The sequence below is a fragment of the Jaculus jaculus genome, chromosome 12 (assembly GCF_020740685.1).
Source record: "Jaculus jaculus isolate mJacJac1 chromosome 12, mJacJac1.mat.Y.cur, whole genome shotgun sequence".
In the NCBI taxonomy this organism is placed as follows: domain Eukaryota; kingdom Metazoa; phylum Chordata; class Mammalia; order Rodentia; family Dipodidae; genus Jaculus; species Jaculus jaculus.
The window spans coordinates 18,795,190-19,038,309 of NC_059113.1; the positions used below are offsets into that span (position 1 = coordinate 18,795,190).

The window sequence follows — 243,120 nt, forward strand, 5'->3', positions numbered from 1 at the left end:
TTGCTTGCCAAGCCTGATGACCCAGGGTTTGATTCCTCAGTACCCACATAAAGTCAGATGCACCAAGTGGCAGACATATCTGGAATTGGTTTGCTGTGGCAAGAGGACTTGGTGTGCCCATAGTCTCTAGTTGCAAATAAAACATTATTTAAAATAAGAAAACAGCTCAAAAGTTGATTCTTTTTTTTTTTTTTCCTTTAATGTCTTTACTGATACAAAATTAGTTTTGACATACTACAGAGGGGTTGCAATGGGACAGGGCGACAACTATACTCAAAACATTACTTGAGGGCTGGAGAGATGGCCCAGCAGTTAAGGCACTTGCCTATAAAGCCTAAAGACCCAAGTTTGACTCCCTAGTAACCATGTAAACCAGATTACACAAAGCACAAAGTGGTGCATGCAATTCTAGTTTATTTACATTGGGTAGAGGCCCTGGTGCACACACGCGTGTACACACACACACACACTCTCTCTCTCTTTCTGTATCTCTATGCTTGCAAATAAATATTTTAAAATGTATTTGTATTTATTTATTTATTTGAGAGAGAGAGAAAGAGGCAGATAGAAAGAAAATGAGCATGCAAGGCCTCTAGCCACTACAAATGAACTTCAGACACACGTACCCCCTTGTGCCTCTGGCTTACCTGGGTCCTGGGGAATCAAATTGTGGTCCTTAGGCTTCACAGGCAAATACCTTAACTGCTAAGCCATTTCTCCAGCCCAATAAATAAACATTTTAAAAATTGAAAAAATAAACCAGGCATGGTGGCACATGCTTTAATCCCAGTACTTGGGAGGCAGAGGTAGGAGGATCGCTGTGAGTTTGAGGCCATGCTGAGACTACATGGTGAATTCCATGTCAGCTGTAGCTAGAGTGAGACCCTACCTTGAAGAAAAAAAAAATTAAAAACATTACTTGAGCCATGATGCTACATGCTTAAGAAGTAAAGGAAGGCCAGAAAAAAATAAAAAGAAAAGAAAAGGAAAAAAAAAAAAAAAAAAGGAAGGCCAGACATGATGTGTTTGTTTTTGAGACAGTCTTGCTTTTTGGCCAAATGTCCAACGATCTGCTCCAACCTCCCGAGTGCTGAGATTACAGGAATGTGCCACCATTCCCAGCTTCAAATCCAGCTTTACCACAAAACCTCACTCCTATTATTTCTCAAAATCTTACAACAGAATATACAAGGATAGAGTTCTAACTTCCAGGTTCCTGTAGGTTGTGGTCCTGTTAGGCTCATATTTCTATACTTTTATATTAAGAGAAAGGAAATCTGAACCTGGTGCGATAGTACACGCCTTTAATCCTAGCATTTGAGAGGCAGAGGTAGGAGGAGCTCTGTGAGTTCAAGACCACCCTGAGACTACATAGTGAATTCCAGGTCAGCCTGGGCTACAGCAATACTATACCTCGAGAAACCCAAAAACAAACAAACAAACAAAAAAGAACAGGAAAGGAAATGTGCATCTGTGTCTGGAGATGTGGAGACAGACAAGGCTGGGTTAGAATTCTTATTTCCATTTCTTCCCATCTAGTCACAGAGGGTAATAAAACTAATGAACCCCAAGATTCAGGGCCCCTCACTTGCATCGTATTAGCCCCTTGAAAGATATCTACACAGCCTCAAGCCCTCAATTTCACACTGTTTTCATTAAACAAGTCAACAATTGCATAAGATTTGGGGCCCACAATATCTGGATCTGCTCCAAGTGAATGATGACTATCAGCTTAATTTCTAAGACTTTGGGTTTTGTTGTTGTTGTTTTTAGTTTTTCAAGGTAGGGTCTCACTCTAGGCCAGGCTGACTTGGGATTCACATAGTCTCAGACTGGCCTTGAACTCACAGCGATCCTCCTACCTCTGCCTCCTGAGTGCTGGGATTAAAGTCGTGCGCCACCATGCCCAGTTTAAGACTTCATTTTCACTGAATAATAATCCAGTCTTGGACTCTGGTCTACCAGCTGAACTCCCTGTTGATACAGAGCGTTGCAGATGCTTAAACGACTGGCAAAACCGGATCTGACAGATCTTAGGCCCAGGGCAAAGGTTCTCACAACCCCAAGGTCAAAAACAAATATGAGGTCCAAACAACTGCAGTATTTATGCTCTAACAGTTTCGCAGTTTGTGATTAAAAAATCCATATAAGCAAAAATAAATTTGGCTTTTCTTGAGGCTGGGGGGCTAGGGTCTCACTGTAGCTCAGGCTGGCCTGGAATTCACTACATAGCCTCAGAGTGGCCTCGAACTCACAGCAATTCTCCTACCTGTACCTCCCAAGTGCTGGGATTAAAGGCATGCACCACCACGCCTAGTGAATTTGGCATTTTTATTTCACTCTTCAGTAACTGCTATTACTTTAAAAAAAACTGTTTTTGAAATATATTTTTATTTTATTTATTTACTTATTTATTTGAGAGAGAAAGAGGCAGAGAGAGGGGGAGAGAGAGAATGGGCACGCCAGGGCATCCAGCCACTGCAAGGGAACTCCAGATGCATGTGCCCCCTTGTGCATCTGGCTCATGTGGGTCCTGGAGAATCGAGCTGGGATCCTTTGCTTTGCAGGCAAAGGCCTTAACTGCTAAGCCATCTCTCCAGCCCTTTAAAACTTTTTTATTGGCAACTTCCATAATTACAGACAACAAGCCATAAAAATTCCCTCCCCTCCCTCACTTTCCCCTTCACAAATCCACTCCCCATCATGTCCCCTCCCTCTCTCCATCAGTCTCTCTTTTCTTTTGATGTCATCATTTTTTCCTCCTATTATGAGGGTCTTGTGAAGGTAGTTCTAGGCACATTTGTGCAAACAAATTGTTTTAAAAACAAAAAAAATAGGGCTGAGAAGATGGCTTAAGGGCTAAATTAACTGGCTTACAAAGCTTGTTGGCCTAGGTCCAATTCCTTAGGACCCACATAAGGTGGACAACAGGAACAGGAGAGTGTGCCAAACACTGGCAAGGGGACACTGGCTGTAACGCCCATAAGCCTGCCCCCAACAATACAGGGCCCCCAGAAGGCATTAATTCCCAAATCTCCATCAGCTGGGAACCTAGCATCCAGAACACCTAAGTTTAGGGAGACACCTGAATCAAACCCCCACAGGGAGCCAGCTTCTTCTGCCATTATGGAACTTCCCCTGGATCTGTAAGCTTCAAATAAATCCCTTCCTCACATAAACAGTGTCTGTTTGGAGGTTCATCCCAGCAATGTGGAACTGACTATGACATCCTCTGACCTTGACACGGGCACCATTGCGCGCACACGCACACACACACACACACATGAATAAATAAAAATTTAAAAACACAAAAACCAAAACTAAAATATCCTGAAGTGTTCTGTAAATTTGCTGTAGCACTCTAAGACACCTCAGCATTCAACTTGGGGAAGGTTCATTCTGAAACTGCTAGAAGCTACTTCAGAAGCAACCAAAGAATTTCGTGGTTCTTTCCAGCAGGACGAAAGAGGGGAGAGTCTATGGCCACGTCGCCCCAAGTGTGGCCCATCTCATCTGACCTTGGAAGGTAAGCAGGGTGTGGTCTGGTACTGGGACAGAGAAAGAGAAAGAAGGGACAACTACATTGCATTCGTTCACAGCCCACCACGGCGTCCCTGCCCACCTGCACGCAGGCAATCCGTCCTGAAATCTCTCTTCCTGGTACATCTCGCCGGCCTCCGTTGGTGCTGGTGACAGCTCTTTACATAACATTCACAAGGCAAAGATAATGGAGGGTTGTTTGGAAGTCTGGGCTTGAGTCCCAGATCCAACACTTGGGAGGTATAACACCTTGGCCTTCACTTCTTTCCAAAGTCTCTTCCAGCCTTACATGTCTCTGCATCTAGGCATCCGCCTGTCTCCTAAGACAAATAAGGTTTTAAGAGAGAGAAAGAGAGTGTGTATGTTTTGAGGTAGGGTCTCACTCTAGTCCAGGCAGACCTGGCACTCATTCTGTAGTCCCAGGCTGGCCTTGAACTCACAGAGATCCCTCTACCTCTGCCTCCTGAGTGCTGGGATTGAAGATGTGCACTGCCATACCCTGCTTATATCAATTTCATTTATTTATTTATTTATTTATTTATTTATTTATTTATTTATTTATTTATTTTGGTTTTCAAGGTAGGGTCTTGCTCTAGCCCAGGCTGACCTGGAATTCGTTATGTAGTCCCAGGATAGACTCGAACTCATGGTGATCCTCCCACCTCTGCTTCCCCAGTGCTGGGATTAAAGGCATGCACCACCAAGCCCAGCATATTAATTTTTAAAAGGCCAGAGAGCCAGGTGTGGTGGATGCCTGTATTGGTAGCACATGAGAAGCTGAAGCAGGAAGCTCACTAGTTTGTGTCCAGCCTATATGCTATGTAGGGAGTTCGAAGCCAGCCTGGGTTATATAGACCCTGTTTCAAACATAACAAAATCCGTCATTTTTTACAAGTTAGGGAATGATAGCTGGGCGTGGTGGCTCACGTGTTTAATCCCAGCACTTGGGAGGCAGAGGCAGGAGGATCGCCGTGAGTTCAAGGCCACCTTGAGACTACATAGTGAGTTCCAGGTCAGCCTGGGCTAGAGTGAGACCCTACTTCGAAAAAAAAAAAAAAAAAAAGAGGAGGCTGGAGAGATTGGAGATGGTTTAGCAGTTAAGGCATTGCCTGTGAAGCTTAAGGACCCAGGGGTGATTACCCAGTACCCACATAAGCCAGATGCACAGGGTGGCACATGCATCTGTAGTTTGTGTGCAATGGCTAAAGATCCTGATGCACCCATTCTTTCTCTCTCTCTGTCTCTTTCTCTCTCTATCAAATAAATAAATAAATAATTTTTTTAAGGCAGGGAAGAGTTGAGGGATGGGTTAAGGCATCTGCCTGCAAAGCCAAAGGCCCTTGGTTTGATTCCCCAGGACCCACATAAACCAGATGCACAAGGTGGCACATGCATCTGGAGTTCATTTGCAGTGGCTGGAGGCCCTGGCACGCCCATTCTTTCACTCACTCTCTCTCTCTCTCTGTCTCTCTGCCTCTTTCTTTCTTGCTCTCTCAAATAACTAACTTAATTAATTAATTAATTAAATTTTTTTTAAAGGTAGGAAAGCAAGCTGGGTGTGGTGGCACACACCTTTAATCCCAGCACTCAGGAGGCAAAGGTAGGAGGATCACCATGAGTTCAAGGCCACCCTAAGACTATAGTTAATTCCAGGTCAGCCTGAGCTAGAGTGAGACCCTATCTCAAAAAACCAAAAAAAAAAAAAAAAAAAAAGCAAATTGCAGATTTGAAATAATACTGAAATTACAAAAATACAACATATACAATATTAACTTTTTTTTGTTTGTTTTTTTTCTAGGTAGGGTCTTTCTTTAGCCCATGCTGACCTGGAATTAGTCTCAGGATGGCCTTGAACTCACAGTGCTCCTCCTACCTCAGCCTCCTCCCAAATGCTGGGATTAAAGGCTTGCACCACCAGGTTTGGCAATATTACTTTTTTTTTTTAATTTTATTTATTTATTTGAGAGCGACAGACACAGAGAGAAAGACAGATAGAGGGAGAGAGAGAGAATGGGCGCCTCTGCAAACGAACTCCAGATGCGTGCGCCCCCTTGTGCATCTGGCTAACATGGGACCTGGGGAACCGAGCCTCAAACCGGGGTCCTTAGGCTTCACAGGCAAGCGCTTAACCGCTAAGCCATCTCTCCAGCCCAATATTACTTTTTTAAAACCCTGACAGTAAACTTTAATGGTGTGAGCATGGTTGGAAAAAAAATAAGGCTTACCAGCTCTAAAGGAGCCTGTGGACTAGACTGGAAGGAGGAGGCTCCTTCCCCGTGCAGGACGTCTCTGAAAGATCTCCTTTGTCACCCTGTCCTCTCCCAGTCTCCACAGTGTCAGGTGCTCAGCCAATGTATTTTTTTTTTGTTGTTGTTTTTCCGAGGTGAGATCTAGCCAGGTTGACCTGGAATTCACCATGTAGTCTCAGGGTGGCCTCGAACTCATGGCAATCCTCCTACCTCTGCCTCCAGAGTGCTGGAATTAAAGGCATGCACCACTACACCCAGCTAAAGAAACTTCATTTATGGGCTGGAGAGATGGCTTAGTGGTTAAGGCACTTGCCTGCAAAGCCAAAGGACCCAGGTTCAATTCCCCAGGACCCATGTAAACCAGCTGCACATGGTGGCACATGCATCTGGAGTTGTTTGCAGCAGTTGGAGCTGGCGTGCCCATTCTCTCTCTCTCTCTGCCTCTTTCTCTCTCAAATAAATAAGAAAGAAAGAAGCTTATTTATTTACATATTTAAAGACAGGGTTTCATGTAGTCAAGTGGCTGGCCTGGAACTCCTTGTCTTCCTGTTTCCTCATTGAATTTTAAAAAAAATTTCTGTTTATTTTTATTTATTTATTTGAGAGAGAAAGAGGCAGAGAGAGAGAGAGAGAATGGGCACATCAGGGCCTCCAGCCACTGCAGACAAACTCCAGATGCATGCACCACCTTGTGCATGTGGCTTACGTGAGTACTGGGGAGTCAAGCCTCAAACTGGGGTCCTTAGGCTTCACAGACAAACGCTTAACCACTAGACCATCTCTCCAACCCTCATGGAATAATTTTATCCCTCAGCAGCCTTTCTGTGATCACATGGACATAACTCATAAGGACTTAAAACACAAGGAAGAGTGCAGCTTCCCTTGGCTTCACCCTCTCCACTGAAGCAAAGGCAAGGAAAGTGCTGCTAGTGACTGAAGGGCAGGAAGTCAGGCAATCCCTCCAGCAGCCTGTTTCCTGAAGGCTATGGTGTCCCCTTCTCAAGTTCAGTAGTGACCAGAACTATGTAGGCTAGGCTCAGGAGAGCTGCTATCATCGCTCACTCTTAGGATGCAATGCTAGCCAGACATGGTGGCATGCTCCCTTAATCCCAGCACTCAGGAAACAGGTGGTATTGCCATGAGGTCAAAGCCAGATGGAAGTAAATTTTATCAGCCCACACAGAGATATACAGCAAGATCCTGTAGTCTTGGGCTGGTCTTGAACTCACAGCAATCCTCCTACCTCTGCCTCCTGAGTGCCAGGAATAAAATACATTTTAGATTTAATTTTTAATTTTTATTTGAACACATGCATGTGTGTATGGGTGTGCCAGGTCTTTTGCTGCTGCAAATGAACACTTGTCCAGCTTTATAAGAGTACTGGAGAAGTGGGCTGGAGAGATAGCTTAGCGGTTAAGGCATTTGTCTGCAAAGCCAAAGGACCCCGGTTTGATTCCCCAGGACCCACACAAGCCAGATGCACAAAGGGGCGCATGCATCTGGAGTTTGTTTGCAATGGCTTGAGTCATCAGTGTGCCCATTCTCTCTCTCTCTGCTTCTTTGTCTCTCTCAACTAAATAAATTATATATATATATATATATATATATATATATATACACACACACACACACACACACACACACACACACACACACACATATATATTTAAAGAGCCGGGTGTGGTGGTGCCTACCTTTAATCCCAGCTGAGCCATCTCCCCAGCCCCATTATGGAGTCTCAGGGTGGCCTCGAACTCATTGCAATCCTCCAACCTCTGCCTCCCAAGTGCTGGGATTAAAGGTGTGTGCCACCACGCCCGGCTTGGGCTGTTCTTATTAATTTTTTGGAGACAGGTTCTTACTATGTATTGTGTAGCCCAGGCTGGCCTGGAACTTGTGATTCTCCATCTCCCCAGCTTCAAGAATCCAGTCATGAGCCATCACGAGGTCCCAAGGGACTCTTATTAGAGTAATTATTTTATAATTATTCCACACGTCGGCTTTGACTTATTGGCCAGACCCCATGGGAGCTGCTCTATCTATTACCAGCTAAACTCCAAGGACCCACAGGGAGACCCTCCCTCGGAGGCTGGGCTGGCACACGGGGCTCTGGGGAAACACTTCCTGTTGGCTCCTCTTCTGCCAATTTAAGGTACTGATGTAGAAGCTTGAGAGGGATAGAGAAATACAGAAAAATTGAAAGAAAAAAAAAAAAACAGGTTGAAAGTCACCCTAGTCTGAATACCTGAGTTTAGAAAACACTGCAATTTCTTAAGGTTTTTGTTTTATTTACTTATTTATTTTGAGGTAGGGTCTCACTGTAGCCCAGGCTGACCTGGAATTCACTGGGTGGCCTTGAACTCACAGCGACCCTCCTACCTCTGCCTCCCAAGTTCTGGGATTAAAGGCGTGCGCCACCACGCCCAGCTCATTTTCATTTTTTAAAAAGGATTAAAGAATGCAAATGTTTTTAAAGTTCTTTACTCTCAATAGTATGCTATTTTCCAGGAGACTACAAAAAAGGCATGTGGTCTTGAAATAACAACCTGGTCTCTTTTTCTAGGTCTCCAACCTGTGTCCTATCTCCCTCCCTTCATTAAAAAAAAAAAAGACAAACAAGCAATAAATATTGTTGGAGAGATGCTTCAGCAGTTAAGGCGCCTGCCTACAAAGCCTAATGACCTGAATTTGATTCACCAGTTCCCATGCACAGCCAGATGCACCAAGTAGTGCATGCATCTGGAGTCCGTTTGCAGTGGCTGGAGGTCCTGCGGACGCATTCTCTCTGTTTCTCCTATCTCTCTCTGCTTGTAGATAAGTAAACAAAAATATTTTTAAAATATGGGGCTGGGGAAGTGGCTCAGCAGTTAAAAGTGCTTGCTCACAAAGCCTGTCAGCCAGTGTTTGATTCAGACGCACAAAGTAACACATGCCTCTGGAGTTGGTTTGCTGCCTGCCCCATCCATTCTCTATCTAAATAAACAAACAAACACTAAGAGCCACTAAACATATTTATGTTGTGCTTAAGGAAATGGAAAATATAAGACCCTAAGTACAAAAACCAAAGCTAGGGGACTAGAAAGTTGGTTCAGTGCTTAAAGGTGCTTGCTTGCAAAAACAAGGATTTCCATGAGTTTGAGGCTTGCATAGAATAGAGAACCTACCTAAAACAAAAAAAGTACAAAACAAGATATTAAATGACTTGTATAGAATTTTCTTTTTCATATTTTGTTTATTTTTATTTATTTATTTGAGAGCGACAGACAGAGAGAGAAAGAGGCAGATAGAAAGAGAGAGAGAGAATGGGCACACCAGAGCCTCCAGCCACTACAAACAAACTCCAGATGCACGCGCCCCCTTGTGCATCTAGTTTACGTGGGTCCTGGAAAATCGAGCCTCGAAACAGGGTCCTTAGACTTCACAGGCAAGCGCCTAACCGCTAAGCCATCTCTCCAGCTCCCTTGTATAGAATTTTCTATGTCTAGAGAATATACATATAAAAATGCAAAATAAGGGCTGGAGTGATAGCTTGCAGTGGTTAAGGCGCACGTAAGCAGATGCATAACGTGTCGGGTGCATCTGGAGTTCGTTTGCTTTGGCTGGAAGCCCTGACGCACCCATTTACTCCCTCTTTGCCTCTCTCTCAAATAAACAATTTTTTTTCTTCAGTTTTTCGAAGTGGGGTCTTACTAGCCCAGGCTGACCTGGAATTTACTATGTAGTCTCAGGGTGGCCTCGAACTCATGGTGATCCTACCTCTGCCTCCCACTGGGATTAAAGGTGTGCGCCACCACGACCCGGCTTGGAATTGTGTTTTTATTTTGGGAGGGATCTAACCATTTATAATGATCTACATTGGCCAGTTTCTACTCTAGGCACGTATTCCTTCGATTTTAAGGTGATGAACTCAAACCTCCAGTTCTAATAATCACGATTAATCTCGGGGTGGGGGGGAGTGGGAAAGGGGCGGGTTCTTTTTAAAAGTGGGTAAGGCTACGCAGGGCCTCTGGGCACACGGACCCGGGAGGAAGCGGTGGGCGGGCTCGGCGACACTCCTCTGCCCCCGCGGTCCCGGGCCTCCGCCATCCGCTCCCGGGCGGAGGCAGCGGCGGCTCCTCCCCGCCAGCTCAGCCTCGGGGCGCGGCGGCGCGGACGTGCCCGGGCCCACGGAGGCCCCTGCGCCATCCAGACCGGTCCGGGGCTGGCTTGCTCCGCGGATGCGAACAAGTGGAGATGCCCGCGGAGCCGAGTGCGCCCGAGGGCCCTTGGATGGATGCTGGGGCCCCGGGATGCTCGCTGGGCCGTTGACCCGGGGTGGTGCGCGGCGGAGGCGGGAGTGGCCCGGAGCGCGCGGGGGCGTCGCGGTGCACCGTGGCGGACTGCCCGCCTCGCCGAGGCTCCTGGAGCGCGATCGCGGAGCCGGCCGGAGGCCAGGGCGCCACGCCAGGTTTCCTTTGCGCTCCAGGGTCCCCCATCGGCCTTCCCCGCCCTTTCCTTTGCCTGGCCCTTTTCTGTCTCAATTTCTTTCCCTCCAGCCCCGCCTCCTTTCCTAGGCTAAAATGCCACACGGAAAGCCTTGAACCCAACCTTTGCCGCTATCTGCAAAGCCATCCGCCAGCGTGACCACCACCCACTGCCATGCCAAGTCACATTTTACTGCCCTTTGCCACGGGACAGGATATACTGGCCCCTGTCCACCAAGAAACATTACCAAGCACAAGGATAGTTGCCCCAACCCTGGCACCATCGGGCCCCCTCCGCTTGTGTAACTGGTAGAGTACAGACGCCCAATGAAAGTCCACATCCTGGGCTGGAGAGATGGCTTAGCGGTTAAGCGCTTGCCTGTGAAGCCTAAGGACCCCAGTTCGAGGCTCCATTCCCCAGGTCCCAGGTTAGCCAGATGCACAAGGGGGCGCACGCATCTGGAGTTCATCTGCAGTGGCTGGAGGCCCTGGCGCGCCCATTCTCTCTCTCTCTGCCTCTTTCTCTGTCTGTCACTCTCAAAAAAGTAAATAAATAAATTAAAAAAAAAAGTCCACATCCTGTCACTTAAAAACTGACTTTCAGGAGGCTGAGGTAAGAGGATCATTGTGAGTTCGAGGCCAGCCTGGCCTGCAGAAGAAATTCCTCATCAGCCTAGGCTACAGTGTGACCCTGCTTCAAACAGTTTTCCAAATGGGAGACAGCCGAGCGCTGAACTAAACTTGGAACCTTTTTAAGACCAGAACCTGCCCACCTCTTTCATACCTTGTCAGCACATTTTCCACCCTTAAACCTAAACCCTGATTTTTTGTTTATGCATGGAGGGACAAATGGATAATCTCTTCACTGTGGCTGATTCTCTGTAACCAAGAGTCTACTATCATTGCAGCAATAACATGGCTAGCTCCGCCTTCCCTCATAAACGTCTTTCCTGTGGCTTCTGTCACATTGCACTCACGAGCTTCCCTCATTCTGCATTCTTTTTTTTTTTTTTTTTTTAGTGTATTTATTTGAGAGCAACAGATAGAGAAAGAGGCAGATATAGAGAGAGAATGGGCATGTCAGGTCCTCCAGCCACTGCGAATGAACTCCAGATACATGTGCCACCTCGCGCATGTGGCTTATGTGGGTCCTGGGGAATCGAGCCACGAACAAGCGCTGAACTGCTAAGCCATCTCTCCAGCCCAATTCTGAATTCTTTTTTAAAAACGATTATTTATTTATTTATTTGAGAAAGAGGCAGAGAAAGAGAGAGACAGAATGGGCATGCCAGGGACTCCAGCCACTGCAGACTCCAGACATATGCACCACCTTGTGTATCTGGCTTATGTGGGTCCTGGGGATTCAAACCTGGGTCATTCGGCATTGCAGGCAAGCACCTTAACCACGAAACCATTTCTCCAGCCCACTTCACATTCTTCTAATTTTTCTGCCTTCCCTTTCTCCTCCTATGCTGAATGTGTGTTCTCAAAGTGTATGTGTGTGTTCTCAAGTTCTCTTTTTTTTCCTTCTTTTTCCCTCTCCCTTCCCCCCTCCCTCCCTTCTTTCCTTCCTTCCTTCTTGTTTCTCTCTCTCTCTCTTTCTTTCTTTTTCTTCAAGCTTTGTAGCTCATATTAGTAAAACAAAAGGCAAATGTACACCTAGGAGGTTTTGGGTTTCCTCCTTCCCTCCTTCCCTCCCTCCCTCTCTCCTCCTCCTTCCTTTCCCTCCCTCATTCATTCCTTCCTTCCTTCCTTTCTTCCTTCCTCCCTTCCTCCTTCCCTCCCTTCTCTCTCTCTCTTTCTCTTTCTTCTTCTTTCTTTCTCTCTCCCTTCCTCTCTCTTCTTCCCTTCCTTCCTTCTTTTCCTTCCTTCCTCCCTCCCTTTCTTCTTCATTCCTTCCTTTTTTTAAAAAAGTTTTATTTATTTATTTATTTGAGAGCGACAGACACAGAGAGAAAGACAGATAGAGGGAGAGAGAGAGAATGGGCGCGCCAGGGCTTCCAGCCTCTGCAATCGAACTCCAGACGCGTGCGCCCCCTTGTGCATCCGGCTAACGTGGGACCTGGGGAACCGAGCCTCGAACCGGGGTCCTTAGGCTTCACAGGCAAGCGCTTAACCGCTAAGCCATCTCTCCAGCCCCATTCCTTCCTTTTTTTAAAGAAATTTTTTTGTACATTTTTATTTATTTATTTGAGAGTGATGGAGACAGAAAGAGGCAGAGAGAGAGAGAGAATGGGCGCGCCAGGGCCTTCAGCCACTGCAAATGAACTCCAGAAGCATGCGCCCCCCTTGTGCATCTGGCTAACGTGGGTCCTGGAGAATCAAGCCTCGAACCGGGGTCCTTAGGCTTCACAAGCAAGTGCTTAACTGCTAAGCCATCTTTCCAGCCCCCTTTCTTTTTTTCTTTCTCTCTTTCTTTCCTTCCTTCCTTCCTTCCTCTCTCCCTCCCTCCCTCCCTTCCTTCCTTCTTTCTTTCTGGTTTATTCCAGGTAGGGTCTCACTCAAGCTTAGGCTGACCTAGAATTCATTCTCTAGTCTCAGGCTGACCTTGAACTCACAGCAATCCTCCTACCTCTGCCTCCCAAGTGCTGGAATTAAAGGTGTGCGCTACCATGCCTGGCTTTTCATTTCACATTTTTATATGTATATTCTCTGTATATAGAGAACTCTTTGCAAGCCATTTTTTTGTTCTTGCTTTTGTTTGTTTTTGGTGGTGCTGGGGGTGGAACCCAGGACTGGATGTGTACACTAAGCAAATACTCTAGCACTGAGCTACACATCCAGCCTAAATGTCCATCTATTCCTTTGTGGGTTTTATTTATTTTGAGTAAAATGTAACAAGAGCCCAGAATCCTTCTAAGGGCCACTATGCAGGAGGTACGTCCATGAAGCCAGCCTCCTAACACCCTTTCAAAGCGCTTCCTCATAAACGATGCTAGTAATTAGATATGTGTGTGGGGAGTGCTGGGGTTGGGGATAAGACACCAGCTTAGTCAAATCATGAAAACATTGTAGGTTCTGAGATGAATAACTCGTGTGTGTTGCCTAGCAGGACAATGAAAAATAACAGGGGCACTTCTGCGAAGCTCCAGTGTAACCACATGGAAATATTGGACAAACCCAACCTACATATTACTAATGTGGGCAGTGTGTGACCATTCTAAATGACCTGATTGAGACCACAGGCAACAACTTGAATGGGGCGAGGTGCGGTGGCACACATCTATAATCCCAGTACTTGGGAGGCTGAGGCAGGGGGATCAGGAGTTCAAGGTCAGCTTTAGCTACATAACTTTTGTTTTGTTTTCGATGTAGGGTCTCACTCTGGCCCAGGCTGACCTGGAATTCACTCTGTATTCTCAGGGTGGCCTCGAACTCAGGGTGATCCTCCTACCTCAGCCTCCTGAGTGCTGGGATTAAAGGTGTGTTCCACTATACCTGCCTATACACTATACATTTTTTTTAAAGAAAATTTTAAGATATTTTATTTGTTGACTTATGAGGTGAGGGAAAGGGCCTGCCAAGGCCTTTAGCCACTGCAAACTCCAGATGCATGTGTCACTTGGCTTACGTGAGTTCTGGGGAATTGAACCTGGGTCCTTAGGCTTTGTGGGCAAGGACCTTAACTGCTAAGCCATCTCTCCAGCACAATTTTTTTTTTTTTTTTTTGAGATAGGGTCTCACTCTAGCTCAGGCTGTCCTGGAATTCACTACGTAGGCTCCAAGTGGCCTCAAATGCTTGGAGATCCTCCTACCTGTGCCTCCCAAGTGCTGGGATTAAAGACATGCATTACCATGCTGCCTGGCTTTTTTGGTTTATTTATTTATTTGTTTATTTTAAATATATTTTATTTATTTGAGAGAGAAAGAGAGAGAGAGAATGGGCATGTCAAGGCCTCCAGCCACTGCAAAGGAACTCTAGATGCATGCACCCCCTTGTGCATCTGGCTTACGTGAGTCTTGGAGAATCAAACCAGGATCATTTGGCTTTGCAGGCAAATACCTTAATCACTAAGCCATCTCTCCAACCCTTTTTTTTGGTTTATTGAGGCAGGGTCTCACTCTAGCCTAGACTGACCTGGAATTCACTATGTAGTCTCAGGGTGGCCTTGAATTCACAGTGCTTCTCCTACCCCTGCCTCTCAAGTGCTAGGATTAAAGGCATGTGCCACCAGACCTGGCTAAGAATTAAAATATATATATATATATATATATATATATATATATATGTACATATATATATATTTAAAGTTTTATTTATTTGAGAAAGAGGCAAATAGAGAGAATGGGTGCACCAGGGCCTCCAGCCACTGCAAATGAAATCCAAATGCATGCACTACTTTGTGCATCTGGCTTTACATGGGTACTGGGGAACTGAACTCTGGTCCTTAGGCTTTGCAAGCAAGTGCATTAACTGCTGAGCCATCTCTCCAGTATCTCCCTGTTGCAGTCCACTTCACATTGCTGGTAGAAATCACCCGACCAAGAGCAGCTTGTGGGAAAAAGAGGTTTATTTTGGCTTATAGGCTCCAGGGGAAGCTCCGCGATGGCATGGGAAAATGATGGCACGAGCAGACAGACGGTGGACATCACCCCTTGGCCCACATAAAGTGGACAATAGGAATAGGAAAGTGTGCCAAACACTGGTGAGGGGCAACTGGCTATAACACCCATAAGGCCGCCCCAAACAATGCACCACCTCCAGGAGACTTCAATTTCCAATTTCCATCATCTGGGGAACCCAGCATCCAGAACACTTAAGTTTATGGGGGACACCTGAATCAAACTACCACACCCCCTTTTTTTGAGGCCAGGCCTCACTCTATCCTAGGCTAACATGGAATTCACTCTGTAGTCCCAGGCTGGCCTCCGACTCACAGAAATCCTCCTTCCTCTGCCTCCCAAGTGCTGGGATTAAAGGCTGTACCACCACACTCAGTTTACATAGAAATTTTGAGGCCAGCCTGGATTACTGGAGACCATACCACAACCAAACAAAAACCCTTGAGTGAGTCTCTGAGCAAAGGAGATATGGGAGTTAATTTGGCTATAATATAACTTTTCTGTAAATTTGAGCTTATTTCAGAATAAAAATAAAACAAAGGAAGACTCACCCCTCCTAACCCAGCTTTGCCTCTAACTCATGTCATTAGAGAACAATGTTCCCCTGGTCACCCAAATTTAAAACTTAGGGGTAAATCTGGTCGCTCTCACCCTGTCCCACTACCTTAGTGGTAAGCCCTGCCAATTCTTTTCTAAAGTGTCTCATATAGCTGCCTTTTTACTAAATATATATATAATATTATTTATATATAATTATATTATTTTATATATTCTATTATTTTTAAAATATATATTACTTATTTATTAATTTGAGAGAATGAGAGACAGAAAGAGGCAGAGAGAGAGAGAGAGAGGGAGGGAGGGAGGGAGAGAATGGGCACACCAGGGCCTGCAGCCACTGCAAACAAACTCCAGATGCATGTACCACCTTGTGCATCTGGCTTACATGGGTCTTGGGGAATCGAACTGAGGTCCTTTGGCTTTACAGGCAAATGCCTTAGCTGCTAAGCCATCTCTCCAGTCCATAGCTGCCTTAATTAAATCTCTGCCTTAAAAGAGAAAGAGAGAGAGCTGCAACCCGCCTCACATGACCATTTTAAGGAGGTTCTGTGAAAGGAATTTGTACGACATTAACTACTGTGAAAACACAGGTCTGACTACTTTGTCAGTATGAATTATAGCTGTCTACCGCTGCAGTCTCCTAGAGGGGCTTCCCACCAGCATGTCCTGGATACAGTCACCTAAGCCGTCTACCTAACAGCACTTGTTTATCTTTTTGGGGCTTGGCTTTCGCACAGTCTGTGGCTGGGTTTACTGGGTGATTCCTGGGAATGCTAGGTTCTTTGAACTGAGCAGTGTGGTTTCCTCCTGCCAAATGACCACAACCTGTGTCCGCAGTTCGTGGAGAATGGAAAAGTGACCAGAGAGAACATGCTCGGCTTGTGAATATGTTCCCCATGCGGGTTTTCTCCATGGTGGTAAAGACCTATCCTTTGATCTGCTGGCGTTAGTAGACAGCAACACGAATGGACAAGTACAGAAAATAAAGATCTGGCATTAGTGGAGGAAACAGTTCAGGGGCTTGGTTTTCTCCTGGGCACACATGTCAGCAGTTGTGACTTTCATAATGCATGCCAATTATATGGCTGCTTTTTAAAAAAATATATTTTATGGGTTGGAGAGATGGCTTAGCAGTTAAGCGCTTGCCTGTGAAGCCTAAGGACCCCGGTTCGAGGTTCGGTTCCCCAGGACCCACGTTAGCCAGATGCACAAGGGGGCGCACGCGTCTGGAGTTCATTTGCAGAGGCTGGAAGCCCTGGCGCGCCCATTCTCTCTCTCTCCCTCTATCTGTCTTTCTCTCTGTCTGTCGCTCTCAAATAAATAAATAAAAAAATTTTTAAAAATATATATTTTATTTATGTATGTATTCGAGAGAGAGAGAGAGAGAGAGAGAGAATGGGCACACCAGGGCTTCCAGCCACTGCAAACGAACTCCAGATGCATGTGCCCCCTTGTGCATCCGGCTTAAGTGGGTCCTGGAGAATTGAACCAGGATCCTTTAGCTTTGCAGGCAAATGCCTTAACTGCTAAGCCATCTCTCCAGCCCTATGGCGAATTTTTTTATACTGTGAATGATACTTTATTAAGTCATCTATTTACAACTGAAACTCTGGGAATTCAAAATTAACATCTTTGCCCAAGAGCTTCTTACAGACGCCAGAAAAAGTTCCAACCTTGTGCTCCACGTTGTTCTGCTGGACTTCTAAATGAAACTTTTTAGAAATTTTTTAAATTTTTATTTATTTATTAGAGAGAGAGAGAATGTGTGTGCCAGGGCCTCTAGCCCTTGCGAATGAACTCCAGATGCATGTGCCACCTTGTGCATCTGGCTTACCTGGGTCCTGGGAATCAAACCTGGGTCCTTTGGCTTAGCAGGCAAGCGCCTTAACTGCTAAACCATCTCTCCAGCCCTAAGTGAACCTTTATAGCTGGTTGCCATTCAGTTTCAAACAGATCCTCTCGCCTACAATTTTACTTGGGAAGACCGAGTCTCCAAGGATGGTGTGGTGCACAGCGGTCAGGCTAAGGCATCTAAGGGTGTTTTGCTTTTTTTTTTTTTTTTCCCATGTGTCTTTCTTGTTTGTCTTAGGCAGAATTCTCTTCTAGCAATGAAGACTACATGTTGGTTCCCACTGAACTTTTTCTCCAACTCACGCATTAGCCGAACTTGGATTTTTCCGGAAAGATTTCAGTCGAGGAACTGGGACACAACTTATGACAGCTTCCTGACGCCCCCAGTTTCGATGTCCTGGGCGCGGCGGGGTTGCGCTCCCGCAGCTGAGCCGTGAGGCAGCGCCCGGGGTGATGCCGGACTCGAACTCGTGGCTTCTTGCCATTCGGCTTCACAATTTTGGCACAGGAGCCAAACATGGCTTTGTCCTTGAGGAACGCCAGTTTAAAAAGAGGCCCAGCTCTCGCGACAACGTCTCATATCCAAACAGTTTCTTTTTTAAAAAGGGCTGCTAGCCAGGCGTGGTGGCGCACACCTTTAATCCCAGCACTCGGGAGGCAGAGGCAGGAGGATCGCTGTGAGTTCAAGGCCACCTTGAGACTACATAGTGAATTCCAGGTCACCCTGAATGTAAGACCCTACCTCAAAAAAAAAAAAAAAGTGTTGCTGGGTTGGAGAGATGGCTTAGTGGTTAAGGCACTTGCCTGGGAAGCCTAAGGACCCAAGTTCAATTCCCCAGGACCCATGTAAACCAGATGCACAAGGTGGCGCATGCATTTGGAGTTTGTTTTCAGTGGCTGGAGGCCCTGGAGGGCTCATTCTTTCTCTCTCTCTCTTTGCTTACAAATAAATAAATAAATAAAAATATTTTAAATTCTGAGCCATCTCCCCAGCCCAAGTGTTGCTATCTTTTGAAGATGAAATGAAATATATCAGTCTTATCATTTCATGTGGACAAGTTAGAAAAAACATGTACTTCCAAGGCATCCCTCTGACTGAGTTTTCCCAACCTCATTCCTACCACCCACCTTGACTTCAAAGTGACTGAATCTCTGCTCATGTCATGAGGTGAGTGAGTGGCTTTGCTCCGCCCAGTGCTTCTACTATGATGGATGATAAGCAATGGGAAAACGAACCTCTAGCTGAAACCAGCAATCTCTCGTCTTCTTCCATTGTTTTTTTTTTTTTTTTTTTCCTTCTTCTTCTTCTTGTTATTTGAGGGAAGGTCTCACTGTAGCCCAGGCTGACCTGGAATTCGCTCCATAGTCCCAGGCTGGCTTTAGAATTGCAGTGATCCTCCTGCCTCTGCCACCTGGGTGCTGGGGTTAAAGGCACGTGCCACCACGCTTGGATACCCAGCTAAGATTTATTTTTCATTTGTTTATTTTCTTTTTTTTTCTTTTTTTTTTTTTTTTTGTTTATTTTCTGAGGTAAGGTCTTGCTCTGGCCCAGGCTGACCTGGGACTCACTATTGTAGCCTCAGGTTGACCTTGAACTCACAATGATCCTTCTACCACTGCCTCCCGAGCCCTGGGATGAAAGGCCTGCGCCACCACGCCGGGCTAATTTTATTTTTTATTTATTTACTTTTTAAAATTTCCCTCCTTTAAACTTTTTGTTTACTTATTTATTGAGACAGTGAAAGAGAAAGAGGGAGAGAGAGAGAGAATAGGTGAACCAGGACCTTCAGCCACTGAAAACTAACTCCAGATGCAGTGCCACTTTGTGCATCTGGCTTATGTGGGTCCTGGGGTATTGAACCAAGGTCTTTTGGCTTTGCAGGCAAATGCCTTCACTGCTAAGCCATCTCTCCAGCCCTAATTTAACTTTAAATTTTTTGTTGTTGTTGTTTTTTCGAGGTAGGGTCTCACTCTAGTCTAGGCTGATCTGGAATTCACTATATAGTCTCAGGGTGGCCTCAAACTCACGATGATTCTCCTACCTCTGCCTCCCAAGTTCTGGGATTAAAGGCGTGTGCCACCACACCTGGCTTTATTTTTTTAAATATTTTTATTTATTCGAGAGAGAGCTGTGGGTGCACAAGGACCTCCTGCATGAGCCACTTTATGCATCTGGCTTTACTTGAGTTCTGGACGATCTAACCTTGATGGATAGGCTTTGTAGGCAAGCATCTTTAAAGGCTGAGCTATTTCCCCTTCCTGGAAAGAGTTCTTTTGGCTCCTGGTTTCTGGGGACTCAGTCCATTTTGGCAGGGAAGGAATAATGGAACAGCTCAGAACATGGTGGCGGGAGTTTGTGGCAGAGGCTGTTCACATCGTGGTGAACCACAACAACAACAAAACAAAAAGCAAGCAAACAAACAAACAAAAAAACAGAGATCAAGGCAGAAACCTTAGGCAGGGTATAGCCTTCAAATGTCTACCCCCACTAGTTGCCTACTTTTGCCATCTAGGCCCCACAGCCTCCCCACAGAGCATCCTCGGCTGAGACTAGTCATTGAAAGCATGAGCCTGTGCAGGACATTTCAGATTCAATCTGTAACACTATTTTGGTTGTTGTTTGTTTGTTTTTTCAAGATAGGCTCTTGCTGTAGCCCAGTCTGATCTGGAATTCACTATGTAGTCTCAGGCTGGCCTCCAACTCACAGTGATCCTCTTACCTCAGCCTCCCCAGTGCTGGGATTAAAGGCGTGCGCCACCACATCTGGCCCACGATGCTGTTTTACAACATGCAGCAGTAGAGGGCAGCAGCCCTCCAGAAGCCCAGGCTAGACCTCTTCCAGCTTCCTTGGTCCTCACTTCCCCTTCCTCCTTGTATTTTGTCACCAGCCCTATCATTTACATCCCTGCGTGACATTAAATTGTTAGGGACATGCCCCCTCACCTAGTCTTCCATTGTTTTGTTCCTGAGTTACAGCTGCAGTGATAACTACCTCCAGTTTTCATTCCTAAATCTACCTTGTATCCCAGCACTCTTCCAGAAATGCATCTTTTATCACATCCTTCTCTATGCAAAAACCCACAAGTCAGGCTGGAGAGATGGCTTGGTTAAGGCATGTGCCTGCAAAGTCTAAGGATCCAGGTTCAATTCCCCAGTACCCACATTAAGCTAGATACACAAGGTGGTACATGGGTCTTGAGTTTGTTTGCAGTGGCTGGAGGCCCTGGCATGCCCATTCTGTCTCTCTCTCTCAAGTTTGAAAAGAAAAAAAACAAAGACCCCACAAATGCTGTCAAAACCTCCGGTTCAAGTCACACATGGTGGCACATGTGTAGTCCCAGCACTGAGAAGGCTGAGAGAGGAAGATCATGAGTTTGAGACCAGCCTGGGTTACATAGTGAGTCCCAGGCCAGCCTGGGCTGCATAACAAAACCTTGTCTCAAAAACTCAGATCAAGGGCTGGAGAGATGGCTTAGCGGTTAAGCGCTTGCCTGTGAAGCCTATGGACCCCGGTTCAAGGCTCGGTTCCCCGGGTCCCACGTTAGCCAGATGCACAAGGGGGCGCACGCGTCTGGAGTTCGTTTGCAGAGGCTGGGAGCCCTGGCGCGCCCATTCTCTCTCTCTCCCTCTATCTGTCTTTCTCTTTGTGTCTGTCGCTCTCAAATAAATAAATAAATAAATAATGAACAAAAAATAAAATTAAATTAAAAAAAGACATCATCTCCTGAGGGCTGGGGGTAAAAATCTGAGCATAGTGACCAAAAAAAAAAAACCTCAGATCAAATAAATAAAAACAAAATATTAAAAGGTTGGGGGGCTGGAGAGATGGCTTAGCAGTTAAGACACTTGCCTGCAAAGCCAAAGGACCCAGGTTCTATTCCCCAGGACCCACGTAAGCCAGATGTACAGGGTGGCACATGCATCTGGGGTGCATCTGCAGTGTGCCCATTCTCTTTCTCTCAATCTCTCTATCTATGTCTTTCTCTCAAATAGATAAATAAAAATAAAATATATTTTTTAAAAAACCTCAAATCAACCCAACCAAACAAAAATGTTCATCTAGTTCAAGTGTTGCCCGCCCCCCATCCTTTGCTCTTCCTCAGCCCTGCTGTCTGAAGCCTTGCTGTGAGAGCAACATGCATGAGCACAGGTCAGACACAAATCCCACACCACCTTAGATACAGGGACTTGCAGATCCCTGATCCTTGGGGAGTCCTGCAACCAGTGGCCCATGCACACTGAGGAGTGACTGTATATTTTCTTTTTTTTTTTTTTTTTTTTGGTTTTTCAAGGTAGGGTCTCACTCTAGCTCAGGCTGACCTGGAATTCACTATGGAGTCTCAGGGCGGCCTCGAACTCACAGTGATCCTCCTACCTCTGCGTCCCAAGTGCTGGGATTAAAGGCGTGCGCCACCCTGCCCGGCTGTGACTGTATATTTTCTTATGGCACAGAGTCACACACATAGAGAGACGGGTATTTGTTCTTAGTCCCCAGGGACAGGATTTTTGTGAAGTCAATACCTTCCCCAATAAGGAAATGTGAGAGTCATAGAAATTTAATGACCCACAGGCCAGACCTTGAAGCAGCAGGGGGAGGATCAAGGAACAGCCCTGCCGAAGTGCCTAAACTTCTTCCTTCTTCAGTCTTTCTCTCTCTTTCTTTTCTTTTTCTCTCTTTCTATCTATTTCTCTTTTTCTTTCTTCCCTCCCTCTTTTTATTTTTATTTTATTTTAATTTATTTGAAACATATACATATATATATATGGAGAGAGAGAGAGAGAGAGAATGGGCATGCCAGGGCCTCCAGCCACTGGAAATAGACATGGGTCCTGGGGAGTTGAACCTGGGCCGTTTAGCTTTGCAGGCAAGTGCCTTAACCACTAAGCCAGCTCTCCAGACCCCTTTCTTTCCTTTTTTGATTTTTCAAACTTGGGTTTCGCTCTAGCCCAGGCTGACCTGGAATTCACTATGTAGTCTCAGGGTGGCCTCAAACTCATAGCGATCCTCCTACCTCTGCCTCCCGAGTGCTGGGACTAAAGGCGTGCGCCTCCGCACCTGGCTATTGTTGCTTTTAGTATTTTACTTATGAAAAGAGAGAGAATGGGCATGCCAGAAAGTCTTGCCACTGCAAACACACCCCAGATGCATGTACCACTTTGTGCGTACTGGGAATTTGAACCTGGGCTGCACTTGGGCCTGCAGGCTATTGCCAGCAAGCACCTTTAATTACTGAGCTATCTCCTCAACCCTTTTTTTTTTTTTTTTGCTTTTTGAAGTAGGGTCTCACTCTAGCTCTGGCTAACCTGGAATTCACTATGTACTCTCAGGGTGGCCTCGAGCCCACGGCGATCCTCCTAGCTCTGCTGGTATGACAGGTGTGTGCCACCTCACCCAGCCCCCTTGTTTTTGAGGCCGGTCTCCTCTAGCCCAGGCTGAACTGGAATTTACTCTGTAGCTCAGTGTTGCAGTTGCCTCCTTGTTGCTGGCACAAAGCACCTGACCAAAAGTAGCTGACAAAGGAAAGTGTTTTGGTTCACATGATGAGGAGAAGCTCCATGATGGCAGGGAGGAGATGGCAAGAGCAGAGGCTGGGCGTCGCTTGTCCTCTGCATGTGGAAATAGCAGCTGGAGAGCGAGTCAAACTCTAGCAAAGGGGAGCTGGCTCTATCAACCCTAAGCCCACCCCCAATGACCCACCCTCTCCATCAAGGCTCCACCTCCCAAATTGCCATCAGCTGGGAACAAAGCATGGAAAACACATGAGTTTATGGGGGACCTCTGATTTAAGCACTCCATCCAGGATGGCTTCAAACTCACAGCAATCCCCCTACCTCACCCACCTGGTTGCTGGGGTTATAGACATGAGCCCCAGTGCCCAGCTTTTTCTTCCATTTAAAAAAAAGTTTTTGTTTCTTTATTTTTATTTATTTGAGAGCGACAGAGAGAAGGCGGCAGAGAGAGAGAGAGAGAGAGAGAGAAAGCGAGCGCCAGGGCCTCCAGCCACTGCAAACAAACTCCAGACGCGTGCGCCCCCTTGTGCATCTGGCTAACGTGGGTCCTGGGGAACTGAGCCTTGAACCGGGGTCCTTAGGCTTCACAGGCAAGCGTTTAACCGCTAAGCCATCTCTCCAGCCCTTTTTCTTCCATTTAAAAAAAAAAATTTATTTATTTATTTATTTGAGAGCGACAGACACAGAGAGAAAGACAGATAGAGGGGGAGAGAGAATGGGTGTGCCAGGGCTTCCAGCCTCTGCAAACGAACTCCAGACGCGTGCGCCCCTTGTGCATCTGGCTAACGTGGGACCTGGGGAACCGAGCCTCGAACCGGGGTCCTCAGGCTTCACAGGCAAGCGCTTAACCGCTAAGCCATCTCTCCAGCCCCTTTTTCTTCCATTTTTTAAGTTCCGTGGCAGTAAGTATATGCCTGTAGCTGTGCAGTCATTACCATCCATCTCCAAGACTTTCTGTCTTTCGCAAGTGAAACTCAGTATCCACTGAACACTAACTGTTCACCCCTTCTTTCACCCCAGCCCCTGGTAACACCCACCCTGCTCTCCACCTAAGGACGGGACTACCTGCGCACCGCGTGTCCGTGGACTCAGTCGTTCAGCACCTGCCCTTCTGTGACTTGGTTATTTCACTCAACGTTATACCTTGTAGGCTCACTCATGGCCCATGTGTCAGAATGTCATTCCTTGCTGAGGCTATGATTCATCTGTATGAATAAACCACACTTTAAAAATACTTTATTTGGGCTGGAGAGATGGCTTAGCGGTTAAGCGCTTGCCTGTGAAGCCTAAGGACCCCGGTTCGAGGCTCGGTTCCCCAGGACCCACGTTAGCCAGATGCACAAGGGGGCGCACGCGTCGAGTTCGTTTGCAGTGGCGCCCTGGCGTGCCCATTCTCTCCCTCTATCTGTCTTTCTCTCTGTGTCTGTTGCTCTCAAATAAATAAAAAATTTAAAAAAAATAGTTTACTACAAACCGGGTACTGTAACACATGCTTTAATCCCAGCAGATCTCTTAAGTCTTCAACTCTCTTGATCTAGAGACTCAAAACTTAGTCACTCTCTGGACAGGCACCTCAGGCCCTCATGCTTTTACAACTTCCCAAAATAAAAATATCTGAAACCTTGGGCTGGAGAGATGGCTTAGTGGTTAAGCACTTGCCTGTGAAGCCTAAGGACCCCGGTTCAAGGCTCGATTCCCCAGGACCCACGTTAGCCAGATGCACGAGGGGGCGCACGCGTCTGGAGTTCGTTTGCAGTGGCTGGGGGCCCTGGCGCGCCCATTCTCTCTCTCTCCCTCTATCTGTCTTTCTCTCTGTGTCTGTTGCTCTCAAATAAATAAATAAATAAATAAATAAATAAATAATACTTTATTTATTTATTTGCAAGGGGAGAGGGAGGGAGAATGGGTGTGTCAGGGCCTCTAGCCACTACAAACGAACTCCAGACGTGTGCACCACTTTGTGCCTTTGACTTTAGTGGGTGCTGGGGAAACAAACCCGGGGTCACCACTGAGCCGTTGCTCCAGCCCAAAACTTTACACACACACACTCACACATACACACGTACATATGGGTTCTTCAAAGTAGGTTCTCACTCTAGCCCAGGCTGATCTGTAATTTACTATGTAGTCTCAGGGTGGCTTTGAACTCTCAACAATCCTCCTACCTCTGCCTCCCAAGTGGTGAGATTAAAGGCATGCACCACCACATCAGGCTGGTTTAGCCATTTGTAATGTTTATTTATTTATTTGAGACAGAGAGAGAGAGAGAGAGAGAATGGGCCCACTAGGGCCTCTAGCCACTGCAAATAAACTCCAGATGCATGCGCCACCTTGTGCGTCTGGTTTACATGAGGATTGGGGAATTGAACCTGGGTACTTAGGTATTGCAGGCAAGTGTCTTTACCACTAAGCCATCTCTCTAGCTGCTTCTATTAAATTTGGTTTTTTTCAAGATAAGGTTTTGCTCTAGTCCAGGCTGACCTGGAATTCATTAAGTAGTCATAGGGTGGCCTTGAACTCATAGGATCCTCCTACCTCTGTCTCCTGAATGCTGGAATTAAAGGCATGTGCCACCATGCTCAGCTCATACACTGCATTTTGTTTATTCATTCACGTTCACACTGTCCAGTGTGCTTGGACGAACGCAAAATAATCACACAAAACACAAAATGTGATCTAAAGGAGGGTCGGGGGTGCCCAAGTGCCCCCTTGACTGACTGTCCTCACAGTTTGTTTTGTTTGTTTGTTTTTCGAGGTAGGATCTCACTCTAGCCCAGGCTGACCTGGAATTCACTATGTAGTCTCAGGGTGGCCTCAAACTCTTGGCGATTCTCCTACCTCTGCCTCCCAAGTGTTGGGATTAAAGGTGTGCGCCACCACGCCCAGCCCCTCGCAGCTTTTATTCAGTGTCGGCAGCCAAAGCTACGGGGCATCCGAGCATAGGACAGATCATGAGTTTGCATCAGATCAGATCATGAGTTGTTTATGTTCATTACTACACCAGGAAATCTTTGGAGAAACTGTGAGCTTTTGCCTTCAAGAAGCTCCACCCAGCCGGGCATGGTGGTGCGCGCCTTTAATCCCAGCACTCGGGAGGCAGACATAGGAAGATTGCTGTGTAAGTTCGAGGCCACCCTGAGACTTCATAGTGAATTCTAAGTCAGCCTGAGCTAGAGTGAGACCCTACCTCAGAAAACCAAAAAAAAAAAAAAAAAAAAAAAAAGTTTGTAGCTGGGTTTGGTGGTGCATGCCTTTAATCCCAGCACTCAGGAGGCAGAGATAGAAGGATCACTGTGAGTTCGAGGTCACCCTGAGACTCCATAGTGAATTCCAGGTCAGCTTGGGCAAAAAACCAGCAAACAGCAACAACAAAACACTAAGAAGCTCCACCCAAGGCGTACAGCCTTCTATGTCCTCAGGCTTAGCTGTACAAAGGCTATGCTGTTAAGAATTAGTTTGTTCTCCACATCTCCCCAGTTTAGCTTGATATCCACACCTTCACCTCTTAATAGCGGCTGCAGTTGCTGCCATTTAGCAACCATGAGCAGCGCGGCTGTGAATATGACGTTCCAATAGCCATTCGCCCCTCCCCCACTTTTGATTATTTTGGATATATGCCCAATAGTGGAATTGCTGGGTCATACGGTAATTCTATATCTATTTATTTTTCAGAGCTGTGGATTGAACCCAGGTCCTTGCACTTGCTAGGCAATCTATCACTGAACCACATCTTGCCCTCTGTTTAACCTTTTCTTTTCTTTTTTGTTTTTCAAAATAGGGTCTCACTCTATCCTAGACTGACCTGGAATTCACAATGTATTCTCAGGGTGGCCTCGAACTCATGGCGATCCCCCTACCTCTGCCTCCCAAATGCTGGGATTAAAGGTATGTGCTACCACACCCAGCTTTTCTTTTTTTTCTAAAAAATTTTTTTAAATCTATTTGCAAGCAGAGAGAGAGAGAGAAAGAGAGAGAGAGAGAGAGAATATGAATGGGCACTCCAGGGCCTCCAGCCACTGCAAACGAACTCCAGATGCATGTGCCACTTAGTGTATCTCACTTTATGTGGGTCCTGGGGAATCAAACCTGTATCACGAGACTTTTCAGGCAAACACCTTAACAACTGAGCCATGTCTTCAGCTCCTTTGTTTACCTTTTTGAGGACTATTTTTAAGATATATTTATATATTTACTTATTTATTTGAGAGAGAGAGAGAGAGAGAATGGACACGCCAGGGCCTCCAGCCACTGCAAACAAACTCCAGATGCATGCACCCCCTTGTACATCTGGCTTATGTGGGTCCTAGACAGTCAAACTGGGATCCTTTGGCTTTGTAGGCAAACGCCTTAACCGCTAAGCCCTCTCTCCAGGCCTGTGGCTTCTTTTTTTTTTTCTGCAGCTGTCACACTATCACATTCCCACCAGCAATTTCTCTACAGCCCTGAGTTGACAGCTTCATTTCTGTTTCGTTATGTTATTGAAAACAGCCATTCTAACAGGTGTAAGGTGATTGCTTACTTCCTTTTGTTTGTTTTATTTTTTCAAGTTAGGGTCTCACACTACCCCAGGCTGACCTGGAACTCACACCAATCTTCCTACTTCTGCCAACCCAGTGCTGGGATTAAAGGGGTGCACTACAATGCCTGTTTAAAAAGAATACGGTTCTTCTTTACACACTGGAAGTTTTCCAAAAACTAACTTTTTTGTGTGTGTGTTTGTTTGTTTCTCAACAACAAGGTAGGGTAGGGTAGGGTCTCGCTCTAATATTCATAGCATTCCACCTACCTCAGCCTCCGGAGCGCTGGGATTAAAGGCATGCACCACCACGTCCGGATAAACAGCTTTTCTTAATGATGTGAACTGTTCTAAGATCTGGGCAGAGTGAATGAGCATTTCCCTACGGTATTGGAATACGTAGTCAAAGTTCTGGCCATGCCCTTCTGCAACAGTGGTGGAAACTGTTATAAATCGGTGAGAGTTGTTTTGTTTTGTTTTGAGGCAGGGTCTCACTCTCGCCCAGGCTGACCTGGAACTCGCTATGTAGCCCAGGCATGACAATTCTACCTCTGCCTCCCCAGGACAGGGGTTAAAGGCCTGCGCCACCGCCCTGGTTTGTGTTAAGACTCTAGCGGGCAGAAACGCCATGGACTCAGAAAAAGCGGTGAAGGAGCGCCCTCTAGTGTTCCTTCTCTGCAGGAGTCAGTGAATAAAGGAGCCAGCTGAGAAATGTAGAGGAGTGTGTGTGTGTGTGTGTGTGTGTGTGTGTGTGTGTGTGTGTGTGTGTGTGTGTGTGTGTGTGTGTGTGCGCGCGCGCGCGCGCGCAGACTTCATACACACATGCCACTTTGTGCATCTGGCCTAGGTGGGTCATGGGGAATTGAACCTGGTTCCTTTGGCTTTCAGATAAGTGCCTTAACAGCTAAGCCATCTCTCCAGCCCCTGTGTGGTCAATTTTTTTTTTTTTTTTTTAGCTTCTTCCTCACACAGGTGAGACCATGTAGCATTTGTCTCTCTGTGCCTGGCTTATTTCCCTTACTATGAGGTCCTTTGGTCCCATCTGTGCAGTCACAAGTAATGGGCTTACACCTTGCTATGGTGCCACAGTATTCCATTGTGTATATTTGATATGTTATTTTACCCATTCATTTATCAGTGGATACTTGGGTTTATCTCACATCTTGGGTAAATTGTGCTATAGTAATGATGGGCGTATACATCTCTCTTCAATCTCTCTTTATGTCTGTCTTTCAGGAGAATCAAGGATCATACCCAGGGCTTTGCACACGTTAGGAAAGTGCTCTGCCACTGAGTTCCACCCTTGGCCCTCAGGTATCTCTTTGGCGTACAAGTTTCATTTCTTTGTTATCTGTCTGATAAGCTTTATCTCTGAGGACCTCCTCTTCCCTAAATTGGCTGTTGAGCCCCATGAGAGTTATTACGTAGGGGCTCTGGTTTCAGAGGTTTTTCAATGTAGTAACAAGTTACAAAGGATTAAAACTTTTCTGTCATTTCTCATTCTTTTTAAAATTTTTTTTATCTATTTATTTGAGAGTGACCGAGAGAAAGAGGCAGAGAGAGAGAGAATGGGCGCGCCAGGGCTTTCAGGCACTGCAAATGAACTCCAGACATGTGCGCCACCTTGTGCATCTGGCTAACGTGGGTCCTGGGGACTCAAGCCTCGAGCCAGGGTCCCTAGGCTTCACAGGCAAGCGCTTCACCGCTAAGCCATCTCTCCAGCCCTCATTTCTTATGCTTGGAAGCAGCCTTCAACTGCCCTCTTAGAACTGTAGAGGTGACACTCCCGTCCCTCAGGCTGCATCTTTCTCCTCCTAGGTAGAGCTGCTTTCCAGCCCAGACACTGAGCGAGAATAGATCCAAGGCCTGGCAGTCGATATGAAGAAATATGTGACTCCAATCAGGGAGTCATCTGTGACGATGGGAACGCCCGTGAGGTGGGAAGAGCAGTCCTTTGCAGACAAACCCACCCAGGATTAACTGCAGAACGGCTTAGATTTATTCGTTCACCCCAAGTTTTGCATCTGTGAAATAAAGACGGCAGTCCCTCTTCCCTCCCACACAACAGTCTTGTGCAAATTAAACAAGAGTGCTTGTGAAGGCTACTAAAGGCTCTCTCTCTCTCTCTCTCTCTCTTTCTCTCTCTCTCTCGCTCTTTCACTCGCTCTCTCCTTTCTCCTAAAGCCCTAAACCCCTCCACTTTGCCTGCAGCTCCCACAAGTCACATTGGTAGGCCAGAGACTTCTAAGGCGGTTGCACAACCACCAAGATGATTTCAAATCAAGAAAAGCTGCGGGCATGCAGGATGGCTCTGCTTACATTCCGGTGCTGGGTGGTGTGGGGAAGGCATTTCCAAGCCATCCTAATTACCTCCCAAGACTTTTTCCAGTTGCCTGAGCCAGAAATCTGGGAGTCACTCTTGCTTTTTCCTTTCTCACCAGCCATCTCTACTCCTCAGTCCTCCATCCCGAGGTCTCTCCTGAAGACAGTCTTTGTCCTACATCCTAATTCTCACCCCTTCCTCCACCTCTTCAGCTCAGGTCACGGCATCTCTTTCCTGGAGAAGTGCAGTCCCTTGCAAGGGACAGTCCGTATTGTTCCTCTTCTTGGCCAGGAGCCAGAGCTCTTTCTACAGCCAAGTTTTAGCGCGTCACTCTCCCATTTGCAATCGCTTATTGATCGCTCAGTACCTATGGCATAGCCTCAACTCCCTGCCGAGCGTGGCCTGGTTCCTGTTAGGGCTCTTTTGTTTTTTGATTTTTTTTGTTTATTTTTATTTATTTGAGAGTGATAGAAAGAGAGAGAAAGAAGCAGAGAGAGAGAGAATGGGTGCGCCAGGGCTTCCAGCCACTGCAAACGAACTCCAGACACGTGCGCCCCCTTGTGCATCTGGCTAACGTGGGTCCTGGGGAATCGAGCCTCGAACTGGTGTCCTTAGGCTTCACAGGCAAGCGCTTAAGCGGTAAACCATCTCTCCAGCCCGTTAGGGCTCTTGACTCCTTTTCCAGTTCTCTCCAACTGTGCTGCAGCCCCGTGCTCACTCTGTGGGCTCCATCTCTCCTGGATCGCCCATAGTTCCCAGCGGACCTTAGTGACTGAGGGTTTTCTCAGAGGAGAGACATAGCAACAACTTCATTTTTCTTCTTCTTTTTAAAAATCGATCTTATTTATTTATTTGAGAGAGATTAAAGGTATGTATGCACCATCATGCCAGGGTTTTTTTGTTGTTGTTGTTTATTTGTTTGTTTTTAGTTTTTTGAGGTAGGGTCTCACTCTAGCCCAGGCTGACCTAGAATTTACCATGTAGTCTCAGGCTGGCCTTGAACTCATGGTGATCCTTCTACCTCTGCCTCCCAAGTGCTGGGATCTTTTTATTTTTATTTATTTTATTTATTATTTTTTTGGTTTTTCGAGGTAGGGTCTCACTCTAGCCCAGGCTGACCTGGAATTCCCTATATAGTCTCAGGGTGGCCTCAAACTCATGGCAATCCTCCTACCCCTACCTCCCGAGTGCTAGGATTAAAGGTGTGCACCACCATGGCCAGCTTTATTTATTTATTTATTTTTTTAAAGAAGCAGGACCATGCCCAGCTTATTTATTTATTTATTTTTAAAGAAGCAGGGCTGGGCATGTATATATATATATATATATGTATATGTATATACACACACACACACACACACACATATATATATACATACACATATATATACATACACACACACATAAATACATATGTGTATGTATATATATTTGTATATGTATGTATTTATGAGAGAGAGAGAGGGCACACCAGGGCAAATGAGCTCCAGACATATGTGTCACCATGTGCATCTGGCTCACATGGGCTCTGGGGAGTTGAATCTGGGCCCTTAGGCTTCATAGGCAAGTGCCTTAACCACTAAGCCATCTCTCTAGCCCCATTTTCTTCTCTCATTTCCTCCTCTGCCTCCTTCTTCTTTCTTCATTTTCTTCTTACTTTGCTTCTCCTCCTTCTCATTCTCCATTTCTTCCTCTCTCCTTCTCTCCCTGCTGGCATGTGAGTTCTTCCTCTTTTCTCCCTTCCCTTCCTTTTCTCTTCCCTCCTCCCCTCCTCTTCCTTCCTTTTCTTCTTCCTTCCTTCCTTTCCTCCTCCCTCCCTCCTTCCTTTCTTTTTCTTTCTTTCCTATTTTCCTTCCTTTCCCTTCCTTCTCTTTTTCCTTCCTTTCTCCCTCCATCCCCTTTTCCTTCCCTCCCTCCCTCCCTCCCTCCCTCCCTCCCTCCCTCCCTCCCTCCTTTCCTTCCTTCCTTTCATGTTGGGCAAACTCTCAGTCTAACTCAGACTGACTTGGAACTCTTGACAATCCTCCCACCTCGGTCTTTTGAGTACTGGACTTAAAGACATGAGCTCACATGTGAGTCCTTCAGTGTGTGCAACCCAAGCCACCCTGGAGCAAAACAGGACGGCTGCTCACCTTGCCTTTGTCCCGTGTTGCTCGCTAGTTTATTCTCTTACTCCTCTCTCTGGAATACACTCCCTTGGGCTCCCCACTCCACTCATACCCCTGTCATTCTCCTGGTGTGTCCCTTCTGTAGCTGACCCCTGGGCTGATCTGTTTGTCCCTCCTCTGAGCCCCCGTGCTTCGTGCATAGATCCCTGTGTTGTTAGAACAGCTGCGTGTCAGCTTTCCAGCTGTATTAAACTCCTGAAAGCAGGCGCCAGGGTTTTTGTTGTTTTTTTTCTCACACCTGCAAAGTAGGTCTTCTGTATCCACAGGTTCAACTTTCTCAGGATCAACTGAGCACAGATCAAAAATACCAGGACCGGGCATGGCACGTGCTGAGGTAGGAGGACTGCTGTGAGTTTGAGTTTGTGAGCCTGAGACCACTATATAGTGAATTCCAAGTCAGCCTGGGTTAGAGTAAGACCCTACCTCAAAAAACAAACAAAATACTAGGAAAAAAAAGTTTCATTGTTGTTGTCACGTATTATGTAGTTAGGTCTATAATGGTCTCAGTGCAGGGTGATGTCACCCTGGTAAGTGTGTACAGATCAATTATAATTTGGTCATGTTTTGGACCAATGTGTGTGCCTGTGTGTGTGTATACATAAATATATATACACGCATGAGAACTTAAGTGTTCAGTATCATGCTAGGCAAATGTGTTAACCATACTCTCTGTCACTGTGACATAATGTCTGACATAAATAGCTTAAACAGGAAGGATCCATTTGGGATGACGGTTTCAGCAGTTCTAATTCATGGTCACATGGTTGCATTGCTTCTGGGTCCACATGTGACGAGAAAGAACAGCATGGCAGCGGCACGTGGTAGAACAAAGCGGTTCTCCTCATGACGAGCAGAAGGCAGAGGGGAGATAGGAAGGAACGAGGCCAGGGACAAAATATACCCATTGATCGCATTTCCTCAGTGACCCACTTTCTCCAAACAGGCCCGCCTCTTCATAGCCCAGTTAGTGTGAACTCCTCAAAGGGTCAGCCCACTTGAAGCTGTGAGCCAACCACCTCCAATGACTGGATCTCCCAGCTGGGCATCAAGCCTTCAACAAACACATGAGCCTTTTTTCTTTTTTGGGTTTCTAAGGTAGGGTCTCACTCTAGCTCAGGCTGACCTGGAATTCACTCTGTATTCTCAGGGTGGCCTCAAACTCATGGTGATCCTCCTACCTCTGCCTCCTAAGTGCTGGGATTAAAGGTGTGCGCCACCACGCCCGGCCACATGAGCCTTTTGGGGGCCACCTCATATGTAAACTGTAATAGCAACATATTTGTTTTTCCCTTATCCTTCTCCAGCTTGGTAACTACACGTTCTAGAATGATACCTTCAGGGACACTGAGACGGTTACATGGATAGGTGGTTTAGTTTAGAATATATGACCGGAGGGCTGGAGAGATTGCTCAGTGGTTAAGGCACTTGCCTGCAAAACCTGATGACCCAGGTTTGATTTCCCAGTACCCACATAAAGCCAGATGCACAAAGTGGTGCATGCATTCTGGAGTTCATTTGTAGTGGCTGGAGGCCCTGGCACGCCCATTCTCCTCTCTCTCTCTCCCTCTCTCTGCTTGCAAATAGATAAATAAAAATAGAATGTATGACTGTAGCAGTCACCTTCTTGTTGTGAGACAAGCATCCCAATTAAAAGCAACTTGTGGAAGATGGCTCTGCTTGCAAAGCCTCTAGCCCAGGTTCGATCCCCTAGGACTTAGGTAAAGCCAGATGCACAAAGTGGTTGCATGTGTCTGCAGTTGATAAGCTGCAGGTGGAGGTTCTGGTGAGCCCATACTTTTTCTCCCTCTCTCTTCTCACAAATAAAAAAATTTAGGGCAGGAGAGACGGCTTAGTGGTTAAGGCATTTGCCTGTGAAGCCTAAGGACCCAGGTTTCATTTACATACACCAGATGCACAAGGTGGCACATGCATCTGGAATTTCTTTGCAGTGGCTAGAGGTCCTGGTGTGTCCATTCTCTCTCTCTCTCTTTCTTGCTCTCTCCCTCTCTATCTCAAATAAAAATAAATAAATTTTTAAAAAAATCAAAAAGAGTCGAGGGCTGAAGAGTCTTAGTGGTTAAGGCACTCACCTTCAAAGCCTAAGGACCCATGTTTGACTCTTCAGATCCCACATAAGCCAGACGCACAAGGTAACACAAGCGCTCAAGGTTGCATCATGCAAGGCGGCGCAGGCATCTGGAGTTCGATCATAGTAGCTGGAGGCCCTGGTGTACCAATTGTCTCTCCTCCCTCTCCTCTATTTAATAAAAAAGTTGAGCTTTTACTCATCCGAGCACTTTGGAGGTAGAGGTAGGAGGATTGCTGTGAGTTTAAGGCCACCCTGAGACTAATTGTGAATTTCAGGTTGGCCTGGGCTAGAGAGAGAGACCGTACCTGAAAACCTCCTCCAAAATCCAAAAGTTAAAAAAGGAAAGTGTCCCTTCAAACTATAAGCTGTAGGCTGAAACAAATCCCTTTCTTCCTTTTTTTTTTTCTAACTACTACAAAGTGACGAGGTTGGAAAGACAGGCTCTACTCCACTATGACTGATGAGGAGAAAAGGCAAAAGACACACACGTAGCAAAGCAGCCACGTAAGGACACGGAGGGGAGAGAGAGTCATTGCTGAGCCAGGGAGTGCGACATCGGCAAAACAGTCCTGCTGACAAGTCACCTCAGACTCAACCCTACAGAACTACGAAGACATAAGTTTTTGCTAGCCCTAACACTAACGCGCTGTTGTAAGCAGCAACTTCATTACCCTGCTCGGGGACCCTTGGGTGTGCATCGTTCCTTCCTGGGACCCTGCCTGCTATGCCTAAGCTGACCAATGGTGCCATAAGATGTCCCTTCACCGACCCCTAGGTACCTACCATTATATTTCTAAGTCTGGACATATGTTAACATTGACTATTTTTCTTTTTCTTTCTTTTTTTTAAATTTTTTATTTATTTATTTGAGAGCGACAGACACAGAGAGAAAGACAGATAGAGGGAGAGAGAGAGAATGGGCGCGCCAGGGCTTCCAGCCTCTGCAAATGAACTCCAGACGCATGCGCCCCCTTGTGCATCTGGCTAACGTGGGACCTGGGGAACCGAGCCTCAAACCGGGGACCTTAGGCTTCACAGGCAAGCACTTAACCGCTAAGTCATCTCTCCAGCCCTCTTTTTCTTTTTAATCTGATTTTTTGTTTGTTTATTTATTTATTTTCATTTGAGAGTGACAGACAGACACACACGTGCACACACACACACACACAGATAGCTAGAGAGAGAATGGGCGTGCCAGGGCCTCCAGCCACTGCAAACAAACTCCAGACGCGTGTGCCCCCTTGTGCATCTGGCTAACGTGGGTCCTGGAGAATTGAGCCTTGAACCGGGGTCCTTAGGCTTCACAGGCAAGCGCTTAACCACTAAGCCATCTCTCCAGCCCTATGCTCTTTTCTTTTTAACTGAAATACTGTGGGATTCACAGTATCGTTCATGACAACGTACTTAAATGAAAAGAGTTTAATGGAGGAGCCAGGTAGAATCCAGCAGTGTGCCACAGAGAGCAGCCCTGCTGCTTCTAGAAAAGTCCTTCCTCATTTTTTCTTTCTTTATTATTTCTTGGTTTCACTCTAGCCCAGGCTGACCTGGAATTCACTATGGAGTCTCAGAGTGGCCTCAAACTCACAGTGATCCTCCTACCTCTGCCTCCCAAGTCCTGGGATTAAAGGCGTGTGCCACCACACCCAGCTCCCATTCTTTTTTATTTTATTTTATTTTTGAGAGAGAGAGAGAGAGAGAAAATGGTCATGCCAGGGCCTTTCAGACACTGTGAACAAACTCCAGACATGTGCATCCCCTTATGCGAAAGTGCAACATTGCGTGCACGCGTCACTTTGCATCCGGCTACATGGGGCCTGGAACCTTGAACATGCGTTCTTCGGTTTTGCAGGCAAGTGTCTTAACTGCTAAGCCATCTCTTTCACCCCCATTCTCAAATCAGCTTTGGCTCTGGAGCCAACATGGGGAGTGATGGGAGCCCAGGGGGCTTCTGAAGGTAGTCCATGAGAATTTTAGTTGCTGCTTCGGGGGCCGAGGGTCCCACTGATAGGTGAGCAGGCCAAGCGAGACGAGATGGAGCTTTTGGAGGGGAACTGGAACCTAGGTACATCTAGAAAAGAAAAGGGTATCATTAGAGGGTGGCTATTAAAACATCAAAGCATGCTATCTATCCAATTTAACTTCTTGTAATAATAAAAAATAATAATAAAAAAACTTTATAAATCATACAGCTGGATGGGTCTTATTGAGACTTCCCAATTCCATCCCAACTCCACCCCATGCAGGCTTCGCCTCCAAGTACCACCAATAACCACTTCAGTCTCCAAGGCGCCTTCGCAAGCCACATTTCATTTGAGCCTCAAGAACATCGTGTGGAGGAGGGAGGAGGGGGTCTATGGAGGGAGGGAAGTCTTAACAATCTCCATTTTACAAATAAACAAAATTGAATAGGTGCATTTCATAGTGACAGCCCACATCCCCCGGCTTCAACTGTCACAGCTGGTTCTGGAGTCTTGTGACTCTCAGACCAGGGAATCACAGAGACAGTGCCCTCTACGTGTCAGCATGCACCCAGACTAGCAAGGCAACAGCACAGGTTGGCATCCCAACCCGAACTCACAGCGACAAAGGCGCTCTCCTTGACATCTGGAAGTGTGCAGAAAAGGGAATGGGAAGAACAAAGAGAGGAAGAGAAAGGGTAAGGCAAACTGAGCTAAGGAGAAAGAGAAGTGTGTGTGTGTGTGTGTGTGTGTGTGTGTGTGTGTTTTCCCAAAGTAGGGTCTTACTCTAGCCCAGGCTGATCTGGAATTCACTATGAAGTCTCAGGGTGGCCTCGAACTCATGATGATTCTCTTCCCTCTGCCTTCCCAGTGCTGAGATTAAAGGTATACACCACTACACCCTACTTATATTTTCAAGATAGGGTTTCACTCTAGCCCAGGCTGACCTGGAATTCACTATGTGGTCTCAGGCTGGCCTCGAACTCACAGCAATCGTCCTACTTCTGCATCCCGAGTACTGAGATTAAAGGTGTGTGCCACCATGCCAGGCTTGTTTCTTTCATTAAAGACAAGGTTTTGCTGCTGCCAGGTTGGCTTCAAATTCAAAGCACTTCTGCCTCAGTCTCCCAAGTGCTGGGGCTAAGGTGTGAGCCACCCCAGAAGCTTGGATGCTTGCATCCCCTGGGATTTCTTCATCAGCAAACTCCCTGAGCTCTTATCACTGAGTCCGCCAACTCAGCCTTGACTGTTAAGCACTCGGGGACCAGCGTTCATTTCTGAAGGTCAGCCTCTGTTTCCCTGCCAGCAAAGCTAGTCTCACACTTACTTTACTGACTCTACAGCAACCTGCCTAGGGACATCCAGACATGTTTAAGGATGATTTAACATGTGGTTAAACTTGTAGGGCCTGAGGGAGAAGAGATGGGACCAAACCACCTTGCTCATTTGATATTTTCAGTGCTGTTTTAAAATCCATGTAGAGAGCTGGAGAGACGGCTTAGTGGTTGAGACGCTTGCCTATGAAGCCTAATGACCCATGTTAGACTCTCTAGGTCCCATGAAAGCCAGACGCACAAGGTGATGTAAGCATGCAAGGTCGCACATGCGTACAAGGTGGCGCATGCATCTGGAGTTCGATTGCGGTGGCTGGAGGCCCTGGCATGCCAATTCTCTCTCTCGTGTGTGTGCGCTCTCTCTCTCTCTCCTAAAAAAAATAATAGTAATAAGCCAGGGCATTGTGGCGCATTGTGGGAAGCAGAGGTAGGAGGATAGTTGTGGGTTTGAGGCCAGACTGAGACTCCATAGTGAATTCCAGGTCAGTCTGGGCTAGAGTGAGACCCTACCTCGAAAAAAAAAAAATTTCACCTAGAACCTGGACCTAGTGGTGCAGGCCTGTGGTCCCAGCTCTTCAGAAGACTGCAGCAGGGTGATCAAAAGTTCAAGACCAGCCGGGCGTGGTGGCACATGCCTTTAATCCCAGTCCTTGAGAGGCAGAGGTAGGAGGATCACCGTGAGTTCGAGGCCACCCTGAGACTCCCTAGTGAATTCCAGGTCAGCATGGGCTAGAGTGAGACCCCACCTCAAAAAACCAAAACAAAAGTTCAAGGTCAGCCTGTGTCAGAGAATGAGTCCAAGCTCAGTGCTTAAGCAAGTTAGCAAGACCGTGTCTTAACATGGGAGATTAAAAAAAAAAAAAAAAGAATATTAGATAGCTGGGAAATGGCCCAGTGGATAAAGCTCTTGCCATGCAAGCTTGAGTACCCGGGTTCAGATCCCCAGAACCCACCTACAGTCACACAGGAGTGCGTGTCTGTGATCCCAGGGCGCCTGCGGCGAGATGAGAGGCAGAGACAGAAGAGACAGTGGTAAATAAAAGACCCTGCTTCAATCAAACAAGGAAGAAGATGAGGACCAACAACTGAAGGTGTCCCCCGGGGTGTGTGCGTGTGCGTACACACACACACACACACACACACACACACACACACACACACACACACAGAGTTGGAGATACAGCTTAGTGGTAGAGCCAGCCCTTGGCTAGCATGTGGGGAAACAAAAAAGTGATCTCATAGAGTAACTGTTTCCAGTTTTCTTTTCAGATCAGCCCAAGGTGAGAGGCTCAATTGGAGTGTTGCTTGTAGTAACAACAAAGACAGAATAATACCTGTCGAGTGAAGACAGGGCCTGGCTCCCCCGTGGTAACAAGAACGGGCTCGTCTTCCCCCACCTGCAGCACCGTCAGCTTTAATCCCGCTATGGAGCAGGGCCTGTCTGTCACTGCATTTGAGGAACCCCTTGCTCCTGACGCCCCCCGGCAGTGCTCAGGCCCAGGCAGGCTCCCTGCATCTTTCCATCTTCAAGGTGGCAGATCCAGGGGCTCCCCTGCCCTGCTGGCTCTTGGTAGCTGTCCCCACCTGCCCAGTGTTGGATTTCTTTTTCCTCTAAGATGGGCTCTGGGAAAAATGGTTTCCTTACATCCACCCTTGTTGTACTGGGAAACAAGGTCACAGAACCTCTTCAGTTTAACACTTTGATGTCTGCATTTTTGTGGGTTTTATTTTGTTGTTGTTGTTGTTTGGTCTTTTTTATCATTATTTATTTTTGAGAGAGAGACAGACAGACAGAGAGAATGGGTGCGCCAGGGCCTTTTAGCAGCTGTGAATGAACTCCACACGTGTGCACCCCCTTGTGTGCATGTGTGGCATTGCATGCTTGCCTCGCTGAGCATCTGGCTAAGTGGGACCTGGAGATTTGAATGTGTGTTCTTAGACTTTGCAGGCAAGTGTCATAACTGCTAAGCCATCTCTCTAGCCCCACCCCTTTAAAAAAAACATTTATTTATCTGAGAGAAAGAGGCAGATAGAATGGGTGCATCAGGGCTTCTAGCTGCTGCAAACGAACCCCAGAAGCATGTGCTACCTTGTGTATCTGGCTTTACATGGGTCCTGGGTAATCAAACCTGGGTCCTTAAGGCTTTGTAGGCAAGTAAGTGCCTTTATTACTGAGCCATCGTTCCAGCCCTGTCTTTTTTTTTTTTTTTTTTTCTTTTCTTTTTGGTTTTATTTGGTAGGATCTTTCTGTAGCTCAGGCTGACCTGGAATTCACTATGTAGTTTCAGGGTGGCCTCAAACTCATGGCAATCTTACTGCTACCTCCTGAGTGCTGGGATTAAAGGTGTGCACCACCATGTCTGGCTCTGTTTTTTTTTTTTTTTAGGCAGAATCTTACACTGTAGCCCAACTTAAACTGAATTTGCTATGTAGCCCAAGCTGACCTTGAACCCATAACAAATCCTCCTGGCTGAGCCTTCCAAGTGCTGGGATTACAGTCATGATCCATATTTAGGAGCAAAGCAGGAATGATGTATTTCTTAGTACTGGTCTCAGAACTCTGGATATTGGCCGATAGTATCTGACTGTGTGGTTGAAACGATGACTAGAAATGCCCCTTATGCCAGTGCTGGGGGCTCACCCAGCCTTTCTTTCCTGCTGATCTTTGCTACTTGCTGTGAGCCACCTGTCCCCACCAGAAACGTCCATCTGCTCATGCCAGTCTCAGCAACAAGGAAGACCCTACAGGATGTCTGAACTCTGGTTCCCCGTGGCTCATTCGACCGCTGAGGGCTTCAGGTCCAGTGAGCCTTGTTTCACTAAACTTCTGAGTTATGCTGATTTCTTTTCTAACAACTGTCTCTAGCAGCTCTGCAGTGATTTCCCCTCCCCCCCCCCGCCCTCTTTTGTGAGATAGGGTCTCATGCATCTGTATTGCTGGCTAGCCTTGAACTCACTATGCAGCCAAGGATGGCCTTGAACTCTTGGGTCTTTTGGGGTGTTTTTGAGGTAGGGTCTCACTCTAACCCAGGCCAACCTGAAATTCTCTATGTGGTCTCAGGGTAGCCTCGAACTCATGATGATTCTCCTACCTCTGCCTCCTGAGTGCTGGGATTAAAGGCGTGTGCCACCATGCCTGGCTTGGCCTTGAACTCTTGATCCTCCTGCCTCCACTTTCCAAGTGCTGGAATTATAGGCAAGTGTCACCATACCTGGCTCCTTTTCTTTTTCTTTATTTGCAAGTAGAGAGGGAGGGGGAGAGAGAAAAAAAAAGAGAGAGAGAGAGAGAGAGAGAGAGAGAGAGAGAGAGAGAGAGAGAGAGAGAATGGGCATACCAGGAGCTCTTGGCACTGCAAATGAACTACACATTCATGTGCCACTTTGTGCATCTGGCTTTATGTGGGTACTGGAGAATTGAACCCAAGTCATTAGGCTTCACAAGCAGACACTTTAACTGCTGAAACATACCTCCAGCCCTATCCTTTTCTTTTTAAAAATAAAGTTTTAAGAATTTGTGGGGAGCTGGAGAGATGGCTTAGCAGTTAAGGTACTTGCCTGTGAGGCCTAAGGACCCAGGTTCAATTCTCTAGTACCCATGTAAGCCAAGCGCACAGGTGCATCTGGAGTTCATTTGCAGTGGCTAGAGGCCCTGGTGCACCCATTCTCTCTCTGTCTCTCTTCTCCTTTCCCTCTCTGTCTCTCTAATAAATTAATAAAATAAAATATTTAAAAAAATTTGAAGCCAGGCATGGTGCCATTATCCTTTAATCCTAGCACCTGGGAGGCTGAGTTAGGCCAATCATAGTGAGTTCGAGGCCAGCCTGGGCCGCAGACTGAGTTCCAGGTCAGCCTAGGCTAGAGTAAGACACTGCTTCAGAAAAAAAGTTTGGGCTGGAGAGATTGCTCAGCAGTTAAGGTACTTGCCTACAAAGTCTAACAACTCAGATTCAATTCCCTAGTACTCATATAAGCCACAGGCACAAAGTGGTGCCTACATCTTGAGTTCCTTTGCAGTGGCTAGAAATCCTGGTATGCCTATTCTCTTTCTCTTTCCTTGGAAATAAATAAAATAAAATAAAAATAAAAATAAACAGGGCTGGGGAAATGCCTTAGCAATTAAGGTGTTTGCCTGTGAAGCCTAAGGACCCCAGTTTGATTCCCCAGGACCCACGTAAACCAGATACACAAGAGGCACATGTGTCTGGAGTTCGTTTGCAGTGGCTGCAGGCCCTGGCATGCCCATTCTCTCTTTCTCTATCTACATCTTTCTTTCTCTCAAATAAATAAATAAATAAAATATTTTTAAAAATAAAAATAAACAATTTTTTGTACAGGTTTTTTTTTTATATAATTCAATACTAAAATGTTGAGAATGAGCTTAATGAGACTGTCTTCATCATCTAAGACCCTAGTTTTCCTTCACAGGGGAAACTAAGGGTGGCAGCTATTGTATCCTTTCAAATATAATGCATGCGCATGCACTTAAAATAAGTGTTTTATTGTCCCTCTTTCCCTTAAAATTTTATTATTTTATTTTTTAATATTTTAAAAATATTTTTATTTACTTGTGTGTGTGAGAGAGAGAGAAAGACAGACAAACAGAGAAATAGATATTGGGTGCACCAGGACCTTCAGCCTCTGCAAACAAACTCCAGACACGTGTGCCACCTTGTGCATTTGGCTTACGTGGGTCCTGGGGAATTAAACCTGGGTCCTTTGGCTTTTCAGGCAAATGCCTTAACCGCTAAGCCATCTTTCCAGTGCTATTTTTATTTTTTTTTAAATACTTTTTATTTATAGGCAGAGAGAGAGCAAGAGAGAGAGAGAGGGAGGGAGGAGAATTGGTGCTACAGGGCATCCTGCCATTGCAAACGAACTCCAGATGCATGTGCCACTCTGTACATCTGGCTTTACGTGGGTAATGGGTATCAAACACAGGACTTTAGGCTTTGCAAGCAACTGCCTTAACCTTTGAGCCATCTCTCCAGCTCTATTTAAAAAAATATATATACATATATGTAATTTGTGCAGGAGTAGGGGGAGGAGAATGGCCATGCCATGGCCTCTTGCTACTGCAAACAAACTCCAGATATATATGTCACTTTGTGTATCTGTCTTTATGCAGATACTGGAGAACTGAGTCTAGGCCAGCAGGCTTTGCAAGCAAGTGCCTTTAACCATTGAGCCATCTTCCCCGCCCCTCCTTTTCCTTGAAGGCAGGGTCTCATAGTTCAGGCTGGCCTTGAACCCACAGGAACCCTTCCACTTAATCTCCCAAATGCTGGCTGGGATTACAGAGTGAGCCACCACAACTGGCTTCATCCCTTTTTCTTTTAAAAATATAATTAGAAACCTACTATAAACACGATTGATTTTTTTTTAATTTTTTTAAAATTTATTTATTTGAGAGCAACAGACACAGAGAGAAAGACAGATAGAGGGAGAGAGAGAGAATGGGCGTGCCAGGGCTTCCAGCCTCTGCAAACGAACTCCAGACGCGTGCGCCCCCTTGTGCATCTGGCTAACGTGGGACCTGGGGAACCGAGCCTCGAACCGGGGTTCTTAGGCTTCACAGACAAGCGCTTAACCGCTAAGCCATCTCTCCAGCCCCACAACTGATTTTTGTTCCTATCTCTGTGCGTGTATAAGAGAGTGACAGGGAGTGTGTGGGCATGCGCCCGTTACAGCGAAGATGAAATTAAAAGCCCACAAGGACCTTCCTCGGCCATTCAATGTCTGCACAATAACCCATTTGTAGATGAACAAAGCTAATAGCCTTGGGCTTCTTTCCATGTTCCGTCTCGTACAGTCAGTGCCAAGAGACCCCATCTTCAAGTGTGCAGATCGCTGCTGTGGCCATCTGTTTCCCGGTAAGAGGATGGTGCTGACCAGCATCCCTAGCCTGGCAGCGTGAGCGCATAGGGCAGTTCTTTCTTCGGCAGACCTCGGTGAATGATGGCGTCCAGCCACTTAAACATACCCCGGTCCACTGTTCTTTTTGTAGATGTTGTCCTAACAGCATCCTTGCACATCACCACACCTTGAAGTGGGCGAGAAAGGTAAATGTCTGCTTTCTAGCTTTGGGATCACCCTGCAGGTTTCTATTCTTCATCCGTTTCCTGGCCACTTGGTGACTAGACTTTCCAACATCAGATCTACTTCTCCACTTGCTCTTCCTCCTGAGTTCTGGCCTCCTCTGAGCAGTGCACTTATGGACCCACAGGTCCCTCAAACCTTCCATGTCTGCCTCCATCGTGAATAGCATGAACGTTGGTACAATTGCCCACCCCAAATACCTAGCGGTTCCTTCTTCAGATGGAGGCTGTAAGTTACCTGAGGGCAAGAGCTGATTGCCTCCTAGTACCGACTCTCCTCTCGTGTCTGCAAAAGATTTGTTGGATCAATGAGAAAATGCTCAGTGAGTGGCTCCTCTTCTTTCCTTTTAGTGCAATGGCTGAAGCAGGTAGACTCTGAAGCAGGCAGAGAAAATACTTATCATAGGGATGGGCAGATGGCCCAGTAGTTAAAGGCACTTGCTAACAAAGCCTGCTGGCCCAGGTTCAATTCCCCAACACCCACTTAGGGTGATGTTGCAGTCAGGTTTGCATTGCTGGCAGAAATTATCCGACCAAGAGCAGCTTTTGGGGGAAAAAAAGGATTTATTTTGACTTATAGAATTGAGGGGAAGCACTACGATGGCAGGGGAAAATGATGGCATGAGCAATGGGTGGACATCACCCTCTTGCCAACATAAGATGGACAACAGGAGAGTGTGCCAAACACTAGCAAGGGGGAGCTGGCTATAACACCCATAAGCCCACCCCAACAATACACTGCCTCCAGGAGGCGTTAATTCCCAAATCTCCATCAGCTGGGAACCTAGCATTCAGAACACCTAAGTTTATGGGGGACACCTGAATCAAACCACCACATTCTGCCTCTGGCCCCCATAAACTGATAACCATCCATGATGTAAAATGCAATGCATTCAGTCCCTATAGTTAAAAAAAATTTTTTTTGTTCATTTTTATTTATTTATTTGAGAGTGACAGAGAAAGAGACAGAGAGAGAGAGAGAGAGAATGGGCATGCCAGGGCCTCCAGCCACTGCAAATGAACTCCAGACACGTGCACCCCCTTGTGCATGTGACTAACGTGGTCCTAGGGAATCAAACCTTGAACCGGGTTCCTTAGGCTTCATAGGCAAGCGCTTAACTGCTAAACCATATCTCCAGTCCGTCCCTATAGTTTTTATCGATCCCAATGATGTTCAAATATCCCCATAATCCAAGGTCTTTTAACTGAGATATAATACCAAGAATCCCCCCCAAAACCCCCATAATGGCACAGAATACACATTCATACTGCAAAAGATAGCATTAACACCCATAAGCCCGCCCCCAACAATACACCGCCTCCAGGGGACATTAGCTCCCAAATCTCCATCTGCTAGGAAGCTAGCATTCAGAACAGCTAAGTTTATGGGGGACACCTGAATCACACCACCACAGGTGGGTTTAAGGTGGCACATGCCTATGTGATCCCCACACTCCCGCAACAATGGGAGGCAGAGCCAGCAAAGTGCAAAGACCATAAACCAGCTAGCCTCCATTTTGCAGACTGCAGTTTGTTTGCAGCAGCGAGAAAGCCTGTGTCAAAGAAGGTGGAGGAGGGACATCTCACAGTTGTCAGCTGACCAGGCACATGTGCCCAGAAATAAATAAACCAACAAGTGAAGTTATTAATAAAAAGAAAAGAGTGCTAGAGAGATTGCTCAGCCGTTAAAGGCACTGACTTATGAAACCCGACAGCCTGGGTTTGAATCCCCAGTGCCCATATAAAACCCGATGCACAAAATAGTGCATGCATCTGGAGTTTGTTTGTAGCCACAGGAAGACCGGACATGCCCATGTTTTCTTCATCTCTCTCAAATAAATAAACAAACAATTGTTAAAAGAGAAAACAGGGGCCGGGCGTGGTGGCGCACGCCTTTAATCCCAGCACTCGGGAGGCAGAGGTGGGAGGATCACCGTGAGTTCGAGGCCACCCTGAGACTCCATAGTGAATTCCAGGTCAGCCTGGGCTAGAGTGAGACCCTACCTCGAAAAACCAAAAAAAAAAAAAAAAAAAAAAGAGAAAACAGGGGCTAGACGGATGGCTTAGCTGTTAAGGTGCTTGCCTGTGAAGACTAAGGACCCAGATTCTATTCCCCAGAACCCATGTAAACCAGGTGCGCAACACATGTGTCTGGAGTTCATTTGCAGTGGCTGCAGGACCTGGTGTGCTTATTTTCTTTCTCTCTACTACCTGCCTCTTCCCCCCCCTCTATCTCTCTCTCTCTCAAATAAATAAAATACTTTTTAAAAAAAGAAAAGAAAAGAAAACAGGGCTGGAAAGATTGCTTAGTGATTAGGCACTTGCCTGCAAAGCCAAAGGACCCAGGTTTGATTCCCCAGGACCCAAGTAAGCCAGATGCACAAGAGGGCTCATGCATCTGGAGTTTGTTTGCAGTGGCTGGAAGCTCTGGTACTCCCATTCTCTCTCCCTCCCTCTCTCTCTCTCAAATAAAAAGAAAAATAAAGTATGTTTAAAAGATAAAAAAGAAAAAGAAAAGAAAACAGCTAGGTGTGGTGGTGAATGTCTTTAATTCCAGTACTTGGGAGGCTGAGGTTATAATTACCATGTTATATGCAAACACTTGCAAATGATTGTAGGCATGAACACCATTGGATAGGCCTGTGAACCAGTTAAGAGAACTGATTAGATAGAGTGCTATGTGAACATGGAAAATAAATAAATATAGTGATAACAAGGACAGCACCTGTGCTTTTTCTAGGGAGATAACCAGCCCCAACAATCATAAATTCCTGGCTCCCAGGCAGGTGGCAAGAGTCACTATTTCATTTACTTTTGCCAGCAAGCTTGTGATGAGGAAAAGAAAGGTAAAGAAAATGAGAGTCAGGCATAGTTGCAGGTGCCTGTGGTTCAGCTGCTTGAGAGGCTGAGGCAGGAGGATGGTCTGAGCCCAGGGGTTCAAGGTCAACAGCAAGACCCTGTCTCAAAAAAAAGAAAAAATAAAAAGATGGTGACAGTGAAAATGTTCACATTGTAGGAGACTCCATCACTTCTCCCCCAACATTATTTTTTGTTTGTTTTTATATATCTTTTATTCTTATTTATTTAATTTGACAGAGAAAGAGGGAGAAAGAGAGAATGGGTGCACCAGGGCCTCCAGCCACTGCAAACAAACTCCAGACATGTGCGCCCCCTTGTGCATCTGGTTAATGTGGGTCCTGGGGAATTGAACCTGGGTCCTTTGGCTTGCAGGCAAATGTCTTAACCGCTAAGCCATCCTTCCAACCCTGTTTGTTTGCATTTTAAATATTTTATTTCTTTAGTTGAGAAAGAGAGAGGGAGAAAGAGGCAGATAGATAGACAGAGAGAGAAAGAATGGGCACACCAGGGCCTCCAGCCACTGTAAGCAAACTCCAGAGCATCCACCACCTTGTGCATCTGGCTTATGTGGGTACTAGGGACTCGAACCTGGGTTCTTAGGTTTCATCAGCAAGCACCTTACCTTCTAAGCTACCTCTCCAGGCCCATTTGTTTGGTTTTTTTGCTTGTTTGTTTTTTTCCATTTGTTTTTGAAGCAGGGTCTCACTCTAGTTCAAGTCAACTTGCAGTGTTCCTTCTGCCTCAGCCTCCCAAGTACTAGAATTAAAGACAAGAGCCACCATGCCTAGCATCGTGCCTAGCATCTTCCTTTACAAAAAGAAAACAAAAACGACAAGCCAGGCATGGTGGCACACACCTTTAATTCCAGCGCTTGGGAGGTGGACTAGGAGGATCGCTGTGAGTTCGAGGCCACCCTGAGACTCCATAGTGAATTCCAGGTCAGCCTGGGCTAGAGTGAGACCCTACCTCGAAAAACAACAAAAACAAAAATGCAAAAACAAACTAACTCAAAAATACCTCAAAAATACTTTTACTTGCAAGGAGAGAGAGAGAGAGAGAGAGAGAGAGACAGACAGACAGACAAAATGTGCACTCCAGGGCCTCTTTCCATTGCAAACAAACTCCAGATACCTGTGCTACGTTGTGCAGCTGGCTTTACATGGATTCCCAGGAATCAAACCCAGGCTGTCAGGCAAGTACCTTTCACAGCTGAGCCATCTCTCCAGCCCACTTTTCCTTTTTTTTTTTTTTTAAATTTTTTTACATAAAAGGAATCTATCCTTTGATTTTTTTTTTTTTTTTTTTTGGTTTGTTATTCGAGGTTGGGTCTTGCTCTAAGAGCCCAAGCTGACCTGGAATTCACTACGTAGTCTCAAGCTGGTTCCGAACGCGCAGTGATCCTCCTATCTCTGTCTCCCGAGTGCTGGGATTAAAGGCGTGCGCCACCACGCCCAGCTCAGGAGTCTTGCTATTATAAGTGACCTCCAGGCTTTGCAAGCAATTTCCTTTAAACGCTGAGCTATCTCTGCAGCTCTTCCACACACACTTATGTGAAGAAGAACGCTCCTTGTTCACAGTGTCATACTGAACGGAGCCCAGAGAGCTGCTTAGACTCACGAGCTCATCTCCCAGGGGGCTCCTGCCGTGGGCAGCCCCCATAAAGAGGGTGTTCTTGCCGGGCGTGGTGGCGCATGCCTTTAACCCCAGCACTCGGGAGGCAGAGGTAGGAGCATTGCTGTGAGTTTGAGGCCACCCTGAGACTACATGGTGAATTCTAGGTCAGCTTGGGCTAGAGTGAGACCCTACCTCAAAAAACAAAACAAAACAAAACAAAAAAACAGATTACAGGGAGTGGAATGGCCTAAGAGATTGAGTAAGAGAAGGGTGGGGGAAGGGTCAATCAAAATTCAAGATGTTCTGAATAAGACATATGAAAGCCCTACTTCTTTGGATAATGGCACATTCAGAAGCCATAGCTTGCTACTAGAAAATTTTCAGTGCCAGGGATGGGATACCTCCTAGTGAGTTGTTGGCCAGGAAGGTCCCTATTGCCTTCAAAACATTACAGGCTATTGCCAAGGCCCTTGGTTTCCCACGAGTAACAGATGGTAAGACCCTATTGCTGAAGACTTCACATGTGTGGGCAGCAAGGTCACTGACAAATCAAGCTGGGGCTCAGCAGAAAACCTTCTCCCTGTAGACCAGCGAACTGAAAGCTGGAAAAAACTCCACTGCATGCAGCCCTATGGGAGACAGAAGTCATCAGCGGTGAAAACAGTGGGCAATGGAAGCCTCAAGCTTGGCCCTGACAGGCCAAATGACCAAACAGGTGCAATAGTGGCATGTCTGCTCTGGGGGAAACTTACTGCTCTCTAATTGGGCTGGAGGCCTGCTCTATGGGAGGGAATACATGCCTGGTACTGAAAAATCTAATCAAAATCCTATGGCAAGGGAGGTCATGAGCCTTAGGGGTATAAAGCCTGCTCTTGTCTGGCTAAATGCATATATTATTCTCACCAAACTGCCCTGAAAGCACTACACTTAGTGTTCATATTCATATATTAATGCTACTCTCACTTTTGGTTAGACAAGCTTCTCTTTTCAGATGGCAATGACCACTGGGATGACCCAAAAGGCAACATAGTGCTGAGAAAACATGAAAGAGGAGTGTTCAGCGCTGAAACATCTCTATCACCCCCTCCAAAGCTCAGGGTCCGTTGCGGAAGAGGTGGCAGAAAGAATGTAAGAGCCAAAGGAAGGGTAGGACTCCTTATAATGCAACTGTCCTGACAGAAATTGGCCTCTATATCCATGACCTCACAGTGCCAAGCAATACCTTCACAAGACCCTCATAAGAGGAGGAAAAGACAATGACATCAAAATAAACGAGAGACTAATGAAGAGAGAGGAGGGATATGATGGAGAGCGGAGTTGTAAAGGGGAAAATGGGGGAGGAGAGAGAAATATCATGGTCTATTGTCTGCAAACATAGAAGTTGTCAATAAAAAATTAAATTAATAAAAAGAAAAACGAGGTGTGTTCCTGTCCTCTGCTTCTTCTGGAAGAAACAGAAACAAGATCTTTGGGGGGGAAAAATAACACAGTTTTGAAGACGCCCCAGGCCTGCCTTTGTTCTTGGTTTATCTTGGGGTAGAAACTGTCGGTTGCAGAGGATGAAGTAATTCAGCTGGGAGGCTTGAAAGTGAACTCCGAGATTTCAAGTCTGCACCGCTCAGCCATCCAAGTAGGCAAAAAGAGGTAAAGTTGTGTTGTGAAACGCTCACAGGCCATAAGGTCTGGGCAGCTCGCAAACCTTCCCATCTCAGGAATCTGGCTCCCAGTATAGTTTGCATGAAAAGGCCTATGACTAACTGCGACACGCACACTATCTCATTCATATTTACAATCACATACACTTATTTATTGATTTTCTTTTGGTTTTTCGAGGTAGGGTCTCACTCTAGCTCAGGCTGACCTGGAATTCACTATGTCGTCTCAGGGTGGCCTCAAATTCACAATGATCCTCCTACCTCTGCCTCCCGAGTGCTGGGATTAAAGGTGTGTACCACCACACCTGGCCATATATGTTTTTATTTATTTGTTTTTTAATTAATTTTTTTGTTTATTTTTATGTATTTATTTGAGAGTGACAGACAAAGAAAGAGGCAGAGAGAGAGAGAGAATGGGCACCCCAGGACCTCCAGCCACTGCAAATGAACTCCAGATGCATGCCCCACTTTGTGCATCTGGCTTACGTGGGTCCTGGGGAATCGAGCCTCAAACCAAGGTCCTTAGGCTTCACAGACAAGTGTTTAACCGCTAAGCCATCTCTCCAACCCTGCCATCCGTTTATTTTCTGCCTGTGTGTGTGAGTGTGTGTGTGTGTGTGTGTGTGTGTGTGTGTAAGGTAGTGTGGGGTGTATGAGGGATATGCTCACCTGCTGTGGCTGGAGTGCAAATCTTATCCCTATTCCATTGTTCTTCTGACTGGTCTTGTTTTGAGCCTCTATCTATCATTTCACTGTTTCCTTAGTTTGTGTGCCTCCATGGATTCTCAGGTCTCTGCTCCTCTGCCAGACTGGGGTTACTGGTGCACATGGCCAGGCACCCAGATGTTTACATGGGATCTGGAAATTTGAACTTGGGCTGTCTCAGGGTCCCTTAGACCCTCCTGCTTTTGTAGAAAATACACTTAACTACTGAACCATCTCTCCAGCCCACATTCATATACAAACTCCCCTATGGTAACCATGATTACAATATGTAATACATCTGGATGTGGTGGCACACACCTTTGACTCCAACACTTGAGAAGAAGGAGGAGGAGGATCACTGTGAGTTCAAGGCCAGCCTGGAATTACAGAGTGAGTGCCAGGTCAGCCCGGGCTAGGGTGAGATCCTACACTGAAAAAACAAAAACCAAACAGCTGAATGTGGTGGCATACACCTTTAATCCCATGTGGTAGTTTGAATAGATGGCCCCCAATATATTCAGTGTTTTATTAGTTTGTGGTTTGCCTCTGCAGCCACCTGGCTGGAGGAGGTGTGACTGGGTGGATCTTAAGGTGTGGCAATGGGTTTGAGATTTCAATCTAAAGATATGCAAAGTATGCCTAGCTGGAGTTCCTGGAGTGTTCTGTGCTCTGTGGCTTTTGCCTTTTAGGCCTGTGCTTCTCTATCTCTGCCTGGTCCTGTGAAAACAGGCCAGCTTCTTCTGCCGTTATGGAACTTCCCCTGGATCTGTAAGTTTCAATAAATCTCTTCCTCCATAACTGTGCCTGGTCTGGAAGTTCATCTCAGTGAACCTGAAGCTGTCTATTACATCCCAGTACTTGGGAGGCAGAGGTAGGAGGATCACCACAAGTTCAAGGCCACCCTGAGACTATTTGGTGAATTCTAGGTCAGCCTAAGCTTGAGTGAGACCAGATGGCTTAGAGCTTAAGGTGCTTGCCTGTGAAGCCCAAGGACCCATGTTCAATCTCTCTCCAAATCCCACCTAAACCAGACACACAAAAAGGCAAGGCAAGCACAAAGTCATCCGTGCCCACTAGGTGGCGCAAATGTCTGGAGTTCAATTGCAGTGGCTGAGGCCCTGGTGTGTCCATCTGTCTCTGAAAACACGCTGACATCAAAATAAAAGAGAGACTAAAGGATTGAGGGAGGGAGGAGATATGATGGAGAGTGGCGTTGTGAAGGGAAAAATGGGGGAGGGGAGGGAATTATAATGGCTCATTGTCTGTAAGTACAGAAGTTGTCTATAACAAAATTATACATTAAAAATCCACTACATAGTGGATTTCAGGTCAACCTGGGCTCGAGTGAGACCCTACCTCAAAAAGCTAAAAAAAATAAATTAACTGAAAAAAAATTTTTAATGGGCTGTAGAGATAGCTTAGCAGTTAATGTGCTTGCCTGAGAAGCAGGTCCCACACAAGCCAGACACATGGAGATGCCAGTGTGCAAGGCCGCACATGCGCACAAGGGGTACACGTGTTTGATTGCAATGGCTGGAGGCCCTGGTGTGGCAATTCTCTCTCTCTCACACACACACTCTCTCTGTCTCTCACTCTCACATAAAAAAACGGGGGGCTAAAGGGATGTCTTAGTGGTTAAAGCGTTTGCCTGCAAAGCCAAAGGACCCAGGTTTGATTCCCCAGGACCTACATTAGCCAGATGCACAAGGGAGTGCATGTGTCTGGAGTTCGTTTGCAGTAGCTGCAGGCCCTGGTGCACCCATTCTTTCTCTCTCTCCTCCCTCTCTCTGCCCAATAAATAAATAAATAAATAAAAATAAAATATTAAACAACAACAAAAACCCAAGAGGCAGTCAGAACCAGGCGTGGTGGTACACACCTTAAATCCCAACACTTGGGAGGCAGAGGTAGGAGGATCGCCATGAGTTCAAAGCCACCCTGAGACTACATAGTGAGTTCTAGGTCAGCCTGAGCTAGAGTGAAATCCTACCTTGAAAAGCCAAAAAAAAAAAAAAAAAAAAAAAATAAAATAAAAATAAAGCAACCAAGCAAGCAAGAATCAAAGAAAGGAAGAAAGAAAGTAAAGAAAGAATTTTGTTGGGCATGGTGGTACTTGGGAGGCAGAAGTAGGAGGATCACTGTGAGTTCAAGGTCACCTTGAGACTACATAGTGAATTCTAGGTCATCCTGGGCTAGAGCAAGACCCTGCCTCAAAAAAAAAAAAGCAGTCTGTTGAGTTTGCAGCCAAGAAAAAAAAACAAAAGAAGAAAAAGATTAAAAACAAACAACTCCCCCAAAACAAGCCATGTAATGCAAATACTGTTATTACTTTGTTTTATACATTATGTATAATATATATATTAATATTATATATTTTGTTTTTCCTTCTTCTCAAGTCAGTTTTTACCATGTAGAGCAAGTTGCATTGAGAGCTGTCTGCAGTGTGAGCCATATATTTTCTTTCCCCATGTGGCCTCTGCATTATTTTGTGCCTGTATATATTTCCTGCAAAAATAAATGAGTTTAAACTGGATTATTATGACTCAACAAAACAACACTGCTTTTTTTTTTTTTTTTTTTTTTTTGGTTTTTCGAGGTAGGATCTCACTCTGGCTCAGGCTGACCTGGAATTTACTATGTAATCTCAGGGTGGCCTCGAACTTTTGGCGATCCTCCTACCTCTGCCTCCCGAGTGCTGGGATTAAAGGCGTGCGCCACCACGCCCGGCTCAACACTGCTTTTAAAGATAATTTTTCAAATAAAAGAATTATTATTATTATTTTACTTTTATGTTTATTTTTATTTATTTATTTGAGAGTGACAGAGAGAGAAAGAGGCAGATAGAGAGAGAGAGAGAGAGAGAATGGGCACACCAGGGCCTCCAACTACTGCAAATGAACTCCACATGCGTGTGGCCCCTTGTGCGTCTGGCTAACGTGCATCCTGGGAAATCGAGCCTCGAACCAGGGTCCTTAGGTTTCACAGGCAAGCGCCCAACCACCAAGCCATCTCCCCAGCCCAATAAGAATTATTGAAATAATGATTACTCATATAAAAAATAGTAATATATAATCCACAAACACAGTTCTTTCCTGGTATATCCTAAAAAGATGCTACTTTCTGTCAAATCTTTTGGTATCGATGAAAACAAATAGGTGTTTGGCACCTGCATCAGCTCAGTGGCAGAGAAGCAGGGAGATTCCTTCTGAGGTCATTTATGACGTCCAGCATGATTGAACAAGAGGCAACAAGACGCAGCAAGTACGCTAAGCTCTAAGCAACAGAGGATAATCAAGGGCCCCTGTGAGAGTTTGTTTTGCCCGGGATCCTTAGCAGTGAGGCTTTTTCCCCTCTTAGATATGGAAATTAACAGCCAAGATGACCATCAGTTTACAGTGGATCATGGGGCACAGAATTGGTGGCAGTTAGCACAACCCACGTTTTTCAGTAAAAACACAACAGTGCCAAGAAGCCAGTGTAGCCGATGTGTTATAGGCACAAAGTTATGCAGAAGCCAAAATTAGGCAGAGGCCACGTGGGGAAAGAACACGTATGGCTCACACGTCACATAGCTATGGATGTAACTTGTACACACTGGAGCATTTCAGATTTTGGCTCTTCAGATTACAGATGTTCCATTTGTGCTACCACGACTGACCATTCACTGGGCATCCACTTAGAGCTAGGGGCTGTGGGATACCTCACCACCTCCTCCCAATCTGTAAGTGGGTCTCCATTTCCATTTTCCAGATGAGCAAGGAGCCTAAGTCCCTTAGTGAAGATTTCCATGCTACTAAAATAGTGGCTCAGGAGCCGGGCGTGGTGGCGCACGCCTTTAATCCCAGCACTCAGGAGGCAGAGGTAGGAGGATCGCCATGAGTTCGAGGCCACCCTGAGACTACATAGTGAATTCCAGGTCAGCCTGAGCCACAGTGAGACCCTACCTCGAAAAACCAAAAAAATTTAAAAAATAAAATAGTGGCTCAGGGCTGGAGAGATGGCTTAGTGGTTAAGAAGCTTGCCTGCAGAGCATAAGGACCCATGTTTGACTCTCCAGATCCCATGTAAGCCAGACACACATAGGCGAGGCAAGCACCAGGTTGCACGTGCCCACTAGGTAGCGCAAGCATCTGGAGTTCTGTTCGGTGGCTGAGGCCCTTGCATGCCAATTCTCTCTCTCTCTAAAAAAAAAAAAAAATAATAATAATAATAGTGGCTAAAAGTACTAAAGCTGGGCTACCCAATTCCTAATCTGTGCTCTTAGAAGAGAAGTAAACAAGACAGAACTTAATTGAGAATACGAACATGTCTTAAATGCTTACTGTATACCTGATACACCCCAACAATAATCTTGCAAAGTAGATGCCATAACTCCCATTTTGTAGATGAAGAAATGAGGCTTAGAGAGATTCAATTATTTCTCCAGCCATTCTATTTAATGAAAGAACCCAGGTCTCACTCCATGCAAAGTCCATATTCTTTCTTACTGTTTCCAGATGGAATTCTAAGGTGTTTCATTGGCTGTATGAAATAGTTTAAAAATCTCTCCTATGGCCGGGCGTGGTGGTGCACGCCTTTAATCCCAGCACTCGGGAGGCAGAGGTAGGGGGATCTCCGAGAGTTCGAGGCCACCCTGAGACTCCATAGTGAATTCCAGGTCAGCCTGAGCCAGAGTGAGACCCTACCTCGAAAAACCAAAAAAAAAAAATCTCTCCTACGGATATTTTTAGCTCTGCACATTTAAACTAAACAGATACCATAAAATAAGCATAGGGGTGGCATTTGAAAGCAAGGTATTGAAGATTCCCAGCAAGGAACCCACGGCAATCCCTGTTTTGTAAATTCTTCAGTTTCAGTTAATCAGGTTTTCTAGAGTTCAAAGAAGAAGATGGGGGAGCAAAAGCAATCGTTAATGGATTAAAATGAAGATTTGCGAAGGTAATCTTACCTCTGGTATTCTATGTAGTTACGTTAAACACAACGGTAGGCTCCACAACAGGGAGAGGCGGGAGAGAGAGACCACATCGTGGAAACCTCAGAGCCCTTCAGGTCCACTTCAGCGGGGCGGGGCGGGGGTTCTTTAAAGATTTTGTCATTCAACCTCTCAGGATTTTTCTTTTTTTGTTTGTTTGTTTTTCAAGGTAGCGTCTCACTCTAGCCCAGGCTGACCTGGAATTCACTATAGAGTCTCAGGGCAGCCTCGAACTCATGACAATCCTCCTACCTCTGCCTCCCGGGTGCTGGGATTAAAGGCGTGCGCCACCACACCTGGCTTTTTTTTTTTTTTTCTTTTTTGGTCTTTCATGGTAGGGTCTTGCTCTAGCCCAGGCTGACCTGGAATTTACTTTGTAGACTCAGGGTGGCCTTGAACTCACGACAATCCTCCTCCCTCTGCCTCCTGAGTGCTGAGATTAAAGGTGTGCGCCACCACGCCTGGCTCCTATCTCTCAGTTTTATACATGGGAAGACAGAACCTCCAGGAAGGTGAGCGCTTGCTAGTTATTGGTAGAGTGAAAACTGCTCCAATTCTTTCTCCCACGATCCCAGAATCACCTTGGAGAGCATTCCAACCAGCAAGGCAAAAAGGGTGAGAAAGCTTAAAGAAGCACATGTGTGTGTATGTGTGTGTGTGTGTGTCCATGTTTATATACAGATGTCACACCCATACGCACACACATGGAGGCCACAGGAAAATGTTGGGTGTCCTCCTCTATCTCTCTCTTTTTTTTTTAATTTTTTTTTTAAATTTATTTATTTGAGAGCGACAGACACAGAGAGAAAGACAGATAGAGGGAGAGAGAGAGAATGGGCGCGCCAGGGCTTCCAGCCTCTGCAAACGAACTCCAGACGCGTGCGCCTCCTTGTGCATCTGGTTAACATGGGACCTGGGGAACCGAGCCTCGAACCGGGGTCCTTAGGCTTCACAGGCAAGCGCTTAACCGCCAAGCCATCTCTCCAGCCCTCCTCTATCTCTCTTCCATTTCATTTCCCCAAGACAGTCTCTCACTGAGCATGGAGCTCACTAGTTTTCAGTTAGACTGGCTGACCAACAAGCCTCGGAGATCTTGTCTCCATCCTCTGTCCATACCCCCTCAGGATGGCGGTTATAGACATGTCTGGCCAAGCTTGGCACTTTTAAAAAATATTTTATTTTTATTTATTTGACAGAGAAAGAAGCAGAGAGAGACAGAGAGAGAGAGAGGATGGGCATGCCAGGGCCTCCAGCCGCTGCAAAGGAACTCCAGATGCATGCACCTCCTTGTGCATCTGGCTAACGTAGGTCCTGGGGAATGGACCTGGATCCTCTGGCTTTGCAGGCAACCGTCTTAACCGCTAAGCCATCTCTCCAGCCCCCCCACCTTTGAAAGGTAGTTGCTCAGGATCAAACTCAGGTCTTTATGCTGGTGCGTTCTTATCCACTGAGCCATCTCCCCAGCCCTGAAGAAGCCTTAAAAAAAAAAAAAAAAAATCAGAAGCCAAGCATGGTGGCGCACTCCTTTAATCCCAGCACTCGGGAGGCAGAGGTAGGAGGATCACTGTGAGTTCCAGGCCACCCTGAGACTACAGAGTAAATTCCAGGTCAGCCTGGGCTAGAAACAAACAAACAAAATAATAATAATAATAATAATAATAATAATAATAATAAAAGAGTCAGAACAGTAAGAGTGTGGTGATCCTGGAAGAAGGTGGAGAAGGTAATTACAGAGTCTGGGATTAACAGCAGCTCTTACCTGAGGCAGTCAAGAAAGAAAGCAGGTAATTAAAGACTCTCAATTCCTCAACAGCCAGTGCTCTGAAATCCACAGCTTGTCAGGATCTCAAAAGCAAGGAGTTCTAACTCCTGATAAAAGGCTAGTGTGAGCCCTAAAGAGGTGTGTGTGTGTGTGTGTGTGTGTGTGTGTGTGTGTGTGTTATTCAATTATTCAACCTGGCAGGAAGGGAAAAGGGAAGCAAGACACCAGCGTGGGTCCACGCGCTTCGTCTCCAGGGCCCAGGCCATCTAAAGCCCACCTCTTTGACATTTGTGAGTTGTCCCAAGGGACTTTGGTTTTCTTGGCTTTCTAGACGTGGCAGGTCTTGCTTCTATGTGTAAACTGAGTAGAAGTTACCAGGGACATGGAAGGGAGGTGTCTATCCCAATATCAGCAAGGAAGCTCACTTGAAACAGGGCCACCATTTCTGTCCTGACTCTAGTCCCCGACCAATCTCCACTTCTCTCTCTGTCTCCTCCTCTCACCTCCCAACTCTGTCTTCATCCTTCATCTTTCCCTTCTGTCCCGTGTGCCTGTAGTGACAGAAACCACAAACTTCAAATTCTTCTTTTGGCCGGACATGGTGGTGCACGCTTTTAATCCCAGCACTCGGGAGGCAGAGGTAGGAGGATCGCCGTGAGTTCGAGGCCACCCTGAGACTCCATAGTGAATTCCAGGTCAGCCTGAGCCAGAGTGAGACCCTACCTCGAAAAACCAAAGGAAAAAAAAAAAATTCTTCTTTTGACCTCCAACACATCAGGCTCTCCCCTCCCCTGGAGTCTGGTGCCTGATAGCATCATGTCTCCAAGGACTTATGTCTTTACAAACTCATCAAGCCTCCTCAGGGAGACGGCTCCCTCCTCTCCTAAGTCCCATTGGGGGTGGGGAGGCAGATGTTAAGATGTAGAAAAACAAAACTCTGTGTGTGTGAGAGAGAGAGAGAGAGTGAGAGAGAGAGATTAACATAAGAAGACTGGAACACTTTGAAGTTTAAAGGGGATGGATGACTCTATTGAGGTGTTTGTATTTTTCAACTGTTCTGTGGAATGTTATTATAACTCACAGTGGGATTTCTCCACAGTGATAAAGTTGTCCCAAGAAGACTTGGAAGTTTCCAAACATCAGTGATCAGATCTAAACCTGATTGTCATCTTCGGCCAATTTTAACTCAGGCAGCCCCTGGGGATCTCATGTAGAATTGAAGTCAGTTCTCCTCTCAAGCTCTCATCTGTTACGTGTACAAGCTCTCAGCACTAGGAGCAAAGTGGAACCCAGCTGCTATTCCCAGAGGAGGCTTCCCTGTTCACACAGAGCCCCCTCTATGCGCTCGAAGAAATGACTAGCAGAAAAGGTAGGTGATGGTCTCTAGTTAACAGCCACAGCCCTGAGGGCTGGCCTAAAGAATATTCTTTTTTAAAAAATATTTTAATTAAAAATTTTTTCATTTTAGAGAGAGAGAGAGAATAAGAACTGGTACTCCAAAGCTGGGCATGGTGGCGCATGCCTTTATTCCCAGAACTATGGAGGCAAAGGTAGGAGGATCGCTGTGAGTTCCAGGCCATCCTGAGACTACATAGTGAATTCCAGGTCAGCCTGAGCCAGAGTGAGACCCTACCTTGAAAAACAAAAACAAACAAAAAACACAAAACAAACAACAAAAGAAAGAATTGGCACTCCAGGGCCTCAGCCACTGAAATCGAACTCTAGATGCTTGCACCACCTAGTGGCCATGTGTGACCTTGCGCTTGCCTCACCTTTGTGCGTCTGGCTCAACTGGGATCTGGAGAGTCCAACATGGTCCTTAGGCTTCACAGGCAAAGCACCTTAATCGCTAAGCCATCTCTCTAGCCCACGAATAGTCTTATTTTACTTTATTTATTTATTTGAGAGAATAAGAGAGAGGCAGATAAAGAGAGAGAGAGGGAACGGATGCAACCAGGGCCTCTAGTCACTGCAAACAAACTCCAAACACATGCACCCCTTTGTGCATATGAGTACTAGGGAATCAAACTCAGGTCCTTAGGCTTTGTAAGCAAGCACCTTAACTGTTGAGCCATCTCTCCCATCCCTAACAAATATTCTTTTATGCTTCTGTGCTTTCTTCTCTTCCAGACCTTTCTACTTGGCCAAACATTGCTTTTCCCAACCACCACACACTGTTTTTTTTTTTGGGGGGGGTGTTGAGGTAGGGTCTCCCTCTAGGCCAGGCTGACCTGGAATTCATTGTGTAGTCTCAGGGTGACCTTGAATTCACAACGATTCTCCAACCTCTGCCTCCCAAGCGCTGGGATTAATGGCGTGCGCCACCACACCTGGTTTACCCCACACCTTGTAAACCCAAGGCAGGAGCAAGGAATCATAAAGTATTCCAGTCTCAGTCTCCTGGTCAGGGACAGGAGACATGGCACTTCCACCCGTGCCAGCTTCCCACGTCTCACCCACTCACCTATTTCGTTGGCTCCTCTAGAATCTCCCCCGAGCCTGCTGAACTGATGCAGGAACTTTCCATCACAGGAACTCACGAGTCCCTCCACTGCACTCACCTGGCTACATGTCTCCCATAACAAGTCACCCTGAGGGGTCGACATTCTACCCCTCGTCCTCCTCAGGAGAGCTGACTGCATTTCCTCAGCGCCCACTTCTTCACCTCTCCAGCCTTACCCACACCATTTCTTCACTTTCACAATCACTTACACAATCCTGGAGGATCTGTAGCCTCCAGTGAGAGCAAACAGCCACCTCGAGGAGAGGGGATCTCAGCCACACCAAACAGCCATGATCTATCATAGGCCAGCAGATCACAGGCATGAGACAAAGACCACAGCATCGTTTTGGGGGGATTTAATTATACCCCATGTTCTTTTATCAAAGCCACTAAATGTATATAGTAATTATCATCAGTGTCCTTATGAAAACAAAGCAAATAGATAGGTTCAGTCATGCACTGTATCTGCTAATAGCTAACTGTTCTCCAGTGTTAATTTACCCTGGTTTCCTTTTCAGACTTAATCAGTACAGCCTCTCCACTTTTTATTTTTTTTAATTTTAAAAATATTTATTTATCTATTTGAGAGAGAGAGAGAGAATGAGAATGGGCATGACAGGGCCTCCAGCTACTGCAAATGAAATCCAGATGCATGTGCCACCCTATGTATCTGGCTTACATGGGTCCTGGGGAATTGAACCTGGGTCCTTCGGCTTTGCAGGCAAGCACCTCAACTGCTAAGCCATCCCTCCAGCCCACTGTTTGTTTTTTTTGTTTTGTTTTGTTTTTTTCTTTATTCTGGTTTTTCGAGGTAGGGTCATACTCTGGTCCAGGCTGACCTGGAATTCACTATGTACTCTCAGGGTGGCCTCAAACTCACAGCAATTTTCCTACCTCTGCCTCCCGAGTGCTGGGATTAAAGGCATGCATCACCATGCCCGGCTATTATTATATTTTTTATGTATTTATTTGAGAAAGAAAGAGGAAGAGAGAGAGAGAAAATGGGTGCAGCAGGACCTCTAGCCACTGCAAACAACTCCAGACACATGCGCCACCTTGTGCATTTGGCTTATGTGGGTCCTGGGGAATAGAACCTGGGTCCTTTGGCTTTGCAGGCAAGCACCTTAACCACTAAGCCATCTCTCCAGCCCCTATTTTTATTATTATTAACAACATATTTTGTATGGATAAATCATGTGTTAGTACCCACTTTTCCCTCGTCCCTGCCCTTTCTGAGACTGGCTTGATTTGTTTCATAGGATTATCTATAGTTATATCCATTTTCCTGCAAACAATGCAGTCTTGCTTTTCTTTATGGCTGAAAACAATTCCATTGTGTATGTATAGCACATCTCCTTTATCCATTTTTCTGCTGATAGATACCAAGGTAGGTTCCATAATGCACCTATTATGAACAATGGCTGCAACCAGCACTGATGTATAACTGTCTTTGTGATATGTTGACTTGGAGTCCTTGGGGTTAATACCCAGGGGTGGTATAGCTGAGCCATATGATAGATCTATTTTAGTCTATTGAGAAACCTCCGTACTGACTTTCTTAAGTGGCTGGACTCAGTTACATTCCTACCAAAAATGTATAAGGCTCCTTTTGTTTATATCCTCACCAGCATGTGTTGTTATTTGTTTTCTCAATGATGGACAGTCTGACAGGGTTGAGATGCAAACTCTGTGCAATTTTGATTTGCAGTTTTGATTTCTCTGATGGCTAAGGATGGTGACCACTTTTCTTATGTTTATTGGCTATTTGTATTTCCTCCTTCATGAACTGTCTTCTCATCTCATAAGCCTATCTTTTTTTTTTCTTTTTTATTTTTTTGGTTTTTCGAGGTAGGGTCTCACTCTAGCCCAGGCTGACCTGGACTTCACTATGTAGTCTCAGGGTGGCCTTGAATTCATGGCGATCCTCCTACCTCTGCCTCCTGAGTGCTGTGATTAAAGGCATGGTGTTCCACCATGCCCGGCTTTTATATTTTTATTTATTGGAAGGAGGTGGAAAGAGAGAGAATGGGCATGCTAAGGCCTCTAGCCATTGCAAACAAACTCCAGACACATGTACCACCTTGTACATCTGGCTTACATGGGTCCTAGGGAGTTCAACCTGGGTCCTTTGGTTTCGTAGGCAAGTGCCTTAACTGATAAGCCATCTCTCTTGCTCCAAGCCTAATTTTTGATTATATTGTTTAATTTCTTTTAAAAAAATTATTTATTTGATTTTGTGTGTGTGTGTGTGTGTGTGTGTTGGTGGGTGTGCCAGGGTCTCAGGCTGGTAGGCTTTACAAGCAAGTGCCTTTAATTGCTGAGCCTTCCTTCAGGGATGTTTTATTTCTTGATATTTGGGGTTTTGAGTCTTTGTATATTAATTACATAATCAGATGTTAGAAATTAGATCAGATGTGTAGCTGGCAAGGATTTTCTCCCATTCAGTAGGCTGCCTCCTCACTTGATTGACAGTTTCTTTTGCTGTAAGAAGTCTTTTGATTTTGTGAGGCACCATTTGTCATTTAATACTTTTTTCCCCCATATTTTCTTTATTTATTTACAAGTTGACACAGAAAGAGAATTGGCATGCCAAGGCTTCTCGCCACTGCAAATGATCTCCAGATGCATGTGCCACTTTGTGCATTTGGCTTTATGTGGGTACTGGGGAATTGAACCTAGGTTGTTAGGATTTGCAGGCAAGCGCCATAACCACTGAGCTGTCTCTCCAGCCCACCATTTGTCATTTATTGTCAACTGTTCTTGATCAACTGGAGTCCTTCTGAAAAAGTCCCTGCTTATGCCTATAAATGTTTCGCTCTCACTACATAGTCCCGGCTTAGCTGAAACTTGCTAGGTACCCCCACGCTTGCCTTGAATTTGATGTGATCCTCCTGCCTCTGCCTTCTGAGAGCTGAGATTACAGGTGTGAGTTACCACACACAGCCACTTTTTCTTTCTTTCTTTCTCATTTCTTTTTGCTTTGGTGAGGGGATATTTTTTATTTGAAGAAAAATATCGCTCTACTCCAGGCTGACCTGGAACCCACAAAGATTCTCCTACCTCAGTCTGTCCTGGAAACTGGGATTATAAGTGTGAGCCACCAGATACCATTTCTTTTTTTTATTTACTTTAAAATTTATTTTATTTATTTGAGATAGAGAGAAAGACGTAGACAGACAGAAAGAGAAAATGGGCATACTAGGGCCTTCAGCTGCTGCAAACAAACTCCAGACACATCTACCACTTTGTGCTTACAGGTGTCCCAGGGAATTGAATATGGGTCCTTTGGCTTTACAGACAAGTGCCTTGACTGCTAAGCCATCTCTTCAGCCCTATTTTATTTATTTTAAAATTTTTAATTAATTAATTTGTTTGAAGGAAAGAGAAGGAATAGGCATGCCAGCGCCTCCAGCCTCTGCAAATGAACTCCAGACACCTTATGCCTCTGGATTACATGGGGCCTTGGGAATCAAACCCGTGTCCTGTGGCTCTGCAGGAAAACTCCTCAACTGCTAAGCCATCTCTCCAGCCCTAATATTTGATTTTTATTTATTTGAGAGAGAGAGAGAGACAAAGAGGCAGATAGAGAGAGAGAGAAGGGGAGCATCAGGTTTTCCAGCTGCAGCAACAAACTCCAGATGCATGTGCCTCTTCATGCATCTGGCTTACGTGGGTCCTTGGGAATCAAACCTGGGTCCTGTGGCTTTTCAGGCAAGTGCCTTAACCACTAAGCCATCTCTCCATCCTCTTTTCTCTTTTTTAAAAATTTACTTGCAAGCAGAGAGAGACAGAAAAGAGATAGACAGATAGACGGACAGAATGGGTGTGCCAGGGCCTCCAGCTGCTGCAAACAAACTCCAGATGCATGTGCCACACTGTGCATCTGGCTTTATGTGGGTACTGGGGAATTGAACTTGGGTCTTCAGGATTTGCAGGCAAGGCAAGCACCTTAACAACTGAGCAATCTCTCCAGTCCCCTCACTTTTTCATTTATTCTTTAATAAATTTATTTATGTATTTGTGTGTATGAGAGAAGGTATTTTGCTTGTTGTAAGCAAACACCAGAAACATGTGCCACTTTGCATCTATCTTTATGTGGGTACTAGAGATTTGAACCTGAGCCAGCAGGCTTTGCAAGCAAATGTCTTTAACTGCTGAGCCATCTTTCCAGTCCCACCTTTTAATTTCTAATGATTATTTTTTAAACAATTTTATTTATTTATTTATAAGCAGAGAGAGAGATAGAAGAGAAACAGAAAGAAGAGAAGCAGAGAAAGAGTATGGGCATGCCAGGGCCTCTAGCTGCTGCAAATGAACTCTGATGCATGCATCACTATGTGCATCTAACTTTACATGGGTACTAGGGAATAAAGCCAAACCATTAGGCTTTGCAAGTAAATGCCTTATCCTCTGAGCAATCTTTCTAGCCCTCTAATGACTATTTTGTTTTGTTTTCTTCCAGGTAGGGTCTCACTCTAGCCCAGACTGACCTGGAACTCACTCTGTAGTCCCAGGCTGGCCTCAAAATCACAGCAATCCTCTTACCTCTGCCTCCCAAGTGAAGGGATTAAAGATGTGCACCACCATGCCTGGCTCTAATGACGATTTTTAACATAAGCAATCTCTGCTAGTAATTGACAGACGGCAAATGGAACAATCCACAGGGATGGCTCCTATAGCCTTCGGTTTGGGGCTGTTTTCTTTTCTCAGAGAGAGTGATCAGGAGAGAAACAGAGAGACAGGAGAGCTAGAGAATTGGTGCACCAGGGCCTCAGCTACTGAAATCGAACGCCAGACACTTGCACCACCTAGTGGGCATGTGCGACCTTGTGCTTGCCTTACCTTTGTGCGTCTGGCTTTGGTGGGATCTGGAGAGTTGAACATGGGTCCTTAGGCTCTGCAAGCAAACACTTTAACCACTAAGCCATTTTTCCAGTACAGTTGTTGTTGTTGTTTTTTAATCAGGAGAAACATTCAACTGTGCTGGTAATTTGTAAGCATGTATCACCAGCAATTTCTTTTCTTTAAAAAACATATTTTATTTATTTTTGTTTATTATTGAGAGAGAGAGAGAGAAAGCAGCAGATAAAGACAGAGTTGGCATGCCAGGGCCTCTAGCCACTGCAAACAGACTTCAGATGTATGTACCACCTTGTGCATCTGGTTTTTGTGGGTACTGGGGAATTGAACTTGGGTCCTTAGGCTTCTCAGGCAAGTATCTTAACCAATAAACCATCTCTTCAGCCCTCACCATCAATTTATATTGTCTTCAAATTCTCTCTCTCTCTCTCTCTCTTTCTCTCTCTGTCTTTTATTTTGGCTTTTTCAGGGTATGGTCTAACTTTAGCCCAGTCTGACCTGGAACTCATTGTAGCTCCAGGCTAGCCTCCACCTCCCAGCAATACTTGTACCTCTGCCTCCCCAGTGCTGGGATTAAAGGTGTGTGCCACCACAATGACCTCTTTCTCATTTAAAAAAATATTTTATTAATTTATTTATTTGAGAGAGAGAGACAGATAGAGAGAGAATATGGGTGCTCCAAGGCCTTCAGCTGCTGCAAACAAACTCCAGACACAGGTGCCACCTTGTGCATCTGGCTTATGTGGGATCTGGGGAATCCAACCTGGGTCCTTTGGCTTCACAGGCAAGCACCTTAACTGCTAAGCCATCTCTCTAGCCCCTCTTTCTCATTTTTAAAAATTTATTTGTGAGGACGTCTGGGTAAGACAGTGACATAGTAGCCACACCGAAGCAGCCAAGGGAGGTAAATCAGCAGAAAATCAGCAAAATATACTCTTCTACCAAAAAGGGAAGGCGTATGAATTATTATCAACCACAGCAGAGAAGAGACTCAGATCTTCCAGAAAGGAGGAAACCAGACAGAATTCCGCCAAGACGCCTGTGACCCGATCTGTGTACCCAACCTGCCTGCCTGGCGCATGGCGCAGAGTTGCAGGAGCAGAAACCACGTGAAGGGATTTTTCACTCATATCAAGAAACCTGAAGGGAAAGACAGCAGGGACCAGCTGAGCAGTTCTGGTACAACTCCAGGCACATGCACATCTCCCGTACCCCAACCATCAGTTCTACAGTGGGCCAGCTGAGAACTCATTCAGCGCCTGGCCTCAGGGCATCCAGCACAGCCCATTAGAACACCCGATCCACAGCATAACAGAAAGGGACCGAGGAGGGCACTCATGATTGGTGAGATTGGCTGCCATCCCAAAAGGTAACAGGGTCTACTTACACAAAGCCGGGTATGTAGGCCTGCACTGGAAGTGCTAATCTCCCTTTCCATTCAAGGACGGTTATATATTAAATATTCTTGGTTGGCTTTGCCATTCTCAAATAAGCTGTATTTTGGTGTTGACTATTGTTGCCTTTGATGTCTCCTGATTTAAAAAATTATTTATTTATTTATTTGAGAGCGACAGAGGCAGAGAGAGAGAATGGGCATGCCAGTGGCCTCTAGCCACTGCAAACAAACTCCAGATGCGAGCACCCCCTTATGCATCTGGCTAACGTGGGTCCTGGGGAATCGAGCCTCGAACCAGGGTCCTTAGGCTTCACAGGCAAGCACTTAACCACTAAGCCATCTCTCTAGCCCCATGTTTCCTGATTTTTAGGGCCTTTGTCTTTTTCTTCTGTCATTACTGAGGGCAGGATCTGACTTGGCCCCGGGCTGACCTGAAACCCATTTCAGACCAGAAACCTCAACCTCCCAGTTGACAGGATTAAGGGTGTGGGGCAACACGCAACCTTAGAGACTTTGGCTTTATTAGATTATCTGTTTGTTTTAATCCCCACCCTTGCATAAATATTCTGTGCTGGTTTTGATTGAATGTGTATATTGCTCAGTTGAATTCTGGAATTTACCAGTAAATTGATTCACCCATTTCACTAGAATATTTGGCTAGCAGGCAAACTCAACACCTAGGGTCACTTCAGCTATTTCTCTTGGAGAATAAGAGCTACACTTGGCATCTTAAACTCCTACCCTGAAGATACATAGTCAGACTTACACAGCTACGAACACAGCACATAATTAGAAAAGCCAAGAATCAAATTAAGTCAAGATGTAAAAAATCTACATTATAATACAAGAAACACAAAAAAAAAAATCAAGACAATTGAATCCCACCAAAATTATAAATCCATCAGAAGTAACCTCCACTAAGACTGCTTTAGATGAAATGCCTGACAAAGATTTAAAAATAAAAAAAGAGGGCTGGAGAGATGGCTTAGTGGTTAAGTGCTTGACTGTGAAGCCTAAGGACCCCGGTTTGAGGCTCGGTTCCCCAGGACCCACGTTAGCCAGATGCACAAGGGGGCGCATGCGTCTGGAGTTCGTTTGCAGAGGCTGGAAGCCCTGGTGCGCCCATTCTCTCTCTCTTTCTCTACCTGCCTCTTCCTCTCTCTGGCTGTCACTCCCAAACAAATAAATAAAAATGAACAAAAAATTTTTTAAAAAAGATTATATCTATGCTCAAAGAAATAGAAAAGGAAAACAAACTCCTGAAGGAATCCCAAGAGAACAAAGGAAACCAACTTAATGAAATAAGGAGGTCAATACAAGATATGAGCAACGAAACAGAAATAAGTTTTTAAAAATCAGAAATTCTAGAAATGGAAAACAGTAAGTCAAAGAGAAAACTCTGTAGAAAGTTTCACCAGTAGAATGGATAAAGAAAAGGACAGAATATCTAAAGTAGAAGAACAGGTGCCAGATCTAATATAGGCCAAAAAAGAGAAAGACAAACTAATAGAAAGGAATGAATAGGACATTTGAAGACATTTGGGACAATATGAAGAGATCAAAAATAAGAATTCAGAGAATAGTAGGAAAAGAATTTCATTCCAAAGGCATAGCAGGTATTTCAACAAAATCACAGAAGAAAATTTCCCCCAAATAGGGAAAGCGATGCCAATACAGATACAGGAAGCCTAGTATTGCAGTCAGGTTCGCATTGCTGGTAGAAATCACCCAACCAAGAGCAGCTTGTTTGAAAAAGAGGTTTATATTGGCTTACAGGCTCAAGGGGAAGCTCTACAATGGCAGGGGGAAACGATGGCACGAGCAGAGGGTGGACATCACCCCCTAGCCCACATAAGATGGACTACAGCAACAGGAGAGTGTGCCAAACACTGGCATGGGGAAACTGGCTAAAACACCCATAAGCCCACCCCCAACAATGCACTGCCTCCAGAAGGCATTAATTCCCAAATCTCCATCAGCTGGCATTCAGAACAACTAAGTTTATGGGGGACATCTGAATCAAACCCCTATACCTGTAGACTGCCAAACACACAAAATTGGGGTGGGGGGAACCCTTTCACGGTCATATTATATTTTAACTACAAAACACACAAACCAAAGAAAATGTACTGAAAGCAGTTAGAGAGAAAAATTAAGTCACATACAAAGGCAAGCCCATCATGATAACAGATTGCTCAACACCAGCTTTAAAAGCCAGAAGGGCTTGGAATGATGTATTTCAAGTTTTGAAAGATAACAACTGTCAAACAAGATTACTTTATCCAGCAAAGCTATCTATCCAAATGACAGAAAAATAAGGACACTTCACAACAAAAACAGGTTAAAGGAATATATGAACACTAAACCAGCTCTACAGAAAATACTTGAAAGGATCATCAGTGCTGAAGAGAAAGAAAAGCACACACATAAAGAAACAGGAAAAAAATAACCATACTCAAATAATAGTTAATACTAGAGAGTAAATGAAAAAACAAACAAATAAAAAAACCCTACAAAACAAGAATGGCAAGAAGAAATACACACATTTCAATAATAACTCAGTATCAATGGCCTCAATACCCCAACCAAAAGATACAGGTTTGCAGACTGGGTTAGAAAACAGGATCCTTCTATTTGTTGCCTCCAAGAAACTCACCTTTCCATAAAAGATGGACACTATCTTAGGATGAAAGGTTGAAAAATGGTATTTCAAGCAAATGAGCCTAGAAAACAAGCAGGTGTTGCTATCCTAATATCTGACAGGGTAGACTTGAAACCAACATTATTGAGAAAAGATAAAGAAGGTCATTATATATTGATTAAAGGAACACTCTAACAGGAGGGCATTACAATTCTAAACATATCTGTACCTAACATGTGGCTCCCAATTTCATCAAACAAACCCTATTAGAATTAAAGTCACAGATAACACCAAACATGGTTGTAGTGGGTGACTTTAGTACCCCACTCTTATCAATTGACAGGTCATCCTGGCAAAAAAATAAACAGAGAAGCATCTGGATTAAATGAGGTCATAGAACCAATGGACCTAAGAGATATATGCAGAACATTTCATCCAAATGCTGCAGAACACACATTCTTTTCAGCAGCTCATGGAACATTCTCTTAAATAGACCATATATTAGGACACAAAGCAAATCTTAACAAAATACAGAAAAATTGAAATAATTCCTTGCACTCTGTCTGATCAGTCAGATTAAACTACAAATCAACAGCAAGAAGAACTATAGAGCATACACAAAACCATGTAAACTAAACAATACACTACTAAATGATGAATGAGTAAATGAAGAAATAAAGAAGGAAATCAAAAACTTTTATAGAGTCCAACGATAATGAGAACACAACATACCAAAATCTATGGGACACAATGAAGGCAGTTCTAAGAGGTAAATTTATAGCCTTAAGTGCCTATATTAAGAAATTAGAGCCGGGTGTGGTGGCGCACGCCTTTAATCCCAGCACTCGGGAGGCAGAGGTAGGAGGATCGCCATGAGTTCGAGGCCACCCTGAGACTCCATAGTGAATTCCAGGTCAGCCTGGGCTAGAGTGAGACCCTACCTCGAAAAACCAAAAAAAAAAAAAAAAGAAATTAGAAAGGTCACAAGTAAACAATTTAATGCTTCACCTTAAGGCCCTGGAAAAAGAAGAACAAGCATACAGGAGACAAAGGCAGAAATGTGCTTACAGGGTCAGGGCAAGAGAGTAAGGGACAATACTGAGTCAGAAGTTCTTGAATCACTCCCCACCCAGGCTGTAGGCAACCTTGTATTCTTTCAGAGTTAGTTGTAGGAGCAGAGACACTTCCAAAAGTGGCTCCACCCACAGACCTTCCAGATACCCCATCTATTGCCAGTGGCCTAACTGACCGTGTTTCATGCTATACTATAACTACAGGTGTTGCTAGACTGGGAACTCTCTGAGGGCCAGGGCTCTGTTTTCTATCTGCCCGGAGGGCCCTTTACCAACTCAAAGTGAACTTTTAAACATTCTTGTCATAGTTTCTTCTTGTGGTAAGTCCATAGCTGGGCCCATGGCCCAGTGATCTCCCAGTTTCTGTGATGGGGGCTCTCCTTGCCTCAAATTTCATCTCTCATCTCCTAAAACTGTGTGCTGACCTTCAACCAAAAAGAATATTCAGGGCTGGAGAGATGGCTCAGCACTTAGGGTGCTTGCCTGCAAAGCCAAAGGACCCAGGTTCGATTCCCCAACCCAAGTAAAGCCAGATTCAAAAAGTGGCATGTGTCTGGAGTTCGTTTGCAGTGGATAAAGGCCCTGGGGTGCTCATTCTCTCCCTCCCATAATAAATAAATGAAAATAAATTTTTTTAAAAAAAGAATATTCTGGTATATACAGGTCCAGGGAGGCAGGACGGCCAGCACAGGTTAGTGGGGACTGTAATCTCTATCTGCATCTACTCTTAACACTAACAAACCAGACCAAAGAAACCAGGTCAAACAACTTGTCTAAAAGATAACATTAGGGGCTGGAGAGATGGCTTAACAGTTAAGGCTCTTACCTTCAAAATCTAACAACCTGAGTTCGATTCCCTAGTACCTACATAAAGCCAGATGCACAAAAAGGGAACATGCATCTGGAGTTTGTTTGCAGTGACTATAGGCCCTGGTGCATCCAATCTCTCTGTTTTGCTGTCTCTCTGCTTGCAAATAAATAAATAAAAATATTGTTTAACAAGACCAAAAAAAAAAAAGAAGAACAAGGCCAACCAAAGATCCGTAAACGGGAAGAAGCAATAAAGATTAGGGTAGACATTAATGAAATAGAAACCAATAATAATAATAATAATTCAAAGAATCAATGAAACAATGGGTAAACAAGATTGATAAACCCTTAGCAAATCTGACCAAAAGAAAGAGAGAAGAGACACAAATCAATAAAAGTAGAAAAGGGCAACATTACAACAGATACCAAAGAAATTCAGAAAATCATAAGGACATACTTTAAGAACATATACTTCAGTTAAGTTTGAAAATCTGAAAGAAATGGAAGATTCACTTGATTTATATGACCAACTAAAATTGAAGCAAGATGAGATTAGTCACTTAAATAGACCTATAACAAGTATGGAGATCCAAGCAGTTATCAAAAATCTCCCAAATAAATCACTGGGTATGGTGCCACACACCTTTAATCCCAGCACTTGGGAGGCAGAGGTAGGAGGATTGCCATGAGTTTGAAGCCACCCTGAGACTACATGGTTAATTACAAATTAGCCTGGGCTAAAGTAAGACACTGTCTTGGAAAACAAAAAGAACAAACAAACAAACAAAAATCTCCCAAATGAAAAAAGTCCAGACCCTGATGAATTCACTGGTGAATTTGACCAGACCTTCATGGAAGAACTAAAACCACTGCTTCTCAAACTTTTCCATATAATAGAAAAGAAAGGAATTCTACCAAACTCCTTCTATGAAGCCAGCATCACTCTGATACTGAAACCAGACAAAGACAGAACAAAACAAGAAAATTACAGACTAATCTCCTTCATGAACATAGATGCAAAAATTCTCAACAAAATATTGGCAAACAGAATACAATAACTTATCAAAAAAGTCATTTACCCTGACCTAGTAGGCTTTATCCCAGAAATGCAGGGATGCTTCAACATATGTAAAGCAATAAATGCAATATACTACATAAGTGGACTGAAGGACAAAAGTCACATGAACATCTCAATAGATGCAGAAAAGGTATATGACAAAATCCAACATCCCTTCATGATAAAAGTCCTACAGAAACTGGGAATAAAAGGAACCTATCTCAATATAATAAGGCTATAGCCAACATAATACTAAATTTTGAAACTTTTCCACTAAAATCAGGAACAAGACAAGTGTTTCCACTGTCCACTTTTATTGAATGTAGTATTGGAAGTGTTAGCTCTAGCAATAAGGCAAGAGACTCATATAAAAGGGATACAAATTGGAAAGGAAGAAATCAAATTGTCATTATTTGCAGATGATATGATTCTTTATATAAAGGACCCTAAAGAGTCTACCAGTGGGGCAGGAGAGATGGCTTAGTGGTTAAAGCTCTTGCCTGCCAAGCCTAAGGAACCGTGTTCGACTTTCCAGATCCCACGTAAGCCAGATGCACAAAGGTGAGGCAAGTTCAAGGTCACACATGCCCACTAGGTGACAAAAGTGTCCGGAGTTCGATCGCAGTGGGGTCTAGAGATTTGAACTCAGTTACTCAGAGCTGTACAACAAGCACTTTATCCACTGAGTCATCTCTCCAATTCCCTTTGGGGCTTTGAGTCAGGATCTTACACTGGACTTCAGGATATCCTGGAACTCATGGTAATCCTCCTGCCTCAACCTCCCTGAGTTCGAGAATTACAGATGTGAACTACCATGCCAGGCTCAAATCCTCAATTTTCCACTGACCTTCACTTCTCCTCCTTGCTTGGGGTCAGGGGGTAGAAACCAGGCAGATGGTAATAAGCCTCATAATGTTATTTTTTTTCCCAATTAATGGTTTCAATTTTACTGGGACAATTTTACTGCTTTGCTTCAAGCTTTACCATTCCCTTGGGCATCTGTACATGCCTACATGAAACCTCCTCCAGTCCAACAAAATTAGCCTTCAGGATACAGACAGCTCTATTTTTAGAAGCTAATCTCTCTCTCTCTCTCCAAGTTTTAAAATGTAACACTTGAAAATACATTTAAACAGAAAGTAATAGGATTTTAAAAGCACAGCTATAAGAATGATTCACCTGTGAACACAATCATATTAGTCTGCCAATTAACATCCATTTTATATTGATTTTCCTGTAGAGTTGTCATCAGCTTTTCTCTAAATCTTCATTACAATATAGACACTTTTTATTCCACCCCCAGCCCTTTCTACTTTGCTCCAAAAGGTCTCATGGTGGGCTGAAGAGATGGCTTAGTAGTTAAGCACTTGCCTGTGAAGCCTAAGGACCCCAGTTCGAGGCTCGGTTCCCCAGGTCCCACATTAGCCAGATGCACAAGGGGATGCATGGGTCTGGAGTTCGTTTGCAGTGGCTGGAAGCCCTGGTGCACCCATTCTCTCTCTCTTTCTCTGCCCCTTTCTCTCTCTGTCACTCTCAAATAAATAAATAAAAATCTTAAAAAAAAAAAAAAGTCTCATGGCATGCTGAAAGGGATCCACTGGTGCTTCGAACCACAATTTGGGAGGCTCTGCTGTGAATTAATTGTGTTCCTTCCTCACAATTACTGACTTTATTAGGTAGCGGATGAGCTGTTCTTATAATTAGAGACAAAATCTCTTAACTCAGTTTTCAGGAGTCACTCTTAGGCTAAAACTAAACAGCAAGGGAAGCACACCTTGCTCCTTGACTTGAGCTTTTTGCTTTAGAGAAAAGCAGTTTCCCAACTCACAGCAGAAGAAAGAACACACCCTTTATGTTGTACAGTTTTTTAATACTCAGATTTGCCCAGTCTCCATTTTTTTTGTTTTTGTTGTATTTCTATTGACTGATTTTTTGTTGTTGTTTTGTTTTGTTGAGGTAGGGTTTCATTCTAGCCCAGGCTGACCTGGCACTCATTTTGTAGTCCTAGGATGGCCTGGAACTCCTGGTAACCCTCCTACCTCTGCCTCCTGAGTGCTGGGATTAAAGGCGGCATGTGCCACTACGCCCAGCCTGGTTTGTTTAAAAAAAATTAATTATTTGTTTGAGAGACAAAAGAGAGAGGGAGAATTAGAGAGAGAGAGAGAGAGAGAATGGGCACACCAGGGCCTCCTGCCACTGCAAATGAACTGACGCATGTGCCTTTAGGTTGGTACTGGGGAATCAAACTTGGGCTCTTAGGCTTTGTAGGCAAGCGCCTTAACCGCAAAGCCATTTCTGTAGCCCCCAGTTTCCTTTTTTAAAACGGCCAATGAAGCCAGGAGTAGTGGCGTACACTTGTAAATCCCAACCCTCAAAGAGGCTGGGGCAGGAGGATCACTGTTACTTTGAAGCTAGCCTGGGCTACCTAGTGAGTTTCAGGCCTACTTGGGCTATGTACTATCCCTTTCCTAAGTGCCTCTCTCTCCTTAAATCTATATTAAAACCTTGTTTTTAAAGCTTCAACTCTGTTTCATAATAAAAATAAAATGAAATAAAATAAAATAAAATAAAAACAGTGGCTGGGCATGCTGGTGTATGCGTTTAATCCCAACACTAGGGAGGCAGAGATAGTAGGATCCCTGAGTTTGAGGACAGCCTGGGTTACAGCAAGACTCTACCTCAAAAAAGGAGGAGGAGGAGGAGGAGGAGGAGGAAGGAAAGAGCAAGGACATCAACAGAAAAGATAGCAAAGACTCAGGCAGATTAAAGAACATCTTCAAGGTCTTACAGCTTGTCTGTGGGTCAAGGTCAGAGACCAAGATTTAAATAACTCTGGATGATTCTGATTTAACAAACAAATTCAATTTCACAGATAAGATTAGGGACCTAGTAGTTTTCAGCACGTGATGGTGAGTGCTGTCTTTGTAACCCGACTTACCAGCGACTGTGCTTTCCTTAGCCGGGCTCGATCCCGCAGCTTGTCTCTCTTACTGGGTGACTGGTGGTTGAAACCTGGGGTCACTTCATTCTTCTTTTTTCTTCTGTAAATTGCAAAGAAGTGGGGAAGCTATAAAAAATTGCCTTTTTGAGCCGGGCCTTTAATCCCAGCACTCAGGTGGGGGAGGCAGAGGTAGGAGGATCATCGTGAATTCGAGGCCACCCTAAGACTACATAGTAAATTCCAGATCAGCCTGGACTAGAGTGAAACCCTACTTCAAAACAACAACAACAACAACAAAAATTACCATTTTGAAATGGGCAGTTCACAAAGCTGTCTGGCCTCTTGACTTTTGTTGGCTCTATGGTATAAAAGATTGTCTCCACCCAGATGGGAATGAACCAAAGGTCTGTCAATAGAAAAGCTGGTGGCCTCGACTCTGGCATAGACATACAATGGCATAGTATGAGCCGCAGAAAGAAAGGCAGAGGTTTGTATGCTTATCTGGTGTGTGGGGGGGGGGGGAGGGGAGAGTCCAGAATATAATACCACATGAAAAGAGAAAAGTGAGAAAAGAAAGGCAAGCGTATTGCATGCTACCATTCATTTCAGGAGGTAGCATCCAAAAATGTAATATAGGGGCTGGGGAGATGGCTTAGTGGTTAAGGCACTTGCCTGCAAAGTCCTAAAGACCCAGGTTAAATTCCCCAGAACCCACATAAGCCAGCTGCACAAAGTGTCTGGAGCTGTATGCTGTGGTTAGAGGCCCTGGTGCACCCATTCTCTCTCCCCATCTGCTTCCCTCACCCCTCAAATAAATAAAAATGAAAATGTAATATAGGGGCTGAATAGATTACTCAGTGGCTAAAAGTATCTGCTTACAAAGCCCCCTGGCCCAGGTTCAGTTCCCCAGTACCCACATAAAGCCAGATGCACAATGTGGGACATGTATCTGGAGTTTTTTACACAGCCTAGAGGCCCTGGTACATCCATTCTCTCTCCTTTACTCTTTCTTAAATACATAAATAAAACTATTTTTGAAACAAAGTAAAAATTTAATGCCTTAACCTCTAAGCCAGAAGGCAGAGGTAGAATGATCACCATGAATTCAAGGCCACCCTGAGACTCCATAGTGAATTCCAGGTCAGCCTGAGCTAGTGAAATCCTACCTTGAAAAACAAAACAAAACCAAAAACATAAAAAGGAAGCATGGAGTTGGAGAGATGGCTTAGTGATTAAGGGGCTCGCCTGCAAAGTCTAAGGATTCATGTTTGACTCCCCAGGTTCCACATAAGCCAGATGCACTTTTTGACGCAAGCACAAGGTCGCATATGCACACACGGGGGCACATGTGTCTGGAGTTCAATTGCAGTGGCTGGAGGCTCTGGAGTGCCATTTCTCTCTCACACACTCTTGTATTAAAAAAAAAAAAAAAGGCTTGCCTCAAAAAAAAAAAAAAAGGAAGAATGATATTAAATTCTGAAAAATACTTGTTTAAAATCTCCATGTGAATTGATTAGAAATGGAAAAAGGAGAGATAGGGACAAAATGACACTTTCCCAAATCTACCTTATTTCATATACTTGACTCTGGCACCATCTAAAAGTTTTTCAAAATTATATGCAAAAATAAAGGGGGAGGGCTGGAGAGATGGCTTAGCGGTTAAACGCTTGCCTGTGAAGCCTAAGGACCCCGGTTCGAGGCTCGGTTCCCCAGGTCCCACGTTAGCCAGATGCACAAGGGGGCGCACGCGTCTGGAGTTCGTTTGCAGAGGCTGGAAGCCCTGGCGCGCCCATTCTCTCTCTCCCTCTCTCTATCTGTCCTTCTCTCTGTGTCTGTCACTCTCAAATAAATACATAAAAATTAAAAAAATAATAAAGGGGGAGTAGATTCTAAAACTACAAACAATAAAGTGAAACAAATTTGACCTTGCTCACGAAGTTAGTAGCACATAGTCATTTTTCTCAATCCCCTTAGGATATCTCCTGAAGACAAAAGCTCAGGCAAGGAGATCTTGAGCTGTTTCCAATCATCATATTGTCTATATCAATATTAGCACATATTTTCTGATAAAAGCAGAGAGCAGAGGCCAAATTTAGCCTCCTGACTGTTTTTATAATTATTTTGTTGAAACACAGTGATTTTTTTTAACTGTCTGTGGCTCATGTATTCCAGGCTGACCTCAAACTGACTATGTAAGGATGGCCTTGATGTTCTGCTCTGGGATTACGGGCATGAATCACCTCACCCGGCTTGTCTATGGTTATTTCTCAGCTACAGTGGCAGAGCTGAGCAGATGTATGTCCTACAAAGTCTAAACTATCTCCTGCCTGGCCCTTTATGGAATAAGTTTGCCTGAACAGTGGAGCTAGGTAATGAGCTTCCATGGTTACCAGCAATATGGAAGGAACTAGAAATAATGTGTCTCACGGTGGAAGTACATGTCCCTGTTTATGATGCACTCAGGTTTCTAGGTCTGACCATTGGCATGGCCAATCATAGGGGACAGGGGACATGTTACACTACACAAGTCCAGAATGTGAGAAGCTACGCACGGCAAATGGCCTGGTTCCTTATAACAAATTGCAAGAGGGACACAGAAGAGGAGGAGAAGGATGAGGTACAGGGGGAATGCACCATGTAGTCCTGATCTAGAATCTGATCAAACCAGCCAACTGGTTTTAAAAAATTATTTATTTGCCAGGCGTGGTGGCGCACACCTTTAATCACAGCACTTGGGAGGCAGAGGTAGGAGGATCACTGTGAGTTCAAGGCCACCCTGAGACTACATAGTGAATTCTAGGTCAGCCTGGACCAAAGTGAGACTCTACCTCAAAAAAAAAAAAAAAAAGCATAATTTGGTGAAGAATGTCAACACACAGAACTTTTACAAGTATAGGAAAAGCTGTGTATGGTGCTATATGCCTGTAATCCCAGGACTCAGGAAGGTGAGGCAGGAGAATCTGGAGTTTTAGAACAGTCTGGGTTATATAGTAAGACCCTGGATCAACAAAGAAGCAATGAACCCCTCTCCAAAAGACATGTTCTATCTAGTTTCAACAACTGATAATATTTATTGTATATCCTTTAACTTTTTACCTGACTGTAATAAGCTTTTTGGTCTTTTTGTTATTGTTGTTTATTTGTTTTTCCCTTTGTCTTTGGGACAGGGTCTCACTAGGAAGTTCAGGCTGGCCTTGGACTGTCCTCCTGCACCAGCCTCCCAAGTACTGGGACAACAGGTGTGAACCACCCCATCTGGCTAGTTTGATTTTGGGGTGTGTATGTGTGTGTTAACACAACCTCTCAATCCAGTTTCTTTGCCTCCAAGTATTTGAGTTTCACAGAAAACTCAGGAAAATTGTCTTATGTTCTCTATCAGGGGATGAAGTTTGCTCTTTTGTATGCCTACTCACTGGTGAAGAAAGGAAGTACAAACATGAAAAAGGAGAAAGGCTAGAATGAACCGTATGGCAGTTGGCTTGTAATTTAATATCACAATATTAGAAGAGGCTATAACAAATATTAACTCATTACAGCTACAAAGATGCAAATAAATCATGATGAAAAAAGGCAAATTTGCTAAGAAAGGTTACTTTACTTTAATGTATTAGAAAGTTTTTGTATTTCACAATAAGACTTTTTTTTTTTTTTTTTTTTTTTTGGTTTTTCAAGGTAGGGTCTCTCATGAGCTCAGGCTAACATAGAATTGGAATTCACCATGTAGTCTCAGGGTGGCCTCGAACTCACGGCGATCCTCCTACCTCGGCTTCCCCAGTGCTGGGAATAAAGGCATGAGCCACCACGCCCGGCTAATAAGACTTATTTTCATCTGCTAGAGTGCCAATAAATTACTTTGAAAAACTGAGAGGTTGAGAAGGGTGGGGACTTCTTACCCTTGCCAGATGTACTCAGGGTCACAATTGTCTAGATAATTAAAACGGATGATATCAGTCGGATGCTTATCGGAGGCTCGCCACGGTGGAAGCTCTTTCTCTGCTGCATTATTCTTTTTTCTTAAAGAGGAGGACCGGAGAGCTAATGGAAGGGACTGGCTTTCCTCTGGAGACATGCTGGCAACTGGCCGAACATCGGCAACTGTGAATCCATCTTTTGGAGGTGTCTAGAAGAAGAAACTGTATTATTTCTATTCTCCAAGCACTGGACTAGTAATGGCACCAATAAAAGCCCATGAGCAGCAGCCTTCACCCCTCATCATCTTCATCATTACTGGAGTCACAGTAATGGTAATGAATATGACAGCCGCTATTCCAGGAGCACTGGCCATGTGCCAGGCACAATCTTGAGCAGTTTTTGTGCATGGTCTAACCTAAACTCATGGTTATGTTATTTTTCAAACAGGGTCTCATGTAGTCCGGGCTGCCCTCAAACTAGCTGTGTAGCAAAGATGACCTTGAACTCCTGATTCTCATGTGCTGGGGTTACAGGCATGTACAACTACACCTGGCTTATGTCATTCTGGGTCTCAGATCCATCACACATATTAAACAAGCTCTCTACTACAACCCCAGCTCTATTTAATAAAAAGGTGGGGTTTTTTTGAGGTACAGTTTCACTCTAGTCCAGGCTGACCTGGAATTCACTATGTAGTCTAAGGCTGGCCTTGAACTCACAGCAATCTTCCCACCTCTGCTCCCTCAGTACTGGAATTAAATGCATGTGTCAACACACCCAGCTTAAAAATATTTTCATTGGGCTGGAGAGGGCTTAGAGGTTAAGGCATTTGCCCGCAAAGCCAAAGGACCCAGGTTCAATTCCCCAGGACCCATGTAAGCCAGATGCACAAGGGGCACATGTGTCTGGAGTTTGTTTGCAGTGGCTAGAGGCCCTGGAGTGCCTATACTCTCTTTGTCTGTCTCTCTTCTCTCTATCTCTCTCTCTCTGCTTGCAAATAAATAAATAAAATTTAAAAGAAGATTTGTTTTAAAAAATTATTTATTTATTTGTAAGCATATATAGAAAGAAAGAATGAGAAAGAGGAAAAAAATGAGAGAATATGGGTGTGCCAGGGCCTCTTGCCACAGCAAATGAATTCCAGATGCATGAGCCACTTTGTGCATCTGACTTTATTTAGGTACTGGGGAATCAAACCTGGGTCGTTGGGCTTTATAAGTAGGGCCTTAACCACTGAGCAATCCTCCCAGCCCTCTATGTCTTTTAAGACAGAATCTCAATCTGTAGCCCAGGCTAGCCTGGAATTCACTATGTAGCCAATCAATCAAACCTCCTGCAGGGATTAGAAGCATCAGCCACCATGCCCAGCCCACGATAATTTTAATAGGTAATTGTTATCATCTTTTCTTACTGAAGAGGAAACTGAAGATGGAGAATCCGATTAATTTACCCATTAGGACATAAGTAGAACTTGAATCCAAATTCAGAATTCAAATCCAGGTCTATTAGTGTTTCAAGTTCATGTACCAAAATCCCCTCATCCAGTACAGCCAACTGGGCTACCACGTCATTGTTTTGTCACTACTGCAGTTTGTTTATTCACAAAAGGACATCACCTCCCCCACAAAGGTGGTCCAGCCCTAGACTGTAGATTGTTATCCATCATCCAAGGTCGACCACTCTCAAAGAGTACTTCTGCTTAATTTCCCAAACTGAATATCTGTCATCTGTGTATTACAACTCATGAATTTTTTTTTTTAATGTGGTTGTAGCCTAAGGGAAATGATACTGGTATGTTGAGAGCCCATTAAGAGCTCAATTTTTGTTCATTAAGAGATTAGAGAAGCTTTGCTTGATAAGTTGATTTGCTTTGACTGTTTGTGAAAAAGTAAGAAATTCCCCAGTTGGGGCTGGGGTCCTTGGTTCCATACCCAGCTCCACTGCCACCAACAGAAAAGAGAACAAAGGAGGAAGGGAGAGGAGAGCAGCAGAGAGAATAAAAGAGAAAAAGAAGAAAAAGGGAAGGAAGGAAAAAAGAAAGGAAATAATAAGGAAGGAAGGAAGTGAAGGAAAGGAATAAAGAAAAAGCAATTTCCCAGTTCCTGAGTAGAGCCAGCCAGTCAGCTAATTATTGGCCAATGATTAACCCTCTTGTTCTTTTTTTTTTTTTTTTTTTTTAAGACATCGAGAGTGAGAGAAGAGAGAGAATTGGTGCACCAGACCAGGACCTCAGCCAGTGCCATAGAACTCCAGACGCTTGGGCCACCTAGTTGGCATGTGTGACCTTGTGCTTGCCTCACCTTTGTGCATCCGGCTTACGTGGGATCTGTAGAGAGACCAAACATGGGTCCTTAGCCTTCTTAGGCAAGCCTCTGAACCACTAAGCCATCTCTCCAGCCCCTTTGCTTTGCTTTTCGAGGTAGGGTTTCACTCTAGCCTGGGCTGACCTGGAATTCACTATGTACTCTCAAGGTGGCCTTGAACTCACTGATTCTCCTACTACTGCTGGGATTAAAGGCGTATCCCATCACACCCAGCTCCCTTTGATCTTTGGGTACATTGCTTCTTCAGAGTTATCCTTAGTATTCAGGGCTGCGGTTACAGTAATTTTTTGTGCACAACCTGGGCCACTGACCTAGGCTCTGTGAGAACCAGGTTAGGATCTTTGTATGCTTAGCACCCAGCATGTCACAGAGTTTAACAGATATTTTACTCAGGCAATGAATAAATGTATCCTAATCACCAGCTAAGAAGACATTTCATAGTTATATAATTCAGTATGCGTGCAGTTCTCGCAGGTCTCACTTAGAATAGACATTTGTTTCTTTCAGCTTACTTTGAAATAACCCATGTTTTGTGTGTGTGTGTGTGTGTGTGTGTGTGTGTGTGTGTGTGTGTGTGTGTTTGAGGTAGGCTCTCACTCTAGCCCAGGCTGACCTTGCATTCACTATGTAGTCTCAGGGTGGCCTCGAACTCATGGTGATCCTCCTACCCTCTGCCTCCCAAGTGCTGGGATTAAAGGCATGCGCCACCATGCCCGGTTTCATATATTATTTTCTTAGTGCCCACATAAAGCCAGATGGCATGTGTCTGGGGTTCATTTGCAGTGGCAGGAGGTCCTGGCCTATCCATACTTACTTTCTCTCTATCTTTCTCAAATTAAAAAAAAAAAAGTTAAATTCTGCATTTGTTTTCTTAGACGCTAGAGAGGTGGCTCAGTTGTTAAAGGTACTTGCTTGCAAAGCTTGATGGTTAGATTCACCAGAACCCACATAAAACCATATGTACAAAGTGGAACACAAATCTGGAGTTCGTTTGCAGTGGCAAGAGGTCCTAACATGCTCATACTCATTCTCAATCTCTCTCTCTGCTTGCAAATAAAAATATTAAAAATAAGTTTTCTTTCTTAGGTAGGCACTGAAGATGTACATCTGTAACCATAGCTACCAGAGAGCTTGAAGCAGGAGAATTACAAATTGGAGGCCAGTTAGGAAACTTAGCAAGACCCCCATGGTGAATTTTTTTTTTTTTTAGTTTTTCAAGGCAGGATCTCACTCTAGCCCAGACTGATCTGGAATTCACTATGCAGTCAAATGCTCTACCACTGAGCTGTACCCCCCTGGAACTCACTATATAGTCTCAGGGCCTTGAACTCATGGTGATCCTCCTACCTCTGCATCTCAAGTGCTGGGATTAAAGGTGTGTGTCACCACGCCTAGCTCTATCTTGAATATATATATATATATATACATATATACATATATATGTTTTGGTTTCTGGAGGTAGGGTCTCACTGTAGCTCAGGCTGACCTGCAATTCACTGTGTAGTTCTTAGGGAGGGCAGCCTGGAACTCATGATGATCCTCCTACCTCTGCCTCCCAAGTGCTGGGATTAAAGGCATGTGCCACCATGCCTGGCTAGATTTATTATTTTTAATTAATTAAAAAATTCAAGCTGGGCGTGGCGGCGCATGCTTTTAATGCCAGCACTTGGGAAGCAGAGGTAGGAGGATCGTCTTGAGTTCAAGGCCACTACATAGTGAATTCCAGGTCAGCCTGAGCTACAGCGAGACCCTACCTCAAAAAACCAAATAAATGAATAAATAAAATAAAAATCATAATAATAAATCTTTTTTTCAGAGGAAATCCTCCCAAGGCACACCAACTACTAAACACAGAAGGATAGTTTTATCATGGCAATTGTATCAACATTAATTATGCATAGTTTATCACGACATTAAGTGTAGATGGAATCTCTTTGATATAAACACAATAAAATGTAAATCTAAATGAACAAGCAAAATGATTCTCTAGTTTAAAAAAGATTCTCTGTAGGTTTTTAAAAATAGACTATGATACCCTGTGGTTTAAAAATTATTTAAAAATTAATGTATACATAATTTTCAGGAGCTTATATCTTATACAAAATAATTTACAACACCACATGTGTACAAATAACACCATAAGCAAAGGCACATAAAAATCTCCATAAATTATCTAATTAGCTGTGACTATAGGAGTGAATAAAAGCATTGGTTATAATACATAGTAAGGCACATTAAAATTATTCCTTTTGGACGCCTTACAACGTGCTCCTCCAGACACAAAACGGCCTGGATATCCATGACCTCACAGTGCCTGACACTACCTACACAAGACCATCATAATAGGAAGAAAAGATCGTAACATAAAATAAAAGAGAGACTGATTGAGAAGGAGAGGGGATATGATTGAGAGTGGAGTTTCAAAGGGAAAAGTGGAGGAAGGGAATTACCATGGGATATTGTTTACAATTATGGAAGTTGTCAATAAAAAAATATTCCTTTTGGACTGAAGAGATGGCTTAGTGGTTAAGGTGCTTGTCTGCAAAGACAAAGGACCAGGTTCAGTTCCCCAGGACCCATGTAAAGCCAGGTGCAAAAGGTGGCTCATGTGTCTGGAGTTCATTTACAGTGGCTAGAGGCCCTTGCATACCAATTTTCTCTATCTGCCACTTTCTCTTTCAAATAAATAAAATATTTAAATTTTTTAAAGTTTAAATTTTTTTTCAAAATTCATTTTATGCTCTATCTTGCTTATTTATGGCTTAAGAAGAACTTTTTTTTTTTTTTTCCCAAGGTAGGGTCTCGCTCTAGCCCAGGCTGACCTGGAATTCACTATGTAGTCTCAGGTTGGCCTCAAACTCATGGCGGTCCTCCTACCTCTGCCTCCCAATTGCTGGGATTAAAGGCGTGCACCACCACACCTGGCACAAAGAAGTTTTAAAAACATTTTATTTATTATTTATTTTCAAGCAGAGAGAGAGAGAGAATGGGTGTACCAGGGCCTCCAGCCACTGCCAATGAACTCCAGATGCATGTGCCGCTTTGTGCATCTGGCTTTACGTGGGTACTGGGGAATTGAACTCAGGTCATTAGTCTTTGCAGGCAAGCTCCTTAACACCTGAGCAATCTCTCCAGGCCAATAAGAATTTTAACATGCTTAGAATGCCCTTTGCTAATGATCACTTTATTGGAAAACCTATGATACAAAAATAAACTTCAGAGCTAGGGATGACACCAGAGTGCTTGCGTAGCAAAACTGAGGACCGGGACTGGATCCCCAACATGGCTACTAAATAAAAGGTCAAGCATGGTAGCACATAGCTGTAATCCCAGCTCTGTGGCAGGAAGATCTTGAGATGGAGGCCAGGGGAGCTACATGGGAGACCCTATCTCAATAAACAAATAAACTTCAGTTCAACTGTAGAACCCTGGCAAATTTGAATTAGTAAATCATGATGACCCCATGCTAACAAATAATGCGTACGACTCGGATTTCCCAAGTCAGAACTGCATGGTGTCGCAGATGAGGACTGTCAGTTAATGAGTGTCTTGAAAACACTTATCAAGTCTCAGAAAAGGGGAATTTTGAAATCTGTGGTGGTTTGATTCAGGTGTCCCCCATAAACTTAGGTGTCCTGAATGCTAGGTTCCCATCTGATGGAGATTTGGGAATTAACACCTCCTGGAGGCGGTGTATTGTTGGGTGTTATAGCCAGCTCCCCCTTGCTAGCGTTTGGCACACTCTCCTGTTCCTATGGTCCATCTGATGTTGGCCACGGGATGATGTCCACCCTCTGCCCATGCCATCTTTTTCCCTGTCATCGTGGAGCTTCTCCTCGAGCCTGTAAGCCAAAATAAACCTTTTTTCCCCAAAAGCTGCTCTTGGTTGGGTGATTTCTGCCAGCAATGTGAAGCTGACCACAACAAAATCATACTTTACGTCCTATGCACAACTTCCCAAATTCAAGTTTGATCATTTGTTTATCCTTCTAAAATTTTTCATTAGCCTACATCTGCTACGGCTCAGCTCAAATTTACCTTAGGCTTGGTAACCTGAAGTTCCTTCACCATGTGAATATAGTGCTTCTTCCAAATCCCCTGCTCAAAGGGGGTAGGAGAGAAATTGATGTACCAGTTAAAGCGTAAACATTTGAGCATCCAGAGCTGGTCCAGCTCAGCCAAGTTTTTCCAGTGCCAGCTCACCTGGAAACAAACAAACAAACAAATGAAAAATGGGTGGGGGAGATGCTCAAAGGCTGAAAGCGCTTGCTGTAGGGCCCCTGTGGTATGGAGTAAGCGACCTCCTTCCTGGCTCCTCCCCAGTTCCCTGGTCCAAGTGCCCTGAGCTGGTCTGTGTGCTGGAGGGCACAGTGTGGCAATCTGCTTCTCTTCTTTTTCAGATGGGAGCTGGACCTGAGGAGATAAATGACCCAGCGCACTCCCCCTTGGCCCCAGCTGAAACCACAGAGGAACTGGGGAAATGAGCCAGAGAGCTGCTTTCTTAGTGAATCTTGTATCAGCACAAGGGTGAAGGAGACAGAGATCCAGACGCTCCTAAGTGCCCATCACTGAAGTAGACTTAAGATGCTCCCTGCCTGGCTCAGGGAATTTTGCAGAAGAGGCGGCGGAAAGATTGTCAGAGCCACAAGTTGGGATGACGTTTTGCACAGCGACATTGCCTCCCCCCATCCCATAATGCATGACCCACAACCCCATGAGGTTGACCTGCACCCCCAGTGAGGAAGGCCTCTTCAGGAAAGGGGGCAGGGAGGAGGGAAAGGATGGTACAAACATGTGTTGTTTACCCACAAAACATGTCCATATCTAATACAAAAAAAGTGCTTGCTGCACTGATGCCCAGATTTCAGATCCCCAGGACCTGCATCAAGCTGAACACAGTGGCACATATGTCTGTAATTCCAAGACTCCTACAACAATGGCAGTGGAGCCAGGAGAATCCTGAAGCTAATCTGCCATCCACAGTGGCAAAACAAGAGAGATGCTGTCTCAAACAGGGCGGGAGGCAAGGACTGCCATCCCAACGTTGTCTTCTGACCTCCACATATGCATCTTGGCACAATGCTCGTAGATACACACCCGTCTCTCTCTCTCTCTCTCTCTCTCTCTCACACACACACACACACACACCAATTAATAATTAAATAAGAGAAAGAAACCTACTCAGATTACATACTCAACATTCTTTATATTTTAAGTTGTCATGTGGGACCTTAAGTAACTTGTGATTTCCTCTAAATCACAGCTTGGACAGCTTCTTCCTCCCTGGAGTGCTTCCTACCAGGCAGAAAGATTTACTTGAAATGCTCATCCAGACTTAGAGCCAAATAAGATGTCCTGAGCACCTATTAATCAACCTCACTACAACCTAGGGAGGTAAATAGAAATTTTACTCTCAATTGCAAACGAGACTCTAAAGTTCAAACACACATTGGAATTTCCTAAAGGTCCCCAAAGGGCATGTGAGAGTTTTTATAGACTCGGGTTTGCATATGGTTTATTCTTTCATGCAGTTTCTTTCCCCCTCCATTAATTTTTTTTAATAAATATATAGGGGTGGAGAGATGGCTTAGTGGTTAAGACACTTGCCTATAAAGCCTAACAACCCTAGTTTGCCTTCCCAGTACCCACATAAAAAAAAAAAAATCCAGATGCACAAAGTGGCACATGCAGGGCTGGAGAGATGGCTTAGCAGTTAAGGCACTTGCCTCAAAGCCAAAGGACCTAGGTTTGATTCCCCAGGACCCATGTAACCAGATGCATAAGGTGGCACATGCGTCTGGAGTTTGTTGGCAGTGGCTGGAGGCCCTGGCACGCCCATTCTCTCTATCTGCCTCTTTTTTTTTTCCTTTTCCTTCTCTCTCTCAAAATAAATAAATAAAAGTTAAAAAAGAATCTTAAAAAAAAGTGGCATGTGCATCTGGAGTCTGTTTGCAGCAGTTAGAGGCCCTGGCACATCCATTCTCTTGTTTTACTTCTATCTTTCTCTACTTGAAAATAAACAAATAAAATATTTAAAATAATAAAGTAATAAAAATTTTTATAAATGGGATACAGTTACTGAGGACTTGATGCATATTATAAAACTTTAGTAAGGCATAGTAGCACACACCTTTAATTCCAGCACTCCAGAGACGGAAGTAGGAGGATCACTGTGAGTTCAAGGCCAGCCTGGGGCAACTGAGTGAGTTCTAGGTCAGCGGCCTGGGCTAGAGTGAGACTCTGCTACAAAAAAAAAAAAAAAAAAAAAAAAAAAAAATCAAAAAAAAAAACAAACAAAAGAACTTTAGGCCAGGAATAGTGGCTCCTAGGTGGGGACAGAAGAACCAGGAGTTCAAGGCCAGCCTTGGCTTCCTGCCACTGCAGACTCCAGATCCACGTGCCACTTAGCAAATCTGGCTCACGTGGGTCCTGGGGAATCAAACCCGGGTCGTTAGGCTCTGCAGGCAAGCACCTTAACTTCTGAACCATCTCCCCAGCCCTGCGTGCCCCTTTGCGAACAGAGCTAGACACCAAGGACGTAATGGATCCTTCAAACTTTGAGACTAAACATCTGTTGCTTGGCTTCCAGACACGTGTGGGTGTTTTGTTTTTTTGTTTTTTTTCCTTAGGTTTCTCCAGTTTTGGGGTTTGCTACAGCCAGCCCGACAAGATGCCACCTGCCACTCTTAGCTTTACCTGCGCACAACGACAAAGGCTTCGTGGGTCCAGGAAGGAAAAGATGTAGACAGATAACACCCTTGGAAGCTTCGCGGTGAAGTCCAGGGCCTCTGCCGGGATCCTCTCCTGCAGCTTCTGACAGCAGAACTTCTGCTGGGATAGGGAGCAGCGCTCCAACAGGCCCACGAGGATTCTTCTTCTCTGAGAGTCCGTCCACTTGTCAAACTGGGGAAACAAACACCACGAGGAGGCGATGAGGATGGCAGAGGAAGTAAGGCGAGCGAGTGACCCCTAACGCGCAGCTTGTCTTTCTGTTCCAATGTAGCAGACAGAGCCCGCGTTTTACCCCTGCTTGCTTGAAACTTCCTCACGTGTCTGATGGAGCATGGGCATTGCCAAAGCCCATCACGGGAGTGCATGTGACCCCATACGTTGAGTTACATGGAGCTATTAGGTTGGGAGGATAAACTTATACATACAAGCGCACACACACACACACACACACACACACGCACACACATTTAAAAAATTTTTTTTACCTATTTATTTGAGAGGAAAAGAGGGGGAGAGAGAAGAAAAAGTGGGCACTCCAGGGCATCCAGCCACTGCAAATGAACTCCACATGCATGTGCTGCCTTGTGTATCTGGCTTATGTGGGTGCTGGGGAATCGAACCTGGGCCCTTTGGCTTTGCAGGCGAGCACTTTAACTGTTGAGCCATCTCTCCAGTACTATGATACTGTTTAATTGTAATCATAAGATATATGACGACCAGGGCTGGAGAGATGGTCCAGCAGTTAAAGGCACTTACTTGCAAAGCCTGGTGGCCTGGGTTTGATTCCCCGGTTGCCACATAAAGCCAGATGCACAAAGTGGCACATGTATCTGGAGTACATTTACAGTGGCAGGAGGCTCTGGCACATCCATTCTCTCTCGCTGTCGCTCATTCATAAACAAATGAAAGACACATTGACTATTAAGTTGGGCATGGTGCATACCCTTACAATTCCAACACACAGGAGTGTGAGGCAAGACAATCACAAGTTCCAAAAAAGGTTAGTGTACATAGTAAGTTCAAGGCCAACTTGGGATACATACCAGGACCCAGTCTCAAAACATTGTGTGTGCGTGTATGTGGATAGGCAAGATAGATAGATAGATAAATCCTAACTAAAAAGGCATTTAAATGAAAAACTTTTTTAGGCCTTACAAGTCAACCTCATTAGTCGTATGTCATACTTTTATAATTGTTATATATATGCATATATATATATATTTATTTATTTATTTGCAAGCAGAGAGAGATGGAGAAAATGAGAATGAGAATGGGAACACCAGGGCCTCTTGCACCTGTAAGGGAAGCTCCAGATGTATGCACCACTTTGTGCATCTAGATTTACTTGGGTACTGGAGAACCCAGGCTCTTGGGCTTTGCAAGTAAGCACCTTAACTGCTGAGCCTACTCTCCAGCCCCTTATGAATACTTTTTACTTTTTTGTTTTTGTTTTTTTTTGTGCTAGGGTCTCACTCTAACTCAGGATGACCTGGAATTCACTCTGTAGTTCCTGGCCTTGAACTCACAGTGATCCTCCTACCTCTGACTCTCGAGTGTTGGGATTAAAGGCATGTACCACCATGTCTGGCTTCTTATAAATGCTTTTGTTTCTCTTTTTTTCTTTTTTCAGGGGAGAGTGCAAACATAGTCCTCACTACCACAAATTATGCAGTCCAGTTTCCTGCATTTGGGAATTCCCTATGCATTCTCAGGGTGGCCTCTAACTCACAGCAATCCTCCTACCTCTGCTTCCTCAACTGCTGGGATTAAAGGCATGTGCCACCACACCCAGCTTAATGAATACTTTTTGTTTTATTTGAGAGTGACAGACAGAGAGAGAAAGAGACACACAGAGAGAGAGAATGGGCATGCCAGGGCCTCCAGCCACTGTAAACGAACTCCAGATGTGTGTGCCCACTTGTGCATCTGGCTAACGTGGGTTCTGGGAAATTGAGCTTCGAACCAGGGTCCTTAGGTTTCACAGGCAAGCACTTAACCACTAAGCCATCTCTTCAGCCCTTAACGAATACTTTTTAAAGACAGGTTCTCAAATATCCCAGGCTGGTTTTGAACTTTCTATGCCAAAGATGATCTTAAACTCTGTCTTCCAAGTCCTGGAATTACAGGCAGGCAGGCACTACCATGCCTGGCTTGGCCATATGCATGATAGGTAAGTGCTTTTTAAAAAAAAAAAATATTTACTTGAAATAGGGTATGTGTAGTCCTCCAGCCCTTTCACTGTTTTCTACTTCAACAGGGGTTGCTTTTTAAAAACTTTAAAGCCTCCTAATGATTTAAGACCGTGTTGTCTGCAGAAGTTCTTACTTTCCTTACCTCCTTCAGAACATTCATTCAGACTTATGTGAACTTGTGTCTCATGAATTATAGTTCCCAAGACCCCAAATAAAAGTCCCTTGTAGGGCTGGAGAGATGGCTTGGCGGTTAAGTGCTTGCTTGTGAAGCCTAAAGACCCCAGTTTGAGGCTCTATTCTCCAGGACCCACGTTAGCCAGATGCACACAGGGGCGCACACATCTGGAGTTCATTTGCAGTGGCTGGAGGCCCTGGCATGCCCATTCTTTGTCTGTCTACCTCTTTCTCTCTCTGTTCACTCTCAAATAAATAAATGAACAAAAAATATTTTTTAAAAACATCCCTTATAGGTTGGATCAGTTGACAGAAGTAATACTCAGTGTTTCACTTTCAATTTTCTATTATTTGTAACACACATTAGAAATATTTCAGCTCAGGGCTGGAGAGATGGCTTAGCTGTTAAGGCATTTGACTGTGAAGCTTAACAACCCAGGTTCAATTCCCCACTACCCACATAAGCCAGATGCACAGGGTGGCGCATGCACCTGGAGTTTGTTTGCAGTTGATAGAGGCCCTGATGTGCCCATTCTCTCCCCCTGCCTCTTTTTCTCTTTCTCTCTCTCAAATAAATAAGTAAATACAATATAAAATATTTCAGCCAGGGCTGGGAAGATTGCTCAGTGGTTAAGGCACTTGCCTACAAAACCTAATGACCTGGGTTTGGTTCCCTAGTACCCATGTAAAGCCAGATGCACAAAGTGGTACATGCATCTGGAGTTTGCAATACCTAGTAGCTCTGGCATACCCAGGAGTTCGTTTGCAGTAGCTAGCAGTCCTGGCATGCCTAATCTCTCTCTCTCACTCTGCTGGCAAATAAATAAAAGCTTTTAAAAAAATATTTCAGCCTAGAATAATTATGGCTGGGGGCTGAGAAGATGGCTCAGCACTTAAAGGGGCTTGCTTGCAAAGCCTGTGGACCTGAGTTCAATTCCCAAGCCACACATGTAAGCTGAATGCAAAAAGTGGTATAAGGACTGGAGGGATGGCTTAGAAGTTAAGAGACTTACCTGCAAAGCCTAACAACCCAAGTTTGATTCCCCAGCATCCACATAGAGCCACATGCACAAAGTGGTGCATGCATCTGGAGTTTGTTTGCAGTGGCTGGAGGCCCTGGAGTGCCCATTTTCTCCCTCTCTCTTTTTCTCTCACCCTCTCTCTCCTGCTTGCAAATAAATAAATAATTTTTTTAAAGTGGCACAAGTGCCTGGCAATTGCTTACATCAACAATAGGTCCTCGTGGGCTGGAGAGATGGCTTAGCAGTTAAGCGCTTGCCTGTGAAGCCTAAGGACCCCAGTTCGAGGCTCAGTTCCCCAGGTCCCACGTTAGCCAGATGCACAAGGGGGCACACGCGTCTGGAGTTCGTTTGCAGAGGCTGGAAGCCCAGGCGCGCCCATTCTCTCTCTCTCCCTCTATCTGTCTTTCTCTCTGTGTCTGTCGCTCTCAAATAAATAAATTAAAAAAATTAAAAAAAAAACAATAGGTCCTCGTGTTCCCCCTTTATGCAAACAAAACTTCTTTTAAAAAAGAATAGTTTGGGCTGGAGAGATGGCCTAGTGGTTAAGCGCTTGCCTGTGAAGCCTAAGGACCCCGGTTCAAGGCTTGATTCCCCAGGACCCATGTTATCCAGACGCACAGGGGGTGCACGCATCTGGAGTTCGTTTGCAGTGGCTGGAAGCCCTGGCGCGCCCATTCTCTCTCTCTCTCTGTCTGCCTCTTTCTCTGTCTGTCACTCTCAAATAAACAAATAAAAATGAACAAAAAAAATTTTTTTAAAAAGTTCATTTGCAGAGGCTGGGACTTTTGTAAGGTTGGAATACTGTATGTGTGTACATGATAGGTATGTGCAGATACTTCCTAATAGAATGCATGGTAAACAACGACAGCTATTCTAAAATGCCATGGTGAGGGCAGGCATTGCCTGATGTCCATGCTAAATTTTTGGGCTCTGTGATAATGCCAAAGACTGAATGTTTGTGTCCTCCAAATTCATGTTGAAATCCTAACCTCCGCCAGTAATCTCAACCCTTACAGGCTGAATAATATCCCATCTCATGCCTGTAAAGAGTGGGGCACAGTTAGGGTGACAAGACCCCTGAAAGTAAAAAAAGGCAGGAAAGCCTGCATTTGCTGAAAATCAAAGATGACCTGACTTCTTGTCTCTCGCTGAGTTCCCTAGACCTGTTTTTTCTCAAACAACCAGGACCCCTCCTGGGAGGGAGGTCTTTCCTAGGATTTAAACATTGTGGCTGATCAAATTCAGTCCTGGAACTTGGGGTCAGGGCTGGCCTCTTCCTGAGATAGCCCCTCGCCCTAACCAACCAGCTGTCCCTGTGGTTCACCTTAGTCGGAAGACAGCCCACCACTATAAGCTTATAAATATCTTTGCAAGGGGAGGGCAGGCTCTCTGGCCACTTGGGAATTTCTACCTGTGGGGTGAGCAGTGGGGAAGGCCCCCCGGCCCTTACTTTCCACATGGGTTCTTTACCCCCTCCAGCTTCCCCCATGGCAGGAGCTCTTTGAAATTTCTTTTCTCACTTTTCTTCCACAGCTTTCCCTGGCCCTCCATGTGGGTGCCTTCTCTTGGCTCTGTATTTCCCTCAATAAATATAATAACTTAATAACTATCCCTCTAGCTCTTTTTTATTCAATTCTTTGATTAAAATTAGGAACAAACCTAGGGTTTGGGTTTCAAGGACTTTCCTGAGCCCTGAGCATCACATTACACTAAGAGAGGAGGACCACTGAAAGTGTCCAAATTTAAGGCTGATGTTGACTACTTAGTGAGTTCCAGGGAGGCCTGGGCTATTAAGAGAGGCCCTATCTCAAAAAAAAGAAATACTGAGCTGGAGAGATGGCTTAGCGGTTAAGCGCTTGCCTGTGAAGCCTAAGAACCCTGGTTCGAGGCTCGACTCCCCAGGACCCACGTGAGCCAGATGCACGAGGGGGCCTGCCTCTTTCTCTCCCTGTCTGTTGTTCTCAAATAAATAAAAATAAACAAAAATTTTTTAAATTAATTATTTATTTATTTGAGAGTGACAGACACAGAGAGAAAGACAGATAGAGGGAGAGAGAGAATGGGCACACCAAGTCTTCCAGCCTCTGCAAACGAACTCCAGACGCGTGCGCCCCCTTGTGCATCTGGCTAACGTGGGACCTGGGGAACCGAGCCTCGAACCGGGGTCCTTAGGCTTCACAGGCAAGCGCTTAACCGCTAAGCCATCTCTCCAGCCCCCAAAAAATTTTAAAAAGAAATATAACCTCTGATGTGATGGGGTTAGGAGAGGGAGCTTTGCCAGGGTAAGGCCCTCGTGAATAAGATCAGTGTCCCCCAGAACTCACTCCCCTTTCCTGCCATTTCAGAACACATCAAGACGGCTAAGCTAGGAGAAGGCTCTCGGCAGACACTAAATCTGTCAACACCTTGATCTTGTACTTTCCAGGCTCGAGAACTGTGAGAAGTAAAACATCTGCTATTTATCAGCCATTCCGTCTATGGCTTTAATTATCACACCCTGGATACACTAAAATAAATAATTAATATAACATAATGTAGTGAGATAGGTATTGATTTTGCTACTTACTTTGCAGTATTGGGGATCAAACCTAGGTCCTGTGCACACTAGGCAAGCATTCTGCTACTGAACTAGACCTCCATCCCTGTATCTTTTAAATGCTTACCCATTTCCCAAGCAGAGCTCTTCTTTCTTCAAATACCTGCAATATATATAAGAGAATAGGGTGATTTCATGTCATGGTTCAAAACACTCATTCAAAACATCATTAACAAATTATTCATTATATCAACTGAGTTTGAAGACGCAGGTTTCATACCTGAGGAAGTATTTACACAAAGTCTCTTTCTTCTTTTTTTAAGTGACCATCTGTATTTTAAACATTTTATTTTGACAGATTTTTTTCTTTTTCTTTCTTTCTTTCTTTATTTTGCTTTACAAGGTAGGGTCTCACTCTAGCATAGGCTGACCTAGAATTCACTTTGTAGTCCCAGGGTGGCCTCAAACTCACAGTGATCCTCTTATCTCTGCCTCCCAACTGCTGAGATTAAAGACATGCGCCACTACACCTAACTTTAGAAACATTTTTTAAAATTTATTGGACAGAGAAAGAGGGAGGGAGGAAGGGAGAGAGAGAGAAGGGGTGCTTTTTGAGACAGGTTTCTCACTGGCTTGGAGCTCACCAATTAGGCTTGAGTGGCTGGCCATCCTCCTATTGCTGCTTCCTCCACTGGGCTTACAAAGCGGGCTACTCTGCCCAGCCCAGCATTTACGTGCGTTCTGGGGATCAAACTCAGGTCCTTATGCTTGCCAGGAAAGCACTTTACCAAACTGAGCCATCTCCTTGGGTTTCCCTGCCCCCGCCCATTTCCTCCCTGAGACAGGGCCATGCTTTAGTGCCCAGGTGAATCTGGAACTTACTGGTAGTCTAGGCTGATCTGAAGCTTTTGATCTTCCTGCCTCTTCCTCTCAATTGCTGGGGTTACAAGAGTTTTGCATTACAACTGGCAAAGTGATTGTTATTTTATTTTTAAAGAAAGAAATTTAAAAATGGAAGTGTAAAGAGAATTCAAGTTTAGGTTTGTAGAGAGATGATAAACTAAATGGAAAATGGAGCTCCCCTCCAAAAAATTTCATAGTAGTGGTATGAGAGCTTCTAAAATTTATGGCCAAGTAGCTATTTTTACCTTTCAGTGTGCATACATTTAGATAGATGCCCATCCACTTATATATTTGTAGGCTTAGTAGTTTGTAGATGTGTACCCTGGCTTGCAACTATGTATGCTTATAGCTTTATTCTTTTGTGTTTTAAAAATTCTTTTTATTTATTTACTTGAGCTGGGCATGGTGGCACATGCCTTTAATCCCAGCATTCAGGAGGCAGAGGTAGGAGGATCGCTGTGAGTTTGAGGCCACCCTGAGACTTCATAGTGAATTCCAGGCCTGCCTTGGCTAGATTGAGACCCTATCTCATACAAGAAAAAAAAAAATTATTTAATTGAGAGAGAGAGGGAGGGAAAGAAGAAGGAGAGAGAGGGCATATGGACACACCAGGGACTCTTGCCTCTGCAAGTGTACTCCAGAAACATGAGCCAGGTTGACTATCTGGCTTTAAGTGGGCACTGAGAAATGGAACCCAGGCTGGCAGGCTTTAACTGCCAAGCTGACCAGGTTTCTTTTCTTTTCTTCTCTTCCTTTCCCTTTTTTCTTTTTTTGGTTTTTCAAGGTAGGGTTTCACTCTAGCCCAGGCTGACCTGGAATTCACTATGTAGTCTCAGGCTGGCCTCGAACTCATGGAGATCCTCCTACCTCTGCCTCTCAAGTGCTGGGATTGAAGGTGTGCCACCAGGCCCGGCTTGGTTTATTCTTATATGCTAATTTAAACCATGTCTTTTTTTTAGACTCTGCCTTACTCATCTTTTTTTTTTAATTTTATTTATTTATTTATTTGAGAGCGACAGACACAGAGAGAAAGACAGATAGAGGGAGAGAGAGAGAATGGGCGCGCCAGGGCTTCCAGCCTCTGCAAACGAACTCCAGACGCGTGCACCCCCTTGCGCATCTGGCTAACGTGGGACCTGGGGAACCGAGCCTCGAACCAGGATCCTTAGGCTTCATAGGCAAGCGCTTAACCGCTATGCCATCTCTCCAGCCCGCCTTACTCATCTTAACACACTGTAACAGCCTAGAGCGCGGGATGTAGCATGTTACAAGTGCTTATGACAGAGGAATGGAATGGATGTGACGTAGGAACCAATAGCCTTCTGGGTGTTACCATACAGTGAGTATGTGTATGTTGGTGTTTTTCTGAACATCACAGCATATGTGGATTTGAGTCAGCGAGGAAGGGAAGATCAACGTGGGTATATTTGGCAGAGGAGAAGGTTATGAAGAGGGAAGAAAGCGTAATGAACATATGTGACTCTCTCTTGCTCCAACACATACACCCTCTGTCAGCTTGCAAATCCGGATCGATGTTTGTCCCTTCCCCTTGGCATCCCCCAAGCTCTCTCGGGGCTGTAAGAGTGCGCCCGCTTGGAGAGGCGGCCCAGACCCATTTCTTCCTGGTCGTGGACGAGGATGAGGAGCTGGTTTCATCCCCCACTAGGGAGTGCTTTCCTCTTCAAACTCACACTCTGGTTGCCCAGGACATATGAAATGGGGACTGAAGTAATTGCAACTACTTTGGAATCATGAGATATCACCTCTCCAGGGAATTTTATACACCACAGCAGAGGCTATTTTTTTAAATTTATTTTTAGAGAGAGAGAGAGAGACAGGAAGAAAGAGAGGAGAGAGAGAGAGAATTGGCATGCTAGAGCCGCAGCCACTAAATGGAACTCCGGGCGCTCCCGCCACCTAGTGGGCATACGCAAGCTTGAGCTTGCCTCACCTTTGTGTGCCTGGCTTATGTGGGATTTGGAGAGCAGAACATGGGTCCTTAGGCTTCCCAGGTAAACACCTTAACTGCGTAAGCCATCTCTCCAGCCTGCAGATGCTTTTTAAAGCACGTTAGACAAGAAGGGAAAGAAAACCCTTGTGCTGACTAACTGTTCCTGGGCTACTGAGACTCTCTAATAAAGGCAACAGATAAACTCAGCATCTCCACATGAAAGCCGAGGAAGAATCCAGAAGGCTAGGGAGATGTCTCAGTCAGTAAAGTGCTGGTCTTTTAAACATGCATGCACACACAAACCCCACCCACCCACATGTGGGAGCATACACTCACACTCAGAAAGTCAAAACATCTGGCTTCAAATACTTCCTGAACTTCTCTCCATCAAACTGCCCACTGCCCAAGCCAAGCCACCAGCGCTGACACACTTCTCTACTGGAGGGTGTCTGACCTTGTTTCTAGTGGTTTCTGTTGATTTTACCTCCCTATGGGAAACAGTCCCTTTCTCCTCCATGTTCCACAGAACCAGCAAAGGCAAGTTCTGTGGCAGACCCTTCATGATGTTGCTGATTAAATATAAATACCAGTAATGACAGAGGCTCTGAAGTCCCGGGATGTCAATATTAGGAGAAATATAAAAGACGTCTTTGTTCAATGCCCTCATTTTAGAGACTCAGAGAAGTTGTATGTGGTTGAGGTGTTTATTTATTTAAAACAAATCACTGATTCCAAACTGGTCCAGGCCTATAATCACAGTACCTGAGAGGCAGAGGCAGGAGGATAGTGAGTTTGAGGCCAGTCTGGGCTATACAGTGAGACACTGCCTCAAGAATAGCAAGAAAAGGCCAGGCATGGTGGTGCATGGATGTAATCTTTATATATATATATTTATTTGACAGAAAAAGAAGGAGAGAGAGAAGGGCGCTCCAGGGCCTCCAGCCACTGCAAATGAACTCCAGATGTGTGCACCCCCTTTGTGCATCTGGCTAACGTGGGTCCTGGGGAATCGAACCTGGGTCCTTTGGTTTTGCAGGCAAATGCCTTAACTGCCAAGCCATGCCTTCAGCCCCTGGATGCAGTCTTAGTACTGGGGAGGTAGAGGCAGGAGGATCAGGAGTTCAAGTCATCCTCAGCTACACAGTGAGTTCAAAGCCAGCCTGGACTACATGAGTACCTATCTCAACCCTCCCTGCTCCCCAGAGAAAGAAAAAAAAAAAAAACACTGATGCATAACTGTCTATACAAATCAACTTTCTTCACCACATTCTCCGTCTTCTCCATCTTGATGACCTGGAACTCACTTTTTTTCCCCCTTGGTAGGGTCTCACACTAGCTCAGGCTGACCTGGAACTCACTATGTAGCATCAGGGTGGCCTCGAACTCTTGGCAATCCTCCTACCTCTGCCTCCCAAGTGCTGGGATTAAAGGCGTGCACCACCACACGCAGACACCTGGAACTCACTATGAGAACCCAGGCTGGGCTGGAACTGCTGAGCCTCCTGTGTTAGTCTACTGAGTAGGAATACAAGCAGGATCCCAGGCCTGGCAGCTCTAGAGTCTTGAGAAACTGCAGCCTAGGCTTTTCCTGGCAGTGGGAGAAGGTTGGATCCCGAGACCACAACTAATTTCTTTAAAAAAATTTTTTTTAGGGCTGGAGAGATGGCTTAGCGGTTAAGCGCTTGCCTGTGAAGCCTAAGGACCCCGGTTCGAGGCTCGGTTCCCCAGGTCCCACGTTAGCTAGATGCACAAGGGGGTGCACGCATCTGGAGTTCGTTTGCAGTGGCTGGAGGCCCTGGCGCGCCCATTCTCTGTCTCTCTCCATCTGCCTCTTTCTCTCTCTGTCTGTCGCTCTCAAATAAATAAATAAAAATAAAAATAAATAGGAGATGGAAGACCTAGAAAATGCAAGGGTTCAACTCCCAATACCACACAGCACACCACACATCACACACATACACCTCACCCCCACCCAACATCTAAGGAGGGTCTAAGCAGGCCCAGGTGTTCACAGAAGGTGTTTGCACCCAGGGGAAACTGATGGGAGTGAAAGCATAAAGAAGAAACACTAGTCTCAAAGTCAAGAGACCTCCAATCTACTTCTGACTCCACCCTTGGCAAAAAAAAAACCCAAAAACTATAATTAAGGGCAAATCATTTCATCATCAGCCCTCAGTAGGGTTTGTGCTTTTATAACTGCTGATTTGGAGGGAATCTTCCTTCCAAACATGTGCAATCAGGGCCTGCATTTTTAAAGAAGCTGGAAAACAAAAATATCAATTCCAAATGGAAATATTAAAATGGAGCTTCTTTTTCTTGCAGACTGCCGCAGTCTGTTTATATCACAGCTTACCCACGGCCTGCTGTTAAGTCAAAATCCCACGGTTGTTATTTTAGTCTGTTGACACTGCAGTTACATATTTCCCCATGTGACATCATTAGTACGGAGGAGGGAGATATTTCGGGGCTCCTAATTTATGACCCATTGGTGGCAACTAGCTAGTTTCTCAAAACATGTAATGTAATGTATACATTTTAAAATTGAGCTCCAAAGCAAATGAGGATTGCTTTCTTTTCATATTTTTTAAATATGTTTTTTTTATTTATTAGAGAGAGAGAATGGGCACACCAGGGCCTCTAGCCACCGCAAAGAAACTCCAGACGCAAGCACCACATCTGGCTTATGTGGGTACTAGGGACTCAAACCTAGGTCCTTAGGCTTCACAGACAAGAGCCTTAACTACTTAGCCAGACTTTTCATAAATATATATTTGCAAGCAGAGAGAGAATGGGAGTGCCAGGGCCTCCAGCTGCCACAGACGAACGTGAGATGCATGCATCACTTTGTGCATCTGGCTTCATGCGGGCACTGGGGTCCCAGCCTGTTGGGCTTTGCAGGCAAGCACCTTAACCATTAAGCCACCTCTCCATCCCACTTTGTATTTTTTTTTTTATTCTTTTTTGTTTGTTTGTTTTCTCGAGGTAGTGTCTCATTCTAGCCCAGGCTGACCTGGAATTCACTATGTAGTGTCAGGGTGGCCTCGAACTCACGGCAATCCACCTACCTCTGCCTCCCGAGTGCTGGGATTAAAGGTGTGCACCACCACGCCCGGCTTGTATTTTTTTAATTATATGTTTTTAAAGTGAGGTTTGTAGCATGATGTTCTGGTTCGCATATAAAAGAGTAAAATGATTAGGAGAGTCAAGCGAATTGTCTTACTTGACCCTGTTCATAGTCACCTTAGTACATATGTATGGGAGAAGGATCCCTTCTAGTTACAGCATTGGCTGGCAATGAAATAGGTATGTTTTTTGCATGCATGCATGCATGTGTGTGTGTGTGTGTGTGTGTGTATGTATGTAGTATGTGTGGTGTGCTATGTCTGTGTGTGAAGATGGGCACACATGTGGAGGCCAGAGGAGAAGATTGGTATTCTCCTCGATTGTTCATTTGCATGTTTCCTTGAGTCTCTCACTGAACCCAGAGCTCCCCTTTTTTTTTGTCAGACTTATTGACCAGAGAGCCCCAGCAATGCTCCGGTCTCTATGCCCCAGAGGATAAGGTTACAGGCATACATGGCCAGATCTAGCTCTTAAAAAAAAAAAAAAAATTATTTATTTGAGAGAGGGAAAGAGGTAGAGAGAGAGAGAGAGAGAATGGACTCGCCAGGGCTTCCAGCCACTGCAAATTAACTCCAGATGCATGCACCACCTGTGCGTCTGGCTTACATGGGTGCTGGGGAATTGAACTGAGGTCCTTTGGGTTTGCAGGCAAATGCCTTAACCACTAAGCCATCTCTCCAGCCCTTTTGTGCAGTTTTGTTTGTTTGTTTTCCCTGAAGTAGAGTCTCACTGTAGCTCAGGCTGACCTGGAATTCACTATGTAGTCTCAGGGTGGCCTCAAACTCAAGGTGATCCTCCTACCTCTGCCTCCCGAGGGCTGGGGTTAAAGGCGTGCGCCACCACACCCGGCGCCATTTGTGGGTGCTAGAATCAAACTGAGGGTGAGTCAGGCCCTCATGCTTACACAGCAAGGGCTCTCACCCACTGAGCCAAATTTTCAGCCCCGGAGAGGGGTACTCTTAAAGCATCTCCTCAAAATTCTTAAAATTCTCACTGACCAAATTACACTGTAACCTGCCACATTTCCTATGCTGATGATGCCTTTCTAAAGGCAGCTAAATTTGAATTCACTCTGCTTAAAACCTGCTGTGGAATTAAAATCCTGTGATTCGATTTTAGACTGAGAAGGTTACTTATTTCACATTCCACTACGTAATAGAAAAAGACAAAATTAAAAACAAAATGGAGGACTGGAGAGATAGTTTAGTGGTTAAGACACCTGTCTGCTAAGCCAAAGGACCCAGGTTTGATTTCATGGGACCCACGTAAGCCAGATGCACAAGGTGACGCATGTGTATGGAGTTCATTTGCAGCGGCTGGAGGCCCTGTCTCTCTCTCTCTTTCTCTTTTACTCAAAATAAATAAATAAAGCCAGGTGTGGTGGCACAAACCTTTAACCCCATCATTAGGGAGGCAAAGGTAGGAGGATTGCTGAGTTCAAGGCCATCCTGAGACTACATAGTGAATTCCAGGTCAGCCTGGGCTAGAGTGAGATCCTACCTTGAAAAAAAATACTAAAAATAAATAAATTAAATTTAAATTTTAAAAAGCCAGTCATGCCTTTAAGTGCCAACATGCCTTTAATCCCAGCACTCAGGAGGCAAAGGTAGGAGGATCATTGTGTATTCAAGGCCAGCCTGAGACTACATAGTGAATTCCAGGTCAGCCTAGGTGAGAGCAAGACCTTACCTCGACAGCACCCCCCTCCCAAAAAAAAAAATGTAACATGGGGCTGGAGAAATGGCTTAGCAGTTAAGGCACTTGCCTATGAAGCCTAAGAACTCATGTATAAATTTCCAGGTCCATACAAGCCAGACACCAAGTGACACAAGCATGCAATATTGCACATGCACACAAGGGGGCGCACGAGTCTGGAGTTCATTTGCCGTGGCTGAAGGCCCCACATGCCCATTCTCTCTCTCAAATAAAAAAAGTTGGAGCTTCACAATGGCATTGATCTTTGGTGACAACAACCTGGTCTTGAAGTATGAAAACCTTTTTTTTTTTTTTTCTTTTGGTTTTTGAGTTAAGGTCTTGCTCTAACCCAGGCTGACCTGGAGTTCACTACGGAGTCTCAGGGTGGCCTCAAACTCACAACGATCCCCCGACCTCTGCCTCCCGAGTGCTGGGATTAAAGGCATGCACCACCACTCCTGGTGAAACTCTATTTAAAAAATATTTATTATTTATTTGCGTGTGTGTGTGTGTGAGTCTGTGTGTTATCACTGCAAACAAGCACCAGATGTACGTGTCATTTTGGTTTGGCTTTATGTGGGTGTGGGGGAATTGAAACTGAGACAGCTGGTTTTGTAAGCAAGGACCTTAAACCATCGCGCCACCTCTCCAGACCCAGAAAAGCCTTTGAAATTAGTGAGCGCATGCTTTCTGGCCATGGAGTTCTTGGCCATCTGTTTTTAATTCCTTTCACACAGTTGGAACGTTAGATCTGGAAGGGACCTTTGAGGTCTCCTGATCTAATCCAATTACTTTAAAAAGAAGGATAAAGCCCAGAGAAAGTGACTTACTGAAGCCATGCAGGAGACTGTTCTGGGGACAAATGATATGGAACTAAGGTTTCCACTCCCAGAGTTACAGGCTGTCTGAATACCTGTGGGCATTCATTCATTCATTCATTTTGCATGTGTATGTGTGCAGTATGCATGTATGTGTGTATGCATGTTCATATGTGTTCAGGTGGACCTGGAGAATAATTCCAGGTGTTTTTCCTCAGGTACACCATCCACTTCTTTTTGAGACAGGGTCTCTGGTTGGCCTGAGTTTCACAGTTAGGTTGGACTGGCTGGCTAGTGAGTTTGGGGGATCCTCCTCTCTCTACTTCCCCAGTGCTGGGCTATAGGTATGTGCCACTATGCCCAATATTTATGTGGGTGCTAGGGATCAACTACAAGTCCTTATACTTCTGAGGTAGGCACTTTGCAGACTGAGCTACCTCCCCAACCCCTTTGTATTTATTTTAGCTGCTTTAAATTTTGAAATGTAAGGTTTAGAAAGAAAGGGAGGAAGGGGCCTGGGGAGATGACTCAGAGGTTAAAGACACTTGCTTGCAAAACCTGATGGCCTGGGTTCGATTCCCCAGTACCCACATAAAGCACAAAGTGGTGCATGCATCTGGAGTTCATTTGCAGTGGCAAGAGACCCTGGCACGCTCATTCTCATTCTCTCTCTCTCCCTCCCTCTATGCTTGCAAATAAACCAATAAAATATTTCTAAAATAAAATAAACTTTGTTTTGTTTTGTTTTGTTTTGTTTTTCAAGGTAGGGTCTCACTCTAGCTCAGGCTGACCTGGAATTCACTATGTAGTATCAGGCTGGCTTCACACTCACAGCGATCCTCCTACCTCTGCCTCCCTAGTGCTGGGACTAAAGGCATGCGCCACCACACCCAGCTTAAGATAAACATTTTTTTAAAGAAAGAAAGGAAGTTAGGGAAGGAAGGAGGAGAAGAAAAAAGAGAGAAAGAAAGAAGAAGGAAAGAAAGCTCTCTCTTCTACCAGATCCTCCCTCCAGCACCAATAGCCATCTATCACTCTCTGATTTTTACTACCTTGAGGTAGGGTCTCTGTCTAGCCCAGGCTGACCTGCAATTCACTATGTAGTCTCAGGGTGGCCTTGAACGCACAGTGATCCTCCTACCTGTGCCTGCCGGGATTAAAGGTGTGTGCCACCATGACCAGCTTTTATTTTTTTCTTGAAACCAATATTAATAGCTTGGTATAATCATATCTAAATTCTATGAGTGTTTATGTACATTAAGACATAAACATACAAAGATAAAGTTTTACTCAAAACAAGAAGCTAACTTAATGATTGTTTTGAATATGAGAGTTCTGCACAATAAACCATTTCCTCTAGAAATTATCATTAAATGCAACAAACTCCACTAAAGAACCAGGATAAGACTAAGTCATGCTTGCTATGATATAATGATTCCCTCCAGGACTGAGGGAGTTAATTCCTATACCTATTAAGAGGCAGCTGCTACCCAGAAGCTGGAGGGAGTTGCCTTGGCCAAGGTCACAATTTCAGGAGAAGAGAGCACTGGTATCCACTGAAGGTCAAGGTCAAGGATCAAGGCCAGACTTTTCTGCTGAGTTGTAAGACCACTCTAAAGGATCATGTCAGCTCCGGGGTGTCCTGTGGGGCCAGTGGAGACCTCACAGAGATTGCATTGCAGCCCACCTCTGACTTTGGTCCCAAACCTACATCCTTTCCCCTGCCTCCTCTGTCTTTGTCATCACAAGAGCTTTTTCTTGGGAGCAGAAATGTACTCCAGTGACAGAGCCCTTGCCTTGCACAGACAAGGTCCTGGATGGAATTTCCAGCACTGCAAAATGATGATAATTACAATGAAAGAATCTGCTTTGGTAGTCACCGCACCTGCAATAGGTACTGTGGTGGTTTGATTCAGGTGTCCCCCATAAACTTAGGTGTTCTGAATGCTAGGTTCCCAGCTGATAGAGATTTGGGAATTAATGCCTACTGGAGGCAGTGTACTGTTGGGGGCGGGCTTATGGGCTTTATAGCCAGTTTCCCCCTGCCAGTGTTTGGCACATTCTCTTGTCCCTGTTGTCTACCTGATGTTGCCCAAGGGGGCGATGTCCATCTTCTGCTCATGCCGTTATTTTCCCCTGCCATCGTGGAGCTTCCCCTTGAGCCTGTAAGCCAAATAAACCTCTTTTTCCCACAAGCTGCTTGCTCTTGGTTGGATGATTTCTGCCAGCAATGCAAACCTGACTGTGACAGGTACCCATGTTTTGGGGACATTAAGACATTTTTTGGGGGGTGTATGTGTTAGGTGCTCATGTGTGCAGAGGCCAGAGGTCAATGTCAGGTTGTCTTCTTCAATTGCTCTCCATCTTTTCTTTATTTGAGAGAAAAATAGGCAGGGAGAGAAAAAGACAGAGGGAGAAAGAGAGAGTAGGCATGCCAGGGTCTCCAGCTGCTGCACACAAACTCCAAATGCATGCACTCCCTTGTGCATTTGGCTTACGTGGGTCCTAGGAAATATTGAACCTGGGCCCTTTGGCTTTACAGGAAAGCGCCTTAACCACTGAGCCATCTCTCCAGCCCTCTCCATCTTATTTTTGACACAGGGTCTCTCACTGAGCTGATAACTCAGTGATTAGGCTAAATTAGCCAGCAAGCCCTAGGGCTTCTCCTGTCTCTGCCTATCCAGTGCTGAGGTTATAGGCCCAGATTTTAGGTGCGTATTGGGGATCTGAACTCAGGTCTTCATGCTTGCATGGTAAGCACTTTACACACTGAACAGGCGTCCCAAGCCACTGTTGAGGCACTGTTGTTTTTTTTTTTTTCACAATGTCAAATTGATCAAGACTCGGATTTTCAAGTACATTTCTGAAACACCAAGAATTCAACAATGTTGGATTTCAATTCAAGTCACTTTTTCACACATGTGTAAAACCCTCACAATTTAATGAGAAAACAGATTTCAAAACTGAGCCCTGAAGTTTTGGGAATGAGCTGTTACATAAACTGTTGGGGAGCTATAAGCATCACAAACAGGTGTTCGAGAAAGATAGTTGCAGTGAAAGCACAAGCCATCCATACGTTGTTTGGTGTTCGTAGTCACAGAAGAGACCTGGATCCACCTCCCTCTGCCTTTTCCTGTTTCTCCTGGGCTTGCACGGTCTCTCCCTCCCTCTTCCTCTCCTTCTCCTCTCTCCCCATCACCTTATCTTTTCTCTTTATGGGTGCTCTCCATTGTATTTCTTACAATTACAATCCCTGAACACCGCCCCCCTCAAAATTTACTTACTTCTGTAAGTAAGGAAGGGAAAGTTCCACATTCTGAGAGGGGGGCACGTTTGATGGCTGGCTTTACAAGAGGAACCAAGGCTCTGTTATGGTTGTAGAGGTAAGGGACCAACTCCAGGCCAAGGGAGGAGATGGAGGGGGCTGAAGATGAGAGTAAGAAAAGGACCAAGAGCTGGAGAAATGGCTCAGTGGTTAAGGCGTTTGCCTGCAAAGCCAAAGGACCCTGGTTCAACTCTCTAGGACCCACATAAGCCAGATGCACAAGGAGGCACATGTGTCTGGAGTTCGTTTGCAATGGCTGGATTCCCTGGTGCACCCATTCTCTCTCAAATAAAAAAAAATTAAATTAAATATTTTTTTTTAAAAAAAGGGCCCAGATGGGCTGGAGAGGTGGCTTAGCGGTTAAGCGCTTGCCTGTGAAGCCTAAGGACCCCGGTTCGAGGCTCAGTTCCCCAGGACCCACGTTAGCCAGATGCACAAGGGGGCGCACGCATCTGGAGTTCGTTGGCAGTGGCTGGAGGCCCTGGCGCGCCCATTCTCAATCTCTCTCTCTCTCTCTCTCTCTGTCTCTTTCTCTCTCTGTGTCACTCTCAAATAAATAAATAAAAAATGAACAAAAACATTAAAAAAAAAAAAGGACCCAGAGATAACTGGATTTGTGCTCTGGGAGTAGCATCAGGCCCCTGAGATTTAAAGAGAGGGTGGGCATCTTGATCTTGGTGATTAGAGTTGACTGGGGGAAGTCAGAAGCAGCGTTGAGAGCAAAGGGAAGGAGGCTGGAGGCAACGGGAGGTGCTGGGAGACAAGGAAGAACACCAGAGCTGACTGGGGAACTGGTGAGGAGAACAGCGTGGTGCTGTGGCACGGAGCTTGCTCACGTGGGAGGTGAGAATGGCTGGCAATGGATGTGAGGGAACAGCAGCAGCGGTGACAGCTGCAAGATTGGCTGAAGGTCCGGGCATGAAGGAGCCTCAAGAATATGCGTAGGGGGTGGGGGACTGGAAATTCACCCTTTGGAGTGGCGCCCTGTTTTCAGTTTCACATAAGAGGATTGGCATTTCAGAAGGATCTTTCTGGAGCCTGAATAGAGACTAGGTAAGCGGGGAAAGAGGCAATGACACCAGCCAGGGAATTACCGCCCGGTGCCTTGGCAAGGGTGCCAAAGGTGTGAACTGAGTCTAAGGAACTGAGTATTCAGCAGATGGAGAAAGGTCCTGAGGGAGCGATCTAGAAGACGCACAGAACCTGCAGACAGATGGATGTTGACGTGAGGGTGTGTTAGCAGACATTCCTCCATGGGGCTCTCCTAAATGTCTTGGCATGCCGGGAGTACTGAGTACTGAGTACTGTGCCCTTGAACCTGTTCTCCAGGTTGAGTTGCAAGAAACCAGCCTTGAGGGCAGAATTGTTCACTGCTTATTATAAAGCCATGACATGACTGGGAATATAGCTCAGCCGGCAGCAAGCAAGAGTCCCTGGGTGGAGCCCCAGAACCGCAGAAAAATCCAGTATGGTGAGGCTCACCTGTAATCCCAGCGCTCAGAAGGTGCAAGCAGGAGGATCAGAAGTTCACAGTAATCCTCAGCTACAGTGAGTGACATGAATGCCTGTCTCAAACAAGCAGTGGATTCCTTGTGCACGTTGGCCTTGAGTCACCATGCAAATACAGGCTGCACACAGCAGCAGTGCCCTGGGCCACTTGCATCATTCAGCAGGGCAAGGCTGACCAGAGGACCAATGGCGATGCCTGATTCTGAATGCTCATCCACATGGCCACGCTGTGAGGGAAGTTCTTTATCTCTGCCTGGAATCTCCCCTCCCCCACCCCCAGGTAGGGTCTCACTCTAGCTCAGGCTGACCTGGAAGTCACTATGGAGTCTCAGGCTGGCCTCGAACTCACAGCAACACTCCTACCTCTGCCTCCTGAGTGTTGGAATTAAAGGTGTATGCCACTGCACCTGGCTTTTTTTGTTTGTTTGTTTGTTTTTCGTTTTTCAAAGTAGGATCTCACTCTCTAGCCCAGGCTGACCTGGAATTCACTCTGTAGTCTCGGGGTGGCCTGGAACTCACAGCAACCCACCTATCTCTGCCTCCCGAGTGCTGGGATTAAAGGCATGCACCACATGCCGGGTGTGGTGGCGCACGCCTTTAATCCCAGCACTCGGGAGGCAGAGGTAGGAGGATCGCCATGAGTTCGAGGCCACCCCAAGACTATAGAGTGAATTCCAGGTCAGCCTGGACCAGAGTGAGACCCTACCTCGAAAAACCAAAAAAAAAAAAAAAAAAAAAAGAACATTAAAAAAAAAAAGGTGTGCACCAACATGCCCAGCTTCTGCCTGGAATCTTTTACAGTACTGTCTTCTATTCCTTAAGTAACAGGCTAACTTACTCATCATCCAGTGATCACATCCAAATCACTCTTTGAGGAGAATGATCAAATCCCAGAGCCAACATTGAAAAAGGAAGATTTCCGGCTCTTCTTATGCTATCAGGTGGGGACTTTTCACCCAGAGGAAGAACTGATGTGGAGGGGAAAGAGAATGAGGTCAGTTTTACACATAATGTTTTACTGCCAACTAGGTGTGCTCCTGATATACAGGGATTGATCTTGGGAGCCCGGCGACCTCTTGGTAAATTCTGCTCCCTCGTGGAGCAGGAATCCAACTGCCCACAGGTTGGCTGTTCTCATACACAGAAGCCCACTGCCACCTTCTGCTTGCTTTCTTTGACCTGTGCCTCCGTACAATGCAACTGGGAGACCAGCTTCTTGGGAGAACCTCAGTGTGGTGGGCAACTGGTTGAAATGCGTCATTTTATATATTTGATGCATTTCATGTGTACTGTTACTGAATGCCAGCCAGAAACCTTGCATGGGTTATTTATTTGTTTGTTTGTTTGTTTATTTATTTATTTATTGGAACTTCCCCTTCCCAGACTACCCTTTCCTTTCCTCCCCCAGTTCTGTCTGTTCCAAAGGAGAAACAGCAGTGGAAGAAAGAAGACAAGTGAGATGGACAAACCAGGAGAGACCAAATAAAAGACTTTTTTTTTTTTTAAACTTGGGCAGGACCTTGGCCTATTTCCAGGTTTGATCCACATAGCACAGACTCAAATAAAGTTGTTTCTTTTTACAATACATTTCATTTTGTCTCTTCTCATCTATCATTCAATCCTAAACAATTTCTGTTCTATATATATATATATGTATATGTATATATATATATACATATATATATATATATATTTTTTTTTTTTTTTTTGAGGCAGGGCCTTGCTCTAGCCCAGGCTGACCTGGAATTCACTCTGTACTCTCAGAGTGACCTTGAACTCCTGGCAATCCTCCTACCTCTGCCTCCCAAGGGCTGGGATTAAAGGCGTGCACCACCATGCCCAGCTGTTGGACCACTTTTTAAAATTAAGGCATGGATCCAAATGATAAGAGAGCTCTGATCACTTACCTGGTCATTCAAAAGCTGATGGTTTAGGGGTGTCCAGGTGCTCATCTTGGTCTGCATTTTGGAGCCATCTATGTGTTTTGGAGGTGCAAATGCCATTATGAAAGGCCTGGATATTCTTCCATAAGAAAAATTACACCTATCAAAAGAAATGAACCATATAATCTTCATAACTCCTAAAGTAGCAATAACAGATAACTTTTGGAAAATTTCTTAAATATTTGTTTTTACTTACTTATGAGAGATGGGTGCGGGGGAGAGAGAGAGAGAATGGGCATGCCAGGCTCACCAGTCACTGCAAAAGGACTCCAGATGCATGTGCCACCATGTGTATCTGGCTTACATGGGTCCTGGGGAATGGAATCTGGGTCCTTAGGCTTCGCAAACAAGTGCCTTAGCCACTGAGCCACCTTCCCATCCCCATTAACTCTTTGTACATTGGGAGAGGAAATGGATGGAGGGATATTTACTGGGAGTTTTTTGTATGCCATTCATTTCACGTTTGCTCAATACATGTTTACAATGAGCTGGAGAGGAGTCGTATGCATTGTTATTTGTCAGGTGAAGAAAATGAGGCTCACTGAATTAACACGCCCTACCCAATATCCTATAGAATCAGACATGGGGACAAGATACCAGTTTTCCCTTTCTACGAGTTCATGCTTAAGATCTGTGCAATCAAATAACAACAAACAACAACAAAACCCCCCACAAAAATCTCATAATGTTTAAGTAAGTTAATGAATTTGTGTTGAGCCACATTCATAACTATTCTGGGCTAGAGAGGTGGTAGAACTGGGAATTGGATCACTGGATCATGAGGGAAATTCAAAATCATTTCAACAGAAAACAATTAACTTTTGTTCTTGTGATCGAACTCTTCTCCCCTCTTAACGTTCTGGTATCTACATGATAAGAGCTAGTGCCTGGCACACATGTAAGGAATGGAAGGATGTAGGGGCCAAACTCCATGCACAGACTTATGTTTGATGGACAGACTCATGCTTATTGGGGGGAAGGGGTGATCTGCCCGATTTTGGTACTCCGTATACAGTCTACTTACTTCCTTTTAACAAAAGCACTTTGATTTCCACTGGGAATCTCCTTTCCTTAATTGTGTGGTCAGTTAGGAGTGTCCAGCTGCTCATCTCTGTGTGAATTTTGGTGCCAGCAGTAGACCCCTCCCCTGCCAAGGGGTGATGAGATCAAGCTCCGGGTGGACTGGCTATTCCTACCCTCTCCGCAGAGGTGGTGCTGCAGATGGCACTGATGCCCTGAGCAGACTGCGACACTGTTGCTGCTTTATTTATTTATTTATTTATTTATTTGAGAGCGACAGACACAGACAGAAAGACAGATAGAGGGAGAGAGAGAGAATGGGAGCGCCAGGGCTTCCAACCTCTGCAAATGAACTCCAGACGTGTGCGCCCCCTTGTGCATCTGGCTAACGTGGGACCTGGGGAACCGAGCCTCGAACCAGGGTCCTTAGGCTTCACAGGCAAGCGCTTAACCGCTAAGCCATCTCTCCAGCCCTGTTGCTGCTTTTTTCAGCCCCTCCACTGCCAGGCCACAAACTCCATGTCCTTTTGTCTCTTTCGTGAGCCACTTGAAATCTTTGCACTAAATCTCCTCTTCTGTTGATGTAAGTTAGAATCTGTCTCTGGTTTTGCAATCTCCTATCCCTGTTCCTCCTCCTCTTCTTCTCACCTCCCTTTTATTTTTCATTCATTTATTTGCAAACAGAGAACATATAGAGAAGAGAGAGAGAGAGAGAGAGAGAGAGAGAGAGAGAGAGAGAGAGAGAGGGAGAAAATGGGCCACCTTGTGTGTCTGGCTTTACATGGGTACTGGGGAATTGAACCTGGGTCCTTTGGCTTTATAGGAAAGCACCTTACCTGCTAAGCTATCTCTCCGCCCGCCCCCCACCCCACCGCCCCTTTTTTTTGGCTTTTCAAGGTAAGTTCTCACTTTAGCCCAGGCTGACCTGGAATTCACTATGTAGTCTCAGGGTAGCCTCGAATTCACAGAGCTCCTCCTACCTCAGCCTCCTGAGTGCTGAGATTCAAGGTGTGCGCCACCATGCCCGATTCTTTTTTTTTTTTTCTTTTTGGTGTGGTGTGTGTGTTGTATAAATGTGTGTTGCTGATGTGGCATCCCATACACTGGCCTGTGGCAGATGGAGACATCACTCACTTATTCTTCTCTGCAATGACACTAGCCGTTTCCAAACCCCAGTGACTCTCTGCTGCCCACGTCCCATGAGACTGGGGTTACACTGCGCATGGCCATGCCCAGCTGTTTATGTGGGTTCTGGAGATACAGACACAGGAGGTCTGAGGCGCCCCTCAAGCAATCATGCTTGTGTAGGAAGTACACTTGGCCACTGAGTCATCTCTCCAGCCCTCATGTAGACATTTTAAAAAGATTTTTTTTTTTGCCTTTTCACTGTGTGTGTACATGTGTATGTGTGTGTGTGTGTGTGTGTGTGTGTACTATGCAGTGTGTGCACCATTGTGGCACCTCATATGCCCTTTTGTGGTTGGGGTTGCTCGCCTGCAATGGAACATCAGTGAGACATCGGGTGTACCATCCATCACTCTTCCATCTGGCCTTGTTTTGAGCTGGAGTATCTTTTATTTTATTTTATTAAAATTTTTTTTGTTCATTTTTCTTTGTTTATTTAAGAGCAACAGACAGAGAGAGAAAGAGGCAGAGAGAGAGAGAGCGAATCAGCACGCCAGGGTCTCCGGCCACTGCAAATGAACTCCAGATGCATGTGCCCCCTTGTGCATCTGGCTATCATGGGTCCTAGGGAATCAAGCCTCAAACCGTGGTCCTTAGGCTTCACAGGCAAGTACTTAACCGCTAAGCTGTCTCTCCAGCCCTCTTTTATTTTATTTTATTTTTTGCTTTTTTTAGGTAGGGTCTCAGTCTAGCTCAGGGCTGACCTGGAATTCACTATGTAGTCTCAGGGTGGCCTTGAACTCACAGTGATCCTCTGACCTCCCAAGTTCTGGGAGTAAAGGCATGCACCACCATGCCAAGCTTTTTTATTTTTATTTTTATTTTTATTTGTTTATTAGAGACAAAGAGAAAGAGAGAGAATGAGAGTGGGCACGCCAGGGCCTCTAGCCACTGCAAACGAACTCCAGATACACGTGCTACCATATGCATCTGGCTTACGTGAGACCTGGAGATTCGAACCTGGGTCCTTAGGCTTTGCAGGCAAGTGCCTAAACTGCCGAGCCATCTCTCCAGCCCTAGAGTCTCTTTTTACTGATTTTTGGAGCTGTGGGAGCTCCGAAGATTCTCAGGTCTCTGCTTCCCTGTGGGACTGGGGTTACAAGTGTGCATGGACATGCCCGGATGTTTTACATGGGACCTGGAAATTTGAACTCAGGTAGGGTCAGCTCCCCTCCCCCAGCCCTCATGCTTGGGCTGGAAGCATGCTTAACCACTGAGCAATCTGTTTGGCTCTTGTGTGAGTTTTTAAACGTGCGTATGTGTGTATAAAATGATCTCAACGGCTGCTGTGAAGATCATCGAAAAGGATCCTGCAGAGAGGCTAATGGCTGGTGGCCTAAGTGGTGACCCCCTGCAGTCGTGCTTAGAACTTGTCACTTACAGAGGATCTCAAAACCTGTCCTTTGGAGGGCGATGATGAACTTACTTTATGGTGGACAGTAGTTTCAGTATCCACCCCCCAGTGTGTCTGCCCTTCCTCCCCTGTGATGGTGGGTTTGCCTGCACAGGGGGAACTGATGACTGAGAAGTCTTCTTAAATGCCTGAACCCTGGGCTCCAACAAATGACCCTATAGCAGCAAATATTGGACAATTCAAAATAAATTGGAAGCTGGGCGTGGTGACGCACACCTTTAATCCCAGCACTCGGGAGGCAGATATAGGAGGATCACCGTGAGTCTGAGGCCTCCCTGAGACTACATAGTGAATTCCAAGTCAGCCTGGGCCAGAGTGAGACCCTACCTCAAAAAAACAAAAATAAAAATAAAATAAATAAATAAATAAATTGGGATGGGGCGCTGGGGCTATAGCTCTGTTGGTAGAGTGTCTGGCATGGATAAAGCCCTGGGTTAAATTACCAATACTGTACCAACTGGGCATGGTAGTGCACATCTGTAATCTCAATAATCAGGAGGTAGTAGGAGGAAGATTTCTTTTTTAATTTTTTATTTATTTATTTGAGAGCAACAGATAGAGGGAGAGAGAGAGAATGGGCGCGCCAGGGCTTCCAGCCTCTGCAAACAAACTCCAGACGCGTGCGCCCCCTTGTGCATCTGGCTAACGTGGGACCTGGGGAACTGAGACTCGAGCCGGGGTCCTTAGGCTTCACAGGCAAGCGCTTAACTGCTAAGCCATCTCTCCAGCCCAGGAGGAAGATTTGAAGTTCAAGGACATCCTCACAGCTAGTTCAAAGCCAGCCTGGGCTATATGAGTCCCTGTCTCAAAAAAACAAAAAAAAGTAAATGGAGCCAGGCATGGTGGTACACACCTTTAATCCCAGCACTCGGGAGGCAGAGATAGGAGGATCGCCGTGAGTTCGAGGCCACCCTGAGATTCCATAGAGAATTCCAGGTCAGCCAGGGCTAGAGTGAGACCCTACCTCAAAAAAAAAAAAAAAAAAAAGGTAAATAATTTGGGCCTTGGGGTATGTTTCAACAGGTGTGCTTGCCATGCAAGCGTAAGGGCCTGAGAAGGCTTGATCTGCCTTGAGTTCAATTCTCTAGCACCCACATAAACAGCTGGATGTGGCTATGCGTATCTATAACTCCAGTCCCGTGGATAGCAGAAACAGAAAACTCACTGGGACTTGCTGGTCAGCTACTCGTCTGGGTACAGTAAAAGACTGTCTCAAGTAAACACACGGATGAGTGAGAGAAGAGGGTACATGATGTTCTCCTGTGACCGTCATACGTGTGTACACAGGACACGTACATTTACATACATGTGTACATGCACCCCCCACACCCACTTTCATGTATTTATTTATTTGAGAGAGAGAGAGAGGGAGAGAGAGAGAGTGCTCCAGGGCCTCTAGCCACCACAAACCAACTCCAGATACATACACCACCTTGTGCATGTGGCTTATGTGGGTACTGGGGAATCAAACCTGGGTCTTTAAGGTTTCACAGGCAAGCACTTTTAACCACTAAGCAATCTCTCCAGCCCCTAAAATATTTCTTTTCTTTTTAAAAATTTTAAAATTTATTTATTTAAGAGAGAGAAAGAGGCAGACACAGAGAGAGAATGGACGTAGCAGGGCTTCTAGCCACTGCAAACAAACTCAAGATGCATGTGTATCTGGCTTATGTGGGTACTGGAGAATCAAACCTAAGTCATCTCGTAAGTCATAAATATATATATATACATATATATATATATGTTTATTGTTGTCTTGCTTTTCTGTTTTTGAGATAGGTTCTCACTCTAGCCCAGGCTGATCTGGAACTCACTCAGTAGCCATAGATTGACCTCTAACTCACAGTGATCCTCCTACCTCTGCCTCCCAAGTGCTTGGATTCAACGAGTGCACCACCATGCCCAGAAATAATTTATTTATTTTTTTAATTATTTTATATTTAATTGTTATTTATTTATTTGAGAGAGAGAGGCAGATAGAGAGAATGGGCATGCCAGGGCCTCTGGCCACTGCAAACGGACTCCAGACACATGCACCACCTTGTGCATCTGGCTTATGTGGGTCCTGGGAGTTGAACCTGAGTCCTTTGGCTTTGCAAACAAGCTTCTTAACTGCTAAGCCATACCTCCAGCCCAATAAAAGATTTCAAATAAAAAAGTCGTTACTTTTCAGCTGAAATGGGATTTCTCCAGTCACTTCATCTGACACCTCTGAGGGTCTCAACTGACATATCATATTTGCTCTCAGATTTTTGCCCCAGCTGAAGATGAGGCACTGTTTTGCACCCTTACAGACACTTTCGGTGCCGCCTTCCCTCAATTCTCTGCCACCAGAGCACTGGTGTGAAGGGGCTCAGATCAGCCCTTGGTTGTTTTAGCTCCTAAGGGTTAATTATCTAAGTCACCATATTCACAGCTAACTTACAAAAGGCATAAGAAATGGTTTGGTGATAACATTATCATCATATCATATTATCCTAGCAGCTAGAGATGCAAGAACATATAAGCAGGCAAACTACAGATTCAAAGCATGGCCACTAGGCCAGAACTTCCTAAGTAAACAATCTATATCATTTGTTGTTATTGCTATTTCTTTTCTTTTTTTTTGGGGGGGGGGTGTTCAGGTAGGGTCTCAGTCTAGCCCAGTTTGACCTAGAATTCACTCTGTATTCTCAGCATGGCCTCAAACTCACAGTGATCCTCCTACCTTTGCCTCCTGAGTGCTGGGATTAAAGGCGTGCACCACCATGCCTGGCTCTGTTTTTGTTTTTAAGATACAATCTTTCTTTATAGTCCAGGCTGGCCTCAAGCTAATGGTCCTCTCACCTCAGCCTCCCCAGTGCTAGGATTATAAATATGTGTCACCCTCTGTGGCCTCTTTGTTCCTCCTTCCCTCTTTCTCCTTTTCTTTCTTTCTTTTCTTTTCCCCTTCCTTTCTTGCAGCAGCTATTTTACATTCTATTCCACAGCCATGAAGCTATGAATCCTTTTCCTAGAAAAATGCATAGGAAGCCAAAATTTTGCTTACTTCTGGTTAAAAACCCATGCTTTAAGCTTAGAAATGCCCTCAACTCCCAGTTTGTACAGAATGCCATGTGACTTATATTGGGCAGCATTTCTGAGGGAGGACAAAGAGCCTTGCTCTGTGATACCCTAAGAGTCTGTACTGGCTGTTTTCCTCCTCCTGGTTCCTCAGAGCTGGAAACCACTTGGATTTATTCTTTCTTCCAAGCAAGAATGACTGTGGTTTCCAGAAGGTGCCGCCTTCTTGGTGAAATAGTCCTGCAGAAGCATGCCAATGGTGTGTCCTGCCTCGTCTTTTGTGATTATCTTTTTCCCATTTTGTCCTCCTCCCTCCATCCCAGAAGATGAGCAGTCTGCATAGTTTGCATGTATACACACGTTTACAGCAGACATGACTGGCTATCATTAAAAAAATAGAGCTTGGGGCTGGAGAGATGGTTCAATAGTTAAGGGGCTTGCCACAAAGGCTCAGGACCAGAGTTTGATTACCCAGTACCCCGGTAAAGTCAGATGCAAGAGTGGCACAGGTATCTGGAGTTCATTTACAGTGGCTAGAGGCCCTGGCACATCCATTCTCTCTCGCACATGCAAATAAAAAAATATTTCAGAAACAAACACACAGAAATTGGAAGCTGGTGTGGGCGGTGCAAGTACTGAGTAGGCAGGGTGAGGAGGATCGTTGTGAGTTAGAGGCCAGCCTGACAGTGAGTTTCAGCTCAGCCTGGGCTAGTGAGACCCTGCCTTGAAAAAGCAAACAAACAAACCAACCAGAAATTGGGCTGATGAGATGGCTCAGCAGTTAAAGAGACTCACTTGCAAAGCCTGATGGCCCAGTTTCAATTCCCCCATACCCACATAAAGCCAGATGCACAAGGTGGTGCATGCATCTGGAGTTCATCTGCAGTGGCAGAAGGCTCTGGTACACCCACATTCACTCTGTCTGCCTCTATCTCAAATAAACAAAAATATTTTAAAAACAGAAGTTTATTTAAAACACACACACACAAAATATGTCCCCACTCTGTCAAAATAAATCAGATTGTCTCACTGTCTTCCACAGTTAAGACTTGCTTTCCTGTGACCTGTTTTCCCTATAGTGTCTGCCTGTGAATGTTTACCTTTAATGTTTCTTGGGATTAAAAAAACATGTAGTCCCCTTGCTCCAATATATGGCTCCAGTTCTAAGTTCAACAGCCAGCATTGACTCTCAATGGTTACACACTTCCAATCTGGTTTTCTAAGCCACTCTTCACATCATCACTATTATTCAACAATTTTACTGAAGACCTGTGAGCCACAAGTTAGGGACATAAAGATAAGAGTTTCTGCTCTAATGGAACTCACATTGGACTGTGTGCGTGCGTGTATGTGTTAAAATAATATATGTTAAACAATATATATTTTTATAATTTTATTTATTTGCAAGTAGAGAGACAGAGAGAGAGAGAATGAATGAATGAGAATGGGCATGCCAGGGCCTTGTGCCACTGCAAACAAACTCCAGACACATGCACTGCTTTGTGCATCTGCGTTTATGATGTGGGTACTGGGGAGCTGAACCCAGGCCTTCAGGCTTTGCAAACAAGTGCCTTTAACTGCTGAGCCATCTCTCCAGACACCCACACCCACATTAAAACCTAGTTGATCGTGCTTCACCTCAAAAACCTTCACAGCTCACTAATGGCTGCAGAATCCAGACTCGACATGGAGGACTGGAGACTCACTACCCCGACCTCTCTTTCCAGCCCCATTCCCCGCTTCATACACTCTCTGCCCAGACACACAGAACACAGGATCACTCTGAGAACCTGGCACAAAGCCATGATGCTTCTTTGCTTGTATGTTTTTCTGACACTATTTATCTGAATTCTAATCGTGACCCTACATAATAGATGCTCAGTATTTAGACCTGTTAAATCAATGGAAGAAAGAGCTATAATGGTGTGTGTGGAGAGGGAGCAGTTTAAGGATTAAAACCTAGAGAAAACTGAGAGGGGGAGGGGATATGATGGAGAGTGCAATTGTGAAGGGGAAAGTGGGGGAGGGAATTATCATGTTTATTGTCTATAATTATGGAAGCTGTCAATAATAATTTAAAAATACTTAGGGAAAATTCAGAACATTATGAACCAAGCACTAGGGAAATACTCAGGATGACTGGGTTTTTATTTGGAATTTACAAGGCAGAATAAAATTGAGATTGTCTGCTAACACACAATTTACACTGTAATATAATCACACAAGGGGATCTCAAGTATGTTCAGGAAATAGGATATGGCTACATGAAATCCAAATTCACCATATATTCAACTAGTTAAAAACGTGCCAAGGGCTGGAGAGATGGCTTAGCAGTTAAGGCGCTTCCCTGCGAAGCCTTAAGGACCCAGGTTCGATTCCACAGAACCCATGTGAGCCAGCTGCACATGGTGTCACATGCGTCTGGAGGTCGTTTGATTCTCTCTCATAAATAAATAAACAAAAATAAAATATTAAAAACTAGCAAGAACTGTAACGCATTGCAAAAAGCTAATGTTTAGTGGGCAATTAATGGTGATCTGTTCATTTCACAGGCATGAGATGTCTGACATTTAAACTACTCCTGAGATGGGAGAGCAAAATGCAGCCCTGACAGAGCTTGTGGGAAATCAAGAGCTGTCCAAAACAGTCTCCATCTTTTCCCTGCCCTGCCCACTGTCCTCACCTCTTTTAGCTCGTCTCCTTCTTCAAGCCTCTGGCTCTGGGGTTGCCATAGTTGCGCTGGGTCGTAGGTTTTCCTTTGACTCCTTCCAGCCCCCACCCACTTTCGACCAGTCCAATCACCATCTATAAACCCGATTGCTGGCATCCGGGATCTCTTAGGCAACAATGTGGGGTCTGTTGATTGGCCGGGACAATCCAGGAGGAGCTGGCTCCAAAATTGGGCACAGAAAGAAAATGGGAAAAAAAAAAAAAAAAGCGCGGACGCCAAGTGGGTGGGAGCGGCTGTGCCATCCTGATAGAATGGATGTTAAGACGAAGAGTGCACCCCCCGAACTGGGTGCACTGAAAGCTTCCTTCAAGAGGAGCTGCATTTGAGTTTCCAAAACAGCCTTTCCTTACTGAGCATGCCCAGTTACATGGTTCTGGTCACTCAGATACGCAGGCTCCACTTTGCCAGGTTTTAAGAGCGCCCACTAGGTAAAAGAGGGTTGGGGGAAAAAAAAAGAGAGCTCAAAGGACTTCCTGGGAGAAAGGCGCCTGCAGCAGGTAATGGGAGGACGCGGGGGGGAACTGCCCAGAAGGGGCATAATGTCGCTCCAACACGAATTTTGGTTTGTTGGTTTTATGAGTAACAGATACACCCGGGAACCAGCAGATGGCATGCCGTCAGAATCTCTGAATCTGGGTCTCTTAAAATCCAGGCACAAGTTTAAAATTTATTTATTTACTTTATTTATTTGAGAGAGAGCGCGCGTCAGGGCCTTTAGCCGCTGCAAACGAACTCCAGAAGCATGTACCACCTTGTGCATCTGGCTTACGTAGGTCCTAGGGAATCGAACCTTGGTCCTTTGGCTTGGCAGGTAAGTGCCTTAGCTGCTAAGCCATCCCTCCAGCTCATCCAGGCAAATTTAATGAACTGTATTGAAAGCCTACCTCAGAGTGAGGGCTAGAGAATGCAAAGATTTAAAAGAAAGAAAAAAAGAAAGAATGGAAAAAATAAATAAATAAAAAACTGGGAGTGTGTTCCCAATACTCAGGAAGTGAAAGCAAGAGGATCAGGAGTTCAAGGCCAGCCTTGGCAAAATAGCAAGTTCAAGAACCACCAGTCCATCTCAAGACAATAAAAAGTAGAATGAAATCTAATGACCAAAACTATAAAATGCAATGTGTGTGTGTGTGTGTGTGTGTGTGTAAAACAACGAAGGGAAGGCTCAGGAACATAACGGCTGTGATGAACTCATAACTAAGTGCTGGAGAATCCCAGAACTGAGCTTCTTGGGCAGTGCAAAGCGACTTACGAGCACCAGCTTACTAAGAAGAACTCTTAGAATAATAAAACAAAACAACAGTAATAACAACAACAAAACAGTGACAATGTTTTGTACTAACTCCTCCAACTTAAGGAAACGTACTGACCCTCTGTGTTGTCCAATTTTTAGATAGGCCACATTTGTGCATCTCCAGTTTAAATGGAAAAGAGGAAGTGGATCTCTGAGAGATTACTTCCCTTAAGTTAACAAAGGATCATTAAATGGCCAAGCTGAAACTAGAACCTCAGTTGTCTGAATTCCAACCTAGTGGTTTTCCACAAGGCCAGGTTGTATGTAAATGAATAAACAAAGCCTTTGGGGGCGGTCTGGGGGAGGTAGGTAGATGTAATACTAAATTACCATGCATTACCAGTTAACATTTATGGTTTCAAAAAAACGGGTTCATCCAGAACAAGACCAGTTTTAACAATGCCCAGGCAGCTGAGCCTCTCTCTGTGAAGTTCCCACTCATTAGAGACTTTCTATTGGTTATGACCACATGTAAGGAAAGCCAGATGGAACATACAGAGCATCTTATGATTATCCCTGTGGGATCTGAATATTTTTCACCCTGAGAGATGGCCCTTTTTTGTCATTGATCTGAACAGCATCTTCTGGGTCCCCTCCTGTACTAAAAGCTTTTCCATCTGACTGGTCCCCCAAAGGAGAATGAGTCACCCTATTCCCACTGTGGTCCCTCTGAGTCACCCATTCCAACTGTGTTCCTAATGAGTTCAGGCACACACAGCCCAATGTCTGATACTTCAATATAACCTATACATGGAGCAAATAAAATGTAACAAAAAGCTAGGGGACTTCTTAAAGATTTCCTTGTATTAAAATTGTTTCAAAGTGCTCCCTTTTGCTTTGTATAGTTAAAAATTTTTTTAAAAATTAATTTACTTAAAAGAGAAGGGGCAGGGAGGAAGAGACAGAGAGAGAGAGGGAGAAAAGGGGCACACCAAAGCCTCTTACCACTGCATACTCCAGACGTATGTGCCACTTTGTGCATATGGTTTTATGTGGGTACTAGGGAATCAAACCTAGACCTGCAGGCTTTGTTTGCAAGAAAGTGCCTTTAATAGCTGAGCCATCTCCTCAGCCCAGTGTATATTTTTGGTGGGTTTTTTTTGTTTGTTTGTTTTGTTTTTGAGGTAGGGTCTCACTCTGGCTCAGGCTGACCTGGAATTCACTATGTAGTCTCAGGGTGGCCTCAAACTCTTGGCAATCCTCCTACCTCTGCCTCTGTTTTTTTTTTTTCAAGGTAGGGTCTCACTCTGGCCCAAGCTGACCTGGAATTCACTATATAGTCTCAGGGTGGCCTCAAACTCACTGTGGTCTCCTACCTCTTCCTCCTCAGTGCTGGGATTCAAGGTGTGTGCCACCATGCCCATGCAGCTCAGTGTATTTTTAACAGATATACAGTAGTCGCTACTGCAAACTTCTCAGAATTCACCCCTTCCTGTCTGCCTATAGGCTGCCATTGTGAGACATTGTATGTAGCCTTCTTGTCAACTTCTAATGTTTTTATTATGTTTGTCCTTCTACACATCAGAGCCACCATCATTCACATATACTGTAGCTTGCTTTTCATGAAATGAATATATTTCTGAGACTTAATCATGTCAAATCTTGTGACACTTTCTACAGCATTCCCACCTCCCAATGGGAGCCACTAGTGATGTGACCTATGCCTGTTGTTGCAGGATGACAGTTTCTATAGGATGATGTGTAAATTGAGTAAAAAAAAAAATGCTCCTGGCAGCATATCTCCAGAGATTTCTGAGCCATTGGGGATCTGGAAATAAACAAAACTGTCACACAGAGCCAGGCATGGTGGCACAGGCCTTTAATCCCAGCACTCAGGAGGCAGAGGTAGGAGGATCAGTGTGAGTCTGAGGCCACCCTGACACTACATAGTGAAATCCAGGTCAACCTGAACTAGAGTGAGCCCCTACCTCAACCTTCCTACCTCAGCCTCCTGAGTGTTGGGATTAAAGGTCAGGTTTGATTCCCCAGGACCCACGAGTAAGCCAGGTGCACAAGGTGGCACATGCATCTGGAGTTCGTTTGCGGAGGCTAGAGACCTTGGTGTGCTCCGTGTCTCTCTCTCTCAAATAAATCAATAAAAAATACAATAAAGACCAGCCCCGCCACGCCCAGTTTGCTTCTCTGTTTCAGAGTGCCCCTGCCCCCAGCCGTGGAGTTGTGAACCGCTTCTCGCTTCTTCATTACCCATCGTCCCCACCCCACCACCCAACAACCCCAGGTTAGCACATTGGCTTTCCGAACAGGTTGTTGGCTATATCATGCAATCACAGCCTCCCCGGCTTGAGGAAACCTGGATTCTCCAAGCTCCTGTACGTAGCAGGGCTTTGCATATTTCTGATCGCCCGCAGAGCTAGGAACCCTCCCCCCCCTCCCCCCCCGGCTCAGAGCATCCCTCAAAACTCTGAAGCCGTGCGTGGTGGCGCAGACCTTTTTAACCCCAAGCACTCAGGAGGAGGCAGAGGCAGGAGAACGATCGCCGTGAGTTCGAGGCCAGCCTGAGATTACATAGTGACTTCCAGGTCAGCCTGGGCTAGAGCGAGACCTTACTTCCAAAAACTAACCCACTCCCCCCCCCCCCCAAAAAAAAAAAAAAACACAAAACTCTGAGGCCGAGGACCACCAAGCACCACCAGTCAGTGACAGCGCAGAGCCCAGGCTGCAAGCGGGGGAGGGAGGAGCCGCCGCGCGCGCGCGCGCGCGCGCGCGCACCGCGCATGCGCCAGTCGTGAGCGCGCACCTCCCGCGGGGCCGCGCGCCTGGGCGCTCGCAGCCGCTCGCGGTCGCGGTCGCGGGGAGGTGCGCGCGGGCGGTCCTCCGCCGCCGTGAGGACCCCCCCGGGGACGCGCGGGCCGCTCGAGGCCAGCGCCGCCGCCAGCCAGCCCGGTCGGAAGCGGACGCTGAGGTGCGAGGTGAGGCCGGGCGGGGGTGAGGGTGCTGGTGAGGGCGGGTGAGGGGATGTGGAGACTGTGGAGACGCCGCGGCGGCGGCCGCTCGCGCCTCACCCGGTGTCTGCGAAGCCGCCGCCGCCGCCGCCACCTCCGGGATCGTTATTATTCGGTGTCGCGGCCACAACAAAAGCCTCGGCGGCGGAGTGGCTGGTTCGTCTGTGTGTGTGTGTGGGGGGGGAGGAGAGATGGATTCCGACGGGTCGCCGACGCGGAGTTCGGGGCTCCGGGGGCGGGGAGGTGGCCCGCGGGGACCAAGATGCCCGTGGAGACGGAGAAGCCGGGCCACCGTCCCGCCCGCGCGGGGCAACCTGTGCGAGTGTGCTTGTCGCGCCCGCCCGCCCGCCCGCTCTGTCACGGACGACAGGACCCGGCCGGGGCTTGAACCGGCTCCTGCGCCCGGCGCCGCGGGGGCGTCAGTGCGAGGACAATGCGCCCGGGGCCGGCGCGCACCACCTCGCCGAGCCCAGCTGGCTGGCAGCATCCCGCCGGCCTTAAATAAAACGCCGTGCCTAAAAGTTGTCCCCTTTCCTGCCCGTCACTTCTGCGAAGTCTCGGGACCCCCTCCGCCGCTGCCCCGCTGCTCCCCCCCCCCCACCCCCCAGCCCCCGCCGCCGGGGTAGCTCGCGCCCGGCGTCTGGACCGCGGCACGCAGCAGCCCGGTGATGGGCGATGAATCCGTAGCGTCCGAAAGAAAGGCGTCGGGATACCCAGCATCCGGAGGCTTTTGGACATCTTTGGAGTCAGGGGCCCTCTTCTTGGAAGACAGAGGCTTTTTAATTTTTATTTATTTATTTTTTGAGAGAGAAGATGAACAAAATCGCATGCCGTTAATTGGACGAGAGGAGACCTAAAGTTGAAAAAAAATATATATATATATTAGGAAACAGGTCTGGGTTTTACTATAAATGAACACCAGAATTTGAGTTTCCTTCTGAATTTCTGGAACTGCAGCGGCAGAGCCAGACCATCCTCACCGGGGGACTTCTAGGCAGAAGTACCCAGCCAAATTTTAGGTTATGAAGAGTCGTTTCAAGGAGACCTGGGATGTTTATTGATGGTAATTGAGTTACTTTTGTAAAGCCGATACGTGAGCAAGGAAACAAAGAGCTGACTGGCATTAAGCACGTTACCTCCCCCTCCTCAACCTTCTTTAGCCCTTAGTGGTTTTGCTGGTGGCATTATGGGTTGGGAAAGGAATCCTGAATCCTGAGGTCTGTTATTAAGAAGCCGGTGCTTTAGCGTGGTGGCTCATACCTGTATTCTCAGCAGTGGGGAGGCTGAAGTAGTAGGATCACTGCGAGAGATCCCAGGGCAGCCTGGGCTAGGTAGTGAAATCGTTTTGACAAGAAAAAAGTTACAGCTAAAATAAAACAAATACAAAAACCAGGAGCAGGTTACTGCCTAAGGTAAATGCTTTCTATCTTTGCTTTCCAACAAATCCATACTGCCCTTTCCAGGAAACAAAAACAAAAACAAAAAACCTCCTATTTGAGCTATATCAAACCACAACATTAAGATAAAAAAGATTCAGAGTTAGGGAGCCAAGGAAAGAAGTTGTAAATACTTGCCTGGTTGGAAGGATAACCGAAAGATTAAATATAACTGTGAGTTGCAGCCCTTGCCAGGCTTACCCATATTTAGTAAAATACTGTCTGGTGCTGTTCCCCTTGCCCTCTGAATGTTTTGAAACTATTAGGAAAATAAGTACATGTTTGATAAAGTTTACTATGCTGCCCTTTCTTCCTACTTTGTTTTCTCCCCTCATCTAGTACTAATTATATATGTATGTATGTGTGTGTGTGTATGTATGTATGTGTATGTGTGTGTGTGTGTATGTATGTGTGTGTGTGTGTGTGTGTGTATATATATATATATATACACACACACACACACACACATACATATATATATATATATATATGTATGTATGTATGTATAGTCTCCTCTTCTAAATTGATAACAGGGTCCCATTAATAAAAGGAGAAGAAAGGACTTCAGGTTCCTAGGCACTTTCATTTTTCCCCTCATCTTAATGACCATATTTCTTTGAGCTTTATTTGGTGTTTTGAGTATCTAGATGTGTTTTTTTTCTTGGGAGTTTCATGGTTGAGATAGCTGTAGTAGAAAGTATTGAGAGAACTTTTAATAGCAAACTGCATAGACTTTCTTTGTATAGTACAACGTGAAACCTTTATCATCCAGGAAGAAAAGAGATTTCCCCCCTCCCCTTGCACAATACATTGTTTCCCATTTGACTTCTTGGAGGGGAAGAGGGTCTACCCGTTAACACTTTATGTTTATTACTAAAACTCTTAAGATTTTATACTGAAAACTCATGAGCATTTTAGTTTGTTGATGTTAGGCTGTTGTGGACTTTATTTTCTTTAGGTGACAGGTGGTAGAAAACACTTTGTATCAAATCTTTATTTCCTTTCATAGGGGAGAATTGTATTGCCTGAAGTTTTTTTATTCCCCCCAAACCCTAGAATTATGCTCGCTTGAAGCTGAAGCAGTGCACAGAAAGAAGAACATAAGAAGGATGGCTTCAAAAGTAAATACGAGGCACATTGCTCAGTAGAGACTGGGAGAGAAATGTGAGGTTATAAGGGGAAAAAAATGAGATTTTCAGTGGTGATTTTTCTCTAAGGCTAGAAATAGATGTTTGAAGACTAAGAGCTCTTCTGTGGCTAGGAAAGAGGCTGCTGTGTCAGAAATGAATTCCCTCTCTTGGCTTTCTAGGTTATTGTGCTGGAAACCACTGAGTTTGGAGGATCCAAGGGATGCATTGTACATGAAACTTGAGAAGAATATAACTAGGCTAGTGAGCTTAACACAGGCTGTTCCCTCACATTGTACTGCTGTCTCACTGAAATAATGCTGCAGTGAATGCATAGAAATGATGCAGTCTTGTCAAGGGGCAAGGGTAGACAGGCTTGAAATTTCCTGATGAAAATTCAGAGTTTTCTGATAAACAGATTTTAATTAGTGAGAAAAGCTGGGCTGGAATTTCGGTCTTTTTTTTTTTTTTAACCCCAGAATTGAGCCATCTTTAGGGCTGTGGATTTAGCTTAGTTGGTGGAGTGCTTGTCTGGCACATACAAGGAAGGCTCTGGGTTCAGTTCCCATTACCACCAAGACCAAACAATCTATTCAGCTTTGAACTTCCCAGTTGTTGTTATTTTTATGTTTTTTTTTTTGTTGTTGTTTTTGAGGTAGGGTCTTGCTCTAGCCCAGACTGATCTGGAATTCACTATGTAGTCTCAGGGTGGCCTTGAATGCATGGCAGCCCTCCTACCTCTGCCTCCTGAGTGTTGGGATTAAAGGTGTGTGCCACCATGCCTGACTTGAACTTCCAGTTTTGTTTTTTTTTATTAACAACTTCCATGATTGTAAACAATATCCCATAGTAATGCCCTCCCTCCTCACACTTTCCCCTTTGAAACTCCATGCTCTATCATATCCCCACCCCCTCTCAATCAGTCTCTTTTATTTTGATGTCATGATCTTTTCCTCCTATTATGATGGTCTTGTGTAGGTAGTGTCAGGCACTGTGAGGTCATGGATATCCAGGCTATTTTGTGTCTTGGGGAACACGTTGTAAGGAGTCCTACCCTTCCTTTGGCTCTTACATTCTTTCTGCCATCTCTTCCACAATAGACCCTGAGCCTCCAGTCCAATTAGAGGGCAGTTAGTTTCTACCATGTAGATGTGCCACTATTGCACCTGTTGGCTCATTTGGCCTGGCTGGCAAAATTTAAGACTTGCAGTGTCCACTGTTGAATATCTTCACTGGTTGTTTCTCTCTCTCCCATTGAACTGCATGCAGAATGGCTTCTTCCAGCTTTCTGTCAGCTGGTCTACATGGAAGCAGTTATCAGCTCAATTCCAGCAGTATTTCTCAGTGGCCTTGCAGTCCAAGTATGTGGTGTCTTTAGCAATAGGGTCTTACCATCTATTCCTGGTGGTAAACCAAGGGCCTTGGCAATGGCCTATAATGTTTTGGGGCATCAGGGAACTCCCTGACCAACAACTCACTGTGAACTTCCAGGTTTAAAAAAATATTTTTATTTATATGAGAGAGAGACAGACACAGACTATGAGCATACCAGCCTTACTGCTGCAAGTGAACTCCACATTCATGCACCACTTTGAGCATCTGGCTTGATGTGTATGCTAGGGAATTGAACCATGGCCGACAGGCTTTGCAAGCAAGTGCCTTTAACTGCTGATCCATCTCTCCAGCTCTGAAACTTTTAGTTTCAGTTCCAGGTTAATTTTAAAAGATCTTATGTTTTCTTTTGTTTCAGTGTTTAATAATTTGAAAACTGGACTGTATTTTGATTCATTTTAATTCTGAACTTTGAAGTATTTGTGTTTGCTTCTTTAATTCACAATACTCAGCACCATGGACCATTTGATTATTTGTTATAATCTGTAGATGGCAAAGTGGACTTTAACAATTAGAGAGTGCTGGGTGTGGTGGCGCATGCCTTTAATTCCAGCACTAGGGAGGCAGAGTTAGGAGGATCACGGTGAGTTCAAGGCCATCCTGAGACTCCATAGTAAATTCCAGGTCAGCCTGGGCTACAGTGAGATCCTACTTCAAAAAAATTAAAAAATAAAAATAAAAATTAGAGAGATATGCTGGAGAAATGGCTTAGTGGTTAAGACGCTTGCCTGCAAAGCATAATGACCCAAGTTTGACATCCCTGAACCCACATAAACCAGCTGCACAAAGTGGCGTATGCATTCAGAGTTCATTTGCCGTGGCTAGAGGCCCTGATGTGCTTATTCTCTCTCTACCTACCTACCTGTCTCTCAAAATAAATAAATAAAAATGTTCTTTAAAAAATATTTTTATTCCCGGGTGTGGTGGTACATGCCTTTAATCTCAGCACTTGGAAGACAGAGGTATGAGGATCACCATGAGTTCGAGGCCATCCTGAGAGTAGTGAATTCCGGGTCAGCCTGAACTAGAGTGAAACCCTACCCTACAAACAAACAAAAAAAAATTATTTATTTGCAAGCAGAGAGAAAAAAGAGATAAGAGAATAGGCACACTAGGGCCTCCAGCTGCTACAAATTAATTCCAGATGCATTTTTAAAGTGTACTTTGCCATCTACAGATTACAACAAATAGTCTAATGGTCCATGGTGCTGAGTTTTGTGAATTAAAGAAATAAGCCTGTGTCCTTTGGCTTTGCAGTCAAGTGCCTCAACTGCTAAGCCATTTCTCCAGCCCAAAATGTAATTTTAAAAAAAATTTAGCTGGGCATGGTGGCTCACACCTTTAATCCCAGCACTTGGGAGGTTGTAGGAGGATTGCCCTGAGTTCGAGGCCACCCTGAGACTCCATAGTGAATTCCAGGTCAGCCTGACCTAGAGTGAGACCCTACCTCAAAACACCAAAAAAAAAAAAAAAAAAAAAAGACAAGCATGATGGCACATACCTTTGATCCCAGCACTTGAAAGGTGAAGGCAGGAGGATCAGGAGTTCAAGGACACCTTACCTATATGGTGAGGTTGAGACTGGCCTGAGCTACGTGAGACCCACTCTCACTCTGGTCTCCAGATTAGAGAGATGAAGTGGGAAAGAGACTCAGAGATTAATAAGAACCTGTGTCCTAAGAGTTAAATATGAAGCTATATAATGACTTTTGTAGCAACTAAGAGGCAGTATTTTGAGAAGGAATTTATTTTTAAAATAATAAGATGATAAGATATGGAAAATAAAAGGCTGAAGAGCAGAAAGTTAAATGACACTGGAACAGTAAATCAACTCTTGGGTGTATATTTTCCCTCCTTTCCCCTTTAATGAATAAGGTGGGTTTTTTTTTTTTTTTTTTTGAGACAGGGTCTTGCTCTAGCCCAGACTGAGCTGGAGCTCACTCTGTTGCTGAAGCTGGCTTTCAGCTCCTGGTGGTCCTCCTACCTCAGCCTCCTGATTGCTGAGATGATGAGCACAAGCTGCCACGTCAGGTGCAAGGGTATATTTTTCTAATAAGGCAGTAATTTTCTTCAGAGAAGAAAGTGTTATTTAGAGGTAGTCACAGCTAATCCTCACATACATTCTTGGAAAATGTGTCTGAAAGGCAAGACTATCCCTCCTTTACTCACTGTAGCCAGCTTATCCAGTTTTACTGTGAGACAAGCTTTAGAAGGTATTTCTGAATTGGAATAGTGTAATGTCCCTTGCATTTATAGACTATCAAGGAAACTAAATCTAAACTGAGAATGTAGAGATGGATCCCTGTCCATAGAGAAAGTGTTGGGAGAAAATTTCCAAATAGAATCTTTTGTTGCCAGACTTGCTTGACAAGCCCTTATGGTCCACATTTCTCAGAGTTTCTTCTGCTTTTTTTCATGGGAGTTTTTTCGAATATGGCTTTTTAGCCAACATGTGAAGACAGTCTTCCAGTGTTTCATCTGTCCGTTTACTGCTGTCTTTCAGGACAGATGCTCGGCTAATTTTATTAAGGACTGTGACTTTTTATCAACAGACAGCTGACAAATAACGGTTGTAGGATATCAGGTGGCTGATGATGTACATTCCTAAAACTAGAAATGTATATTTAAAGATCTGTCCTGCTCCCCATTTCTGGGAATCAAACCTGAGGGTTCATACATTCTAGGCAAGCACTTTGCCCCTGAGTTCTACCCGCCAGTATCACCTAGCCTTTTTAATATTCTAGTGAATTGTTACCAAGTACTTAAATCAGTTTTCAAAATGTTTGTTTGTTTTCAAGGTAGGGTCTCACTGTAGCCCAGGCTGACCTAGAACTCACTTTGTAGTTCTAGGCTGGCCTTGAACTCACAGCAAACTCACAGTGATCCCCCTACCTCTGCCTCCCAAGTGCAAGGATTAAAGGCATGCACCATCATGCTTGGCTTGTTTTTATTTATTTAAAAATATTTTTATTTATTTGTTTGAGAAAGAGAGAGAGAGGGAAATAGAGAATGGGTGCTCCAGGGCCTCCATTGAGCTCCAGACTCATGTGCCACCTGTGCATCTAGCTTATGTGGGAACTGGAGAATCGATTCCTGGATTCTCAAGACTTGGCGGACAAGTGCCTTAATGACTAAACCATCTCTTCAGCCCCACATTCATCATTTTTTAAAAATTTATTTATTTGAGAGCAATAATGAAAGAGGCAGATAGAGAGAGAGAATGGGCACGCCAGGGCCTCCACCACTGCAAATGAACTCCAGATGTGTGTGCCCCCTTGTGCATCTGGTTAACGTGGGTCCTGGGAAATCGAGCCTCAAACCGGGGTCCTTAGGCTTCATAGGCAAGCACTTAACCGCTAAGCCATCTCTCCAGCCCACACTCATCATTTTTAGTGTCTACACAATATTCCATTATATTAAATACCATAGTATTTAGCCAAACCCTTTTTGGTAAGCTTTTAGATTGCTTCCAGTGTTTTATGTTATAAACATTCTTGTACTATTTAGTTATGTTTCATCATGTGCATTTATGTTTCTTTTTAGAATAAATTATAAAATAGTTTAGTTGGATCAAATTGTGTACATTTCTTTTTTTTTTTTTTTTTTTGGTTTTTCAAGGTAGGGTCTCACTCTGGCTCAGGCTGACCTGGAATTCATTATGTAGTCTCAGGGTGGCCTCGAACTCTTGGAGATCCTCCTACCTCTGCCTCCCGAGTGCTGGGATTAAAGGCGTGCGCCACCACGCCCGGCTAAATTGTGTACATTTCAAGAGTACCCCACCCCCTTGGGGTAGGGTGTTGCGTTAGCCCAGGCTGACCTGGAATTCACTATGTAGTCTCAAGCTGGTCTCAAACTCATATTGATTGTTGCAGTCAGTTTCACATTGCTGGTAGAAATCACCCAACCAAGAACAGCTTGTGGGAAAAAGAGGTTTATTTTGGCTTACAGGCTCGAGGGGGAAGCTCCATGATGGTAGGGAAAACGACGACATGAGCAGAGGGTGGACATCATCCCCTCATCAACATCAGGTGGACAACAGCAATAGGAGAGTGTGCCAAACAGTGGCCCGGGGAAACTAGCTATAGTACCCATAAGCCCGCCCCAACAATACTCTGCCTCCAGGAGGCGTTAATTACCAAATCTCCATTAGCTGGAGACCTAACATTCAGAACACCTAAGTTTATGGGGGACACCTGAATCAAACCACCACATTGATCCTCCTACCTTGGTCTCCCAAGCGCTGGGATTAAAGGTATGGGCCATCATACCCGGCCAACTAGTTTAAATTCTTATCCAGAGTATTTGGAAATGTTTTCTTCTCTCTAACCTGTCCATACTATGTTCTGCCTTGTGTTAAATTCACCCAGCTATGAGGCAAGAAAGATGACTGTTTAAAGGTGATTGCTTGCAAAAGCTTGATGCCTGGGTTCCATTCTCCAGTACCCACATACAGCCAGCCACTGACCATCTCCCCAGTCTCTGCAAAAGCATTTTAATGTGGGTGATTTGGATGTTGTAATACATAAGAAAGCCCTTTAATAAGATGCTAGCAAGCTTTGCTTATAAGTGAGGCAAAAAGAGTAATTAAGAGGAAAGCAAGTAAAATAGATGAAATGAGCAGAAATACAGGGAGACATTTCATGTATTTTTTAAAACTTAATGAGATGTTTTCCAAGTTTTATATAGTAGCCTTCTTTGAGCCATAAATCTGTAACTCACAAGTGCTTGAAAAGAAATTAGTTTAGATGGAAAATTGAAATTCTTGGCTTTATTGTACACATATTCAATAAGGAAGCAATGCTGGCTTTAACTTGCTTTACTTGCAGGTATATAAATGCGCTGTATGGACAGTAAACTACAAACACTGAAACTTACATGAATGTTTTAATATGTTAAATAAAACTTTCAATGGTTTTGATATATATTTAATAATAGTCATAATTATTACCATGCTATAACATTTAATTAAGTTTAAGTATGTTTAAACTATGTCTGACATCAGTTTTTTATAGCTAGGCCTCAGCATTTCTGGGACCAACCTGAAGGAGAAAAAATTACAGCAGTCCAAGAAGCTATTGCTGAAATCTGTGTGTGAAGTATAGGTTAGTCTAGGCTATTTATTTATTTATTTGGGCATTTTTGAGATAGGATCTTACCTAGCCCAGGCTATCCTCCAACTCACTATGTAACTTAGGATCCCACTCAAGTCCTGGTATTCCAAGTGTATGCCACCATGCCCAGATGAAATTTGTTTTGTTTTGTTTTGTTTTGTTTTTTTCCCCAAGGCAGGGTTTCACTATAGCTCAGGCTGACCTGGAATTTACTATGTAATCTCAGGGTGGCCTCAAACTCCTGGCTATCCTCTTACCTCTGCCTCCCAAGTGCTGGGATTAAAGGCATGTGCCACCATGCCCAGCAAAATTTAGTTTTTTTTTTTTTTTAACAAGGCTGTCACAGACATCCTTTATTTGCTCTTCTGTACTTAAGACCATCTACTAGAAATTGAGGAGATTCAGCCACTGTTTTACTAAATCTCCAATTTAAAAATTTTTATTTATTTATTTGTAAGGAGAGAGAGAGAGAGAAAGAAAAGAAAGAAGCATGCCATTGCAAACAAATTCCAGATGCGTGCCTGCACCACTTTGTGCATCTGGCTTCACATGGGACCTGGGAAATTGAACCTGGGCCATCAAGCCTTACAAGCAGGTGTCCTTAACAGCCATCTGTCCAGCTCATACTCTCTCTAAGTATTTTTCCATCTAGAAACTGAAGCTGGGGATACAGAGGTCCCAGTCATGGATAGATTGTGCCTGAAGAACACATAATCCCAGGTCAGTTCTCAAGGCGTACTGTCATGGATACTAGTGTTTGAGTTGCCCTTTAACCTAAGTCTACGTGTTGGAACATGACCCTCTTGACTTAGGATCACACTGTGTAGCCCAGGCTGGCCTAGAACTCATGGTAATTCACCATGCCTGGCAGAATTGTTGAGAATTTTTGAACCTGAACTTTTCATACTTTTCAACCTTGGCTGTCTTTAACAAATACAAGATTGTATGATTCCTATGAAACAAAGCTTAATAGAAGCAAAGGTAGTGACGTTACTGAACCAAATAAGTGTGAGATCCTAGAATATATATTTTTCATACCAAATCTGCCTTTTATTACACACCCACACTCCCAGCCTCGGTAAAGAATCACACATGGTTTTGCCCCTAGGGAACTAGAGACCAGTCAGACATAAAGCTTAGTGACCATCAAAACTGGAAGTCACTCCTAGTCCTGCCATGACTGTTGAGGGATGATTTCTATTGTCTGTGCAGCTTGACTGTGTGTAATCATTTGTTAGTTAAATGCTTTAAATCAAAGGGCAACATCAGTAGTATTAAATTTTTGTGCTATCTAAAAAGGTGATGCAATATTGGAAGAATTTGCTGGTATTACTTTTTGTTTTGTGAAGTAGGGTTTCTCTCTAGCCCAGACTGACCTGGAACTCACTATGTAGTCTCAGGCTGACCTCAAAAACATAGCAGTTCTCTTACCTCTGCCTCCCAAAAGCTGGAATTAAAGGCATATGTTGTCATGCCTGGCTTGGTATTACTTTTAAAAGTTTATTTATTTATTTATTTGAGAGAGAGAGAGAGAGAGAGAGGGAGGGAGGGGGAGAGGGAGAGGGAGAGGGAGAGAGAAAGAGGCAGGTAGACAGAGAGAGAGAGAGAATGGATGTGTCATAACCTCTAGCCACTGCATGCAAACTCCAGGCACGTGTGCCACCTTATGTATCTCGCTTTCTGTGGATATTGGAGAATCAAACCTGGGTCCTTTGGCTTTGCTGGCAAGCATCTTAACTGTTAAGCCATCTCTCCAGCCCTGATATTCCTTTTAAAACCTTTCATTTATCAGTTCAATACTGGTTGATAGTATTAACTGTAATTCAGTAAGAAAACCATGCAGTATTTGGGCTAGAGAGATGGCTTAGCTGTTAAGGTGCTTGCCTGCAAAGCCAAAGGACCCAGGTTTGATTCCCCAGGACCCATGTAAGCCAGATGCACAAGATGGTGCATGTTTCGGGAGTTAGTTTGCAGTGGCTAGATGCCCTGGTTCTCTCTCTCTCTCAAATAAATAAAAATAAAATATTTTTTTAAATAAAATATTTTTTAATTCAGTATTTGATGTTTCTTTGCCATCAGTTAAGTACTTTTGCATATATTATCTCAGTTTACTCAGAGATCCCCCTGTGAGAAATGATGTGCTCAAATCATTTTCAGGACGAAAATTATGGGTTCAGAGAAGTTAGGTGCTAATGTTTACATTTCTCAACTAATAAGAGGCTTAAGTCTAAAGATTTTTTCAGGCCTTTCACAGATGCTTTCTGTCAAATCATCTAATATGAAAATACACTGGTGACTAAAACACATAATAAATTTTAGATTTAATAATCTAGTTTATAGTAAATATCATATAGATACAACTTGGGATAAAAGCAAAAGAATCTTTGAAAATGGAATAATTACACCTTGTGACAAAATAATTTCCACCATGCTTTATATTTGAAACTGAGGAAATAAGAGAGAAATTTTTGTCAAGTTCACTGTATTTTGTGAGGAAATGACTAATTTCTCCATTTTAAAAAATAATACCTTTCAGATATTTCGACAAGAAAGAAATCTCTCTTCTAAGATGGAATCTGTGATTTGGGAATGTGGTTGATCAACTTGGTGTGTTGGCCAGATGTGCCCTGTGTAATAAAATGAAAAGAAGAGACAAGATGATGTCATTTTCCCATATTGTGAAACCAAAAACAAATACCTTTTGTGAGACCAGGTTAACAAACTTCTGACGGTGCAGAGTTGAAGAACTTAAGAGTGAGATAGGGGAGAAGCTTTCAAGCTGAGACCTGCGGGCATACATTGATCTAAAGCACAGATCGAGGAGGCTGGTCATCTAAATCTCACTCAAATCCAGGAAGAATGGCTATGAGTTGGATCATCTTTTACCTTTGGCTCTTGACTATGCTTGTGGGGCATATAGGTGGGCACAGTTTGTTTTCTTGTGAACCTATTACCTTGAGGATGTGCCAAGATCTGCCTTATAATACTACCTTCATGCCTAATCTTCTGAACCATTACGACCAACAGACAGCAGCTTTAGCAATGGAGGTAAGACTTGAACTCTTCTTTGACATAACTTAGAAAATAATTTACATTGACTTGTCAGCCTAATCTAAGATGTTTGATAAACAACAGGGAATACATTGCTGTTTTTTAATTACGTCTTGTAAATTTGAAAATTTATATAGTTTGGCTTATGCTGTGGTACCTGGGGAATACTGCTCAATCTATTTATTGATTTATCATCTAACTATTTATGTATTTAACTTTGTGTGTATGATTGTGTGAGTTCAGGGAGGCCAGGACATATGTGTGGAGGTCAGAGGATGGCTTCAGGTGTTGGTCTTCACCACCCACCTTGTTTTGTGGCAGGGTGTCCTTGTTGTTTATCATTGTGTACACCAGTCTAGCTGGCTCATGAGCTTCCTGGATTCTCCTGCCTCCACCTCCCCTCTCTCTGTAGGAGGGCTCAGATTGTAAATACTTGCTACTGTGGCTTGTCTCACATGAGTTCTGGGGATCTGAACTCAGATTGTCACATTTACAGAGCAAGTGCTTTGCTTTTTTTTTTTAGGCAAGCCCAACAGACTGGCTCGTTTGCTCGCTCTTTCTTTCTTTCTTTCTTTCTTTCTTTCTTTCTTTCTTTCTTTCTTTCTTTCTTTATTTCTTTCTTTCTTTCTTTTCTCCCCCCCCTCTCTCTTATGCAAGACAGTGAGAACAAGAGAGAGAGAATTGGCACACTAGGGCCTCCAGCCACTGTAACTGAATGCCAGATGTGTGCGCCATCTAGTGCACATGTGTGACCTTGTGCACTTGCGTCACTTTGTGTGTCTGGCTTATATGAGGCCTGGAGATTAGAACATGGGTCCTTAGGCTTCACAGGCAAGCACTTTAACTGCTAAGCCATCTCTCCACTTACCAAGTGCTTTGTTACCCAGAGTCATCTCCCCAACCCCTTGAATTTTTTTTGTTTTTGTTTTTTTGATTTTTTGAGGTAGGGTCTCACTGTAGCCCAGGCTGACCTGGAATTCACTATATAGTCTCAGGGTGGCTTTGAATTCATAGCGATCCTCCTACCTCTGCTTCCTGAGTGCTGGGATTAAAGGCATGTGCTACCTTGTGCATCTGGCTTACGTGGGTACTGGGGAATCAAAACTGGGTCCTTAGGCTTCACAGGCAAGTGCCTTAACCACTAAGCCATCTCATCCCCAGTTCCTTTGCTTTTAAAAGTAAACTAATAAGGCCAGCTTGGTGCTGCACACCTTTAATTCCAGCACTCAGGAGGCAGAGGTAGGAGGATCACTGAGGCCAGCCTGGGACTACAGAGTGAGTTCCAGGTCAGCCTGGGCTACAGTGAGACCCTACCTCAAAAAAAAAACACAAAGAAACAAAAAAGTAGACTAATAGCCAAGTGTAGCAGTTTAAGTTTATAATCCCAGCACTTGAGAGGTGGAACTGAGATCAGGAGTTTCGAGGCCATCTTTAACTATATGAGACTGTCTCAAAACATAAATTAAATTAAAGCTAATAATAATTACATAAGCTTTTTTTTTTTTTTTTTTTTGAGGTAGGGTCTCACTCTAGTCCAGGCTGACCTGGAATTCACAAAGTAGTTTCAGGGTGGCCTTGAACTCACAGCTGTCTTCCTGCTTGTGCCTCCCCATTACTGGGCTTAAAGGCATGTGCCACCATGCCCAGCTTTACATAAGCTTTTTTTAAAAAATAGTACAAAATGCAAATGTATCTACTAAGTACTTGCCACATAGCAAGCACTTTGTGATAGTTTTACCATTTATTCATATGCTCACTATAACATGGCCACATAATATAATTTAGAGAAAATGTTTAATACTTTAATCAGTTTGATAGTGCTTTCATCAAGTGGAAGCCTGCATGTTTTGGAATTTGTTACAGTAAAAGTCAACATTGCTTCAAAGTAGACTAATATAAAACAGGCTGGGGAAATTTAGGAAAGGTTATTAATTTATAGATTTTAAACTGCAGTAGGCACTTAATGCAAAATATTTGATCATCATTAGTAAACATTGGACAGAATGTTTTCTGCTCAGCCTCTGTTTTGTCAAGGTTGAACTAGTGAAGAAGATGGGCTATAGACCATCAGATTAGGCATATGAAGGACAGTACTGTTGAAAACCAAGATCTAGCTCCTAGCATGTTAGCTGTGATACTCTGCTGTGTATTAAAGTCATTTACCAAAAACATTGAAATGCCTTCATTTTTGCTTTCACTAAGTTGTAATTCCTTTGGAGTAAGAAACAAGTCATAAAGATGTTTGTACTGCCTTGGGTTCAACTTCTGACTCTACATGTTGTAGGTTGAAGACTTTGTATGAATTTCTCATGTAACATATTTTCCTAATTTATAAAAAGAGAATAATAGTGAAGCTTCCCCTTTTGTGTGTACATGTGGGTGTGTGTATACCGTGTGCACTCCACAACACATGTGTGGTCAGTCAGAGGACAGCTTCAGGTGTGTCAGTCCTTACCTTCTATCTTGATGAGGCAGTCTCTCATCGCTTACCATTGCACCTCCCAGACTAGCTGGCCTGCAAGCTTCCAGACAATTCTCTTGCCTCTACCTCCATTTTCACCCTAGGCACACATGGATTAGCATTGCAGTGTCTGGCTTTGTATGTGTTCTGGGCACCCCAATTCAGGTAGTCATGTTTGCATGACAAGCTCTGAGCCATCTTCCCAGTTCCATAACCTGGTTATTTTAAATGTGATTATTCACAATCAGAAAATTGAGTGTTCTCACATTATGTATTGAGAGCTCATCTGTATGACCAGTTGAAACTGAGACATGGGAAAAATGTCAATCTACTAGTGAAGATCCTCTCTTAATGTGTTAATTCCTCTCCTTCCAAAATATGCATATCAATACATAAACACTAATTTTTCTTTTTCTTTTAAAACAAACCTAAAAAAACAACAACAGGGTCTACTGTATCTCAGGCTGGGCTTGAACTTGCTATTGAGTTGATGCTGACCTTGAATTTCTGATCCTTTTGCCTCCACCTCTGCAGTGCTGGGTTTATAGGTGTACACCATCATACTCAACTTCTAAGTTCTTAACTTGGTATTTCCGCACTCCTCTCCCACCAGTAGCTTTTTACTATGAACCCCTCCTCCCCAAAAAGTCCACATTTCTGAGTTTTCCACATCATTTTAAGATGTCCAAATTGCTAAGCAAATTATTGGGTCCTATCCAGCATGGAACAGTAATCAACAAGCTGTCAGTTTAGTGACAGTTATTTATAAGGCTAAGTTATTTATAAGATCTAAGCAGGCTTTTTCCTTTCACTAAATAATCGATCTGCATAGGCTAATAAGGCCAGAAGTGTTTAGCACTAAAAGAGGACAGGAGGGCTGGAGAGATGGCTTAGCGGTTAAGCGCTTGCCTGTGAAGCCTAAGGACCCCGGTTTGAGGCTCGGTTCCCCAGGTCCCACGTTAGCCAGATGCACAAGGGGGCTCACGCATCTGGAGTTCGTTTGCAGAGGCTGGAAGCCCTGGCTTGCCCATTCTCTCTCTCTCCCTCTATCTTTCTCTCCGTGTCTGTCGCTCTCAAATAAATAAATAAAATAATAAAAAAAAAATTAAAAGAGGACAGGAGGATTGTATTTTAACTTTTTGGTGTTTTTCATCTTTTGTGGTCCTGTAATTTTAGTTCCTGTGGAGAAGAACTTTGCTCAGTCTCTTCGAGTTATTTGAGTGCTATTTTATTTTATTTTTTTGAGAAACTAGGTCTTTATGAGATAATGAGAAGACTCACATAGTTTGTTTGCTTCCACTTCCTGTTTTCCTCTGTAGTTCTCATTAAAGAATTTCTGTTATTTAAGGTTTTCTTACAGTGGGAGCATAGAAATTATAAGCAGGATAGATTCTAGTAGAAAAATAGAGCCTAGGGGTGGAGAGATGGGTTAGCAGTTAAGGTGCTTGCCTGCAAAGCCTAAGAATCCAGTTTCCATTCCCCAGTACCCACCTAAGCCAGAAACACAAGTTGACACATGTGTCTGGAGTTAGTTTGCAGTGGCTAGAGGCCCTGGTGTACCCATTCTCTCCCTTTCTCTCAAATAATTTATATATATATATATATATATATATATATATATATATATATATATATATGTTTTTTTTTGAGGTAGAGTCTCACTCTAGCCCAGGCTGATCTGGAATTCACTATGTAGTCTCATGGCAATCCTCCTACCTCTGCCTCCCTAGTGCTGGGATTAAAGGCGTGTACCACCACGCCTGGCTCTATAAAATATTTTTTTTTAAAAAAGAGGGCTAGAGAAATGCCTTAGTAGTTAAGGAGTTTGCCTGCGAAGGAAAGGGACCCAGGTTCAATTCCCCAGGACCCATGTAAGCCAGATGCACAAGGGGCTCATGCATCTGGAGTTTGCAGTGACTAGAGGCCCTGGTGTGCCTATTCTCTCTCTCTCTCTCTACTTGCAAACAAATAAATAAAATTAAAAAAGAAATCAGAGCCTAAAAGTTTGAGTATCTTTGGTATCTTTTTAAAGAAATATTTAAAAATATTTACTTGACATATAGCAGTTGTACAAATCTATGTGGTAGTGGTGCAATTTCACAACTATATATAGTGTATAATGTTAGGATCAGAGTAGTTGGCATTTCTGTAACCTCAGACACTTATTTCGTCGTGATGGAAACATTTAAAAATCTTCTCTACTAGCTAATTATTGGCAGCCATAGTTAAGCAATTGTGCTACAGAACATTAGAAGTTATTTCTATGATATAGCTGCAGCTTTCAAATTCTTTCCACTACCTACCACATTACGTCTTTGGTGTTCATTAAGAATAAAGTATGTTTGAACCAGTCTCTTGGTTAAATAAAAATTTTAACATAAATGAATTTTATCTTTAAGGGCTGGAGAGATGCACAGTGGTTAAGGTGCTTGCATACAAAGACTGACAACCGGGTTTGATTCTCCAGTGCTCATATAAAGCCAGGTGCACAAAGTGGCGCATGTGTCTGGAGTTCATTTGCAGCGGTTGGAGGACCTGGCATGCCCATTCTTTCTGTCTCTTTTCTCTCTCTGCTTACAAATAAATAAACAAATAAATAGAAATATTAAACAAAATAATTTTATCATTAAAATTTCTTTATTTTTATTTTTTTAACTGAACTCCAGACGCATGTGCCACCTTGTGCATCTGGCTTACAAGGGTCCTGGGGAATCAAATCTGGGTCCTTAGGCTTCTCAGGCAAGCACCTTAACTGCTAAATCATCTCACCAGTCATTAAGATTTCTTTGAAAAGCAGTTCTTTTAAAATATATAAACAAAGCCGGGTGGGGTGGTGCACACCTTTAATCCCAGCACTCGGGAGGCAGAGGTAGGAGGATTGCCTTGAGTTCGAGGCCACCCTGAGACTCCTTAGTGAATTCCAGGTCAGCCTGGGCTACAGTGAGACCCTACCTCAAAAAACCAAGTATGTATGTGTGTATATATATATGTGTGTGTGTGTGTGTGTGTGTGTGTGTGTATGGTGGTGCACACTTTTTAATTTTTATTTGTTTGGGAGAGAGAGGGAGAGAATGGGCATACCAGGGCCTCCAGCCACTGCAAATGAACTCCAGATGCATGTGCAACCTTGTGTATCTGGTTTATTTGGGTACTGGGGAATCAAGCCTTGAACCAGGGTCCTTAGGCTTCACAGGCAAGTGCTTAACTGCTAAGCCATCTCTCCAACCCATGGTGTACACTTTTAATCCCAGCACTCAGGAGGTAGAGGTAGGAGGATTACCATAAATTTGAGACCACCCTGAGACTACATAATGAATTCCAGGTCATCTTGGGCTAGAGTGAGACCCTACCTCGAAAAATCAAAATAAATTATAAAATATGTAAACATAGTGCCTTTATCACATTTTTATTAGCATGTGGTATCCAATTATGTTAGTTTACTGTGTCAATGTAATTAAATACCTGAGAGGGTAAGCTTTCGAAGGAAAAAAAATTTGTTTTGGCTCATGGTTTTAGGAAGTTCAACCTGTAGTTGCTTGGTCCCATGTGCTAGAGCTCGTGGGAACTCGTGACAGGAAGTTCTTCACCTCATGGCAGAGGAAGCAGAGAGAACAACAACCTAGGAACTTCATATAACTTTCACAGGCATTTCCTAGGCGACCTACTTCTTCCATATCCACCTCCCAAAGTTTTCAGAACCACTCCAAATAGTGCTGTAGTTTCACATCATCTCTATTTTGATTATTGTATCACTGTGGTATATACCATGGTCATTTTCTTTTATTTTCTGTAAACAGGCAATGTAGTGGGTTTTCCCTCCCTTCCCTTCCTCTCCCCCTTTCCTTCCTCATTCTTACCTTCAAGACTACTTCATACAGAGTTGGGGAGATGGCTCAACAGTTAAAGGTGTTTGCTTGCAAAGCCTGCTGGCCTGGGTTCCATTCTCAACTTGCAGTCTTCCTGTCTCAGCATCCTGAGCTCTGGGATAACAGGCCTGTACCTATGAGCTGCCAGACATTTTTCCATCTTTTCCACACAGCCTCTTCCCACTCAGAAGCAACTCCTTCTTTTTAAAGGTATCATTTTGAACTCCAGACTTTTTTTTCATGTCAGCTTGGCAACATGCCAACATTATAAATTTTGAGGGAAGCTCATCTCACACAATAGTGTGAAAAACCTAAGCATCAAGTTTGTGGACCACAAAAGGATCTAACTTAAATACTTAAAGTATTTGATGTATTCTCAGTCTATTACAGTTACTAATTTAATATATTTTTCTGTATTTATGTGTGTGTGTACATATGTGTATGAGGTGTGTGTACATGCTGCAGTAAACATGTGAAGGTCACGGGTGTTTTTCCCTTCTTTATTTGACAGAGAAAGAGGGAGAGAGAATGGGCACACCAGGGTCTCCAGCCACTGCAAACGAACTCCAGACGTGTGCTCCCCCTTGTGCATCTGGCTAATGTGGGTCCTGGGGAATCAAACCTTGGTCCTTTGGCTTTGCAGGCAAGCACCTTAACCACTAAGCCATTGTTCCAGCCCTCCTTCCCCCTTCAGGAGGCAGGGTCCTTCTTGCCTCAGCTGTTATAGATTCTGGATTCTGCTGGCACTGTCTCCTATTGCCCGTTGGAGCCCTGAGATTACAGAAATATGTGCCTCTTTGCAATGGGCTTCACATGGGTACTAGGAAGAATCTAGCTCAGATCAGCAAGCCCACAGGCAAGTGCGTGGAACTGCTAAGCCATCTATCTCCCTTGCTCCATATCCCAGTTAATACTCTTACTGGGGCTCAAAATGTTCGTCTTTGGTAATGGGCACTTCTGTATGGTGGTTCCCAAGTGTTCTTGAAACCATATAATAGTGGTTAGTAAGTCACTTATTTTCTGAAATCATCTAAGCTTAGTTCATAAAATCCTACCCTCGAGCCTTTGATAGTCTGTAGTTGGAAATGGCTCTTCTGGGACACGGTGTGGTTACAGAGTCTGTTGATACCAAGTTAGTCATATTTAGCCATTTCGTGGAGAGCTAGGAAATATGTTTGCTGTTCTGGTTGCTTGTTTTATCTGTGCATGTATATTATTTATTTTGAGAGAGATAGAGAGAATAGGCATACCAGGGCCTTAAGTCACTGCGAACAAACTCCAGACGTATGCATCCCTCTGTGCGCATGTGTGACATTGCGTGCTTGTGTCACTGTGAGTCTGGTTTATGTGGGACTTGGGGATTTGAACATGAGTTCTTTGGCTTTGCAGGCAAGTGCCTTCACTGCTAAGCCTGTCTCAAGTCCTGCATCTACCTTTTAATTACTCAAAATAATGCTTTATGTACATGGATCTGTTTGAGTCTGTTTACGTTTCTTTTTGATGAGTTAAGTTGTTGGATCATACAGTAATTCTGTGTTAAAAATATTTTTTCTTCAGTGGTATGCTAGGGAAATGCACTCCCAAACTATGTTTAATTGTTTTAAAAAATACTGTCATACTGTTTTCTATAGTGGCAACACCATTTAGATTTCTACCAGTAAACGTCAAAGATTCTAATTTCTCTACTTTCTCATAGACAGCTCTTGTTATTTTTCTTCCTTTTTTTCTGTCCCTCCCTTCCTTCCTTCCATTGGATATGTAATATTTCTTCATTCAGTACCTATTGATGAGCGCTTGAGATTTTTTTTCCTGTCCTTTACTGTTATAAACAGTGCCATGTGTTTTCTCACACACGAGTGGATTTTTGCTAGTGTATTAAACAAAATTAAGAGCTGAAGAGATGGTTGAGCAGTTAAGGCACTTGCCTCCAAAGCCTAGGGACCCATGTTCGACCCTCCAGATCCCACATAAACCAGACATACAAGGTGACACAACTGCAAGGTTGCACAGGCACACTAGGTGGCACACCCATCTGAAGTGGCTGGAGGTCCTGGCGTGCCAATTTTCTCTCTCTCTCTCTTGCACTCCTGCTCATTAAAAAGTAAAATACAACCAGGTGTGGTGGCACACGCCTTTAATCCCAGCACTCGAGAGGCAGAGGTAGGAGGATTGCTGTGAGTTCCTGGCCACCCTGAGACTCCATAGTGAATTCCAGGTTAGCCTGGGCTAGAGTGAGACCCTATCTCGAAAAACCAAAAAAAAAAAAAAAAAAAAAAGTAAAATACAAGCCGGGCATGGTGGTGCACGCTTTTAATCCCAGCACTTGGGAGGCAGAAGTAGGAGGATCACTGTGAGTTCAAGGCCACCCTGAAATGACATAGTGAATTCCAGGTCAGCCTGGGCTAGAGGCAGGCCCTATCTTGAAAAACAAAAATAATAATAATAATAAATGAAATACAATAAAATAATTAAATTAAAAGCTGGGTATGGTGGTATACACCTTTTAATCTCAGTACTTGGAAGGTAGAGGTTTGAGGATAACCCAGGACAACAGAATGAGTTCCAGGTCAGCCTGGGGTAGTATGTGACTCTACCTTGAAAAAATAAACAAATAATAAATCAATTTAAAATTAAAGCCAACAACAAATAGGGACTTTGAGATAAAGTCATTAATTTTAGATTTTTTTAAAAAAAAGAACAGCTTAAAGTATGTATTGAGTCCACTTATTGTTGTTGCTTTTGTTTTGTGTTAAGAATGTAACTTAAGTAATTAAACCTAAAGGTTCACAAGAAAAATTTAATAACATTTCTGAGAACTGGGCTGAAGAGAAGGCTCAGTGGCTAAAGGTACTTGTTTGTAAAGCCTGATGACCTGGGTACAGTTCCCCAGAACCCATGTAAAGTTAGATATACACAGTGATCCTTTATAGAATTCATTTACAAGAGGTCCTACCATGCCAGTTTTCTTTCTCATAAATAAATACAATTGTTTCTAAAGAAATTCTGAAAATTGGCCAGACATAGTGGTGTATGCCTTTAATTCCAGCATAGGCAGAGGTAGGAGGATCACTGTGAGTTCTAGCTACCCTGAGCCTACGTAGTAACAGGTCATCCTGGGCTGGAGGGAAACCCTAGCTTGAAAAACCAAAGAAAAAAATCAAAACAACCCCCCCCCCACCCAGAGAGATGGCTTAGCAGTTAAGTTGCCTGTGAAGCCTGGGGACCCAAATTTGATTCCACAGGACCCATGTTAACCAAATGCACAAGGTGGTGCATGTATCTGGAGTTTGTTTGCAGTGGCTAGAAGTCCTGGTGCCCTCATTCTCTCTTGTCTACCTCCACCCTCCCCCAATAAATAAGTACCAAAATTTTTTAAAAACCTGCGAATTGATTTAAAAAACAACAACTGGGCATGGCCTATAATCATAGCATTCAGGAGGCTGAGACAGTAGGATTGTCATGAGTTTAAGGCCAATCTGGGCCATACAGTGAGTTCCAGACCAGCCTAGTCTACAAAGTGAGACCCTCAAAAGAAACAACAAGCTAAAAAAGTTGTAAAAAGGACATAGAGGCACACTGTATCTATTTAATTTTTTTTCTCTTTTTAATGAATTGACCATTACATTTCCATGTTTCTGAAATGGTCAACAGACCACAGATAGATATATCTTTGGGCTCCTCCTTGAAACCAGAAGCTTCAGCAAACTACCAGCCTTGGTTCAGGACCAGTCTATTCCCTTCTCTGTTCAGTGTTGGCTGTCCCACAGGTTTAAGTCAGGCTAGCTATTCTCCCATTTTAAAATTCCTAATATATGTTAATTTTGTCTTTACAATATTATTTTAAGGTATGAATCATGTATATGAAGAGGGACATTTCGAATTATAAAAAATAGCACTCAGGTGGCTGAGGTAGGAGGATCACCAGGAGTTTGAGGCCAACCTGAGGCTAATGAGTGAGTTCCAAGTCAGCCTAGACTAGAATGAGACCCTACCTTAAAAAAAGAGGGGTTGCTGGAGAGATGGTTCAGCTTAAGGTGCTTGCTTACAAAGCCTAATGGCCTGGGTTCAGTTCCCCAGTACCGACACGAAGCCAGATGCAGAGAGTGGTGTATGCATCTGTACATTTGCAGTGGCAAGAGTCCTGGTGTGCCTATACTCATTCTCTCTCTTTCTCTCTCTCTCTGTTTCTCTCCATTTTCAAATAAACAAAAAGGAGTGCCTGTTTCAGTATAATATGTTCTTTGTTGGTTTGCCTCTGTTAAATTTTCTCATCACTGTGACAGTATGCCTAACAGAAACAAGAGAGAAAAAATTTATTTTGGCTCACTGTTCAGGAGGTGTCTTTCACTTATAGTGCTCATAGTGGAGAAGGCATAGCAGAGTTGCTCAGTCCATGGCAGCAGAAATATGTGGTTCATAAGGTAGTGCACCAGAAAGCAGAGAACATGCTGGAATCAGCCACTGGGTTATAACCTTCAAAGGCCTTTCCCTATTAACCTGCTTCCACCAGCTAGGCCCCACCTCCTAAAAGGTTCCACAGCCTTCTAACATGGTATTACTATTTGAGAACAAGTGTTCAAAGTGTGAACCTCTGGGGACAGTTCGATTCAAAGGATAACAGTCTCAAATCAATCTAGGTGGAAAATGGCATCTCATTGATCTTCAGTACTTACAGAGAAAGAAATTCTTTCATAATAATTATTTCTGTAGCATTTTTGTGAGGAAGAGGAGGGAGGGGGGAAGAGAGAGAGAATGAAAATGGGTGTACCAGGGCCTTCTGTAAATGAACTCCAGAAGAGTGCACCACTTGGTGCATCTGGCTTTACGTAGATACTAGGGAATTGAACCTGGGCCTGCAGGCTTTGCAAGCAAGCACCTTTGACCACTGAGCCATTTCTATAGCCCTCCTTATAATTATTGATACATGAAGATTCATCATACTATTGATAAAAGTATGAAATTTGGAGACCAAACATTCAAACCCAAGTTTCACTACTTCCAAACAGTGTAGCAGGGAGAGAGTTACAGTCCTGTGCCATCATTATAATGGAATTGGTTATAAAAATCTAATTAGGCATATGAAAAGTATTGTTTTAAATATCAGTGTCAACCCTTGCCTCGAGGATCACATTAGAAGCATGATAGACATTCACAAATAGTTATTTTCTTTGCCTGGAAGGCTCTTCACATATCCTTTTGTTGTTGTTGTTGTTTTAAGGTAGGGTTTCTCTAGGTAAGAGCCGACCTGGAATTCACTGTGTAGTCTCAGGGTGGCCTTGAACTCATGGCAATCCTCCTATCTCTGCCTCCCAAGTACTGGGATTCAAGGCGTGCGCCACCACGCCTGGCTTGGGTCTCCTTTCTTTGTGGAACCTGGCATGATGAACACTACTGTCTCTCTTCTCCATACTTACCAACATGCTTTATATGCACCTCTATTCATGCAATGTTTGTATGTCATGTTGAAATGAAGACATTTTTTCCTTTTATTAGAATTTTAACTCTTTGGAAGCAGAGTTCCTTATTCATACGACTGCCATCTCTAAGGGATTTATATGTTAATTCAAACATTTATTTAGCAGTAGCAATGTGTGAGGCTGTGTTAAGTACTAGGTACACAAAAATGAGTAAGGACCAACACCTGAGGTTGTTTCTGACCTCACACATGTGTATGTGCGTGCACATGTACACACACACACACACACACACACACACACACACAAAACTATTTTATTTTACTAGTTATTTGCATGCAGGGTAGGAATAAGGTGTGGGAGTGGGGAGTACAGACATGCCACTGCAAATGAACTCTAGAAGCATGCGTCATTTTGTGTATGTGACTTTACATGGGTGTTGGGTATTTGAATAAGCCATCAGGCTTTGTAAGCAAGTGCCTTTAGCCACTAAACCATCTCTCCAGCCTTCAATCTAAAAAAAAGAAATCTGTTTTTCTTGATCCATAGTTAATTTTTAAAAAGTGCATGGGGGTAGTTTAGCCAAAGCTTTACATAGGGTGCTATACTGGTTTTGTTTAAAAATACAAATATTCACACAGAGTAACTAATCAGGTAAGATTTTCACCAAAGCCAGTAGTGATTGTTTCTGAGTTATTAGCACAGTTTGTGTTAGCCATATTCTTTAATGTTCTTTTTTGGTTTTTCAATGCAGGGTCTCTAGCCCAGGCTGACCTAGAATTCACTCGGTAGCCTCAGGGTGGCCTTGAACTCACACAATCCTCCGGCCTCTGCCTCCCCAAGTGCTGGGATTAAAGGTGTGTGCCTCCACACCTAGCTTTATTGTTCATTTTTAAATATATTTTTCTTTTATATTTTATTTTTGTAGTATTTAAATTGAACCCAGAGCATCAGTACTACTGGGCAAGAGCTCTACCCAGTCTCTAATACCTAATGTTTATATTTGCTGGGTTTTTTTTTTTAACTCTAGAAACGTTGCTGCTGTTTTTGCTTGGGTGCTGGATTGAACAGGGCCTTCCTTGCACATGCTAGCATGCAGAGAGTTATACCCCCAGGCTATACACCGTGTTTGTTTGTTTGTTTTAATTAACACACAGTGTTTTAAAAATACTAAAATTAGCCAGGTGTGGTGGCGCATGCCTTTAATCCCAGCACTCAGGAGGCAGAGGTAGGAGGATTGCTGTGAGTTTGGGGCCACCCTGAGACTACATAGTGAATTCCAGGTTAGCCTGAGCTAGAGTGAGACCCTACCTCTAAAGACTAAAAAATAAATGAATTAATTAAATAAAAATAAATAGCTGGGCTGGGTGTGGTGGCGCATGCCTTTAATCCCAGCACTCAGGAGGCAGAGGTGGGAGAATCACCTTGAGTTCGAGGCCACCCTGAGACTCCATAGTGAATTCCAAGTCAGCCTGGGCCAGGGTGAAACCCCACCTCAAAAAAAACAAAAACAAGCAAAACAAAACAAAAATCCTAAAATTAGTAAAGATACTTTATTTTTTAAAATCCAAGCTCTCCTCTACTGGAAGGCCTACAATTTAGTATTCATTAGTATTTATTGTTTTGCTTGAATTATTGATATATATAAAGAAGCACTTTGCTAATGCTACCAAGAAGGCATGTGGTACTTTCTAAGAGAGAAGGATCCTGCAGAACCAAAAAGGGCTTTAGAATTGCAGGCAGTATTTAAAGGGCTTTAAAGTCAGGCAAATTTCATTGGTTTTCTAAAAGACTAGTGTAATGTACCTCTTGAACAATAATTATTCACATATTATGGATAGAAAATACAATTTTTTATTCTTAGAGTTTATGTTTTTAATTTCTATGACACATCCATTGTCTAGAAGACTTACTTTTCTTATTTTTAGATTAAGTTAATATTTACAAGGAAATACTTCTCTAAACAACAATGTAGTAGAATAGTTGTTTTGTTCTTTTTTTTCCAAGGTAGGATCTCGCTCTAGCTCAGGCTGACCTAGAATTCATTCTGTAGTCTCAAGGTGCCCTCGAACTCATGGCAGTCCTTTTACCTCTGCCTCCCAAGTGCTGGTATAAGTATTAAAGGCGTGCGCCACCACACCCAGTTTTATTTTGTTTTTTATATTTATTTATTTTCACAGTGTTAAATGTCAAACTCAAGGCCTTGTGCCTTCTGGAAAAGCACTCCACCAGCCCTGATGTGGCTTTAGAAGCCCGTTTTGTTTTTCTTAAGCTACGATATAGGGTAAAACCAGAATAAAAAGCTTCTAAATTGACAAGTGTACATACAAATAGTAGAGAATTATTTGCAGTTAATCATTTCTGATTTTAGGAACAAAAATATCAGGTTTTGAATTTTTGAATTGATTTTTCAATGTGATAAAGTATTTTCAAAGGAATACCTTAGAATACTTGTTTTAAATCAAATTATTAAATGTAGTAGAATTTGATGTACAAAGTTTATTTTTTGAGACAGATAATAATTCAGATCTATTATAATTGAAAATACTAAAAACATACTTAAGAAAATCATTGTAGGAACTCCGCTTCAGCATATGAAGGTGATAATGGTGAATTTTTGCAAAGACTATTGAATTTCTTTAATAGGCTACCAGGGTACATTTTTGAAAATTAAGGTTTGTAATGAAAAAGAAATGCATGTAATTAAAGGTGTTTTTGCAAAGTTAGAGGGTTTTGAGTTTTTGTTTGTTTTCAGACACAAAATTATTCTTTTTTTATCATTTTGAAAAGTTGTTTTTGAATTTCTTATTTTAATTGAATCTAAACTAGCTACAAATAACATTTGAATTTTCAAGGCCATTCTATATTACATTGCACATTAAGTGAATTTAGTCTTAATACTCCCAAACCCAGTATGGTGGAGTTTCTATGGTTACCAGACCCTTTATAGAGTGACAAAGGTTGGAATTCTGATTCTCATGAGTCAAATTTTAGCCTTTGACTCTGTCCCCTTTTCACACTCTTACTAAGCTTGGGCTGTTGCTGCGCTTGAAGGCTTGTCAGCTAGCAGTTCCTATGGCAACGAAAGGAAATTTGAAAGCAGAGAGAATGGGAGCACAAAGGCTTGGTTGATTTGAATTTAAACAAAGACTATAAGGTTCCATTCAGTGCACTTTTGTTGTAGAAACCTGAAATTTAGTTTTAGAAAGTTACTTCTCCAGTTTGTAAACTTCCTATACTCTGGTCTTGATTTAGTGAACAAAAGTATTACTGTTTAGGGAAATAAATAGTAAGAATCATTAAAAATTCAGCCAAAGTTCCTTGTTTCCCCTGCTTCATAGAACTTTAATACTATTCCTTATATATTTGTTCTCAGTTTAAGCATCTAGGCTACCTTGTTTAATTTTGATTTTGCTGAGATTAAAAAATTAAGGCTAAAATCAAGTCAGTTTGCTTATTTAAAGAGTATTAGAGCCAGGGAGGATGGCTCAACATTTAAAGATGCTTTCTTGCCTGCCAGCATGGATTTGACCACTCAGTGCCTGTGTAAAGCCAGGTAGATACACAAAGTGGTGTATGTGTCTAGAATGTTTGCTGCAGCAAGAGGCCCTAATGCATCCATTCTTGTTTTCCCATCTCACACACATGTGTGTACATGTGTACACACAAATGAATAAAAATATTTGAAAAGTATTAATACTTTGATTTTCTTGTTGCTTTTTTTTTTTTTTTTTTTTTTTTGAGGTAGGGTCCAGGATGACCTGGAACTCACTCTGTAGTCCCAGGCTAGCCTCCAATTCATAGCGATCCTCCTGCCCCTCCGTCCCAAGTGCGGGGATTAAAGGTATACCCTACCATGTCTAACTTTGATTTGTTTTTATAACAGCTTTATTGAATAGTAATGTATGTACAATAAATATCACTTAAAGTGTTTGATGAATTTTGATAGATCCTGTGACACCATCAGCATAATCAAAGTATAAAACATGTCTGTTACCTAAAAAGCTTCCTTATGCCCCTTTGTGGTCTATTCCCCTCTCTTCTCATGTTCCAGGCATGGGTCTACTTTTTGTCATTATGGATTATGTTCTGGAGGGGTTTTGTTGTGTTGTGTTGTGTTGTGTTGTGTTGTGTTGTGTTGTGTTGTGTTTTCCCCCGAGGTAGGGACTCACTGTAGCTCAAGCTCACCTGGAATTAGTCTCAGGGTGGCCTCAAACTTGTGGCAATTTCTTCTTGGATTTGAGACATGCACCACCACACTGGCTGCTCTGGAGTTTTAGATACATGAAGCATACAGTATTACCTTTCTTATATCTTACTTCTTTTATCTAACATCATGATTTTGAGATATTTCAGTTTTGTTTGGCTTTAACAAAAACATTGTTCTAGTTGATTTTCGATTCTTTCTTTCTTTGTTTTCAAGGTAGGATCTCAGTCTAATCCAGGCTGACCTGCAATTGACTATGTAGTCTCAGGGCGGCCTTGTTCCGGGATTAAAGGTGTGCCTACTGTATCTGGCCTTAAGATGTTCTTTATTGTGTTCTCTGAGTGTTAGGAAGAACATTTCATAGATGGTGAAACTAAAGCATAGAGAGCAGAAGTTAAGCGAATCAAACCGGTTAAGTATAAGGGCTTTGGATAAGAGCACCAAAGTTTGACTGACTTGGATCCATCTTTGTAAGCTTTATGACCTTGGACAAGTTAGCTTTCTGTGTCTGGATTTTCTTCATATGTGTTATATAATGAGGATTATAGTGAGTGCCAATTTTATGAAGTTCTTATGAGACTGAGATGTAATATGTATGGGGCACTTTAAAACAGTGCTTGTATTACAATGCCAATAAACTTGTAGCTAAGATCTAGCTCAAGGTATTTATAGCTCAGATGCAAGCAGCACAAAGTAGTCTTTGAAATAAATTTCTAATTCCTGATGGTGCTTATAGATGGAGGTTTTGTTAATATTGATCATTATCTGATTGATATTTTATGTATTACTTAGTACAACACATCTATGTGCATGTATACATAGTATGCATATATGTTGGTATGGAAATGACTTTTATTTATTTATTTTTGAGAGAGGGAGAGGCAGATAGAGAGAATGGATGTACCAGGGCCCCCAGCCAGTGCAAATGAACTCCAGATGTATGTGCCATTGTGTGCATCTGGCCTGTGTGGGTACTGGGGATTCAAACCTAGGTTTCGCAGGCAAGAGCTTTAACTGCAAAGCCATCTCTCCAGGCCCCATCGTTTACCCTTTTTTGGTTTTGTGAAGTAGGGTTTTGCTGTAATCCAGGCTGACCTGGATTCACTATGTAGTCTTGGGATGGCCTTGAACTCCCAGTGATCTCCTACCTTTGCTTCCAAGGGCTGGGATTAAAGGTGTATGTCACCATGCCTGGCTTCTTTAATTTTTTCTGTTCTTTTTCTTTTTTGAGGCAAGCCCAACAGATTGGCCTTTTTCTTTGTTTGTGTGTGTGTGTGTGTGTGTGTGAGAGAGAGAGAGAGAGAGAGAGAGAGAGAGAGAGAGGGAGGGAGGGAGGGAGGGAGGGAGGGAGGGAGGGAGGGAGGGAGGGAGGGAGGGAGGGAGGGAGGGAGGGGGAGAGAGGGAGAGAATTGGCATGCCAGGGCCTCCAGCCACTGCAATTGAACTCCAAATGCATGCAGTACTTAATGTGCATGTGCAATCTCATACACTTGTGTCTGGCTTATGTGGACCTAGAGAGTCAAACATGAGTCCTTAGGCTTCACAGGCAAGTGCCTTAACCACTAAGCCATTACTCCATCCCTTCTTTAACTTTTAATTTAAAAATAATTACAGACTCACAGAAAGTTGTAAAAATGGTACATAGAGATTCTCTATAACCCTTTTCTACTTCCTGCTCCAATCTTTTATATAGCTACAATACGTAATTAATATTGATTCAATCTTTAGTTCTTGTCTTTTCTTAGTTCTTTAGCACTAGCCTACACAAAATTGATTTTCAAGGGCTGGAGAGGTCCGAGTTTCTAGGTCCCACGGAAGCCAGAGGCACATGGTGGCACATGCGTCTGAAATTCGTTTGCATTGACTAGAGACCCTGGCATGCTCATTCTCATTGTCTCTCCCTACTTCTCTCTGTAAAAAACAGATAAAAATAAATCTTAAAAAAAATAGATTTTTCAGGTTACTTTACCCATGGGTTCAACCAGTGCCTTCATAGAAAAGTGGCTATGCCCACCGGGCTGTCTGCCTTGCACTTTGGATCTCTCAAGTTGTTTTGCATGGTAGTTACCCAGTTATCCTTGATAAGTAGTTAACTTAAAACTTGATTTCTCTTTTAAGTTGTTTTTGATGGAAATATTGGTTGGAAACAACTACTCCATTATACTTTCAAATGATAATTATGTAAGTTTTTGCTGTGTATCAGTTATCACATTGATTTACAGATAATTTCTTTGGCATTAGTTATATTGACTCTCAGTTTTCTGACTGTACTATAAGAGACTGTACTGTAAGAGGTTTATGGAAGATATTAGTTATACATCAATATAGAAATAAATTCTTTTTAAACTTTTTATTGACAATTTCCATAAATATAATGCTTAAATACACCATGATCTTAATCCCTTCCTACCACCTTCTCTTTTCGCCCTCCCAAATCTCCCCTTCACTGAAACCTTTTTTCTTTCCAACTAGTCTCTCTTCTATTTTGATGTCACCTTTTTTTCCTCTGTAATAAATAAATTCTTAGTACATAGGCCTACTAATGAGAATTATCTATAACCAGTTCCAAATCAGTAGTGACTCAAATTATTATATAAATTATGTGGAAAAACATTGTCACTAGTTGAAAATCAAGGTGCACATTTCTTGTGATATTTGATGTATCCTGAGGTTACAGTGGTTATTCTAGCCCATTCTTATGTTTGGGTCCACGACTTTTCTTTTTCTTTCCTTCATATCACACTGTGGTATTAGCTGTGTTCACAACATTTGGTTTCATTTTAAGTAACTCTTTAAGTTTTTAAAAGTGTAAAAAAAATTAAACCTAACAAATGGTTAGCCAAAAGAGAGAGACCTTTTCCCAACCCCATGCCCTGAATGACTATTATGTATAACTGCTTATTTTCTCCCTTCCTCTTCTCTTCTCCTCTTAAACTAGTTCCTTTTCTCTTTTTGATACATGTTAATTAAAGAAAATGTAGAAATTAAAATACATAGAGGAAATTTAAAACCCTTGTGCTCTCATCACCAAACAATAAAGCAGGAATTACTCATTTGAGCTGTAGTGATATCTTTTGTGTGTGTGTCTCCTGTGTAAAATGGGTCATATTATTAGTGATTCTCAGCCTGCTTCTTCATTAATACCGTCTATAATAATTATGCGTATAGACAAAGACTGAGTTATTTCTTGGACTTAATCAGGCTCTTCAGGGGTTGGAATGTTATAAACGCTTTAGCTTGTTTATAGTTCGTTATCTAATTCAGTTTTAACTTTTTCCTAGCCATTCCACCCTATGGTGAATCTGGATTGTTCTCGGGATTTCCGGCCATTTCTTTGTGCACTCTATGCTCCTATTTGTATGGAATATGGACGAGTCACACTCCCCTGCCGCAGGTTGTGCCAGCGAGCCTACAGCGAGTGTTCGAAGCTCATGGAGATGTTTGGTGTTCCTTGGCCTGAAGATATGGAATGCAGTAGGTATGGCTCACTTCTTATGCTGCAGCGTGTGTGTGGTAATACTTGTGTCCTCTTTCTTTTTTTTAGAAGTAATTCTTTGGAATTTGTGATTATATGGATGTATAAACTTTGAATAGTAGTGTCAGAGATTTTTATTTTATTAGGAATTTGGAAGGAATAGATGGAAAAGGTAGGAAGAAAGTTAAGAAACTTAAAATAATTAAGAATTATAAGCTGGAAATGGTGGCACACACCTTTAATCCCAGCATTTGGGAGGCAGAGGTAGGAGGATCACCATGAGTTCAAGGCCACTCTGAGACTACATGGTGAATTCCAGGTCAGCCTGGGCTAGAGTGAAAGCCTACCTTGAAAACACCCCCAAAATAAAATATATATATGTAAAAATAAACAGGGCATTCAGTAGAATTTTTTTTATTTAAACCTTTTTTTCTATTTATTGAAGTAGTGCCATACATGAGAAATTAGAAAATACAAAGAAGTAATCATTTTTTAATCTTATCGTAGCAATAACTTAAATGGTATATGTGTTAACAACTGAAGTTGTGTTATTTTTTTTTCTGTCATGTATTAACATACTCAGTCCAGAAAATGTCGTGTTTTTTCAATCACAACCAATATTCAGACTATAAATGGTTTCTAGACTAAAGACTAGTCTTATGGTTTTGTATGCGTGAATATTATAATTAGTTATAATTGATACTATGTTATATAATAGCATCCTAACATATCTTATGTTCTGAAATATTTCAAAGATAAAAAATAATAAATATGTACATACCTATAATCTAGCTTTCTCCTGTCTTAACATTTTGTAATGTTTTCTTTCAAATCATCTCTTTTTTTGTTTTTATTTTTATTTATTTATTTTTTGTTGTTGTTGTTTTGAGGTAGGGTCTCACTCTAGTCCAGACTGACCTGGAATTCACTGTGTAGTCCCAGGCTGGCCTTGAACTCACAGTGATCTTCCTATCTTTGTTAGCAAGTGCTGGGATTAAAGGCGTGTGTCACCACGTCCAGCTTTTTCTTTCTTTATTTTTTTATTTTTATTTTTTGTTTTTTTGAGGTAGAGTCTCACTCTAGTCCAGGCTGACCTGAAATTAACTGTGTAGTCTCAGGGTGGCCTCGAACTCTCGGCGATACTCCTAACTCAGCCTCCTAAATGCTGAGATTAAAGGGGTGCACCACCAAGCCGGGCTCCCAAATCTTCTTTTAAGAAATGAAACACTAATAGGTATAAGCTGGGCATGGTGGCACATACCTGTAATCTCAGCATTCAGAAGGTTCAGTTGGTAGATGGTCTTGGGTAGATAGTTTCAGGCACTGTGGGGTCATGGATATCCAGGCCATTTTGTGTCTGGAGGAGTGCATTGTAAGGAGTCCTACTACCCTTCCTTTGGCTTGTTCCATCTTTCCACCACCTCTTCTGCAGTAGACCCTGAGCCTTGGAAGGTGTGATAGAGATGTTTTAGTGCTGAGCACTCCTCTGTCACTTCTTCTCAGCACTATGGTGTCTTCTGAGTCATTCCAAGGTCACTGCCATCTGGAAAGAGAAGCTGCTCTAACCAAAAGTGAGAGTAGCATTAATATATGGGTATGAACATTAAGAGAAGTGCTTACCAGGCAGTTTGGTGAGTATAGTATATGCATTTAGCCAGACACCAGCAGACGTTACACCTCTAGGGCTCATGATTACCCCTGTCATTTTTTATTATCAGGTATGTATTCCCTCCCATGGAGCAGGCCTCCATTCCAATTAGAGAGCAGTTGGTTTCCCCCATAACAGACATATATTTTATTTATTGATTTTTTTTTTTTTTTTTTGAGGTAGGGTCTCGCTCACTAGCCCAGGCTGACCTGGAATTCATTATGTAGTCTCAGGGTGGCCTCAAACTCACAACAATCCACCTACCTCTTTCCCCTGAGTGCTGAGATTAAAGACATGCACCACCACACCCAGCCCAGTTTTAATCAATTAATTTATTTTTTAACTATGAGAGAGAGAGAGAAAATATTAGCATGTGTGTGCCAGAGCCTCTAGCCTCTGCAAACTTCATATACATGCACCACCTTGCACATCTGGTTTATGGGGGTCCTATCAAACCTGGGTCTTTTGGCTTTGCAGTCAAGCATCTTAACCACTACACCATCTCTCCAGCCCTGTTTCTTCTTTTTTTTAAGCAATAGTTTATTTATTTTATGAAAGAGAGAATAGGTGTACCAGGGCCTTTACCCACTACAAATAAACTCCAGACACATGTGCCACCATGTACATCTGGCTTATGTAAGTACTGGGAATCGAACATGTGTCCTTAGGCTTCATAGGCAAGCGCCTTAACCACTAATCCATCTCTCTGGCCCTTTTTTTTGTGTGTTTCTTTAAGTACTTGTCTTGGTTAGAGATTCTCTGCTTACTCTCCATAGCACCTTTGCTGATGGAATTTTTGATCCATAATAACAGGGATGTTGTTTTGTTCAGCATTTAGAACAGAGTCTGCCACACCAAAGTCAGTCAGTTTTATTGAATTATTTATTGAATTAGTGAATTTTGGAAGACGATATGCATATAATCCTAACCTAAGTAATCAGAAAGATAACTAACAAGGAGCAGAGCCTAAGACAAGCTCAAAGTGGAAAAAAGTACTGGTAGAGAGACTAGTTGGGACATTATAAATAAATTTTAAGACTAAATAAGTAAAATAGAACTAGATGAAGTGGTAAGAAAGGGACTAATGTAAAAATAGATAGATGAAATCGACAGAACTCATAACTGATTAGACATAGGAGCTAAGTTCAATGGAAAAAGAAATAGGAGATGACTTCTGTAGAATTTAAACAAGGAACAAAAAATAAAATCAGAAGAATGGAATTTCAAAGGGGAAAGTGGGGGGGGGGGGAGGCTATTACCATGGGATACTTTTTATAATCATGGAAAATGTTAATAAAAATTGAGAAAAAAAATAAAATCAATATTAGAAATGATGAAATTGAGTATGTGAGACAGAGTTAGGTTGGGAGCTCCATAGCTGATGATTATTCAAGTCAGATCTTAGAAAGGAGATCTCAAAGTTAAAGATTTAGCTCAGGAGCCATGCGTATGTAAATGGCATTTAAAATCAGTGAGCCAAGACCCCAGGGAAGGCTATAGGATCAAAGAAAGCCGGAACTGAACACAGGGAAGCACTCCTTACACAAGGGACAGACAGACAAAGAAGACTGATACAGATTGGTCTGAGGTACAGCAGAGCTCAGTGGCTCACAAAATACAATCTAAGTCTATGAGGAAGGGAAGTCAGGCTGAGGTTGAGACAAGTGAAGGTGATATATGGTATGACCTTATTAATAAAGAAGCTTTGGATCAGGGACATGAGTCAAGTGAGAGAACAAGTGATACCACCATCTGAGTAAAGGCAGTCCAGGCAGAAGAAATGGGGGATGGTCCCAAGACAAATGGAAAAATGAACTTAGCACTTACTTAGATGTGGAAGGCTGAGGCTTGGAAGCCACATTTGGTTTTGGAAGGGTTAAAGATTGAGAGTGCTTATTTGATATTCAGGTGTAGACATTGAGTTGACTAATGGCATATTTCTATAGAAAATACATAGCAGTACTTTGTTATGGTTATATGCTTAAAAATTTACATCAGTGTTTATGCACACATACCTAGAATGCTGATTGGCATGCTGCTAATACTTGTAAATACTAATTCAGAATTTAATATCGCTAGGCATGGTGGTGCACACTTTTAATCCCAGTATTAGGAGGCAGAGGTAGGAGAATCATAGTGAGTTCAAGGCCAGCCTGGGACCACACAGTGAGTTTCAGGTTAGCCTGGGCTAGTATGAAATCCTACCTCGAAAAACCAAAAATTTTTAAATAAGTAGTCAGTGTAGTTTTGAGGGACTTGTTCTGTGAAGTTTTTCACATTGCCTTTCCCTGATGTAGTTAATCTTGCCTTTATCATTTGTATTTCATACGTGTTTTGATTGCCTTGTGTTCCGCACCCATGTGGTGTGTATTGTGCTTATGCTTGTGTTTCTTGTACTCAGAGACAGAGATCATTTCGGGGAGGGGGGTTCTGTGAATGTAATAAACTTCTGTTAATTGTCTTTATAATTTGAAGCCTTGTGAAAAAAAGTGCTTTGTATTAGAAAATAGGTTTTAAGATAGTAATCAGCTATGGTTTTCATGCATGGGGCAGACTTACCCAAAATGCTAGTTTGGGGAAGTATTTGAAAGAGGAAACAGCTGACTAGTGGGAATCTGCAGTTTTAGAATCAGGTATTAGGAAGACAAGTAAAGATGAAGGAAATGGTGAGAACAATTTCTTTAGTTATGTAAGTATGCTTGCAGCTCAATTTTTTTTTTTTTTGTCCTGAGGATTTTTTCCTTTAGGAAATTTGTCAAAATACAGATTTCTGAGTCTTAACCGTAAACATTCTGAAATATGATTTGTGGTGATAGATAGATATTTAGAATTTGCATTTAAAAATATTTTCAAATTTTATGCACGTCAAAGTTTTAAAATAACAGAGAAACCAAGGATGGTAGGAAAGAGCTAGGTGCCATTCGAGCCCTTAAATTAGCCAGTAAGACACGTAGAGACTGAGAAGGGGTGTGGCTTAGTGATGGAGCACTTACCTGGCATGTACAAAGGCTATGGACTCCATCACCAGCAATTAAGAAAAAAAGATAATTAGAGAGTAAATGTGAAATCTAAAAACTAACCCATTGGTTAGGCTGTCTTGTGATAGTCTCACTGACAGTACCTTTGACCATAATTTTTCTCTTGCAAGTGAATATGCATATTTGTATGTGTACAGCATGTGGAGGCCGGAGGTTGGTGTTGTATGTGTTGCACAATTGCTCTTCCACTTTTTTTCTTTTCTTTTTTTTTTTTTTGAGACATGGTCTCTTTGAACCCAGGACTCACTGATTTAGCTAGACAAGCTAGCAAGACTCGGGGATCCTCCTGTCTTCAATTCTCTGGTGCTGGGATTATAGATGCATGTCATATCACCATGTCCAGCTTTAATGTAGGCTGTGGGGATCTGAACTCAGGCCCTCATGCTTACATGGAGAGCACTTTACCCACTGAGCCATCTCTCCAGCCTGTGGCCAATACACTGAAGGGAAATTTAAACTTCTAGCTACTCTTCTGTTGTATCTATATATTTTCACATTTTATATTTTTGGTTTTTGTTTTTCAAGGTAGGGTTTCATGCTAGCTCAGGCTGACCAGGAATGGAGTCTCAGGGTGGCCTTCAATTCACAGCGATCCTCCTACCTCTGCTTCCCGAGTGCTGGGATTAAAGGCATGCACCACCACACCCAGCTATTTTCATATTTTAAAACTATATTCTGAAAACTGTCTTTAGTAAATATGCTATGTATACTGTTTATAATTGATGGCTATGTTTGACTCTTGTTTGTTTGCTTGCTTGTTTTTGTTTTTTTGAGGTAAGGTCTCTCTTTAACCCAGGCTAACCTGTAATTCACTCTGTAGTCTCAGGCTGGTGTAGAACTCACAGTGATCCTCCTACCTCTGCCTCTTAAATGCTGGGATAAAAGGCATGCGCCACCACACCCAGCTGTGTTTGACTTTTACTGGAGTGCTGATTTTAAAGGTAAAATTAAGTTTAAAACCATGTCATTATGTCATTAACTATAGAAAATCTGCATGTATGGCTCAACACACCATTTCTTTATTATATCACCATTTACTTTATTCCTGCTTATGTAATTGTCCTCCAAGAAGACAGGAATAAGTGAGAGCATGGATGCTAAATGTAGAAATTGAAATCTGTAGTTGGCAGCAGATTTCTCTAGAAGTAAAAATAGTTCACATCTTTTGTCTCTTAGGTTTCCAGATTGTGATGAGCCTTATCCTCGACTTGTGGATTTGAATTTAGTTGGAGATCCAACTGAAGGAGCCCCAGTGGCAGTGCAGAGAGACTATGGCTTTTGGTGTCCCAGAGAGCTGAAAATCGATCCTGATCTTGGTTATTCTTTTCTGCGCACACGAGATTGTTCACCACCATGTCCAAATATGTACTTCAGGAGAGAGGAGCTATCATTTGCTCGATATTTCATAGGGCTGATTTCAATTATTTGCCTCTCTGCCACGCTGTTTACTTTTTTAACCTTTTTGATTGACGTCACAAGATTCCGTTATCCTGAAAGGCCCATTATATTTTATGCAGTCTGCTACATGATGGTATCATTGATTTTCTTCATTGGGTTTTTACTGGAGGACCGAGTAGCCTGCAATGCATCTAGCCCTGCACAGTATAAAGCTTCTACCGTGACCCAAGGATCTCACAACAAAGCTTGTACCATGCTTTTCATGGTGCTCTATTTTTTCACTATGGCTGGCAGTGTTTGGTGGGTCATTCTTACCATCACATGGTTTCTAGCAGCTGTGCCAAAGTGGGGCAGTGAAGCTATTGAGAAGAAGGCATTGCTGTTTCATGCCAGCGCATGGGGCATTCCTGGAACTCTAACTATCATCCTTTTAGCGATGAATAAAATTGAAGGTGACAATATTAGTGGCGTGTGTTTTGTTGGCCTCTACGATGTTGATGCATTAAGATATTTTGTTCTTGCTCCCCTCTGCTTGTATGTGGTAGTTGGAGTTTCTCTACTCTTAGCTGGCATTATATCCCTAAACAGAGTTCGAATTGAGATTCCGCTAGAAAAAGAGAACCAAGACAAACTAGTGAAGTTTATGATCCGGATTGGTGTTTTCAGCATTCTTTATCTTGTTCCTCTCTTGGTTGTCATCGGATGCTACTTTTATGAGCAAGCTTACCGTGGCATCTGGGAAACAACGTGGATACAAGAACGCTGCAGGGAATATCACATTCCATGTCCATTTCAGGTAAGGGACATTCTGTTTACAAATTTCAGAATGTGTAATCTTGAAAGAAAGGCCTATTAATATAAAAAAATCAATCTTATTTTTTTAATTCTTTAATTCTTCATGAACCTTAAACTTGTATATTATTAATATTTTAAAGTGAAGATAATTAACAAATTGTAGTAAATACATAATATACATTTGTAGAGGCATTAATTTTCAAAGAAGATTTACATTTTTAAGCTATGTGCTTTTCAAGCAATTTATTTCTATTACCATGAAACAACTTATTGATCTCTTTGGAAGTCAAGGTTCTCAAGGAGAAGTGCTATAAACTGGTAAAAAGGCACTATTTTCTGTGGCAGTTTCACTGATCATCAGATTAAGAACTGTTTGACAGTTTTGCAAAAATAAGGGTACAGGTATACAAACTTATGGTTTTGGTTTTTCTTGTTTACGTGCTGAATATTTGGTGATGTACCTTTGAGTTTCAAAGTGATAAAGTTGGAGAATTTCAGATCTGGTAAGAACTTTAGAGGTTTATTTGGAGATCCTCTCTAATTTAAAGTTCATAAATGTCTATCTCATTTGAAGCTTACACATATTAAATAACTTGCTTATGTGTGGTAAGTGACTAGCTGAGATTTAGTCTTAGGACTGTGGTCAAGGAAAGTACATCAGAGGACCCAAGCCCCCAACTATTACCTTCTTTTCTTCCTCTTAAAACAAGGTGTTTTTTTTTTTTTTTAAAGAATTTCAAACGTGTTTCCTCCTGTTCCTCATCCTCCAGGTTTCCTTTTCTGAATGTCCACCAACTACCTGTCCATTCTCTAATACCTTTTAAGTACTTTTTTGTTAACTTATCCTTTTCTCCCTAGTAGATGGTGAACTCTTTTGGAGCAAGAGTTGCTTTTAATTTTTTAAATGCATATTCTGTAAATTTGTGGGCCCAGATATTAAGACAAAGGGGCATTTAAAAATATTTATCTATTTATTTATTTATTTGTCCCAGCCAGCAGGGAATTGAACAAGGACCCAAGGGGAAGTTAATCTGAATGATAAAAGGCAAACAGACATAAGAAGGCGACCATGCTAGTTGTTTGTCAAGGCCTCAGAGTCTTTATTTTTTACACAGTGGTTATATAGGGGAAGAAAAAGGCAGGGAATAAGCTGGCTGACGTGATTTAGGGCTTTGGAATTGTTAGGAAACCTAGAGGGGATGTAATTAGGTGTTCATCTAATCTTGCCTTAATGGCTTAACATCCTGACTGCACCAGGCTTCACATCCTGACCATAAACTGGCCTTTTGCAAAAGATAAGATTCTGTAAGCAGGTTGCTGACCAACATTCCAGAAGTACCTAACAGAAAGCTGGATGGACCAGCTTTCTGAGTAATGGGTCAGCTTATGAGCAGGCCCAGGCAAAATGGAGAGGCATTTGCTCTATGGCTCCCAACATCTCCTCCCTTTTATACAAAAGAGGGGGAGGCCTACTATTCACCGGTGGGCTGCAATGCCTTTGTTTCTTCATCAGCTACCAGCAGCATGGGGTTGTATTCAGCCAAGCGTATGATCTCTTGGTAGTTGAATATTAGGTGAGGAAGTAGAAACTTAACTTGTTATATGGCGGTTTCTGTTAACATGGCCGAGGTTTAATTCATAGCTCCCAACATTTCCTTCCTTCTTTTATACAAAAAGAGGGGGAGGCCCGCTTTGCAGTGGCAGGCATTAACTAACTGGGGGAGTAGGGACCCGACTCCTCCCGTGGGATGTCTTTTTCCCACAATCTTTGGCCCTTTGTACCATTTGGGGAGGGGAGGCAGGGCCTATGTGGCTGGAGAGTGAGGCATGGGCAGCCTTACTGATAACGGTTATGGTACCAACCTCCATGTAGGTCAGGTTTATCTCTCAGGGAATTCAGACACAGTCAGAAAGGGACCTTCCCTTGCAGTGTTTTGCCTTGCACCATGTTGGTGCCCATATCGCACTCACTTCATTGTGAGCTGACATGCATAGGTCTGGATCCTCATGCAGCTCCTGTAGGAGGGGTAGCTATTTGGCCATGACAGGTAGACTGCAGTGACAGCAGAGGTGTAGAGGACAGCGGTATAGTAAATGAGTACAGAATGTACACAGTATAGTAAATGAGTACAGAATGTAAGATCAAGGGAGAGTGACAACTGCAGGTGGTAGGTCTTCAGTGGCAACGCCTTGATCTGCCAGCTCCAGTCTGTGATAACGGACCTGTAAATGCTGCCTCTTACAGGCTTCAATCTGTTGATGTACAAAAGACATGATTTTATTTATAATAACAGGTCCGATTGTGAGTAAGAGGACTCAGATAAGTAGAGGTCCTTCCAGCTTTGTCCTGTTAGGGAAAAAAGGAGATTCTCTCAGGGAAGTGTTAATTCCCTGGATATGTGAGATGTCACTGGAGGATCATCAGCTTGTTTTACAAGTCTCTCTGGCAGCAATCTCGCAGCATTTTCTTTGGTATCAGACAAGCATACTGATCCTCGGCCCCAAATGAGTACTAGGTCTGGGCCATTCCATTTTGAAGTTAAAGGATCTTTCCACATGGCTTTGGCAAAAGTATTTTTTGTATTTGTGTGCCAAAAGTGATCAGCAGCTGAATTTCCCTGAGTATCAAGGGTTAAAAAGTTTAGGACAAACAAGTCATGATGAAGGATATTTCCTGGAGAGCCTTTTATGGGATATAAATCCCCCGTTTTTAACTTTTGGAGGGTAAATGGACCCAGAAGAGGGGCCCCTCCTGCCAGAACACCCTGGTTGGTGTAAAGTCAGTGGCACAAATGACCAGAAGAGGCTTTTTATAAGAGATAAATGTGACCCTTTGGCTCAGAATTGCAGCCTCCACTATCTTCAGGGCCTCTAAAATTTACCACAGGTAAACTAAATGCAAAATGCTGAAGATCCTCAGGGTGTAACGGAATTGTAAAAAATCAATCCTTTAGGTCTATAATGATTTTACAATATCCTGCAGGAATTGCTACTGGAGTGGGGAGGCCTGGTTGTAGGGCCCCCACAGGTACCATGGCCTTATTAATTTCTCTAAGGTCCTGGAGCAATCTCCATTTTCCAGACTTTTTCTTTATAACAAAGATAGGAGTATTCCAAGGAGAGGTGGTAGGTTCAATATGGCCTGCAGCAAGTTGTAACTGAAGTAACATCGTGGCTGTAGATAATTTCAGAAGTTAAGGGCTATTTATACATTTAAGGTACTTTTTTTTATTTTTGGTTACACATTTCTCTCTGAGAGTTTAAGACCATGCAGATAGCAAAAAAGTTAATTAAGGATTAATTTTAGAGGTCATTAATGGCTCTCCAAAGAGACTTTAGGGACACAGGAGTAGCCCCATAGTTTACTGGTGTCATGCCCGTTAGGATGAGTCAGGGCCATGCTGGCCAAGTAATTTTCCCTTCTTTGGGAAGTCAGGAGGGCTAATTGTTCCTCAATTGTGACTCTCCTGTTTTAGACCGTATACCAATTTTGTTTGGGTCTCCATATCCTCCCTGCTCAGGAAGACAGATGACTTACCAGGGGGCCAGTGTAGAAGTGTCCCATCATCTCCAGTAGCCTCATGACATGGGAGCACAGGCCAAAATATTTTACTTTTTACTCCAGTGATTCCAAATGGCTTTGGCTTTTACATAGGTGATTAACACACTCAGAAAGGAAGTTACATCAGCCTGAATGTATGTACATATAGAGCACATTTGATTACTGAAATAGACTTAAAGAATGGCACAAGGGCTTCTAAAATCATTTTGTCCTATCTTTAAAATTTTTGTTGTACTGTGGCAGCATAAGCCATATATCTGAGGTATAGGAAATAGGCACATCTCACATTTTAAATATCTAACATTTATAAATATAGGCAGAGCCTGTTACCAGTCTTGAAAACAGTAAACTTAATTAATTTAACCTAGAAATTATCAGAAAAGAACAAGTAAGACAATATAAGTTTTTAGCACCTGTGTGAAAACATCTTTGATTAGTTCAGATACCTGTGTGGGTACAAATTACCCAGAGAACATTGGAAACAGAACCATGGAGCTTGAATTATATGTGTGTGTGTGTGTGTGTGTGTGTGTGTGTGTGTGTGTGTGTGTGTGTATCTTTTTTTCAGATGAAGACCATTGTTTGAGCATGAGGCTGTACCCTAAAGTAGGGAATATGTATATGTGTGTGTGTATATATATTTTTTCAGATGAAGACCATTGTTTGAGCATGAGGCTGTACCCTAAAGTAGGGAATGTGTCTTAAGAGTTAATTTTGTTATAAGCACTGGACTTAAGATGCAAAAATTGAGAGAGTTACTTTACATATAGTATAGTAGAATCTGGTCTTTTCTGAGCCTAAATAGTTAACTAAATATTAACATAACCCTTGATAAAAATTTTTTGGGGAATCGAACTGAGTTCCTTTGGCTTTGTAGGAAAGTGCCGTAACCACTAAGCCATCTCTCTAGCCCCAAAACTCTTAACATAACTAAGAGTTGCTATAATTCCCATCCCTCCTTCCTTCAGATTTATATGTGCTTCCTTATACAAGTCGTCTAAGATTCAAAATAGATGTTGTTTTGGGGCTATTGAAGAAATAATGTTTGTCTATGAAATAGTCTTTTAAAATGCCAATGCTAAAACATGTAAATTAGAGTAGATGGGATGCTATTTTTTTAAAACATTCCTAGAATTTTTTAAGCATCTTTAGTACCAGCTGGAGCTCTGTGTGTGTGTGTGTGTTTATTGTCATAGGTTAAATGTGTGTGTTAATGAAATATTTCCAATGTAAATAAAAGACTAGAGTGTGATATTACAACATATGTATCAAACCATAAGTTCTGGTGTAGAAATGTGGCTTTCCATCTTCCTTTCATATTTTATTATCTTTTCTTTTGTTTGTTTTTTCGAGGTAGGGTCTCACTTTAGCACACGCTGACCTGGAATTCTCTATGTAGTCTCAGGGTGGCCTTGAACTCACAGTGATCATCCTACCTCTGCCTCCCGAGTGTTGGGATTAAAGGCATGTGCCACCATGCCCGGCTTATTATCTTTATAACTGGTGAGAAACCACTATCTTCATTTTTTCTTCTCTGAAAGGAGAATCCAGATTAAATCTATCTCCTAAAACTGTTTTTAGGACTGCGCATGGAAACAAGTGTGTCTTCTACATAAGTGTTCACATGTTTATTTTTTTATTGTTACTACTGCTATTTACATATATACAGATTTTTCTTTTTCCTTTGGTTTTTTGAGGTAGGGTCTCATTCTAGCCCAGGCTGACCATAGTCTCAGTCTTGAACTCATGGCGATCTTCCTACCTCTGCCTCCAGAGTGCTGAGATTAAAGGCATGAGCCACCATGCCTGGCTAGATTTTTCTTTTAAACCACTCACTATTAGGCTTTATTTAGCAAATGCAATATTAGTTTCAGACTTTCAAAAGAAATTATATTACATATTTAACTTTACCCTTTCCTAATCATCTGTTTCCTTTTTTCTACCCAAAGGAAACCATAATTTTGGATTATAGGGTTCTAATGAAAATCTCCATACTTAGCTTAAAAATTGTGTGTTTTTGCATATTATATAAATAAATGTTAAACTATGTGTATGCTTTTTTAAAAAATATTTTATTATTTATTCAAGAGAGAATGAGATAGGAAGACAGAGAGACACTGGGCACCCCAAAGCCTTTTGCCCCTGCAAATGAACTCCAGATGCATTCACCACCTTGTGCATAGGGCTTATGGGGGTCCAAATTTGGGTCCTTAGGCTTTTCAGGCAAGTGCCTTAACTGCTAAGGCATCTTTCTAGCCCCTGCTTGTTTCTTTTAATTCAGCATTTGTTTTGATCTGTATTGATGATACTGCAGCTCTAGTCCATGTTTCTGTTTCAGGGGTGGGAGGAGGAAGAAAGGGTTTATTTCATTCAGCTTATCGTCTTGAGGGGAAGTTTCATCATGGCAGAGAATGCATGATAGAGCAGAGGCTGGGCATCACAGCTTATTACATCAGCTGGAAGGTAGTAGCAAGAGTGAACTGGCTGGTCCTATAAACCTTAAGATTCACCCCCAGTTACACACTTCCTATAGTAAGACTCCATCTCCCACAGGCTCTACCAGATGAGTACCGAGTATAAGGCTTAATCACAAATACATGAGGCTATGGGGGCATCTCAGACAAAATGGGGTGTGTTCAGAGTGGTATGGCCAAAGACTGTGGGGACATTACATATTCAAATCAACACACTCGCCACCAGACTTCTCCCATCTTGTTGCACTGAATAGTCAGTCCCACCTGCCCTAAGATCAGTGACTCCCAGAGGGGTACAGTCCTAGGGCTTGACTAACAATGACCACAGTTCACTTCCCAACCTGGCATATGGCCACCTGAACAAAACGAAGCTGCAGGAAACAGGGCAAGTGGCAGTGTTCACTGTGGCTGGAGTGGGGGAGCTTAGGTACATTATGCCAGTGTTTTTAAAACTAATTAGCACAATCCTTAACCTTTATTAATGTTTTGGAAAATCTTAGTGTAATACGTAATAAGGACTTTGAGGGGGGTTCCATACCAAATTCTTGCATGGCTCCACCAAGTGAAAACCACAATTAAAGCACATATCTCTAATGTTTAGCATATATAAGACACTGCAGCAATGGTTTCTGCTCAGATTACTAAAATAAATCTTCTTGTCAGTAATGAGCAAATTTAGGCCCTGACGACAAGTGGTAATTTCAGGGTTACTCACCTGGTCTTTCTTAGAATGAGACTGCACTGTGGCTCTTCTGTCCTGTGATTTGATTTAAGTTTTTGTATTTTCACAAGCTACTTATTCAAAAGAAGTATAATTGCAAAGTTTTTGATGTACCCTAAAAATTAATGACAGAAAAAAAAAAAAACTATGAAGTTGGGGGACTGTTGGAGTCAGGTTCTCATTGCTGGTAGAAATCACCCAACCAAGAGCAGCTTGTGGGGAAAAGAGGTTGATTTTGGCTCGAGGGGAAGCTCCACGATGGCAGGGGAAAATGATGACATGAGCAGAGGGTAGACATACCCCCTGGCCGTAGCAACACTGGCAAGGGGAATCTGGCTGTAGCACCCATAAGCTCACCCCCAACAGTACACTGTCTCCAGGAAGTGTTAATTCCCAAATCTCCATCAGCTGGGAACCTAGCATTCAGAACACCTAAGTTTATGGGAGACATCTGAATCAAACCACCACAGGGACATAGAGGGAAACATATAACCAAGATGGCTCAGTGGTGACTGGAAAGCATGACCCTGGAGATATAATGCCCTTGGGAGGTGGGAGCTGCAGATGGACTTACTTCAAGAATTTGAAGAAATGCCACACCATCCCTAGCATTTGTTGTTTGAATTTTTTTTTTTTTTTTTGAGGCAAGCCCAACAGACTGGCCTTTTTTTTTAATGCATGCAATGGGGGCAGGGGAGGGAATTGCCCCAGGGCCTCCAGCCACTGCAATCAAACTTCAGATACATGCGCCATCTTGTGCACATGTGTGACCTTGCATGTTTGTGTCACCTTGTGTATCTGGCTTACATGGGACCTAGAGGGTCGAATATGAGTCTTTAGGCTTCACAGGCAAGTTCTTTAGCTGCTAAACCATCTCTCCAGCCCATCATTTGATTTCTTAATGATAGCCATTCTGACAAGAATGAGATTGAGTCTCAAAATGGTTTTACTTTGCATTTCCTGTTGACCCCTTGGGAGTCCTGAGGTCTTCATTGGTTCCTGGAACTGGTGGATGGGGGAGAGGAGGCCATGGAGAGTTGTCTGAAGTTGTTTTGGAGCTGCTCAGCTGGTCCCTGCTATCTTCTCCTTCATATATTTTTTTTTTATTTTTAGGGTCAGTGTGAGTGGGAGACTCTCTTCCTAGTACTTCTGGTCTTTTGTGGCTCAGGCAGACCCCTAAAAGTAGAAAGAAGCACATCCCAGTGGTGCTGATTGGGTGGTGGCTGGAAGCTCGTGGCTCCCTCCTGCTTCCCTGCAGGGCTCTCACCTGGGTTCATAACTCCTCACACACCTTCACTTTTTGGTAGAAGGGTATAGTGTGTGTTACCTTGACTATTTTCCCTCAGGTTTCTTTGATGTAGTTCCTTCAGCCATCTTAACCAGAAGCCCTTCTAGTTTACTTTTCTAAAATGTGTTGTCTTTTTAAAAAATATATTTATTTAATTATGTATTTAAGAGAGAAAGAGAGGGAGAGACAGAATGGGCATGCCAGGGTCTTCAGCCACTGCAAACGAACTCCAAATGCAGGTACCACCTTGTGCATCTGGCTTACGTGGGTACTGGAGAATTGAACGGAATCCTTTGGCTTTACAGGCAAATGCCTTAACCACTAAGCCATCTCTCCAGCCTTAAATGTGTTGTCTTTTAAGGAAGTATGTATTATACTTCAAATATATAGAAGTATAGAAAATCATTAAGTATAGAAAATAATCCATATTCTCATAACACAGCTGTGTTGAAATTTAACATTATATAAAGTACATCAACAGCTATCTTTCTAAATACAGAAAATATAGTTGTTGCCTATTTTGTTTCCTTCCATATTCCCAGCCCTGCCTCATCTACCTCCCCATTCTCTTAAATGTATTCATCCCTTTCCCTAATATTTTGTGTTACTGTTTATGTATCCATAAAACTTTGTATTCTGCAGATTTTAAAATGAACATAGATGGAATCATTTTATTCTCTATCTTGCTTTTTTCACTCAATTTTATGTTTTTGAAACTATATTGGTATGTGTACTTCTAATTTGTTCATTTAAAAAATAAATTCATTTGCCAGGTGTAGTGGCTCGCACCTTTAATCCTAGCACTTGGGAAGCCAAGGTAGGAGGATCACCGCGAGTTCGAGTTCAGCTTGAGATTACATAGTGAATTACAGGTTAGCCTGGGCTAACAAAACAAAAATTATTTATTTGCTTTGTGTGTGTACGCATGCACACACGTGTGTATACACACACACACAGCCTCTTGCTGCTGTCAATGAACACTAGATGCTTGTACCATTTTTTGTGTCCAGCATGCCTTAGGAATTGAACCCAATTGGTAAGCTTTGCAGTGAAGCAGTATCTTTTTTTTCACTTTATTTGTGCTTTCTTTGGCTTCTGTGTTTTAAAATGCCCTTTCCCGCTGGGGAGGTGGCTTAATGGTTAAATGTGCTTGCTTATAAAATGCCCTTTTTTGACTCTAAAGTTTTTAAAATGGCATGTCGTATTTTTTCCAGTAGTTTTTACAGTTTGCCTTTTGTTGGTTTGTTTTGGTTTTTTTGAGATAAGAGTCTTGCTGTAGCCATGGCTGACCTGGAATTCACTTTGTAGTCTCAGGGTGGCCTTGAACTCATGATGATTGTGGTGGTTTGATTCAGGTGTTCCCCATAAACTTAGGTGTTCTGAATGCTAGGTTCCCAGCTGATGGAGATTTGGGAATTAATGCTTCCTGGAGGGAGTGTATTGTTGGGGGCGGGCTTATGGGTGTTACAACCTGTTTCCCCTTGCCAGTGTTTGGCACACTCTCCTGTTGCTGTTGTCCACCTTATGTTGGCCATGGGATGATGTCTACCCTCTGCCCATGCCATCGTTTTACCCTGCCATCGTGGAGCTTTCCCTCAAGCCTATAAGCCAAAATAAACCTCTTTTTCCCACAAGCTGCTCTTGGTTGGGTGATTTCTACCAGCAATGTGAACCTGACTGCAACAGTAAAGTAGTACCGAGGAGCGGGGTTGCTGCTAGATACCTGACTGTGTGCCTTTGGCCTTTTGGAGCTGATTTTCAAGAGGAATGTGGAAGGATTTGAAACCTTGGCCCAAGCAATGCCTTGCAGTGCTGTAAGTACAGCTTTATGGACTATTCTGGTCAGAGGTGAAAGACCTGAATGCAGTAAGAACTGTGGACTGTGAGGTTTGGCTTATGAGGGTGAGAAAGAGCTTTTCCTGGACTAGGCTAGCAGTTTGTGTGGGAAGCTTGCTATTGTGCCCGTGTCTTGAGAAGTTGTGCAGTGTTGCTTTGCGTAGAAATGAACTGGTGTGAGCAGAGGGATAAGGCACAGGAAGAAAAATCTTTGGGTAAATGGCAGCCCGTTCAGCTGCAATTGAGAGATTACAACCTTTGAAATTGGACCAGCTGACCTGCACTGGGGCAACAGGAAGAATGTAGATTCTTTTGGAGGGGCCTGAGTGCTCAAGAAGTGTCCTATTCTTCAGAGTGTGATTTACTCCCCCCGGGTTAACAAATTTTCACCCTACCTGGTATTGCGGAGTATAAGAAATGCAGGAAGGAGAGGGTCATTGAGTTTGCAACATGGTCTTATGTTTTGGAAATGGCCATGGGCAGTGTGAAGCAGGTTTGCTGGTTGCTTGCATAGAGACCCCATGGGGCCATGAGGATGAACCATGGGTTGGAGACCTAGTGGAGATGCCGGGACCTTGAGATGGCTGCCAAGGAGAGCTGCCAGCCCCAGTGAAGTTTTCTGGGACTGTGGGTAGCCTAGCTGGAGGGGCAGAATTGGAATGCCAGAGACTTGTTGCTGGTTAGAATTATTGGACTTGGAGATTTGTCACTGGCTAGAGTAGTTGGACTTGAAGCTACAGAGTCTGATGTTTGCTCTGATTGTTTTAAATCTTGTATTGGTTGAATATTTCTTTGCTATGCCCAATACCATCTCTCCTGTTGCTATGCTCCACCTCATGTTGGCCATAGGGTGATGTCCACCCTCTGCTTATGCCATTGTTTTTTCCCTGCCATCATGGAGCTTCCCCTCGAGCCTGTAAGCCAAAATAAACCTCTTTTTCCCACAGCTGCTCTTGGTTGGGTGATTTCTACCAACAATGCGAACCTGACTGCAACAGTGATTCTTCTACCTTTGCCTCCCAAGTGCTGGGCTTAAAAGTGTGTGCCACCATGCCCAGTTTACAATTTGCTGTTTATAACCTTTATCTTTAATTACCTGAATTTTATTTTTGTGTTATAAGAAACATAATTTATTTTTCTATATCAATAATCACTACGTGTCAACTAGCCAATCTGAATTGTAACATAGGTTTTATATTTGGTTCTTTTTCCATTGGTCCCCTGGATATGGGTTGATTCTACATTTTCTCTACCTTGCTACTTTAAATTATATTAGCTGTTCTTTGTACTTTGTTCATTGCAGTAATTTTAGAATCAACTTTTCATGGAAAACATCATCAGGATTTTGATTGAAATCAGTTTTTATTTATAAATTAATCTAGGAAACATTGCCATCTTTGCAATACTATGTTTTAATATCTTTTCTGTTTATGTTTTTATTCATTTATTCTCTGATACCTTGTAGGTTTTTTCACAACTGTGAATGGTATATTATCTCAATTGCAATTATAAATTGGTTTTTCTGGTGTATGAGAATGCCACAGATGGATTTTGTGTATTGGTTTTGTATTGAGCATTCCTTCTGATGTCTTTTGTTCTAATTATGTATAGATTATCTTGAGTAATCTTTGCAGAAATCTTGCTGTCTGAAAATAAAGACATTTCTCTTTTGCTGGCTTTCTAACCCTTATATTTTATATAAGAGCTGCCTGGTCTTTAAAAGAATTGTGTTTTCTAATCCTTGTATTTTATGTAAGCACGGTTTGCTCTTTAAAAGAATTGGCACATCTTGCTGTAAAAATCTAACCTGGTATTTTTGAAGTAAGAAAGTGGCATGTGAGGGGCTAGAGACATGGCTCAGCAATTAAGGTGCTTATCTTTGAAGCCTAAGTACCCAGGTTTGATTCCTCAGTACCCACATAAACCAGATGCACAAGGTGGTACATGTGTCTAGAATTTGGTTGCAGTGGGTAGAGTCCCTGACACACCCATTTTCTGTCTATCTGCCTGCATGCCTCTTTCTCTCTGAAAGAAAGAGAGGGGGGAGGGAGGAAGGAAGGTAGGTTGGTTAAGGGAGAAGCAACTAGGTTTTTTTTTAGCCATCCTTTCAATTTTTTTTTAATTGTAATTGTCTTGTTCAGGCTTTTATTTGCCTTTCAGGCACTTTCATAATTTATGTTTTTCTAGAAAATTGTTTTGATTTTTAAAATACATTGGCATGTTTGTTCACACTTTAAAAAATTTATAGCATTTCCTTTCCTTCTCCTAATGATAATTTTGTTTTTCTAGATTCTCAAATTGTAATCATAGCACCTGTGTTTTCAGTATTTCCTAATTTTAAAAAGGTATTTAATATTTAACTTTAGGCTAGGAGATGTAACTCAGTGGTTGAATGTTTTTGTCTAGTATGTGTGTGGCTCTGAATTCCATCTCCAGACTGGGTGGGGAAGAGAGATTAAGTTTAACCAAAAGATCATTGAAAATCAGGTTACCTTTCCCATATTTAGCTCTAAGCAGTTTTACAGTTTCTATTTGAGAACTTGTTTCTGGGCCGGGGGTGGGGGGGCGGTCGGGGAGGGCTTCGAGGTAGGGTCTTGTTCTAGCCCAGGCTGACCTTGAGTTCACTACATAGTCTCATACTCACAGCCTCAAACTCACAGCAATCCTCCTGCCTTGGTCTCCCCAGTGCTGGGATTAAAGGTGTGCACCACCATGCCCGGCCTTATTTGAGAACTTTTTATTCAAGTTAAAGAATCTCTGGCCATTTTTCTTTATAGAAAGGTTTTCCCAAGCTTGATGTACAGGGACATTTTTCACACTTATGCCTCATGGTTAATAATGCTTATATGCAAACATTTAAAAATTTTCTCCATTCTTACTTTTAATCCAGTATTGGTATTAACTTTTCTCCTTTTTTAAATGTATTCTTTTTAATATTTTATTTTTATTTATTTCTTTGAGAAAGAGAGAGGAGCAGATAGAGGAAGAGAAAATGGGTGTACCAGGGCCTCTAGCCACTGCAAATGAACTCCAGACACATGCACCACCATGTGCATCTGGCTTATGTGGGTACTGGAGAACTGAACCTGGGTTCCTAGCTGTTGCAGGCAAGTGCCTTAACCACTAAGCTATTTCTCCAGTCCCTTAACTTTTCTCTTTAAACATAGCTCATAATCTTTTGTTCTGTTTTGTTTTGTTTTTTGAGGTAGGGTCTCACTCTGGCTCAGGCTGAACTGGAATTCACTATGTAGTGTTCGGGTGGCCTCAAACTCTTGGCAATCCTCCTACCTCTGCCTCCCTAGTCCTGGGATTAAAGGCGTGTGCTACCACGCTCGGCTCTCATAGTCTTTGAAGATCTTTTGTGACTTCACAGTTTCTATTCCCATTTGAGTAAGCATTTGTCTTGTTCAAAAGGAAAAAGTACTGTGAAGGTAAGCTCAATGCTTTATAGACTTCCTTGTTGATAAAATCTACAATCTCACCTCATACCTTTAATAACCTTATGAAATATATAAATGGTTTCATTCCTATCTGTGTCAGTTGCTTTCTTTACTCAGACAAATACCTGGTCAGAAGCAGCTTAGGAAGGAAAGGGTTTATTTTTGGCTTACAGTTCCAGAGGGCAAAAATCCATCATGATGGGGAACGTATGGCAGGAGCAGGAAACTGGAGGTGTCATGTCATCGCATCAGCAGGAAGTACACACACAACACCACGCAGGGCTGAACTGTGAAGCCCTAGGCCTGCCCCCAGTGACACACTTCTTCCTGTATTCTAAAGGCTCCACAGCCGTTCAGAACCGCACTTCCAACTGGGGCTTAATTATTCAAAAGAGTCTGAGGGGGACATTTTGCATTGAAACCACTACAGTGCACTCTAATGGATTTGAAGCAGAAAATAGCTATGCTGTTTACACAGGCTTAGATTAGCTGAGGAGTCAACAAGCTATAACCCACCCCAGCAGTGTCTCACTGGCTCTGTGGCCAGCCACCTGAATGATTGTGTGTACTGCAGTGGTCTTCTGTGTGCATTTGTGCATGCATGTGTGTGTGTGTGTGTGTGTGTGTGTGTGTGTATGTGTATGTGTTGGTTTGAATGTAAATGTATGTTCCCATAGCCTTAGGGGTTTGGTGTTTTTTTTTTTTTTTTTTCACTCAATCAAACCATTTTATTAGAGGAGAAGGTGGGGAAGGGCTGAACACATGTAGTCTTCATCAGGTGGAACCCTGTTGGAGGAAGTAGGTCACTGGGGGTGGATCTTGAGTCCAGCCCTACTGGGTGTGTAGAAAGCCAGCGTGAGCTCTGGCTGTTCGCGCTTGCTGGTACCAGCAGTTCTCTTGCTCTGCTTTGGATGTATGCTAAAGTGAGCCAGTTTCTGCCTTGATAGAGCTTCCCCTAGAGCCTGTAAGCCTGAAATGAACTCCTTTCTCCTATCAGCTGCTTCTTTCTTGTCAAGGGTTTGTCCCAGCAATGAAAAGGTAACCGCAACAGTGTGTATGAATATGTATCATAAAAATAGAATTTTAACCTTTTTTAAAGACAGGTTCTTACATAGCCCAGGTTGGTCTCGAACTCTCTGTAGCTAAGGATGACTGTGAGCTTATGATCCTCCTATCTCCACTGCCTTTATACTAGGATTATAAGCGTATGCCACCATGCCAAAGGTTTCCTGAGGTATATTCCTAGCTCCATTTTACCTATTTTTAAGTGTATAATTTTTAGTATACTCAAGATAAACAACAATCTTCAACAGTCTTTGCCAGAAACATTTTCATCTTTCCAAACTGAGGCTACACATTGAACAGTAATCCCCCACCATTCTTTCTGTCACTGTGAATATGACTACTCTAGGTTCTGAGTTTGAGGCCAGTTTGGGCAACTTAGGGAAACCCTGTCTAAGAAAACAAAAATCAAAACCAAAATCAAAATAAGCACAAAGGAAATAAAATAGAAGATACTTGGTGCTTTTGTGTTTGTTTGTTTTTTTGTTTTTAGTTCTTTGAAGCAGGATCTTGCTGTAGCCCAGGCTGACCAGGAATTCACTATGGAGTCTCAGGGTGGCCTTGAACTCAATGGTGATCCTCTTACCTCTGCCTCCCAAGTCCTGGGATTAAAGGTGTGTGCCACCATGCCTGGCAGGATTTTTTTTTTAATTAAAATTTTCTTCATAATGGCTTTTAATGCTTTTAAGGACTTAATGAAAGTTACAATTCACAGAGGTTGCTGATATCATTACAGTCACTTTAAATGTGGTATAACATATTGAATGTAGGGTCACATATTAGTCAAAACATTGGGCTAAGTCAGACAGGTTGGATTTATGTGCTCTTGTCATCAGTCCTTCCTGTGACATGTAGGAAGTGGGTGCTGGGAAGATGGGCTCAGTACTTAAAGGCACTTGCTTGCAAAGCCTGCCAGCCTGTGCCCAATTCCATGCCACTCATGTAAGCTGGATGTAAAAAGTGGCACAGGCAGCTGGTTTGCAGTGCAAGAGGCCCTGGCATGCTATTAGATAAATTTCAACCTACCAGACTGTCTTGGATGTAGTAAAATTTCAGTTACCTCAAAGACGTAATTTTTCTTTTATTCTCTACTAGAATCATGTTTTTCTTTAAACATAAAAGCGCATGTTTTCTTTCCTCAAATGTCCCTTCATTTTTTTTTTCATGTCTTTCACCCATCTAACCCAATGCAATATGTCCCAAGGAATTTTGACACTAGAATCTTTGTTTCTGTAGTAGAAAATATGTTACCAAAGTAAAGCAGTTTAGCTCTGTCTATCAGAGTCTAAAAAACATGATAGAAAAACAAATATTATTTTGTTCTTCCAGCTACACAAGGCAACCCATCTGTTGTTTGGATAGTCTTATTCAGAAAAATACAAAAATAGCAAAATAATGTTAAATCTAATTTGTTTTAATTTTATTTTCTGATGGAAATGTTCCCTTTACCAGGAAATTACAAAAAGAATCAGCATTCTTTTATTTTAAAACATTTATTTTTTTTTTATTTATTTGAGAGAGAGAAAGCAGAGACAGAGAATGAATGGGCATGCCAGAGCTTCTAGCTAAACCACTGCAAATGAACTCCAGATGCATGAACCACCTTGTATATCTGGCTTACCTGGGGCCTGGGGAATGGAACCTGGGTCCTTGGGCTTCACAGGCAGGCACCTTAACCACTAAGCCATCTCTCTAGCCTGAGAATCAGCATTCTTGTTGAAAGGATCATGAAGGAACTTGCTGTGTTTTCTATTTCTATCACTAATGACAATGAATAATTCTTCCTTATAAGCATGTAATTCTGGGCTGAGGAGATAGCCCAGTCAGTAAACTTTGCAAGCACAAGGGCCTAGCTAGATCCCCAGTGCCACGTAAAAATAACAGATATGGTGATGCATACCTGTGATCCCAGGGAGGTAGAGGTAAGAGTATTCCTGGGACTCACTGACCAACCTGTATAGCCTGATTGGTGAACTCCAGGCCAGTGAGAAACCTTGTCTCAAATGAAAGTGGACAGTGTTCCTGAGGATGACACCCAAGGTTGTATTCTGGCCTGTATGCACACACACATACATGTGTGTCCCTTCCCCTATGAATACACACACGTACCTAAATATATACCAATATATATTTAATTTTAATATATATATAAATATATCCTAATTTGGGGGGATACTAATTTGTAAAGTGTTAACTATCCTGCTCATAACTTCCTAAACCAATTAATTTCTTCTCAGAATTGTTTAGTTTCTATCATAGACAAAAATGTTGCAATTCTGGGCTAGACAGAGGGCTCAGTGTTCAAGGAACTTCCCTGCAAAACCTAAGGACCTGAGTTTGAGTCCTCATTACCCACATAACTTCAGATGTACAAAGTGGGGTATATGTCTGGAGTTTGTTCTCAGTGGATACGAATGGCACATGCATTTTCTATCTGCCTCCCTCCCTCTCTCAAATAAATCAATTAATAAATAAAATAAAAAATAGTGAAATTCCCTAAAAATATTATATTTTGTAAGAAAAAATCAGAATATAGTAATACAAACTATTGTAGACAATTAGTAAACTAATAAACTAATTGTAGACAATTAGTAAACAGTACTAATTATGTATAGGCTTTAAAATACTGTCAAATGGCACCTTGGGATAAATGTATTAAACCATACACGCTGCTACTGCTACAGTCTCTATGAAAAACAGTAACTTAAACCATGAGTTCAATTTAGGCCATAACTAAGCATACCTGGTGTACAGATGATTTACACTTTTTAAAAAAATATATTTATTAGAGAGAGAGGAAGAGGCAGATAAAGAGAATGGGCCCTCCAGGGCCTCTAGCCACTGCAAAACGAACTCCAGATGCATGTACCACCTTGTGCATCTAGCCTACGTACATACTGGGGAATTGAACCTGGGTCCTTAGGCTTTGCAGGCAAGCACCTTAAACACTAAGCCTTGTCTTCAGCAAGCACTATTAGCCTACTGTGCCATCTCTTCAGCCCTATTAGTTTTTATGTGAGCTTCCCATGAGCACTGGCTAGATCTAAGGTGACATTTTGTAATGAATTTATTTTTAAAAATAAGTACTTACCATGTTGGAGAAGTGGTTAATGGTTAAGGCATTTTCCTGTGAAGCTAAAGCACCCAGGTTAGATTCCCCAGGACCCATGTAAGCCAGATGCACAAGGTGGGCACATGCTTCTGAAGTTCATTTGCAGTGGCTAGAGGCCCTGACACACCTAATTTTTTTCTCTCTCTCTTTATCTGCCTCTTTCTGTCTGTTGCTCTCAAATAAATAAAAACAAACAAAATTAAAAAAAAAATAAGCACTAACCTAGCACAATATATGCCTCCATTAATGAAGTATATATTCTACATGCTAAGGAAAGTAGCCAAGAGCCAGGGACTCTGCCATCCTGACTCAAAGCCAGCCTCAAAAACAGGATCTGAACTTGGGTCACCAAATAATGTAAATATGTCCTAGGTAGTTTTCTTTGTATGCAATACTTTTCCCCCTTAACATGAATAATTTTTTTCCATTTCATTAAAAAGAATTTAGCCCAGGGTTTTCATTGGATTAGAACTCTAAATAGAGAAAACAAAATGCAGGCAAATGTTTTCCACATGGTGGTTGAGTAAAGCCACACGGCAGTGCTACTGAGTAGAGCTTGAGTCGCGCCTGTGGAGATGACTTGTTCAGAAGGTGGTAAACACTGGCAGTTTGGAACAAGCCGGGCTGTTGAAGATTAAAGGCAGTCGTCAAGGCAGATGCTGGTGACTCTACTCTGCCTGAGGCCAAAGAAATACAGCAGATGAGGTCTTTCGAGTTGTTAGGGTTATAGTTTGTAATGTCAGAAAGAACATAGTGATTTTAGGAACATTTATTTATAGAAGATGAAATAATGTTTCTTATTTGTCCCTTTTATTATATAAGAATTTTATTTATTTTTCTTAAAAACACTTGTGTTCAATCAATTCATTATAGGACAATTTTAGAATACAAACTTAACATGTTTATGTTCATTTTCATTTATTTATTTATTGTGATGGTTAAAAATGTGGGTTTTAGGCTGGATGTGGCAGTGCATGCTTTTAACCCCAGCATTTGGGAGGCAGAGGTAGAAGGATTGTAGTGAGTTTGAGGCCACCCTGAGACTACATAGTGAATTACAAATCAGCCTGGGCCATAGTGAGACCCAACCTAAAAAAACAAACAAAAAAATATATATATGAGTTTTATTTGTTTGTTTGTTTTTTTGGTTTTTCGAGGTAGGGTCTCACTCTAGCCCAGGCTGACCTGGAATTAACTATGTAGTCTCAGGGTGGCCTCGAACTCACGGCGATCCTCCTACCTCTGCCTCCCAAGTGCTGGGATTAAAGGCGTGCACCACCACGTCCGGCTTATATATGAGTTTTATTTTTGCTGAACAATACTAATTTTTTCCCTGTTTTTAAGGTAGAGCTTGAATTATTTAGTTTGTTTTAAAAATATTTTTATGTATTTATTTGAGAGTGTGTGGGCACACCTGGGTCTCTGGCTGCTGCAAACCAACTCCATACACATACCCCACTTTATGTGTCTGGCTTTATGTGGGTACTGGGAAAATCAAATTCAGGCTGGCAGGCTTTACAAGCAAGTGCCTTTTATCCTCTAAACCATCTTCCCAGCCCAAATTATTTAGTTTTAGTCCATTTATTTCATTTTTTTTTTTTGAGGTAGGGTCTCACTGTGGTCCAGGCTGACCTGGAATTAACTCTGTCATCTCAGGGTGGCCTTGAACTCATGGCAATCCTCCTACCTCTGCCTCCCGAGTGCTGGGATTAAAGGCGTGCGCCACCACACCCGGCCATTTATTTAATTTTTAAGAAGAAGAAAAGGGATCATGTTCCAAAAAAAGTTGGCCCCCACTCAACCCCCAAAGCTCTAGCTAGTCACCTGAGCATCACCATGTCCCAACAGTGCCTGATATTCAGGTGCTGGCACACTGCCACTTTCCTTTACTTAAGTGCTTACCTTGGGTGGGTTCTTTGGTTCTAGCTAGTGAGTAGGTTGTTGTATAAACTGCCCACTTGTTTTTGTGATCTCTGTGTGATTTATAACCAGATAATAATGTATTCTTTTAGCTCTTTTTCTTCATTTGTATGAGGCAAACTCCTTTCTTTGTGACTGCCACATCCTCCCCAGTGTCTTGGCCTTCTGGCCAAGATTCTCCCTGTGGCATGTTCACAAAGCATGTCCTGTGAGTCTCCTCATGGTGTCCATTTTATCCATGGTGCTCACTTGTATTCCTTGGATCTTATCCTAGGAAATGTTCCATGCTACATCCTCCTGTCCTTCAGATGTCCTGGGTGCCGCCTTGCAGTTGAGGATTTAGTTGTTGCTTTTGGTATTCCTGACTTTTTTTTTTTTTTTAAGCACTCTTTCCCTTTAATTCAAGCATTTCTGCTAAGTGAGCAATGCTCATTTATAAAAGACTCTATTGTGCATTTAAGACACTAAAGAATAGAAGTTGGAAAACAGGATTTCTCACCTAGCCTCTCCCCCTCCCACCCTTCTTTTCAGATAATTTTATCCAGTCACATGTTTTAGACTGTATCACCCAGCCTGTTTGAAAGCCTATAAGATACAGTGAGTTTAATTTGTCTACAGTAGAACTCTTAATGTTCTCTCCTGAAATCTGCTTCTTGTAGCCTAGTCCCTGTTTTCCCATCCAGTAAATGGTGTTAGCATTTCCAGCTGCCGGGACTCTAATTTCGAACTGTCTCTGAGGGTTCTTGCCTCTCATACTTCCCATCCAGCCAATCAGCTTGGTCCACCTCCACCTCTTCCTTGGATCTAGCTATTCACCATTGTACAGTAGCCTTATGACACATTGTTTAGCTTTCACTCTTAGAATTTTAGTTTATTCTAGCCTAGTGGCCAAAATGACCTCTTTAAAATATAAGTTAGGTTGTGTCCCTTCCCCTTTTTATGTATTCTTTTTATTTATTTATTTGGGAGAGAGAAAAAGAGGCAGATAGAAAGAATGGGCACATCAGAGCCTCTGGCCACTGCAAACGAACTCCAGATGCATGTGTTGCTTTGTGCATCTGGGTTTACATGTGTACTGGGGAATCAAACCTGGATTCTTAGGCCTTGCAGGCAAGTGCCTTAACCACTGAGCCATTTCATCAGCCCATGTATTGCCCCTTTCTCACCACTGGCTGCCTGCAGGACCATTGGTCATTTGGCCCTGCTACTGCTGAGACTTTTCCCGGTACCACACTTCTTCAGCTCTAGCCACTCTGGCCACTTCTATTTTTCTTTTAAAACAGCAGATCTCTTCTCAGAATTATCAACACCATTTCTGCTTGCACTCAAAATATACTCTAAATTCATGATTATGTATCATGTCCTTGGAGTGACTGTTCCTGGCCACTTTAAAAATATATTCCCATGGGGGGAAGAGGGAGGGTATTACCATGGGATATTTTTTGTAATCAAGGAAAATGTTAATAAAAATTGTGAAAAGAAAAAATTAATAAATAAATAAAATATTTAAGATTAAAAAAAAATATTCCCATGCTGGAGAGATGGCTTAGTAGTTAAGGCACTTGCCTGCAAAGCCAAAGGTCCCAGGTTCAATTCCCCAGGATCCACATAAGCCAGATGTACAAGATGGCACATGTGTCTGAGTTCATTTGTAGTGGCAAGGGGCCCTAGCACACCCATTCTCATTTTCTCTTCCTCCCATCCCTGCAAATAAATAAAAATTTTTAAAAATCCCTCTCCACTAAGTCACACCCCAAATTCTGCTTCCCATCTTTCTTCAGTTCTTCCTGCTCCCTCAGCTGCTAAGATTTCTTTGTTTCCCATGTATTGGCAGCGCTTTACCCTTGCCTAGAATGTAAATTCAGTAGGATAGGGGCTTACGACTCACCTCTTCTCTTTCTTATGACCAGGATTAGCAGCACTCAGTATTTAAATGACTGTGGCTACAAATCAGTTTGACCTTGAGCAGCCTTTAATGCCACAGTGTTATACTAAATCATAGCTTATACTAAATCAGAAGAGTATTCTGAATTACAGACAACCAGTTCACTAAGCCACAAGTTCAAGGCACTTTTGTGGTAATTTGCATGTGGTAATTTGAGTATATGGCCCCATAGACTCAGTCTTTTTTGTTTGTTTCTTGTTTTTTGAGGTAGGGTCTCACTGTAGTCTCAGGCTGGCCTTGAACTCACGGTGATCCTCCTACCTCTACCTCCTGAGTGCTGGGATTAAAGGCGTGCGCCACCACGCCTGGCCTGACTCAGACATTTTGGATTAACTTTCCTACTTGAGCCCCTAGCAGGCAGATCCCTAGTACAAGAGGTCTTGTCACTGGGGGTTGATCATAGAGCCCAGCCCTAAAGGTGTGTTTGGGGCAGATTTTCAGTCCAGCCCTACTAGGTGTGTTCAGAGCCATTTGAACTTGCTGGTGTCGGTGCTCGCTCTGTGTCGGTGCTCGCTCTGTGTCGGTGCTCGCTCTGTGTCGGTGCTCTCTCTCTGTGTCGGTGCTCTCTCTCTGTGTCGGTGCTCTCTCCCTGTGTCGGTGCTCTCTATCTGTGTCGGTGCTCTCTCCCTGTGTCGGTGCTCTCTCTCTGTGTCGGTGCTCTCTCTCTGTGTCGGTGCTCTCTCTCTGTGTCGGTGCTCTCTCTCTGTGTCGGTGCTCTCTCTCTGTGTCGGTGCTCTCTCCCTGTGTCGGTGCTCTCTATCTGTGTCGGTGCTCTCTCTCTGTGTCGGTGCTCTCTCTCTGTGTCGGTGCTCTCTCCCTGTGTCGGTGCTCTCTCCCTGTGTCGGTGCTCTCTCTCTGTGTCGGTGCTCTCTCTCTGTGTCGGTGCTCTCTCCCTGTGTCGGTGCTCTCTCTCTGTGTCGGTGCTCTCTCCCTGTGTCGGTGCTCTCTATCTGTGTCGGTGCTCTCTCTCTGTGTCGGTGCTCTCTCCCTGTGTCGGTGCTCTCTCTCTGTGTCGGTGCTCTCTCTCTGTGTCGGTGCTCTCTCCCTGTGTCGGTGCTCTCTCCCTGTGTCGGTGCTCTCTCCCTGTGTCGGTGCTCTCGCTCTGTGTCGGTGCTCTCTCCCTGTGTCGGTGCTCTCTCTCTGTGTCGGTGCTCTCTCTCTGTGTCGGTGCTCTCTATCTGTGTCGGTGCTCTCTCCCTGTGTCGGTGCTCTCTATCTGTGTCGGTGCTCTCTCTCTGGGTCGGTGCTCTCTCTCTGTGTCGGTGCTCTCTCTCTGTGTCGGTGCTCTCTCCCTGTGTCGGTGCTCTCTATCTGTGTCGGTGCTCTCTCTCTGTGTCGGTGCTCTCTCTCTGTGTCGGTGCTCTCTCCCTGTGTCGGTGCTCTCTCCCTGTGTCGGTGCTCTCTCTCTGTGTCGGTGCTCTCTCCCTGTGTCGGTGCTCTCTCTCTGTGTCGGTGCTCGCTCTGTGTCGGTGCTCTCTCCCTGTGTCGGTGCTCTCTCTCTGTGTCGGTGCTCTCTCCCTGTGTCGGTGCTCTCTCTCTGTGTCGGTGCTCTCTCCCTGTGTCGGTGCTCTCTCTCTGTGTCGGTGCTCTCTCCCTGTGTCGGTGCTCTCTCTCTGTGTCGGTGCTCTCTCTCTGGGTCGGTGCTCTCTCCCTGTGTCGGTGCTCTCTCCCTGTGTCGGTGCTCTCTCCCTGTGTCGGTGCTCTCTCTCTGTGTCGGTGCTCTCTCCCTGTGTCGGTGCTCTCTCTCTGTGTCGGTGCTCTCTCTCTGTGTCGGTGCTCTCTCTCTGTGTCGGTGCTCTCTCTCTGTGTCGGTGCTCTCTCTCTGTGTCGGTGCTCTCTCTGTGTCGGTGCTCTCTCTCTGTGTCGGTGCTCTCTCCCTGTGTCGGTGCTCTCTCTCTGTGTCGGTGCTCTCTCTCTGTGTCGGTGCTCTCTCTCTGTGTCGGTGCTCTCTCCCTGTGTCGGTGCTCTCTCCCTGTGTCGGTGCTCTCTCTCTGTGTCGGTGCTCTCTCTCTCTGTGTCGGTGCTCTCTCTCTGTGTCGGTGCTCTCTCTCTGTGTCGGTGCTCTCTCTCTGTGTCGGTGCTCTCTCTCTGTGTCGGTGCTCTCTCTCTGTGTCGGTGCTCTCTCTCTGTGTCGGTGCTCTCTCTCTGTGTCGGTGCTCTCTCTCTGTGTCGGTGCTCTCTCCCTGTGTCGGTGCTCTCTCCCTGTGTCGGTGCTCTCTCCCTGTGTCGGTGCTCTCTCTCTGTGTCGGTGCTCTCTCCCTGTGTCGGTGCTCTCTCCCTGTGTCGGTGCTCTCTCTCTGTGTCGGTGCTCTCTCCCTGTGTCGGTGCTCTCTCTCTGTGTCGGTGCTCTCTCCCTGTGTCGGTGCTCTCTATCTGTGTCGGTGCTCTCTCTCTGTGTCGGTGCTCTCTCTCTGTGTCGGTGCTCTCTCCCTGTGTCGGTGCTCTCTCTCTGTGTCGGTGCTCTCTCTCTGTGTCGGTGCTCTCTCCCTGTGTCGGTGCTCTCTCCCTGTGTCGGTGCTCTCTCTCTGTGTCGGTGCTCTCTCCCTGTGTCGGTGCTCTCTCCCTGTGTCGGTGCTCTCTCTCTGTGTCGGTGCTCTCTCCCTGTGTCGGTGCTCTCTCTCTGTGTCGGTGCTCTCTCTCTGTGTCGGTGCTCTCTCTCTGTGTCGGTGCTCTCTCCCTGTGTCGGTGCTCTCTCTCTGTGTCGGTGCTCTCTCCCTGTGTCGGTGCTCTCTCTCTGTGTCGGTGCTCTCTCTCTGTGTCGGTGCTCTCTCCCTGTGTCGGTGCTCTCTCCCTGTGTCGGTGCTCTCTCTCTGTGTCGGTGCTCTCTCCCTGTGTCGGTGCTCTCTCCCTGTGTCGGTGCTCTCTCTCTGTGTCGGTGCTCTCTCCCTGTGTCGGTGCTCTCTCTCTGTGTCGGTGCTCTCTCTCTGTGTCGGTGCTCTCTCTCTGTGTCGGTGCTCTCGCTGTGTCGGTGCTCTCTCTCTGTGTCGGTGCTCTCTCCCTGTGTCGGTGCTCTCTCTCTGTGTCGGTGCTCTCTCCCTGTGTCGGTGCTCTCTCTCTGTGTCGGTGCTCTCTCCCTGTGTCGGTGCTCTCTCTCTGTGTCGGTGCTCTCTCTCTGTGTCGGTGCTCTCTCTCTGTGTCGGTGCTCTCTCCCTGTGTCGGTGCTCTCTCTCTGTGTCGGTGCTCTCTCTCTGTGTCGGTGCTCTCTCCCTGTGTCGGTGCTCTCTCTCCTGTGTCGGTGCCTCTCTCCCTGTGTCGGTGCTCTCTCTCTGTGTCGGTGCTCTCTCTCTGTGTCGGTGCTCTCTCCCTGTGTCGGTGCTCTCTCCCTGTGTCGGTGCTCTCTCTCTGTGTCGGTGCTCTCTCCCTGTGTCGGTGCTCTCTCTCTGTGTCGGTGCTCTCTCTCTGTGTCGGTGCTCTCTCCCTGTGTCGGTGCTCTCTCCCTGTGTCGGTGCTCTCTCTCTGTGTCGGTGCTCTCTCTCTGTGTCGGTGCTCTCTCCCTGTGTCGGTGCTCTCTCCTCTGTGTCGGTGCTCTCCTCTGTGTCGGTGCTCTCTCTCTGTGTCGGTGCTCTCTCCTCTGTGTCGGTGCTCTCTCTCTGTGTCGGTGCTCTCTCCTCTGTGTCGGTGCTCTCTCTCTGTGTCGGTGCTCTCTCCCTGTGTCGGTGCTCTCTCTCTGTGTCGGTGCTCTCTCCCTGTGTCGGTGCTCTCTCTCTGTGTCGGTGCTCTCTCCCTGTGTCGGTGCTCTCTCTCTGTGTCGGGGCTCTCTCTCTGTGTCGGTGCTCTCTCTCTGTGTCGGTGCTCTCCTCCTGTGTCGGTGCTCTCTCTCTGTGTCGGTGCTCTCTCCCTGTGTCGGTGCTCTCTCCTGTGTCGGTGCTCTCTCTCTGTGTCGGTGCTCTCTCCTGTGTCGGTGCTCTCTCTCTGTGTCGGTGCTCTCTCTCTGTGTCGGTGCTCTCTCCCTGTGTCGGTGCTCTCTCTCTGTGTCGGTGCTCTCTCCCTGTGTCGGTGCTCTCTCCCTGTGTCGGTGCTCTCTCCCTGTGTCGGTGCTCTCTCTCTGTGTCGGTGCTCTCTCTCTGTGTCGGTGCTCTCTCTCTGTGTCGGTGCTCTCTCTCTGTGTCGGTGCTCTCTCCCTGTGTCGGTGCTCTCTCTCTGTGTCGGTGCTCTCTCTCTGTGTCGGTGCTCTCTCTCTGTGTCGGTGCTCTCTCTCTGTGTCGGTGCTCTCTCCCTGTGTCGGTGCTCTCTCCCTGTGTCGGTGCTCTCTCTCTGTGTCGGTGCTCTCTCTCTGTGTCGGTGCTCTCTCCCTGTGTCGGTGCTCTCTCTCTGTGTCGGTGCTCTCTCCCTGTGTCGGTGCTCTCTCTCTGTGTCGGTGCTCTCTCTCTGTGTCGGTGCTCTCTCCCTGTGTCGGTGCTCTCTCTCTGTGTCGGTGCTCTCTCTCTGTGTCGGTGCTCTCTCTCTGGGTCGGTGCTCTCTCCCTGTGTCGGTGCTCTCTCTCTGTGTCGGTGCTCTCTCTCTGTGTCGGTGCTCTCTCTCTGTGTCGGTGCTCTCTCTCTGTGTCGGTGCTCGCTCTCTGTGTCGGTGCTCTCGCTCTGTGTCGGTGCTCGCTCTGTGTCGGTGCTCTCGCTCTGTGTCGGTGCTCTCTCCCTGTGTCGGTGCTCTCGCTCTGTGTCGGTGCTCTCTCTCTGTGTCGGTGCTCTCTCTCTGGGTCGGTGCTCTCTCTCTGTGTCGGTGCTCTCTCTCTGTGTCGGTGCTCTCTCTCTGTGTCGGTGCTCTCGCTCTGTGTCGGTGCTCGCTCTGTGTCGGTGCTCTCGCTCTGTGTCGGTGCTCTCTCTCTGTGTCGGTGCTCTCTCTCTGTGTCGGTGCTCTCTCTCTGGGTCGGTGCTCTCTCTCTGTGTCGGTGCTCTCTCTCTGTGTCGGTGCTCGCTCTCTGTGTCGGTGCTCTCGCTCTGTGTCGGTGCTCGCTCTGTGTCGGTGCTCTCGCTCTGTGTCGGTGCTCGCTCTGTGTTGGATGTTTGTCCCAGCAATGTTGAGCTGACCACAACAACTTAACAGAAAGTGATTTGATATGGGTCATGTTGCCAGAGCCAGTGCTCTCACAGCTCCAGTGCTCCAGCCTGTGACCTCTGTCCAGCACTCCTTCTGTACTCCCCTTGTTGACAGTTACACCAGCTGTCATTTTGTAAGGTCTCTGCCTTCTCCCTTTTGTGTGATTTAAGTAAGTCACCTCTCTACAAGTATAGTACTTTTTGCAGTTAGTCCTCATTTGGCCATTCACTGAATATGAACAAATATAATTTGAAGCATATTTTTTTGAGGTAGGGTTTCACTCTAGCCCAGGCTGACCTGGAACTCACTCAGTAGTCTCAGGGTTGATCGCCTTGAGCTCATGACGATCCTCCTACCTCTGCCTCCTGAGTGCATTGATCTGTTTCTGTAGCTTACTTGAAATGTTTATGATATAAACTATACTACAGACTACATTTCAATATAATTACTGTAGAATATAAATGGAGATCTGCCATAACCAAATTTAAATGTGTCTGTTTACTTTTAGCATCTTACTAGTACATTTAAAAGGTTTCCTGATAAAATATTTTGTCACTTTTGTTGTGGTCTTCCACCTTGAAAAAATTCTAAAATATACTAAGAGACAAAGCTTCTTTTCATCAATCTAGCTGTGGGTTACATTCTACTGCATGCTTTTCTAGACATCTTGGTCCCTATGTTCACTATTCTTCAGAAATAAGCTCTCCCTCCAGCCAATAAGCTACATCTCTTATGCTTTTCTTTGAATCAGGTGGGGTCCTTGGCTTGCTTTTGACCAGTAGAATGCAGTAGAAGTGGGTCTGATGAGCTTGAGCCTGTGTTATAAGAATTCATGCAGCTTCTTCCAAGTTCTTCTGAAATACATAGAGAGATTGTACTCTCTGCCAAATAAAATTTCAAACCACTATTGAGTTAGTTGAAATGAAATCAGGAAAGACAACTGACTGTACGAACTGATTAAGCAATCTGTAGATATGAAACATGAAGTTATGGAAACTTAATAAGCAAATAGAATGAACTCTGAAGTAGTCATGGTTGAAGAGGGAATTGTTCTGAAGAGTTTACCCAGAGTACAGAACAGAGACAGAAATACTCAGAATGATATACAGTTACTTAGCACTTAATAAATATATCGAGAAACTTCAGTATACATTGTATAGGAATTCCAGAAGAGGAAGATGTAGAATGGCTAAGATGCAGTTACCAAAGAGCTAATAATAATGGTTGAGAACTTAAGCAAAAGTGTAATCAGAATAGTAAGGATAAACAAAAGTCAACCACAATAAGAAACATTCAGTACAACTATAAGAGAGAAACTTAAAGGCTACCAGAGACCTAAAAAAGAAAATGTCTACAGAAAAGAGAAATTTTGATGACAATGAGCTGTTTAAAGTGCTGACAGGGGCTGGAGAGAAGTCATGCTTGCCTGTGAAGCCTAAGAACTCATGTTCTAGTCTCTGGGTGCTATGAAAACCAGATGCACAAAGTGATACAAGTATGCAAGGCCACCCATGCACACTAGGGGGCGCACATGTCTGGAGTTGGATTGCAGTGGCTGGAGGCCCTGGTGCACCAATTCTCTCCCTCTTTCCCTCTCTCGTTTGCTCTCTTGAATAAAATGCTGAGAGATGTTAACTCGACTGAACTGCCATTCAAGTTTGAGGGCAAACACTAACTTTTTCCTGCCATACCTATCTGAAAAGGCATCTAAAGGACATTCTGTTAGCAGGAAGAAAGGAGAACTCAAAGGCAGGGGTGAATATAGTTTTTGGCAAAGCTAGTGATAATGATGAAAGTAATTATCTTGTAAAAGTGACTCTGACGTGCCTGAAAATAATAGAAGATAGGTAGCTATAGATGAAGCATTATCTTGTGAAGAATATGAAGAAGTTAAAATATTTTTAACAGTAATTTCTTTCTAATAACTCTAAGAATGTGTTTTAAGTATATGTGTATTTGCTGAATGCCTACCATGTGTTAGACACTGTTCTAGAGTCTGTGACTAAAACACTGGGTGGGGAGCATGTGACTTCCTTGAGTTTACATTTTAGTAGTGGTAAACTACACATTGTTTTTTAAAAGCATACCTACTGCAAACATGCAGCCTTAAAAGAAGCAGACCTCTTAAGAAGGAAAATTGTTTTGAAAACTTGTTGGTATGGGCAAAACAAATGCTGGTGTGGCAAGATTCAAGTTAAACAAAGTAAAGTGAAGAGCATTAGTGAAGTAAACTGAATAGTGGCAGACTGGAGAGATGGCTTAGTGATTAAGGTGCTTGCCTGCAAAGCCTAAGGACCTAGGTTCAATTCCCCAGGACCCATATAAGACAGATGCACAAGGTGGTGCATGCATCTGGAGTTTATTTGCAGTGGCTGGAGGCCATGGTGCCCCATTCTTTCTGCCTGCCTCTCTTTTTCTCTCCAATAAATAAATAAATAAAATATTAACAAAATGAATGGTGGAAGCTTTACAAACTTACACATAACAGAACTCAGAGTGAGACTGACACATTCACAGTTCCATGATGGATTTAGCAAATTTATGTTAAAACTGAAGGGTAGACTGAAAATTGGTGAAGAATAGAAAAGATTTAAGCAACATTAGTAAATTTGATCTAATGCATATAGAAAAATTTTTACCCAATAGAATGTATAAAGTTACAAGCATGAAAAACACTTATAAAAACTTGGCTGGGTTGATATTGTATATATGTAAGTACAATGATTGAGATGGGGAGGTAATATGGAGAATGGAATTTCAAAGGGGAAAGTGGGGGGGGGGGGAATTACCATGGGATATTTTTTTATAATCATGGAAAATGCTAATAAAAAATAAAATAAAATAAAAATTTCCAGAAAAAAAAACTTGGCTGTTCTAAAATTATAAAAAATGTCCACAATTCAGGATAACAAGAATCATATGCATCACATTGCCTATGAACTGTAATTACTTTGAACGATAAAAATAAACAGTAAAATGTTAAAAAAAATAATTTAAGCAGGAACCAGAAAGTGTGCTTATAAGAAGGAAGTAGCCTTGTTGTCTGTGAAGGCCATATTAAAGCTAAGAACAGGGCCTGGGGATATAGCTCAGTGGTGGGGTGCTTCCTGGCATGCACAAGGCCCTGGGTTCAATCTCCACCACAGCCAAAAAGAGAAAGAGAAAGAATAAAAATGCAAGCAAAGATTAATGTATTAATAATTTCCTAACCAAGTGTGGTGGCACATACCTTTAATCCCAACACTCGGGAGGTAGAGGTAGGAGGATTGCAGTGAATTTGAGGACACCCTGAGACTCCATAATGGGCCAGGTCAGCCTGAGCTAGAGTGAGACCCTGACTTGAAAAACTAAATAATAATAATAATTTCCTAATTGTGAAATTGGCCCCAAAAGAGACATATTATTTGAATCTCTTTTCTTATGTATGCCTGATCTGAGTCAACAGACTTTTTCTTTACAGATATCTGATTTCAAGCAGTAAGAAAAATGTGTGGCTTAATACATAGAGTGTAAGATTATGGTCAGAATTTCAAGCAAGAAATTATTTGTAGGACCTTGTACATTAAAATATTAAATATGTAGAATTATTTTATTGTTGCTTATTTTGTTTATAATTGCATTGAGTAAATTTCCTTGTATATATTTAAGACGGTTTTTCTTACTTTCCTGCAGGTTACTCAGATGAGTCGTCCAGACCTGATTCTCTTTCTCATGAAATATCTAATGGCTCTCATTGTTGGCATTCCCTCTATTTTCTGGGTTGGAAGCAAAAAGACATGTTTTGAATGGGCCAGTTTTTTCCATGGTCGTAGGAAAAAAGAGTAAGTTAATAAATTCTTACAATATCCACAGAACTCTCAGCTATCTGTTGCTTAAGTTAAAACTGTTTGGGCTCAGAGAAGTACCCACATGCGATTGCAGCCTTGTCAGCAGCCACCCATTATGCTGGGCAGTTAACATCACACAATTGACAACAAGCTAGACTTAGCAGCACGTGCTTGAGATCCCAGCTGTTCAGAAGGCTGAAGCAGGAGCATTGGTTTGAGGCCAGACTGGGTAACATGGGAAGACTCCATCTCAAAAAATAAAAAGAAAAACAATTGGAAACTGGCTTTTGAGAGGATGGCTGAATGGAGCCACAACTGAGGGGCCACTCCTGTGCTAATCCTTTTTTTTTTTTTTTTTGGTTTTTTGGATAGGGTCTCACTCTGGTCTCCAGGCTGACCTGGAATTCACTATGTAGTTTCAGGGTGGTCTCAAACTCTCAGCGACCCTCTTCTGCCTCCCAGGTGCTGGGAGTAAAGGTGTGTACCACCATGCCTGGCTTCCTGTACTAATTTTTTTTTTTTTTTTTTTTTTTTGGTTTTTCGAGGTAGGGTCTCACTATGGCCCAGGCTGACTTGGAATTAACTTTGTAGTCTCAGGATGGCCTTGAACTCAGGGCGATCCTTCTACCTCTGCCTCCCAAGTGCTGGGATTAAAGGTGTGCACCACCACGCCCAGCCCCTGTACCAATTCTTAATATTAGATGGGAAACTAATCTTTGTGAAAAATATCCAAATTATAATTTTTTTGGAATTGAAAATAAATTAATGCTTTTCTATACATTTTGACCTGTTATGTCTTTCCTATGAGAAGGTTGATATGTAGTCTCATCTCTTTTAGATAGAAAATGGTGAGCAGTTTAATGTGCTTGGCCAACGTCACACAAATGTTTAATGTTTAGTTTGTGATTTTCCAAAGCTGATATGAAAAGATACAGATTTATTCCATTCTAATTTAATCCATATTAAAATTTAATAACCTTAATTTATCTCTTTTGTCTAATTTCATTGTGAAACTATTAAAACAATTAGAGTGCTGGTAGTAGATAGCCTTCCTGATTTTAATGAAAATATTTCTAGTGGCTCTTGGTGTTCTCAATATGCTTGATACTACCTTTCATTACCTTTGGGTTGATATATCTTCTCTCTGAGAGAACACATTTGTTATCTGTCTGTATTTTAATTTTTAAAAGCCAAAGTTTACACTACTAAGAAGAATAAAGGAGAGTGTGTATAAAGTATTTCACAAATAGTGGTCTTCCTTCAGCCCTTCTACCCCAGCACTGAAAGCAACAAATTACATTGATTATTTTGTCATCTGAGGAATTCAAGTATACTTTCTCAGCACATGATCCCAGCTTAACATGTTAGAGTAAGATATTTTGATTTATCTATTTACAAGCAGAGAGAGAGAGAAGGAATGAATGTATGAGCACACTAGAGTCTCTTGCTGCTGCAAACAAACTCCATATACATGCACCACTTTGTGCATCTGGCTTTACATAGGTACTGGGGAGTTGAACCCAGGCCAACGAGCTTTGCAAGCAAGCATTTTTAACCACTGAGCCATCTCCCCAGCCCAGAGTTTCATTTTTAATTAAATCATTTAATTTTAACTTTAACTCTGATTCTCATGGGGAATCACCTATACCAAAACACTGATCTTTACAACTGTGTAATTAGCTGTTTTTTAAAATGTAATTACTACTTGACTCATCATAAATAGCTATCTACTTTTAACCCTTTCGACACAGTTTAAAAGCTTTTACTCCTGAAAACAATTTATTCCTTTAAATGTTTTCTCTTAGGCTCTTAATATGCTGTGACTTTATTACTTATATATTTACTTAATTTTCATAGTGCTTTGTTCTATGGATGACCAGTAATGTTTATATCCTAGCACTAGACAGCTGTTATATCCATAAAATCAAATTGCAGCCTGAAGAACATGCTAAAAATGTATCCATGCTATAATGGCTATTCAGTGATTTCCATGAACCATGTAATAAATTAGGTTTCTTTTATAATTTTATCTTTTTTTTTTTTTTGAGGTAGGGTCTCACTCTGGCTCAGGCTGACCTGGAATTCGCTATGTAGTCTCAGGGTGGACTCAAACTCATGGCGATCCTCCTACCTCTGCGTCCTGAGTGCTGGGATTAAAGGCGTGCACCACCATGCCCCATTTATAATTATATCTTTTAATATTTTGAGGTCTTAAGATTGATAAATTTCTTTTTTTTTTTTTTTTTTTGGTTTTTTCAAGGTAGGGTCTCACTCTGGTCCAGGCTGACCTGGAATTAACTCTGTAGTCTCAGGGTGGCCTTGAACTCACAGTGATCCTCCTACCTCTGCCTCCCGAGTGCTGGGATTAAAGGCATGTACCACCACGCCCAGCAATAAATTTCTTTAATTTGAAAGGGATATTCTAGAAATTATGAAATTGTTTACTTTCATTGTAGCAGTTAAATTCTTGTAGCTAGAACAACACACCCGACCAGAAGCAGTTTATGAGAAGAAGGTACTTATTTCAAGCTTACAGTCAGTTTTAAGGGAAAGCTTCAGCATGGCCAAAGTGGCAGCTGTGGCATCAGATCACTGTACATCATCATCATCATCAGAACAAGAGAGCAGCCAGAGCATACTGGCTCTGAACCCTTAGTGAACTGGACTGATAACTTCAAAGCTGCCTCCAGTGACACACCTCTTCCCACAAGGCTCCACCTTCAAAAATGTTCTACCAGCAGGGACTAAGTAGGAAGCTTTATCACAAGCATTTAAGGCTAGGGGAGACACTGTGCATTCAAACCACCACAGTGTGTTTCACAAATGAGGAAACTAAAGGAAAGAAGAGATAGTGACTTGTACTGATAGATTGTAACTAAAATGCTCAATTTCTTATTTTAACACAGGCCTCTTTCTGTCATATCACTTTAGTATGACATAGAGTTGGTTTTTAAATAGGGTCTCATGTGGCTCAGACTTGTCTCAAATTCACTGTGTAGCTGAGGATGACCTTGAACTTCTGCCTCCACTTCCCACTTGCTGAGATTACTGGCATGGACCATCAGGCCCTGTTTGTGACATGGATTTTTTTATCTTTTGTTTTTATTTTTGAGAGAGAGAGGGACAATTGGCACTCCAAGGGCCTTTCAGCTGCTGTGAATGAACTCCAGACCCCTTTGTGTGCATATGTGACGTTGCACACTTGCGTCACTGTGCATCTGGCTACATGGGACCTGGAGATTCAGCCATACATTTTTAGGCTTTGCAGGCAAGTGCCTTAACCAACTGCTAAACCGTCTCTCCAGCCCTGTGACATGGAGTTTTGTTAAATTATTTTCTCTGTCAAAAATTATACCTCAAATCAGACCTAAAGACTTAATTCAGGAAAAAGTTAATTTTTAGAAGAGCACTGGTATTGCACCAGAAGTATTGCTTGCTGACTGTGGAGATAGTGGTGTGTATCTTAAACTTACTGTTGTATTGTCTAGGATAGTGAACGAGAGTCGGCAGGTGCTCCAGGAACCTGACTTTGCACAATCGCTCCTGAGGGACCCAAATACTCCTATTATAAGGAAATCCAGAGGAACTTCCACTCAAGGAACCTCCACACATGCCTCATCAACCCAGCTGGCCATGGTAGATGATCAAAGAAGCAAAGCAGGGAGCATCCACAGCAAAGTGAGCAGCTACCATGGCAGCCTCCACAGGTCACGTGATGGCAGGTGAGTCCTTTAGTAACAGCTCATTTCATGTACTTTAATTACAGCCACGCAGCTTAGTAAAAAAAGATTTGCCAAGTCTTACAATGAACTTGAACATATTAAGCTACTTGAACTTTGTCAGGTAGAGTTGTCAAATTATGGCACTTAGAATCAGACAGAGGGTTTTAGGGCTTATATCTGATGCAGAAGCAGTATGAAGCCATTGTAGGGCACTGAGCAAGGTAAACATAGCTTAGTGAAAGATGGTGTAGTCAGTGTTGTGGTTAAGAATGTGGATCTGCAGACTGGAGAAATGGCTCAGCGGCTAAGGCACTTTCCTGCAAAGCCTAAGGATCCAGGTTTGATTCCCCAGTACCTACATAAAGCCAGATGCAGTAGGTGGCACAAGCGTGTAGAGTTCATTTGCAATGGCTGGAGGCTCTGGCACGCCCATTCTCTCTCTGTCTGCTTCTCTCTCTCTCTCTAAATAAATAAATAAACTAATTACTTAGTTAATTAATTAAAGAGGATCTGGAATGATAAGCTTCAGTTTTCTTATCTATAAAATAGAAATAGTAATAATGCCTGCCCCTTTAGTAAATTGTAAGAATTAAATGGGGTAAAATCCCTAATTATCTGAAACAGAACCTATGTCAGTAATTGCGTGACACCATTTCAAGTACAAATGTAAGTAAACAGATAAAGTGCAAGCAGGACAGTATATTCCAGGGGTTGGCAAACTTCTTCCATGAAGAACCAGATAGTAGCCTTAGGAGTCATGTTGTTCACTTCTGCTGTTGCGGCATGAAAGCCGCAGACAGCGTGTGGTCAAGTGGCAGTAGCTGTCTTCCAACAAAGCTTTATATATAATCTGAAGGTACAAATTTGCCCATTGGGCCTGTTTGCCAGCCCTTGATGGTGTTTTATTTTTCAAGGGGTGGGAGGTGTTAACGGTGCTAGGGATTAAGCCCACGGCCTTGCGCATGCTAGGCAAGACTCTACCCTTCATCTGCACTCCCAGTATCCCAGCCCTTGTTTACTAGGCACAGTGGAAGAATAAAGGAGAGAATGTTTAATTCTGGTGGTAAGGGGAGTATTTCAGAAAATGTCACAGAGGGTGTTGGAAAAGGTTGGGACACTAGAATTAGAAACTGTTTAGGAGCTTCCAATTAAGTCATTTGAAAGATAAGAGCTTATCATAGAGTAGAAGCTATGGGAAGAGAGAAAGAGCTGACTAAAAATATGTATCTTGGAGTCGGGCGTGGTGGCACACGCCTTTAATCTCAGCACTTGGGAGGCAGAGGTAAGAGGATCACCCTGAGTTCAAGGCCACTCTGAGACTACATAGTGAATTCCAGGTCAGCCTGGGCTAGAGCGAGACCCTACCTCGAAACCCACCCCCCCAAAAAAAAGTATCTTGGGCTGGAGGGATGGCTCAGCAGTTGAGCTTGCCTATAAAGCCTGATGACCCAGGTTTGATTTCCCCAGAGCCCACATAGAACAGAATGCACAAAGTGCTGCACGTGTCTAGAGTTCGTTTTCAGTGGCTAGAGGACCTGGCATGCCCATTCTCTCAACCAATCTGTATCTGTTTCTGTTTGTCTTGGTCTCCTTGCAGATAATAATAATAATTATATATATATTGTATCTTTACTTTTTTTAAGATTTTTATTTATTTATTTGAGAGTGACGGAGAAAGAAAGAGGCAGATAGAGAGTGAGAGAGAGAATGGGCGCGCCAGGGCTTCCAGCCGCTGCAGACGAACTCCAGATGCGTGCGCCCCCTTGTGCATCTGGCTAACGTGGGTCCTGGGGAATCGAGCCTCGAACCGGGGTCCTTAGGCTTCACAGGTAAGTGCTTAACTGCTACGCCATCTCTCCAGCCCAAAATGTATCTTTAAAACAGGCATAGTGGCACACATCTTCAATTCTAGCACTCAGAACGCAGAGGTAGGAGGATTACTGTGAGCTCAAGGCCACCCTGAGGCTACATAGTGGGCTAAAGTAAGATTCTTATCTCAAAAAATAAAGTAAAACAAAACAAAAAATACACACACACACACACACGCACACATACATGTACACACACATATTTTTATTAGTTATGGACATACTCAGTATGTAAACAGCACATGTTAGTACCATCCTTTCCCTCATCCCTGCCTCACCTCTAAAGGGACCCCCCTCGTTGGGGTTGCAGGTCATCCCCATGGGGATTATGGGTCATAGGTAGGGTTTCACTCCAACCCCGGCTGACCTGGAACTCACTCTGTACTCCCAAGCTGGTCTTGAACTCACGGTAATCCTCCTACCTTAGCCTCCCGAATGCTAGGGTTAAAGGCATGCATCATGGGGCTGGAGAGATGACTGCAGTTAAGGCACTTGCCTGCAAAGCCTAACAGCCTATGTTTGATTCCCCAGTACCCACGTAAAGACAGATGCACAAAAGTGTCGCATGTGTCTGGAGTTCATTTGCAGGCCGGCCCTGGTGTGCTCACGTTCATTCTCTCTCTCTGCCTCTCTTCTCTCTGTTTCTAGAGCTCTGCTTGCAAATAAATAAATATTTTTTAAAGGTATGCACCACCATGCCTGGCTAAATAAATAATTTTTAATATACTTTTAAGAAAACAACATTATATGCTTGAAAGGAAGGGAGGAGATGGGAGAAACCCTTATATGTTATTGATTGGGATGTAAGCACTCCAACCACTTTGAAAATCAGTGTGAAGGTTCCTCAGAAAACTAATAATAGAACAACTTTATAATGTAGTTGTAGCAACCCTGGGAATATACCCCAGGAACCGAGTCGTTACACCACAGAGATAGCCGCACATTCATGTTTATTGCAGCACCAATTTCAGTAGCTAAGTTGTGGAATCAGCCTAGATTGTTATCAACTGATGAATGAATAAAGAAGTGTGCACCTATGCATATGTACATAGACACGTTTTATCCAACCATAAAGAAGAATGAAATTATGCCATTTGAAGGAAATTGAATGGAACTAGACATCATCATTTTAAATAAAATAAGCTACATGCAGAAAGACAACAGTTTCCCTCCTATGTAGAACTTACTGTATGTATGTGTAACAAAAATATACAAGGTACTTTGGGATCCCAGACAAGAAAGCAACCTACCTCATTATGAACAGAGACAGCTTCCAGACAAATGGTGCTTGTACTTTAACTAGGATCAGAAGAGACACTTGAGAGTGAATGAAATACAAGGAAACAGCAGCAATAGAAGCAAGACCAGGTTAGGTACTTGGGTATGGCCAGAACATAGTATGTGTGTCTGGACAATTCCAGTAGGTGAAACCAGGCTGAGGGTTTTATTTGGGGGTGAGGGGGAGGAGTTTCCCTGAGAGAAGAGAGAAACTATTACAGGACTTTGCACATTAGAATAACAAAGTCAAGTTTGAGTTTTAGAAATACCGCTTCACAACAGCACAGGAAGGGAGATTAAAAGTGAGACTAAGGCGTTCTAATTTAAGGTATTGATAAGGAGAGAACTGGAGAAATGGTTCAGTGGTTAAAGGTACTTACTTGCAAAGCCTGGTGACCCAGGTTCGATTTTCCAGTACCCATGTAAAGCCAGGTACACAAAGAAGCGCTTGTGTCTGGAGTTTGTTTGCTGTGACAAGAGGCCCCGGCACACCCATTCTCTCTCTCTCTCTCTCTTCTTGGAAATAAATAAAATATATTTTTAAAAAGATATTAAGGAGAGCAGTCAAGAGAGTGTTTTGGAATATATCTTATCTATCACCATCCTCTATGAATGTTCAACATGGACATCACGGGCCTCATCCTTCCCAAAGATGAATGAACAATTATAGTAAAACTTTTGCTGTGCCATTCTGTGTATAAAGATATCTGACTAAAGAGAAGCTCAAAAGATGACTCAGTTAGCAAAGGCCTGCTGTGCAAACATGAGGGCCTGAATTGAGATCCCCAGCACCCACATGAAAGCTGGCTGCAGCAATACGCACCTGTAATCCCAGCACTGGAGAGGAAGAAACAGGAGGATCCCTGAGGCTTGATGGCTATCTAAAGCAGCGGAATTAGTGAATTCCAGTCTCAACAAGAGACCGTGTCTCAAAAAGTAATGTGGGCTAGGCGTGATGGCACATGCCTTTAATCCCATCACTCAGGAGGCAGAGGTAGGAGGATTGCCGTGAGTTCGAGGCCACCCTGAGACTCCATAGTGAATTCCAGGTCAGCCTGGGCTAGAGTGAGACCCTATCTAGAAAAAAAAAAAAAAAGTAAGGTAGAAGCTGGGCATGGTGGTGCACACCTTTAATCCCAGCACTCAGAAGAGAGGTTAGAGGATCACCATGAGTTCAAGGCCAGCCTGCCACTATGGAGTGAGTTCCAGGTCAACCTGGGCTAGAATGAGACCCTACCCAGTTAAGGACTTGCCTGCAAAACCTAATGCCCAAGTTCGATTTCCCCAATACCCACATAAAGCCAAATGCACAAAGTGGTACGTGCATCTGGAGTTTGTCTGCAGTGGCTAGAAGCCCTGGTGCATCTATTCTCCCTCCCTTTCTCTTTCTCTCTCTGTCTGTCTGTGTGTGTGTGTGTGTCTGTCTGTCTCCCCCCATTTACAAATAAATAAATAAAATATTTTTTACAGGTTGATGGAGCTAAAGGAATGATATCTAGGGTTATTCTCTGGCCTTCATATGTGTGCATGTACACATGCATGTGTGTGCACACACATATATAACCTGGTATAACATTAAAGTTATGAGGTATACTCAATTTGATTTTGAGTTTTCTTATCCTACATTCAATATACTTTACAAAATAGTGTATGTGTAAGTGTATGAACAAAAGGTATTTTAGACAAATATTTCTTGATGCATTCAGGATTAAAATATAAAATATGGTCCTTGGGCTGGAGAGATCGCTTGGTGATTAAGGCGCTTGACTGCGAAGCGTAAGGACCCAAGTTTGCTTCCCCAGTGCCCAAGTAAACCATATGCACAAGGTAGTACATCTGTCTGGAGGGCATTTGCAGTGGCTAGAGACCCTGGCATACCCATTCTGTCTGCCTCTCTCTGTGTGTCTTTCTCTCAAATAAATAAATAATAAATATGGTCCTTACTTTTTTTTTTTTTTTTTTTTTTTTTTTGATTTTTCGAGGTAGGGTCTCACTCTGGCCCAGGCTGACCTGGAATTCACTATGGAGTCTCAGGGTGGCCTCGAACTCATGGCAGTCCTCCTACCTCTGCCTCCCGAGTGCTGGGATTAAAGGTGTGCGCTACCATGCCCGGCTTGGTCCTTACTTTAAAAGAACTCACTTTTAAAACAGAAGGATTGTTAAATAATGTACTAGCTCTATAAATGAAGGACTAACAAAAAATACAATTGGTTTTATGACGGTGACTGGTCCAGAGCTAATAATTTCTTTCCTCGTGCCAAAGAATTATTTAATATTCTTGCCTCTGATGGGCTCAGTGAGTCAGGATTGCAACAAAAGAAAATTTAACAGCTTTGCTGCTGCTGCCTTTCAAAATAAGAAGGTCACGTGCAATAAGCTGTGTAGCCCAGCAGATGAGCTGGTCTTGGGCTAGTGGAGGAGATAAATTGCTGTTGCAAGAATTTAGGTTGCAGACTGCTAGGCACATCTTCCAAGTGGATCCATGAGTTAGCATCTTCCCAGCTTCAAGCCAGAAGGAGAACTAAGACCATTTTCAAGCGATTAATTCTGTTTCCTGGCTATCTGCAAAGAAGCTGTGGGCACAGGCCTCATCAACCATTGCCAGTTTGTCCACTCATTTTTCATTCTTTTGTGTGTGGTTATGTTACACCAATTTATCTTCTGACCTCATGTTCCTTCTTCCAGTCCTGTCTTAGTTTTATTATCGTAAATGAAATATGCTTTACAAAAAAAATTCATTTTACACTACTGCTTAACACCAGTTTCTGGAGTCCCAGAGCAGTGTCATGTTTCTACCACTGTTCTTCCTCTGCCCTGAGCACACCGCTGCTCAGACCTGTCAGTACCCGTGCTCGGCACGGCCCCCAGTGAGTCAGCCTTCCTTACTCAGCTGAGCTGAGTGAGTTCTCTCTTCCTCCACTAAGCCATGTCAGATAATTCTGCAGCATAATGAAATTACTCTAAGTAATCAGAAGGTGATTACTGCTTCCTTATTGTCTCTTTTAGGAAACAGCACTTCACTTACTGAGGCATTTTTATGGAAATTAGTAGTGTGATTTTCTAGCATGTTCTGTCATCCACTTCAAAATTGACTCTTTTACGCCAGGTACACTCCCTGCAGTTACCGCGGGATGGAGGAGAGACTACCTCACGGCAGCATGTCACGACTGACGGATCACTCTAGGCACAGCAGTTCGCATCGACTTAACGAGCAGTCACGACACAGCAGCATCAGAGATCTCAGCAACAATCCCATGACTCACATCACACATGGCACCAGCATGAACCGTGTGATTGAGGAGGATGGAACCAGTGCTTAGCTGTCTTGTCCAAGTGAAAAATGTGTGCTGTTGGAAAACAGGTTTATTCTTTGCCTTCACATGAGTTCTGTAACTCGCTGTAGTCCTGCTGTGAGTCAGGTGCAGAGTGTCCACTGGGAAGGGAGACCTTTGCTTTTTATATCGCCCAACTCAGAACATAACACATCCAGAGCACTGAGAGTCATACATCACAAAAATAATTCTAGGTTGGGAAGAGATAATTATTTATCTGTAAGCATTTTTATAAACCCACTTATTTTATATTTAGAAAAATCATAAATGTATGGTGACTGCTTTGTAGTGAACTTTCGTATGGTATGATATATGAACTAGTTGTGAGAGAACATTCTGGTAGCTCTGTTAACAAAACAAAGTTTCAGAATTAAAAAATTTCTATGCAAGGTTTATTTCTCAGATGAATGGTAGAACTTTGTAATTTTATTTCCACTAAGTAAAAAAGAGAACTGTTTTTAAACTGTAGAAGACTTTGATAAATGAGCAAGGGTATTTTAGCTAATAGAATATAAGTACAGCAGAAGAGTCTAGTTAGTCTATGAGAGGTTCTCTCACACTTCCGTCAAAATCTTCATCCAGAGATATTCAGGATTTGAGATAGCAATGGAATACAGAGATGAGCATTTCCCCTATAGTTGCATTGTTTTTTACTTTTGTAAATATTACTTTTATGGGCTATGTTTTTATAATATCCATATGCATGATGGGAAATTTTTAATTTGTAGCCATCTTTTCCCACTTAATAGTATTGATTCATAGAGAACTTCATGTTAACATCTGTTCTGTGGATGCATGCAATAAGATAAACATCACATATTATAAGGGTTTTCTTTTGTAAATGCAGTTACAAAATGGCAAAATATTTTCTCTGTATTCCTTATTGTATTTTTCTACAGTGATATGTGACCTTGCCAAAGCCATCAGACCTTGGTATCTAGGTCCTCCTATGTGAGCTGATTTCTGCACTTGAATTCCCCAGTAGCTAGCTGGCTACAGCTTTTGCCCCACACCCCTTTTTCAGTTTCTGGGTCATTGTTGTTTACAGTTGAAACATGTATAATAATCCAAGTCCAAAGTGCTGATGAATTTGAGCACTTGAAAATCATTGTAGCTAGATGGAGCATGATTCGTCTTTCTATGAATACCTTTTAACCTTAAAAATATCAAGTCAAAACTGTCTGACATTTTATCTTGTAATGTTTAAATGATTTACAATATAAACTGTGAACTTTATTGGGTATGAAACTGATCAGAAGGGAAGGAAAAATTCTGGGAAATGGTAGCTGTGTAATGCAGAAAACAAAAGTGATCTGCACTCTTGGTAGAAGGTAAGAATCACTTGGGGGACTTTTGATATGCAGCATCTTTCTCTCAGATGAGAGTTAATAGTGTGAAATCAAGATTCCCAGGTGATTCTGATTTGCAGGCAGGCTGGAAACCCATCGTTGTAAACTTACTTTCCTGATGATCTGATGGCATTGCACTTGACCACATGACAATCTGGCTGGTTCAGTGACATGCTTTTACATTGTTACCTAATATGCAATCACTTTCCACCTTACTGTCCATTATAAAATGCAGAATTCTCAGCTCCACTCCCTAGAGTCTTACTCAATACAGTGCAGGTAATAGAACTTTAAAATCTATATGTACAAAATACCACAGATAATTCTTAGCAGGTAATCCAGGAGTCACACTTAGAAAAAAATGTTTTAGACTCTAGAGAGGTCTGCTCTGCCATATGCTGGTTTTTGACTTCTAACAAGTCAACCTCTCTGAGTTAGCGCCCCTTGTTTGAAAATGAAGATTCAAGATGAATATCTACTCTACCTACCTCACCATGTGTCAGATTAAGGTTAAATGAAAACAATCCTATGAAAGCTCTTTGAAAACTGAAAAGCATTATGAGATACAAGGGATTAAGATTATTGAGGATTTACAAGACTTATTTGAGGTCTACTGAAGTACATTTGTTGACATGTGTTTAATTCATGTGTACATTTCTCACCCTTTAAACAAATTTTCATCTGACAGAAGAGTCAGTTTTCTGATAGTCATAATTTATTTGTATATAATGTTGTTTCTTTCAAATTACATATAACTTAGTATGAGTTATTCATATTACATAAGGTACCTTTGAGCATTTGCTCAAAATGTTCTTTTCCTTCTGTCCTCATGTCTTTTCCTTGGAACTGGAGTTACCACTCAAAGAGGTCTGGATTCCCTCTTAACTGACCATTATTAAACCTTTCCTTATAAGTTCTAAGGGCCCACTTATAACTTGACTATAAATCAGTAAGTCATGAAGCTTTTGCCTGAGAATCTCCTGAGAACATCATGACATACCAAACCAAACATCCACAAACAAAAAATGAAGTGAAAATAGAAGGAACCAGTTTGAACTCTGAGATGTTGTCTATTATTACCATCTGCATTATATTATCAACTGCCAAAATGTTAATTGGTTTTCTTGTAAAAGTGGGCAACGTTTAGACAGTGAAGTGAACATTGCTATGGAAATCTTAACTTTGTGCTTCCAGGGTTTTGTGTGTGTTTGTGTCTCTATTAAACTAATGGTGGTATATATGTGAATGCTGTTGACCTTTCAGTTACTTCAAGAAGTATAATTTTGCTCCACAAAATTTACATACTACTGCTAGTTCATTAAGTACCATGATTTGGTTTGGGCCATGTTATTTGTCAAACTAGTGTGCTCCAGGTTAAAAGTCTTTTCTTTTGAAGAACTATGGCAGAACAGCTGTTCCAAGTCTCAGCTTGCTTAAGCCAGTTTGAACAAGTCTGGACAGTTTTGTTTTTTTTAACCATATGTTTAGCTTACTTTGAGTTGTGATTGGCATATGCTAATACTAAGTGTTTTGTTTGCTCAGCTGACAACTGAGAAGATGACAGTTCCCTCAAAAATGTAATATCAAAAGTGGTTTAGAAAGTACTTTGATTTTAGCAATACTGGTTTATTCAGTAATCGGGCAAAAGATCCAAGATAATATTAAACCCAAAACAGTAACTTGTTTCAAAAAACAGTTGATTAGTAACTTACCAACTAGCACAGGGCTTAGTACATTAAAATTATATTTAAATTAATGAACAACTAACTCACGTCATTCAACTTGCTTCTAACCTGATAGTGAGTTGCATGTTAAAAAATGTAAAAGAGGACTGGAGAGATGGCTTGGCAGTTAGGACACTTGCCTGCAAAGTCTAATGGCCCAGGTTCAGTTCCCCAGTGCCCACATAAAGCCAGATGCAGAGTGGTACATGCATCTGGAGTTTATTTGCAGTGGCTAAAGACCGTGGTATACCCATTCATATCCTCTCTCTCTCCCTCCCCCCCCCCCCTCATTCTCACGCTCCCTCTCTCCTTGCAAATAAAAATAGATTAAGAAGCTGGGTGTGGTGGTGCATGCCTTTAATCCCAGCACCCAGGAGGCAGAAGTAGGAGGATCACCACGAGTTCGAGGCCACCCTGAGGCTACATAGTGAATTCTAGGTCAGCCTGAGCTAGAGTGAGATGCTACCTCAAAATAAAAAAGAAAGAAAGAAAGAATTTATATATATATATATATATATATATATATATATATATATATATATATACACACACACACATACATACATACATACATACATACATACACACACACACACATGCACACACACACACACACACACACACATATATATAAAATACAAATTTAAACTAAGTCATTGAGTAAGAAAGACATAAATTGCAGCACATGAAGCTCACTTCCCTAAGAGTAGCTGTCCATGTTAGTATTCTCATTAACGAACATATATACAAGTATGTGCTTTACTTAGCATCACACAGCCCTGTGGGTTCAATCTCCAACACTACACACAAAAGTTATTAAACTCCTTTTTGTTTCTGCTGTTAGATATCTGTATCCCCATTGAGTGAGTACAGTATTCAAACATTTTTCTTTTTCTACTGCTTCTTACAGCAGATTTTATAAAAATTCTACAAATTAAAATTTTTTACTGCATTTAACCTAGATTTTTTAGTCTATTTGCGATAATATTGGAAGTAATTAAATTATGCCAATCTTAGTTTAGTCTGTATCCCTGTGAAATAAAAAGTGCTACTTATTTTTTTCATAAATGCTAGATTATTGACTGGCACTTAGAAGATATTATAATACCACAATTTCAGTAGGATTTTGATAGTGCTTGTTGATGTGCCAAAAGGAAATTCCACTGGTTCCATATGATTATGATGTCAACTATGCTGGTCATTTCTCTTAGTCTCAATATCTTCTTTTCTTTTAGCCTAGATTAACCTAGAATTCCTAGAACTCAATATGTAGTCTTAGGCTGGCCTCGAACTCACAGCAGTCCTCCTACCTCAGCCTTCCGAGTGCTGAGATTAAAGGCATGCACCACCATGCCCAGCAAGGATTAGATCATTCTTAGTCCCAACCTACCTCAGTGGACATTGTAAGGGTAAAACAAGAGAACAAGTTTTACTGTACCCCTGGCCTGCTGTGTGACTGAACTATGCACCACCATGTGAGCATGTACAGCCTTGTGCACTTACGTCACCTTGTGTGTCTGGCTCATGTGGGATCTGGAGAGTCAAACATGCACCAATGTAAACTTATTAAATTGACATAAAGAGGAAATACCTAAATGTTGTCTTTGTTCTCTGAAATATGAATAGAACTCATTCAAGACATTATACAAAGTGTGTTCTATGGGGCTGTGGTAGCTCAGTGGTAGAGCCCTTCCATGAGCTAATTTAATATGCTTACATTGGTACATAAGATCTTCCCATAAAAAAAAAAGGTCATGTCCACTAGCACCAAAAAAAAATGTATTCAAAATCAAATTAGTGAACAAATTAGTGATAGCATGAGCTCACGTGAGTGATTAAATGGCTGTTAGTTTTTTTAGCCATTTAAATAATTACAAGATCTAAAATAACTTGAAATTTTTCAGTTCAATAATTAGCTGTATCCTCACATTCATTGACTAAAGTAGTTGCAAGATTGCCATTGGCAAGTAAATGTCCTATTTTAAACACGATTAGAGCCGAGCATGGTGACGTCACCTTTAATCCCAGCACTTGGGAGGCAGAGGTAGGAAGATCACTAAATTTGAGGCCACCCTGAGACTACATAGTGAATTCCAGGTCAGCCTGGAACCAAAAAAAAAAAAAAAACATGGTTAAAGGGTAGAGGGCTGAGCTCAGTGGTGACAGGATCCTGGATTCAGTCCCCAACATTGGGAAAAAAATCATAAAATATTGTTGCAGGTAAATGTGTTTTGTTATTTTTCCTAGCAATGCAGAAATGATTGATTGACAGAAAGGCTTCTCACCATCTAATAAAAAATGTAGACATGCCACCAGCTCTGTCTTTTCAGTAGGAGTCTCTTGCCAAAAAGTCCCTGTTACTTTTAAATATTTTTTGTTCATTTTTTTATTTATTTATTTGAGAGCAACAGACATAGAGAGAAAGACAGATAGAGGGAGAGAGAGAATGGGCGCGCCAGGGCTTCCAGCCACTGCAAACGAACTCCAGATGCGTGCGCCCCCTTGTGCATCTGGCTAACGTGGGACCTGGGGAACCGAGCCTCGAACCGGGGTCCTTAGGCTTCACAGGCAAGCGCTTAACTGCTAAGCCATCTCTCCAGCCCCCTGTTACTTTTAAAGGCCATTTTTCTTGGCTCTAAATGTATGTAGTCATTCATAAAATGTCTTTGATCAGTTTGATCTACAGATTTACAATGTGGGTATTGAAACTGAGGTCAGAATACAGAAAAGAATTTAGGAAGGTACACTGGTTTCTGATGGGACCTAACTGTTTATTTTTGACCATGTAGCTTGGTAGTGTTCTGTTGGTTAGTTGTTTTTTTGTTTGTGTTTGTTTTTGTTTTGTTTTTCTTAATGGACCTGGTGATATCAAATGCCCCCGAATGCTGGGATCAAAGGCGTGTGCCACCATGCCCAGCATAATATGGATTCAATTTTTGATAAGTACAAAATTTTATCCTCCTGATAGACATTCTAAAATAATAAATGTTATTTTCTGTTTGTTGACTATGTTAGACAACAAATTTGCTATAAAATACCATTTAAAGATTTTCTTTATTCCTGTATTTCAAGCTGAAAGAATAAAAATATATGAGTATAAAAATATATAAAATATGAAACTTGGGCTGGAAAGGTGACTTAGCAGTTAAGGCACTTGCCTGTGAAGTCTAAGGACCATGTTCAACTCCAAATCCCACATAAGGGAGATGCACAAGGTGACGCAAGCGTACAAGGGGCTGCATGCATCTGGAGTTGGATTGCAATGGCTGGTTAGCCTGGCACCCCAATCCATGCATATTCTCTCATAAAAAAAATTACAAAAAAATAGAAACTGTATAGGAAACCCCCAGTTTTATAACCCAAAATGTTATAACTTAGGTTTATCAAGCTCAGTGTATTTCCCCATATAGATGATATTGTCATGAATAGAAAGGGTAGCAGCTTAGCCAATGGAAGCTGATCTACCACATCACATACTCTAGAGTTACTCGAGGAAGGCTCTTGGTTTTGGAGACATTCTTATGCTGGAGAAAGTTTACTTTGATCCCAGTAATTGCCTGATGCACTTCTGCCTACATGATACGCTCATGGCATTTATAGTTTCACCTAACCCTTAAATTCTAATCACCCAAACTTTTTACCTCCCTTCTATCCCGAGTTGTTCTTATCAGTACATCCAAAGTATGACTCTCATCTCAATAAGAAGTCTATATGAAAACAAACATGTGGAGGCTGGGGGATTGGCTCGGTGGGTAAGAGTGTTTGCCTAGCAAGCATGAGGGTCTTAGACCACCTAAATTTGATCCCCCAGCACCCACAAAGGCAACCAGGCATGAATATGCACACTTAAAACCCCAGTCCGGTAGGGATCAGGGACTGGAGAATCTCAGAGGCTCGATGATCAGCCAGTCTGCCCAGAAAAAAAAAAAAAAAAAAAAAAAAAGGCATCTTCAGGTTCAGTGAGAGACTTGTCTCAAGGCAACAAAGTAAGCAGCAATAGAGGGTGACACCCAGTCTTCTCTGTCCTCTGCACAAGTGCACAGGGCACACGTGCACACACACAAGCCATATTGATGTCTACACACACACACGCACACACACACACATATCTCCATGAGTAGAATATTAAGCTTTTAAACAAACGTGGAAAGTATTGTTAGTGTTGGTGGAACATTTGAGGCAAGAAATGGTTTAAGTGACCTAGTTTGGAAATCTGTTTCTGTCCCTGAAACCATGTGACGTCTGGAAGTACCGTATGCTTTCAATGACTTGAAGAAGGAGCAGACACTATAGTTATGGGTCTTGTGAAGTCAGGGCCGCTGATTCTATTTTGATTCTTTTGCAAGCAGGGCATTGTTGGAAGCACCCTAGAGCTCCCTCACCCACATTCTCTGTGACTGTTTTCCTCTCGTTCTACTCCACCTTGCACAGTCTGACCTACCTCAAACGTTTGCTTTAACCAATTCATATTAAATTTATAGTGGCTATAATCTCTTCATCTCACTCAAAGAGAACTTTGCGTTAAAACAAAAAAACATAGGGGTGTTAACACGCTCTGCTTATCAATGCGAAATGTACAGAACACTGTCCATACTTGTTCAAAAAACTCCTTTCCCCCATTTTACTGTTTTTTCAAGAGACGTTAGGATAGAAAAATACTTCTTTTACATTATTCTGAAAACTTGTTTCTAGTTAGCAGTTACTAAGCAACTTAGCTTTTATAACCTTATTCTGAATTTAAATTGCTGAGGTGATTCTAAATTCTAAAATTGTAATCTTGTGTTATCCTATGAACATCTAGTCAGAAAGTATTTCTGCTGAAGACTTGTATTTTGTGGCATTAGTTCTTCGCGTTTCTTTTTCATCCATTTGCTAAGATTGTTCAACTCCAGACGCGTGAAGGTTACCGTTGTCGGGGTCTGGGTGGGCCCTGCGCCCGGCTAGAGCATGGACTGTCCTCGCAGTAGCTGATTGTGCTTTGCACTCTGCTGTTGTAGATTTATTTTGTTTACGGTAGACTGATGTCGGTTTTTGTAAATGTTTTTTCTTAGCACTTTAACTGTGAGTGTACAAACTGATTTTAAATGTAGTGGTTGTATATTTTGGTTATAAGCTGCAAATTTTTAATAAAGTTAAATAATTTGTTCTCTTTTTCTGTTATTGTTCATGATTGAATGCAATTTTTATGTCATCTTCCAGACTCAGTCTAACATATTACACTGCTTTATAAATGAGGTCTTACATTTTATATTCTTAAGACTATTGTTTTGTTTGTTTGTTTTTTGGTTTTTTTGAGGTAGGGTCTCACTCACTCACGAGGCTGACCTGGAATTCACTATGGAGTCTCAGGGTGGCCTTGAACTCACAGCGATCCTCCTACCTCTGCCTCCCAAGTGCTGGGATTAAAGGTGTGTGCCACCACACCTGGCTTATTGCTTTTTATGCATAATTACATAGGAATCACAGTAATCTAGGATACAGAAATACATAAATGCACACTACTCTGTATCATGTCCCTATCACACTTATTTTTATTTTTTTTTGTTGTTTTTTTTTTTTTGTTTTTCAAGGTAGGGTCTCACTCTAGCCCAGGCTGACCTGGAATTCACTATGGAGTCTCAGGGTGGCCTCGAACTCACGGCGATCCTCCTACCTCTGCCTCCCGAGTGCTGGGATTAAAGGCGTGCGCCACCACGTCCGGCTCTATTTTTATGAACATAGACAAGATCCATCTTTGTTCATTATTATGTCCTCAGCACCCAGTGCTATGTGGCACATAATGGAGGCTCCATAAACCAGTGTTGGAAAATGTGTATTATATCACATTGCTCATAAGAAACCTCTTATGAGCACAAACAAATAATCAAGTAAATGTTTTTCTCCTGCCCAGGAAAGAAGAGCAGGATCTATGGTCTGTTAGTTGTACACATCTTTCCTGAATCATTCAACTTCTCATTAGAAGAAACCATAGAAATTGTAAGGTCCACGCTCGCGTCAGCAGCCCATAAGCTAGGATCAGAACGATGCAGAGGCAAAGGGTGACATGCAAGCCCACTGCACTGAAAAGAAAAAAGAAATCACAAAGTCCAAATCCCCTTCCTGGGGCAGAAACTCCTTCAAACCCTCATTTCTCAACCTTTGCTTGGCTGGTTTCAGTAGCAGGCAGCTGTATACTCTGAGGCCTTCTGTTGCGTTTTGAGTCAGCTCTGCTCATGAGGAAAGCCTCCTTCTTTGTTGAGTGTAAAATGTCCCTTTCAGTCATTTTTACTCTTCTACAATACACAAGAATTCATTCACAAGAGTATTTTATAGACATTTGGGGGGGGGGAGTATTCTATTTCCTCCCAATTGTTCTGTGCCTTATGCCTTGACTATAGTGGTGCTCACTCAAATCTATATGTGATAAAATTTCATAGAACTACAAATGCATGCATACACATAAATGAGTGTTTGTATATGGGAGAAATCTAAATAAAATAGATTGTAGCTGTTGAACAAGTTTTCTGGTTTTGAGATATTTATCAAAGAAGTGTTACCACTGGGGAGGGACTTCTGGGTAAGATGGCTGCATAGGAGTCACACCGATCCAGCCTAGGGAGGGATTTGAGCAAAACCACAGCAAAATACACTCTTCGTCTGAAAAGTGAAGGTGTATAGGTTTTTATCGGTCACAGCGGAGAAGCAGGAGAGACTTAAGATCTGTCAGAAAGGAGGCAATCGGCCAGAATGCCACCAAGGAGCTTGCGACCCGCACGGCCCACCCGGAGCCCAGCTGCGGGAGCAGAGGTCAAACAAGGGGGTTTTCCAACCTCATCAGCCTCTGTGCAAAGTCAAGAAATCTGAAGGGGAGATGGCAGAGGAACTGCTGAAGGGGTGCGGGCGGGACCAGCTGAGCAGTTCCAGTACAGCTCCAGGCTCCTGTGCTCCATCCCCCAGCGGACAGACCCTCATCCTGTGGAGATCACACTCAGCCCCCAGCGGCAGGGCGTCCAGCACACAGCATCACAACACCAAGTCCACAGCACAACACGGAGGGATTGAGGTGGACACTCAGCATTGGTAAGATTAGAAGCCGCCCCAAAAGGTAACAATGCCAATTGACAAAAAAGCAGGTACATAGACCTGCACTGGAAGTGCTTATAATCTCTTTCCTTGTCAGAGCAGGTTATGGGTTACATATTCTTGGCTGGCTTTGCCATTCTCAATTAAGCTGTATTTGGGGGTTGACTATTGGGACCTTTGATGCTTTCAGACCCTTAGGGCCTTTATCTTCTGTCATTATTGGGGGCAGAGTCTGATTCAGACCCAGGCTGACCTAGAACCTATTTCAAAATAGAAATCTCAACCTCCCAGTTGACAGGATTAAGGGTGTAGACCAACACACACCCTTAGGAATTTTGGCTTTATAATGCTATCTGTTTAAAAAATGTTACCATTGGAGGCTGGAGAGATGGCTTAGCAGTTAAGCGCTTGCCTGTGAAGCCTAAGGACCCTGGTTCGAGGCTTGGTTCCCCAGGACCCACGTTAGCCAGATGCACAAGGTGGCGCACGCGTCTGGAGTTCGTTCACAGTGGCTGGAGGCCCTGGCGCGCCCATTCTCTCTCTCTCTCTCTCCTATCTGCCACTTTCTCTGTCACTCTCAAATAAATAAATAAAAATGAACAAAAAAAATTTTTTTTTAAATGTTACCATTGGGATCCCGGACACAAAATGGTCTGGATATCCATGACCTCACAGCACCTGACACTACCTACACAAGACCATCATAATAGGAGGAAAAGATCATGACATCAAAATAAAAGAGAAGCTGATTGAGACGGGAAGGGGATATGATGGAGAGCGGAGTTTCAAAGGGGAAAGTGGGGGGGGGAGCATTACCATGGGGTATTGTTTACAATCATGGAAGTTGTTAAAAAATTTTTTTAAAAAAGGACTGGAAAAAAATGTTACCACTGGGAAAACTGGATGGAGATTTTTTGGGGGGAGGTTGGTTCTGAGGTAGGGTCTCACTCTAGCTCAGGCTGACCTGGAATTCACCATGTACTCTCAGGGTGGCCTCGAACTCTCGGTGATCCTCCTAACTCTGCCTCCCAAGTGCTGGGATTAAAGGCGTGCGCCACCACACCTGGCTTAATTTTTTGTTTTGTTTTGTTTTGTTTTTGCTTTTCAGGTTAGAGTCTCACTTTTAGCTCAGGCTGACCTGGAATTCTCTATGTAGTTTCAGGGTGCCCTCGAACTCACAGTGATCCTCCTACCTCTGCCTCCCGAGTGCTGGGATTAGAGGCATGCGCCACCACGCCTGGCCTAAAATATTATTTTTTTATACTGCATTTGAATCTATAATTATCTCAAAAACTTTAACAGGTTGTTTTTTTCTTTTCTCTGTCCAGGCTGGCCTCGAACTTCAGATCCACCGGTCTCAGCCCTCTGAGTATTATTAGAGGTGTCAGAGCTCACATCTGGCTCTATGAATGTGTGTGTGTGCGTGCGCACCCACGCGCCCACGGAGGTCAGTGGTTGACAATAGATACCTTCCTCCATTGCTTTCCACCATACTTACTGAGGCAGGGCTTCTCATGGGAACTCCGAGCTTGCCAGTTCAGCTAGTCTAGCTAGCCAGCTTGTATGGGCTTGCCCTTTCTCTGCCTCCCAAGCAGCAGACTTACAAGCAGGCCATGTGTCCACCAAGTCTTTATACCGGGGGATGCTGAGGATCCAAACTCTAGACCTCATGCTTATCTAGGAAGCGCTTTATCAACTGAGCCATCTCCCCAAACCTGGCTCTATGGCTTTTTCAAACTACTAAATTAAGATATTTCTAGATCCTTTCTGAACTGTCTCATGCCCTGTTTATCTTCTAGCTGTCATTTTCCTTCTGTTAACTTTAAGAATATACTAGCATCTGTTATGAAGAGACTCTTGACTCAGGAATCCTTCAATTCTTATTTGACCCTCCTAATTAGTATTCTCAAGTGAAAACTAGACACAGCTCATGAAGTTAATATAAAGAAAGTAGCCCTCCATTCTGTTTGTGCCCAATTTCCTGCTTCTCTCAATTTCCCAGAAGCAACAACTCAGAAATCAAATTTCACAGCTGTCCCTGTTCTGAGTGTGACAGAATAATTCATCCTCACCCAGAAGATGTGCGCTGAGCAGTTTTCAGGAGCTGTGAACATTTGACTTTAATCCCAGCACTCAAGAGGCAGAGATAGGAGGATTGCTGTGAGTTTGAGGCCAGCCTGAGAATACATAGTGAATTCCAGGTCAGCCCAGGCTAGAACCAGACCCTACATTGAAAAACTGAAGGGAAAAAAAAAAAAAAAACTTTTTTTTTTAAGTCCCAAGAATTTTCCTGATTGAACAGAGAAAGGTGGCAAAGGAGGATAAGAAAGATGGTGGAATGCTGGAGGAGCTTAATCCACTGCTCCTGGCTTTAAGGATGGAGAAAGAAGGCCATGCACTAAGTAATGAAGTGGCCTCTCAAAACTGGAGTGCCATTCGGGTGACAGTCCATGAGAAAACTGCCTGCCCAGGCTCAGTTCCCCAGTCCTCACGTAAAGCTATACATCTGACGTTTGTAGCAGCAAGAGGCCCTGGCATGACCAATTTCTCTCTTTCCCTTGAAAAAAAAAATTTTAGTATTTATTTATTTGAGAGCAACAGACACAGAGAGAAAGACAGATAGAGGGAGAGAGAGAGAATGGGCGTGCCAGGGCTTCCAGTCACTGCAAACGAACTCCAGACACGTGCGCCCCCTTGTGCATCTGGATAACGTGGGACCTGGGAAACCGAGCCTCGAACCGAGGTCCATAGGCTTCACAGGCGAGCACTTAACCGCTAAGCCATCTCTCCAGCCCAAAAAAAAAATTTTAAATAAAAGGAGATGCCAGGTATGGTGGTCCATGCCTTTAATCCCAGCACTCAGGAGACAGAGATAGGAGGATCACTGAGTTCAAGGCCACCCCAAGAGTACATAGTGAATTCCAGGTCAGCCTGGACTAGAGTGATACCCAACCTCAAAAAACTAAAAGGAAAATAAAAACAAAACAGGAGATGGAGAGATGGCTTAGCGGTTAAGGTGCTTGCCTGCGAAGCCTAAGAACTCATGTTCAAATCTCCAGGTCCCACATAACCCAGACACACAGTAACACAAACAGAGTCATGCATGTGCACAAGGGGGTTTGGAGTTTGTTTGCAGTGGCTGAAGATCCTGGTGCACCCATTCTCTCTCTCCCTCTCTCTCTCTATCCCTTTTCTCTTTGTCTGTCTCTCAAATAAATATAAATTTTTAAAAAGAGAGATGGGGAGATGGCTTGCTTGCAAAGATTATTGGCCTGAGTTTGATTCCCCATGGAATCACATACAGAGTGGTGCATCTAGAGTTCATTTGCAAGAGCCTCTGGTGTACCTATCCTCTGTCCCTCACAAATAAATAAATATCTTTTTTTTAAAAAAATTATTATTTTATTTTGGGGGTAACAATAGGGATTTTATTAATTTTTTTCTCAATTTTTATTAACATTTTCCATGGTAATACCCTCCCTCCACCACCACCCCCCCACTTTCCCCTTTGAAATTCCATTCTCCATCATATTCCCTCCCCATCTCAGTCTCTCTTTTATTTTGATGTCATGGTCTTTTCCTCCTCTTATGATGGTCTTGTGTAGGTAGTGTCAGGCACTATGAGGTCATGGATATATCCAGGCCATTTTATGTCTGGAGGAAGCATGTTGTACAGAATCCTACCCTTCCTTTGGCTTACATTCTTTCCACCACCTCTTCCACATTAGACCCTGAGCCCTGGAAGGTGTGATCAAGATGTTACTCAGTACCCAGCACTGTGATACCTTCTGAGTTATCCCAAAGTCACTGCCATCTGAAAAGAGAAGATTCTCTACCCAAAGTGAGAGTAGCATTAATATAAAGGTATAAATATTAAGAGAAGTGCTTACTGGGCAGTTTGATAAGCATACTGTATACATTTTTCCAGACATCAGCAGATGTTACACCCCTAAGGCTCATGACTACCCCTCTTTTAAGTTTTCAGTATCAGGGATGTGTTTCCCCCCATGGAGCGGGCCTCCAGTCCAATTGGAGGGCAGTTGGTTTCCACCATGACAGACGTGCCACTATTGCACGCATTGGCTCATTTGGGCTGGCTGGCCAATTATAAGGCTTGCAGTGTCCACTGTTGAGTATCTTCACTGGTGGTTTCTCTTTTTCCCATTGAACTACATGTAGAATGGCTTCTTCCAGCTTTCTGTCAGCTGGTCTACATGGAGGAGGTTATTAGCTCAGTTCCAGCAGGGTTTCTCAGTGGCCTTGCAGCTCAAGTATGTGAAGTCTTCAGCAATAGGGTCTTACCATCTATTCCTGGTGGGAAACCAAGGGCCTCAGCAATGGCCTATAATGTTTTGGGGGCATCAGGGACCTCCCTGGCCAACAACTCACTGGAGGTATCCCATCCCTGGCACTGAAAATTTTCTAACAATGATCTATGGCTCCTGAGTGTTCCATTGTCTGAAACTGGAGGATTCCATATGATTTATTTGCATACTCTTAGATTTTGATTAGCTCTCCCTCCACCTTTCCTTTACTCGATCTCTTTCCCTGAATACATATCTTTTGAAAATACAGCTGGAGAAATGGCTTAGCAGTTAAGGTGTTTTCCTTCAAAGCTTAAGGACCTAAGTTTGATTTCCCATGACCCACATAAGCCAGATGCACAAGATGGCATATGTGTCTGGAGTTCATTTGTGGTGGCTGGAAGCCCTGGCATGCCCATTCTCTCTCTCTCTCTCTCAAATAAATAAATAAAATGTTTTTTAAATACATGTATTTATTTGAGAGAGAGAATGGGTACACCAGGACCTCTAGCCACTGAAAACAAACTCCACATGTCTGTGCTGCCTTATGCATCTGGCTTTACGTGGGTTTTGGGGAATTGGACCTGGGCCCTTTGGCTTTACAGACAAGCGCCTTAACTGCTAAGCCATCTCTCCAGCCCCAGATGGATTATCTTTTTAATAAAAGAATGAACAAAGGAAGTAATGTCTGTTCCATTCTCCAGAAAGGAACTGCTGACTTCTGAGCTATGGAACTGTAAGATAACAGATTTCTGCTACTCCAGTTACATTCGAGGTAATTTGTTACTGTCACAGTAGAAAATGACTGCCCTGGACCTCGTACTTCCATGTCTACAAGCTGTAGGCAATAAGCAAATAAGTAATGGAATATGGCCAAAGGAATCCGGTGAGGATCAAAAACATTTCAGAGGCTGGCCCCTTGCCAGGATGCCGAGTACTGAGAGGAAGGAAGCAGTGGGGGTGATGGGCTTTTCAGTGAGCTCTGCGCGTCCCTTGTGCTTTCCATCTGATCATATCACTGCCCTTGTTTCTTTTCACCATTATCATTTTGTGTTTTCTTTCCATCTATTCCAAATCTCTTTCAGCCTTCTCTGTTTTCCTCCTCCCAAACTGCTGCTCGTTTGCACCAGCAAATCCACCCAATTAAGAAGTAGGTCAGGCCTTGGGAAGGTTGAGGTTTTCAAGTATTCCAAGTATGGTGACAGTTATGGGACACAGGTCTCTGGGCACTCCTGAACAAAGCACATAAAGGAGAGTTACATGCAAAGCCACTTATTTTTTACAAAATGGAGTTGAGAGCTGGGCGTGGTGGCGCACGCCTTGAATCCCAGCACTCAGGAGGCAGAAGTAGGAAGGTTGCTGTGAGTTTGAGGTCACCCTGAGACTACATAGTGAATTCCAGGTCAGCCTGAGCTAGAGCGAGATCCTTCCTTAAAAAAATAAAATAAATAAAATAACAAAACAAAACAAAATGGGGCTGAGGAGATGGCTCAGTGTGTAAGAAAGCTTGCCACAGGCATGAGGGCTTGTGAGGACCCAAGACTGTCTGAGTTCAATTCTCCAGGACTCATAGATAAGCCCCTGAATTTGCATGTGTGTGAGCTCGTGTGGAGGCCCGCGGTTGACATTGGATATCTTCTCGATTGAGGCAGGAGGGCCTCTCATGTGAACCCAGAGCTCACCAGTTTAACTAATTGTACAGGGATCCCTGTCTATGCCTCCCCAGCACTGGGAACACATACACCTGTAACCACAATCCTGTGCCAACAGACCCTGGAGAATCACCAGGTTCATGGAAAACCACAGCTTCGCATCCAGAGAGAGGCTGTCTCAGGGAAAGATGTGGATGAGCAATAGAGGAAGGACACTTGGCATTGTCCTTTGGCCCTGGCCCCATGCCCGCAAGTGCATCTGCAAATACGCTTGCATACAGTGTGCATGCGTGTGCACACACACACACCACCACCACACATTCTACACTCAATACATTTTTTTTAAAGCAATGATCAGGCCCCACACAAAATCCAGCACTTATAATAAATATTTCAGTGGCTGGAGAGAAAGCTCAAATCGTAAGGTGCTTGCATTGCAAACATGAAGACCTGAGTTCAATCCCCAGAACCCACATTAGAAAAGGAAGAAGAAGAAAAAAGCCTGGGTGTGGTGGCACACGCCCTTAATCCCAGCACTCCAGAAGCAGAGGTACAAAGATCTCTGTGAGTTCAAGGCCAGCCTGAGACTACATAGTGAATTCAGGTCAGCCTGGGCTAGAACCAGACCATACCTTGAAAAAACAAAAATAGAATAAAATAAAAGCTAAACACAGTGGTACTTACCTTGTAACCCAGCTCTGGGAAAACAGAGGCAGGTGGATCGCTGGGCCTTGTTGGCCAGCCAGTCTGGCCTAGCTGGTGAGTTTCAGGCCATGGAGACACCTTCTCTCAGGAAAGAATGGCCTGCACTTAAGGATTGACACCTGAGGTTGTCCTCCAGCCTCCTCACACAAGCGTGCGCACACACACGCACACACACGATTTGAAAACGTTGAAGGTTTTGACTAAAGAGCTGCTGAGTTTTCATCATTGGCTCTGTAGCAGGAGACTTACCTTGAGTTCTTTTCGCTTTCTCTTTGTAAAGCGCTCAAGTCTAATGTCCCACTGAGCTCATGGGAAGCCTTCATTGGCCCTAAAGTATTAGATAAACTGCTGTATGATCATAAACACAGTGTAAGTCTGTAAGCACTTCACTTCACGTGGACCAACGCATCACATATATATTTCAGGAAATTTCTTTTTGGGCACCAGACTTGTTAGAAAAGTGTTTGCTAAATATGGGAAATAAATCCATGTGCTAAATCTGTAGGAGGCTTCTGGTTTCCCATATGCCCAGGGGCCAGAAGGAAGGGAAGTAGTTCTCTGGCAACAGATTGGGCACAGTTGAGCCAGTTTAGGGGATCTGTGTGGAACAGTCCCCAGGGCAAGGATGATGTGTGCGCCTCTCAGCCATCAATTGAGGGGAGTCCAGATGAACCTTTTCTATAAAGAGAAGTCTGCGTTCCCATTCCCAGCGACAGAGCATGGAACTCCCCATGGCTGTATGAGCCCCGTGGGCTGCCAGAAATTGCTTTCTTTCTAGAGCCATTGCTATGGCATTAAAATTAATTAGCAAATCCATAGGTACCCCAGAGAGAGCGAACTAAATAAACCCTTTAATCTGCAAATCCTCCTTTCTTCTTATCCTGTCCATTTGATAGTTCTTTTGCAGTAACATGACAGAATTAGGTGGAAGCCTTGTTTTAGCTGACATAGTTTTAGGATTTTTCCTTTCTTTCTAGAGCTAAGGATCATGTTTATATTATTTTCTTGTCTGTTGATGAAAGTTGTTTTTGAAAATGTTTCAAGTCATTGTGACTATTCAATAGCATTCATTCATTCATTCATTCAATACTCATTTGTTTATACCTATTCCAGGTTGTAAGACTAGGAGCTTAAAGTAGAAAATGAAACATATTACTCTTGCGAAGTTCATACTGTATAGTGCAGATAAACCTTTCGACACCTCATACTGTAATATGGGGGTGTTGAAAGCATTACAGAAACGTAAAAGTTACTTAGAACTGAGGCTAGAAGGAGCATTCTAGACTATGAAGGATGATATCGATGCTGACTTACTGATCACCTGCCAGTTGCTAAGGGTGTGGCAGGTGTCTTAGACTGTTTTCTGTTGCTGTGACAGACCACCCGAGGCTGGTTCATTTATAAAGAAGCTTATTAACACACAATCCTGGAGGCTGGAAGTCCAAGAGTAAGTGGGTGCATCTGCTAGCCTTCTAGATGATTGTTCCATGGGTGGAAGGGAAAAAAAAAAAAGGGCAAGTGGCCTCACAGAAACAGATCACATGTCAAGGAAGGAAGCAAGAGAAAGCCAGCCTTGCCGAACTGTCCACAACCTGCTTGGGAGGGTCTGTAATAGGCAGAGGGCTTTAATCCATCCATGACCTCAAACACCTCCCGTCACTGTCCCACTGAGGAATTGGGCCTCAGCCTGAGCTTTGGTGGTTCAAGTCAGAATAGTAAGGAACAAAACTGGCTAATTTTTTAATGTTATATTATTTGTATTTATTTATTTGAGAGAGAGAGAGAGAGAATGGGCATGCCAGGGCCTCCAGCCACTGTAAATGAACTCCAGATGCATGTGCCACCTTGTGCATCTGACTTATGTGGGTCCTGGGGAATCAAAATGAGGTCCTTTGGCTTTGCAGGCAAACACCTTAACCACTAAGTAATCTCTCCAGCCCCAAACTGGTTAATTATTATAGCCCGGTTCAGAAATTTGTCTAAAGGGGAGAATACAGACAATACATATGTAAATAAATACATTAATTTCAAATGGCAATAAATGGGATGAGATAGTCCAATCTTATGAGAAAGTCCTTAAAGGACTTGGTAAAGAATAGGGTTGTTGAATAAAGAGCAGAAGACTGCCATTGAGGCTGGGCATGCTGGTCCATGCTTGCGGTCCCAGCAACTTGGGAGCCTGAAGCAGGAGGATCACTTGAGTACAGAAGTTCAAGGGCATCCTGAACAATGTAGCAATCGATATTCCATTTCAAGGAGAGAAAAATGCCATTGAAGCATTTTAACTAAGGCACTGATAAGACATAATTTTCTTTTTAAAAAATCATTTGGGGGGCTGGAAACATGGCTTAGCAGTTAAGGCACTTGCCTGCAAAGTCAAAGGACCCAGGTTTGACTCCCCAGGACCCACGTTAGCCAGATGCACAAGGGGGCACACACATCTGGAGCTCATTTGCAGTGGCTGGAGGCCCTGGTGTGCCCATTCTCTCATTCTCTCTCTCTCTCTCTCTCTCTCTCTCTCTCTCTCTCTCTCCCCCTCTGTCTGCTTATTTCTGTATCTCTCTCTCTCAAATAAATAAATAAATAAAATATATTTTTTTATGGGCTAGAGAGATGGCTTAGCGGTTAAGCGCTTGCCTGTGAAGCCTAAGGACCCCGGTTTGAGGCTCGGTTCCCCAGGTCCCACGTTAGCCAGATGCACAAGGGGGCACACGCGTCTGGAGTTCGTTTGCAGGGGCTGGAAGCCCTGGTGCACCCATTCTCTCCCTCTTCCTCTGTCTTTCTCTTTGTGTCTGTCGCTCTCAAATAAATAAATAAATAATGAACAAAAAAATATTTAAAAAAAATATTTTTTTAAAAAATCATTTTGCCAGGTGTGGTGGCACCTGCCTTTAGTCCCAGCACTCAGGAGGCAGAGATAAGAGTATCACTGTGAGTTAGAGGCCAGCCTGAGACTACATAGTGAATTCCAGGTCAGCCTGGTCTAGAGTGAGACCCTACCTTGAAAACCAAAAAGAAAAAAAAAAGTTAAAAAAATAAAATTTTATTCTTTTATTGAGACAATTTGCTTCCCCATCTCCTTTCCACTTTCATGTCACATGTAGTTTTTGCCTTCCTCCCCTTCTTCCCCTTTCACTGTCTTGTTTTTATCCTCTCTTGGTCTTCTTCCTACCTTTTAGGGTTTCACTCACATTTGTCCCCATTTATAGACACACATGTAAATAGTGCAAGCTAGGATCCACATATGAGAGAGGACATGTAGTTCTGGGCTTTCTAAGTTTGGGTTACCTCACTTAATATCATTATTTGCAGATCTATCACGTTCCTGAAATTTTTAATTTTTTTTCTTCACTGCTGAGTAAAAACTCCATTGTGTACATATACCACATCTTTCCATTCATTCGCTGATGGACATCTAGACTGACTCCATTCCCTCACTATTGTGAATGGAGCAGCAATAAACATGGATGAGCAAGCGTCTCTGTAGTGGCGTGTACGGCCTGTGCGCTCTATGCCCAGGAGCGGTATAGCTGGGTCACATGGCGGTTCTCGTTCCAACCGAGAACCTCCACACTGACTTCCATAATAGCTGCCCTCGCCTACACTTCCGCTGGCAGTGAATAAGGACTCCTCTCTCCCCATGCCCTTGCAGTTTTCTCTTTCTTTCGTGTTTTTTTTTTTTAATTTTTATTTTTATTTATTTATTTGAGAACGACAGACAGGGAGAGAAAGAGGCAGATAGAGAGAGAGAATGGGCGCGCCAGGGCCTCCAGCCACTGCAAACGAACTCCAGACGCGTGCGCCCCCTTGTGCATCTGGCTAACGTGGGTCCTGGGGAACCGAGCCTTGAATTGGAGTCTTTAGGCTTCACAGGCAAGCGCTTAACCGCTAAGCCATTTTTCCAGCCCTCGTGTTTTTGTTTTTGTTTTTTCCAGGTAGGGTCTCACTCAAGCCCAGGCTGACCTAGAATTCACTATGTAGTTCTGTGCTGGCCTCAAACTCATGGAGATCCTCTTACTTCAGCCTCTTGAGTGCTGGGATTAAAGGCAAGTGCCATCATGCCCAGCGTTTTTGGCTCTTTTTTTGATGATAGCCATATGACTGGGGTGAGTTGGAATCTCAAAGTGATTTGAATTTGCACTTCCTTGATGGCTAGGTATAGGATCTTGACCACTTTTAAAAATAATGACTGGGGATGGAGGGATGGCTTAGCAGTTGAGGATCTTGCCTGCAAAGCCAAAGGACCCAGGTTCAATCCCCCAAACCCACATAAGCCATATGCACAAGGTGGCATATGGAGTTCATTTGTAGTGGCTGAAGGCCCTGTCATACCCAACCTCTCTCTCTCTCTCCTTTCCTCCCTCCTTCAAACAAATAAATAAATAGAATTTAAAAACTACTTACTGATCATTTGTTTCTTCTTTAAAGGGAAAGTAAGATTTTTTTAAAAATAGTTTTATGTATTTGAGAGAGAGAAAGAAAGAGGTACATATAGAGAGAATGGTCACATCAGGGCCTCCAGCCACTGCAAATGAACTCCAGACGCAAGCACCACCTTGGCTTATATTTATTCTTGGCTTATATTTATTCAGCCCTATATTTATTCTTTTGTGAGCTGTCTGTTCATTTCATTAGTCCATTAGGTGATTGGCTGTTTTGATTTCTTTTTGGTGTTTAATTTTTGCAGTTCTTTATAAATTCTGGATATTTAGTCTTTACCTGGTGTATAGCTGGTGAAGATGAGAAATATGTTTTTAAGATGGGGAAGAGAGGGCTTGGAGAAGTGGCTTAGCAGTTAAGGCATTTATCTGCAAAATCAAAGGAGCCAGGTTCGATTCCCCAGGACCCATGTAAACCAGCTGCACAAGGTGGCACATGCATCTGGAGTTCGTTTACAGTGGCTGGAGGCCTTGGTGCACCCATTCTCTGTCTGTCTTTCTTTCTCTCCTTTCCTCTTTAATAAATAAATAAAAATAAAATGTTTGAAAAAAAAGTGGGGGCTGGAGAGATGGCTTAGCGGTTGAGGTGCTTGTCTGTGAAGCCTAAGGACCCAGGTTTGATTCTCCAGGTCCCACACTAGGTGGCACATGCATGTGGAGTTCGCTTGTAGTGGCTAGAGGCCCTGGCATGCCCATTCTCTTTCTCTCCCTCTGTCTCCAATAAATAAATAAAACTAAAAGAAAAGATGGGAGACAGAATGACATGTTTGTATTCTGATGAGAATGATCCACTGGAGAAGGAGATTTTGTAGGTGCCAACAGGAGGGGGAAACATTTGGCTGAAGCAGAGTCCTCAGTAGTCAGGCTGGGGCTTGTTCATCCTCTATAACAGGGCCCAGGGAGCTGTGGGCACCACAGGAGGTGGCATGAGTGCCAGGAAATCTCTCCCATCTGGACCAGTTTTCTGAGTGAAGCAGGAAGTAAGATCATTAAGAATGGGGTCTGCCAAAGATGTTGGCCACTAAAGGGTGTGACGTCATTCCCAAGATAATGGGAGAAGAAGGAATGGGAAATGCAGCACACTTGCCAGGTGCCATTATAGCCCCTTGGAAATGGCGACGGTGAACGGCATTAGCTCAGACAGTAGCAAGGTTCTCCGTCCGCGTCAGGGACGCCGGCGCCGATGCCTCTGCACTTCTTTCAAGGTCATTAACCCTCAGGTGAGCTGGGGATGAAAATGATGCCAAGAATGCTTGTTCACTTTCTGTGATAGCTTATTTACATCTTATAATCAATTTGAAACTGGTCTATAATTTGGTAAAACTGTTTTCTTTTTTGGGTTAATTATTTTTATTTATTTGAGCATGTATGTATATAATTAAGTATATGACAGGATTTCTTGCTGCTGCAAATAAATGCCCATCTGGCTTTCCACGGGCGTCTGGGGAATTGACTTCATGCTAGCAGGCTTTACAAGCAAGCACCTTTAACCACTGACCCATCTCCCCAGATTCCCTCTCCCGCTTTCTTTTGTCTTTTGAGGCAGGGTCTCTTCCTAGTCCAGGCTGACCTGGAACCCACTCTCTATCCCAGGTTGGCCTTAAACTCACAGCAAGTCTCCTACCTCAGTCTCCCCAGTGCTGGGATTAAAGGTATGTGTCACCAAACCTGGCTAAAACTATGCTTCCTACAGATTAGCAAGTCTACTGACTTAAAATGTCATTTGAACATAATATACGAATACATTTCATTGCTAATGCTACATTTCAGTGTGTAACCATCCCCATGCCTCCTGTATGGTGAGTTTTCATCCTCAACTCAACTGGGTTTAGAATCACTATTTAGAAACACATGGCGTTTGTATGAGAGTGTGTGCATGTGCGTATTGCCAGTGAAGCTGAGCCACTGCTGTGAAGGTGGGTAACATGATCTCAGGACTGGGCTCCTAGACGGAGTGCAAAGAAGAAGGCGAATGCAGTGCCACACGCACCTCTCCCTGCTTCCCGACTGCAGCGCCACGTGCCCAGCTTCCTCAAGGTCCTGCCACCACGTCTGCTGCGGTGATGGACTGTGTCCCCACACTGAGTCACCACAAGCCCTTCCTTCATTAAGTTGCTTTTGTCCAATACTTTGTAACAGCAACAAGAAAAGGAGCCGGGTGTGGTGGTGCACGCCTTTGATCCCAGCATTTGGGAGACAGAAGTAGCAGGATCGCTGTGAGTTTGAGACCACCCTGAGACTACACAGTGAATTCCAGGTCAGTCTGGGCTCTTGAAAAAACAAAATAAAAAAGAAAGAAAGGAAGGAAGGAAGGACGGGAAGAAGGGAGGAAGAAAGAAAGAAAAAAAAAGAAAGAGGGCTGGAAGGATGGCTTAGCAGTTAAGGCATTTGCCTGCAAAGCCAAAGGACCCAGGTTTGATTCCCCAGGACCCATGTTAACCAGATGCACAAGGTGATGCATGTGTCTGGAGTTTGTTTGCAGTGGCTAGAAGGCCTAGCATGCCCATTCTCTCCCTCTCTCTCTCTCCCTCTCTCTCTCTCTCTCTCTCCCACCTTCCCTCTTTCTCTGTCAATAAATAATAAATATATTTTTTAAAAAAGAAAGAAAAGTAAGGACTATACCTCCTAAGTCCTCATGCTGCCGACTCCTCCCCTTGCCTCATGACAACAGTGGAGAGATCTCAGCTTCTGTTATGATCAAGTGTCCTGGGCTCTGCTTGGGTCCTCTAGTTACCCTAGCCTGGTAGCTTCCAACCAGTCATTCTCCTTGGGAGAGTTTACAGCAGTTTTGTAAAGTGTGTGGTGGGGGTGGGGGCAGGGGGCAGTGAGGGGCACTCTTGGATGTTGTTTGATTTAGATCCAGTTTCTGGAGATGGTAAATCCAGGGTGTGAGTGTGGAAAGAGCTGCCCAAGGTGCAGCAGAGGAGATGGCCGCCGGAGACGAGGCTGTCAGGTGAGCAACACCGTGCTCTCACGGGGCTGAGGGCGTAGATGAAGCCCCCGCAGTGCCAAGGACGAGGACGGAGGCAGAAGCTGGTCTGTGGAAGAACAGGGGAACCAGGTCTGCAGGGAGCAAAGAGAGGAGCTGTGACACAAGAGGGAGAGAATGGGAGCAAGATGTGTCATGCTCATCAGAGAGGTGCACGTGGACCCCACTGCAAGCTAGTAGGAGCTCAGGAATTTATTCCTGAGTATTGGGTTGGAATTCTTAATATGAGACTAATAAGTTAGACTCCCTCCATTAGTTACTGGAGAGATGAGGAAAATATGCTTTGCTGCTTGAAAAAGAGCCTCATCCCTTCCCCACTGGCTTATCAGCATGAGCTAATTCATAGGCTAGCATCTTTTTAAATAGTGAGATAAAAATAGGACATCTCAAAGCCAGGTGGCACAAGCCTTTAATCCCAGCACTTGGGAGGCAAAGGTAGGAGGATTGCTGTGAGTTCAAGGCTACCCTGAGACTACATAGTGAATTCCAGGTCAGCCTGGGGAGACTGAGACCCTACCTCAAAAAAACAAAACAAAACAAAAAAATCAGAGGCTGGAGGTATGGCTCAGAGGTTAAGGCACCTGTCTGTAAAACCTAACAACCCAGGTTCAATTCCCCAAGACCCATGTACAGCCAGATGCACAAAGTGGTACATGCAACTGGAGTTTGTTTGCAGTGGCTGGAGGCCCCGGTGTGCCCATTCTGTCTGTCTGTCTCTTCTCTCTGTCTCTCTCTGCTTACAAATACGTAAAAATATTTTTTAACAGGCCAGGCGTGGTGATGCACGCCTTTAATCCCAGCACTCGGGAGGCAGATGTAGGAGGTTCGCTGTGAGTTCAAGGCCACCCTGAGACTATATAGTGAATTCCAGGTCAGCCTGAGCTCAAGTGAGACCCTACCTCGAATATATACATGCTTTTTATTTTATTTTATTTTATTTTTTACAAAAAGTCAGCCCAGTGTGTGGCACACACCTTTAATTCCAGCACTTGGAGGCAGAGGTAGGAGGATCACTGTGAGTTTGAGGCCACCCTGAGACTACATAGTGCATTCCAGGTCAGCTTGGACTAGAATGAAACACTACCTTGAAAAACCAAACAATAACAATAATAAAAGAGTCACAGTGTTTTAAAGAAGAGCAGCCTCCTCATCACTGAGGAGTAACATAGGCAACCATCATTGTAGCCCACAGTAGAGCTAAGAGGGACTAATGTACTTCCCCACTGTGTGACCCCCAGTGTTAGTGATTTTTCAAATCAGCTAAGAACACGTCATTGCTAAAGGATTAAGGCTTTCCTCCATAGCACCTAAAGTTCATTTATCTTGGGACAGGCAAACTTTGTGATGGGCCAGTCAGTAAATTTCAGGCTCTTTAATTGAACTCAACTCTGCCACTATAGCACAAAAGCCACCTTACCTGCATTGTTTATGACAATACATAAACAAATGGGTAGGACTGGGTTCTAATAAAACTTTATTCACAAAAACAAGCGCTGGGCCAGATTTGATCCAAGGTCTATAGTATGCTGACCCTTGACCTCACCAACAGATAATAGAATGGAGGTCCAACAGCTTGAAAGAAGACAGGACTAGAAACCCACCTGCCCCTGGATCTGAGAGAAGGGTTTCTTTCCACTAAATCAGAGATAACTCAAATTTTGTTAGCATAGACATCACCTAGAGTTAAGAGGATTTGGGGGGGGGAACAAAACAAAACAAACAAACAAAAACAGATCCTTTGGAGATTTCTGATTCAGTAAATCTGAGGTGAGTCCCAGGAGTCACCTTCTACTGCCTGTGACCCAAGGACCACACTTTGAAAAACACCCCATCATTCCCGTGGGCTCTTCAGAGTCCCAGACAGCAAGTGTACCTTGTACCCCATTTGGACACCTAAGCAGGTGCTGAAAGCGTCTCTAGTTGGTCTTCCCATCCCCTTTGTTCCAGAAGCCCTCGCTTGGCAGCGACTTGCCCGCTCACGAGGAGGAGTGGGAAGCGAGCGCACCTGCACCATTCTCGTGGGCGAGGCCGCCCTGGGAAGCGCGCTAATGAGCATCCTTTGCCCACTGACGAGAGGGGCGGAGCTGGTCCCAGGCCTTCAGCCAGGAGGCTTGATAGAGAGCCAAGGCCCTGGCGTCAGGTTCCCCTGGATGGAAAGCGTGGGGGAGCAGCAGCTCAGGCCACGCATGGCTCTGAGAGGGGTCAGGTCAGCTGGAAGGAAGCTTGTCGTTTGGCACGGAATTTTCACACTTGAGCTATTCCTTTCTTCCTCCATCTATTACCCCTGCCCAGCCCACCTTGATCCCTTGAATGGGGGCATTGTCTGTTCTAAGTCACTCAAAACAAAGCCTCTGTTCTCTGAGCAGTCCCTGTCCCCCCTGTACCCGGATCTTAGGAAATATAACTCCTAAGAAAACAACACAAGGATATACCAGGAGCCCTTATTCCTGTAAAGGGCTGGCTTAATCCAAAAGCGCCATTCCTTGTAATATCCTCGCTTCAGCCCCCACGGTACCTTTTGCATGTGGCTCTTCGTCTCACAGACGAATGGAAGGCTAGCGAATAACCTATTCAATGGGAGTTGAAAGTCACCAGAATGGGACTCCAAAATGACCTCCTGGTGGGTTCCCAGCTGATACTCCAAGCAAAGGGAAGAGACCTGGGGCAGAGGTCTGCTTCACACGGGTTGATAGCCACCTTCTTACTCAAAAAATAAATAAAATCACTGCACAGAGGTGCAAAACGGGAGGTGTCCCTCACTTCCTGCAGCCTGGTTTTGCTCCTCTGGCTGGGAGCTGGGACTCTCCTGCCGGCCCCTTCCCTCCCCCCGCCCCCCCCCCCCGCGCCCCAACTTCTGAGCTGACAGTGTACTGATCCAAAAATATCCCTGTTCATCTATTTGGGTTCCTTCATTATACAAACGAGAACCAGGGGCTTTGCTAGCCTAGGCCAGGACACCATGGCTGATGGACCCCAAGGGAGCAGCCCCTCCGGCACCCCCTCCCCTCCAGGCGAGCTGGCTTCCCTTGCTGGGAACGGAAGTGCCCCGAGCCCCGGCTCGTTAAGCATCTGGAGTGTAATGGCTCCGCTTGGTGTTGGAATCTGAGATTGCAGGTTGGTTGGAGGAGGGAGGCAAATTGAATGTCAAGGAGCCCGCGGGGAGGGCGCCCACGGGGAGGGCACCACGGGGAGGGAACCCACGGACGGACTGTTGCAGACAGGTGGCTGCAAAGAGACAGCAAACAGGGCTGGAGAGATGGCTTAGCGGTTAAGCGCTTGCCTGTGAAGCCTAAGGACGCGGGTTTGATGCTCGATTCTCCAGGACCCACGTTAGCCAGATGCACAAGGGGGCGCACGTGTCTGGAGTTCGTTTGCAGTGGCTGGAGGCCCTGGCGTGCCCATTGTCTCTCTCTCTCTCTCTATCTGCCCCTCTCTGTCATTCTCAAATAAATAAATAAAAATGAACAAAAAAAAAAAAAAAAAAAGAGAGACAGCAAACAAAAAAGGGTCTGTCACCGGTTCCTGAGAGTACCAAGCAGGGCTTCGTGGCTTGCCTCCACAATGGTCTGTCTGAGCAGATCGTCACCATTCAAGAGAACAGACGTCAGCCCCACGGTCTCCGATGTTCTGTCGTCTTTACGCCGAGGAGACACTCGTATTGCCCCCATGGTGGCATGGTTGAAAATGTATACCTTGTTATGCAGTGCGTGTAGTTACGAAACACTCATTGGCATTGGCAATCTCTGTGTCAGGTTTACTTTGCTGGGTAGCTTCTTTAAAGGCACCCAGGGCTGGGGAGATGGCTCAGTGGGTAGAGCCCCTGCCGCAAACTCCCAATTCCTGAGCGTGGATCTCTAGACCTATGCGGCACGTGAGGGCCTGAACACACACACACACATACACACACACCCCTAAATTTGTCCAAAGGGAAGTCTGATTTTCTGCATGTGTGTGATACTGGGGACTTAGGCCAGGGCCTTGTGCATTTTGGACAAGTCCTCTACCGCTGAGCGTTAGCTCTAACCTGTTTTTATTTTATTTTATCTTATTTTATTTTTTCCTGGCAGGGTCTCACTCTAGCCTAGGATGGCCTGGAACTCACTGTGTAGCCTAGGCTGACCTCAGATTCAGATGTTTTCCTACCTCAGCCTCTCTAGTGCCTTGATTATAGGTGTTTGCCACCATGTCTTGGCTTCCACTTAAAAAAGAAATGTTGCCAGGCGTGGTGGCGCAGGCCTTTAATCCCAGCAGTAGGAAGGCAGAGGTAGGAGGACTGCTGCAAGTTCAAGGCCATCCTGAGACTACAGAGTGAATTCCTGGTCAGCCTGGGCTAGAGACCCTACCTCAAAAAAACCAAAATAAATAAATAAATAAATGAAATGTTCTGGCTGGGGAGATGACTCCGTGACTAAAAGCACCTGCTTGCAAAACCTGCCAGCCAGGACTCAATCTCCCAGCCACCCACAGAAAGCTGGACAGGCATTGGTTTGTAGTGGCAAGAGACCCTGGTGGTGCCGCCCAGCCCTCCACACATACGCCAATTTGTTAAAAAAAAAATTTTTTTTTATGTTGCTCCACTGTTCCAAGACCTGCCTCCAAAGCTGAACTTGAGTGATACCAGCGTCTCAGGAAGTTCAGCTCCTTCACAGAATTCATTCAGCAACGGTTCCTTGGCCTAATTACATGAGGTTATTAAAATCAGAGTCTTCACTTTGCTCACCCTGGAGAGAAGTTTCACATATTGCTTCTCCCTTCCAGTTGCATTGTCAGGATTAAGGCTTGTGGCATCAAAGTCCCTGTGTTAATACAAATATGAAATCCAGGCAGTTTTGTGGAGGTTTTCAAAACATCGCCTCGCTTCAACTTAATATTAGACAATCACTCCTTCTTTCGCTGGATCACCTCCAGAGAGGTGAATTCAGAGGGAGACTCAAGAGTACCTGTTTCCTTTGGCCTTGAAGCAGAGAGGCTGGGATCACCCAAGAGACATTCCACCCTCGTGGAGGGTGGGGGAAGCTCATAGATCTTCACAAGTTTCCACCCCTCCTTGAAATTATATCAGAGGCAAATGATTGACTGGGATGGGACTTCTCAGTGTTTTAGCTGCCTGGAAGTCACCCATGTGTCTGGAAATAACCCCCAATACATTTATTGGTTCACTAAGTGGACTTGACTAGAACCCTTTCTTTGGTCTACCCCTGCCTATCTGGGGTGAACAAACATTTCTTTACATCTCCCCCACCAAAAAAGTTCGGCAACAGGCAATAAGCAAATATGGTAAGATTAGAGAACCCACACTTGACAAGTTTAACCAGGAAAGCACCTATTCCCATTCCCATATCAAGAGCTGAAGCCTCCATTGGCATCTCAACCTCTGCTTTATTAGTCTTTTAACATTTTGCTCTCCAATGAAGTTTCCTCTTCTTTTTCCATGTTCTTTGGGAGTTCTTGGTTTTCTCTTGCGGCTATGGCATGCACCATCCTCCTTGGGACTGTCATCTAAGGATCACATGAAATGCTTTTTCTGATTAAAAAAATAATATTGAGGGCTGGAGGGGTGGATGGCTTAGCAGTTAAAGCATTTACCTGCAAAGCCAAAGAACCCAGGTTTGGTTCCCCAGGACCCATGTTAGCCAGATGCACGAGGGAGCGCACGCGTCTGGAGTTTGTTTGCAGTGGCTGGAGGCCCTGGCGCTCCCATTCTTTCTCTCCCTCCTTCTTTCTCTGTCCAATAAGTAAAAAAATAAAAATAAAATATTTTTAAAAATGATGATGGGGCTGGAGAGATTGCTCAGTGGTTAAAGATGCTTGCTTGCAAAGCCTGACAGCCCGGGTTAGATTCACCACTACCCATGTGAAACCAGATGCACTTAGGTGGTGCATGCATCTGGAGTTCATTTGCAGTGGTACGAGGCCCTGGCTTGCCCATACTCATTTTCATTTTTTTGAGGTAGGGTCTCCCTCTAGCCCAGGCTGACCTGGAATTCACTCTGTAGTCTCAGGGTGGCCTCAAACTCACAGTGATCTTCCTACCGCTGCCTCACCAAGTGCTGGAATTAAATAAAGGCACACGCCACCACACCTGGCTCCATACTCAATCTTGTTTTCTGTCAGTCTCTCTCTCTCAAATAAATAAACGAAATATTTAAAAAAAATTTTAAAGATAATGATGACATTTTGGGCCTATCTAACTTTTCCTGTATCAAAGCAGCTGCCACAAATCTAGTAGATACAGACGTATAGGAAGACCATCAGGTGGGAACCAAGGTGGCCCTGCCCACATTGGGGAAGTATATCCTAACTGTAGTCTAAGCTGTCTGGAGCAAGTGGCCTCCCAACTCAGCCTTTCTGAGGGGCAAGGGATGGAGCAGATGGGAGCAGAGAGGAGCCAGCGTTTACTGAGCACTTAATGCATGCAAGGCCTCGTATCTCATTTGGTCTCCAGGCAAACCACGCTGCTGCATAGGCTTATGCTTGCATTGAAGCATTAGGAGCTGAGCCGTGTTGAATGGCCCGATTTTTGCTGTGCTCTTACTGTGGATTTTATTAATGGCCTGGCAACAGCTCCCGGCAGAGCGGAATCAAAGGCCCAGCTGGCTGCAATCAATCTCTCAAGAATGCCAAGACCTTGCCGGAAATGTAATGAGGCGGAGGCCGGTTTATTCCCTGGGAGGTGCCCTTGGGGAAAAGCGGAGCCGGTGGCTGGTGGAAATGGTTGATTGGGGTGGAGTGAGTTCTAAGCCCCGGCAAGGAGCTGGCAGTGAAGGGTCAGGGAGGGTCTGGCGAATGCCAGCTCTGGTCTGATGAGTTCTGAGAGGTTGAATGGAGAAGCAGGGCCCTGTGGGACCACGGGAAAGGCCAGCCAGCTGTCACCACAGGGTCCCCTTCTCTTCTTCCTGCAACCTTACCCCCTGTGCACTGGGCAGCACATGACCTCCCTCCCAAAGGCTGAGCAGACAGTGGAAGACCATTGGCCTGAGGGACAGACCCATCACTAGCCTCCAGACACAATGTTCAGTCACTCTGTCAGGGTCACACCTGTCCCCTGGCCCTGCAGGTTCCTTTTCACAGCCCCTGTCCTCCCTGTTGTCCACTCACCCTCCCACTCTCCTCTGTGGGTCATGAGAGGAAGGTGGGACAGGTCTCCCATTGCACTGCTCCTATCTCCAGACACTTGCAACTGTGAGTATAAATGGAGGTTATTTCCACATTTTATGTGACTTTCTCTTTGAGTAAATCTTTCCAGAACTTAGTAATAGTGCTACGCTAAATTGCTTTCCTGAAGAGAAAACAGGAAGCTAGCCATATTACAAAAACAATAGCTTTGGTCTTTTGGGGGGGGCGGAACTTTTACAGGGCTGGAGAGATGGCTTAGCAGTTAAGGCGCTTGCCTGCAAAGACAAAGGACCTCAGTTAGATTCCCCAGAACCCATGTAAGCCAGATGCACAAGGTGACACAAGCATCTGGAGTTCGTTTGCAGTGGCTGGAGGCCCTGGTGCACCCTCTCTCTCTCTCTTTCTCTCTCAAATAAATTTTTAAAAATATATTTAAAAAAAAAAACTTTTACAGTTGGGCATGGTGGCGCACGCCTTTAATCCCAGCACTCGGGAGGCAGAGGTAGAAGGATTGCCATGAGTTCAAGGCCGCCCTAAGATTACATAGTGAATTCCAGGTCACCCTGAGCTAGAGTGAGACCCTACCTCAAAAAAAAAAAATTTACAGCAACAGCTGGGGCTGGAGAGATGGCTTAACAGGTAAGGTGCTTGTCTGCAAAGCCAAAGGACACAGGTTTGATTCCCCAGTACCCATTCCCCAGTACCATGTAAGGTCCTGGCCAATTCTCCTCTCTTTCTCACTCTGTGTGTCTGTCTCCCTCTTTCTCTCTCAAATAAACAAATATCTTATTTATTTATTTATTTACTTGAGAGAGAGAGGGAGAATGGGCACACCAAGACCTCCAGCCACTGCAAATGAACTCCAGATGCATGTGCCCCTTGTGCATCTGGCTTATATGAGTCCTGGAGAATCGAACCGGGATCCTTTGGCTTTGCAGGCAAACGCCTTAACCACTAAGCCATCTCTCCAGCCCCAAATAAAATATTTTTAAAACATTAAGTTTCTGGGCTGGGAATATGGCTCAGTGGTTAAGAGTACTTGCCACTTAAGCATAAGTGCCTGGGAGGCCTGAGTTCAACTCCTCAGGACTCATGTGAAAAGCTAGGTGTGACCATGCATATCTGTAACCCCAGCCTGAGGTGGGATGGGGGGCAGAGACCAGAGAATTGCTAAGCAGTCCTGATCTCCTTTGATGTCTGTTTGTTAGCAATCACAAGTTTTTTGTGGGGTTTTGTTTTGTTTTGTTTTGAGGTAGAGTCTCACTCTAGCTCAGGCTGACCTGCAATTCATTATGTCATCTCAGGGTGGCCTCGAACTCGTGGCAATAAGTTTTTGTTTTTGTTTTAAATCTTTATTTATTTGACAGACAGACAGAGAAAGAGCCACATAAAGAGAGAGAGAATGGGCGCACCGGGGCCTCCAGCCACTGCAAACGAACTCCAGATGCCTGTGCCACCTTGAACATCTGCCATATGTGGGTCCTGGAGAATCAAACCTGGGTCCTTTGCAGGCAAGCACCTTAACTGCTATCTCTCCAGGCCACAACTTAAAAAAAAAAAAAAGTTTTTATTTATTTATTCGAGAGAGAGAGAATGAGTGCACCAGGGCCTCCAGCCACTGCAAATGAACTCCAGACACATGCACCTCCTTGTGCATCTGGCTTACGTGGGTCCTGGGGAATCGACCCTGGGTCCTTTGGCTTTGCAGACAAGTGCCTTAACTGCTAAGCCATGTCTCCAGCTCCACAATGGTTACAAAAGTGTTAAAGAGGCCATAGCAGAGCTTAAGGAGTTCAAAGAAGTCTCCTTGGAGGCAGAAGCTGAGAGCTGATACTGATGCAAAGCTGATAGTGTTTAGGTGTCAAGGAACCCACCAGAACGCTGTAGCAGAGCCGCACCGCAGGGCCACAGGCTCGAGCCTGGCCTCAGAGTCCAGCTGTAGCGAGAGCTTGAACTGAAGTCCCAGATCTTCTCACAGTGCTATGACGTTCTATGTAGCAACTTTTTGTTTGCTTGTTTTAAATTTATTTTTATTTATTTGAGAGAGGGAAAGAGGCAGAGTGAAAGAAGAAAGAAAGAGAGAGAGAGAGAGAATGGATACACCAGGGCTTCCAGCCACTGCAAACGAACTCCAGATGCATGTGGCTTATGTGGGTACTGGGGAATCGAACTGAGGTCCTTTGGCTTTGCAGGCAAGCACCTTAACCACTAAGCCATCTCTCCAGCCCTCTCTCTCTCTCTCTCTCTTTTTTTTTTTTTTTTTTTTTGGTAGAGTCTCATTCTAGCCCAAGCTGACCTGGAACTCACTCTGTAGCCCATATGGACCTTGAAATCACAGTGATCCTCCCACCTCAGCCTGTCGAGTGCTGAGATTATAGGTGTGCGCTCCCTCCCAACCTGGCTCAGAGCTGTAAAGTTCTGCCACACACCAGGTCAAAGGAGCAAGAGGAGGAGGCACAAGGGGAGCACAGTCTCCCTCATTCCAGATCCTTTCCTGAAGGCCCCCAGCTAGTGGGACAGACGCAGCCTCTGGGCTGGAGATCTCTGGATAGTGGTTCCTGATGTGTTTCCGCAAGGAGACTGTGCAGTGGCCTGTTACTAGACGAAGACACTCCGCTCTAGGAATGGGTTCAAGCCTTGTCTGAGGGGTCAGGGAGGCAGCGGCCATCTCCAGCACATGTGTGGTCATTATCAAAGCACATGAGAATCTTCATGATTCTCATCTCTTTCACTGCAGGAAGAATGAAAGGACAAACGTTTGCTGTGATTTCCTCAAGGAACCAGAGGAACAGAACTTCTCCAACATCAGGGTGAAGGGAGCAGTGGTTCCCGGTGGCCCTGGAGGTCAAAGAGGAATTGCTAAGTGAGAGAAAGATGGATGCACTGGGATTCCAGAGCCCAGGCACTGAGTACTGGCTCAGATACCAGGAGCCAAAAGTAAGAAAAATGGCATCTATTGAGCGCCTTCCCGTGGTACTTGACAGGTGATCTATCTTAATTTCCATCCCACCATGGGCAAGGATTCTTACCATCCCCATTTTACAGACGAAGGAACAGGGGCACCTCAGGTTGGGAAAATGAATGACTTCTTCAAGTTGGCAAATCAAGACATTTGACAGTATTATACGTTATTGCCTGCCCATGCTACGTGTCTGTGGGGTAGTCTTTTTGCCTCTCTGAGCTAAAGTCCTTCCCTCATTTATTAAGAAACAGGGGCTCATGTAGCCTAAGCTAGCCTTGATTTATGGCCTGGGTTATGTGATGCTAGGGATGGTACCCAGGGCCTTGTGATACTTTCCCAACTGAACTTACACCCCCTGGTCCTTATATTCCAATTGGCAAAATGTCACAGTGATTCTTTTTTGGTGTGTGTATGCACCCGTGCATGTGGAGGCCAAAGTGAAATCTCTGGTATTGTTCAGTGCCATCTGCCCTTTTTTTAAAAAAAAATTATTAACAATTTCCTTGATTATAAACAAAATATCCCATGGTAAACCCCCGCCCCCCCCCCCGCCACTTTCCCCTTTGAAACTCCATTCTCCATCATATCCTCGGCCCATCTCAATCAGTCTCTCTTTTATTTTGATGTCATGATCTTTTCCTCCTCTTATGATGGTCTTGTGTAGGTAGTGTCAGGCACTGTGAGGTCATGGATATCCAGGCCATTTTGTGTCTGGGGGGGAGCATGTTGTAAGGAGTCCTACCCTTCCTTTGGCTCTTACATTCTTTCTGCCACCTCTTCCGCAGTGGACCCTGAGCCCTGGAAGGTGTGATAGAGATATTACAGTACTGAGCACTCCTGTCACTTCTTTCCAGCACCATGATATCCTCTCTGAGTCTTCCCAAGGTCACTGCCATCTGAAAAGAGAAGATTCTCTACCAAAAGTGAGAGTAGCATTAATATAAGGGCATGAACATTAAGAGAAGTCCTTACTGGGCAGTTTGATAAGCATAGTATATGCATTTAGTCAGACAGCAGCAGATGTTACACCCCTGCCATCTGCCCTTTTTTTTTAATTTATTCAGTTATTTGAGAAAGAGAGAGAGGAAGAGAATGGGTGTATCTGGCGTCTAGCCAGTGTAAATGAATAGCTGGTTTACTTGGGTTCTGGAGAATTGAACTTGGGTCCTTAGGCTTTGCAGACAAGTGCATTAACTACTAAGCCATCTCTCTAGCACCCTCCCCGCCCCCCTTTAGAAAGAGAGCCTCTCCTTGGCTGGAACTCATCAATGTTGAATGAAGTTCCTAGGGGAACAAAGTTCCTAGGGAACAAAGCTGCACATAGATTTAACATTCTACAATGTTGACTGACAGATTAGAATTTCAGTGATTGTAGAGCCCGAATAAAGCAGGTCTGGAGCCAAATTATCCTGGGTGGTCTTCCTTCTCTGAAGAGCCATTCACTGCCCACCTCTGTGTGAGACTCAGCATCCTTGTGACTATTAGGGAAATTCTTTTGGAATGAACAAGTAGACAACTAGCTTCTACCAACCCAAAGGCTAAGAATGTCAACAGATAGCATCTGAGCTTTGCTGTGACCTATGTACCTGTTTCTACCAATGTATTTGAAAAGTGTCTGATTTATAACTTTCTTTGTTCTATTTCTGTTGTTTTAAAAAAAATTATTTATTTATTATTTGAGATGTGGGGGGAGAGAAAGAGAGAGAGAGAGAATGGGCATACCAGGTCTTCTAGCCACTGCAAATGAACCCAGGCACATGTGTCGCTTTGTGGGTCTGGATTACATGGGACCTAGAGAATTGAACCTGGTTCCTTAGCTTTGTAGACAAGCTCCTTAACCACTAAGCAGTCTCTACAGCCCTCTTTATTCTATGTCTATAAAGATTTCACAAAACTGTTAACCATATTGGACCATGGTATTTGAGGTGACCTAAATCTGTGTTCCAGGGCCATTGTCACTCATACTTGAGTCCAGAAAAAATTTAAAAAAAACCACAACTATGTCTTATTCCTTTTACAGTGAGAGCTATCTTTTAAAAATCTTATTTATTTGACATAGAGACAGATATATATCTATCAAGAAAATGTGCACACCAGGGCTTCTAGCTATTGCAAATGAACTCCAGATATATATGCCACTTTGTGCATATGGCTTTATGTGGGTAGTGGGGATTCAAACCCAAGTCTCTAGGCTTTGCAGCCACTGAGCCATCTCTCCAGTACCAAGAGCATTGTGTGTGTGTGTGCGTGTGTGTGTGTTTGCACCAAGTAAGCTGGACTGGAAATGCACCTGCTTCTACTTGCCCAACACTGGGGTAACTAATGTATGCCATTATGCCCAACATTTTTTAAACACATGTTCTGGGGATTAAACTCAGGTCTTCAGGCTTTCAAGGCAAGCATTTTACTGACAGAACCATCTTCCCAGACCCCACAGAGATTCTTTTTTAGAAAATAGTTTTATTTACTTGATGTGGAGGGGGAGAGAAAATGGGTGTTCCAGGACCTCTCACTGCTATAAGAAAACTCCAAACACATTACTCACTTTGTGAACTTGCCTTTACATGGGCACAGGGTAATCAAACCCAGACCATCAGGCTTTGCAAGCAAGTGCCTTTAAGTGCAGAGACATCTCCCCAGCCCTACCCCACAGAGATTCTTATTTTTTTTTAATTTTTATTAGCATTTTCCATGATTATAAAAAAATGTCCCATGGTAATTCCCTCCCTCCCTCCCACACTTTCCCCTTTGAAATTCCATTCTCCATCATATTACCTCCCCATCTCAATCATTGTACTTACATGTATACAATATCAACCTATTAAGTACCCTCCTCCCTTACTTTCTCTTCCCTTTATATCTCCTTTTTAACTTACTGGCCTCTGCTACTAGGTATTTTCATTCTCACGCAGAAGCCCAATCATCCCCACAGAGATTTTTTTTTTAAATTTATTTATTTGAGAGCGACAGACACAGAGAGAAAGACAGATAGAGGGAGAGAGAGAGAATGGGCGCGCCAGGGCTTCCAGCCTCTGCAAACGAACTCCAGACGCGTGCGCCCCCTTGTGCATCTGGCTAACGTGGGACCTGGGGAACCGAGCCTCGAACCGGGGTCCTTAGGCTTTGCAGGCAAGCGCTTAACCGCTAAGCCATCTCTCCAGCCCCCCACAGAGATTCTTAATGAGCATAATGAAAGCAGGAATTGGGGTACATTCTCAACACTTGGGAGGTAGTGGCAGAAGGACCAGGATTTCAGAATTAACTTGAGCTAAATCATCAGTTTGCGGTCAGCCTGAGCTACATGAGACCCTGTCCCCCACCCCATCCTCCCAAAAATAAAGAATTGCTTTGTGTGGTGTCGCCTAGCCTTAATATTCTGGATTCGGAATACATTTCAATGCTTCTGTTCTTGTTTTCTAAGTGAGAGTTTTGAATCCTAATGTAATAGAAATGAATTCCACTTCGGTGGGGACAGGAGAGAATGAGCTTGCACTTGGAGCCCCTGGCCCTGAGGGACTTGTTGCCCTGATGATGTGAACCAGGGGGTGAAAGGTCCCTTAGAAGTATTGAAAAGATACTGTCCTGACGTCTTTGTTCCCTTTGCCCATAGCTCCTTCTTTATCTCTGGAAAATGCTTCTCATTTTTTGAATCCTTGGGCTTTGAAGACCTGAGTTCTGTGGGAGGAAGGTCAGAGGGGAGGCAGGTTAAATACAAAGCCAGTCTGTTAGCGGCCCAGGGCCATCACCCGCCCAGAGCTCATCATCTTGGCTCCGCATTCCAGACACACATTTCCTTCAGACTTTGCCAGATGCACAGGGCAAAGGGCTCTGATGCTTGCCAGCCTGGACCCCCAGAGCATCCTGCTGGATGAAAGGAGAAGCAGCCCCAGGTACTAGTGGTGGGCAGTGTGATGATATTTTGACACAACTGATATTTGGTACAAATGTCATTTGGGGTTTTCATTTCACAGCACAGCCTTCTGGCGGCTTTTAAATTTTAAAAACTCTGACAAGGCAGGTCTTTTCTCTTGGTAATCTGTATTTATTTCATTTTTTGTTTTCTTTTGAAATCGGTTCTCACTTTGTGTGTAGCCCTGGCTGACTTGGAGTTCATAATGTGGCCCAGTATGGCCTCCAGTTTATGGCAATCCTCCTGCCTCTGCTTCCCAGGTGCTGAGATTGCAGGGGTGCCCCAGATTACCACAGTGGCTAGAGACCCTGGTGAGCCAGTTCTCTCCCTTTCTCTCTCATAAATAAATAAATAATATGGTTTAATAAAAAAGATGTCGCACTGAGGCTGGGGAGATGGCTCAGGCTCAAGCACTTTCCATACAAGCATGTAAACCTGAGTTCTCATTTTAATACCCTCGTAAGTGCCAGGAGAGCGTAATGGCCTACCTGTAATCCCAGTACTCAGGAGATGGAGCCAGGGGCTTACCAGGGCAAACTGGCTGGCTAGACCAGCTGAATCAGTGAACTCTGGGTTCACATGAGATTCCAGCCTCAATAAATAGGGTGGAGAATGATTGAAGAAGACACCAAACATCAACTGCCTTCCACATGCATGTTCACATTCGCATTCACCCCACATACATGAACCCACACACATACAAACACACACACACATGCAAATAAAGAAATAATGGGAGCCGGGCGTGGTGGCGCACGCCTTTAATCCCAGCACTTGGGAGGCAGAGGTAGGAGGATCACTGTGAGTTCGAGGCCACCCTGAGACTACATAGTGAATTCCAGGTCAGCCTGGGCTAGAGTGAGACTCTACCTCGAAAAACCAAAAAAAAGAAAGAAAGAAAGAAAGAAAGAAAGAAAGAAAGAAAGAAAGAAAGAAAGAAAGAAAGAAAGAAAGAAAGAAAGAAAGGAAGGAAGGAACTGGAGAGATAGCAGTTATGGAACTGGAGCTCCATTTATCATTTCTTTACCAACATAGATTTAAAAACAAATCATGAATGGTTATTAGTTAAGTACTTTTCTGAATTTCCCTCTCTCTCTCTCTTTTTTTACATTTCATTTGTTTATTTGAGACAGAGAGAGAGAGAGAGAGAGAATGGGGTCACCAGGGCCTCCAGTCACTGCAAACAACTCCAGACACATGCGCCACCATGTGCATCCGGCTTATGTGAGGCCTGGAAAATCAAACCTGGGTCCCTAGGCTTCACAGGCATACACCTTAACCATTAAGCCATCTCTCCAGCCCCTTTTCTCATCTCTTGATATGATTATATGATTTCTTTAGCTTGTTGATATGATGGATTACATGAATTGATGGTTTGCTTGCTTACTTTGCTTTGTTTTGAGACAGGGCCTTGGTATTTAGCCCAGGCTGTCCTTGAAATCAATATATAGCTCAGGATGACCTGGAATTTACCATCCTTCTGCCTCTGCCACTCAATTATTGGGATTACAGGACTGTGTCACCACACCCCAGCTTTGAACCTTAAAGAAAGTTACATAAAATATATCCTAGCAAAATTGTCACTTTGGGGCTGGAGAGATGGCTTACTGGCTAAACACTTGCCTGTGAAGCCTAAGGACCCTGGTTCGAGGCTCGGTTCCCCAGGTTCCACGTTAGCCAGATGGACAAGGGGGCGCACGCATCTGGAGTTCGTTTGCAGAGGCTGGAAGCCCTGGCGCGCCCATTCTCTCTCTCTCCCTCTATCTGTCTTTCTCTCTGTGTCTATCGCTCTCAAATAAATAAATAAAAAATTTAAAAAAAAATTGTCACTTTGGAAAATGTAACTGTTCTTGCAAAAGCAGTATAGTAAGCTATTTTTAAGGTACTTATTGTTGATAATACGTTAGTATGTAAGATTAGTAAATAGGTAAAGATATTTATATGAAGGGGCAAAAGAAACATTGTGAGAAATTGAGAGTCAATCACTAAGATAGGAAAAAGGAGAGGTAATAAGATGGAAAAGCCAAAATGTATGCTCTTTGAGATTTTTGCACAATGAAGATATTGCCTGAATGCTTGAAAAATTTCCCTCTTTCTTTCTTTCTTTCTTTCTTTCTTTCTTTCTTTCTTTCTTTCTTTCTTTCTTTCTTTCTTTCTCCCTCCCTCTCTCTGTCTCTCTCTGTCTCTCTCTCTCTGTCTCTCTCTCTCTTACACTCATTCCTTTTCTCTCTCTTTTTCTCTTTTGCTTACTTGCTTTCAACATAGAGTCTCACTCTGTAGCCCAGACTAGCCTCAAACCTGCAATCTTGCTTCTCCAGCCAACCAAGTTCTGGGGTTATAGATGTGTGCCCCCATGTCCAGAAGACAGCTTTCCTCTCTAAGTAAATTTAATTAGTACTTGTACACCAAGTGTGAGCCGGGATATGGAAAGTGACCCAGGGATGCATGGGGCACCCAGGAATGACCCAGGATTACAAAGCCTCTCGACTCTGCTGTCTGCCTGGGAACCTTTCATCTTAGAACGTGCGGTAGTTTGGAAAATTGAAAACCCAACAAAATTGACTTGCAGCCTTATTTCCCAAGGTTCTTCTCTGATTCCTGCTTACAACCACATCCTCTTTTTTTTTGTTTTTTTTTGTTTTTCAAAGTAGGGTCTCACTCTGGCACAGGCTGACCTGGAATTCACTCTATAGTCTCAGGGTGGCCTCGAACTCACAGCGATCTTCCTACCTCTGCCTCCCCAGTGTTGGGATTCAAGGCGTGTGCCACCAAGCCTGGCTCCCTTATTAATCATTGAAAACCCTTTGTAACTGGTGCATCATGGTAGCACAGGGCACCAAGTTATGTGTGATTCCAGGAAGCCCGCGTCCTGTCAGAGTATCCCAGCCTTGAGATTTGTCCAAGCAGGTTGGCGTTTCAGCCAATTCTGGCATGTGGTGAGTCTGTGGTGTGATTTGAGGAGTGTCTGAGAGGTTGCGATCTCCTCTCCATGCTTCAAATCCCACTACAGGCGATTCATACTCTTCACACCCCATCCCTAGAAGGCACGGCCAGGTAAAGAGGCCTTCTTTCTTCTGGCTTCTTCCTTTCCCTCTCCTTTCCTTCTGCCCTTATTCCTCCCTGCTTTCCTTTCACAAAGGTCTCATACATCCCAGGATGTGCTCTAACTCACTATGTAGTCAAGAAATTACCTTAGAGCCGAGCATGGTGGCACACGCCTTTAATCCCAGCACTCAGGAGGCAGAGGTAGGAGGATCGCTGTGAGTTCAACGCCACCCTGAGACTCCATAGTGAATTCCAGGTCAGCCTGAGCTAGAGTGAGACCCTACCTTGGAAAAAAGAAAAAGAAAAAGAAATGACCTTAGAGCCAAGCATGGTGGCACATGCCTTTAATCCCAGTACTCGGGAGGCAGAGGTAGGAGGATCGCTGTGAGTTCAAGGTCAGCCTGAAAATACAGAGTGAATTCCAGGTCAGCCTGGGCTAGAGGGTGACCCTACCTCAAAACAAACAAACAAACAAACAAAAGGACCTTAAACTCCTGCCTCCACATCCTCAGTGCTGGGTTACAGGCAAGTGCCACCACAAGAGTTTGCCTTCACACCTGGCCAGGTGTTGCTGGGGATCGAACCCAGGACTTTGTACCTCTACTGACTGAGCAACATCCCTAGCCCCCGGTGGCTTATTTTCGAATTTTGCTTGAGGATGGGTCATAAGAGGCCTTTTGAGCCTACAAACTGAAATGTCTTCTTGCAACTTTCCAGAACGTTCCCACAACATTCAGTTCAGGGCCTGCAGGCTTGTGCACAGCGGGAAGAAATGAAAACAGCTGGCAGCTCTGTCCATAGGGGCGGAGTCACAGCGCTGAGCTGGTTCTGACTAAACCCAAGTTAGCTTGTGGCATTTTCCAGTCATCAGTGGAATCCTTGTTGGTACGTTGCTATCTCTAATGTACATATGTGTTACATATCATATAAATCATGTCACACATCATCTATCACATCACACAAACCATATATCATATATGTCATATCATATGTCATGTATATCTCATATATACTGTATATATCATATATGTACAAACATACATATGATGTGTATATTTTGCGTGTTTTGCATGTAGGTGCCACAGCAAGCATGTGGAGACCAGAGAGCAACCTCAAGGTGCTTCTGTCCTTCCACCTTCTTTCTGAGGC

General features: G+C 43.7%; 2 protein-coding genes, 2 non-coding genes and 1 pseudogene across 10 annotated transcripts; 1 reads left to right on the forward strand and 4 right to left on the reverse strand.

Moving 5' to 3' along the window:
- Positions 1–16,971: 16,971 nt before the first annotated feature.
- On the reverse strand, positions 16,972–17,746 carry LOC101608481 (annotated as a pseudogene).
- Positions 17,747–35,483: 17,737 nt separating this feature from the next.
- Positions 35,484–117,803, reverse strand: Fbxo16 (F-box protein 16). Of its 4 annotated transcripts, none has more exons than XM_045131353.1 (9): positions 117,574–117,803; positions 108,194–108,329; positions 93,090–93,125; positions 87,003–87,209; positions 84,345–84,509; positions 77,964–78,190; positions 74,068–74,170; positions 36,414–36,439; positions 35,766–35,903 (listed from the first exon to the last, which is right to left on the reverse strand). In XM_045131353.1, the coding sequence occupies exons 2-9, from the start codon at positions 108,287–108,289 to the stop codon at positions 35,894–35,896; spliced, it is 870 nt and encodes a 289-aa protein (XP_044987288.1). In that variant the 5' UTR covers positions 108,290–108,329; positions 117,574–117,803; the 3' UTR covers positions 35,766–35,893. The 4 variants fall into 4 exon arrangements, with proteins under 4 accessions (XP_044987287.1, XP_044987288.1, XP_044987289.1 ...); XM_045131354.1 differs by lacking the exon at positions 36,414–36,439 and adding an exon at positions 43,461–43,508 and having other exon boundaries at positions 35,776–35,903; XM_045131352.1 differs by lacking the exon at positions 36,414–36,439 and having other exon boundaries at positions 35,484–35,903; positions 117,574–117,800.
- Positions 117,804–121,740: 3,937 nt separating this feature from the next.
- Positions 121,741–203,309, forward strand: Fzd3 (frizzled class receptor 3). Of its 4 annotated transcripts, none has more exons than XM_045131341.1 (7): positions 121,741–121,842; positions 133,477–133,988; positions 153,221–153,417; positions 159,277–160,294; positions 190,360–190,508; positions 194,003–194,236; positions 200,489–203,309. In XM_045131341.1, exons 2-7 carry the CDS (start codon positions 133,800–133,802, stop codon positions 200,700–200,702), a joined length of 2,001 nt encoding a protein of 666 aa, XP_044987276.1. In that variant the 5' UTR covers positions 121,741–121,842; positions 133,477–133,799; the 3' UTR covers positions 200,703–203,309. The 4 variants fall into 4 exon arrangements, with proteins under 4 accessions (XP_044987276.1, XP_044987277.1, XP_044987275.1 ...); XM_045131342.1 differs by having other exon boundaries at positions 121,761–121,835; XM_045131340.1 differs by lacking the exon at positions 121,741–121,842 and adding an exon at positions 131,609–131,660.
- LOC123453952 lies at positions 140,560–140,661 on the reverse strand. The gene has a single exon (XR_006633114.1). It is a non-coding gene; the product is annotated as a small nucleolar RNA U13 (small nucleolar RNA).
- Positions 143,911–144,047, reverse strand: LOC123453921. The gene has a single exon (XR_006633091.1). It is a non-coding gene; the product is annotated as a small nucleolar RNA SNORA2/SNORA34 family (small nucleolar RNA).
- Positions 203,310–243,120: the final 39,811 nt, after the last annotated feature.

Coding starts and splice junctions, on each gene's coding strand:
- Fbxo16 (XM_045131352.1), bottom strand. CDS start 108,289: ATGGCATTTGCACCTCCAAAACACATAGATGGCTCCAAAATGCAGACC. Junction 84,510..87,002: donor GCCTTTGTCGTTGTGCGCAG/GTAAAGCTAAGA, acceptor GTTTGTTTCCAG/GTGAGCTGGCACTGGAAAAA. Junction 74,171..77,963: donor CCTGAGTACATCTGGCAAGG/GTAAGAAGTCCC, acceptor TGCAATTTACAG/AAGAAAAAAGAAGAATGAAG.
- Fzd3 (XM_045131341.1), top strand. CDS start 133,800: ATGGCTATGAGTTGGATCATCTTTTACCTTTGGCTCTTGACTATGCTT. Junction 160,295..190,359: donor ACATTCCATGTCCATTTCAG/GTAAGGGACATT, acceptor ACTTTCCTGCAG/GTTACTCAGATGAGTCGTCC. Junction 190,509..194,002: donor CATGGTCGTAGGAAAAAAGA/GTAAGTTAATAA, acceptor TGTATTGTCTAG/GATAGTGAACGAGAGTCGGC.